A 288,358-nucleotide genomic window follows, 5' to 3' on the forward strand; every position below is an offset into this window, starting at 1 on the left:
CAACTATGAGCTATGAGCATGAGTCCCAAATCAACTGCTTTGGTGCGATTATCTTCTTGGCAATATTAACTGCTTAATAAACAATTATTGAATGGTTGAATGAATGAGTGAATTGAATTCATGAGTTCAATTCACTCACTGACTTACGAATGTCATTTCCACCAAGCTCTAGATTTACATTTCCTTCCTTCCTTCCTTCCTTCCTTCCTTTCTTTTTTTCTTTTTTAGACAGAGTCTTGCTCTGTCACCCAGGCTGGAGTGCAGTGGTGTGATCTTGGCTCACTGCAACCTCCACCTCCCGGGTGCAAGCAATTCTCCTGCCTCAGCCTCCTGAGTAGCTGGGATTACAGGCGTCCACCACCATGCCCGGCTAATTTTTTAAATTTTTTTTTATTTTTAGTAGAGATGGGGTTTCACCATGTTGGCCAGGCTGGTCTCGAACTCCTGACCTCAAGCAATCCACCCACTTCGGCCTCCCAAAGTGCTGGGATTACAGGCGTGAGCCACTGCACCTGGCCTAGATTTACATTTTCAACTGCTTATAGAACATCTCTTCCTGGATGTCTATGGTAGGCTGAATAATGACTCCCCCAAATATGTCCATGTTTTAATTCCTGGAAGCTGTGAATGTTACCTTATATGGCAAAAAGTACTTTGCATAGATGATTGTGTTAAAGATCTTGTAATGGGGAAAATTATCCAGGCTTAACTGGGCAGGACTGATGTAATCACAAATATCCTTGTAAGAAAGACGCAAGAGGTGTTAGGGACAGAAAATAACTATGTGATGATGGAAGCAGAGGCTGGAATGATGCAGTCCAAGCTCAGAAATGCCTGCAGCTTCTAGAATCTGGAAGAGGCAAGGAATGGATTCTGCCATGGAACCTTCAGAAGGAACTAGCCCTGTCAATACTTTGATTTTATCCTCTTAAGACTCATTTTGGACTTCTCATCTCCAGAACTGTAAGAAAGCAAATTTGAGTTGTGTAAAGCTATGTTTGTAGTAATTTGTTACAGCAGCAATAGGAAGCTCATACAATGTCTTATGACAACTCTAACAACAAATTTGCTATCCTCTTTCCCAAATCCCTGCCTTCAACCTCAGCTAATGGCTGGCTCATTCTCAGTTTCCTGGACTAGGCACTTCTGAGTCTCCTTCAGTTTTTCCCTGTCCCTTTCGCTTTCAGTCAGGACTGCCAGATTCTGTTTATTCTGTACCTGGAATGTTTGTCAATCCTATTCCTTTTGTTTGTGTCTGTAGCAATGTTGCCAGTAGCTAGAACACTGCCTGGTATATTGTAGGCTCCCACTAAATGTTGAATGAATGTGAGTTGCTACTCTCCTTTTCTGATTCCTTTTACATGTTCTTTCCATGGTGTATAATTTCCATTATGAAATCTCTGAGGGCGGGGCAGTGTCTTTTCCCAGCATTCCATCCAGGTCTGGAACATACAGTCACCCGTGCATGGTGAATGAATACATGGACTTACTCCTTGTCACCACCCAATTATTGAAAAATGTCAGCAGTGGTGACAAGCACCAGGTAGGGAGTCAGAGGGCAGTGGGTTTAGATCTATGCTCTGTAATTATCTCTCTCTCTCTATCTCTCTCTCTCTGTCCATATATATATATATATATATATATATATATATATATATATATATATTTTTTTTTTTTTTTTTCTGGCAAGATGCAAATCTTTTCAAATCATGGTTTGCTCCACTATAAAATGGGGACTCACCTTTTGGGGTGTTGTGAGGAATACACCGGGGTCTGGCTCAGGGTATCAGATAGCTGATAAGTATGAGTTCACATCATTATTTTCCTGTTGACAGAGAGCACCCAGGTTAAGTTCTCTTTATTAGCCAGTGGCTGGAGTGTGGCTGCAAATGCGCATTGAGGGGATGCAAGGGCACTGGCAGAAAAGGAGGGCAAAGAATGGGGATGGGGAAGGCAGAGAGGCAGGCGTTTTGCATTCAATAATTGAGTACAATTTGGAAACACTTGCCTTGTGTAGCCCTCAGCTGCCTGTGAAATTCATCTGAATCTTGTTCCGTTGGCCTATGGGGTATTTTCAAATACAAATTAGGTTGGCCAGAATTCCTTTTCTGCACCAACTCTCCTGGGTGCAACTTAGAGGTTATTAAGATGCCTAATAAAAGGAGAGAGCACATTTAATAACATTACCATCAGCTCCACGGAGCTGAGCTATGCGGGCCCACAGTGCCCCAGAGCCCACAGCCTCCCCCCACTGGTGCACTTGCTTAGAAGAGGCCCTATAATTATCCACATTTAAAAAGCACCATTAAATCCATCGAGGCAGTCATGTCCCATTTGCAGGGCCTTTCTGCCCACATTACTCGGGAGACCCAGGCCCTAGCTTCTTTTGGCGGGAGGAAAGGGGGAATAGATGGAGGTTCTTGGGCTAAAGTGATGGCTGGTTAAATTCACAAAATGGCAGTCTGCTAAGTGCCATTGTCATTCTTGCAGGAGCTTTTCCTCCCTTTATTTTGTGGATTTATTTAGCAAACCTTTCGTGAACACTTGCTAGGTTTCAGCACCATACCACCACTTCTCATACGGGAATCCGTTGAATCCTCCCAAGGACTCCTGCAGTAGATCAGTGGTTTTCAACTGGAAGTGTGCTGGGAGACATTTGGCAGTGTCTGGACATGGTTTTGGTTGTTACATCCTGATTGGGGAGGTGCTACCAGCATCCAGTGGGTAGAGGCTGGGGATGCTGCTTAACACCCTGCAGCACACAGGCAGGCCCTTACAGCGGTGAATTGTCTGGCCTGAATGTCAGTAGTGGTGAGGCTGAGCAACCCTGCAGTTGATGCTGCTCTTTTCCTCCTTTGCAAATGAGGAAACCAAGGCCCCAGAGAGGTTAGGAGATTTCTGTGGTGTCACACAGCCAGTCAGTGGTAGATCCATCGGAACCGGAGCTCTTTATTTATTTATTTATTTATTTATTTATTTATTTTTCCATGTCTTTTTTTGTTGTTGTGGTTGTATTTTAGAACTTTTTTTTAAAATTATACTTTAAGTTTTAGGGTACATGTGCACAATGTGCAGGTTTGTTACATATGTATACATGTGCCATGTTGGTATGCTGCACCCATTAACTCGTCATTTACATGAGGTATATCTCCTAATGCTATCCGTCCTCCCCACCCCCCACCCCACAGCAGGCCCCAGTGTGTGATGTTTCCCTTCCTGTGTCCAAGTGTTCTCATTGTTCAATTCCTACCTATGAGTGAGAACATGTGGTGTTTGGTTTTTTGTCCTTGCGATAGTTTGCTGAGAATGATGGTTTCCAGCTTCATCCATGTCCCTACAAAGGACATGAACTCATCATTTTTTATGGCTGCATAGTATTCCATGGTGTATATGTGCCACATTTTCTTAATCCAGTCTATCGTTGTTGGACATTTAGGAACCTGAGCTCTTAACATTGTGCTAGACTGCCTCCTGGTGTCTCACTCTGCACTCATTCTTTTCAGCTGAGCTCCCTCCCTGCCCCTGCTCTAGACTAGCTGTGAGCCCTCAGGAGCCACTTACAGTTATACTTACTGGGAGTAATATGATGCTTGCTCTGGTGGGAGATATTTCCTATAAAGAAGATTCCTTTGAGGAATAGAAAATTGTCACATATTTTGAATAAATCAATAACCTATGCAAGAGTGGAGTCTACGTGTAGCTTAAATCTGTGTGAAATGTGAACAAAGTGCTCGTTTCCAAGCACATGTCTACATGCAGTTTTCACTTTAAATAAAGAGCCTCTAGTGGTTCTAGAAGCAGTGATCTGTGGGAGGAGCATTTGGTGGCCTGGAGCACAGGAGATGTGGTGTGCTGGAAATGATGGGGATCTGGAATCAGGAGCCCTGCCCTGTTTTCAACCTCAGGGCCTTTGCACAACAGCTCCCTCCCTCAGGAACACTCTTCTTTCCTCTCTTCTCCTGGTTCTTTCCTTTTCCTCCTACAGGTCTCATCATTAAAAATAATCTCCTACTGGGAGGCTTTGCCCAGATCTTGGTTAGGCCACTCCTATGTGCTTCCTGACATGCTAACTCTTTCAGATCGGTTCTGTCCAAAAGGAATATAATGAACTGCATATGTAATTTTAAATCTTCTAGTGGCCATGTTATAAAAAATAAGGGACAGGCAAAATTAATCTTAATAATCTGTGTTACTTAACCCATATGTCCACAATACAAACATTTCAATATATAATCAAATTATACAAAAACTGTGAGTGAGATATTTTACATTGTTTTTTAACAAGGTCTCTGAAATCTGGTTTGTGTTTTATACTTACAGTTCATCTCAACAGTGAAATGTATAGTCCTCATAAAACAGCAAAGCTACGTTTAGTAGAAAAATACACTGTATAATTTTTAAATTTAAATATGAATGAATTAAAATTAAATTTAAAAATTCAGTTCATCAGTGTCACAAGTCACATTTGAAGTACTCAATAATCACACTAGGCACTAAGTCCTAGATTAAAAATTATGTTAAATTGAAGCTGCCTGTTAATTTGTCTTTTACTCCCACTAGATCATAATCTCATTGAAGTCAAGGATTATGTCATGTTCACCAAATTTGTCAGTGTCTGGCACAGATTTTGGCATATATCAAGCACTCAATAAATACCTGTTTGATGGCATGAGAGAATACTTCTAATCCTGGTGCCTTTGTAACCTTGATAGTTCAGGTTCTTCTCTAATAAAGTGAGATATTTGGAATTTTTGAAAATCCGTTCCACTGGCTTCATCCCTGGGATGCAAGGCTGGTTCAATATATGCAAATCAATAAATGTAATCCAGCATATAAACAGAACCAAAGACAAAAACCACATGATTATCTCAATAGGTGCAGAAAAGGCCTTTGACAAAATTCAACAATGCTTCATGCTAAAAACTCTCAATAAATTAGGTATTGATGGGACATATCTCAAAATAATAAGAGCTATCTATGACAAACCCACAGCCAATATCATACTGAATGGGCAAAAACTGGAAGCATTCCCTTTGAAAACTGGCATAAGACAGGGATGCCCTCTCTCACCACTCCTATTCAACATAGTGTTGGAAGTTCTGGCCAGGGCAATCAGGGAGGAGAAGGAAATAAAGTGTATTCAATTAGGAAAAGAGGAAGTCAAATTGTCCCTGTTTGCAGATGACATGATTGTATATCTAGAAAACCCCATTGTCTCGGCCCAAAATCTCCTTAAGCTGATAAGCAACTTCAGCAACGTCTCAGGATACAAAATCAATGTACAAAAATCACAAGCATTCTTATACACCAATAACAGACAAACAGAGAGCCAAATCATGAGGGAACTCCCATTCACAATTGCTTCAAAGAGAATAAAGTACTTAGGAATCCAACTTACAAGGGATGTGAAGGACCTCTTCAAGGAGAACTACAAACCACTGCTCAAGGAAATAAAAGAGGATACCAACAAATGGAAGAACATTCCATGCTCATGGGTAGGAAGAATCAATATCGTGAAAATGGCCATACTGCCCAAGGTAATTTATAGATTCAATGCCATCCCATCAAGCTACCAATGACTTTCTTCACAGAATTGGAAAAAACTACTTTAAAGTTCATATGGAACCAAAAAAGAGCCTGCATCACCAAGTCAATCCTAAGCCAAAAGAACAAAGCTGGAGGCATCATGCTACCTGACTTCAAACTACACTACAAGGCTACGGTAACCAAAACAGCATGGTACTGGTACCAAAACAGAGATATAGATCAATGGAACAGAACAGAGGCCTCAGAAATAACGCCGCATATCTACAACTATCTGATCTTTGACAAACCTGAGAAAAACAAGCAATGGGGAAAGGATTCCCTATTTAATAAACAGTGCTGGGAAAACTGGCTAGCCATATGTAGAAAGCTGAAACTGGATCCCTTCCTTACACCTTATACAAAAATTAATTCAAGATGGATTAAAGACTTAAACATTAGACCTAAAACCATAAAAACCCTAGAAGAAAACCTAGGCATTACCATTCAGGACATAGGCATGGGCAAGGAGTTCATGTCTGAAACACCAAAAGCAATGGCAACAAAAGCCAAAATTAACAAATGGGATCTAATTAAACTAAAGAGCTTCTGCACAGCAAAAGAAACTACCATCAGAGTGAACAGGCAACCTACAAAATGGGAGAAAATTTTTGCAACCTACTCATCTGACAAAGGGCTAATATCCAGAATCTACAATGAACTCCAACAAATTTACAAGAAAAAAACAAACAACCCCATCAAAAAGTGGGCAAAGGATATGAACAGACCCTTCTAGAAAGAAGACATCTATGCAGCCAAAAAACACACGAAAAAATGCTCACCATCACTGGCCATCAGAGAAATGCAAATCAAAACCACAATGAGATATCATCTCACACCAGTTAGAATGGCAATCATTAAAAAGTCAGGAAACAACAGGTGCTGGAGAGGATGTGGAGAAATAGGAACACTTTTACACTGTTGGTGGGACTGTCAACTAGTTCAACCATTGTGGAAGTCAGTGTGGCGATTCCTCAGGGATCTAGAACTAGAAATACCATTTGACCCAGCCATCCCATTACTGGGTATATACCCAAAGGACTATAAATCATGCTGCTATAAAGACACATGCACATGTATGTTTATTGTGGCACTATTCACAATAGCAAAGAGTTGGTACCAACCCAAATGTCCAACAATGATAGACTGGATTAAGAAAATGTGGCACATATACACCATGGAATACTATGCAGCCATAAAAAATGATGAGTTCTTGTCCTTTGTAGGGACATGGATGAAACTGGAAATCATCATTCTCAGTAAACTATTGCAAGAACAAAAAACCAAACACCGCATATTCTCACTCATAGGTGGGAATTGAACAATGAGAACACACGGGCACAGGAAGGGGAACATCACACTCTGGGGACTGTTGTTGGGTGGGGGGAGGTGGAAGGGATAGCTTTAGGAGATATACCTAATGCTAAATGACGAGTTAATGGGTGCAGCACACCAGCATGGCACATGTATACATATGTAACTAACCTGCACATTGTGCACATGTACCCTAAAACTTAAAGTATAATAAAAAAAAGTGCTATAAAAAGTGATAACATGAATATAAAAAAAGAAATGCTAAAAAAAAATTCTGTTCCACTGTATGGTAATAAATGATATGTGGTCAAAAGCATTTGTGGTCCAACAAGTGTGAGAAAACAGAGCTCAAGACAAGTAGCAGGTTCCTTTACTGCAGAACTTCTCAGAGTATTGATTGTTTCAGTGCCTTGTGACTCACCAAAAGGAGGCTCCTGGATGTCCTATTCCCTCAGTGTATGTGATCTCAGAGCATTTGTAGGACTGGTGCTCCCTGGAACACAATCCAGGAAATGGTGAGGTGGCCATAGGTGCTTTTGGCTCTGACATTCCTCTAGGTTTAGTTCATGTTTTGGGAGATGGTCTCAAGGACTAGTGACAATGAACACCAATTTCCTTTCAGTTTTATTAGATTTATCCCTTGACAAAGAAGGATGGTTGTATTAGTTCATTTCCACACTGCTGATAAAGACATACCTGAGACTGGGTGATTATAAAGGAAAGAGGTTTAATTGACTGACAGTTCCACATGGCTGGGGAGGCCTCACAATCATGGCGGAAGGCAAGAAGGAGCAAGTCACATCTTACATGGTGGCAGGGAAGAGAGAGAATAAGAACAAAGTGAAAAGAGTTCCCCTTATAAAACCATCAGATCTCCTGAGACTTATTCACTACCACGAGGACAGTATGGGGCAAACGCCCCCATGATTAAATTATCTCCCACTGGGTCTCTCCCACAACATGTGGGAAATACGGGAGCTACAATTCAAGATGAGATTTGGGTGGGGACACAGCCAAACCATATCAATGGTAGAGAAACAACTCATTCTTGGCCATCAAGTGACTCAAAATCAATGTATTATCTTATTCAAGAACAAGTTGTTTCCAGATTGGATAGTAGAATTTCTTCAAATACTTGCTCATTTTAAAGGGGAAGCCACCTCCCATTCTACCTATTTCCACCTCCCATTCTACCTAAAAAGGCACACAATACAAATAGGTGAATTGCCCTTTTCTGAACAGCCAGCACAGTATTTGAAGTGGAAAAGCAATATTTGGCTCTCATTAGGGATGAATTATTTGACTGAACTATATGAATTTACTGACATTCAACTGTTTTGACCTACAAATATGACAACTTCATGTGGTTCAAACTACTAGTCATAATACATCTGTCTACCCTCATACCTATTAGTGGGAATCCAAAGTGAAATTACTTTCTGGAGAATAACAGTTTGGAAGTATATAGTAAAGTTTTAAACGTGTGTATCTTTGACATTATAGTCCATATCCAGGAATTTATCCTAAGACCTTAATGGAAAAGTATACAGAGATGGATGTACAGAGATGTCTGTTGCAGTGCTGCTTATAATAGGAAAAACTGGAAGCCATCTAAACTTCCAATTGGTTAATAATAATATTTTTATACGGTGGAATATTATGAAGGCATTAAAATGATAATGTGTATTTATATTTATTGGCATAGAATGATGCCTAAGACATATTTTAAATAAAAAAGTAAATTTTAATTTTAACATGAGTAATATGATCTCATTAAATCAATATTTTTGAGTATATGTATGTATAGAAATATATTTAAAAGGATATATATAATGCATTAATAAAAATTCTACCTGGATAAGTATAAAAAGATTAGTTTCCACAAGGAGTAATACTTAGGTTATTCTTCATATGTAATGCCCTGTAATATAATAGATATTTCCTATTGTAGGAATTTTAAGGCTTTTGACTCAGAAAAGTTGGGTGAAAGGGAGATGGAAATACATTTGTTTGTTTTAACACTATGAACTTTTGACTTCTGCTCTCTGTGAGTTTAACTTATGGAAGAAAACTCTGGGTTGACTTTATAATCTTGGAAGCAATTCTATGTTACTCCAATATATAATGATACTTTACATGAATTCTAATGTCTTACTTTTCAGCTAACTTTTCAGCACACTGCCGTGCACGTTATATCATTTCCATTTACTCAGTGATTTTTAGGTAGTCATGCATAGATATCTATTTTTTACACTATCTCTACAAGGTAGGAATAATTTCCCCCATTTTGCTGGTAAGAAGACTGGGCCTCAGGGAGGGCAAGAGGCACAAGGTCCCACTGCTAATGAGGACAAACCTAGGCTGATGTTCTTTGCCATGTTTTGTTTATGCATTCGTTTATCTTAAATTACCATCTACATCTGACTCTCCTACCTCTGAGCCCTCTGTCTGAGAGGCCTCCAGACTTTTCAGCCAAGTATACAGAAGTAAAATGAACACAGTGTTGCAATGAAAAGCCTAGCTGTGGGGTCAGACTTCCTGAGACTGAAGCCTAATCCACCACTTATTTGCTATGTAACATTTAACCGTTCCAACAACATTTTGCCTCAGGTTTTCCTTCTGCAAAATTTGGATAATGATAGTCATACCTACCTTGCAGGCTTGTGTGAAGACTGATTGAGACCATTCAGGTAAAGTCACATAGCTTGGTGTCTGGTTCATTGTGAGCAAGGGATAAATGTTAGCCACTGTTGACTTCCTCTTCTTTATCATTATCCTTACAACAATTTCACATGGGCAAGGGAACAGAGACAGAGGTTACATGCCTTGGCTAAGGTTGTACAGCAAGATGGAGTAGCTGTTTTTAAATCTTTCCATTCTGCAGAGGACACATATAGATTGGCCTGGAGGGTAGAAGATATGAGAGGGGGAATCAGGGTAGAAGTGTGTTTCACTTCTTGCTACATGCAGTGGGTGAATAAGATGAAACAGCAACTAATCCAACCCAGCCCCAAACCACAAATGTCAACAGATATTTTATAGTGGGGTAGGTGCCAACGAACATGTGACATGCTCTTTTGAAAATAAATGAAGCCGCATAGGGACTCTAAAGTAAAAAATAAGAACTGGGCTGTTTATGGATCTCCTCTGGCTCAATTTATGGTATTCTAAATGCCATGGCAGGAAGAGGCACCGCAGGAGAAGCCTTGGGACGCAGTCGAGAGGTCAGGGAATTGTGTTGTCTAATTGCGTCACTATGAGCAAGTCATTCAGAGCCTCTGCTGCATCATTATCAGCAAGGGTAATACAATGCCTGCTCTTGGGTTTGTTAGGATGATTTCAGGATTAGAGAGTTGGTTTTACTTCCTTTGAAGCTGAATCTCAAGAATGTACTTGAATTTTATTTTATCTTTTTTTCCCTTTGTTTTACTTTCAGACAAGAACGGGATCTACTTTTCTTGATTTGTTTCACACCTGTCACCCTCTCAAATAAAATAAATGCGATGGTCAGTTCCCCAGAGGCTTTGACACCTGCTTCTCTTTGGAAGCAATGCAGGAGGTGCAGTGTGTAATCAGAACAGTAAGCTTCCTTAGAGATTATCTAGTGGCCCCAGTCCGCTGGTTTTCAACTTTTTTTTCTCGGTGGTAGAGCCCTTTCTGCAGAGGAAATTTAATATAGAGCCTCAATATATAAAGCATAAAAGGAGACTGCCTCGTCGAAACAAGAGTGCCACCCACCTCAACTCTGCCTTCCCCCAGAGGTCATCCCTGTGGTCCTCAACATAACGAAGTGCCCCAGAAGGCATCATTTGAAAATGTGCTCTTAAGGTTTGGTGGGCACAGCCTCACTGCTGGTTACAAAGCAGATGCCTGGGCCCCACCCTAAAACATCTAAATCAGAATCTAGGTTTTCAACAAGATCCCTAGCTCCTCCCTGAAATCTGAGAACCATTGGCCTCTCCCAATACTTTCATTTAACAGGTGAAACTGATACGCACAGTAGAGAGGTTCCTTGGCCATGGTCACATAGCCAGCGTGAGGGGGCCAAGCCTAATGGGCAAGACTCCTGGCCCTGCTATCCTGCTTGCATAGGCTCCTTAGTTGCAATCAGCAGAACCCTTGGCTAAGCTAAGCAGGAGAACTTATTGGAAGGCTATTTCATGGTTCATAAAATGGGAGAAAAAGCTTAAGAATCAAGAGCCACAGCAGCTCCCCTGGAGTGGATGGCAGGAACTAACAGAGGGTTTCTTCAGAGTACCACTGCTGGGATAAGTTAGTTTCCACTATTTTTCATCCTCACAGCACTTTGTCAAAATCTTGTGAGAGAGCATCTGATTGGCTCAGCTTGTACAAGGAGCCTTCCTTGGCCTGGGATCACAAAGAACCTTGACCAGTTGCCTCATGAAGACCTCACGCAATGGGTGTGCAAGAGTTCACTGAGGTGATGCTCTCAGTAGAAAGTGGAAATAGACATTAGGAGACAAAAGCCGACATATGCCCATGAACTCTGCCACCTTTTCCACCAGTGTGGACACTGTTCTGTCTTCCTGTTAGAGTCCATGCTTCATAGAAAAAAATCCAATTGAGACGAAGGGGTTAAGGTAAAATCTGTGGCTTAACTATCAGCCAAATGACATTTTAACAGCCTTTTTAGCATAGCCTGGCTGGGCTGAGACCTTCCTTGCAAAATGCCTTAATCCTTGGCCTCTAAATAGAGAGTTATTTTCAATTTCTCCAGTTCCTAGCGTTTTAAATGGAAGTACTGTTCCCCTTAGAGCACCCAGTGGCTGGCTGGAGACCTTTATTGATATATATATAAATTACTCCAATCCCCTCTGCTGCCTACAGATCCAATCATATTGAACTAATGCGCATATAAATAAAAACCTGGAAGTGTGGTTTATGGCAATAAGTAGTGCAGCCGAAGTTTATACCATTCTGCAAAGACACCTTGATACATTGCTGATAATCTTCATAATGTGTTTAAAGAGGCAGTGTGTCAGCTCAGGCCAGAGCACCCTTGGAACTGAATGGAAAATCTGATTCCCAAGTTTTTGATTGACCAAGAGAAGAATCTGTCCTGCCACGAGGAGGCCCACCCCAGGCTGTAGAGGGCTGAATGGCTAGAAATCTTTTCCCAAAGTCACCAGGCTGTAAAGAGATGGGCTGGCCTGTAGAAAGTGCAGTGGTTGGTCCAGGAGTTCCCCTGTCCTTATTTTTTTTTGCAAGCCACGATGTGTGGTTAATTCTGACGGCAGCCTGGCTGCAGGGGAGTCACAGAAGGCCTCAGAATACTGAGGAATAGGCTAGGAATGTTCTTTAGAACAGAGACATTTTGCCCTGCAAAGATGTTCCAGACAACAATCTGGCAATGCTTCCACTCCTAGAGGAAAGTGCCCAGGTGATGTAACCTCCCTTATCTGCCTTCCTACAATGCACTCTGCACAGTACAGCCAACCCATCTTTCTAGAAGGTGAATCTGATCATGGCTGTTCTGCACACTCTCTCCCTCAATGACTCAATTCACCCTGTGAGCTTTGCAGGGTTTGGGCCATGCCCATTGCTACAGCCCTATTAAGTTCTACACTCCTTAGACTGCCTGCTGCAGCCACTGTGGCTATTCTATCTTTCACTTTTATTGTAAATGTTCTCTCTGCCAGGAATGCACAGTCCATGTACCAGCTCTCACCTGTTGACTATTATCTTGCCCACATCTTTTGTTCTCTTTAGGAAGTTCCCCCATCTCTTTGCCTTTGCTTCTCAGTACTCCCTGGGCCTGAGGTGTATCTCCTGCTCTTTCTGAGTTCTGCCCCTGCCCTCAATTCAGCCTCCTTATTCATACACCTTCCCCTGAGCCTTCTAGCTGGAAATTATCTCTCCCATGCCTCTCTTAGTGACCTAATCACTTTCAACTTAACAACATATTGGTTAATATATATGGGTTAATTTGCCTCCTTGTATGGGTATGCCTGGGACTGATTTATCTTTGGATTCTTGGTCCTGCCTGTAACAAGTGCTTAGTGTTCTGTTCATTGGCTGCACGAAAGAATGAATGCACGGGCATTAGCCACAGCAGGAGATGCCAGTCCTGGACAAGGACTCAAAGGGGGGACTTTAGGTAGTGGGTGTGAAAAAGCCTAAAGGTATGGGTATGCCTGGGAGCCTGGAGAAGTGGGGTGTGGAGGGCAGGGGTTGGCAGATAAGGCTGGGAATGGGATGAAGGTAGGGTTGGGGTTGAAGGTAGGTAGGGAAGGGTGTCCCACTCTTGGACATTATGCCTAGGAAAAGCCCTGAAGCTGAGCCCAGAGAGGAAACAGAAGGAAAGAAAATAAGCAAAACACATTGTTCTCACTTGGGGTTATTGAAAGTGGCTGTATCTCAGAGATTGAACACAACAATCCCGCTGGAGTTTGGGGAGATATATTAGAATTTGTATTTATATATAGTTCTCATTAAAAGTTTTCGTTTTTCGATATGTTTTAATATGTATCTATAGTGTTGTGATATATGTATGAAATTTAAAAATAAATACATTAAGATATTTATATACTGGCTTGGATGACACAATTTTTAAAAAACTAATGGAGTATGTAATCCAAAAAGTTTGCAGGCTGTAGCTTTAGAGGCTCAATCCCTGTACTAAGGCAGAGACTGCCGACAATCTTCCAACCTCAAGCTGATGTTTAACAATTTCATCTATTATTTAGGAAAAACATAAGAAGGGTCCTTTGGTTTACTTTTATTTGTATGCTGTCTTAGGATCCCAGCTAAAGTTCAGTGTATTGTCATAATAAAGTACACTGCCTTGGGATTGCTTAGCCCTTGTTTTAAATTCTGGCTCTGCAACATAGTAGATCTTGGGCAAGGCAGCTTCTCTGGGTCTTGGTTTCCTTATCCATAAAATGGGTTTAATATTAGTACCTGCCTCATAAATGAGATAATGCTTGTGAAACCCTTAGTAAAATACCTGGTATATAATGGATGCTCATACATTGTAGCTACAAAAGGAGTCCAGAAATATCAATCAGCTAGTGATCACTTCTCCATCCTGTGACCATAGCAGACGTCACTAATTGATCCAGCTTGTTTTCCTTCTGGACCTAGACTAGACCTCAGAATTAGGTCAAATAATAAAAAATTTTTCCCGGGGGCAGTTGCAGTCTCTGAAAAGCATTTTTTCCAAAGCTGCTAATGTACAGAAGCAACCCTGTGGACCTCTCCAGCAGCAGGAGAGATCCCAGTGAGACTTGAAGAAGAGCTTTTCCTATTTAGGATCCCAGTGGGATGTTATCAAGAAGGTCTTTGAAAACTTTTCCCTAGGGACTTTTTTTGGGCTATGGCAACAACAATGAGGATAATGCCACACATTTTGAACAGTGCTTTATAGTTTTCAAAGCACTTTCATGCACATTTTTAAACTTCATCTTCATAGCAACCCTGCCTGACAAAGCAGAGAAACCATTAGAGTCAGACAAATAGCATTTTTTTAAAAAGTGAAAAGAACCCTAGAGACTGTCCAACCTCCTCATTTTATAGACAAAGAAATTGAGGCCTAACAGAATGACTTGTTCCAGGCAAGATTCTTGAAGTCCAGATACTGATATTCTGCTTCTTGGTATCACTCAATGTGCTTAGCACATGCTTAGTAAAGATTCGTTCCAAAAGGAATGAATGAATGAACAAATGGATAAATGACTCTGTGAATGAATGTAGTCTCTTAGTGGCCATATCAAGACCACTAGAACCTTTTTTCTGTGATGGGGAAAGAACTTTTTTTCCAGAAGCCTTCTATAGCTATGAATTCCTATTGCCTGTATTTTCACCTGGGAGTCCCTGCAGGTTCCAACTATGAGAAATGGTCTAACACAGATTTTGGCTTTGACCAGAAGCTGTGAACTTTTGGGGAAGGGAAACACCACCTTTGGGAAAAAGTGCAGATGGGGAGACTTAAAACTCCATGATGCCTGAGACTTGGATGGAGAAGGAACATTTGGTGGTGACCATTTTGAAATGTTAGGCTCTTGAAATTTTAACAATCTTGTAAGATTGAAGCTTGCTTTACCTAAGGCTATAGCAGTGCCTGGGTCCCCCTCTTTAAGGCTCACCCCAGTCCTTCCCCACCCCCAGGTCTCAAGACATCCCCACCTGATCCACTTGGTGTTTCCATAAGTTCCTCTTTTGGGGGGAAGTGAGCCCACATAAGGCTGACTTTGTGGGAAAGCCTCACTTGGGTTGGCTCTATGATATGAATGGGTCACATGGAAATAATGAGTGTAGTTTCTTTGGTGTTTGAGGAGACGGCCTGACCCCTATTTTTTCTGGGAGCTAATTTGAATGAATTTCTTCCTTTCTTTGATATCGACTCTCTCCTGGGCCTTATGAATACAGAATTTATAGACAGTCAGGAAACGATTGCGAAGTGAGGTAAGACATCCATAAGTGAGATAATTAAGTGAAAATTTGTAGATTTGACTGAAGTTGTTATAAAATGAGTCACAGTTATAGCAATAGGAGCTTAGTGAAGGAGTCACTGGGTTATAGCATGGAACTTGAACTGGATGCAAAAGAGTTTTTTATATATATATATATATATGTTTATATTATTTATTATTATAATAGCACTTACTACATGCCAAGCCCTATTCTTGGTAATTTGTCAATATTGATTTATTTAATTGTTGTAACAAGCTTATAAAGTAGGCACTATGATCATCATTTTATAGGTGAGGAAATCAAGGTAAAGGGAGGTTAAGTAACTCACAAAAAGTAGAGGTGGAATTTGCATCTAGACAACCCAGTGTCTATAATCTTATCCACTGTGCTGTGCTCTCTCTCTGGGTATGTGAGATTTGGAACGCAGAGGAGGGGGGCAATGTGTGAACAATATGAGGAAAGAGTTGGTATTGATAGTGCACCTTGGTCTGTTTGTGCTACTATAAGAAAACACAGACTGAGTATTTGTAAAGAACAGAGATTTGTTTTCTGGAGGCTGGGAAGGCCAAGGCACCAGCAGGTTTGGTTGTCTGGTGAGGGCTGCTCTATGCCTCCAAGATGGCACCTTGCTGCTGTATCTTTCAGGAGGGGAGGAATGCTTTGTCCTCACATGGCGGAAGGTAGAAGGGCAGGTGAATGGAACGCTGTGTGAAGTCTCTTTTATTAAAGACTTTAATCCCATTCATAAGGGAAAAAAACCCCATAGCCTAATCACCTTTTAAAGGCCCTACTTCTTAATACCATCACATTGGCTATTAAGTTCCAACACCTGGATTTTTGAAGGGGACATATTCAAACCATAGCACAATGGGTCCAGTCTATTCAGGAGAACCAGCTAGGTTGGAGTGCAAGAGGTTAAGCTGGAAATACCAGCCTAGAGATGTAAAAATAGGTCAGTGGGTTAGAGTCTGATAATAGTTTTCTTTTTCTTTTTTTCTTTTTCTGGAGATGGAGTCTCACTTTGTCACACAGGCTGGAGTGCAGTGGTAGGTCATGGCTCACTGCAGTCTCAGCCTACTGGGCTCAAGCGATCCTCCCACCTCAGCTCCACAAGTAGCTGGAACCTCAGGTGCATGCCACCATGCCTAGCTGATTTTTAAATTTTTTTGTATATTTTTGTCACTATATTGTCCAAGGTGGTCTCAAACTCTCAAACTCAGGAGGACTTGTAGAGACTAGTCCTCCTGCTTTGACCCCTAAAATGCTGGGATCACAGGCATGAGCCACCGCTCCTGTCATGATTATAGATAGTTTTGTGGTCGCACAAATTCTTTGATATTTTTCCCTTCAAGAGATGAAGGAATATGATATGAGATGGACTTAGTGACTGACTTCTAATAGAATATAGCAGAAGGAGTTGGGTGTGATTTCCAAGACTAGGAAGTTACTACTGTAACGGCATTGTGGCTTCCTCCTCTTTTTCTCTCTAAAGTTTCTCACCTTGGGAGATGCAGGCTGTATGCCATGAGGAGACTCAAGAAGCCCTTTAGAGAGATGTCCATGTGGGAAACCAAGCCATCCATCAACAGCCATGTGAGTGTGGCATTTTGGAAGCAGATAATCCATCTTCAGTCAAGCCTTCAGATGACTGCAGCTCTGGCTGACAACTTGACTGCAACCTTGTTTTAATTCCTAAGCTTCTGGATTCCTGACTTACAGACACTGGAAAATAATACTCATTTGTTGTTTTAAGCTGCCAAATTTTGGAGTAACTTGATCTATAGTAATAAATAACTAATATGGTCTTCAGTGCTATGCTGAGAATTGCGGAATTTGTTTTCTAATTCTAGTACTTTGCCTAATACGAAGTTGAGAAATGTGTCCTAAATTGAGTTGTTGATACTAGAGAGCTGCTGGAGGGTTTTGAGCAGGTGAACAACATGATAACAGTAATCTTTTAGATAGATTAATAAAGAGTGGGTGGGCGAGATGAATTGGGGAAATAGGGAGTGCTTGTGGTAGGGAGGCAATTCAGGATTTTGAAATGGCTCAAGCATGTAAATGGATTGGTCTAGGGTGAGGCTTAGGGTGGGGAAAAGAAATGAAGCAAATATAAGTTCTGTGAGAGCTGGGTCCTTGGCTTTTTTTTTTTTTTCCACCAGAGTCTTGGAACCTTCCATACTGCATGGCACATAGTAGGCACCCAGTAAAATTTATTGCACGGATGATTGAATATGTGAGTGAGTGAATAAAAAAGATGGAAATGTAGTGCCCCAGAAAACTTTGTTTCTGCTTTTGTTTAGAAATGAAAACCCTCCAAATATTGCATAGGTAATGTCTGAAGTAGATTTCAGTTACCTCAAACTCTATTTTCAATTTCCATGATTCTGATTGGGACCAGCTTGTTTTCAAAGCCCATTTCCATTCTGAAGTTGATTTTAAAACACTCTTTTTCTTTTCATATCATTCCTGACACAAACATTTATTGAGCATCTATAATATGCTTGGCATCGTGATGGGCCCTGGGGGAGAAGATGAGTGAGAAATGGTCCTGTGGAGTGTCAGTATTTCTTTCTCTGCTTTTATCTCTAGGCATCTCAGAAGTTTATTTTTGAAATAAAGATTCATTTTCTAAGTGGAATTCTTAAGTGGGGAGCGATGAGATGAATTCGGGCTTTTAGGAGCTGATTTTAGAACTTGTGGATGACTTCGACTGTTTCCTGCTCATCCTTGCTGATATGCCCTATTAATATTCAAAAGCTGTCACTTTATTTTATCTTTGTTCTTTAGTAGACTAGACTGCTGGCTGAGAGAACCTAGTTTGTCTGGTTTAGTCTTGTCACATTTGTGGGGTAGGACAAAAAGAGACATGGCCCAAGGTTGTTAGGTTTTTTTTTTCCTCCAGTTTTGGGGAGTTTCTGCATATTTCTCTTGGCATCACACTTTATTTAATTGACTTTTGTCCCTTTTTCTTGTAAATAAAATTTGCTGTTGCTAGGAAAAAATCCCAGACATGAGCAAGACCTGCTGTTGAGTGGATGGTTGCTGCAGGATGTACCATCTGGATTTGAGGGAGTCCGAGAAAAATCTCTAGGACTGATGATAATATATTACAGGCAGAGTCCCCCTTACTAGCAGGCACTGCCAGGAATGCTGTGTTTGAAAGGACTCTGATGTGCACTTGGGCTTGGCAGGAAAGAGGAGAATGCGGCATTAGGGATGACTGTCGCTGGTCATGAGCTGGGGACTAGCAGAGCGTGTGTTTGGAGTAACTGTTGAAAGTCTGGGTCTCAGCTTAGGCATTCACAGTAAGAAACCAGATGCATGGAGGCTGAGATAATTTCATTTTCCTTGACTAATTTTTCTCCATCTCTTTTCCATTTTCTCTGTCATCATTTCCATCTTTCTTCGCCCACTTCCGTGCTCTTTTTTCTCCTGCCCTATTGTTTCTCTTTTTCTTCTCCCTTTGCCTCTGCTTACCTCTCTTTCTACTGACATGAAGAGCACCTTTCCATACCCACCCTGGTCACACACTTTAGAAAGCTATGGCTTTTCTCTGCTAGTCTTGGTACAGTTCAGAACTACTTAGTGCTTAGGTTGATGGGTGGATGGCTTTACAACTGCCAAGGCTTCATTTTGCCTCTGATCCTTCTGGTCTTCTTGACATGCTGGCACAGGCACTAGAGGAACCCTAAGACGTGCAAGTCCACAGCCACATACCTGGTCAAGAAGTTGCTGTCAAGACATGGAGGATATACAAATAGTGACCCTCTGTTTCCTCTCTCCATTTGTACCCACACTATGCATAATCTCTGCGGGGTGTTCCTCTTGGCTCTTCTCATCAGAAGTAAATTCGTTTAACATTAAAAAAAAATCTAAAAATATTCAGACACTGGACTCTAAAGGACAAACTGTATTTCATTTAAATTTGCCTTCCATTTAATTCAAGGCGGGCATGCTCGAAGCTGCTTCCTCTAGCAGTGGCAGACTCAACTATTATCATAATGCTGTCTCCCTTTTTTTCCCTTCTCCCCATTTGATAACCACATTTTACTCTTAAATATTTAGTTTTCTTTTATTCAACCTTTTAGGTTACTATATTGGTGTAGAAGGGAGGGGGGAGAGAGTCTTTTTCTCATTCCAGTTGATATTCATCTGTCTGCCTAAAATTATTTTTTTTCTTCTTTTTTCCTTTTTCTTCTTTGTCATTTACCACCATTTTGGCTGGTGGGTGTAGGGTATGTTTTTTTTTTTTTTTTTTTTTTTTAACCTCTAAGCACATTGAACGTCTTTAGCTTGTACATTAGACAGGAGACTGATAGGATAATGATGATGGAATGTTAAATGCTATCTATGTAAATCAGCTCCTTCAATGGGTACAAGATTCAGCTACTTTAGGTCTTTTTTTATTTGACATACATTTTCATTTTTTTTAAGGAGAATAATCTTGGATTGTTATTAACCTACTTTAGAAGAATCTTTGCATTACCAGACACATTACTATTTTGCATAAAGTCATATTAAATTTTGGTATGATGTACAACATCATTTTCTCTTAAATGTCGCTTTTAACCTCCAAGTAGTTTCTTTTGTATCTTTGGTCTAGGATTGGTTTCTTGTAGCCAGATTGCAATCAGGAAGTAGGAAGGAAGAAATGAAGATCTTTACATGCTCTCTGTTGGCAGGGGAAAGGAACTGATCTTTTCTCCATTTATTTGAGGCATGGAAATCAGCTGGCTAGATTCTTTAAGGGTATGTATATTTTGAGGTAATAAGAGAAACCCCTGGTATATCTTTGAGTTCCAGAACAAAGCCGATGAGAGCCCAGCTTGCAATAGGATTGGATTCAATTAAGGCCATTAGAATAGTTATCATGCTTTTGGTTGCCAGTGAAAGACCCAACACGATCTGATTATACACAAGGATGCAGGTGGTCTCAGGGATGGCCTGGAACCAGGATCTCAAGAGACCTCATCAGGTTTCCCTCTTCTCTTCTTTTCCCTACTCTTCGCCCTCACCCCTTCCCATTGTTCTTTTTGTATCTGTCTCTATATACCTTTCTTTCCTTTTTCCATTCTCTCCCATCGGTTTCCCTCCCTCTCTCCCTCAATTCCCTATCTCCTCCACCTCTCCCTTTATCTCTCCTCATCTCTTCTTCCACCTTTCTCCACTCATCACTCTGTACCTCGTTTCTCCCATTTTTCTCTCTCCATTTTCTCTTCTTTCTTTCTCTCACCCCATTTCTACTCCCATCTTTCTCCCTCATCTTCCCCCTCTCTTTCATGGATTCTTTGTCTCCTCCCCATCTCTTCTCCCATGTCTCTATTTTTCCATCTTTCTCTTACACTTTCTCCCCAAACCCTTTCCCATATTTCTTTCTTTCTCTCCTCCAACTCATCATCCCTCTGCCCCACCTCTAACCCTCTCCTCCACACCTTGCCCCATCTCTTGCCTGCTCCACACAGACCTGTTTAGTAACTCCCTGCACATATTGGGAGACATGGCACAGGCAGCTCCAGTTTTACATATTCCCAGCTTGGCAGCTCCAGAGAAAGGACTGTGCTCTTTCCCTAGGCTTCAGTTTTATATAAATTTCAATGGAGATTTTAATTGACCTCGCTTGGGTTTCCCATCCACTTCTTGGGATTAATTCATTTATGCCAGCAAAATAAGAAGCTGTCTTGCTTACTTGGGTCAAATGCCCATCCATATGGCCATTGGTGATGGAGATGAATGTAAGGTGTTTGATATGTGGCCCCACTATAATCATTTGTAGTAGAAAAGGAGCTGTTTCATTAAGCACATGAGAATGTTACTAACAGAAGAAACAGGAAATAGACTCTGGGCAGAGAGAAGCAGCAGATGTCTACTACAGCCACCAAGGCAGGGGTATGGGAAGAAGAAAACTGCCCTCCATACCATTACACTGTCCTGTCCAGATGGTGTATATTGATAGTGGGGTGGGAGGGTATGTCTTTCTAGTGGATATAGCTGACCTTTTCTCATTTGGTTTTAGGAATCCTTCCAGTTTGTTGGAAAAGACTCATTTAAAAAATCCCTTTAGTAATCTTTCCACCTTGTTACTAATGTCTTCCACTTCCCAGCCTGTTATGAGAGGGTTGCTCCAGCTAAGTCAAAATAGCCACACATTTCTCACTCTTGGTTTCTTTCCCCAGGCTTCTTCTCATTCTAACTGTACCAACTCTATACTGTTTCCTGAGATGCCTCAATTCCCACAGGAGACATGAGCTAAGCCCTCCTTATCCGTGGCTCAACCTGAAATGGGTGGGCATATTTCAAACAAAGAAGCAAAAAAAAAAAAAAAAAAAAAAAAAAGAGAGAGAGAAATGAAATAATCACAGGAAGGAAATAATTATCTAATATAGGGGCACTCAGAATTGCAGTGGGAAATTTGGGGAGCTGGGATGTAAAGGTGCATACTCAGTCTCATGGTGCATCAGTGGTTTTGGATTGATTTACACAGAAGGAGATGGAATCTATAACAAGATAGGAGAAAGAGAACAGAACAGTGAGGCTGGAGGGTGCTGATGATACATTTTGCTTTCTTTATACTAGTTTGGAGGTGAATGTCCTTTGCTCAACAGAAACATGCTAGGATTTTGGAGCTTGGGTGGGGAGAGTGACAAGCACACCTTTAATTAGGATGGAAAGCATTTCGTTAGATTTACTTCCTTCAAAATACTTTAACTGAAGAAAGCCAACCCCAAAGTTGAGTTGAGGCCAATTCAATTTCTTCCTAACAAATAGAGCCAGGAGTGCTGATGATGTATGTCAACGGAGAATGCAACCTCATGGGTCCTTCTCAACATGCTTATGGAGGAGGTCATGGGGCAAGAGGGAAAACTGGGCTCAGCAGGGTGGTGCTGAGAGCTCTATTTCCTCCACCAGGCTGTTAATAGCAGTTTCTGGCCGAGCCTGTGGCTCAAGCTGCCCATTTTGAATTTGGCTGGTGACTCCTCTGGGCAGGCTCTGTGCGTTTGCCTGTTTGTGTTAGAATGCGACACATGGACCCAGCAGTCAGCCAGGTGCCAACCATGTAATCCGACGCCATATGTTCCCAAGTCAGGAGAGAATAGAGCAGATTTTTTTTTCTCAATTTTGGAAGTAGGTTAATTACATTCATCTACATTTTCAGCTCTAGGGGTCACAGATGCTAAATTATTTCTGACATATTTAGGTGGTCATTTATGACCAAAATTATTAAGTGTGAACTTTACCATCTATGGGAGGGTGCAAAGTCCATATTCCTAAAATGAGACCACATTTCAAAAAGATGTTCCCTTGGTGAAAATGTTTCTCATTGGCACTGCTTTTAAAATGGATTTAAAGTGTTGTTTTGAGGGTAAATTGGTGCTTCTCATTTTATCAGCCTGTTCCTCTGCCCGGATGTTGGTTTGTTTGTGGTATTTACCCAGTTTTCCAGCGGATGTTAATGGATACAGCCAGTTGTGTCCTTTCTCTGCTGCTTTATGTTCTTCAAGCTTTAAGTACAAAACCCTAACTTTTGAGTGAAAAATGCCTGTGTGACTCAGGGTATTTAACCAAGGCAAGTGAATGGCGGTCTTTCACATGGCTAATATTTATGGAGCATTTGATCCGTGTCAAGACACTGCTGAGATGTTTAAATGCAGTATCTTATTCAATTCTGGAACAACTCATGTGGCAGAAACTCTTGTTATCCCTGTTTTGCAGTTAAGACATTGGATGTGCCTATTACCTTCCATTAGCCTTTCCAGATGTGGACCTCACACTGCACCCTGCTCTGTGTCTCAGTAGGCTGATCAATATGGATTACATCTGCAGTCCCCTGCCCTCTGGCTTATTTTGAGGTTTGGTCACTGAGGATCTTGGAGAAGGACATTGGAGGGATAAGGGGAGGAGAGTGGAGTAGAACTAGGACTAGAACTTGACAGTTTGCATATGAATCCAATCCCTGTGCTTACAAGCTATATTCTCTGAGTAAGTTTCTAAGCATCTTTGATCCTCAGATTTTTGTCTGTGAAATGGAGATGATTCTTCTTATTTCTTGGATAGTGGTGGGGGACTATTCAGTTAGATGACGTACATAACAATATCTAGCCAGATTTCTCATTGTAAATATGTATATATACATATATATATACACACACACACATATATGTTTGTATTTATGTTTATATACATAAACATATATATGTGTTTGTATTTATATGTTTATATACATAAACATATGTTTATGTATATAAACATATATATATATGTTTGTATTTCCTTTGCATTTTGAAGTAGTCTGTGGGGGTGATACTTTGTTACTATAGTCTATTCTCTAATGCATCAGATGCCTGTATCCTGCCCAGATCCCCCTCACCCGTCTGGGAGGTCACCTGCATACAACGAACCACTGCCACAATCTCCCTGCCAGAGGGAGTGTGCTTTGCCTTCAAGAGGAGCATGCCAGGGATGCCCATGTTTCTGTTGACTCCTGGATTTTAAAGGTTTTCTTAAAATTTGAGATTTTTCAGATTTTACAAAAATTTGAATTTTGTCAACTGCCTTCTCAGTATTTATAGTTCACATGATTTCCCTCTTTGATTTATTAGCATGTCGAATTACATTAATGGATTTCCTTGTGTTGAACTCTCCTTGCATGTCTGGAACATTATTTTAATTAGCTATTTGGTTCTCTTTGCTAATATTTTATTTATTGTTACATCCCTATTTACAAGTGAGATTGGTCTGTAGTTTTTGATACAATCTTTACCAGATTCAGGTATCAGTGTCATACTTGCCTCAAAAGGAATTGGGAAAATTTTATTCCTTTTTAATTCTCTGGACCAGCTTAAGTAGCACTGGGATTACTTCTTTTTGGAAGGTTTCGTACAGTTTGTGTATGAAATAATTTAGGTTGAGTGCTTTTTTATTGTTAGTTTTTGTTTGTTTTGAAGTAGGTCTTTGATAATTTTGTCTATTTCTTATAAGAAATTGGTATGTTTAAACTTTCTCTAACTGGAATCAATTTGGGAAGTTGCCTTTTTAAATAATTATTTGGCCGGGCGTGATGGCTCACACCTGTAATTCCAGCACTTTGGGAGGCCGAGGTGGGCGGATCACGAGGTCAGGAGATCGAGACCATCCTGGCTAACATGGTGAAACCCCGTCTCTACTAAAAATACAAAAAAAAATTAGCCGGGCGTGGTGGCGGGCACCTGTAGTCCCAGCTACTTGGGAGGCTGAGGCAGGAGAATGGCGTGAACTCGGGAGGCAGAGCTTGCAGTGAGCCGAGATCACGCCGCTGCACTCCAGCCTGGGCGACAGAGCAAGACTCCGTCTCAAAAAAAAAAAAAAAAAAAATAGAATTATTCATTTATTTAGGTTTTTAGATTTCTTACAGAGTTACACAAAGTGTTTTCTAATGTCTTCAGTTTTCAGTTTCAGTGGTTGTTTGCCCCTTGCCATTTCTTTTTTATGCATTTGTGCTTTCTCCCATTTTTTTCCTTGATTAAGCTCGTGCTTTGTCTGTTTTGTTGATTTCTTGAAAGACCAGTTCTGTTATTCAGTTTTATAAAGCATTAAATTCTGCTATTTATTTTCTTCCTTCTGCTTTGTTTTGATTTACTTTATTATTCTTGTTCCAGCTTTTAATTTGGTTGTTTAATTTATTTTCATTCTTTTATCTCTACTGGTTTCTGCTTTAGTTGTGTCCTATAGATTCTGATATGTAGTTTCTAAAAATTATCATTCTAACATTTTCTTTAGCACATATTAAATTTTTATATATCCTCAAGTTTATTCATGTTCTGTCTCATCTGTATCATTTACGTGTCCATCTATTTTTTCCAGGATGAAAATTTTTAAGTCACTATAGCTGTATAACACATTTGCTATATAACATATATGAAGCAAGTCAGTCCTCATTCCCTTCTTTTTCTTCACATTTGTTTGTGTGGTTTTACTTGCTGGTGAGTAGTTTTACTAAAATTGACATTTACAATTACTTGTCAAATTTTACTGGGATTGCATTGATTATGTAGATTTGCTGGGGAGAACAGATACGTTTATAATATTGAATCTTCTTACCCCAAAACAAGTTATATCTCTTCATTGTTTGTTTTTTAATGTCCTTCAATAGTTTTATTTTTACTTTTGCACATGTTCCACCAAACTGTTGTTTTATTTACTCCAAGTTTTAGGCTTTTCATTCTTTATTATTGTTATTATTATTTTTGCTAGTGTGAATGGAAAATTTTCCCCCTCTATATTCTGTAAGTATTTACTGTTCATTTATAAGAATGGCATTGATTTTCATATATTTCTTATGTAACTGGCTTTATTAAATGCTTTTATTTTTTCTATGATTTTTTGTTATCTTATGCTTTTTAGGTATATAATTATTAAAATAATGATAACTGAGCATTCATTTTTTTTGAATAGTCATATCTATTATTTTGTTGCTTTTACATATGCTGACTGGCACCTTTTAGAACAATATTAAATAAAAAATGTAAAAGCATGTCTCACATTTATTGCTGACTTTAATGGAGATGCTTCTAGTATTTCAGTAGTTAGCATGTTTCTTAATTTGAGAGGTTACATATGTCTTTTTTCAAAAAGGAAGTTTTTTAAAAGAGGGAGCATAGCCCAGTAGCAGAGCATTTGACTGAAAAAAGTAAAAGTCAGGTTTTTTTTTTTAAGTTATAGGTGAATTTAAATTTTATCAAATGCTTTTTGACAATTTTCTAGGCAGTCATATTTTTCTCCTTTGACTTATTAATATGATGAATTTCATTAATGAATATTCTAAGATTGAAATATGTTTGAATTCCTGGAATGAATCAATTTGCATAATATGTTGTATTCTCATTGTTAACATTTTATTTAGGATTTTTTACATGGATATTTAAAAAATTAGGTTGGTTTGCCTTTTTATCTTTGTAATATTTTAGTATCAAAAATTTAACTCAATGAATTTCTAATAGTCTTATCATGTGAACATGCCATAAATTAATGCTTCAAATTGTTTCTTCAATATTTAAGGACATTTATTTTGCTTTCAGTTTTCACCACTGTAAATACAGTAACAATGAATACTCTTGTTAATTCCTCCTGCCCTTTAGGTCTCGGCTTATTCACTACTTCCTAAGAGAACCCTTCCTGTCTCCTTAAGTACACTGAATTCTCCAGTTACATGGAGGTATGTTTTCTTCACTGCACATTTTTGCCAGGAATCTACATTGAGTGCGTTTATTTGACTGATGTTTGCCTTTTCCAGCAGATGGTAAGTACCGTAAAGTCACGGATCATGTCTAATAGTGCTCATCACTACATACTCCAAGGATTTCTGTTCCTGGCCCATTGTATATGCTTAATAAATGTTTGTATAGAACACCAATTACTATCTGTCTAAAGAGGATAGGCCTGTTACATAAAAGAGAATATGTTTTTTTTCCTGGCTGCTTGTGTATATTGAGATGGCAAATTTGTTAGTTGGAGCTGGGGCTGGACTGAATTGTTTTCATAATTTAGGAGAGAGGAATTTGGTTGGAGTTGGAATGATGGAGAAGGGTCAGTGGACAGGATTAGAAAGGCTGAGATGCATGATGGGGAAATGGAGCCAGAGGCGCTCTGGAGCTGGTATGAAAGGAATAAGGAGCTTCAGAGAAGGGGATTTTCTTTTCTTTTTTCTTTTACTTTAAGTTCTGGGATACATGTGCAGAGCGTACAGGTTTGTTACATAGGTATACATATGCCATGGAGGTTTGCTGCACCTATCAACCTGTGATCTAGGTTTTAAGCCCTGCATGCATTAGGTATTTGTCCTAATGCTCTCCCTCTCCTTCCCTGCCACCCCACAATAGGCCCCGGTGTGTGATGTTCAGAGAAGGGAATCTTCATATGAAATTCTATATAATGGAATCCTTCTCTATAACTCCAACATCTTCAGCAAAGCCTACTTAAATCTTCAACTGCTTAGTCTATGTAGATTTCTTATGAAAATCATTGTTTTGGGGCTCAGGCAGGGTTATTCGCCAAGCACAAAGACATCCACTATCATCTGAGCTTCACTAAGACTAAATTTAATAGACGCAAATGTAAAGCCCTGCATGTGGCTAAAAAAAAAAAGTCAGATACCCAAGTAGACGTTTTGAGGAGACCTGACTTTGACAACTCTCATTTTGAAAAATTCAGGCAATTATCTGAGTATGACATGAGCCAATTCTGTGTCATCATTATTAAAACCAAAACAATGAATGTAGTCATTAATACTACAGGATTCTGTTCAATGTAGATCATAGTTCCACTTCGCTCTATTGATCAGACCACACTTAAAATATTTTTCGTAGTGCTTTACTTTAGTCATTGGCAAATTCTATAGCACCCAGTGCCTGCTACTCAATTAAAAAAAAAAAAAAAAGACTGGAAGCCATGGCCTAGGAGTAATGGTTGATGGAAAAGGAGAAATTTAACCCCAAAAAGAGAAGACTTGAAGGCCATTGGATACCTGTCCTCAAGTATGTTGAAAGAACATGTTGAAGAGAGATAGATTCTGGTTTATGGGCTGCAGAAGGCAGATTTGAAACAATGGCAGATATTATAGAGCAGAAGAAGTAGACTCAGTATATGGAAATGCTCTATGATTAAACTGTAATGTACTGTTGTTGGAAGAAGGAGCTTTCTGGACTTGAAGATTCCAGCAGAGATTGCATGACCATGTGAAGGAAAGATTGTAGAGGAGATTTCTGCATTGGGTGGGCTGGATTACATGACTTCTTCAATCTTTTTCAGTCGAGAGTCTGTGAAAAAGCCTGGCCTTATTGCTTTCACTCTTGTTATTACTACTTTAATATATGCTTTACCCTTCAGGCTACAAGCTCTGTGAGGACAGGACTGTGTCTGTCTTGTTACCAGGGCACAGCTTAGAGCTTTGCACTGCCTAGGTGCTTGGAATTACTTGGTAAGTTGAAATGAATGACTGCCTTACTCAATAGCCAAGGCTAGCGGAGCAGTTTAGCTAGTGAGGCAGAGAGAATTAATCAAAGGGATTGGGTCAGTTGATTACGTATCTCCCTGGAACCTATCCTTAACGTGCCAAATATTGAGCTGACAGGACACCTGGTCTTATTGTCAACGTCACTGTTTAGGTGTGGACTTCAATTTCTCCATTTATGGTGTGATAAAGCAGCATGATGGAGTGGTTAAGAGCACAGTTTCTGGAGTGAGACTGGCTTGCATTACTTGGAAGTTATTTAGTCTTCCCATATCTCAGTTTTATCTTCTGTAAAACAGAGAAAAGAATAGTACCTTCCTCACGGGGTTGCTGTGAGGATTATGTGTGTGTGTGTGTGTGTGTGCACGCGTGCACACATGCACTTGTAAGTTGTTATAAATCGGTGTGAACTTTTTTCCTTTAAGTTAAGCTATTGGAGCAAATAGAAAATATAATAAGACTCTATGTAATATTCGTGGAGGATGATTCTTTCTATATGTAGGCACTTATGAAGAAGGCTTCTTAAATTCTTTTTTTTGAGAGGTCTTACTCTGCCACCTAGGGTGGAGTGTAGTCATGTGATCTCAGCTCACTGCAGTCTCAACCTCCTGGGCTCAAGTGATCTTCCTACCTCAGCCTCCCAAGTAGCTGGAAGTACAGGCATGTGACACCAGGCCTGGCTAATTTTTTGTACTTTTTTGTAGAGATGGGGTTTTGCCATATTGCCCAGGCTGGTCTCAGCCTCCTAAGCTCAAGCAATCCTCCCACCTTGGCCTTCCAAATTGTTGGGATTACAGGCGTGAGCCACTGCTCCCGGCCTCAAATTCTTATTTGTTCATACACATACTAAAGAAGTAAGGAGGAGACAGGGGCTGAGTTTCAGTCTAGCTTTGCCACATGCCACAGCCATGATCTTGGGCAGGCCATTCTCCTTTCTTAAATACAAGTAACATGGGGCTGAGTACACCAGTCTTGATCTTCTTCCAGTGGGCTTGGAGCATGAAATAAAATGAGCTAAAACATGTGGCAGGGTCTAGCTAACAATATAGAATAAAATGCATACCTTCAGCTCTATTATTGCTCCTATCTTTGGCCCATATACACACTTTGTTGTGGGGGCCTGGCCCAGCTGCTAGTCTGCAGGGAAAAGATTTCTCATCCTTCCAGGTTAGTTATCCTACTCATAATTCTTTCCTGGGAGAAGGAAAGGAGGGATGTTTCCTCTGTGCTTTAAAGTTGATCAGGATGCTCAGGTGCAAGGTCTTAGATCAGAAAGAAAAATTGCTATTTAGATTTTTATCCCATTTCTTCCATGCTATTTCTTTCACAGTCACTTTAGAAATTTCCCTAGTTCTCCTGTGGCATAAAGTGAGTCAGAATGGCAAATGAAACATGCAGAAGACATAAATTCCAGGCATAAAATATAAATCAAATATACATCTATCAATTGGCTTTATGCTATCCGAGCTGCCCCCAGGGTGTCAGTGGATCAGGTGAATGGATTTCTGCCACTGTGGGTAATTCCATAAGGTAATAGGGTGGGCTCTAATGCAGTGGAGAGGCAATATTCTCCAAGTTATATATCATGGTTTTAGAGGGGAATTTGTATATTTTGATTTTGCGAGTCAATGAAGTTGAGTCCCTAAGGCACTCTCGGAGCTCAGCCTCTCTGAGACTGTGGAGAGAAGCTGGCTCAAGGCCAGGAACACGGCCTGAAGAAAATGAAGCCACCTAGGCTCCAGAGGCCTGGTCCAGAAGGGCTCAGTCCTATGGCCTCAGGGAATGCTCAGGGTAGAGAAAATTATCATATAAATATTATATGTTTTTTCATTTAATGGGCTAATTTAACTATTATACCAAATAGTGAATTTGTCAAACCAAGTGGGAAAAAATTCAAGCTATTTGATTGACAACACTCAACCAGAATGGTCAATCAATTAGTTCTAGTAATTGTGATGATGGAGCTCTGTGATGATGTAGTGAGAGAGAGAAGAAAGATGGAGAAGGAAGAAACACCAGGAAAGGCTAATACTCACTGAGCTGACATTTTATTTTCCCAGGTACTGGGTTTAGCAGTTTTCATGCACAAATTCATTTAATCCTTTCTACATCCCTATCAGGTAGGAACTATGACTTTCATTCACATTTTATATTGAGGAAATTAGGCATCAAGAGGTTAAGCAACTTGCCCAAGGACCATCAAGTTAGTGGTATAGCAGGGATTTGTATGCCCTCTTAACCACTATACCATGTCACCTTCAAAGAAGAAAAGTTATTTCCAATTTGGAGAATAGTATTTTAGTCTCCAGGAAGTCTGACAACTTAGGTTTAGAAAAGCTTGATCGGAAATGAAAGTATTAGAAATGTGCCTGAAAGCAAGTTAGTGCTCTTGAATACATCAGTATGCTTAAGAATTGTTTCTACAGTTCTGCAAAATTAGTGGGCGGTAGGAAAAAACCTGTTTTGACCTCACTTTAGATAAAATCTGTTAGCAAAACCCATGTTTGGATCTGAGTTCAAGTAGAGCTATAGAGATCTGGTGAGCTGGCTTAGATTTAAGTGTTTTTGAGGTTCCAAAAATAGGGTCCTAAAGAAGGATGCAGACTTTGATTTGATTACCAATGTAGAGCTGTGCTGAACATTTCCAATTGCTGAGGAACCCCAAGTCCAGCCCATATTATGCATATGGCAATAAGCAAGATACAGCAAATGAATAGCTATTATCCAACCCCATCTTCCTAACAGAACTCAGTTATATTCAGTCAGTTACCCTTCCCCCATGCAACCATTTACCTCAGAGACAGTTGACCCCCATCTCAGTCCCCAGGTTGCCTGATTGAGTTTACGATAATCTAATCCCACTAGCTTAAGATTGGTTCAAGAGTTGACATGTGACCTAGTAGTGACCAATTAAAGTTGAGAGGAAGTGGTGGAGAGAAGGGGAAAGGTTGGGACTTTTGGGATAAATTTTCTTCTATTTAAAGAGAAATCCCAGAATGAAATCAGCTTTCTCTTTTCTCCAGAAGTAATTGTGTCTGTGTAGTGATAACTATATATCACAGTGCTTTGAGCTGTTTCTCAAATACCCAAGTAGAATCATCTTTAAAAATAAGAGCTTATTTTCTAATTTATCACAACAAGAAGTTCAGAAGTAGGACAGTTCTAGAGTTGGTTAATTCAAGGAACACAAGGTTCCTTACATCTATTTACTCTGTGTGTTAATACCTTTCTCCATGGTGACAAGGTGGCCATAGCAACTCCAAGAATCACCTTCTCACACAGCTGTGTGCAGAGGCAGTAAAAGGGCAAGTTCCTGACTTGTGTCCCTTTATATAAATATAAATGTTCCTGGAAGGGCCAAAGCCCACTTCCCCTTACAATGCCCAGATTTTGTCAGATATGCATTCTTTAACTGACTGTGGGCAGACCAATGAAATATCCGTAATTGGCTTAGATCATGAACACCCACATTGGGAAGGAGTTAATGACGTACACTAATCTCTGATACATGAACAAAACTGGGCTTCTGTTAGAAAGGAGGAAGGTGGAGAATATGACTGTTGGGTAGACAACCAATAGGGTCAACCAATGCCTGCAACAATGACAGTGAATGGCTGCCAGTTTGAATGAAGCTAACACTAAGGATGGCAGAGTGGCGAGAGAGAAAGAATCTAGGTCTTTAATGACATAATGAGCTGCTAAATCAAACCAAACAAAAAACCTGAGCAACTATCTGTGGACCTCCTGTTATGTGTCGTAAGAAGTTTCTTTATTATTAAACCTGTGTGAGGTTTCTGTTATTTCCAACTGAGATTATTAAACATGGAGTTTGGTGAATGAATACGTGAATATAATGTTTAAGTTCCTGGGGTGAAGGTCTCATTGTATCTGACTTTGGGATAGGCAAATTTATAAAAAGGTGAGGATAAGTAAACTTTTGACATATTGAGTCATCGTTTAAATGTATCAGGGAACACAAAGTGAATTCTTTTCAAAAGATATCATCTTATATTTTATTCATCTTATGAAGTTATTCTTTTAAAAAGAGTTAGTGCATACGTGTGGCCATTAGGGTTGAGGGAAAGTATCTCTGTGAGTAACCAGGCCTCTCCTGGATGGATATAAAGTGGGGAGATTATTTGTGTATGTGGGGGGAGTATTCAGTTTACACATTCACCAAATATTTGTTGAGTGCCTACATTGTGTTGGGCACTGTGCTTGGCTTCAAGGATACAACAATGAACAAGACAAACATGATGCTTGCTTTCAAGATTTTGGAATCTGTTATAACAATAATATCCTCTATGTTTTAAGGATTTAGACCCAAAGATCCCTAATCAATCCTAAACATATAGATAATATTAGTGACAATTTTGTTTTACTAAATATTATACAAATTTAATATGCAATATCTGCTGGTTATATAGCACTTACAAAGAGCAAATTTATAAATCACTTAATAGTAATAAATATCTATTGTTGAGGACTCACTATGTGTCATGTGCTGTTCTAAGTGTCTTATATACATTGCCATGTCCTCCTATAATACTCCTGTGTGATAGATATTACTAGTCATCTCATTTGGCAGATTAGAAGCCTGAGAGATGTTAAATATTTTATTAAAGTTATCCAGTTAATAAATTGCTGAGTTGAGACTTGAATCCTTGTTGTCTTATTCCTGAGCCTATTCTCCTTATCCCCGCTATATGGGCATGCATTTTACTTCCCCATTGTACAGATTTGAATCTGAGGCTCAGACATGGGACATGACTCACCTTTTTTACTGTTGAGGAAGTCTATGCCTATCTCACAGGGTCTTATGAGGATTAAATGAGACAATATGTAAAAAAAAAATTAACATGGTGCCTGGTATGCAGGAAGCCTTCAAGAAATGGAGGGCTTTGGTTTGTTATTATAAAACCAGGTCTTAAGTTTTCTGGTCTAATGCTTGAGGATATTAGAAGCCTCTGAATTTTAAAAAGTCACAACATCTTTAAAAATACCATACCCAGTTCTTTTAAACCCTTTGTACTTATAGGAGTTTATTTGCATTGTAGGAGAAATTGGAGATGGAGATACAGACACATAAACAGTATCAGAAAGTCTCTACTGTCTCCTTTCACTCTTTTCAGAACAACCATGGTTAGATCCAGAAATCCAGGACTGTGGGCCATTGGGTTCTGTATCAATTTTCAAAAGGTGACATCATAGAATCACAGAATGTTAGAATTGGAAGGACATGGAATCTAATCTCTCATTTGAAACCTGACCTCCTTTTTGTTTTTTACCTGGATGACACTTTCTGAAATTTGGATTTGGGCTTTTGGGTACACATGAAGATATTTACCACTCCTTTATCACATAGAGAAAAATCAGGCTAACTCTTTAAAAAAATGTTTGCACTATCACATACATACAGAAAAGAGCTCTAATCTGGGACATATCTCAAAATAATAAGAGCTATCTATGACAAACCCACAGCCAATATCATACTGAATGGGCAAAAACTGGAAGCATTCCCTTTGAAAACTGGCACAAGACAGGGATGCCCTCTCTCACCGCTCCTATTCAACATAGTGTTGGAAGTTCTGGCCAGGGCAATTAGGCAGGAGAAGGAAATAAAGGGTACTTAATTAGGAAAAGAGGAAGTCAAATTGTCCCTGTTTGCAGACGACATGATTGTATATCTAGAAAACCCCATTGTCTCGGCCCAAAATCTCCTTAAGCTGATAAGCAACTTCAGCAACGTCTCAGGATACAAAATCAGTGTACAAAAATCACAAGCATTCTTATGCATCAACAACAGACAAACAGAGAGCCAAATCATGAGTGAACTCCCATACACAATTGCTTCAAAGAGAATAAAATACCTAGGAATCCAACTTACAAGGGATGTGAAGGACCTCTTCAAGGAGAACTACAAACCACTGCTCAAGGAAATAAAAGAGAATACAAACAAATGGAAGAACATTCCATGCTCATGGGTAGGAAGAATCAATATCGTGTGAAAATGGCCATACTGCCCAAGGTAATTTACAGATTCAATGCCATCCCCATCAAGCTACCAATGACTTTCTTCACAGAATTGGAAAAAACTACTTTAAAGTTCATATGGAACCAAAAAAGAGCCTGCATCACCAAGTCAATCCTAAGCCAAAAGAACAAAGCTGGAGGCATCACGCTACCTGACTTCAAACTACACTACAAGGCTACGGTAACCAAAACAGCATGGTACTGGTACCAAAACAGAGATATAGATCAATGGAACAGAACAGAGGCCTCAGAAATAATGCCACATATCTACAACTATCTGATCTTTGACAAACCTGAGAAAAACAAGCAATGGGGAAAGGATTCCCTATTTAATAAATGGTCCTGGGAAAACTGGCTAGCCATATGTAGAAAGCTGAAACTGGATCCCTTCCTTACACCTTATACAAAAATCAATTCAAGATGGATTAAAGACTTAAATGTTAGACCTACAACCATAAAAACCCTAGAAGAAAACCTAGGCATTACCATTCAGGACATAGGCATGGGCAAGGACTTCATGTCTAAAACACCAAAAGCAATGGCAACCAAAGCCAAAATTGACAAATGGGATCTAATTAAACTAAAGAGCTTCTGCACAGTAAAAGAAACTACCATCAGAGTGAACAGGCAACCTACAAAATGGGAGAAAATTTTTGCAACCTACTCATCTGACAAAGGGCTAATATCCAGAATCTACAATGAACTCCAACAAATTTACAAGAAAAAAACAAACAACCCCATCAAAAAGTGGGCGAAGGACATGAACAGACACTTCTCAAAAGAAGACATCTATGCAGCCAAAAAACACATGAAAAAATGCTCAACATCACTGGCCAACAGAGAAATGCAAATCAAAACCACAATGAGATATCATCTCACACCAGTTAGAATGGCAATCATTAAAAAGTCAGGAAACAACAGGTGCTGGAGAGGATGTGGAGAAATAGAAACACTTTTACACTGTTGGTGGGACTGTCAACTAGTTCAACCATTGTGGAAGTCAGTGTGGCGATTCCTCAGGGATCTAGAACTAGAAATACCATTTGACCCAGCCATCCCATTACTGGGTATATACCCAAAGGACTATAAATCATGCTGCTATAAAGACACATGCACACATATGTTTATTGCGGCACTATTCACAATAGCAAAGACTTGGAACCAACCCAAATGTCCAACAATGATAGACTGGGTTAAGAAAATGTGGCACATATACACCATGGAATAGTATGCAGTCATAAAAAATGATGAGTTCATGTCCTTTGTAGGGACATGGATGAAACTGGAAATCATCATTCTCAGTAAACTATTGCAAGAACAAAAAACCAAACACCGCATATTCTCACTCATAGGTGGGAATTGAACAATGAGAACACATGGACGCAGGAAGGGGAACATCACACTCTGGTGACTGTTGTGGGGTGGGGGGAGGGATAGCATTGGGAGATATACCTAATGCTAGATGACGAGTTAGTGGTTGCAGCGCACCAGCATGGCACATGTATACATATGTAACTAACCTGCACATTGTGCACATGTAACCTAAAACTTAAAGTATAAAAAAAAAAGAGCTCTAATCATATAGCTGTATTGATTTCCACAAAATGAGACAATAGAAAATAACTGGATGAATTTTCACAAAAAGAACACCTGAGTAACCAGCACCCAGAGGAGAAACAGGACCTTATCTATGTCCCAGAAGCCCCCCTCTGCCCTCTCCCGGTCACTAACTGTTTGAAGGAAATTACTATCCCACTTCTGATGCCATAAATTGATTTTGCCTGTTTTTGAATGTAACATAAATAGAGTCACACAGCATGTACTTCTTTGTGTCTGGTTTCATTCTGTCAACATAACATTTAGGAGATTTACCCATGTTGAATGAAGTTACAGCTTATTCATTAACTCATTGCTGTGTAGAACTTGATTATGTGAACATACCACATTTTATTCATCCGTTTTTCTTTTGATGAACAATTGGGTTGTTCTCAGTTTAGGTTATTAATTACAAGGCTTCTATGAACTTTCTCAAACATGTCTTGGTGGGCATTTGTTTACACTTTTGTGTGAGTATATACCCAGCATTGGAATTGCTGGGTCATAGAAATTGCATGTTTTCAATTGCAGTAGATTCTGCCAAATAACTTTTCAGAGTGGTTTTCTAGTCTAGAAAGATTATATTTAACTTTTTCAAGGACAAGACCCAGGGGGAAGCATTGGAAGCCCTGTTGTACGTGGGCCTGTAGCATTAGAAGTATCCAGTTAATAAATTGATTGCTCAATGTGTCTTGATTGAGCTTTTACTATGTGCTAGACACTGTGCTAGAGGCGCTAAGGACCTTATGGACTAATGGAGGGAGATAATTTAAATATATAATCACATTATTGACTTTATATTTACAAACTGTGTTAAGTGCTATAAAGGAGATGTACAAAATGCCATAAGACCAGCAGACTAGTGTCCTTTCCCTTTTGATTCTTTCTGAAAGGAAGGGGAGAAGGGGGAAAGCAACCTACCTCTAAGTGTAATAGTCTTAATTGTGAACCAGCTTCTAAGCTATCAGGTTGGAACCTAACTAATCACTGAGGGTGGTATAGAATTGATGAATTACTTTGGTGCTCTTTTACTAGTATAAATCTTTGATTTAATGATTGCTGCTCTCTGATTCATACCATACTACCCTGGTGATCAATATACATGATGAATGGCTGATTTTCAAGAACCACCCACTTTATAAAGCTCCTTTACATGTACAGTGTGTGTATGTATGAATTAGTACTCTAGACAGATTTCTGACAAAGAGGCAGAGGGTGAGGTAATATTGTGGGTGAGGAGGAGGGGAAGAGATGGGGGAGATGAATGGAATTTGCTCGCAGAAGTTAAGAAGAAATGTTCAGAACAGGCGAAATAAAGTACTACATGAGAGGGCTCCTCTTCTGTGTTGACTTTTTGACAAGTCTCTCTTGGCCCAATCCTTGGGTTCAAGGATCTGCTGTTGCTTGAAGGAGATTTACTGTCCACAGCTCCTTCAGAAAGAGAAACTTCTTGTAGGCTAAGAGCTTCATGTAATTTACTAGCTCTGGATTTCTGGGCTTTATTTCAGAGTTTCTAATGCTGAGTGGGGATGAAGTTGGGAAGTTGACTGCAGTTTGCAGAGGTCCAGGAAGACTTGTTTTGTGATTTGCTCATTCGTTCCTTCATTAAACCCAGAGCCATTTATTGAGTACCTATCATATTTCAAGCCCCAAGCTAGTCACCAGAAACATACTGGTGAGTCAGACAGGTATTAGCTTTGCACTCAGGGAACTTTTTTTATCTGCAAGGATGTGCTGGACTGCCAGGCTTCTTTTGGTCTGGTGGACATGCACCTGCTATACTTCATTGTAGATTTTTCAGGATACCTGGTTTTAGTTTCTGGGAGCTATCTTTAGGCCTCCCTCTTTCTCATGCTCTTTTATATACACATATGTTTTGTGATTGGATTTCCTCATCTGTCAAAGTTTGCTTTCTCAAATTTACTAGGGAAAGCTAGGTGTCTTTCATGTAACTATGAAACAATGAGACCAATTTTGATGTGAGTTTTACAGAAATCAGCCTCTTTCTTGCTATCCTATGAATATGACACCAACTTGAATAGTAAGGTATTAATATTATATAAATGTGAGGTGTTTTGAATGCCCAGTGACTTTTATCTGGAACACATAATCAAAGCAATGTTAAAAGGCTTCTTATTGTACCATTGTTTTTGATTGCAAGGAGTTGGAAAAAACTTAAAGGTCTATCATTGGAATTATGGTGAGACACGATGAAATGACTCCAAATCATCATGTAGATTTCTGTTAATGTAAAAATAAGTTCACATCATTTTATTGAATAAAAAATGGTCGAGAATAACATGCATAGCTATGATCTCTGAAACATAGTAGGTATTTGTTCAATAAACTAATAACCAGATTTTTATAGCTGTCCCTATCAGCAAAAAGAGGTGTGTGGAATGATGCCCCCAAAACATTAACAATGAGGGGTAGTGGAACATCAAGTGTAAAAAAGGCATTTGAAAATATGTTTTAAAAATAACTTGACATTCTTATAGCAAATGTAATTTATGTACATACCCAGAAAATACAAGCTATTTTCATTATTAAACAACAGTATTCTGAGTAAGAACACCTTCTATTTGTCAAAAGGGAGGCTAGAAACTTCTCTTCTCTGGGATCTGATCTTCTTCAGTATGTGAAAGAATTAAGAAAAACGACTCCCAGGCAAGCAGTAGAGTCTCTTTGTACAAGGCCTGGAGGGCTGATTCTGTTAACCAACCCCCTCCATCCCCCTGGAGAAATCTGAGCGATTCTGCATCTCTCCTCCTGGGAGGTGGTTTGCTCCCCTCTCCTGAAAGTAGGGGATTCTCACATTTATTACCACTGTGGCTTCTCTTCCCCTTCACTTATCCATCTCACCCGGGTGGGTTTCTTGTTTTATTCGGCACCCAGTAGAGCCCTGCTGAGCTGTGGGCCTCTCTTTCCCACCAATCCTCATCCAATTAATTGATAAAAAATTAATAATTTAACTTTAGAGATGGGAATTATACACCATTCTCCAAGATCCCTCTTCACCAGACCTCCTCGAGTCACCTCAAACAGACAAGCACCTGAAGCGACAGGAAGGAACATTTTCCATATTTTAAGTGGATTTTACCACTTGAGCATCCTTGATTGGAGGGCAGGAGAAAGAACGGGAGGCACAGAGCAAAATCGGTCCCTCTAGAAATCAGGAGGTTAAAAGGAAATTGGTAGGAAAAAAATCACATTTGTTCCCTCTGTGCTTTTGGATATATTTGGGACTTTTGCCAACCTACTTACTTATTTTAACCCTGAACTGCATATACGTGACACAACTCCATTGATTTTGCATTCATTTAAAAGCATGTGCTCTGAAATTCAGACAGTCTTCACTAGTGGTGGGACCTTTGGCTTCAGTGTTTTTGTCTGTAAAATAGAACAACCTACCTTCTAGTCTTGTGACCGTCGGTGATATAAAACACTTATAGCACTTAGCATGGCAACTGACATAACACAAGGGCTTGAAAGTTTTAGATGTAATGATGACTATTGTTTCTGCAAGTCAGTGTTAGTGATTATTTCAACAGAGGCTTAGCTGAAATTTATCATGGTGCTGGGAGGGTAAGTGTCTTCATAAACTACTGTTCATTTAGGAAGGAAGTTTTCTTTGAAAAAGTTGCTCTTTAAGAATGATATAATTTGGGAGGCCAAGGTGGGCAGATCACCTGAGGTCAGGAGTTCGAGACCAGCCACGGCTAACATGGTGAAATCCTGTTTCTACTAAGAATACAAAAAATTAGCTGGACATGGTGACACATGCCTGTAATCCCAGCTACTCAGGAGGCTGAGGCAGGAGAATCACTTGAACCCAGGAGGCAGAGGTTGCAGTGAGCTGAGATTGTGCCATTGCACTCCAGCTTGGCCAACAAAAGCAAAACTCCTTCTAAAAAAAAAAAAAAAGAATGATATAACATGATTATAATGGTTAAATGACTCATTTCAAGTCCCATCTGGTGTCTTAGACACACCGCTGATAAGCAACTGACATAGACACGACACTATTCTTAGTAGGTTATACAAGTACACCCTCTGTTAAATGTCCTGTCAACTATAATCTGAGTTACAAGGTTTTAATACTACTTCATTAAATATGCTGTCTAAATTGGATGTTTACTTAAACAAAGGTACCTTTACTTATTTTGAACAAATTGGGGATGTGTTAGTGTACAATAGAATTGGCAGTTTAGATTGTATTAAGATGATACAGTGACTTGAAGCAAACTCTTTCGGGTTTTTTTCATATAAATTTCATGGTATGAAGAGCCATGAAGTTCTTTGTAAGTGTCTTACATCTCCTTTGTGCTACAGTAAACCCATAGAGGTTAATAATTGCTAGCTCATCTTTTTATCACACATGCAGCATTCATAGCCTGGTGTTTAGTGCAGAGGCTCAATATATGTTGAATAAATGATGTCCAAGAGTTTGTGTGAACAGTAATTTGTAGGGCTGGTTAAAGGGAAGATGATCTTAAACATGAGCATTTCATGTCAGCCTGTTTTTAATCTCCCACAAAGCATATAAAACCCACGTGCTCACTCTGTGTTTTGTATTTCTTTTGTGTCTCTTCTGATGACACCTAGGATGGTAGATATTTGGTGAATACTTACTGAATTGGACCAAATTAAATACAGGGAGCAAAAGTAAAATAGGCTGCTACAGATCTTAAACTGCGAAAGCAATTACTCTGATTTCAGCTCCTCAGTAGATCTTTTGTGGGCTTTCCAGTGCATGGGAACAAAAGTTATCATCCATGGGAAACTGGTCATATCCAGAACAGAGTCTCATCTCCTCAACTGTTTGCACAAATAATTGTGATTTATTAAAGAAAGTCAACTGTTAATGCACAGTTTGAATTTTGTAGCCAACTGCCATATTTTCTCAGACCTTGCTTTCAGCTGGGGAAGGACCCTGGAGCACAGTTACCTGGGTGAGTGTATTTACCCAGCTCCTCCTCAAATGGAGACAGAAGAGCTTTGGGGAAGCATTTGCTTCCCTTCCAAACTGAGCTTCCTCTGTCTATGAAGCAGAGTGAAGCTATAATTTCAGTTTCATAGTCAGAGTCTCATGACAATTACTCTAGCATTGGAAAGATATCAACTTTTCCTCCCACCTCCAGGTGATAATGCTGGCTTGTCTAGATATCTCAAGTTTTCATAGCTAGGAAGATTGATGCTGGGGAACTGATAGGAGAAGGAGTTGAGGGTGGAGACATGGGAGTTGGTTTGTTGAGGAGCTGAAAATAATGGTTCATCCTCAGTGATTACAGAGAGGATGACCCTCCAAATCCCACAATAAAAATCATGTCCTGTGTAAAAGGGAGAGGCCATTTCATTCGTGAAAAATATCCATGAATAGACAGGCAATGGGAGAACAGCACTTTGGAGGTCAGGGCTTCTGGATGTTTTTCTCTCTTCATTCTTAGACAGGAGATACTGTGGAATAGTTTGATGTAGAGTGAAGAAGCTACTGAATTGGATAGCAACAGCTGAGTGCATGCAGCCTCACAAGCAGTACAAAGCTCACCAGCCAGTGTAGCTTTCATGACAGCTGCAAAAGCAATGGCTACATAAACTTTCTCGAGAGGAGGGGGAAAACGGAATGTGAGAGACGCTCTTGCAGTAAGAAAAACATAATAAATCCAAGAGCTACATATAGCCTGGGGTTTTTATGACCATAGCCAGGCATGAAGGAATGACTGAACTTAAGTAAAGCTGTTAATTACCTGGGTGAGATCAAAAGCCCAAGTAAGGGAAGATATTTATGATGCACCTTACAGGATATGCTTCAACTTCTTACTTTTTTTATTAATTAGTTTGATTAAATAGATTTAAAGAGGCTGGGCAGAGCCCTTTAAATCATATTCCATATTGATCTAATGAAATAGTCAATAAATTTACCAACATAGCCCCTTTCCTTCGCACAGTCTGGAGGGAAATGCTTTACTGAATGGTTATAACTCAACTCCAAACCTCACTGCTATTCCCACAGTGACTCATAGAGAGCAAGAGGATGCTGGGAAAATCTTTTAGGCCATTTGTGAGAGTGCTTGAATAAGTGGTTTAGCACCTGTTTACAGACTACTCACCACCCTGCACCCTACCTCCACCTCAAGCCCTTTAGTGGACTTTACTTGAGCCAGCCAGGGTTGGGTGCCTTGCAAATTCTATGCATCATTTACCAACTTTACTAACTCATGCAACCATCTGTTATATCCCTGGTTTAGGCTTCAAGACTCCAGTCATATTTCAGAGCCTTTGATTTTTATTCATTTGTCTATTTAGCTTTTTAGGTATTGACAAAATGCAGCTCATAAATACAATAAAATATGTGCAGGTAAATAACAAATCTATAACAAAGAATCTTTAATTTCTCAATAAATCTGGACTAAGTCATGGGAATCTTTCCTAAAGTCACTTTTTTTGTGTCCCTTTTCTCATCTCCTACAACAGTGAAGGGAACCTAGGCAGTGGAAAGCACATGAACAGGGGAATTTTAGATGAAATTTTAGACCCTAGTGTTTCATGAATTTCTTCCTCTGAGTGTGGAATGGAGCATGTTAAATTAAAAAAAAAAAGGCATTGGCCTGAGGCTGTCTCCCTACTTTGAGTTTGTGATGAACTGCAATCTTAGTACATACACGAACCTAACTTAGAAGTATATTATTTGCAACAGATAGCTGGGTCTCAACCAATCACAAGCAGTCAAGCTTCAGCCAATTACAAGCTGTCAGCTAATCAGACCATGTCAAAATAAGGCAAACTCCAAGCTACAACCAATCAAGCTATTTCTGTACCTTCTGTTTTCTGTCTGTAAATACTGACTGCCTGGGTTGCAGAGAAGAGCTCTCTGAACCTCTTCTGGTTCAGAGTGCTGCCCAATTCATGAATAGTTCTTTGCTAAGTTAACTCTGTTAAATTTAATTTGTCTAAAGTTTTTCAATTAACAAGCAAGATGTACATTTGTCTGATAGTCACTAATGCTAAAGGCAGATGTAAAAACGGTATTCTGGGGACATGATTTCCTCGGGCTTAGAGTGTCAAGTCAGCACAGAGGTGACAAAATTAACTTTAAAAATACCTTAATGTGCTCATACAGGCAGTGTTACTAGTTTTGTGCCTACAGCCCTGCAAATAATTCTTGTTTACATTCAAGTATGAGAACCTACAAACAGGAACAAGAACAAATAAGTGTGCAGCTATGGGGAATCCAAACCATCCTATCATGAAGATGACTGTCCAATTCTTAGCCATGACTCGGGATGGGTTGTGGGTCCTAAAGTGGTCCTGGTTGCCTTCAGGCTTTTATCTACACTATTTTAATATTAAACCTCTCTTAACCTTAATGCAGTTTCATATATTTATTTGTGATTGTGAGACTTAAACCAGGAATCATATCCTGGAGGATGGGGCTGGTGAAGTGTGGGTATCTAGGTTTGAAAACCTGGAAGCCTAGGTGAAATTGGGCCTCGATACCCCTTTACTGTACTTGAGAAAGCAACTGAATTTACTATCTCAACCAAAGCAGTTTATGGATGTAAAATGATGTTAAAGAGGAAACGCCATCATGAATTGGAATGTTGAACTCATTTGGAGTGATGGAGAAATCTGTGTAATTGAGGCCTTTCCTTCTCCGCCCACACCTACCTCATTCTATCTTCAATTATCTGGGTAATTTGGTCCTGAGGGCATAAATTCCTTTATAACTCAAATCCATTATGCGAGAAGAATCATCAGGAAATTACTCAGATTGCATCCCAGAAGCTGTGCCTAGGGTTTTGGAGCAGATCCGGCCTTCCATTAGCCCAGCACTGCTCTCGATTTTAGATACGAGCCTGGAGGCTGGACATCCACAGCTCTTCCCTTCATCTCTCTTTGTTTCAGCAAGAGCTGCCTGTAGGGAAGCCCCGTGCTGGTGCTGGCTGGCGGTGGCTTCTCTCCGCCCAGGGCCACTGTCGCTGCCAGCTTTCCTTGGCTGATGTAGATGCATTCATTCCAGGCCAGGGAGAGCTGCTGCCAGGCGGGCAGGCATATGCTTTTGCCTTGTCTAGCCATCTCCAGGAGCCAGGGACACAGGCCTTTTAATTCAGCTAAACCTCAGGCCTTCTGGTGGAGAGCTGATTTTCATGTTTGTGCCCTGACAGGAGATGTCTCTGTGTTGTTGATGGTCAGGAGCTGCCTGCCTTTGGGCTTACAGGTACCCACGCCAAATGCAAACATTTTTCGATTTAGATTTTGGATGAGGACGTTTCAGTGTTTTGAGCAGACTCATTTATCTGGCTTTACTTTTTCTAGATTTCTGGTTTACTAGGGATACTCAGCTTGGGTTTGGGGTATGCATGCATTTTCCCTTGTATTCTTTTCTTGCTTTCACAAAGTGATGACTCAGAAGAAGGTAGCATATGGAAGGGTTTTGGATTTTGGTGTCAGGGAGACATATGTCTGTTGCTTTGTAATGTCTTTCCTCACAATTATGTATGTGCCATTTGAACAGATATTTTGTTCATCTTATTTTCTGCTGTCTCCCAGTGCCCAGCATAGTGCCAGGCATAATAGGTGCCCAATAAATAATGTGAGTGAGTGAAAGGGCAGGCTCAGATTCTGCTACCAACTTAGAAGCCTTGTGATTTTTGGTGAGGTTTTTAACCACCCTCTGTCAGTTCGTCACTTGCAAAATGTGTAAGACTATATAGAAAGCGACTGCCACAGTCCTGTGAGCAATAAATGTTCTTCAAGGGCAAAAAAAAAGGTGTAGGTTTTTTTTTGTTGTTTATTCAACAACTGTTTATTATAGTTCTATTTTGTGCCAGGCACTATTCTATGTACTATAGATACTGCTGTGAGCCAAATATATAGAATTCTTATCTTTAAGGAGCTTACATTCTAGTACTCAAAAGCAGACCATAAATACATAATTAATATATAGTATGTAAATGTATACATTTAATGATGTAATGCTTCTTTTTTTATTATTATTATATTTTAAGTTTTAGGGTACATGTGCGCAACGTGCAGGTTTGTTACATATGTATACATGTGCCATGTTGCTGTGCTGCACCCATTAACTCGTCATTTACATTAGGTATATCTCCTAATGCTATCCCTCCCCCCTCCCCCCACCCCACAACAGTCCCCAGTGTGTGATGTTCCCCTTTCTGTGTCCACGTGTTCTCATTGTTCAATTCCCACCTATGAATGAGAACATGTGGTGTTTGGTTTTTTGTCCTTGCGATAGTTTGCTGAGAATGATGGTTTCCAGCTTCATCCATGTCCCTACAAAGGACAAGAACCCATCATTTTTTATGGCTGCATAGTATTCCATGGTGTATATGTGCCACACTTTCTTAATCCAGTCTATCATTGTTGGACATTTGGGTTGGTTCCAAGTCTTTGCTATTGTGAATAGTGCCGCAATAAACATACGTGTGCATGTGTCTTTATAGCAGCATGATTTATAATCCTTTGGGTATATACCCAGTAATGGGACGGCTGGGTCAAATGGTATTTCTAGTTCTAGATCCCTGAGGAATTGCCACACTGACTTCCACAAGGGTTGAACTAGTTGACAGTCCCACCAACAGTGTAAAAGTCTTCCTATTTCTCCACATCCTCTCTAGCACCTGTTGTTTCCTGACTTTTTAATGATCGTCATTCTAACTGGTGTGAGATGGTATCTCATTGTGGTTTTGATTTGCATTTCTCTGATGGCCAGTGATGATGAGCATTTTTTCATGTGTTTTTTGGCTGCATAAATGCCTTCTTTTGAGAAGTGTCTGTGCATATCTTTTGCCCACTTTTTGATGGGGTTGTTTGTTTTTTTCTTGTAAATTTGTTGAGTTCATTGTAGATTCTGTAATGCTTCATTTTTTTCCCCACAGCTTTGATTTAATCAATGGAAGAAACTGGTCTTATTACTCTCCATATTCCAAGGCCTAGCACAGGCCCTGTACATAGTAGGTGGATCATTTGGAACTGTGGATTATATGGTTTATTTGAAATGGAGATTAATGTTGGAATTTCTTCTTTTCAGCCAAAAAAGATCCTTCACAAGATAAAGTCCCAGGCTTTGCGGCAATTAACAGAGCATAATTCTTTACATATTTATGAGGTTTTCCATTTTATATATAACTTCTTGCACCTTTGTAATGTTATGGTATTTGACCCACTCTGTGAGTTAAGTACACCTGCCACCATTTCACCCACTCAGCAGGTAAGAAAACAGAGGCAGAGCATGGGGATTTGCTAATGTCAGAGAGTTATTTTAGTGGCATACACATTAGAAACCACATGTCCTGGCCCCAAGCTCTTCTCACTGGATCATGTACCTATGATTATTGAGCCTAAAGGAGGATCCAGGTATTTTCCACCTTTATTCACTCTGTCAGTGCTGCTTATTTGCAAAATTTCCTTGCCTTGTTTTTTCTGGTTATATGGCCTGATGTTTGTGTCTATCACATCATTTACAAATTGCTCTAAACTCTGTTTTTACTATTATTTCTGACATGCAGTCAATTTCTTAGCTTACAGCTCGATTAATCATGCTTGAATAATTTTGAAGGGAACTTTTGTGTAGCTGGAATTTGGAAAGTGTTGAAGCATCAGTCTTCTAGCTTTCATCACTACTTTTCCCAGACATAAACCAGCTGAGAAATTCTACTTCATTTATCATGATAGGATGTCTATCTCAATGTTCATGAGGATTAACATCATTAATGGTATCTCCAGTTCAGGAAAAAAAGAAAGAGAAGAATCTCTTTGTTTCTGTCTCAGAATAAACTTTCCTAAAGATGATTTTATACTGCAATTTGAAACCTGCTTTTTTTTTAACTTCTGATAAAATAGCATGTAAATTGCTCACAAATCAAATGTGACATATGATTTATTTACTGTTGACAATCCCGGACCTGTCCAAAGCCACAAGGAATGATAAATTAAGTGCTTCTTCACTTAGTGCTGCTGATGTTCATTGCAAACCTTTTTTAAAATGATGTTGAACATTTTTACAGAGGGGACATAGCCCAACACAATAGCCCAGTGAGGAGACAATTACTGAAATGGAGGTACATATATATTTTTTCTTTATACACATGTGCACGTGCAAGCACACAATCTGGGGCCCCACTAGCTTCATCCTGCTTTTACTCTACACGTTGCTCATATACTTCATTCACATTGGTCTTCTTCCTGCAACATACCAAGTTCATTCCTACTGCCGGGCTTGTTGAAGTTTCTCCCTCTGAAATGCTTTTCCCCAAATCTTCACATAGCCTAGTGATTCTCAGTCAGGGGCAGTTTTGTCTCCTAGGAGACATTTGGTAATGTCTGGAGATATTTTTGAGTGCCCTGACTTGGAGGTGGAGCTGCTGCAAGATCTAGTGGGTAGAAGCCAGGGATGCTGCTTAACATCCTACAAGGGACAGGGTAATTCCACATCACAAAAACCGATCCAGTCCAAAATGTCACCAATGCTGAGGTTGAGACACCCTACATTATAGCTGACCTTTCTCCACATTTGAGAATTAGTGCAAATGTCAACTCTCCTTCCAAGAGAGGCCTTCCCTGCCACCCTCTCTAAAGCAACCTTATTTTCTTCCAGTACTTTTTCTTTCTTCTATGACTTCAAGCACTATCTGAATTTTTAAAAAATATGTTTGTTTACTTGGTTTTTGCTTGTCTATCCTCTGTAGAATGTACACTATACTTGAGGGATCTTATCTGTTTTTTGTACCACTGTCTTCCCAAAGCCCAGAACAGTGCCTAGCATATAACAGATGCTCGCTATACATTTCTTCAAAGGAAGAAAGGAAGGAAGGAAAAAAGAAAGAAAAAAAAGATGATAGATGGATCAATAATGAATAAAGACTGAAAAAACTTAACAACATAAAAAAATACTCCCCTTTGAAATGATATGTGCCAGAAATATGTAATAGACAAATGCCATTTGACCATCACATGTAATTGGTATGTTATCATAAGAAAACGTTTGGCAACAGTTCCTGATAAATGATGGATGTATATACTGTGAATAGCCATCAACATAGCACTTAGTTTTTAGATGAAGCTCACTGAGTTCATTAACACTGGTTTTCGGTCTGAAAGAGCCATGGGCTCCATTCATTTGTTAATAGCACAGCTGGAATCAAGAAGACTGATTTTGGGATCTAGTCAATCAGTATGTTTGTCTCATCCGGACAATATGAGATTCTTTTCTGTGTATTTGTTCTGAAAACTGTAGGGTTTTTCTCCATTTATTTGCTTAGTTATGGCTGTTCTTAATTTCCACTGCTTTGTTTTCACTGCTGCTGGTCATTATTTCCTGACCTCTTTACATGTTGAGACTACACTTTTGGGCTTGGCTGCAGCATTTATAGGAACCTGTCTGTTCTTTGGCATCATTTATGAACAGTTCAATCATATATTAAAAAAGAATTATCATTAAAAAGCCACCTGGGTTATCATTTTCAAAATAAAGTTAATGCAACGGAATGCACTTAGTGCTGATAATTACTGAACATAACAGAATGGGTATTTGATGACTGAGAAAGCAACTCAAGATAACAATGGTCTCACAATCATCACAATGCATTTGAATTGTCCTTGCCCCACAGGTGGGTGAGAGTGCTATGGTCACAGAGAGATTCCCTGTGTGTGACGGCAAATGCGTTTACTCTACCATGGAAAACACGTGTTTCGTGAAGACATGACTTTATCGACTTTTTCTCTGGCTTCCTACTGAGCCTTTAAACTCTGGAACTTTCATCATGCTTCCATCCCCCACTCCCAGCCTCTGTCTTTATCCCCTAATTACTTGAGCTTAACTTCCCTGACCTACAGAGAGTCAAGAAAAACTGGCATATAAAGCTCCGTTGTGTTTTGGTCTGACCTGTGGGTCCTTTAAATGAAGCCAGGATATACAGTGTGGGGGTTTGAGCTGCTAATGTCTGGACGCTTTTAAGAAGCATAAATCTCTCCAAACCCAATGGGGACTTGAATGTGGTGATTTCCAACCCTCTTGGATTTGTGACACCTTATGGTTTGATTTGCTGACACCTTCTTCCCCCTTTTTAAAAGTAACAGGTGTGTCATATGTTTATGTAAAAAATTAAATAAATCATCATTTATATCTTTTTATTATTTAGCTTTATTTTTGAGGGTGAGGGAAGAGGGAGGCACTTTGGAGAATTTTTTATAGCCATAATAGCTGTGTTCTTTGGGGCTAGCTGAAATTTAATCCTGTTTGTATCCTCAAGCCTATTGCAGTGATGCTAGCTAATTTACCCTTGCTTTCTTTGAACTGTTGTTTGTATTCTTTTGTGTGATCCTTCACCATACGCTATCCCATGTTGTTCTCAAATTACTTCTAATATATTCTATAGTCCCGGAAATATCATTACTCTTAGATCTGACCCAGTTTGAAGCATAGAGTAGATGCACAATAAGAAATCAATTGAGTAATTGGAGACATCTTTGGATGGGGCTGAGGCACAACCCGGGTTTGGAACACAAACTCTCACTGCTTTGAATAAGTTATAGAGAAGAGAGAAGCAAATCTACTCCATGATGGACTAAGTACAGGCTTTCTCATTTCCATGGAGAAAGCAGTGACAGCCACAGCATCAACCACACTTGAAGGAAATCAAATCTTGCAAAATGGAATTCAGAGGGCATCAAATGAAGGAATGCCATGATGTAGCCTAGAACTTTTGGTTTATTATTCCAGCTGCTTGCTTGTCTTCTTTGGTTATGTGGGAAGGACAACCATAGCCATCCTGGCTATCTTGGTATCTCACCAGGCATCATAAATGGTCATGGCCTCTATCGCTCCTCGCCTATTGCTTCTTTGCTCACAATGAGGGAGTGAGGAGGACTCTCTCCCTGCCAGTGTTTCAATCCTTGCATAAGGATTCTAAACGGTGTGGTCTTAGTCTTTCTCACCTCTCAGTTTTACAGTTTTGTATTCAATTTATTTCTTTAGCTTTCATCTCAAGGATTCTGGGACAAGTTTTTGTCAATGAGGTTTAATTGGAGATCTATGAGAGGCATCCCATTGGGTACCATGCTGAAGTCTTCCTTGACATCTATAGTTGGTCAGTGACCTGGGGTTTAGTCAGCATCTCCAATCCTTCTTTCAGGATGAACTTTCCATGGGGGGATCTCTCCAAACAGAGAGTGAACATTCCACTTACTCTTCTTTGAATGCTAAACCCAATGTTCTGGGGGCCTCCCTTTACTAGAAAGCTCAGCTGGTACCTCCCTACTGACAGTACTTCCTAAGAGAAACTTCCTTACTCCTGTACCTCCCCTCAGTAGTCACGACTGGCTAGATTAGGAATGGCTACCTGACTCAAGGGTGAGCCATTAATCAGCTTTCCAGTGACACAACTCATTGTGAGAAATAAGCTGGAAAAATCCAAATCTTCCCCTTAGGAGTTTGAACTGGGGAACTTGAAGAGCTCAAGACAGGTAGAAGCAGGGACAGAAAAATGTCCCATGTTAGAATCATGGCCAGGCAGAGGTACATGTGAGTAGAATTTCAGATGGAGCAGAACGTACAAGTAAACAGAAGCATCAGTTGACAGATAAGGAGAATGGTCCAGAAATGCAGACAGAAGCTAAAATAATATGAGAAAGAGACCATGAGATCTGCGTGAAAGGAAAGCTGTGGAAAGTATTCAGCCCCTGGATATGACTCTATTCTTGATAGCTTCCCACTTCTACTCAATACATATCTTTACAATAAACTCCCCCCCTTTCATGAGCTTATTTGAGCCAGCCTTTCCTTTGATATCAAAAAAGCCTGACCCTATCACTCTCCTGATCCTCACAGGCTGTATGATTATTTTTACCTGGGAAACCCCTTGGCTTCTTATAAAGGTGTGACTTCTAGTGACTGACCCTGGCATGCTAGATTCCTCCAAAGGGATGGGCCAACCAGGTTCCAACTCTAGGTATGTTTGAAAACATACAAAACAATAGTTTAGTTCGAGTGAACAATGTCACTTTTTACTTGTGGACAATACAAAGCGTCCTATGAAATTGCTGCAGCCACAGTCACAGTTCTGATCCCTTTTTACCGCTTTTCTACCCATTGACCTGCACAGCCTAGCCTTGTGACTTATTTTAGCCAATGAAATAAAGCAGAAGTAGTAGAGTGCTAGCCTGAGACTACGACTTAAAAGGCATTGCAAGCTTCCATATGTTCCTCTTGGGCTTCTGCCATCAGTAGGAGAAGAACATGCCTCATGGCACTCACTGGTCCCAAGAGAATGAGAGATACGTGGAGCTGAGCAGCTACGGCCAATGCCTGCAGCCTGAGCAAAGCCATTGTAGCTGACCTGGGAGCAGGTTAATACATGCTTGTTACCGCATGCACCTGAGATTCTGTGATTGGTATGTAATCATAGCTGATTAATAATATCTATCTTCTGCAGCTTTCTCTTTCCTTTGACTTTATACTTCCTCTTGATTTTGCCTTCCTTTCTGGCCACTCCTTCTCAGTCTTCTTCATGAGCCCCTCTTCTGTTACCCTTCAAATGTTGGTATTGCTCAAGCTTCTGGTCAAGGCCTCTATTTTTTCAATATACATTTGATACATTGATGAACTGCATAGGTGAGTTCAGTATCTTTTACAACCCGATGACTCTCAAATTTGTATCTTTGGTCCAGACTTCTCTTCTTTACATTAGATTCATATGTATTTATACAGATGCCTCTTGGTCACCTCCTTCTAAATGCTTTGCAGGCTTCTTGAAGTCAGTGTATCAAGGGAAGTAATCATCACTTTCTCCATACCTCTACTTGTTCCTCCTTCTGTAACCTTTCTCAAGTGACTAGCACTATAATTTGCTTAGTTGTCCAAACCAGAAGCCAAATTTCACCTTGATTTTTTTTCTCTCTCAAAGTTTTTCAGTTTACTGTGTACTCAGTCACGAACTGCACAGATTTCTGCTTCCTAAATGTCTCTCCTAACTGACCATGATTCTCCATCCCTAGTATTCATGGTTGTAGATCAGGCCTCCATCCTCTCTGACCTGGCTCACAGGAATCATTCCCTAAGTGGTCTCAGTGCTGCTAGTGTGGACCCCTCACCGTCTATCCTCATCCTCTGGAGGTCCATTTCTGATGTTGCTGATATGAACTTTCTGGTGAGGTATATATGAGCATGACAAATGTCTCCAATAGCTTCTTTCTATACCTTTCAGGATAAAGCCCAAACTTTTTAGCAAGGCATATAAATCACTTTCTAACTTGGCCTCCTCTGCTTTTTGCTGTAATAATGAAGACCCAGTTTCTGTCCTCAACGCTGAAGGGAATAATGCTTACACGGAAAAGTACTTTCACTATAAGCAGTAAGAAAAGGGTGCTATCACCTAAAAGGGGCCATCTAATTCATGGACGGTAGAGGGAGAGGGAGAAGGTTTCCTTGATCCCCCAGTGTGAACCAAGGCCTGAAGGTAGAGAACACATCAGCCACAGCAAGGGGCGAATGAGCTGTGGGGAGGGAGAAAGAGTGGCCCATGCAGAAGGAACTGTGTGGGCCAAGGTCTGTGCTTGAAGAACTAAAATAATCAGTCTGGTAGAGGATTAAGTATGGTGGTGCTAATTGGGACTTGTGGGTCTTTCTTCTGAGCTGTATTAAGGAGCTTGGAGGCTCTTAAAGCAGCAATTGACAAGCAAGATTAAATTGTTGATCAAGCAAAATCACCTGTATAATTACTAGAAGAATTTCTATTTGGGGGATTCTTGGGACAAACTTGATTACGTCTCAGCTTTGTAGTTTTTTTCCGGATTGTGCAGTTGAGGTTACTTTAAAACGAATTTTTATTGACTCTCTGAACACAAAGGTGAAAGAAATCCCCAGAGGTCATTGAGATTTTTACCCCTGGCTTCAGGCAGAACCACACATAAATCTTTCCAGACAGATGGGTGTTTGTTGGCAAAGGTATTCAGCCGCAAAGAAGTAATAGCTGCTTTTGTTGACAGATTTAGAGATGTTTTGCCAAACACTATCTTAAAATACTATGATTAGATGTAATTTTGCAAAAATGAGTCTATAATGGAGGTGATTCGCTTGCCGTATCAGCTTAGGAGTATCTTCTATTTACAGTTTATTAAATTTACATTTGATTAATTTACACTGAGTGCAAGCAGTTACTCCGTAATTATCTCTTTGCCTGCATCAGAATACATGCAACATTATGTTTGGAAAATTGTGAAGTCAGAAGATGTTAACATTGGAAATACCCATTAGTGATCTCTTTTACCTCCTTACCATCCAAACAAATGCTTTATGCATTTAGATTCATGAGGGGTTCTTCAACTCTGTATTTCCCACACATTCTAACACAAAATTTTATTTATCTTCCATTTCATAATTTAATAGCTAATCTGTCACAAGCAACAATTTTTGTTTGTTTGCTTAGTTCTGCTGAACCCACCGTCATTAGACAAAACCATTATTTGAAAAATCTCTTTCAGGAAATCATATACATGGATATCCTATGAAGTTCTCATAAACAAGAGCTGTGTTTTCTTTAGTTGTTTATTCTTAAACTTTTCAAATATTTATTGCACACTTGAGACATTGTGGTGGATGGCATTTCAATATACATTTAACCCCAAATAATGTAAGTGACGGGTCAGCAAACGATAGCCTTTTGGCCAAATCCAGCATGCTGCCTGTTTTTGTATGGCCTTTGAGCTAAGAATGATTTATGAAATGGCTGAAAACATTTAAAAGAAGAATACTGACATGTGACTGTTATATGAAATTCAAATTTCAGTGTCCATAAATAGTTTTATTGGAACATAACTATACTCATTCATTTACATATTGTCTGTGGCTGCTTTTGTAACACAAGGGCATGTTGAGTAGTTGCGGCAGGCACCGTATGGTCTGCCAAGCCTAAAATGTTTACTATCTTGCTCTTTCCAGAAAATGTTTGCTGATCCCTAGCCTAAGGTAATCATGGTAATCTCATTTCCTTTGTGAATGATTGGTTTGGGAATGAACATAAAAACCTAATCCTGGGAAAATGAATATCAGAGGTCTGAGGGGGCTTCTTGGAAAGGTTTCTTAGCTGCTCTTAAGGAGGCACAGGAAAAGATGGTTCCTTTCTTTCTTTGCTGTTGTTGCCCCTGGATAAGGAGCCTGAAGATGTGTGTGGCTGCCTTGTGGCTATGACGGCTGTGGCTGTAAAGGCTCTGTACTGAAGGCATGGCCACCTCACTGAGTATGACAGCAGGGAGATGGGAAGAGCCAGATTTCTCATGCGGATATGAAGACATTAACTGAGCCCTGGATCCTACTCTGCCTTTGAACTTCATGTTGTATGAGGTAACATGCTTGCTTCATGTTTAAGTCATTTTGAGGTAGGGGTGGAGGTAAATTTCTGTTCCTTGGTGCCAAAGCTTCCTACATGGACATCAACAATACACTAGCCACTGTGTCAGGTGTTGGGAATACAGTAATGCCAAAAATAATATAAAGTAAAATGTTCCTGTTCTTCACTAGCTTAGTGTAGTAGGGAGACTTTCTAGAAAAATAGGATAGGGAACGTTTAAGGCTGTCTTGAGGAATCAGGGTAAAGCTCACAGAAGTACTAATGCTTGATCTGAGATTTGAACGGTGATTTGGACCTCAGCAGGCCATTTTATAGGACACCAACAATCCAGGAAAAAGAAGAATATAGAAAAAGAAGCAGGACAGATGAAACAGTATGGTGTTTGTTTGGGGATAAGTAGAAGCAGTTCAGTATGGCTGAGATGCTGAGGATGGAAGAAGGGGCTCGAGTTTCCTTAGCATAGAACTTGGATGCGCTGTTGTAACAACGACTACTATCATTGCTGCTAGTACAGAAGCAATTCTTACAACTATTTTAAAACTGTGACAGGTACACCTCATTTTATTGCACTTCACTTAATTTTGCTTCACAGATAATGCATTTTTTACAAACTGAAGCTTTCTGGCAACCCTGTGCTGAGCGAGTCTGTTGGCACCATTTTTCCAACAGCGTGTGCTCACTTTGCATCTCTGTGTCACATTTTGGTAATTCTCACAATATTTCAAACCTTTTCATGACTATTCTATCTGTTATAGTGGTCTGTGGTCAGTGATCTTTGATGTCACTATTGTAATTGTTTTGGGGTGCCACAAACCATGCCCATAGAAGATGAAGAATTGAACTGATAACTGTTGTGTGTGTTCTGACTGCTCTACTCACTGGTTGTTCCCCATCTCTCTCCATCTCCTCAGGTTTCCCTATTCCCAGAGACACAACAATATTCAAATTAGGCCAGTTGATAACCCTACAATGGCCTCTAAGTGTTTGAGTGAAAGGAAGTGTGGCACATCTCTCACTGTAAATCAAAAGCTAAAAATTATAAAGCTTAGTCAGGAAGGCATGTTAAAAGCGGAGAGAGGCTGACAGTAAGGCCTCTCCAAACAGTTAGCCAAACTGTGAATGCAAAAGAAAAGTTCTTGAAGGGAATTAAAAGGGCTACTCCTGGAAACACATAAATGATAAGAAAGTGAAACGGTCTTATTGCTTATATGGCAAAAGTTCTACTGGTCTGGATAGAAGATCAATCCAACCACAACCTTCCCTTAAGCCAAAGCCTAATCCAGAGCAAAGCCCTAACTCTCTTCAGTTCTATGAAGGCTGAGAGATGTGAGGAAGCTGCAGAAGAAAATTTGGAAGCCAGCAGAGGTTGATTCATGGGATTTAAGGAAAGAAGCCTTCTCAGTAACATAAAAGTGCAAGATGAAGCAGCAAGTGCTGATGGAGAAGCTGCAACAATTTATCCAGAAGATCTACCTAAGATCATTGATGAAGGCGGCTATACTAAACAACAGATTTTCAATGTAGATTAAACAGCCTTCTGTTGGAAGAAGATGCCATCTAGGACTTTCATATCTAGAGAGAAGTCAATACCTGGTTGCTTTTCTTTTTTCTCCTTTTGAGACAGAGTTTCACTCTTGTTGCCCAAGTTGGAGTACAGTGGCACAATCTCGGGTCACTGCAACCTCTACCTCCGAGGTTCAAGCTATTCCTCCACCTCAGCCTCCCGAGTAGCTGGGATTACAGGCACCCACCACCACACCCAGCTAATTTTTTGTATTTTTAGTAGAGACGGGATTTCATTATGTTGGCCAGGCTGGTCTCAAACTCCTGACCTCAGGTGATCTGCCTGCCTCGGCCTCCCAAAGTGCAGGGATTACAGGCGTGAGCCACTGCTCCAGGCCCGAGAAGTCAATACCTGGTTTCAGTGCTTCAGAGGAATGGCTGACTCTCTTGGTTAGGGGCTAATGCAACTCATAATTTTAAGTTGAAGCCAACATTCATTAAGCATTTCAAAACTCCTAGGGCCCTTAAGAATTATGCTAAATCTACTCTGCCTATGCTCCAGAAATGAAACAACAGAGCATGGATGACAGCACATCTGTTTACAGACTGATTTACTGAATATTTGAAGCCTATTGTTGAGACCTATTGCTTCGAGAAAAAGATTCCTTTCAAAATATTACTGCTCATTTATAACGAGTCACCCAAGAGCTCTGATGGAGATGTACAAGAAGATGCATATTGTTTTCATGCCTGCTAACACAACATTCATTCTGCAGCCCGTGGATCAAGGAGTAATTCTGACTTTCAAGTTTTATTATCTAAGAAATATATTCCATAGGCTATAGCTGCCATACATGGTGATTCCTCTGATGGATCTGGGCAAAGTAAATTTAAAACCTTCTGGAAGGGATTTATTCTAGATGTTGTTAAGAACATTCACGTTTCATGGGAGGAGGTCAAAATATCTACCTTACCAGGAGTTTGGAAAGTTGATTCCAACCATCATCAATGACTTTGAGGGGTTAGAGACTTCAGTGGCGGAAGTGGAGCCTAAAGACGTGAGTAAACTGCTGCAATCTCATGTCAAAACTTTAATGGATGAATTATTTCTTCTGGATAAGCTAAGAAAGTGGTTTTGGGGATGGAATCTACTGGTGAAGATGCTGTGAACATTGTTGAAATGATAACAAGGGATTTAGAATATTACACAAACTCAGTTGATAAAGCTGCAGCAGGATTTGAGAGGACTGACTAATTTGAAAGGAATTCTACTGTAAGTAAAATGCTATCAAATAGCATCATATGCTATAGAGAAATCTTTCATAAATCAATATGGCAGACTTCATATTTGTCTTATTTTAAGAAATTGCCACAGCCACCTCAACCTTCAACAACCATCACCCTGATTAGGCAGCAGCCATCAACATTGAGGCCAGAGCCTCCACAATAAAAAAGATGATGACTTGATGAAGGCTCAGAAAATCATTAGCATTTTTAAGCAATAAAATATTTTTTAACTAAGTTATGCACATTGTTTTCTTACACATAATGCTATTGTACACTTAATAGACTATAGTGTAGTGGGAACATAACTTTTATGTGCACTGGGAAACCAAAACATTTTTGTGACTCTTTATTGTGATATTTGCTTTTTTGTTCTGGTCTAGAACCAAACATGCAGTATCACTGAGGTATGTCTATATACTACTAATGTATTGGTATTAATAACCAATACTTAACCAATACATGATATCAACCAATACATTAATATCATTTATTGAGTACTTACTAGATTAGGCACTTTAAGTATATAATCTCATTTGATTCTTATCAGAGTTCTAAGGGGAGAGTCCTGTAGTTATCCTAGTTCTAAAGATAATTAACCAAGGCAAAATGAAGTTAAAGGATTTGTCCAAAGTCACACAGCTAGTAAGTGTAGAAGTGGGAACAAATCTTTGGTCTTTCTGATTCAAAGCCAGTGTATTTGAATAAAGACCGTATGCATAAAGCCTTTGGGATCCTGTAGGATAGAGTTTGGTTATATCTTGCTGCATATTTCATATCCAGTGGATTCTATGACTCTTTCCCATAATACACAACCATTATTATGGCTTTCAGGAGCTACAATATATTTGCGTTTCAAAGATGTTTTTATCTTTTAAAAAATACGCATTTGGAAGTGAAGTGAATTATGGAAATTTCAGACACACACACACGCACACACATATACATATATATGTGACTTAAAATGAAAATTTTCAATACCCTAATTTATGAAATAAAATTCTGAAGTGCAAGGAGAAAGAAGACAATTGTAGAATTCAGAGGTAGTGGTAAATAGCTGGATCCGATGAAAAGCAGAGCAGAGACTGAGCTGTCAAATATCAGGGTGTCAAAGGCAATTAAGAAGAGTGGTTTCAAATAAGTGAGGCTGATGAGAAAGTGAAAAGGAAGAGGGAGAGTCTCTGGGGTCATATGGGAGAAAAGTGACAAAAAAAGGGGCCAGAAGAAAGGCAGTGGGAAATACAGGAGGTCACTTGTGGTTGGATCTGAAAAGCATGGGGGGCACTCGCAGATAGGGCAGAATCCAAGAGGGAGTGAAGGTGAAGTCTGTAGTTGTGTACAGCCACCTGGACTGTGGGTCAGATGGCCAGCATCCAAATCCCAGCTCAGCCACTGTACCGCCTAAGGAGGGTAACTAAATCTTTGAAGTCTTGTTTCCTCATCTGTAAAATGGAGATAAAAGTAGCACCTAACTTGTAGGGTGTTAGGAGGATAAATGCACTCATGTATGTTAAAAGTGCTTAACACAGTGCCAGACACACAGTAAAGTGTTCAATAACTTTACTGTTGATATTATTATTATCCTATCAGGATGGAGCTGATCAGTCTTCCAAGCTCCATGCACAGTCCTCTCCACAAGGCAGACTGGTGGTGCCTGTCCAGGATAGCCATTTAAAGTCATCTGTTGCATTAATGAATGGCGCTTACCCCTTAAATTGTTATCATTATTATTTTTTTGGTTGGACCACTTCTGCAGTTGATTTACCCATCCTCGTGCAAGAGTATACAGTGGTGAGAATTTTAATGCACGAGTGGTTTGGGCAACAGCCTCAAAATGTCTTATTTTTACTACGTATTATTATAGCATTACATTCATAGTCAGGGGTCAGCTGCTATTTCCTGAGGTTTATAACATGCCTGTTTTAATTAACATCAAGCTAAATTTTGGCATACAGGTGGTCAGCCCAGATGTGAATGTTATTTTTAAAAGTGCCTTATGGCTGTTAAATCTCTTTCTTTAAAATAGCAAAACATATATGGGTGTGTGTATGTGGTGGGGGAAGGGGGGGTGGAAAGCAGTAAAAATATGAAATACTGATTAGTTCAGGCCTTCTATAGACAAGCTTCAATGACGAAAAGATTTCTTCAAAATTGTTAAAATATGCTTACATAGGCCACAAACTAATACATTGAATAGAAGCCAGAATAACAATAAAAATGAGGTGGCCACACACTGGATAGATAAAAGAGAGTGTATGGAGGGCTGCATATGCACTCTGCAGTTTAGAAAAATAAGCACGGGGCCTGAGTAATATGTCACAGGGATGCAGTTAGTAGAGGCGAGAGGCAGATACAAGGTTCCTAACTTCTAGAGGCAAAACAGGGCTCAAATCTTTAGTTTATCTAAATAGTATATCCTGGATATGTGCGTGTGAACACACAGCATACACATAAATACTTTGTCTTTCTCTCTTATACACACATATCACACATATACACACCACATACATATCATAAGCTCGGTCACTAATCGATGTTTGTTAATTTAGGAAAATTAATTTGCTCTCTCTAAACTTTATTATTTTGTTTTGCATCTAGCATGCTGATGGCCCATGCAAGTCATCATTGATACCCCCTTCTTTTTTATGCTTATGTCCAACCCATTGCCAAGGCCAGTTAATTTTACCTCCTCCGTATTAATCAAACCTTTCCATTTCTCTGTCTCTACCACTGCTTTCTCTAAACTACTGCAATCTCAGTCTGGGCCACTGGGGTAGCCTCCAGCCTCGTCTGGCTACATCCACTCTTGCCTGCCTCCATCCACTCTTGCCTGCCTCCACATCTATTTTCCACACCCCTTCCAGGGTTATCTATTTGAAATGAAATTGAAATATATCACTGCTTGGTTTAGGACACTTCAGTGGCCTTCCACTCATTGCTTTTGGATAAAGACAAAACTCTTCACCATGGCCTTCAAAGTCTTGGCCCTCCTATTTCTCCTACCATGACCTTCTGAATGTCTATGCCCTAAATAGAAATCGGATTTCTTCTATTCTCTTGTATTTCTCACATTCCCTACTAACACAGAGCCTTTGCACAGCCTGTCCTTTTTGCCTAAAATGATTTCCTCCTTTCTTTCTTCATTATACAATTAATTGGACCTAAAATTACTTAAACTGGGGACAGAGTCTTCCTCTCTGCAGTGAAAAGGCCTATGCAAGTGCAAATAACTATGGGAGAAGGAGCATGCTGATTATTTGAAAGTATAAATGACATATCTTGGTTTTCTGACAGGGAGCCTATTTAGGTAGAGGAAGAAAAAAGTAGAATCACTGACTAACCATTATTTAAGGACATCAATGCCATAAAAATTACAAGTTATATGTATCTCTCTCTTCTCAGGATCCTATGTGATCTATACTATGAGGTAAATGCTATTATCATCCCCATTCTATAGGAGAGGAAACTGAGGCTAGGAGAAGTTGAATAACTCAAGCACACTCAGTTCCTAACTAGTTGACCTGGATTCAAACACAAGTTCCATTTTATTCTAGAATTATAGCCCATTCCTGTTATCGCTCAGCTACCTCCATGTGCAAGAACAAAAATGTACAAGCATAGAGTTTTAGGCACCAGTGCTAATAACGATCAATATTCAATACAACTTCTAGTGTCTAGCCTTGCAAATCAATTGTTTTTCCAGTGTTAAAGGAACAAAGTCTAATAAAATTTGACCCACTGGCAGGGCATCGTCATTAGTCTCCAAAGTTTACTGTGTAACTGGAAATTGTTTCCAATGGAACTTCCCAATGGAAGCTTCTCTATCCTTGGATGATACTCTGGAAATACCAAAGTAAGCAAGTCCCACCCACAGAGAAGGTAACCCTGGCTCTCTTGCCATGTTTATGGCAAACATTCAGTGAGTCTGCTAGAATTAAATGGCAAAATTCATCACAACTAATTTCTATTTGTCATCTATTAAGCTACATTGTTTTGTCCTCAACGTCAGGTTAAATAATGAACCTCTTGCAATGGAGTAAATTAACTTCCACTTTATGTTCATGTCATTGTCAAATGGAAACATCACTTGCACAAATGAAAAAGATTCATTAGTAACACAAATGCACAAGCTCCACTCTAGTAAAAGATAAGAGCGATTGAGACCTTGTCATAGTGGGCTGTCGCTGAGCCTCTCGTTATTTATGACGCCTGCTGTAGTCTTTGGAGATTATTTTCAGCAATGGCAATTAGCCCACCGTGTATCAGGGGCAATTATAGGGCAGAGTCTGCCTCTGACAGGTATGCTGCCTTGGCTTCCAGGGGCTGTGATCTTTGAGAAATGCATTCTCATCTGCTTGCTGCCAAGAGAGACTGGCATCCCTGCTTTCTCATCGGTGGAGGCTAGGGAAGGGAGCTATGCATGGCCAGCTACTCCTAAATGCTCAGCTGCCTGACATGAAAGGCCCTTCTTGATCACACTGCTACCTGATTCGGGAAAGTCACAGCCCTTGATCATAGATAGGACTAGGATAATCTGTCATTTCACCTGAATTTAATTCCTAGCTCGTCAGTCCAAACATTTCTCAGATGTTCAGATCCTGATTGTCTAAATGGTCATTTATTTGGGTCCTTTACTTCTCTTTACTGTTTCATTTGCCTTCATAGGCTGTTTTATTACATGTTCACCCTTCAATTAGGAAGCAAATAAAAATAATGATAAAGCATTCACATATAGGTGTGAACATATATTTGTACTTCCTTTCTGAAAAGCAGGTTAGCAAAGGAGATCAAAAGCTTCAAACAAACAAACAAACAAAAAATTTAATCTAGGTATTTCACTTCTAAGAATTTATCCTATGGAGTCAAGTGTGAATGTGCACAAAGATTTAGCTACGAGTTATCTTTATATTAGAGTGCTTAAGACAGGGAGAGAATAACGTAGGTTAACATATACCTCTTTTTGCAGTTTAATTTTTTAAACTTTTAATTTGTTATGGTTACATAATAATTGTATATCTTTATGGGGCACATGTAATGTTTTGATACAGGCATAGGATGTGTAATGATCAAATCAAAGTAACTGGGGTATTTATCATCTCAAGCATTTATCATTTCTTTGTGTTCAGAACATTCCAATTCCACTCTCTTAGTTATTTAAAACTATACGAGAAATTATTGTGAACTATAGTTACCCTATTGTGCTACTGACTACTAGAATGCTAGATCTTATTCATTCTTTCTAACTGTATTTCTGTACCCATTATGGCTACTTCTTAGTTGCTGAGGTAGAAGCTTTCTTGACCACACAATTTTGGGTGGCTGCTCAGCCCACAGCGATTTCCCAGCTGGTTATGTTTATGCTAGCTCTCTTTCTTCTTCCTGGTAATGTTCTCTGCTTCCATTGGCCATGGGGGTGACCATGTGACCCAGACCTGGCCAATCACAGTATCTCTCTCTCTGGCCACAGAAATTGGTCCACTTTGGCCACCCACCCAAATCCCTCACTCAGATTTCCTCTCTGAAGTTTTCAGAAAATGAAGGTGGGATGGATGCATTCTCTTAATAGTTTTATTTATAGAATTGTAAAGATGTGAGCTATCAGCTGTCCATTTGTTTTCAACCTAGTGGGGAAGGCATATAGTGACCAACGAAGCAACACCTTGAGTGGAGTATTTGCAAATGAAATATGTCTGACATATTATCTCAGCCAGTGGCATTTATAAGGTCTGTGATTTAAATGAGCCACGCTGTTCCTTAATTCCTCTTGAAGTGGGAAATTGGAAATGATGGCATTCTCATCTTTCTTGAGAAGGTCCTCAGTTTATCCATATTGTAAAATGAACTCAACAATACCAATCTGTTTCCACCAAGGGGTGAAGCAAGGTTGTGTGAAATGAGAGTTCATCACATACTTTGAGATCCTGGACTGAAAAAAACATCTGAAGCTCTAAAGTGCAATTAGCACTTCCCTCTTTCTTTTCTTTTTTTCTTTTTGGCATAAAGTTTGAAAAAGTTACTTTAAAACGTTCTGTTAAATTGATTTTCAGGATCGTGAATGCTGAAAGATTGACAGCTCTGGGAAGAGCGCCATCTCTCAAGTGTGCATTTTACAAGGAGCAGTGAGTTGAGATTTCCCCGCTATGAGGCCTCTGCTGAGGTGACGTGCCCAGCACTCAGCGCAGGAGGGAAGCGTTTCTGTGACTTCTGTAGCTTTTGCTCTATTCACCATTGATTCCAAGTTACTGTGACTTCACAGACATCTTCATGAATGTGAACTGAGTCACCTCCAACTTGTGCCGTCTGGGTCACTGAATGTGGTAACAAGGGAGAACTGGGAAGCAGGTCCAACTTACCTTCAACCTCAGCTGTCTGACTCAGGCAGAGATTGACTGCAAACACCAGAAACATAAACATAGCCCAGCTGGCAAAAGTAAAGGAGAAAGTGGAGTTTTATTGCAATTGGCCATCGTATGTTTACACAGGAAGCAAAGTACAGCTGAAGCCCTAAGAGAAATCTAGGAAATGAAGGGCCTCTCTTTGTTTTTCAAACGTCCCCAGGTCTCTCTCATTATTGCTTTTCTCGGCTCCAACTCTCCTTTGCTTGTACACAGTCTGAATGGTCGCCTCAGCCTCACTCAGCTTCTACTTTCTCAGCCTCTACAAATCCCCTCAGACATCTAACTGATGAGGCTCTGTGTGTTTCTTGGTTTACATGAAAAAAATTCAGAGAGAGAGAGAGAGAGAAAGAGAGAGTGTGTAAGTACAGCTGATGGCTTGGTGAACCTATAGAATGGACTTCCTGGTCATTCCTAGTGTAATCCAGAGATGATCACAGCTATGTGGGTAGGAGCAGGGTAGAAGGAGATGGCGGCAGATAGGCAGGACTTGGCATTACTAGTCCATTCTTCAGTTGATGGATGGCTTTGTAATATAGCAACTGATTAGACTGAACTGCATGTCCCAGGATTCCAGAATCCCTTTCCTGATGTGTTCCCATTAGGGTAGGCTGCAGAAAGTTTCTTTTCATAAGATCTGGAGACTGGAGCTGAAGCAGTAGCCATTTTGTAGCTTCCACACACTGTCAGTTGTCTGTAGGCTCACCTCTTTGGCATGAGGCAGCAGCTAGGCAGGTCTGCATAGCTTCTCCAACTTTTGGGCTATGTGTGTGCCTATCTCCAAGATGAAGGGCTCTGGCCTCTGTAGGAAAAGCAGACCATCAAGGTCAGAGGCAGTGAGCACTGACATAGGTTCCAGTGCATCCTTGTGAGCATCAGCTTATGCAGTGGCTTTCAGCTTCTTGCTCTCCTTTACTTTACATCCATCTTCCCTTTCCCCGGCCTGCCTTGCAGGCCCTAAGCTCCAGTATAAGATGGGAAGACAACAGCCTTGAGAAACTGCTTAACCAGTGCCACAATTAAGTAAAGTCAAATCCCTGTAAGAAATCCTTTCATATGCTTGTATACATATCCCTTCTAGTAGTTCTGCCTCTCTGATTGAGTCCTGACAGATACAGTAGATCCTCAGCTCCTCACCTTGCTGACAGAGTGATTCCTTACTTGCTAGCAAGATGGTAAGTGATTCTGTCTTCTTTTTGGTATCCAGATCCTCTGCTCAAACCTGTATTCTTTGGGTGGAAATTTCTTGTATTTTTGGTCTTCTTTGGATTACCCTCTACCTATAGGTACAGTAAATTAATTCACGCGAAGGTGTTAGCAGCTAGAAGACCATTGAGTGATTAGGGACAACCCCCCAAATGTCCTCCTAGCCTGCCTTTATCTCCTACTGCTCCTCTCTTTGCTCATGACAGTGCAGCTATGATTATCTTCTTCCAGAGTCTTGAATATGCCAATATGATTTCATATTTGCCACTTCTTCATGTACTGTTCCCTCTACCTGGAATGTTCCTCCTCTGCCTCATCACATGTCTTCTGTCTTCACTTTATCTTTAAGTCTTATTCAAAATGTACCTTTCTTGAAGGGGCCTTCCCAAATAACCACATATTACATTGAACCTGTGGAAGCATGAAAGTTATTTGGAACATTGTCTTAAAAAGGAGCTAGAGGCTGTATTTGGGTTTGAAAGGAGAGTGTGCGGTGATTGATTAGCAATGTCTGCCATGGGTGTAGGATATAGAGCTGTGGGATTGTTTCTGTGTATTTTTTCTCTTCGGCTTAAAGGATCTTGCATTAACTAAAACCCCAAATTCTAGTGTTGCTGCTGACTTGCTATATGATCTTCACTTATTCATGTGACCAGTGCCTAACCTACCTCACCAACAAGTCCCCACAGTTAGGTCATAGATCATCAGCACATGCAGGTAGTGGTGGGTGGGTGGGTGGGAGTGGAGGAGGGTGTCCAAAAGATAAATGTGAATATTCAATGACATTTGAAGTTCTTAAGGAAGCAAGACAGTTTTAGTGCCTTATGTTTAGAAATTAAAAAGAAAACAAAAGAAAAATCCACATGGAAATGACTCCTGGTTGCCCATTTTCTGAGGGAACTAAAAGGAAGGAGGAAAGAAAGGGGATATCTCACAGTGCTGGTTGTGCAGTTACTAACCAGCACTGTGAACTTTCAGCAAGTCCATCAACCTCTCAGGACATTGGTTTTCTGATCCGTAGCAGACATATTGCACTTACTCTAAGAGTCAGTCAAACTTTCTATAATAAAAATGTTGGCAAGATGGAGAGATTCTGAAAGTGGTGAAATTAAAGGATAGGAAAGAGATTCTCTGGGGAAAATAGTGGACTTACTGGCTGCTGATGCAGGACTGCAGCATTGCTTTAGGGAAGGGGGGAGTCTTCAAATATCTTTCCCCTGATGTCTCTCACCAGTTTTGATCTGTGACTTCAAATTAGTGTGTGAATGACAAGACACTACAAAGAAACATTAGGTGTTTCTGCAGGCATCCTTTGTGTGTCCAGGGGAGGAGAGAGGGCAGAGCTGGGGATCGGCGTTAGTCCAGAGAGATACCACTGCCTGCCAACTGCCCCTTGGGGAGCTCAGCAGTAAGCTGGGGAGTTACATGACTCCAGGCCAGTCTGATCAATAAAGGGCATCCTTACTATAGCAACACAGCACAGTGGCGGGGCTGCCGTTGATCACGTGCCCCCTTCCCCCGACGCTGTGGAGTTTGGAGCAGGCAATTAGAACTTGGAGGCAGCTTCCCTCAAAGGTTGAAGAGCTGACAGATGAGCAAAGAGCTTTCCTGCTCCTCCATCCCAGTGTAGCCATGGAAAGCTTTTAGCTTACTCACCTTTGGTATTAGCCATTGTTGGGTTATATTAGAAAAATCACCGAAGTGGCTTGGGAATGAGGCTTAGCATGGAGAAGTCACCAAAAGAAGAGAATTCTTTTAAATAATAGCAATAACAATAATCATAGTTAACTTTTATTGTCTGCGTGACTATTTGATTAATGTCTCCCCCTCTAGCCTGGAGTTTCCAGTAGTGAAGAGAAGACAAGTATTTTCACACTCTTTTATATCCACTGTCTTGTGGCCATTCCATATTTACTGAATGAAAGAGTCAACTGTTAATTGTGAGTTAGGCACCATTGGCATAGATCCTCTTGTTCAGTCCTGACAATAATCCTCTAAGGCAAAGACTGTTATTACCCCCATTTGATTGACAGAGAAAAAAGAGGCAGCAAGGGTTTTATAGTTATTAAAGCAGGGTTTCTTAACTCTGGCAACACTGTCATTTTCGGTCAGACAATTGTTGTGGGGGGCTGTCCTGTGCATTGTAGAATGTTTAGCAGCACCCGTTGCCTCTATTCACTTGAAGCCAGCAGCACAGCTTCCCCTCCCCATTTGTGACAGCAAGAAATGTCTCTAGATGTTGCCAAATGTCCCCTTGAGGGAGAAATAACCCCCACTTTTTAGTAGGAAAGATGGCACGTCTTGCCTGCCCTTCACCGTGTGCATGAATGGTGATATGTGCTACATTTATTTTAGGTGATGTGTTGCTCTGGTGCAGCTTAAGTGGGGGTCTTTTGTTAGGCTGCTTGAGTGTGTTTTTGTGTGTGTGAGCAGGGGATACTCAGCCAGGAGGCATATCATGTTTGGGCTCTGGGCTCATGGCACATCAGTGATAAACTGGGCAGGTCCCTCAGCCTGAAACCTGGAAGAAGGGAGAAGACTCCAGGGAGTTTGGGAGGTTCCTTCTGAGAATCAAATTAGGTCTGAGAGAAAATTGTATTGTCTGTCCTGGAATGATTTTTGAAGGCAGTCTAATATATGTAAACAGCAAAGACTTAGGAGACTTTTAGACTCTGATGTGAATGCTTGTGCACAGGTCATTTAATTCCTCTGAACCTGTTTCACATCTGTAAAGTCAGGGAACCTGGGAAGACTGACTTCAGTGATGGTCAGTTCTGTGGCACCCAGGCTGACAACGGCTCCTACATTGAGTGTGTGTGTGTGTGTGTGTGTGTGTGTGTGTGTAAAAAAAAGGGATAGGCCAAGCCAAAGTTTCCCCAGGGACGACATCCTTATCTCTGCTCCTGTCCTCATAATTGTAACCTGCATTGGGCATTTTCTGTGTGCCAGACACTGTTCTAAGAGTTTCATATGTATTAATTCACTTAATCCTCATAATCCCTGACAAACACAGCCCTCTCCAAATGCCCAGCCAGCTAATCACAGAACTGGATTTCAATATATTTCCTTCATTGACATTGTTTAGAGAGCTAGTGGAAATTCTTATTATCAATGAATTCCAAAAAATAAAACCAAAAAACACATGATTTTAATTTCGATCTGCTGTATATAGAATTTTGGGATCCATGATTTTTTTTATTTCATATAATATAGGAAGAGTGTTTCATAATTATTCTTAAAGCAATTTGGGACCTCCTTGCTGATGGTAGAAGCAAAATAACTTCATGTGGTTTCCCCCACAATACAATACATACTGCATAATTTTCCTATTTGGAAGAATGATGTTTTCCAGATGCAATCATATATAAACCTAATTATCAAATGTCCAGCAGGGCATAATTTAAATTAATTTATTCTACTTTTTTAAAAAATGCATGTCTTCCATACTGAGATATTTTATTTATACTTTAGAAAACTATAGAATTTGAATTTTTAACTATTATGCTTAATTCCTCAAAGGAAGATAATTGCTTTCTGAAAATTCTTTTTTTTTTCTGTAGCAAATATCCTGTTCATTTTGTGATTTTGTTGAAGTAGTTCTACTCTTTGGGTTTGGAAGTCCAATAGTCCAGGTAAGACAGTTGGGTTAAGTCTTCCACTTGTCAGCATAAGCTTATAGTGTACATAGACTTATATTTTAATATATTCTCTTCTACCAGCTTGTTTAAAGCAATTGTTTACAAACTTTTTGATGTCACATCACTATCAACAAAACATTTTCTAGCATGTATCCCTAATGTGTGTACAGTTATTTATAAATTATATACATTCTTGTTGTGTATTAATATCAGTAAAGTTGTGCTTGTTTCCTTTTAAAAAACTAAAACGAAGATAACTACACAGTGTAATGTTTCCACATCCATATGAGTCATTGTCACACATCCCATTTGAGAGTCCACTGTGACAGGAAAGAGTTGCATAGTCTATTTTCTTATTTAATAATGGGAGATATTATCCATCCTGCTTATCTCACAGAGTTGAAAGAGCATCAAATGGAATAATAGTGATTATTAGAACTGTAATTAATAGAACTGTATCAGTTAGCTATGGCTGTGTAACAAACCACTCCAAAATCAAGTGGCTTAAGGAAATAATTTATTAGCTTGTGATTCTGTGGTTCAGCAATTTGGATTGGGCTCTGCTGAGTGGTTCTGTTGTTGGTTTTAGCTCAGCTCATCTTTTGGTGACACATCAGCTGGTGGCTAAGGAAGGGCTAGATAAGGTAAGATGGCCTCATTCACCTATCTGGGGCTTGGTATTGGCTATTAGATGGGACCCCCTCTTCATGTGGTTCTTGTCCTCAAGTTGGCAGGGTTGGGCTTTTTCACATGGTCATTAGAGTACTCTGAGAAGATGAGAGCAGAAATGGCAAAGCCTCTTAAGGCCTAAACTTAGAACTGGTATGTCTATGTGTCTGTCACTTTTGTCACATTTTGCTGGTTAAAGGAAGTCACAAGTCCAGTTCAAATTCAAGGGTTGAAGAGAAAGACTTAGTTTTTTGATGGAAGTTGCAGAGTGCTTGAAATTGGGTTATTTTAATGATTCTTAAAAATAAACCTAAGAGTTTAGTACTATTGACGTGTTCATTTTATAGACAGGAAAACTGAAGTGCAGAGAGGTTGGATCATGGCCTTATCAGTACATGGTGCTATTATTCTCTCTATTTAACAGTTGTGAAAACTGAGGCTTAGACCCAACTGGCACATTCAGCATCACAAAAGAAATAAATAATGGAATGGTAAAGCAACCCCAATCTTCTTCCTGCAAGAGCCTGGCAGTTGCAAAAAGTAATTAGTTAGCTGGCAGCAAAAGTAATTAGTTAGCTGAGTATTTTTGTCTAACAGCTTCAATCTGTAAAGCACTTATTTGGAGGTCATAACCTCATGTTTCTTTTTATTTTATTTTATTTTTTTTAAGAGTTGAGTTCTTACTCTGTTGCCCAGGCTGGAGTGCAGTGGTGCTATCATGGCTCACTGCAGCCTCAAACTCCTGGGCTAAAGCAATCCTCCTGCCTCAGTCTCTTGAGTATCTGGGACTACAGATGCACACCATCATGCCTGACTCCCATTTTTCTAACTTAAATATAGACCCTTGTTTTCTAAACATTTTGAATCATGCTTCCTATACATAAAAATAAAAATTCTGAACACAAACCCCCAATCTATATGTATTTATATATAAATTATAATCTTATTATTGTTCCTTATTTTATTCATTGGTATAGCTTGATTTTCTTCTTATTTTTATAGACAAAATAAATAGAAGTAGAAAAGAACATAACTGTCTTCCTTCATTAAAGCAAATTGTCTTGCACTTCTCCTGGAGTACGTACTCCCTATTTTGGAGATTGCTAGAATAGAATAAGGCCCATTCATTAGCATGGCAACAACTATGTCTGAGATAGCAGAGAGCAGACCACCCCTCAGGGACTCTGCAGTAGCTATTTCAGATCAAATTGAAAGCCCAACAATACCTGCATTAACTTCAGTTAGCACCGAGCTACCAAGGAAAGGAATGCATGTAGATTTTATTTGACGAAACTTCATGACCCAGCACTTAGGAACGATGTTGTTTTGGATAAGTTTACTTAATTTCTGCATGCCTTGATCTGTAATCTGTAAAATAAGGGATATTAACATAAACCACAGCACCGAATTGGGAGAATTACATAAATAAATGCTAAAATAATGCCTGGCACATTGAAAGTGCTAATGGATGTTGGCTGTTGTTATATGTCATTTCCGAACGATTGACTATGATTCTCTAGAATGTCATGCTAGATTCTGAGACCAGGTCTGTGCTCAGAAGCCAACAGTCCCCTGATTGATTTGCAGTGCCTATTATGGACATGGACTAGGGTTGAGATGGTATGTACCGAGCATCTTCTATGAAAAGAGAAATTCTTCTTCCTATTTCCCTGGTATAAACAATTCATTTGGGTCATTGCCTGTTTTTCTGCCAACGGACTGTGTGTGAAGATGGCTGGGTCATCATGGGGGAGATGTCCTTAATAGTTTGGTTGTATCTCTGGGTTGAAAGCCTTCATGTAGTGGAATTATCATGAGTTTTCAACTGTGCCCCACTATAAGTTTAATTCTTCTTTGATTCACACTGTTAGAAAATTTAAAGCCATAAATTATCATCTAGTTAAACCTTTTCCTTGACAGACGGTGAAACTGAGGCCCATGGACATTTTTTAATATAATTATTTATGCCTCACATACTCCCCAAAGACCTGAAGAAGACTGTAATAGAAAATATAGAGTGAATATATGGATACAATTATTTTTTTTTTTCGTGAGACAGACTCTCGCTCTGTCACCCAGGCTGGAGTGCAATGGCGAGATCTTGGCTCACTGCAACCATGCCTCCCAGGTTCAAACAATTCTGCTGCCTCAGCCTCCCGAGTAGCTGGGACTACAGGTGTATGCCACCATGCCCGGCTAATTTTTGTATTTTTAGTAGGGACAGGGTTTCGCCATGTTGGCCAGGCTGGTCCTGAACTCCTGATCTCGTGATCCATCTGCCTTGGCCTCACAAAGTTTTGGGATTACAGGCGTGAGCCACTGCGACCAGCCTATGGATACAATTTTTTAGAGGAAGATGAAAAGAGGAATGAGTCAGAAAACAGACTGAGGAAAGCTACTGCAATTGGGCATAATATAGGCTCCAAGCTTGTGAGCAGCCAGGACAAAAGGATAATGTGTCTGCACAGCTTTTTTTAATCCAATAAAATATAACAGGAGACACAAACTTTTTATTCCCTAAATTTGAACTTAGGGAAGAATTTGCCTTGCAGTTTTTTTCTTAATATCAGAAGCATCATGTCTTAATTGCTGTGGTTATTATGAGAAATTCTACATATAGCTTTTTTAATGTCAATCCTCCATGAAAGAGAATTATGCAGAGAGCACTATTATAAGTCATGTTCTTAAAAGGCAATCTTAGATCCTTGTGGTGTTTAATAGCAGGCCACATATATGTCAGGGGTAAAACTTTCTGATGATCAGATATGATATGGGAATAAAGGCAGAAAATGTTTCAGGGGTGAAGAGTGAACATACCTCTTAAACTATTCCTCTACTGTATTGCTTATAACTGGAGTGGTGTGTTAGATAGCTAAGAATTGACGTTAATAGCTACTACCTAAAATGTGGGTATCCTATATTATTGATTGAAATAAAGCCATATGTCTGAGAAAGGGAACATGAATACAGCAGAATATATTTTATTATGAAAATTAAAGACCTGATTTTTGTCTTACTAAATGACTTTCCCTCATAAACACTACCCCCACCACACACATATAAGAAGGTAAAATACCTACAAGGCCAGTACTTTCCTAACATATTGCATTGCATTACTGATACAAGTTTGGGGGACCAAAGCTTGGCTATTTGTATGGTCTGAAAAACCCCAAGTTAAGAATATACTATAAAATGATCTGTGTATGCTACTGTCCCATGCATTTGACAAAAGCAAATGCTAATCATTTCTGAATAAATGTACCATGACTTAGACCTGAAAGAGTAACCACAGATAAAAATTTTAAAGAATGCAATGTCCCACTCAAAATCACTAAACACATAAGGAAACAAGGTATTATGAATGAGTTGGGAGGAACAATAAGCGGCAGAAAAAGACCCCCAAAGACTTCAGATATTGGAACTACCATATACAGAAAATGAAATCAGAATATAAAATGTTTAAAAAAAGAGTAAATAAAAACATTAATGATAAATAAGAGACTGTAAAACTCTTGAGTAGATTTGAAAAATAAAGCAAATAAAACTTCTTGAAAAATATAATTATTGAAATAAAAAACTTAATAGATGGGTGAAATTGCAGATTAGATACAATTAAAAAGAGAATTAGTAGACTGGAGGATGAACCTGAAGATACATAGAATGCAGCACAGAGAAACAAAGAAATGGAAATGTTAAGAAAAATTGAAGATAGAGTAAGAAAGTTTAACCTGTATCTAAAAAAAGTTCCAGAAGAAGAGAATGAGAGAGAATGTAATATTGGAGGAGATAATGACTGAAAATTCTCTAGAATTAATGAAAGACATGAATTCTCAGATTAAAAATGCATGATGAACAGAATAAATAAAAATAAATTTATGACCAAGCATGCAGTGGCAAAACTTCAAAATATCATCACAAAGGGATTCTAAAGCAAACAGGAAAGAAGCCTCTGATTATCTATAAATGAGAGATAATTAAATGAAGATTGACTTTTAATAGAAACAATGGAGGCCAGAATGATTTCTTCAAAGAGTGAAAGGAAATACTCGTCAACCTAGAATTATGTATCCAATGAAACTGTCTTTCAAGAATGGATGGCTGGGTGTGGAGGCTCACACCTGTAATCCCAGCACTTTGGGAGGCTGAGGCGGGTGGATCACCTGAGGCCAGGAGCTCATGACCAGCCTGGCCAACATGGCAAAACCCCATCTCTACTAAAAACACAAAAATCAGCCAGGCGTGGTGTCATGTGCCTGTAATGCCAGCTACTCAGGAGGCTGAGGTAGGAGAATAGCTTTAACCTGGTAGGTAGGTAGAGGTGTGGAGGTTGCGGTGAACCAAGATTGTGCCGTTGCACTTCAGCCTGGGCAAAAGAGCAAGACTCTGTCTAAAAAAAAAAAAAAAAAAAAAAAAAAAAAGATGAAATAAAGAATCTTGCTGACAAGCAAAAACAAAGCATTCACAAGCTATCTACAATTCTTAACAAATATTTTCTAAAAGATGAACTTCAGAAGGAAAAAGAAAATCTCAGAAAAAAAAGAATGAAAGAACACAAGCAGTTTGAAAAATACAAGAAAGGAGAAAAAGGAAATCCACATATATAAAAACAGGACAAATTAAAAACACAAACTAAGGTAGCAATAAATCCAAATATAATTGTAGTAATTTGATCATAAAGTGGACTAAATGTTCTAGTTAAAATACAAATGTTTTCAGACGATTAAAGAAAAACAGCACTAAAAGCAAAGCAAAACCCAGATTACTTTGTTTAAACGAGACTAATCTAAAATAGAAGGACATAGAAAGGTTGGAAATATTAGGATAGGAAAAGATATACCAGACAACCAAAAGAAAGCTTGTGTAGCTGTGTTAATATCAGACAAAAACAGGGCTTAAAGATTACTGATAATAAAGAGCATTGCAATTGAGATGAAAATGTCCCGATTCATCAGGGAAAGATAATATTCTTAAGTTTGTATGCATCCAGTAAAATAATTTCAATATATATATGGTAAAAATGGTCAGAATTACACATAGAAAGTAACAAGTAAACATCACAAAGGGAAATTTAATAAAACTTCTCTCAAAAACTTATAGATCAAACAGACAAAATAGTAAGAATACAGAATATTTGAATAACATGACTAATAACATTAATGTAAGTATCGCATACAGTACTGTCACCTATCAATTAAGAATACTCATTTTTTTGAGGATACATGTAACATGAAAATTGACTCTTTACTGAGTCATAAAGCATGTTTCAATGAATTTAAAAGAACCAACATCCAGAAAAAAAAATCTGGATCATATAGATACTAATTCATACAGACCTTATTCTCTTACCATAGAAAGATATAAAATGAACCTTATCTTCAAAGCACTTTACATATAGAAAGTAAAAAAAATAATTAGAAATAACTCATAGGTCAGAAAGGTAAATTATAGTGGAAATTAGCAAATTCTTGGACTTGAACAATAACAAAAGCACTACATAAAAATAAATTTGTGTGCTATAAGAAAGGTGTTACCAGAGGAAAATTCAAATTTTCTACTATATTTATTTATAATAGAAAAGGAAAAAGGCCAAAAATTCATAAGCATAGCATCTAATTTAAGTTAGAAAAACAATAACAGAAAAACATAAAGAAAATAGAAGCAAGAAACTATTAAAGCTAATAAAGGCATTTTAGAAGATTGCTTTGAAATTTTTTCTCATGCTGGCTGTGGAGAGAGTCTCCAGTGCTGTTCATTGGGTATTTCTGCTTCTGGGCAAATGGTGAAGTGGCATTTCCCCTGGTCTTGGAGTCACATGTGGCCATGTGTTTTGGTGTGGTGGTGTCCTTTGCACTGAGGTTTAGAGCTAGGGTCTCTGCTAGCAGTGTTACTTTGATTTCTATCTGTAATTACTACTTGAACATATATATCCCCAGAGCTCTCAGTGGGAGGATGCCTGTGGTTTGATGGTAGGACTAGGGTAGTTTAAGACTCCTTAGCCATAATATTATATAGTTGCAGGCCAAATAAACCTAATTTCTAACACTTTTCATCAGTGTAATTCTCCAATTTAGCTAGCCTAAGCTCATGATTGATCTCAGTAGAAAACGTTTATCCTTGTTCCCAGTATTGTCAAGCATGAATTAGTTCATTATCAGCTAACATATTTTGAGTGCTTACTATTTACTGAGCAATATCATAAGCATCTTACATGAATTACATAATTTAAGTCACAAGAACCCAACTTTAAGCAGATTCTATTATTGTACTTCTTTACAGTGGAAAGCAGGAAGTTTAAGGAACTTGCTGGTAGGTAGAACAGTTAGCAGTACAACATTTCTCTCTGACTCTGGAGATGGTGCTCTAAACCTCTATGCCACATTGCTTATCATATATCTTAGATTGTTTTTTCTTTCAGGACAATTTTTCTTTCAGGACAGTGGGTGGTGAGGGTTTTCTTATGGTGGAAGATGTATGCATAGTAAAGATGCATCCTAGGAAGAACTTGCCGTTCTCCTTCAGTCAAGCTTATCCTGCCTGAAAACAGCAATTTGAGACACTGGGTCTCAGTATGTATCTTCCCTCCTCAGAAGTCAAAGTGGGAAACTGACCTTGTATGGCTGCAGTGCTTGTTTCTCTTACACTAAATACAAAGCCTTTGGTAGTACCTCAGGGGACATCAGATAGAAAAGCAAGTACGGGCTGATTTGGGAAATTGGTGCTATAAGCACCTCAGAATCACAAACGTAGGGTTTCCTTAATTAGAGAGGTGGCCCTCCAATCAATATTCTTGCTATTCTTTGCTGTGCCATTCTCCTTGCTTTCCAGCCGGTCACTGTGGGGATTTTCAGCTGACGGCGGTGCAATTCTCCTGGGGCTGTGCAAGGAACAGAGGGGGAGAGAGAGCATAATTTGTTGGCCTGTTATATGGGGTTGCTAAACCACGGGATTGCATTCATCAAAGCCAACATAGCTCCCTGCAACGTTATATTCAGAATGCATGTTACATGGTTCACTTAGGAGTGATGGCAGGATGCTGCAGCTATGCTGAAGCATTGGAAATGTTTAGGCATTTTGAGTCTTTTTCCTTTCGCGGTAAGAAGAGAATATCCAAAACTCCAGGTAGGAAACCACACTGTCCCAAGACCTGAACTCTGCTCAGATGTCTGTTAGCTGCTGCGTAGGAACATGCAAGTATTTGAGGAAGAACAATGGAACTTTCCTATTGCTATGGGAATCTGAAATTAGAACTTTGTTTATCTGTCTTCCTACCCAATAAAGGAAACAGAGGTAAGAAGAAGGAAAACAACACCACATTTCTTCCTAATATTTATTTAATACCATGTTAGGCACTAAATGATTAATGCATTATCTCATTTAATTTTCACGACAATCCTACAAAGCAGGGCTATGGCTGTGGCATCCATAGCCTAAATGTGAGGAACTGAGGATTTGAATGACGAGTAAGTTGTCCACACTCCCACAGGAATTGAACTCTGGTCTTACTCGGGAGCCCCTTCTCTGAAGCACTGATTCCAATTATGTTTCCATGGAATTAGGAATTTCCATTCCAGATTTGATTAATCAGGATTCTCTCATAATCCCTGCTGCTGGTATGTATAGAATAAAACTAATTCATCTTAAGGCATGGTCGAAATAGGTCACCTAGGCTATATTTACAGGGATAATGTAATTATAACAATTTTCAGGAGTGTTCAGCCTTCTCTAAAGTAAACATTAGTGAGGAAAGATAAGTTAGGGGCCCCAGTTAGCCAGATTGGATCGGTTTCACTGACTTGATGCATAATTCTCTAGTTCTCTTTTCTTAAGTAAACACAGCTGTGATGTACCAGTGCATGCCTTGGTATGCCAGAATCCAGACGTAAGATGGAAGTTCTCAAAAATAAGTCTAGAAACTGTGTTTATCATCTCGTTCCTTGCTACCTTGCCTTAGGACTATGTATTTATTTGGCATAAAACCAAAAAAGAAAACACAAGCTCAGCTAAATGGTTCCTTTATAACCTGGAGGAAAAGACCTTGAGTAGTGACCTCCAAAGAGTTATATCAATAAAAAAAATCCCTTAAAATACTTCTATAACTTGAGTTCTTTGCTGTTGTTGTTAAAGAATGAATTGGCACATGATTTCACTTGCTCCCCATATTGGGATAATGAATATTCTAATAAAATGTCAGTTTGCTTTCCCAAAGAGTGTTGTCCAACACAGAACACATATATGATTCCTGAAACTTATTCTTCATTTAGGAAGTCAGTTAATGCTGATCAAAGAGCATGTCAACAGAAGCAGTGAAGAGAAAGGAAAACAGAGGGAATTGAGTTGGAATAGGGGTGAATTTACACACTTCAGCGTCAGGGTTTGAAACTGTGAAATTCAACAACTATTCATTGAGGACTTCCTCAATGTAAGGGATTGATGCTCTACACTGGGGATAAAAACATGGATTTGTTGGCTCTCAGTGACTATATCCTGAGATGAATGAAGTTTACAACTGAGAAGTTTAGCCTAATGCCTATTTTTTAAAAGCATTTACAGAACTGTCTGATTAAAGAGTGTTCTTCCCTGTACTAATGTTAACATAGGCAAAAGAAGAAACCAATTAAATATTGAATGGCAAATAGAATTCCTTTCATGTGACAATACGGATTGAGGCCAGTCTGGGCTTGATTAGTGATGTCTGTCATAGGCATAGAAGGGGAAGATAGTGGCATGAAAATAATATGTTTGATATCCCTAATGTAAATTGTATGGTTTGAGCTATGTCTGTTTCTCAAATAGCTTTTTCACTGTTTCACGGCAGTACCTGAAACTCTTGCCCTTTATTTACTAATTGTTCTATATTACTATTATTTTTAGTAATAAAAGCTAACATGGGTTAGGTTCTTAGTACATACCAGGAAGTAAGTTAAATACTTTGTATACAGCATTGTATTTATTCCTATTTTACAGATAAGGAGAGTGAGACCTATTCTCTAGAAACTGAACCAAGGTGCTTTGGTTTCCAAAGTCTATGCCTCAAATTGCCACATTTTTGTGATGCATTCTTCTTGGGGTTCTATGAGATGTTTCATGCTTCTTCTCTTCATGATTTTAGGAGAACATCTCTCCTGAGAAACCAGAGAAATATTGAAGGACCCATATATAATAAGAACATGGAGAACCAAGAATGCAAAACACAGACCTAGAGCAAACTTGACTGTAATGTGCTGCTAGCCACAATTTCCTAGGTTCAGTAAGCCACGGGCTCATCAAAAGGCACTGGCCTACTTACTGAAAGGCCTTCTTGAAGATCCATTGCATTTCCTAAGATGTGGAGATTTTACATTTTGCTTTTATTAGGAAATACCTTAAAACTGTAGAGGACACAGAATGGGGATTGTCTTAGTTCAGGCTGCTATAACAAGGTACCATAACCTGGGTGGCTTGCAAATGATAGAAATTTGTTTCTTATAGTTCTGGAGGCTGGAATTCTGAGATTGGAATGCTGGTGTGGTTGAGCCCTGCTGAAGGTCTTCTTCTAGCTTGTAGACTGCTGATTTCTTGTCATATCCTCACATGGCAGAAAGAAAGTGAGAGAGCTCTCTGGGGTCCCTTTATAAGGGTGCTGATCTCTTATGAGAGCTTCACCCTAATCATCTACTTACTGCCCCCCATTCCCCCAAAGGTTCCACTTTCTAATACCATCACATTGGGGGTTAGGATTTCATTGTGTGAATTTTGGGGGGGATACACACATATCAGCCTGTTGCAGAAATATAGTGAGGGTGGAGGGGTGCTTAGAAAGCTACATGGCATGAGATGCTGCAGTGAATGCAGGTCAGAGAAGAACGTGGTTGTCACAGAGGGAATACTGTTCATTCACTTCTTTATTCAATTGCTCATTTATCCAACAAGAACACATGGAGTATCTGCTTTGCTCTAGGAACCGTGCCAAATGCTGCGGATATAGGTTCCTGTTCATAGGGAGGTTTCTGAAGGGAGGAGGCAAACTCTAAAAATAAATGATATATTTACAGATTTTGCCTAAGGTTGCTCTGACTCTCACCCTTTCCACTTGAAGAGTCAGCTTTCTTCTTATTTGATATCTTTATTATTACAACACTCAAATCACCATTCTAATTCTAAACCACATTGATGAGACATGAAAATACATATGCATCATATTAAGTAAAGAAAGGTCAAATATAATATTTTATCTACAACATGATCATAGGCCTGTAATAATTATATGCATGAAAAAGGATGACCTAGCTTGAAAATGTTTCTGAAGATGTTGAAACATTTACGAGTGGAAGCTTGAAAAAAATAACCTGTCATTTAAAAGCTGCAAAGGTTTTCTGTCACATAAGAAAGTCAGCTTTCCTAACTTCACTGGGTCAGACTGCTTCTTTATTCTAGAAAAATCACTGAGTTGTCTTAATGCTAGCCATAGGTAAAGCAAGAGCCCAGCTGTTATTTGGAAGGCTTGCAAAATCACAGGTGAGAAACCAAAAGTTCTGTGTGGTCATGTACATTTTTGCCTATATATGAAGCAAATCTTCTTCGGTTTCTCATATCCTTGTGAGCTAAGACAGCACTGTGCCCTAACTCTGGTTACCTGTATCTGGGGTGGCCTGGGGATTATTATTTGAACTGTTGCCTCCCAGGGAAGGTGACTGCAAGGAGAATATGAAGATAGGGTCTTCTTTTCATGCTGGGAGAATCAGACTGGGCTGGGAGTAGTTGATACCCATGCCATCCCAACACAAACCCCACCCTCACCCACAACCCAGAATCAGTGCACTTCTCAAAGTCTGGATCAGCAGATCTCAAATCAGACACCAGGACTGGACTGGACTGTTGATGTCTGATTTGAGATCTGGTGATCCAGACTTGGAGAAGTGCACAGATTCTGGGTTGTGGGTGAGGGCAGAGTTTGCATTGGGATGGAAAGGGTATCAGTGCTGTTGATCATCCTGGTAAGGGATGGATCCCCTAGGAATAAAGATTATGGCCTGGGCTGAGGGAAAACATCTTTTCTCCCTTGGAGACATGGCTGTGAGATCTGGACTATAAGAAAAGGAGATGTGTTTGACTACACTCTCAGTTGAGATCAGGTTGGGAGGTATCTTAGAGTTTCCCAGAAGCAGTATCTGGGCCTCATACTAGGTCTAGAGGAAGGTTTTTTTCTGTGTTATAGTTTCCGTCTGTTCTTCCTGGACTTTACATACAATCTTGTTAATAGTTGGAGCCAGGTCCTAATACTGCTGTGGGGAATTAAAGGAATTAGTCCTGAATCTATTAGTCCTGAATCCACTTTGAGGATTCAGGACTAAAGAGAAGGCTCACCTCTCCTTTCCCTCTGAGGCCAGTGTGTTGGAGCCAACTGCAGCCAAAGAGACACCTGGGACCCTACAACCGCAGGAGAGGCAGGCTGCTGTGAAAGCTCATGTAATTGCCACCTCCTCTTCCCAACCCTCCACTCCCCACCCCTCCACTCCCCACCAATTGTCCTAAGTACAGAAAGGTGACGGAACCTTCAGAAGGAGGGGAATGGATGCTAAGGTCTAGCAGTCAAGCTAGGAAGGGTTTGGAGACCTGGGAACAGAAAGGAAAAGAAAGGGATGGTTAATGAAAAAAAGTAAGAGGGATTATAGAGAACTATTTTTTGTCATTTCATTTCTATGGTTATAATATTGGTTTTGCAGTAAATCAAGAAGGCTTGTGACACTATTATTGTTACTGTACCATCTACAAATGTTGTAGTCCCTGTGCAAAGAGGGGTTAACATTTGACATTAACTCGGTCAGCTAAAGTCCAACATAAAAACTGGAGGTGTGTCATCTGTTATGATCTCTTTCACATAAACCTACTAATTGAATTTTTTTCATGCCCCAGGTGGGAGCTTCTTGTGTTTTAATATATACTGAGGCCCTTTGTGTAGTTCTTGTGAGTCTCAGCAGGGGAGCATGCTGGTCAGTTAGCACTGCCAGCCTTATGAAGAAAAATCACTGTATTCTTGCTATGATTTACACAATAATTTTAATTTTATTTCTTTTTAGAATACAAAGTACATATTTGTGGTTCTAAATTAAGAGGTATTGAAGGCAAACAGTGAAAATACTGCCTCTGATGTGCTTCCAGCCTTCCAGCTCTCCTCTTCAGAGACAATTCTGTTACCAATTTGTCATGTATTTTTCCAAAGGTAGTTTACGGGTACATAAGCAGATTCCTCTCTCTATGATATTCTGCACATTGAAATGCTCTTCTTGAGCCTGGGACTCTGCTAAGCATTTTACATGCTTGGTGTTATGCAAATCTCATAATCAACCTATGAGTAGTTACTCAGGTAATGTTAACTGAGACTCAGAGATGGTGGTCTGCTGGGCTGGTTTGTACCAGCTTGAGTGAGCCAATAGTTAAACTGTTAGGAATTTTGTGATCTGGGTTGACCACAGGTTAGCAGCTTGAAACTGGCCACAGTGGGAGCATTTGCATCTGTGGAAATTGGCAAGTGCTACAAATCGCATTTCCTCCCTCCACAGCTGGTTGTTCCATGTTTACCAGCACACTACTTCTTAGAGAGGTTAAGTGACTTGTTCAAAATCACAAACAAAAGGTAGAAGATTCAGGATTTGAACTTCACCATCTCTGACTCCAGGTCCTGTGCTCTGAGCCAGGATCACACTGAAAAGTAACAGCAAGATGAACTTGAACTTCCCAGTGCCAGTCCTGGCGTTTTCTCTGCATTCTCCAGACCCAGGCTGCATTAGACAATCTCTCTCTCTCTTTTTTTTTTTTTTTTTTTTTTTTCTGAGACAGAGTCTCACTCTGTCGCCCAGGCTGGAGTGCAGTGGCACGATCTTGGGTCACTGCAAGCTCCGCCTCCCAGGTTCAAGCCATTCTCCTGCCCCTGCCTCCCAAGTAGCTGGGACTATAGGTGCCTGCCACCAAACCTGGCTAATTTTTTGTATTTTTAGTAGAGAAGGGGTTTCACTGTGTTAGCCAGGATGGTTTCGATCTCCTGACCTCGTGATCTGCCCTTCTTTGCCTCCCAAAGTGCTGGGATTACAGGTGAGAGCCACCGCGCCTGGCCCTCTCTCTCTTTTTAAACACTTTCATTTTTATGGTTAGTGTCTTTTTTTTTTTTTTTTTTTTTTCCTGAGATGGAATTTCGCTTTTGTCACCCAGGCTAGAGTGCAATGGTGCAATCTTGGCTCACTGCAACCTCCACCTCCCAGGTTCAAGTGATTTTTCTGCCTCAGCCTCCTGAGTAGCTGGGGTTACAGGTGCCTGCCACCATACCCAGCTAATTTTTGCATTTTTAATAGTGACGAGGCTTCACCATGTTGGCCAGGCTGGTCTCAAACTCCCGACCTCAGGTGATCCATCTGCCTTGGCCTCCCAGAGTGCTGGGTTTACAGGCGTGAGCCACCATGCCTGGCCGGTTAGTGTCCTAATAATTTGTTTTCTTCTTATAAAACTAATCCATGCTTATTGCAGACAAGCTGTAAAATGGAGAGAGATATAAAGAAGATAATAGCCACTACCCAGGAAATAACCAGTGCTAACATTTTATCACCTTCTATTGACTTCGACCTTTGTGTTTCTGATCACTTGAACTTGATCCCTATTTGGTGCCTCTGTTTTGCCTTTGGACTTTTTCCTCTCTGATTTTCACCTTGATGTTCCTTGGTACCTTTCACCTTGTCTGTACACCTGGAAGTCCTAGCTGTGACATGGACTGCAATTAACCCCATTTTAGAGCGGTCATGTCAAGGATCAACATGTAAGGTGAACAGACGATGTAGTCAGCTTTATTCTTGACCCATACCCAGCATGGCGAGAGGCTCACAAAGTAGGAGGCGCCAGGATGCCAAAACCAGGGGAGGAAACCACTGACTCCTACAGCCTGATTCACCATCATTAGGATGTGTGTGTCTCTTGAGTGGAATGGAGGGCAAAATCACACACACTATTTAAATTGTTATTTCTCTCCCTCTCATTATCCACTCCCTGTACCAGCTCATGCACAGTCGTTGAATTTATGTAATTTGAATGTGCAAATGACGTGTTTTCTCTCTCATAAAGCAGAGAAGCCAGAAGAACGGAAACACTTAGCCTTCTGAAACATCGACAATGGGTTGGTCAACATTAGTGTATTGTTAACTGTAACAGCTAGCAGAATATTATATTTTACCTCTGGAAGCGTCTGTAATACAATATCTGGTTATGTGTGTGTGTGCACGTGCGTGTGTGTTTCACTATATATATATAAAATCAGAGTAACTAATTCTGCATCAGGTAAGTGGATTAGGGGGAGTTAAAGAGGAGCCATTTTCTTCACGACATTTCAACAATGAGTAAATGGCATAGAGAAACACAGGCTGTCCTGAGAGGCAGAGGCTGTCCTTGGCTCTGGGCTATGCGAGCCCTGTGGGTTCTGAGCACCAGTGATACAAATTGTGCCAATCTGCTAAAGCGGACCTAGCTTCCCAGTGGTTTTGTGACTGTCGCCTGCCTCTGCATCTCTTATAATGAAATGGTTCTTGGACAGCTGGGTTATCAGCAAAGAGCTATGTAGGAAGTGCCCTGCCCAATTAATCAGATGTCATTCTGACCAGATTTCTTTAGCACATTGCTTCATGGTAAACAACAGAGTATGAATAAACTAAAATCAAAAATAGACAAAGGAGAAAGGCATCATTTTTATGTATACTTGTCTTAAGGCATATTTTTCCATTTCTGAAACTTGAAAAATAACCATCTGGAAAGAATCATATTATAGACAAGGCATGTCATGACATTTATAGCAAATATTTTTGCTGTGAGGATCAGTATTCTCTCATTGCCCCATCAACTGCCATATAATCAGATACCCATAAAGTATTCAATAAAAAGAGGGTTCCAGCAATACATCAATAGTGCAGGAATATGTTTTAAGTGTTCACATTTTCCTTTGTTTATCCTTCTTTTTAAACACACAGTTTTGCATCACAAACCCCCTTTAGCATTCATATTTGTTTCTTTGCCTTTCAGCCACCCAGTCTCGGGCAAATGACATTAAACTGCACCACTGCAAAGAGATCTCTGGCATAAATAAATGTATCAGGAGGTCAAGAGGTCAAGAGCATAAATGAGGCAAAGATTTCAAAGAAATCACCGACCAAATGATTTATAAATCATGGAAAACACTGCTCCGGCCATAAAAGAGAAATTAAATTTATACATCATGAGCTTCAGGATGCTTTGGGTTCTGGTGGGTAACTGGGTTAGAAATGGAAGAGCTTATGTCATCCTGTTGTTGGTTCGGAGCCTTGTTATAGCGGCATTTACCCCGGGACTCTAAATCAGGAGGACTGAGATTAAACTCTCCCTCCCTTCTTCTATGTCTTCAGAAACATTTGCTTTTACCTCTGACCTGAAATTCCCACTGCACCAGGCTCAGCTCTGGAGTGGGGTGGGAACCAATTCACTGTTGGGCAGAAATGATCATACCTGTGAGTGAAGATGGGCACTATCATGCCTCCCATCTGTTGGAGAAAGGCTGACAGCCTCCTACCTTTGTTTTTAGGAAAGCAACACAGAATTATAGCATCTACCCTGGCTGGCCAAGGAAGCTGTGAAACCACAGACTGCTGGAACCTAACAGCCCAAGCATCTATAGGAGAGAATAAAAACGAGCCAGGCTCTGTAAAAAGAACAATAATACTTTATGCTATAATGATCTGTAATGGGAAGCTGTCCAGAACTTTTACAACTTAAAAATAATCCTCCTTTTTGCCATATTTTCTTGAAAGATGTGCTATCTAGCCATTCCTCTTTTCTACTCCCCCTCCACTTCTTGTCCTATTATGTTTGGGGAAAATATCAGATTGGAAACTGTAAAGCTTGAAAGCATCCATTTATTTTAGCTTTACATGAATTCATGAAACGTACACAATGATCTCTATATAAAACTGCAGTAATTTAATGGGGAAGTTGCCGAAAACACACTCAATTGGGAACGTCATTTCCGAGTAAAACAGATGTGAAGCAGCAAATGACACCATGAGCAGCCATCAGACTTTGGAATTGATTGCTGTTCTTTATGACCTAACCGATGGAGACTTAAACATGGGGCTCATTTTAAAGTTTTCCTGGAAACAAATTTTGTTCATCCCACTCAATGGAAACAATATGCTAGTTCTGAGCTTGAAATACAGATCTGTGGTGATGACAGAGAAAAAACAATATATTGTGTCAAGATTCTTGTGCTTTCACAATCCAAAGTAGGATTTCAGAGGAGCTCTAAGTTTCTTTCCTTCCTCTCTCTATTTCCTTTCCTTTCCTTTCTTTCCTTTCCTTCCTTCCTTCCTTCCTTCCTCCCTCCCTCCCTCCTTCCCTTCCCTACCTCCCTCCCTCCCTTCCTCCCTCCCTTCCTCCCTCCCTCCCTCCTTCCCTTCCCTACCTCCCTTCCTCACTTCCTCCCTCCCTTCCTCCCTCCCTCCCTCCTTTCCTTCCCTACCTCCCTTCCTCCCTTCCTCCCTCCCTTCCTCCCTCCCCCTTCCCTCCCTCCCTCCCTCCCTTCCTCCCTCCCTTCCTCCCTCCCTCCCTTCTTCCCTTCCCTACCTCCCTCCCTCCCTTCCTCCCTCCCTCCCTCCTTCCCTTCCCTACCTCCCTTCCTCACTTCCCTGCCTCCCTATTTTCCTTCCTCCCTTTCCTCCTTCCTTCCTCCCTCCTTTTCTTGCTTCCTTCTTCCTTTCTTTTTCTCTTTCTTTTTTTCCTTCTCAAGCTTTTCTCTTTAGCTTTTAGGTATTTGCAAGAACAAGATCTTTGGGGGTCAGTAAATTGTTGGTTATGTGCTTTACTAGTTAAATGTCTTAAGACACTTTTTACTAAAGCATTTGGGTGAAGGAAATGTGAAGTGCATTTTTTTCTTGAGCTACTTTTTGTAGGATTCTAAATTTAGGCATATGTTATAGGAAATTTAATCCTCAGCTTGTGGATGCATTTATGCTTAAATCATCACAATTGGATTTGGAGTCAACTTGCTTAATGATAAGTCTCTGTAATCCCCCTTTTCTTTATAACTGGGAAGTTGAGTTTCATGGGTGAGGCCATAAACTCATGTTGTGTTTGGAATTCAGGTTCTTAAGAATTGGTTGGCAAAACCTCCACTGCTGGAAAATATTTGCAAACTATTGGGCAAAGGCCTAATACCCAAAGGTCTAATATCCAGAATCTGTATGGAACTTAAACAAATCAACAAGCAAAAACCAAACAACACTATTATGGTCATTACCTGAGTGATGAAATAATCTGTACACCAAACCCCTATAACACACAATTTATCCATGTAACAAACCTGCACATACACCTCTGACCCCACCCCCCAGCCCCCGCCAAAAAAAAAAAAAAAAAAAAGAATTATGGAGTAATGTTATGCAGACGTGGGTGAGGCAGGCTCTATTGAAGTAGCTGTGGTTCAAGTAGACATTGATAAGCATGTCTATTATTCTTCTAAGTTCCTAAGTCTCCACAGTGTGTCTAAATCAATGGTCTTAAGACTTTTCCACTATAACTTCTAGGAATAAATACATTTTATAATTTCATCCCAACATTCATATATGTGTTAATTATTGAAGCAATGCTTCCCCTTATTACATATAATACACTCTAATATTTCCTTTATTATTTCTTTCTATCACAATTCCTTCCATTAAATAAAAGCATCCTGGTCTTGGCTCACTAAAAAAAAACCAAAAAACAAAAAACAACAACCGACCAAACAAACTTTCCATGTTAGAAGGATACTTTGTTTTTCCTACCTTGGAATCACCCTGCATATGCCAAGGGTCCATCTGTTCTTCAAACCATTCCTTTTCCCAAATAAATTGCATATATAAGGATTATAAAAATAATAAATAATCTCACATCAGCTACATCTGCTTTTCTCTGTCATTTTTCACTTTAAAGAGAAGCAAGTCTGAGAGAAATGTTTGAGATTTTGCAAAGATTTGAATATGACATTGCGAATTTTCCAATGGTTTTTCAATTTTCATAGCAATTGGCAGAATTATGTCTCAATAAAGTAAAAAAGGAGTATGTTAATTCACATCTTAGCAAAAATATATAAAGTATATATTTGGGGAGAACCTGTTAAACATAGGACTAGGCTAGTGATTAGTACATTTGCATTTTCGAAGGAATTCTTAGGAATTTTGAATGGTTTCTGTAGAGCCTAGGTTGGTTGTCCCTTTAATGTCGTCCCACACAAGGTACCAGTGTTTTCAGACTCAGTTGCATATGTCAGAGTTGAGCTTAAATGTAATGTCTGTTGTGCCAAGGAAGAGGAGAGACAATCTCTGCCGCCGCTAAAAGAAACTGCTGACATTGTTACATTTAAAATTTTATTTGTTTTCACAGAAATGAGCAACTTGTACAGCCATATTTGCCTTTTCTGGCTCATTGGCTTTTGATCACATCTCATGACTTTTTCAGTCCATGATATTTTGCTTACACTGAAGAAGCTGTAATCTTAAACATGCAAATGGAAGGAGGGTTGAGATCTCTTATAAACAGACTGTGTGATGGGGTCCATCTATTTTTAAATGACTGCTGTGGAACATGTAACACACACATGATGGGAAGGGTGACTGTAGGGTGAGAGCCTGAGTAGAGAATAGGTAATGTAGTAATTCAGTAATACTCTCTGACTTCAGAGATATGAGACATAATTCCTCAAGGCCTGTTTAAAGAATAGAGAAAAACCTTTTATATTTAACGTATCATGCACTGAGAACTGAACTTTAAGAGTTCTTGGCATTATGTTTTTCCTGTTGTTGTCTAACTCTGTGCGCCCTCAATTTCCCTTTATCCTTCTGAGAATCTTAATCTGATTTGTAGTGAAATTGACTAGAAGTATAGCCTTTGCAGTTCAGAGTTCAAATCCTGTTTTAGCCACAGACTAACTGTGGGACCTTGTGCGAGTGACCTGAGCTCTCTTGCCTTGATTCTCTTCCTTGTAAAATGGTAAAAACAATATTATCCACCACATGGACTCATTGAGATCGAAGTATGTGAAAAGCAGAAGAGATGTTGGTATAGGGTTAACACTAAATGTTAGCTGCTCAAGTCATTATTATGGTGATGGTGGTTTAGCAAATTGTGTAGCCCACAGTTTTTTTTTTTTTTTCATAGATAGTTTAAGTCAAAGTGGGCCAGTCCATTCTAACATGATTCTAAACTGGTTAAGTGCGAATTACTAAAATTACTAAAATACTCCCGAATTAAGGCTTTGACATCCCCAAAGCAAATCACAAAGTAAAGTGTCTAGTTATGTATTGGGTGGTACTGGTGGAAGCACCATTATTTTATTATTGGAAAGTGGAGTGAAAATCTGATATGGAGGGAAGAACGCTGGATTATGATGAGTTGGATCATGTGCCACTAAGAAAAGTGTGACCTTGGGCAAATTATATGTCCTCCCTGAATTTTGTCAGCCAAATGAGAGTGGGAGTGATGAGACCCACTCTGTGCATTTCCCAGGGTTTTATGGGATCCAGTTAGAAGAAGCATGGGCACAGGAAAGCACTCTGAAAAGATGAATGTGCTGTTCAGGCAGGAGGTGATGCAAGTTGAATGACAGAGCAGATTCCTGCCCATCAATCCTGTACTTCCGCTGGTTACTGTTCCAGCCTGGGATGCTGGAGGATGGCCCGATTGCAAATTCCAGGGCACGCACATGGCCTGTTGATTGCAGCGGTGCCTGCTGTGCAAAAGGAGCCGGGGTGCATTTGTATGTGTCAGTTCCAGGTAGGCAGATAGCTTTGCTTTCGAAATACAAAGGCTTTCCTGGGTGAAATGGGACAAATGGGTAGACCCCAAATACTCCAAAACAGCATCTGAGTGTTTGAAGCATTGTGCCCTTTGTTTTCTGAATGATACTCTAGTAATTTTGTGACAGTGTATTCCTTAGTCAGAGCTGCAGAGTTCAGCAGCCACCCCCTAGAGCCCTGGCAAAGGCAGTTTCTGAAAATGCCAGAAGAGAGAGGAGTTAATGTACAAGGTGGAAGAGCGAAAGCCCAGGGAGCCCAGATCCAAGCCAGGAGACTGTTTTCAACAACGTGAGTGAGAGTGTGCAAGACGCAGACAAACAAGGAGGACCAGAAATCGCGCCTATGCCACCAATCCAGACGCAGTAAAAAGAGGAGGTAGCCCTGTTGGGGTCCTAATCCATCACTCTTTGGAGGCTGCTCAGCCTGGCTCGGGCGGGGAATTCACGAGCCTGGCACCAGCCTCTCTGGGCCACCTCCCGGCCTTGGGCAGCAGAAGGGCCTCGGGCTGAACTGTGCTGCCTGGGCCCGCACTCCTCAACAGATGGCATTGTAAATCTGAAATATTCCACAGGAGAAAGACAAATGGGAATCCGCCGAGAAGTCTTGGAGCCTGGCATACGGAGTGGAATAAATAGAGGCCCAGCATCCTTACCAAGCCGTTCCTTCCTCCTGCTCTTAAATATCACACTTCTGAAGTCATCTCCCCCTGGAACTCCCAGCAGCTGAATAGGCTCATAAACACAGTGCTCTCTGGGAAGAGGGAAACCGAGAACTGAGCTGGTTGCCCCTATGAATACAGCCTACAGTTAGGTGTGGGGGTGTTTGCCTTGAGCTTTCAGATGATTTCACACTTACCCCACTCTAGCTGGTGATTCTGTGCTCTGACCCCCACCGCCTCGTCATTCAGATGTAAACAAGCCCTTATCTTCCCTTTCTGAAACATTTGTTGTCTGCAGGCCATACGTGAGGCACTGTCATGCATCCAGTCACTAGCCGTGTTTTCCTCCTTTATTTACCTCCTCTGTACCACAGGCTGTGCTAGAACTAAGGCTATGAAGATGAATATGATGGTGTCTTGCTCTCAAGAAGTTCAAAGCTGGGGTTATGGATAGCCACTAAACAGTCTTACAAGGTCAAATAAAATGGTTCAAGGGCTCTCCCTGCAGAGTGAGAGAGAAGCTCTCCATATACCACTGAGATTCGGAGGCCAGGATTATCCTTTCAGTGATTCGATGAGCCCATTTATGACAACTTTCAATGGGGATGTTTTAGAATCTCTGGTTTGAGACTGATAGACGTGGTTTTTAAAACACATATTTAAAATGTTTCTATTGTACACGTGCAGAAGATAAGTTCATCTCTTACCCCCCATGTGGCAGCTTGGCCTGCCTCCTAGAATGCCAGCAGAGTTCTTGCCTCTGGAACTTCATGCACACCATTCCAGCTTCGCTGAATGCTTTGCCCCTGCTTCTTGTCTGGGTGCCTCGTTGCAAGCTTTCAGCTATCAGAGTAAATAGCATCTCTCCAAAAAGGCAGTGTGGTGCAGTGGTTGAGTGTGGACTCTGGAGCTGGTCTGCTGGGGTCAAAATTTGAACCTGCTAATTGCCAGCTATCTGTCCTTGGGCAAACTCCTTAATCAGTTTGAGAATTCTCTGTTAATCAGTTTCCTTATCTTAAAAATGTAGGCTATTATGTGTCTACCTCATAGGATTGTTAAGAAGTTTAAATAAGAAAATATATGTACTCAGAGCAATACTCAATACGTATTAACTTGTATTATTCCCTAACATACATCAGTTGGTTCACTCATATTATTCTCTATTATCTTCTCTTTTAGTTTTCAACATAGGATTTACCACACTAGGTAATTATGCATGTATTTATTTACTTGTTAATTATCTGTCTTCCCCGGTAAAGGCTAAGCTTCCTAAGGGCAGATCTTTGGTTCTTTTATTTACCAAACTATCCTCAGCTCTGTATCTGGATACCTCAGTATTGTACCTGGATATAGTAAATGCTCAATAAATATTTGTTGAAGAAGTGAATTAATGGAGAAATCGAAGCTCCACCCAAATATTCTTGAGTAGAGGGTATATACGGAAGATACAATTAGAGAACATTGTAATGGGTATGAGTTTTAAAAAATGGGGGGTTGATCTCTGAAGTATGGGGCTTAGAAATCGTTGTGTCTTGGTTTCCTAATAATGGGAAGTTCTGTTTGCCACAGATTCCCCCAGTTTTTGACATGTTGAAATAGTCTTCCGGACATATTCCACTGGGGCAATTGTGAAACATAGCATATCACCAATGGGAAAAGGATGTCTATAGGAAGGTGGGAAGGTTGTATTAAATCTTCCTAATGAAAATCAATAGCCTAAAAATTAAATTAAGTTGATGCAACTAACTATTCAATCCAACTTGCTCATTAGCGAAATCACCCAATCTATTGCAGGGATCCCTGTTGCTAAGTTGCCTCAAGAAACAAATTGATTAATAGATTTTCTTTTTTTTAAAGGCCTTTCAAGTAAGCGGGTCAGGTAGCTATGATTTCACTATGGCCACTCTAGTCAGCAATAGCTGTGCAATTTGGTTCCAAACACCCAATTTATAGATTGGTCCAAGCCCCATGGAATCAAGTGTTTGGGGGACTTTGAAAGCCCCCAAGATAGTATTGTCATTAACTATCCTTAAGGCATTTGTGGTCAAGAAGGGAAACAGAAAGCATTGCTAAGAAGCAAACACTTGCCCATTTTCTTCAGTGAAATAAGAACTGGGGCCAACACACCATACTCCCCTTGTTTCCATATACTCTCAAAACCCCAATGTGTATTAAAATCATTTGTGAACATCAGTAGTTTTCTGACAAGAACTTCTTACATGGAGATGTTGGTTGGGAACCAGCAAAATATAGTCATATGCTGATCGGTGGTCTGGAAATAACCAAGGAGATGACAGTGAAACCCAAAGGCTGAAATTTGATATGGAAAAGTCTATTTTTGATAACTGAGACTTCTCTTTTTAAACTTAACTAAGTCTTGAACTGTCTACTTCATCTACTTAAAGTACCAGCATGACTTTACAGGTTTATAACATTAGGACAGTAAAACTAAAATATTGACCTATCTATCTAGTTTAGTGTTTGTGTGTGTGTGAGTGCATATGTGTGTGTGTACACTGCATACACATAGTTGTGGTACGTACTGTAGACCAATATAGTAAGTATATATAAGACCAAGGAGTAAGGATGGCCGAAAAAAAATCCCAAGACTCTACAACAGAGGATGCCCAGAGCTAGGTGCCTCCAGGATCCAGACGAACTTAATTTTATAAGATAAAACATTATCAAAAACCATTCCAGAAATTAGAGTTTTCCTCTGCATCTCCAGGTATAGTGGAAAGTCAATAAATGGCAAACTGAAATTTTAACCAAAGAAACTTGAAAAATGTACTGAGGTAGCTTTCTTTAAATAATGGATAGCATCAGGTGCCTTTTAAAGCTGGAATATCGGCCGGGCGCAGTGGCTCACTTCTGTAATCCCAGCATTTTGGGAGACTGAGGCGGGAGGATTGCTCGAGGCCAGGGGTTCAAGACCAGCCTAGGCAATATAGTGCAACCCTGTCTCTACGTAAAAAATTAGCTGGGCATGGTGGTGCGTGCTTGTAGTCCCAGCTACTCAGGAGGCTAAAACATGAGGATCACTTGAGGTCAAGGCTGCAGTGACCTATGATTGTGACACTGCATTCCAGCCTGGGTGACAATGTGACAGGATGAGACCCTGTCTCAAAAAAAAAAAAAAGTTGAAATAGATTTTATGAGGCTCAACTTTTTTTAACTTTAATAAACTTTAAAATATTTAATAGTTTCTGACAGAAAAGCTGTAAGAATATTCCAGAGGGTTCCCGTTTACACCATACTCAGTTTGCCGTATTGTGAACATCACTTTGGTACACTTGTCACAACTAATTAACTAATACTGATACAAAATCTCCTCATTTTGCAGATGAGAAAACTGAGTCCCAAGGGGTTAAGTGATTTGCTCAAGGCAATGGCAGAGGAGGAACCAGGACCCAATTTTCTCAACTGTGAGCCAAGGTCTCTTTTTAATAAACTGTGTTTCTCTATCTTGTGATTTCATATTCTTCTCTTTTGTTACAGATGAGCCTTTAGAAACAAACTTAGTTCAGAAATTCAAGGTGTGAAGCAGATAAAAGCAGAGCCACATTCTGGTTGAAGTACACCCTCTCCCCATCACACTCCCTCCCATGGGGCACCCGAGGCATCTTCCAGTGACTCTTAGGGATCAGAGGAAGGGAGTTTGGCAACCTCTCCGCAGTTTGATTGCAGAAGTTGTTATAAGTTTACCATCTGGCACCATCTGCCCGGTGAGGCTTGAGGTGGGGCTGTGACAGAATAAATCAAGAGGCAGCCCGAGAAGGGAGGCAGATCAGGTATACAGTTCAGTGGTGGGTTGTGCTATTTCATAAGAAGCATTTTCTTAACCCTTTGATATTAAATTGATTAAAGAAAGGAGTCCAATGAACATCTTTGAGTTCATACAACTCTCCTAGTTGCATCTTTAGCATTATGTGTTCCGAGGGTAAGGGGGAGATTGGTTGAAAGCAATTTTGAGTCCTCTGCAATGTGTCTACCTAGCTGACTGTGCCTTTCTCCTTCCTAAGACTACAAATGACTTCTTCACCTTTTTAGGTTTTTCCTTTTACCAGTGTGGACTAGAGGAAAAGTGATCGACAAAGAGGCAAGGAGAGAATGACAAACAGGAGGTATGACATAGGCCTGACGTGGGAGCTTGGAATCAGAAAATTTGGAGTTCAAGTGCCCAGCTTTGCCTTGTACTATGATAACTGTGTGATTGTGAGAGAATTATTCAACCTCTATGTGACTCAGTTTCCTCATCTGTAAAACAGAAGTGGTAATCATGGCAACTGCCTAATATGTTGCTTTAAGAATTAGGTGAGAGAATGCATCTAAACTGTTTTGCCCTGGGGCCTGGGACATTATCAGGACTTCATAAACATTGATGGTTATTACTTTCATTAGTACCATAACTGTCTGTATTATTACCAAGAAGGGAGTTAAAGCCCGAAAATGCATAAGTAATTGTTCATAGGGCAAACCTATCAATCTTCTGCTTTTAGTGCCTTCCCTAGAATGCTCACCTTTTCCAAAGTACTTGCTGTTTCCTTTGCATCTTTTTGATGATTTTAAAATTTAATAATAATGTAACAACATCTCTCATTCATATAGTGTGGTTAAGTTGCCAAAGAAGTTTAACTAATTTTATAAATTTTTTTCAAAAGAGAAACATTTGATGGCTGGGTGTGTTAGCTCACATTTGTAATCCCAGTGTTTTGGTAGGCCGAGGCAGGAAAATTGCTTGAAGTTAGGAGTTTGAGACCATCCTGGGCAATAGTAAGAACCCCGTCTCTACAAAAATAAATAAAAAAAAAATTAGCTGAGTGTGGTCTGTAGTCCCAGCTACTTGGGAGGCTGAAGTGGGAGGATCGCTTGTGCCCAAAAGTTTGAGGCTGCAGTGAGCCATGATTGTGTCACTGCACTACAGCCTGGGTAACAGAGTGAGACCCTGTCCTTAAAAAATAAAAAAGGAAATATTTGACTTTTAGCAATTTTTTTTTTTTTTTGAGATGGAGTCTCGCTCTATCGCCCGGGCTGCAGTGCAGTGGTGTGATCTCTGCTCACTGCAAGCTCCGCCTCCTGGGTTCACACCATTTTCCTGCCTCAGCCTCCCGAGTAGCTGGGACTACAGGTGCCCGCCACCACGCCTGGCTAATTTTTTGTTATTTTTAGTAGAGACGGGGTTTCACCATGTTAGCCAGGATAGTCTCAATCTCCTGACCTCATGATCCACCCGCCTCGGCCTCCCAAAGTGCTGGGATTATAGGCGTGAGCCACCGTGCCCGGCTGACTTTCAGCAATTTTTAAAATCAGTAATTTTTTCAGGAAGTATTTATGGAGTGCCTACTATATGTCGGCACTGTTGTAGGCCTTGGAACACAAAGCAAACAGCCATGCCCTGAGGCTTATCTACATCTAAGATAACATGATAGTAAATTATATTATATGTTGGAAGGTGGTTAAATGCTATGGAAAAAGTAGGGCAGGGTGAGGTGAGTTGGGAGCACAGAGGCTGGGTTTTGTTTAGTTCTGTTTTTATTTACCAAATGTGACCTCCTAAGAACTCCTGGAGCTCTATGGGGCAGGCTCAGTGTCTGGAGAAAGATTACTGGATGCTGAAATTGCTGGTCTTTCAACTTCTGCTTCCGGAGTCTCTGTTCTATTCTCGTCCAATTATGGGGGCCAGCTTTCCCTGCTCTAGCCTCCTGGCCAGCCTGGCTAGTCTACTCTCCCACACAGCCTCATTCCTGCCTGCTCAAGGGGTCTGCCACCAATCTCAGCAGATCCATTCTTTTTGACAGGTCACAACCAGGCCCACCTAATTACTCCCACCCATAACCCAGCCAGAGGCAGATGAAAAATAGCATTCTAGAGCATGGGTAATTCCCCTCCTCCCTGTGATTTTCTATGATTCTATGGGCAAATGAGGGGACTTCATCTGGGTGTTAAGTGGAGGCCCCTGGGTTTTCTAACCCCCTCTTCTAGGAATTCCAGCTTACATTCCCAGGTGAGCTGCCAGAACACTCAAGCCCAAGGTAGCATTATCATTCATCTCCCAACCAGGGCTTCTATTAATGTGTCACTGAAACAACCCATTTTCTTATACCAGTCCCCACCCCTTTGATATACTGGACATGTGTCAGAAAAATCAGAGGCCATCCATATCTTATCTTACATTAGGAAGAGTCATGTAGAAATGTCCCTTCATTACCAGGACAGTCATGTCAAAAAGAATCGACTTATTGTCAACGTTTCTAACCTAACAATGTTAATGGAGACTTTAGACATCCTTTCTCCTCATTTGTTTCTTAGATGCCTATCAAGGAGACAGTTGCAAGAGTTTCCAAGCTCTGGGGAGCCCTGTGTATGGGTATTAAATGACAGCACTCAAGGCTGCTTATTATAAAAGGATGCAGGGGTACATTGGAGGATTGAGATGGTGGGGAAAAGCGTGCTTTTGGCATGGTGCCAGGGTGGTGAGTGACTCCAAGCAAGACTTCAGGCTCCAAAGATAGCTATTGTTTCTCCCTCTTCTGCTCTCTCCTTCACAATTTCCTGGCACCGTGTAACAAATATATTTACCGAGTGAAGGCAGCTGTTAAGACAGTGCCCAGCAGTGTTTAAAATACCTTTCTCTCTCAATTCATACATGGAGTCACTCTTTTTTTTTTTTTTTTTTTTTTTTTTTTCACCCTCTGAGGCAGAGGAGGCTATAGGGGAAGACAGCATTGGCTGGAGAATTTTCTGGAGCTCTCAGAAACTACCTGGCACTGGGCAGGAGGATTTTCAGGTCAGGGCCGACCTTTGAGGAACCAGCTCCCTCCCAACATGCCGGTGGCCAGCCAGTGCTGATCAATAGTAACGAGATGACAGGTTGATATTAGTGAATAAAGCACCAAGCCATTTCCCCTGTAGAAGTTACACAAATGCCTTGTCCTAACAGCATGAAACTATTGGAATTTTTCTAGGAAATGCCCGTGGGCTCTTACAGTAAATCTCTTTTGAGTATGGATAATTCATTCTTCTTTCTTTTAAAGCACAATGAACGTGCTCCTTAGGTCTGTGGTTCTCATTAGCCCTACTCATAGGTGGTTGAACTCTGCCTAGTCAGCATGATTCAGAAAGACACAGCTATCCGTGGCGTGCAAAGTACTTTCATATCCTTCAGTGGGTATTTGGCATTGGGGGACTGCTCAGCACCCACATAATCCTTCAACCTGGGGGATGGAGGAAGGCAGTGCTTACCTCCCACTTTGGAAACTGACAGTGTCTCGATTTCCCTCTCCCCAACCCCTGGCAGCTGGAGAGTGGACTCATGATCTAGGCTCAGACAACTGGATGTTCCTCTCTGGGCCTTTGGGTTGTGAGCCAGGATGTAAATTTGGAGGGAATCAATTATTCCTGGTGGTGGCTGCAACTTTCTGTGGTGAGGGCCTTGGTATCTAGCAGTGACTACGTTCTCTGCAGGCGTTCCTTTTGCAAGTAGCTGTGAGGCCCTTGGATACTGTGTGTTTTCCAGCCTTTGGGTTGGTAGTTTGAGTAACCCGATAAACTTCTAAAAATATCTTCCTGCTTCAGTTATCCAGAGTTGGATTCTGACCACTAGAAATGCTTTATCTTATTGAAGTCCCATTCAGCACAGAGGGTGTAGGAGGCCAGATATCCGTTTCTAAAGGACAAAGCCGAGGCTCAGCAAGCCCAGTGACTGGCTCACATTTTTGCCAGGCAGAGACAGAATTGAGATTTGAAGTGAGTCTGTGGGATCCGTGGGGGTGGGCCCATGTCTTTTTTAATGTAATATGTCCAGGACCTGGCAAAAGATCTTGCAGGAAACAGACTCGTGAGAATAATTCGACTCCATATTCAGCCTGCAGGGTATATTATTATCTCTATTTGGTGGGTGAGAGACTATGTTCTACAGTATATCAGGGAATTTCTGATATGAAAATGATAGCTCCAGGCTGGACCCCAATTGTAACTGGGCCTATTTTTCTCTCCAAATCGATCCCATCATTCAGCATTCTTGAAGGAGAGCATAGCATGGAAGAGCATGGTAGGGAAATGAAATCTAAAAAGGAGGGAGAGGGGAATGACACTTATTTAGTTAATTTATTTAGTTTTCAGCTAACATGCATAGAATGGTTACTCCATGCTAGTAATAAGCTAGGCACCTGACATCTATTTTATTTCATCTTAACAATGGTTAATGATACGACACAGGTGCTATTATTGCCCTGAATTTACAGATGAGGAACCTGAGACTTAGGAAGGCTAAGTTCCTTGCCCCAGATCCACAGCCAATAAGCCACAGCACCTAGTATACCTGACGTCATGGCCCAAGCCCCTGCCAATATATTATGCCAATGGGGCTTGTTGACATTTGAGTCTGGGGTTTGTTGATGATGGTTGACTGCTTTTGAGCACGTTTCACTACAAAAAAGGGTATGGAATTGCTTATGTATTTCCAAGATCATGGTCTTAAAAGAGATATACCTTCCTCCAATATTTTTATTTTTGTGTGCAGAAAAGTTGAAATTTGGAAGACTTGGCAAAGAGAGTGTTAATGTGCTAACATCAAATGAATTCCATGGATTTTCTATTCATTAAGGCCCATTTCCCTGCACATAACTCACCTCAGCTTGGTTATACTACTCCAGGGTATGCTAGTAAAAGGAGGAAAAACAGGGAAGCCAGCCAGAAAGAGGTGTTTTTGGCTGCAAAAATCAACTTACACCTACCAACAAAGTAAAACAGAAAGACTTTGCCAAACAGTAAATATCAAGTTCATTGCCTAAGCCCCAGAAGAACACATATGAAGCAATTTATGATACCTTTTGGAGTCTGTGGTCACCTGATAGTGCTTGGCTGTGAATTTTAGGAATTACAATTCAGCAACTGGAAGGTGAATCAAAGTAGAAATTCTGGTCATTTTATAGCTTGGCTAAACCATCGGAGGATGGCAAGATATGAGTCTCCTTTGCCCTAGATAACAAAATGTGCATTTATTTATTCATGCTCTGATTAATTTACTAAGCACCTACTATGTGCCAGGCAATCTTAGCACTACAGATAAATCAATCACCTATATTTGAAATATCCCTCTCTTGCAGAACTTACATTCTAGCCAGGAAAAATGGATAGAAATAAGAAAATGAATACATGAATGATCTCAGAGAAGGGTAAGTGACTTAAAGAAAATAAATCAGGTGCTGTGATGGATGGAGGGTGACAGGTGAGGAGGGAGTAATTGAGGTTGGATGGTCTGGTAGGTCTTCCTCTGGCTCAATGTTAAGAAAAATCCAGACATTCAGAGGTCTGGAGCAGAACATTCTGGACAGGAGGGTCACCAAGTGCAAGGGACCCCAGGGAAAGGGAACCTGGTGTGTTGGAGAACCAGAAAGAACTGTGGGTCAGAACACAAGGAGAAGAGGGAGCGAGAGGGGTTGAGGTCAGAGGTTGGCACAACCAAATCCTGCAGGGCCTCAAGTCATCATCTGTTCCTCATCCTAAGAACACTGTGAGGCACTTGAAGGTATTCAAGTGGAGCATTGATGTGTCTGATTTAGAATCACTGAAGGCTTCCTGGGAAGTCTAAGCAGAGGATGGTTTGGAGATGCCTAGGAATAACAGCAGGGAGAAGGGATAGAACATAGTAGCCAGACCACAGTGGGGTCAGTGTTGCTGGACAGCAGCGTGCAACCAAAAGGTTATATCCAGAATGTTTTTTTTAACTCTGCCTGCACATTTGAATCACTTTAGAAACTTTTTAGAAATATAGCTGTCTGAGGTTTACCCTTGGATATTTTGACTCAGTAGGTCTGGGAAAGCTATCTGTCTTTTAGGAAACAAAACAAGAGATTCTGAAGCACAGCCAGTATTGAGAACCACTGATTTAAAGTGTTTTCACATTCACAATTTCTTTTGATTGTCCTGTAATCTGTGAAGTAACTGTTGTTGTCATGCCCATTTTATTGATAAGGACACTGAGGCTCAGAGTAAGTGACTTATTTAGGGTCACATAATTAGTGAGCAGAAGCCAGAATTCATTTTCTATGTGCAAACCTAATGCTCTTTCTCTGACCCTACCACATATCCCTGAACGTAGCCAGCGATCAGGTTACTGTCAATGTCTTTAAAAAAATTCAAAATACAGATGGGTGTTTACCATCAGGAAGCAGAAAGCAAAATAGAAATTTGGAAACAAAGTGGAGCCCATGGCTGAAGGGTGGAATGTGGAGGCACCCCTGCATGTTATCATTTACAAAGACGGATCCGATGGCAGGGAATCTGGAAGAGTGGCGAAAACTGTCATGTCTGAGGGGATGTGTTGGGAACAGTTGGGAGAGGTTGTGGAGATGATTAGGTGTGAGGAGAGGAAGATGCTTCCATGAATGAATATTCTAGTGGACACCTGTTGGGTTTTAGTTGCTTAGCAACCATTCCAAAACAAATGGGCAGGGAAGAAGAGGAGCAGACAGGTGGAGATTTCTTCTTCACTGGCTCCTCTACCAATGATTTGGAGTTGCTTGGACTCTGTTCATTTTAAGCCTGGTTTTGCAGCCTTCCCTTTGATCCTAGGATGCCTCCACATCTTCTAACAAATTCCCTTTTTGCTGTAGGTGTCCAGAATGAGTTTCCTTTGCTTTAAAAAAAAAAATTACTCCTGTTGCTATTCAATATGGTGACCATTTAAAGAAGAAAGACTGGCTGTGCAATTCTCTAAGTTGGCAAGCAGGCAAAATTTACCTCCCATCTGGCCTTCTCCCACCACCCAACCTCTCTGCACCTCTCTCTGTGAAGACAATCACTGACTTCTTCCCCTAGATGCATGCCCTCCCTTTATTTACTATGATTGTCAACAAAGAGAGACACTGGATATTTGAGAAAGGACATTCTTCCAATCGATTCTTTATTTAGCAGCCAGAGAGATCTTTCTAAAATGAAATCTAATCATGGTGTTTCCCTGCTTAAAGCCCCCCCAATTCCTTCTTATTATTTCTAGGATAATGATGACCCATTAAAGTGGTCTGCAAGGCCCTAGGATATGTGACACTTAACAGGACTCAACCTCATCTTGCCCTACCTTTGATATCTATGCTCCAGCCACACACATAGTATTGCAGTTTTATAAAAAACTATGCTCCAGCTGTTTCAGGACCTTTGCACATTCTTTTTCCTTCACTCAAGAAGCTTTCCTTTCCCATTTAGCCTAGTTAACCCTTTAGATTTCAGAACTGCATCATTTTCTCAGGTCAGCCTTGTCTGACCATCCTGATTAGATTAAGTCCCAGCTCTTCCCCACTAGTCAATGCACATTATGAAAGTAAGCCCCTGTCTGTTTTGTTCATCATTATATTCCGAATCCACTGCATAATGTTGGGTACATAATGATAAAAATATGACAACAGTAGCAATCATTATACCACATACTAAGTGCCTTCCATAATTTAACTCCTCTAGTCTTCCCAACAATGTTATGAGGTAGGTTCCACCATTATTTCCATTTAAATATGGGGAAGCTGATACAGAGAAGTTATGTGACTCGATAAAGGTTACACAGGTAATAAGCATTGGAGCTAGGATGAAAACCTAGGCAATTTGTTTCCAAAATTAGCACTTTAAACTCTAATGCTTTCCTTCTCTGTACATAGTAGGTGCTCAATAAGAATTTGTTGAATGAAGAAATGAGTGAGGATAAGAATGAATAAACACATGGCTTCAGAAATCTGGAATGGAATTTCCGGAGGCCAAAATTCAGGTCCCTACTCTGTGACTGACACCTCCATGTAATTTCATATCTGAAGACCTTTACTCCCCCTGTGTGAAGGAGGGGAACTGAGACAGACAAGCATTAGGCACCAACAGTCTGTGACTCGAAGCTGGCTTGACTTAAAAGGCCACATCTGGATTCAGCTCTTGGGTTTTGAAACCTTAAAACAAAAAAATGGCTGGATGGAGAGCTTATTCTTTAGATCACAAGAGAATTCAAGGCCCCTGGGAGATGAAACAATAAAAGGAAAGACCATATGAATGGAACTTACATTGTGCTTACAGACCAAGCAAAGAGGAAGTCATCTGTCCCTCTCTGCCTATCATTTTTGGTATTGCATGAGGTGGGCTTTAGGGGATAATTATCGACAATCACTTCTTTCTTGAGATATATTCATGATTAGCAGTTGTGAATGCCTGCTGGAGAAACCAGAGTTAATTTTTTTCCTTTTCCTAATGTAGTTATACAAAAGTCCCATTGCATTAATACTTTTGAAATTGTGCTGTAACTGAAGCCACAGAAAACTGCTCACCAGGGATCCTAAGCCTTGCAAACAAGTCTCTCTAAGCCTGCATGAAAAATGCAGACATGCCCCTCTGTTGCTAGTTAAGCTTGCTAGGACTTTAATGCATGCCTCCTACAGCATTTTAGACCCAGGCCCCAGGCCCAGGCTCCCACTCCTACCTCCAAGGCTGCCACCAGGGTCTTATGTGCCTCCTAAACACTTGGCTGCTGCACTTGGGACATTTTATTGAGGCAGCTTTACTGGAAGGATCCAATTACAGGGTATGGCAAGTTAGATTCAGTGCCCCTCTTAACAATGCTACAGAGAACACTGAGGTTCCTTTAGCCATTCCTGGTCCGAAAGAAATGAATAGAGGTAATGACAAACAGTCCCTGAGATGGCTGCTGCTTCTGGACACGAACACTCCATTGGGTTTTAAAAAATCTTTATGTGTGGATTCATGTATAAAAAGCAATACATCATAGTTGCAAAGAAAAAAAGTCAAACAATAGGAAGTAGGGTAAAAAGCAGGACTCTCCCCTCCTACCCTTATAACTTCCCCTGAGGTGGGCACTGTTTTCAGTTTGTTATATATCCTTCAGGATCTTTATTACATTTACAAACAAAATCATATTATAGTTAAAAAGTTTTCTGTCCATGTTTTTCTGCAACTTAATTTTTTTTCTTTACAATAAATCATGGATGTTTTCAACAACTCATACAAAGTTACTTTATTCTTTTTAACTGATGCATCACAGTGCCTAGTGTGTCTATAGCACTATTCTCTTAACCACTTCTACTGTTGATACATATTGAGATGTTTCCAAAATTTTGTCTATTACAAATAATGCTGCAGTGAATATCTTTGTAGTTTCTTTGAACACACTGTGCACACATGAAAGAATTTCTATAGGGTAAATTCTGGAGAGTTATTCAGAGTGTTAAATAAAAATATTAGTTCTAGAACATTCAAGCGCAGCTTTCCCCAGAGCTCAGACAAACCTTCTGAGGGGCTTGTTTTTTAAAATAATATAATTTAGAAAATAAATAATGCTACAATCACATGACATAGATTCACATATTCTCTCTTTCATAACTCTCCCTCCTCCAGTCAGTTCAACAGTCAGCCCCACAGGTAACCACTGTTATTAGTTCCATAGGTTTTCTTCCAATGCTTTTTAAGGACAAACAAGCGAATATGAATGTACATTTATTTTCCCCATGCTTATGTAAAAAGCAACACATTTTTACACTGTTCTACCCTTGCTGTTTTCTCTTATCCATGTATCAGATAGATCTTTCCATATAAATATATAGATTCCTCATTATTTAAAAAAAATTAATAGACAATTTTTAGGGAAGTTTTTTGGTTTATGGAAAATTTGAGTATAAATATGTATTGCAATGGACAAATCAGTATTGATACATTATCAGTAGTAGAAGTCATAATTTACATTAGGGATCACTGGTGTGCTGTACACTTTTATGAGTTTAGACAAATGGATAATGTCATGTATCCATTCTTGTGCAGTACCAAACAGAATAGTTTCATTACCCTAAGAATCTCCTGTGTGTTCCACCTATTCGTCCCTTCCTCCCTCACTCCAAATCTCTGACAACTACTGAACTTTTTACTGTCTCTTTGGTTTTGCCTTTTCCAAAATATCATCTAGTTGGAATCATACAATAGATAGCCTTTTCACACTGGCATCTTTCAATTAATAACATGTATATAAGGCTGCTTCATGACTTTTTGTGGCTTAGTATTTTTTTTTTTGGTATTACTGAGTAATATTCCATTGTATGGATATACCAATTTCTATTTACCTATTGAAGGATATCTTAGTTGCTTCTAAGTTTTGGCAATTATGAATAAAGCTACTATAAACATCCATTTGCAGGTTTTTATGTGGACATATGCTTTTCACTCATTTCCATAAATACTAACTAGTGTAATTGTTAGATCATATAAGACTAAGTTTTGCTTTGGAAGAAATTGCCAAATTGTCTTCCAAAATGACTGTACCAATTTTCATTCCTGCCAGCGATGACTGTGAGTTCCTGTTGTTCCACATCTTTGTCAGCATTTTGTGTGGTCTGTCTTTGGGAGGTTAGCCATTCTAATAGGTGTGTAGTGGTATCTCATTGTTGTAATTTGCAGTTCCCTGATGACATATGATGTGGAGTATGTTTTCACATACTTATTTGCCTCTGTATAGATCCTTTGGTGAGACATTTATTCAGATCTTTGGCTCACTAAATTTGTTTGTTTGTTATTTTATATTGTTGAGTTTTAAGTGCAGTGGTGCGATCTCGGCTCGCTGCAACCTCCGCCTCCCAGGTTCAAGCGATTCCCCTGCCTTGGCCTTCTGAGTAGCTGGGATTGCAGGCGCCTGCCATCATGCCTGGCTAATTTTTGTATTTTTAGTAGAGATGGGATTTCACCATGTTGGCCAGGCTGGTCTTGAACTCCTGACCTCAGGTGATCCTCCTGCCTCAGCCTCCCAAAGTGCTGGGATTACAGGTATGAGCCACTGTGCCTGGCAAGAGTTCTTTGTATATTTTGGATATAACTCCTTTATCAGATATGTTTTGCAAATATTTTCTCTCAGTGTATGACTTACCTTTTCCTTTTTAAGTGTCTTTTGAAGAAGTTTTAAATTTTAATAAAATCCAACATCCTTTTTTTTTTTTCTTTCATGGATTTTGCTTTTGTGTTCTATCTGAAAACTCAAGGCCAAACCTAAGGTCACTTAGATTTTCTCCTATGTTATCTTCTAGGAGTTTTATAGTTTTTAATTTTACATTTAGGTCTATGATCCATTTGGAGTTAATTTTATAAAGTGTAAGGTCTGTGTGTAGATTTATTTATTTTTGTATGTACATGCCCAGTTGTTTTCACCATTTGTTGAAAAGAATATATTTTTTTTGTCATTTAATTTCCTTGGCTCCTTCTTCAAAGATCAGTTGGCTATATTTGTGTGGTTCTGTTTCTGGGCTCTCTGTTGATCTATAGGTCTATTCTTTCATCAATACCACATTATTTTGATTATTGTCATTTTATAGTATATCTTAAATTTGTGAAGTGTCAGCCCTCCCAAACTTGTTCTTCTTCAGTGTTATGTTGGCTATTCTGAGTCTTTTGTATTTCCTGTATAAACTTTAGAATCACTTTCTTGGCATCTACAAGATAACTTGCTAGGATTCTATTGAGATTGTGTTGAATCTCTAGATCAACTTGAGAAGAACTGACAATTTAAAAATACTGGGTCTTCCTACACACAAATATAGACTATCTCTCCATTTATTTAGACTTTCTTTGATTTTCTTCATCAGAGTTTTAAAGTTTTCTTTATATAGACCTTGCACATATTTTTATTATATTTATACGTAACTTTCACTTTTGGGGAAGTGTTAATGTAAATAGTGTTGTGTATTTTATTTTAAATCCCAATTGTTCATTGCTGCTATATAGAAAAGTGATTAACTTTGAGTATTAACCTTGCATCCTGCAACCTTTCTATGATCACTTATTAGTTCCAGGATGTTTTCTGCTGATTTCTTCTTAAATTTTCTACATAAACAATCATGTCATGTGTGAAAACAAGACAGTTGTATTTCTTCCTTCCTAATCTGTATATCTCTTACTTTTCTTGTCTTATTGCATTAGCTAAGACTTCTAGTGGGATATTGAATAGAAGTGGTGTTATGGTCTGAATGTGTATGTCTCTCAAAAACTCATGTGTTGAAACTGAGTTCCCAGAGCAATAGTATCAAGAGGTGGAGACTTTGGGAGGTAATGCGGTCATGAGGGCTCTGCTCTCATAATTGGGATTAATGCCTTTAAAAAAGAGGTACAAGGAAGCTTGCTTCCCCTTCTACCAGGTAAGGACCCAGCGTTTACCCCTTAAGCAATGAAATTTCTGTAGTTTGTAATTTATCCAGTCTAAGGTCAATTGTTAGAGCAGCCCTGATGGACTAGGACAAATGATGAGAGGGGATAGCCTTGCTTTGTTCCCATTCTTAGGGAGAAAGTATCTAGAAAGTTATAATATGTATGATGACAGCTATAGAGTTTTTATAGATACTCTTTATTTAGTTGGAGTAATTTGCCTCTTTTCTTAGCTTGCTGAGAGTTTTTATTATGAACGTGTGCTGGGTTTTGACAAATGCTTTTTCAGAATTCATTTATATAGTCATATGACTTCTTTACTCTATTGAGTAAAGGGTATGGATTAAACTAATTTCTTTCTAATGCCAAGCCAGCTATGCATACCTAGAAGAATTCCCTTTTGTTCATAGTGAATAATTATTTCATACATTATTGGATTCAATTTGCTAATATTTTGTTGAGAATTTTTGTATCTATGTTCATAACATCAGTTTGTAATCTCCATTCTTGTAATGTCTTTATTTTGGTATTAGCCTAGTTCTGGCTTCATAAAACAAGTTAGGAAGTGTTACATCTGCTTCTACTTTCTGAAGGAGATTGTAAATAATTGGTATCACTTCTGCCATAAATATTTGGTGGAATTCACCGGGAAAACATCTGGGCTTTGTGTTCTGTTTTGGAAGGTTATTAATTATTGATTCAATTTCTCATAGATAAGTCTGTTCACATTGTCTATTTCTTTTGGGGTGCGTTGGAAGTTTAATAGATGGTGTCTTTCAAGAAATTGGTCCATCTCATCTAAGTTATTTAAGGCATATAGTTATTAATAATATTCCTTTATTATCCTTTTAATGTCCACGGAAACAATACCAATGGTCTTTCTTTCATTTCTGATATTAGTAATTTGTGTTTTCTCTCTTGTTTTCTTGGTTTGCCAGACCAGAGGTTTATAACTGTCACTGACCTTTTCAAAGAACCAGGTTTTGATTTTTTTTTAGATTTTGTAGTTCTTCTGTTTGCAATTACATTGATTTATGCTCTAAATAGTATTTTTTTCTTCTGCTTACTCTATATTTCATTTGATCTTTTTTTCTAGTGTCTAAGGTAGAAATTTAGATTATTGATTTTAGATCTCTCTTCTTTTCTAATATATGGAATTGCTGTAATTTGCCTCTAGGCATTGCTTTCATTGCATCCCACATTTTTTTCCTTCCAACTTTTATTTAAGGTTAAGGGGATGCATGTGCATATTTGCAACATAGGTAAATTGTGTGTTACGGGGGTTGGTGTACAAATTATTTTGTCACTCAGGTAGTGAGAATAAATGCAGTTTTTCAATTCTCACCTTCCTCCCATACTCCCCCTTCAAGTAGGCTCTGGTGTCTATCCTTCTTTGTGTCCATGTATACTCAGCGTTTAGCTGCCACTTATAAGGGAGAACATGCAGTATTTGGTTTTCTGTTCCTGCATTAATTTCTTAGGATAATGGCCTCCAGCTGCATCCATATTGCTGCAAAGGACGTAATTTCATTCTTTTTTATGACTGCATAGTATTCCATGATGTATATGTATCATGTTTTCTTTATCCAGTCCACCATTGATGGGCATCTAGGTTGAGTACATGTCTTTGCTGTTGTGAATAGTACTACAGTAAACATAAGTGTACATTGCTGGTTTGAATGGTACTGCAGTAAACATAAGCGTACATTGCTGGGTTGAATGGTAGTTCTGTTTTAAGTTCTTTGAGAAATCTCTAACCTGCTTTCCACGGTGGCTGAACTAATTTACATTCCCACTAACAGTGTGTAAGCTTTCTCTTTCCTCTGCAACCTCACCATGTTAGTTTTTGACTTTTTAATAATAGCCATTCTGACTGGTGTGAGATGGTATCTCATTGTGGTTTAGATTTGGATTTCTCTAATGATTGGTGATGTTGAACATTTTTTCATATACTTGTTGGTCACATGTATGTCTTCTTTTCAGAAGTGTCTGTTCATGTCCTTTGCCTACTTTTTAGTGGGGTTGTTTTCCACTTGTTGACTTGTGTAAGTTCCACATAGATTTTGAATATTAGATCTTTGTTGGATACATGCTTTGCAAATATTTTCTCTCATTGTGTAGATTGTCTGTTTACTCTGCTGATAGTTTCTTTTGCTGTGCAAAAGGTCTTTAATTAGGTCCCACTTGTCAATTTTTGTTTTTGTTGTGATTGCTTTTTGGAGTCTTCATTATGAAATCTATGTCTAGGATGGTATTTCTTATGTTTTCTTCTAGGTTTCTTATAGTTTTAGGTTTTACACTTAAGTCTTTCATCTATCTTGAGTTGATTTTTGTATATGGTGAAAGAAGAGGGTCTAGTTTCAATCTTCTGCATATGGCTAGCCACTTGTCCCAGCACCCTTTATTGAATAGGAAATCCTTTCCCTATTGCTTGTTATGGTTGACTTTGTCAAAGGTCAGATTGTTATAGGTGTTCGTTTTTATTTCTGGGTTCTCTAACCTGTTCCATTGGTCTATGTGTCTGTTTTTGTCCTAGTGCTGTACTGTTTTGGTTACTGTAGTCTTGTAGTATAGTTTGAAGTCAGGGAATGTGACTCTGGCTTTGTTCTTTTTTGCTTAGAATTGCTTTGGCTATTCAGGCTCTTTTTTGGTTCCATATAAATTTTAGAATAGTTTTTTCTAATTCTTTGGAAAATGTTGTTTGTAGTTTGACAGGAATCCACTGAATCTGTAAATTGCTTTGGGTAGTATGTTCATTTTAACAATATGATTCTATCTATGAGCATGAAATGTTTTTTCATGTGTGTTGTCTCTGATTTCTTACAGCAGTGTTTTATAATTCTCATTAAAGAGAACTTTCACTTCCCTGGCTAGCTGTATTACTAGGTATTTTGGTTTTTTGTGTGGCTATGGTGAATGTAATTGCATTCTTGATTTGGTTCTCAGTCTGGATGTTATTGGTATATAGAAATGCCACTAATTTTTGTTCATTAATTTTGTATCCTGAAACTTTGCTGAAGTTGTTTATCAGATCTAGGAACCTTTGGGCAGACTATGGGGTTTTCTAGCTATAGAATCATATCATCTACAAAGAGAGACAGTTAAACATCCTCTTTCCCTATTTGGATGCCTTTTATTTCTTTCTCTTGCCTGGTTACTCTGGCTAGGGATTTCAGGACTATATTGAATAGGAGTGGTTTGAGTGGGCATCATTTTCTTGTTCTGGTTCTCAAGAAGAACGTGTCCAGCTTTTGCTCATTCAGTATGATGTTGGCTGTAGGTTTGTCACAGATGGCTCTTATTATTTTGAGGTATCTTTCTTTGGTTGGCTTAACTTATTGAGTTTTTATTATGAAGGGATGTTGAATTTTGTTAAAAGCTTTTTGTGCATCTATTGAGATGATCATATGTTTTTTGATTTTAGTGTTTATGTGTTTACATGATAAATCACATTGATTTGCATATGTTGTTTATGTTGCATACATTGAATCAACCTTGCATTCCAGGAATAAATCCTACCTGATCATGGTGTATAAGTTTTTTGATGTGTAGCTGGATTCAGTTTGCTAGCATTTTGTTGAGGATTTTTGCATCTATGTTCATCATGGATATTGGTGTGAAGTTTTTTCTTTTTGTTGTGTTTCTGTCAGGTTTCGGTATCAGAATGATGCTGGCCTTATCATAGAATGAGGTAGGGAGGAGGTACTCCTTTTTAATTGTTTGGAATAGTTTCAGTAGAAATGATACCAATTCTTTATACATTTGATAGAATTCAGCTGTGAATCTGTCTGGTCTAGGGCTTTTTCTGGTTGGTAAGTTTTTTATTACTATTTTGGAACCTGTTATTGGTCTGTTCAGGGTTTCAGTTTCTTCCTGGTTCAATCTTGAAAGGTTGTATATTTCCAGAAATTAACTTATCCATTTTTTTCTAGGTTTTCAAGTTTGTGTGGGTAGTACACATAATAGTCTCTGAGGGTTTTTTTGTTTGTTTGTTTGTTTGTTTGTTTTTGCATTTCTGTGGGATTGGTCATAATTTCACCTTTGCCATTTTCGATTGTGTTTATTTGAATCTTCTTTCTTTTTTTTTTCTTTGTTAGTCTAGCCAGCAGTCTATCAATCTTATTTATTCTTTCAAAGAACCACATTTTTATTTTATTGATCTTTTGTATGGTTTTTTATACTCCACGTTGTTCAGTTCATCTCTGACTTTGGTTATTTCTTTTCTTCTGCTAGCTTTGGGGTTGGTTTGCTCTTGGTCTTCTGGTTCCTGTAGGTGTGATGTTAGGGTGTTAATTCAAAACCTTTCTAACTTTTTGACGTGGGTGTTCAGTGGTATAAAGTTTCCTCTTACCACTGCTTTATCTGTGTCCCACAGATTCTGGAAGTTCTATCTTTGTTTTCATTAATTTCAAAGAATTTTTTTATTTCTGGCTTAATTTCATCATTTGCTCAAAAGTCATTCAGGAGTCAGTTATTTAATTTCCATGTAACTGTATGGTTGTGAGAAATTTTCTTGGTATTGATTTCTGTTTTTATTATGTTGTGATCCAAGAGTGTGGTTGGTATGATTTAAGTTTTCTTGAATTTGTTGAGAATTGTTTATGGCAAGTATGTGGCTGATTTTAGAGTATGTGCCATGGGGAGATAAGAATGTATATTCTGTTGTTGGGTGGAGTGTTCTATAGATGTCTGTTAGGTCTATTTGGTCAAGTGTTGAGTTTAGGTCCCAAATTCTAGTTTTCTGCCTAGATGATCTGTCTAATAGTGTCAGTGAAGTGTTGAAACCTCCCACTATTATTGTGTGGTTATTTAAGTCTCTTCTTAGTTCTCTAAGAACCTGTTTTATGAATCTGGGTGTCCAGTACTGAGTGCATATATATGTAGGATAGTTAAGTCTTCTTGTTGAATTGAACTTTTTATCATGTAATTCCCTTCTTTGTTCTTTTTGATAGTTGTTGGCTTAAAGTCTGTTTTTTTTCCCTGAAATAAGAGTAGCAACCCCTGCTCTTCTTTGTTTTCCATTTATTTGATAAATCTTTCTTCATCCCTTTACTTTGAGCTCATGGGTATCATTGCATGTGAGATGGGCCTCTTGAAGACAGCATACAATTGGGTCTTGCTTCTTTATCCGACTTACCTTCTAAGTGGGGTGATTAGCCCAAGTATGTTCAAGGTTAATATTGATATGTGCAGATTTGATTTTGCCATTGTATTATTAGCTGGTTGTTATGTAGACCTGATTGTGTAGTTGCTTTATAGTGTCCATGGTCTTTGTACTTAAGTTTGTTTTTGTGGTGGCCAGTAACAATCTTTCATTTCCATGTTGAGCACTCCCTTAAGGACCTCTTGTAAGGCAGGTTTCATGGTAATTAATTCCATTTAGCAATTGCTTGTCTGAAAATGATTTTATTTCCCCTTTGCTTATGAAGCTTAGTGTGGCTGGATATAAAATTCTTCGTTGGAATTTCTTTTCTTTAAGGGATGCTGAATATAGGCCCCCAATCTCTTCTGACTTTTAGGTTTCTACTGAAAGGTCCACTGTTAGCCTGACGGGGTTCTCTTCGTGGGTATTTTTTCTTTCATGTTGACTTTGGAGAATCTGATGACTATGTGTCTGGGGGATGGTTATCTTGTGTAGTATCTTGCAGGGGTTCTCTGAATTTCCTGAATTTGAATGTTGACCTCTCTTAGTGAGGTTTGGGAAATTTTTGTGGACAATATTCTCAAATTTGCTTGCCCCCCCTCTCTCTTTTAGAGACACCAATGAATCATAGATTTGCTCTCTTTACATAATTCCGTACTTCTTGGAGGTTTTGTTCATTTTTTAAAATTCTTTTTTCTTTATTTTTGTCTGAATGAATTGATTTGAAAGACCTATCTCAGAGTCTTTGAGTTCTGAAATTCTTTCCTCAGCTTGGTCTAGTCTGCTGTTAATACTTCTGATTGTATTATGAAATTCTTGCAGTTCATTTTTCAGCTCTATCATACCCCTTTGGTCCTTTTCTTAAGATGAATATTTCATCTTTCAGCTCTTGAATTATTTTACTGGATTTCTTATATTCTTTCAATTGGGTTTCAACATTATCCTGGATCTCAGTGATCTTTATTGACATCCAGATTCTGAATTCTATTTCTGTCATTTTACAGTCTGATTAAAAACCATTACTTGGGAGCTGGTGTAATCATTTGGAGGTAAGAAGACACTCTGACTTTTAGAGTTGCCAAAGTTCCTGCACTGGTTCTTTCTCATCTATGTGGGCTGATGTTCCTTTAATCTTTGAAATTGCTATTCTTTGGGTAGTGCTTTTTGCCTTTATGCTCTTTGATGTTCTGGAGGATTTGTCTGTAGTATAAGTTGGGTTTAGATGACTGGCTTTGTTTCTGGATGGTTTTAGAGGGCCAAATCTCAGCTCAGTACTCCTGAGCTGTGTGTTGTAACCCTAAAGGGCTTGGATCATGCCCATGGGTTTGTTTGGCTGCTCGAGGGTAAGTACCTGCTGCACTGAAGGGGCCAAGGTGTTCCCAGTCTGGTGGCAACAGCACTTCAATGTGGGGGGCTGGGGTGGGGGGGCTTGTGCTGCCAGGGAAAGCACTTCATTAGGATGATGGCAGCAGGGTCCATGCTTGTGTGTGTGCACCTGTGATGTTGGTGTGGTAGGATCTGTGTGCATATGCACTAGTGGAGGTGAGGTGATGACAATGAGGTCTGCAAACATGCACATGCTGGCAAAAGCAATGTGGAGAGACTACACACGAATGCGCATTGTGGGGGACCCATCTGCAAAAACTCTCTGATGGTTAAGTGGACTATGCCAGTGAAAGAGCTATGGTGGTTGCCACTAGGAAGTGCCCTGGTTGGGCATCTGAGGCTGCAAGTGGGTGCAGCCAGGCAGGAACCCTGGGGGTGGTGGTGGGGGTTGTTTGCTCAGATCATATTGGTCCCATCCCATGGCAAGATATCCCTGTCCTGTCCACTTCTGACAGTCAACAAAGGCCAAAGCCACCTACAGGAGTGTGGCAAGCCTTGGGGGATGAGCATTCCTTGCTGGGTTCCACTCTGCCATTCCCATGTCATACCCTCTGGGCTCCTTCAAGGTTGGAGTCCTGATCCTGCCAACTCTCTAAGCAACACTTCCTGCCAGCTCAAATGTCCATGGGGATCATGAGGTCTCCTGCAGTTAGGATTCTGGAGGTTTGTGGTGAAAGTGGGCCACTCATGCCTGTTTAACTCATCCTTTCCCCAGGAGCTGCACAGGGCCAGGAATGAGTCCTGGTGCTTGGCAATCTTATGCAGGGTTCCCAGCTTCCTCCTCCTTCAGCCCAGAGTATTTGTCCTCCTTTTGTCCATTCTCAATGCCTTCCTTCTGAAGATCTGCTCATTGTGTGCCATTCTTCTTGATGGTGTGGTCTTTCAGTGGGAGAAGCTCTTCCTGGCTGCACCTAGTCAGCCATCTTGGGTCCTCTCTTCATCCCAAAGTTTTGATAAGTTGTATTTTCATTTAATTTTGTATATTTAAAAATTTCTCTTGATATTTTGACTCATGGGTTGTTTCGAAGAGTGTTTAATATCTAAATATTTTGGGATTTTCCAACTATCTTTCTGTTATTAATTTCTAGTTTAATTCCACTGTGGTCTGAGAACATATTTTGCATGATTTTTATTCTTTTAAATGTGTTGATATGTATTTTATGGCCCATAATGTAGCCTATTTTGGTGAATGTTCCATGTGAGCTTGAGAAGAGTGTGTATTCTGCTGTTCTTGGATGAAGTATTCTATAAATGTCAATTAGATCCAGTTGATTGATGGTGCTGTTCAGTTTGACTGTACCCTTACAGATTTTCTCCCTGCTGGATCTGTCAATTACTGAGAGGAGTTTTGAAGTTTCCAACTATAATAGTGGACTCATCTGTTTTTCCTTGCAGTTCTATTACTTTTTGCTGCACATTTTTTTTTGATGTTTTGTTGTTAGGCACATACATGTTAAGAAATTACTTTCTTTTTAGAGAATTGACCCTTTTACCATTATGTAATGTCCCTCTTTATCTCTGATAATTTCCTTTTCTCTGAAGTCTGTTTTATCTGAAATTAATATAGCACCTCCTGCTTTATTTTGATCAGTGTTTGCATGGTATGTCTTTCTCCATTCCTTTACTTTTCATCTTTCTATGTCTTTATGTTTAAAGTAAGTTTCTTGTAGACAACATATAATTGAGTCTTGTTTTTTTTAAAATCCATTTTGACAGTCTCTGTCTTTTAATTGGTATATTTAGACCATTAACATTAAAAATACTTACTGATATAGTTGTATTGATATTGGTCCCATTTATAACTATTTTGTAGTCATTACCCTTGGTATTTATTTCTTTTTGGTCTTCCACTTTTTCTTCTGTCTTCACTGGCTTTAATTGAACATTTTAAATTTCATTTTCTCTCCTATCTTAGTATATCCTTTATACTTGTTTTAAAAATTCTTTCATTGTTTTCCCTAGAGTTTGCAATATGCATAGATCATTAATTTAATTTCACTTTTATATGGACACTAAACCATGGGCACATATTCTGTGTGTGTGTGTGTGTGTGTGTGTGTGTGTATCTTTCAAGATTTTCTCTTTATGTTGACTTTCTACAATTTGAGTATAATATCTTTATGATGTGTGTCATTATTTTTGGAAAATTCTCCTCCATTATTACTTCACTATTACTTATTATTGCTTTTTTATTACCTATTATTTCTTCTGATCTTTTCTTGTTATTTTCCTTCTGGTATTCTCATTGCAGATATGTAATCTTTTGTAACTGTTACACAGCTCTTGGATATTTTGCTTCTTTTTAAATTTTTTTCTCTTAGTTTTTCAGTTTGAGAAGTTTCTATTGGCGTATCTTCAAGTTTACTGATTGTTTCCTCAACTATATCCAGTCTACACATAAGCCCATCAAAGGCATTATTCATTTCTGTTACAGTGGTTTCGATCATTGTCTTAAAAAAATTCCCTTTTAAAGTTTCCATCTTTTTTTTTTTTGAGATGAAATCTCACTCTCCCAGGCTGGAGAGCAGTGGTGCAATCTCAGCTCACTGCAACCTCCATCTCCCGGGTTCAAGTGGTTCTTTTGCCTCAGCCTCCGAGCAGCTGGGATTACAGGCGTGGGCCACCATGCCCAGCTAATTTTTGTATTTTTAGTAGAGGTAGGGTTTCACCATGTTGGCCAGGCTGGTCTCAAACTCCTGACCGCAAGTGATCCACCCATCTCAGCCTCCCAAGTTGCTGGGATTACAAGCATGAGCCACTGCACCTGGCTAAGTTTCCATCTTTTTGCTTTCATTACCCATCTCTTCTTGCATGTCATCTACTTTTTCTGTGAGAGTCCTTAGCTTACCAATCAGTTATTGTAAGTTCCCAGTCTGATATTTCCCAAGTCTCTGCTGTATCTGAGTCTGGTTCTGATACTGGGTTTGTTTCTTCAAGCTGTATTTTTTGCATTTTAGCATGCCTTTTAAATTTTTTTTGAAAATTAGACATAGTATATTAGGTAAAAGGAACTGAGATAAACAACACTTTAGTGTGAGATTTTATGTTGATCTGGCTAAAAGTTAGACTGGGCTTACCGCTTGCAATGGCTAAAATTTCCTGTAGTGTCCTTGTTTTTGTCTCCCTGCATATCTGTGAGTTTGCTGAGATACTCCTTCTGAAACAGAGTCTGAGCTTTGCAGTTCTTTCAGCTATACTCTCTCATTATTATACATGAACCCTGCTGATGTGATGATAAGGTTTGGGATGTGGGGAAGCATTCTATATACCTATGATTAGGTTTTAGTCTTTTAGTGGACCTATGCCCTTCTTCTGTAACATTCAAAAATGCATCTTGGCTTTTTTTTCTGGTTAGGTGAGTCAGGAAGGCTAGCAGAGGCTACAAGGTGTTTCTCACCTCTGAAGTTAGTTGGGCTTCCGTAAAATAGTTTCCATTGAGGATAGATCTTCACTACTCAGAATACAATGCTCTGGGTGTATTTCGAAATGGTTACTTTTCCCCTCCCTAAACTGACAGATCAGGGGTATATCCCCTACCCCATCTTCACCCTGGTAACCTGTTGGGGCTTTTGGAGGTAAAACTCATGAAAGTGTGGGGTCCCCCTAAGGCTGAGCACCAGAGATTTTTAATATCTCAAGCTAGTCCAAGCTCAGGCTCCAGCAATTAGTCAATTACTTTTTGAATGCTCCTACTGGGTTCCAGCTATAGCTGCTATCCTAAGTCTGATTCTCTGTATTCTCCTATCTCTCCTGTTTTGGGTGACAGTCTGACAATTTTCCCTGTGACCTCAGATCTCTGATGTATCTCAGAAAAATTGTTTATTTGCAGTTTGTTCAGCTTTTTTCCTGTTCTGGAGACCAGATGTCTCCTCCTTGTTTATTTATTTATTTAATCTTATTTTTTATAGCTGAATAGTGTTCTATTATATGAGTGTACCATAATCTATTTAATCAGTCTCTTATTATACACAATTAGAATGATTCCATTTTTTGCTATAATAATCCCCAGTACATTCCATTTTTTGCTATTATAAGTAATCCCCAAATGTAGGGCTGTATTTGTGAGCCAGTGTACTGGTAGGATAAATTCCAAGAACTGCAATCACTTGGACAAAAAGTAGTTATAATTTTTATGGACATTGCAAAACTACCCTTCACATGGAATTGTACTAGTTGGCCCTCTTACTAACAATATATGAGAGGGTATGTTTTCTCAAAGGCTCAGCAAAAGTGTATATTAACAAACGTTTGGATTTTTGTGGTTGTGTTATGGTAATGGATACTATCTCATTTTACTTTTAATTTGTGGTTATCTCATGATGTTAGGCTTGTATTCCATTTTATGTTGCTGCATCAAAATTACCACAAACTTAGAGATTTAAAACAACAGACACTTATTATCTCTCAGTTTCTATGGCTCCAGATTCCAGGCATAGCTTAACTGGGTTCTCTGTAAGGCTTCAATCAATGTGTCAGTGAGGACTGAATTGTTATCTAGAGACTCACCTGGGGAAGAGTCCATTTCCAACATCACTCAGGTTGTTGGCAGAAATATATTTTTTGCAGTTGTAGGACTGAGGCTCTGGCTTCCTTTTGGCTCTTTGCTATCAGCTGGTGGCCACTTTTGAGGCTGCCCTCAGTTCCATACCATATGGGTGTTCCAACAGGCTGTCTTATTTATTCTGCAATGTAAAAAGTATCTGCAGAAACCTATATAATGAGAGAAAATATTTGGAAACTACACATCTGACAGAGGTCTAATATCCAGAATCTATAGGAAACTTAAATCAAGCAAAAAACAAACAACTCCATTAAAAAGTGGGCAAAGGACATGATCAGACACCTTTCAAAAGAAGACATACATGCAGCCAACAAACATATTTAAAAAATGCTCAACATCACTAATCATTAGAGAAATACAAACCAAAACTACAGTGAGACACCATCTCACACTAGTGCTATTATTAAAATATCAAAAAGATAACAGATGCTGGTGCAGTTGTGGAGAAAAGGGAATGCTTATACACTGCTGGTGGGAATGTAAATTAGTTCAGCCCTTGTGGAAAGCAGTTTGACAATTTCTCAAAGAATTCAGAGCAGAATTACCATTCAAAGCAGCAATCCCTTTATTGGGTATATACCCAAAAGAATGTAAAGTGTTTTACCACAAAGACACAGGTATTCTCATGTTCATTGCAGCACTATTCACAATACCAAAGACATGTAATCAACCTAAATGCTCATCAGTGGTAGACTGAACAAAGAAAATGTGGCACATACACACCATGGAATACTACACAGCCATTAAAAAAACAAGATCATGTCCTTTGTAGCAACATGGATGCAGCTGAAGGCCATTATCTTAAGTGAACTAACACAGGAATTATCTTAAGTGAACTAACACAGGAATAGAAAGCCAAATACGACATGTTCTCACTTGTGAGAGCCTAAACATTAAGTACATGTGGACACAAAGAAGGGAATAGAGGACGCTGGGGCCTACTTGAGGATGAAGGGGTGAGGTCTACTTGAGGATGGAGGTTGAGGGTCCTATACTTATTACTTGGGTGGCAAAATAATGTGTACATCAAACTCCTGTGACATGCAATTTACTAAATAACAAACCTGCACATGTACCCCTGAACCTAAAATAAAAGTTAAAAAAAAAAAGAGAGAGAAAGTATCTGCAGAGTCTACAAATTAGATGGAGTCTCATATAATATAATGGTGGATGGAAGTGACATGCCATCATCTGTGCCATATTCTGTTAGTTAAAGCAAGTCATAGGTTCCACCCACACTCAAGGGGTGGGAACTTCACAGGAGTATAAACATCAGGAGGGGATCTGCCATTGTCTGTTGGCTGCAGGTTGAACATCTTTTTTGAAAAATCTTTTTATGTTCTTGAGAGCCATGTTTATTTCCTTTTATGTAAACTCTGTTCATATCACTTTTCCATTTCTATATTGAGCTATCAGCCTTTATCATATCCATTTCTGGGAGCTCTTTATATATTAAGGCAATAAGCCTGTGACTGTGGTTTGAATTTCAATATTTATTCCCAATTTGATATTTGTAAAAGTTTGGTTTTTTCCCACACAGAAGGAATTTTTTAAAAGTGTATCTAGGAAATTTTACGTTTATGACTTCTGGATTTGAGTAGTAGTTAGAAAGCCCTTCTTTCATCTAGGTTTATAAATGAATTTTCCATGTTTTTTCTAGTACTTAAATGAATTACTGTTTTTTTAAAAAATGAATTTTAAGTCCATTTGGAACTTCCCTTGCTGTATGGTGTAAACTTTGGTTCCAGCTTTATTTTTTTCAAGATTTTATGCTCAGAGTTATTTAAACTCCATTTATAGAATAATCTAGATTTCTCCAACTTATTTGAATTGCTTTCTTTATTATGCACTAATTCTCATATGTATTTGGGCACCCTCTATGGAGTTTTTATACTAATTTATTGGTCTTTCTGTTTATTCTACTGGCTGTACTACTCTTTTTTTAAATATAAAGTGTTTATATTTTAATGTAATAAGGGTACACTGCTCTCATTTTTCTTTAAAGAGATCCTCCCACCCACACAAAGTTCTCCTAGCTATTATTTCTCTTTATTTTTTTTCATAGGATGATTAGAGTGAGAATATCTGTTTGTAACTATCCCCACAAAAAGCTTGTATTTTTATTGGGATCATATTACATTTATACATGAATTTAAGAAGAATAGTAATCTTTTTGTTGTTGAGTATTTCTATTCACTAGTATTATAAATACAGTTTTAATTTATTCTAGCATTATTTTGTACCTTTAGTTCTGTTTTAAAGTTTTCTTGTTTGGTGTCCAATATTTGTAATTAATTTCATCCGAGTATTTTATCTGTGTTGTGCTTATGTGAATAAATTCTTTTTTTCCATCATGTCTTTTAATTGGTCATTGTATTTGTTCATATGTTTATACATATAGGCTATTGCTTTCTGTTACTGAGTCCTGTTACTTTACTCAACTATTTTATTTTTATTTTTTTGTAGCCATTTTAGTTAATTCTCTTAGGTTTTCCAGGTATGTAAATGTAATCTGCAAAAAGTGATAGGTTTACCTTAGTTCTAATTTTCATACATTTATTTTCTTTCTCTTTTCTAATTATGTTGCCCAGCATTTCTAATAATATGTTAAAGATAGTGTGATGATAGTGCATGTTTGTCTTGATTTTTACTTTAAATCCATGGTGTTGGGGGGCATTTGGGAATGCATGAGGTATATTTTGTTTCCATAATAACTGGGGAAATTTCCTCCTGGAATTTAGTGGATGAGTGACACATGAGTCTAATGCCAATAGAACACTTGTTGAGCAAAATGAGTCTAGTATTTTTCCAATGACCATTGGCTCAAGATAAAATATAGTTTATTCCTATTTTATTAAATGTTTTTGTGAAGAATGATTGAATTCTGTCAAATGCCTTTTTAGCACTTATGGGGATAATTATAATATTTTAATGCTAATATCTCTACTAGTGTGATAGGTCATATTATGATATGATTAATAGATATCGTAATATTGAAAATCTCTTGTATTCTTAGAATAAACCCCACTTGGTCAGCTGCATTTTTTTAAATATGATGTTAGATTATGTATGTTAATGTTTATTTAAAATGCTGGCATCAATACTCATGAGTGAGACTGGCCTATCATTTTCTTGTTTGTGTGGGTGTATGTGCTTGTGTGTCTGTGTCTGTAGGTGCACATGCTCAATTTTTGTTAGGCTTTAGTTTCATTTTAGGTAGAATTGAAATTATTTGCTTTTTAAGATTTGAAAGAATTCCCCCATGAAATCATCTGGACATGTGGTTTGGGAAATCATCTGGACATGTGGTTTGGGGTGGGATGGAGGTAGTGGTTATAGCCAAACAACTTCCTCTATGTCTTATTTGGAAATCATACTGCTTACGTTTTTCTATACTTTCCGAGGTCTGTTTTGATAAAATATGTTGTTAAGGAATATTATCCACTTCATCAGTGCTTTCAAATTTATTGACATTGATTTATGCAAAATTATTTCTTACTTTGAAGTTATTTCCCTTTTATAATTTTTATTTTTAATATTTGTGTCCTCTTTTTCTTCATTAGGTTAGGGAGTTTATCTTTTATTTTTAAAATAACAATCTTTTCAAAGGTCAAAAGAATATTTGTACTCTTCAAGGAAGAAAGAAATATTAAAAATATACATGTATCTGTTCATTTGGGCAAAATAAATACAGAAAGTATAAACCAGAAACTAATTAGACTGCTTACCAATGTGGATGGATGGTAACAAGGTGAAAAGAATGAGGGCATGAAAATGGGGCATAAGGATAAGTGGGGAGCAATACTTCTTCAAGTATACATTTTTATATAGCTTTAACTCTTAGAACCATGATAATTTTTCACATATTAAAAAAATAGTTAAAATCCATCAGGATGGAGGTGGGATCCAAACTAGAATATAAAAATACAAATGAACTCTCACTGTATTACAATTGAATAGCTTAATCACACTAAAAGGGATTGAGAAAAAAATTAACTTTGGAAATAGCTTGAATTTCATATGAAAATTCATAATATTCATAACTTTTGATTGCATACTAGAAGGCTAAAGACATAACTAATTTTACACAAATTTTGTACTCTAGCTTCTAAATTTGGTTCTTATGGGGATATGGCAAGCAATTCTGAATCTACTTTGTGTATATACTAGAATTGGACTAATAAATATAGATAATGAAAGCACATTTTTCACTTTCAGGGAACAAGTTATAATAAAGAAAGGAGGAAGGAAAAGGGAAAGGGAAAAAGCCTTGTGTTTGTTAGATTAGAATTAGAAATATCAAAATGAACTTATAGTTGTTAATATATACAGACAGATACAGAAATAAATATAGGTGTGTGTATGCATAAGTTAGCATACATACATATCTTTTCTGGCTATGTCCAGTGAGAGGGGCTAGATACTCCAGTAGCACTGAGCACATCTGGCACTCAGTTTATGGCTTCTATATATCATCCTCCAGCAGCAGGAACCAGAGCTCCTTTAAGAAATACGATAGTGGATTCTAGGGATGTGATAGGAAAAATATAAGATGAGCCTGGAAAATATTGTGGTTTCAAAAGTAGGGAAGTATTTAAGAAAGGATGAGGACATGTTTGAAAGGACATTGGAAACACCTTGAAGATCCTTCCAATATCCAATGCTGAAACAATTTGAACAAAAAACTTAGGAATGACAGGTTGCATTACAACCTGTAGAATAAAATAAATTATTTGTGAGTCCATACTTCCATAAATATATGATTGAATAAATAAAAAAAATGGAATAAATAAGTAAATGGGGAAAAGAGACAGATCTTTCTTATGATGGCAGTCTATTGATAAATGTAGAAGAAATGATAGAAATAGAAAGCACCACTAACCAGAGACTACATGTTTTCTAATTGTATTTTTCAGTATGTGTTCTGAATCATTGTTTTATTTTCTTTTCCATGGACTCCAATTATGCAATTGCTATATCTTATCTTTTCTTCTATACCTATCCTTAATTATCAACCTTTTTTAAACTCATTTTCCTTTTTGATTGTCTTTCTTACTGCTACCTACTATTTATCTTAACTGAAAGACTTACAGTGTCCTTTCTCCCATTTGCTCATTCAATATTGAATGGTTTTAATTTTTCTTATTTACTTTATATTTCTTACTGAGCTCTGCCAGTTCACTTTTAATTTCCAATCTCACCATTCAATTCCTGAGACTCTGCATCTCTGCTTTCAAGTATTCCTTCAGAGGCATAATTATATTCCTCATGGTTTAAAATTCATAATATGATGTCTGGTCATATTTTCTGTCTACTCCATGGTAACACTTTCCTAGTGAGTGTTTTTTATCTACTGGTGAGTTTTGTTGCTCTTCTCCATATTCCTTCCCATAGTATTTTTGTTTTTTTAAAAAAATTACTCATCATTACATTATTTGGATTTTCTTTGGACAGATATTTGCACGAGGCACACTGTTGGGGTGTGGCAGATGTTCAGTGTAGCCTTCTTCTGCCATAAAGACAAGCTGTTTCCTGCAGAGATGGCCTATTTCTATGACTATCTGCCCAGCTCTTTCTTCTCCCAAACTGATCCAGCTCTGCTTGCCTAAATTCTCACATGCACTGTTGCAAACACTTGTTTGCTCTTTGAGTGAGACCCTTACAATCGGATACCATATTTTTGTTGGCACTTTCTTTGAATTTCCACTGATGGGCCTTGTCAACGTTCCCCATGTGTTGCCTCTTCACTTCCTTCCATGGGGTTTCTGATCTCAACTATTTTTTGCAGCTACTTTTTAGTGTCTGTAGATATAGCTTTCTTTTAGTTTCATTAAAAATAGAGTTTGTGGTGAGTTTTTCAATTTCCTTGTTGCTTTTTTTTTAAAAAAATGATTTTTTAGGAGAAAAACAAAAACAATGGCTTACTTTGTTTTGTTTACATTAGAATCATTTTTTTGTATCATAGAACTGTTTCTTAAAGTTAACACAGAGGTTTTTAAATAAGTTATTAGCTCTACATTACCTTGGGCAAATGGCTAAACCCTTGCAAGCTTCAGTTTCTTCATCTTTAAAATGGGGATAATATTAGTGGTGGTGAGGACTGAATGAGATAACATACGTGAAGTGTTTAACAGGATGTTTGACAAATAATAAGTAATCAATAATTATAGTTTATGAGGCAAACTGGCCAAAAATACATTTCTATCTGGGATTTGGCATTACTATTTGAGAAGTCTGGGTCTTGGTAAATTTGACTTAATTTCTCAAGATTTATAGTGTTGAATCCTTAACATTTATTTATGCCTATAATAAAAGAAAAGAAACCAACAAATCATGTATTTGCACATTTTCTGAGTGTGGTAGACTTGTCAAATGTAAGATAGCTGATAATAGACAGCCTGGATGTGGCCGGTCATGGTGGCTCATGCCTGTAATCCCAGCACTTTGAGAGGTTGAGAGGCCGAGGCAGGTGGATCACTTGAGCTCAGGAGTTCTAGAGCAGCCTGGGCAACATGGCAAAACCCCGTCTCTACCAAAAATACAAAAAATTAGCCAGGCGTGGTGGTGCATACCCATGGTCTGAGCTACTCGGCAGGCTGAGGTGGGAGGATCGGTTGAGTTCAGGAGGTAGAGGTTACAGTGAGCTGAGATCACGCCACTACACTCCAGCCAGGGTGACAGAATGAGATCCCATCAAGAAGAGAGAGCCTGGATATGAAGAAAAGCTTTGTTTGGTAGAGCAGACACCCTAATTTCGGGCAGTGGTGTTTAACCAGGGAGGGACTCTCCCAAAGAGTTTTTACAAAAGACACATGACCTTGCTACGCTCACGATCTACAGAGTTAGAATCAGTGGGTGATGCGGGCATGTGCAGGCTGCAGAAGCTCCCCTGGTGACTCAGATGTGCATCAAAGGTTTATGGCCTCATCAGCTTCTACTGGAATAACTGCAACAATGTCTTGACTGCATTTGACTGGCATAGGTTCCTCTCCAGTTTATTCCATACCCAGTTATTCAATAAGCTTACTCAGATTCTATTTTCTTAATCAAATGGCATATGCTATCTTGTACTGCACCTTGGGTTAAAGCATAGAAAGAAGGCCTTTAACAATAACTTTTTGCATACTTGACATTGAACATATAACTTAAACTTGAAGCCTTGGTTTTCTCATGGTTTTGTGCATCTGTCCTTTTTCATTAGTGAGACTGTACAGTAATAGGACTATTTCTTATACTTCTCTGAATCCCTTAGGATCCTCAATCAGGATCAAACCCTAAAATGGTAGTGTTAAAGATGATCAGGCATAAAGGAAAAAAAGAGAAAGAGAGGCTTCCACTGAACATATTCACATATAGTTTTGATAGTTTGCTTCTTTTGCTGTTGATAACAAATATATCTCCAGTTAGGGTAGGAAGAAGGGGAGAGTTTTATTACTTTAATTTGTTTGCAATAATTCTGTGCACATCTAACACTGTCAGTTGTTCCTACTAGGTGCTCAGTAATTGCTTGCAGAATTGAAATGTTCAGTATAAATGGATCATAACAGGGGAAATGGAAAACAAAGCAAAACCAAATCTCTTTCTTTTAACCATGAGTTTTTTCTTATCACTATGTGAGTGGGGAGCTTTTCCACATTAAGATCCCATGCCTGCCAGTTTGTATAAGACAAAGATCCTGTCCTCCAGCTAGTTATAAAGAACATGAAATAAAACTGGATCCTTTGTGAGCATCAGACCTTAGGTTTATTTTTGTTCTAGATTTTAGATCCACTTTATGACCCAGAATATGCTTATTAGAATGGGCAAAGGGCTTACTTTCAGTTCCATAAACTCTTATTGCCATTTATTATACATTTTATTATTAATTACATATTTATGCTAAAAGACCCATTCTGTAAACAAATTCGGCTTTTGATTTTAAAAATTCAATTGAGGTGAGTAAATTCACAGGGAACTTTCTGCTCTGTCCCTCACTCAATTATTAATAACCAGTGTAATCATTGCGATGTGTTTCAATGTCTGGTTTGGGCTCTTACTATATGAATCTTTCAATTCAAAACTAGATTCTTATTTTTACTTTCTCTTCTTTAAAATGAAGAAGCCATATCTTTGCAATACATTTTTATTTCCTTTATTCAGGGATAGAGAACACCAGCTGTGTTTAGCTTTCCCAAGGTTCAAAATCTTACCTGGGGTGTAAAGAAATAGAGCAGTATCTTGGTCTCCGGATGAGATGATTACTGAAGCTATCACATGCTGGCACTGTAAGCATCCCCAGCTACAACATTTATTGATGCAAAGAATAAAAAGCAATACTGGGAAAAACTAGGGTGATCAAAAATCTCTTTGGTTCATGGATTAGGTAGTGTCAGACATCTCATTTTGAAAAGAACTGCTGTCTGGATTGAGAGAGTGTGCCGTTTTATTCATATGATGGATTTGGGGTTCTGGGATGTGTGTGTATTTAATTTTACAAGAAGTGGTCTGATCAGAAAAGGGCTTCTCATTATGTTAAAGGCAACACATGTTTTGTGAGAGCAGGGAAGGAAGGTACAGATGGATCACATGGTTAATTCAGCTAAGTGGCCAAATCAGTGCTCAGTGGCATCTTTTGAAGGCAACCAGTTTGAAAGTAGAAAGTGACTTGTCCGTTTAAAAAGCAGGGATGGGCAGTGAGAAAGTTCTTTGGAAATGAAATCTGTTTAATATGGCGTAAAAGCATTAAAGATAATAAAATAACAATGCTGTTTCCATAGACCGACTCTTTTGCTAAGCAAACACCAAAACATCATTCAATTTCCCAGATGCAAGGACTAGTTTTCAAAAGATGGATTCATGTTACCCTGGAAAGCTCCCAAGCAAATAATGTCTCTTTATTGGAAGCAAATGAAGAAAAAAGAGGATCTGTGGGGGAGTGGAAGCTACGTAATTGTATTAAAACATAAACTCAGCAGTTCAGATAGGGATTCGGGGGAGAGATAGTTGCCCTGGCTTTGGGAGGAGAGAAGCAAGCTGTGATTAGAACAACTTGATAGGGGAATCTTATTCGTGAATGAGAAGATGCTGGGGAAAGACACAGACCCTCAAGTCGAGAATTCATCCAGGATTGTATTTAATCTAGTTTTTCTGCACTCTGGGGACCCAAAAGACTTTGGTGTTTGCCTATCTGGCAGGGGAAGCAGAAGAGCAATAATTTTTAACAATTCAGACACTAGGCCCTGGAAGCCTTGGATTTAAATTACGACTCTACTCTCTAATAGTTGGGTGACATTGGACAATTCACTCAACCTCTCTGGTTTTGTTTTCTTGTTTTTAAATGAGGATAGAAACTAGTATATATTTCATAAAGTTTGAGGAAAGATGGAAAACACGAATATGTACAAAGCATTTAGCAAATTGCTTAGCATATAGTTAGAATAGATAAATCTGAGTTCTATGATATACTGCTATTATAAAATAGTGGTTATAATAATAACATTGAAGTGAAGATTTAAGCTTCAGAGTCTTCCTTGATTAAAATGACTAACTCCACTAAACAGTTTTCTCTTGTATATTCACTAAATGTTTCTATACTTGAGTTCCCCAAGAAGGACTTATATCAGGCTGGGCGCGGTGGCTCACGCCTGTAATCCCAGCACTTTGGGAGCCCGAGGCGGGTGGATCACGAGGTCAAGAGTTCGAGAGCATCCTGGCCAACATAATGAAACCCCATCTCTACTTAAAAAATACAGAAATTAGCTGGGTGTGGTGGCGTGCACTTGTAGTCCCAGCCACTAGGGAGGCTGAGGCTGAAGAATCACTTGAAGCCAGGAGGTGGAGGTTGCAGTGAGCCGGGATTGCACCACTGCACTCCAGCTTGGCGACAGAGCAAGCCTCCGTCTCACAGAAAAAAAAAAAAAAGGACCTATATCAAGGAACTTGTATTGAAAGCATGCATTTATTCATTTGTCAGTTATTCATTCAATAAGCATTTATTTTATTTATTTTTTTAAATTTAATTTTTGTTTTTAATTTGTGTGAGTATATAGTAGGTGTAAACAAGCATTTATTGAGTATTAGACTCTGTTAGCAGCCAGAGATATCTGTGAGGGTGAAAAGGCAGATTCTTCTATTTGAGTAATTTATAATTGGCAGGGGATATATGTAGTTAAACGACCAATTAAACTTAGTTCTAGGTATTTGAGAGAAGTGAGGCTCAGGAAAGGCTTTGTAGAAGAAGCATCATCAAAGTTGAGACCAGGAGGATAAGTAGGAATCACTCAGCTGAAGGGGAGTCCAGCCTGGATGAGAGCAGGGAGCACAGCTCCAGGAACGCAGAGAGTATTTACAAAGGCAATGAAGTGGGAAAGTGCTTGGGGGACCATCCAGTGTGGCTGATAAGGGATGAAGAGAAGAGTGACCAGGATGAGAGGCTGGTTGGGCTTTGTTGACCACTTTCAAAGAGTATTCATTTTGTCCTGAGGGCAATGAAGAGAAAGGGCAAGAGAAAATCCTGACGTTTCAATGGAAACCCTGGTCTACATTTTTTCATGCCATTTTACTTTTAGTTATTCCATTTTACCCTCACAACATGTCTAAGACATAGAAATGGACAGGTGTCTCTCCCCTTCGGTAGCCAAGGAAACAGCCTCAGAGAGAGCCTCCTCCCTGGTCACATGCCAAGTTTCATTTTACCAGCCAGCCTGGTGACAAAAAGCATCTCTTCCTTTCTCCTCCCAACACAACCTCTTTCCTCAAGTTTAATTGATGGGATGTTGACTCGGATATCGTTCAAGGAGAACAATTTATAGTATAGCGCAAGTCCTTTAGGAAGAAAGGTGATAGGATATGGACCCCTACAGCTTCCAAATTGCCTGATTCCGTGAAGCTCAACATGCCTTGACCTGCCTTCTCCAATCGGAAGCTGCAGTTGCGGCTGTTCTCCTTGAAACCCATTGAGGAAGCCATGAGAGGTTATCTCGACGATTCCCTCAAATCTTCGTCTGTGCCGCAAGGAAACTGTTACAAACAGAATTTGAAAAAGGTCCAAGTGTAGCAGTACATTGAACACAGATATCAAAACGTCCCAAAATGCCTCTTTGAGGAAATAGTATTTAATCGGAGAACAATTCATGGGTCTCAATAGGCCCAGATAGCCATAAGAATATACATACATACATATGTATCCACACACATATGCAAATGAGGAATGACAAACAAAAATAGGACCATGCCCAGCTTGAGATTTTTCCAGCCAGCAGAATACTCTGCATTTTCTTTACCATTTGAATGATTTCTCTCTCTCTCTTTTTTTTTTAATGCAGGGTGTTACTCTGTCACCCAGGCTGGAGTGCAGTGGTGTGATCTAAGCTCACTGCAACTTCCGCCTCCGGGACTCAAGCCATCCTCCCACCTCAGCCTCATGAGTAGCTGTGACCCCTGGTGCGCACGACCATGCCCAGCTAATTTTTGCATTTTTTGTAGAAACTGGGTTTTGCCATGTTGCTCAGGCTAGTCTCCTGGGCTCAAGCGATCCACCCACTTTGGCCTCACAAAGTGCTGGGATTATAGGTGTGAGCCACCGTGCCCCATCTCTCTTGTTTTTTTATCCTTAGGAAAGGCCAATGGATTCATGAACAATGATAAAATCCTGAGAACCAGTGAGTGCAAATAAGCAGAAAATAATTGGTTAAAGAGTCATTTTTTAAAATGACAACCTTCTGGTTTAGGAGGATGTTACATTAGTTACAGGGAATAAGGATGTTCTTTCCAGATATAACTGCTAACTAGGGTGACTATATAAGTCATTGTTAACTTTTGAAAAAGTAATTTATATTTTGAAATAATTTTAGAGTTACAGAAGAGTTACCAAAATAGTAAATATAGCCTTCATGTAGTATACACTTATGCTGACAGCTTATTTTTCGTTCAATACTGTTAACCTAAGTATATAGAACGTATCTGGATTTTACTAATTTTTCCAATAATGTTCTTTTTCTGTTCCAGGATCCCATGTTACCTTTAGTTTTACGTTTCCTTATTCACTTCCATTCTGTGACAGCTCCTTCATCTTTCCTTGTCTGTCATGACCTTAACACTTTTGAAAAGCACTTGTTGGTTATTCTGTAGAATGCTCTGCAATTTGGGTTTGTCTGAGGTTTTTCCCTTGATTATATAGAGGTTATGCATTGTTGAGAAGGCTACAACAGAGAAGATGTGCCCTAGGGGACATGCAACATCAATATATGTTACTAGCAATATTAGCCCTGATCACTTAGCTAACATTGATCACCTGGCTGTCTGCCTGGACTCTCTACTGTAAATTTACTATTTATTCCCTCTAAAATTACTAAATATTTTTGGGAATATACTCTGAGTTCATGCAGATATTTTATTTCTGTGTAAACTTTCACTCACCAACTTAATTATCCATTGGTGGGTCTTGCCTGCAACAATTATTATGGTGAAGTTCTAACGGTGATCTTCTATTTCTCTCATTCTTTTTACATTATTAATTAGAATTCTGTAAGAAAACGTAGTCATTTCTCACTTATTTATTTATTCAGTTATTTATTCAGTATTAGCTCCTGTTTTGTTTTTGTTCTTTGGATTATAATCCACTATTATAATTATTTATTTTGTTGCTGGATTGTTTCAATTTTAGCCATTGGTAGTGTTTTCAGGTTGCCTCCTGTGTCCTTTCAATATGCCTCCATTAAAAGAAAAATTTTTAAGAACTTCCTTACTTTCTTGCACCACAAGATACTTCAGGTTCAATGTGTATTTTCCCCTACCCCAACCCAGAAAGTATTGCAGTTCTTCAAGGAGCCTGGTTCCTTTTACTAGAGAATTTAAAAAGCCAAGGTCTGGGTACAAGGTATAATTATGGCTACTGAACTGTCACTGTTTCTAGGTTCCCTCAGTGGATATTGTTAGGAAATATATATATTAGTATGTGTACAAACTCATGCATACATACATACACATCTATATTTATTTCCCTAGCCTTTACCTGTATCTATCTATTCATTCCATAGAATTTCTAACCCATACCCTTGTGTTAAACAAATTTACCAGCCAGAGTACAATATTTGTTTAGGTTTTTCTGACTTTAGCTTAACAGTATCCACTCAAAGCATTCTGCCTAAAGAATATCTTTTAACATTTCTAGTAAACAGATATGCTCCAATAAAGTTCAGTTTTTGTTTGCTCAGAAAGTCTTTATTTCTCATTCATTGTTAAAAGGTATTTTCTGTAGATATAGAATTCTGGGATGACAGTTGTTTTTCTATCAGTGCTGTACTGTGCCTTAAAAATATCACTCCATTGTCTTCTGGCTAGCATGATATAATGTGAGACATTTGCTGTAATTCTTACCTTTGTTCCTCTGTATGTAATGTCTTATTTTCTCTAGTTATCTTTAACATTTTCTCTTTTTTTGTTTACAGCAATTTAAATATTAAGTTCCTAGATAAGTGAGATTTAAAAAAAAATAATTTTCAGCCATTATTTCTTCAAATATTTCTTCTCTTCCATTGTCTTTTTCTTCCCCTTCCTGGGATTCCAATTATGTGTATTTTAGAGTGATTTGCATTGTCTCACAGATCTTGAATGTTTGGTTCTGGTTTGTTTTTTTTTTTTTACAATCAATAAATAGACTTCTTCTCTGGACGTTTTCACTGTGTGTGTGTGTTTTTTTCCTCATTTATTTTTGTCTTTTTGTTTCAATTTGGGTAATCCTATTGACCTGTCTTCCAGTTCACCAATTCTTTCAGCAGCTGTGTTGTCTGCTTTTGAATCTGCTGAAGGCATTCTTAGCTGCTCCTCCTGTGTTTTCCATTTATGCTATTTTTACTTGATTCTTTCATGTAGTTTCATTTCTCTACTGAAGTTACTCATCTCATTTTGCATGCTCTCCACCTTTTACTTTAGAGCTTTTAGCATATTAATCACTGCTCTTTTTAATTCTCTGTCAGCTATTGCCAACACTTGTGTCATTTCTGAGTCTGGTTTTGATGATTGCTCTTTTACTTCTGAATGTGGTTTTCTTGCCTTCTTGCATGCTTTGTGTTTTGGTTTTTTATTGTCATTTGAAAACTGGACATCTTGTGTAGTACAGTAGAGACTGAAATAAGTAGATTTTTAAACTTACACTGGGCATGTCTTTTCCTCTGCCAGGCTTTAAGTATGGGAGTTTGAGTTATATTAGGGATTTGGCTGCATTTAGATTTTTTGTTGTTTTTGTTACTGTGGTTACCCTCAGAGTGTCATGGGCTTTAAATTATTGTAGATATACCTGTGGTTGCAGTACAAAAACAGAGAAATTTGTGTTTGATTCTGAATTTTAGGTCTTCCCTTTGTGCCTCATAAAGCATTTTTTTCACATGCTTATTTCTCCCCTGTTCTTTTCAAAACAGCAGTAGCCTTCTCTTATATGTTATCTGAAGCATACCAGCTTAGTGACGATTGAATGTGGGGATGTGATCTCAATTGTTCTCTTGAATACTCAGTCATAAACATAAACCCTATTCCAGGATCTTATGTGTGTGGATGGATGGTTCTCTTCCCTATGTAAGCATGTGCTCACATCTCTCCTCTCACTGTCTCTCTAGATTTTGGGCAAGACTTTGACACTTTAGCTCTCCAGTGGATTTTTTAAACTTCATGAATTTGAAGTTAGTCTGGCTCTTTTATTTTAATTTTTGTAACTGTGAGCAGCACTCCTAGCTCTCTACATCCTGGGATAGAAGCTGGAAATTCATTCAACCACTTTTGAGGGTGAAAGAGGCTCTTTTAAATAAGTATGCTAGGACCACATTTGTGAAGCAGGATTGCCCCCAGGCAAGCTGGAATGTATGGTCACTGCATAGGTAACTCTCATGAGGCAAAGGTGGCCTTCACTAGGTCTAGACAGCACGGCTTTTTGAGGAACTGAGTAAGCAAGAAGGAGATTTATATGTTAATTCTAGTTAAATCCAGAGGCTGGAACATACTTTGTGCTCAGTATGTATTTGCTGAATGAAAGAAAATTAATATGAAAATAATCTAAGTCACATAAAACTCCATGAAGAGCAAAGACCAACATTTTCTTCAAAATGCTTGATTTTTTAAACTAGATTTTCCCCTCTTTCCTCACACACACACAAATATATACACACATACACACTCACACACACTTCATGCTGTCTAAGATAATTTCCTCAGATCAATCCTTATTTCACACACTTTTGTGGGTGAGTAAATCCTTCTATCAGTGCTAGGGTAAAGATCTTTCTCTTTCTCTTCCTTCTCTTTCTCTCCCTGGATTTCACTGCTTGAGTCTCACACTGATAGCCTGGTTTCTTCTAGAAACAAAGTAACTCCATTATTTTATCCCTTGCAACTCTCTCAGAGGGAACCCAAAGGGCTGGCCTGTCCTTCTAGTGCCATAAATTGCAGAGACTTAGCCTTAGCAACATGGCCGGTTAATTGTGCTCGCACAAAACCCAGTATGGATCTGAGGCCGGAACAGTTCTGCTCTGTGTTATTGTTCCCCCACCCTGCAGAACCACAGAGTCACAGCATCTGAGGCTTGGAAGAAATCTTAAAAACCAAACATACAATGATCCTCAGCTTTCACTCTGTCACAACACACAGGAGGGATAATGTAGACAATGATAAGAACCTCCCATGGATGTAGGTCAGGCAAGTTTACTAACTATAAAAATAATATGGTTTCTGGGTATATGCGATTTTAAAATTTTAATTATCTGAGCTATTCCATACCAATCCAATAGTTTCTATTGCTTGTAATCAAGGAACTAATACAGATCCACTTTAATTTATATGATTTTAAAATTAATCAAAAAATGTTCTCTATTAGTAGTAATAAATTACCTGTGATAGCCCATATGAGTGATTATGGACCTAGCAATGTATCAAGAAGCAAAGTTGAAAACTTCTTAACTAATCTAACTCTTCACCTGAGATTTGAGACTTCTTTATATTTCTGCCAAGTAGTTATTCATTGTCCACTTGCGTCACTCCAGTAACAGAGGATCTCACTTTTTCCTGAGAAAACTCTAATTTTTTTTTATTTTTTATTTTTGAGATGGAGTCTCTCCCCTGTTGCCCAGGCTGGAGTGCAGTGGCGCGATCTCAGCTCACTGCAAGCTCTGCCTCCCGGGTTCAAGCAATTCTCCTGCCTCAGCCTCCGGAGTAGCTGGGACTACAGGTGCCCACCACCACACCCGGCTAATTTTTTTTTTTTTGGATTTTTAGTAGAGACGGGGTTTCACCATGTTAGCCAGGATGGTCTTGATCTCCTGACCTCGTGATCTGCCTGCCTTGGCCTCCCAAAGTGCTGGGATTCAGGTGTGAGCCACTGCGCCTGGCCGAAAACTCTAATTATTAATAAGCTCATTCAAGTGGAGTTGAAATTTATTTCTCCATGATTGCTTTTATTGTGTATCCTTAGGTCCTATAGCAAGTATCTGTGAAGAAGTCTTTGCATATGGCAGACATTAGCTCTTTCCCTGTGGTCTTAGCCAAACCTCTGATGATACCACGGGACTTGGTCTATTACTAATTTTTAAAGCGGATTTTGCTTAATGATTTGGGTTGATTAGCTTTCTAGAAGCAGAAGCAAAAAAGAACATTTTGGATCATGTCCAACCAAGAGAAGTGTCTGGAGCTAGTCCACTGGGAGAACTTAGAAGTAAGGAAAGCACAGAGAAGGTGCCCTTTGCCCTCTCTAAATATCACCAAATTCCAGTCTCACTCAAAGGGGCAGTAGATTCTGAGAAAGGAAAGTTATCTCTATGAAAATTTATGCTGATCCTCAGTATGAGGGAAAACAAAATTATTTTCTGGGCACAGCAAGAGTTTATAGGTAGAACAGTAGAGTACTTAAGAAACTGGATTTCAAAAAGAGACTACCTGGGATCAAATCACAGCTCTGCCACTTACTAGTCATGTGATTTGCAGCAAATTCTTTAATCTCTGTAAACATTAGCTTTTTCATCTGTAAATTGGGAATAATTAATAATAGTACCTACGTCATAGGGTTATTTTAATAATTAAATGTGATAAGGCATGCATATGATTATTAACAAGTATTATTTACATTTAAACCTTTACATTCAAATTGAAGAAGGTAGTATTGGTTGATTTTATAGATAAGATAACCCCTATTTTTCAAAAATTAAAAATGTATCCAAATTAAGAATAACACTTATTTAAATGGTTTCCTCCTTCTCTTTTTTTCCCTGGTTGACTGACGTTTGGCAGCAAATGATAGCTTTGCCCATTTCATCTGGGCAGCTCTTTTTAAAAAACTGTTGATAACTTTGGGAATACAGCATTTACACCTAAGGGCTTCTTAATGTTAATGAGCCCTTAGGTGTAAATTGTGATTCGGACGCATGGGACTTTTTTTCTCTGATGCTGCATAGAGAACCTCCAAAATATTTTGAGTCACCTCTTTGGATTAGAAATTCTGTGCAGACATAGCCAACATTGTTGCTGGAGGGAACATATGAAAAGGCCAAAGTGAGAAAAATCACAGCCTGGGGATAAAAGAATAATAAAAAGGAAAAACAATAGAAATCTTTATGAAGAGCATTGAGACCAACATTTGAGCTACCTGCAATGTTTATTATAAACTAGGGGACAATGAAATACATATTCCCTGACAATGTCTTTCAAACTTTAACTGGTGGTGTCTCATTGCTTGATTTAAATGAGGTTAACATTTTGCCATACATTCTACAAGCCAAAGTATTTTATCATAAATTGTTTTCATGTCTTCTTCCTATTTTCTCTTGGGTTGTATGTTAGTCTAATTTATATTAGGTTGTTTTATTGCTATTCTTGTTGTGCTGTTTATTAACCTTATTCTTATTAGTTTGTAAAAACTCTTGACATGTCAAGGAAATTACTCCTTTTAGATTAATACATTTTCATATTTTAAGTAGTAAAAATAATGGCATGACAGTGTCTAAAACAAGACTCAGAGCAATATCAGTATGTCTTTAAGGCCTGGAAAATGATTGTGTATGTGTTTATTTTAGATACTTTATTTGTCATATCAACATGCAGTATCCCCAAATTAGTACTTACAATAATTAAAGTAAAAACAAAAGTTAAGCTTTTATTACTACTGCTGCTTTTTTAAAAAGCACCTCTTTCTTATGAAGTTCTATTAACATAAGTGCTTGATGCATGCATATCACTTTTATTCTGAAGCTTTCTAAAAATTTTATTTGTACATTTTAAACACATGTCAAAATTGAGGAAGAATTTAGTTAAGAATCCCATGTTTTCATTTCCTCTGTTTTTCATTCTAGGTATATAGTATTGAGCAATGATAGCATTTTGCTTAAGGAAACTGACTGCATACAGTTGTTCCCAAGGTATGGTCTTATGCCCTAATACTGTTTGGATATAGCTGACTATAATTTCTTGTTTTTCTTATTTTTATCGGTAATGTCTAGCACTATTTTGAACTTTGAGTGTTCAATAATGCTCCAATAAACTAATGATTAAATTAACTCATTAATGATGATTATTATTATTATTATTTGAGATAGAGTCTTGCTCTGTCACGCAAGCTGGAGTGCAATGGCACCATCTCAGCTCACTGCAACCTCTGCCACCTGGGTTCAAGGGATTCTCCTGCCTCAGCCTCCCGAGTCGCTGGGATTACAGGCACGTGCCACCATGCCCAGCTAATTTTTGTATTTTTAGTAGAGACAGGGTTTCACTATGTTGGCCAGGGTGGTCTCGAACTCCTGACCTCAGGTGATCTACCCGCCTTGGCCTCCCAAAGTGCTGGGATTACAGGCATGAGCCACTGCATCCGGTCATGATTGATTATTAATTAATAATTCAATTATGTTTAACTGCATTGTTAATATTAATCATAGTAGCAATAGTCACAGAAGTAGTAGTTAGAATTGTTATTTTTAACATTTTTTCTGTATAATATTTTTTAAAAAGAAGATGTAATCAGTTTCCTAATCTGTAAAATAGAAACACTAATGTGAGTGATAAAATAGAAACACTAATATGACTAATAAAGACACACTAATGTCTATTTATGGGATTTTTAAAATCATCCCCAGACTTCCCACTTTAAATGCTCCATCCTTTGCCATTAAATGCAATTCTTGAGCTTCCTTTAGAAACAACAGTAGTGGTGCTCTATGGAATGTAAAAAGAATCCTCCAGCATCCCTTAGCTAATGACCAACACAATTCATATATAAGGGAAGGAACAAAACTAGAGAAATCTAATTTATCGGAACACATCTTAGGAAACAAGAAGAAGATAAACCTCTCCCTGGGAACTCACATGCTCTGTACAGGGCCTAGTGTGGGTTCACAGGGAGTTTTTGTTTTATGGGCAGATTTCTGGGGAACAAGGTTTTGTTGGAATGGGGAGCCCTACTCTGAAACTGTAGCCACATAGAGCCATTGGCCTGTTGCAGTAATATTTTGGGGTCCTGTCTATTTAACTGCCAGTAAAACACTTCCAAAGGTAGGAAATGCTAAAAATAATATAAGCAAATATAACCAACCTCACTGGGTTGGGTGGAAGCTTTGAAAGTACTAATGTGATGTGGAATTGAGCCCTTAGATGGAGAAAAGAAATTAATTTTCTCTATGAAGCCTGGTTTACTACATCCACCTCTTGGTTTCTGACACTGGTTGTGCACAAAGGGAAGAGCACTTGGTCAGTAGCATAACCATCCTCTGGCCTCAGTGACCTTCATCTGTTCCATGAAACCACAGCCTTGAGGGTCCTCTTACCATGGCCCATAGTCTGTAATTATTCTACCCTGCAAGTGCAGGGTCCAAGATTTTAGGGTTAAAAGTAAACAGATCCTTTATAAACAAGTTAGGCTGTTATGATGCATATATTTTTGTGTGGAGTCCTGGATTTTCCACCACAAAATCGTTAACCGTCTCACTCTTCCAGTTGCCTCCACCTCCTACCACATACCCATTTCCCACGCATTTTTAGGTTGCTTTAAAATGGAGACAAACCAGTGTGGAAGTATAAAATACAGATTGCTAGACCAAATCTTGCCCCTTAGGATTTTAGAGTTGGTTAGGTCCTCAGGGATTTGCTAGTCCAATTTCCCCCTCCCCTCCCTTCCCCTCCCCTCCTTTCTCCTTCCTTCCCCTCTCCTCAGAACCTTGGAAGCCTCCTGTGTCCACACATATGGCAGGCCAGAAATGCCTGGGGAATTACGTCCTTATCCTCCAGCAGCTCTTAGCCAATGATCAACGTAATTCATATGTAAGTACCCTGGTTTCCTCACCATCAGCCCCCACAATTGCTTGTTTAATAATTTGGAGGCATATGTTCCACACTGGCTCCCAGAATTCCCAACAGATGAAGTGCTCTTGCACCTTGCACATACTTCCACTGCTTTTTCCAGCACAGGGGTTCCTAAAGATTTGTTAGCTGTGTCCTCTACCAGGTGTTAGGTTTGTCAAGATCATTGTCAATGGCTTTGCAACTTTGCCTTCTCAGACCTTAGCACAATCTTAACATATAGTAAGAGGCAGTACGTGTTTGTGGCAATGAATTAAATGGACTTTGCAAGGTTTCCTAGCTGGCTGTTGTCTTTGTAGAATAGCTTCATCCACCCTTTCTGTGGTGGGGGTCTGCTGCTTATGCCCACACAGAACGCATTCTACCTTTTCCAGTCTCAGCCCCTGTGGGGAGGGTAGGCTAACCATTGACTTACCTTCGAATGAATGCATTTCTTACCTTGGACTATAGTCATTTGTTCAAGGATCCAAACTGGGCTATTGAGATGATTGATATGAGGACCTTTGATGAAAATACTGGAAAAAAGACTTATTCTTTCCCTCTCCTTCTTACTTTCTTTTTTCCTCCCTCCCTTCTTTCCTTCCTTCCACTATCATTGGAGTTATTGAATTTGTAGGAATATAAACGTAGAGCTTCTTGATGAACATCTGACTACTCAAAGAAGAAAGCCTGCTTAAAGTAAAATCATCAGAGAGAAAGGAAGAGTGAATATTCGGAGAGATACAGAGACAGAGAAGCTAAAGACACTGCCTTTGTCTGTTTTTGCTTTTATAACAAAATACCTGAGCCTGGCTAATTTCTAAACAATAGGAATTTATTTCTTACCCTTCCAAAGTCCAGGATATCCAAGACAAAGGTGCCAGAAGATTTGGTGTTTGGTGAGGGCCTGCTGTCCATCCATGGGGTCTCCTCATGGTGGCATCCTCACATGGCAAAAGGGCAAAAAGGAGACAAAATCTATGTACCTTCATGGCCAAAGAACAGAAGAGTAAAAAAGGTCTAAGCTAGTTGCCTCTGGCCCTTTGATAAGGCACTAAACCATTCATGAGAGCGGGGCCATCATGATGCCCTACCTCTTAATAGCACAATGCAGATTACATTTCAATACATGGATTTTGGGGGACACATTCAGATCATAGCAGACACTATTTTAGTTTTTGCATACAGCTATGCCTGAAGAACTTGAACTTTCCAACTATGTGAGCCAATATATTACTAATTTTTCTTATGTCATTTGAGTTTCTAAGATCCATAGTATAAACTGTTTAATTACCCACCGTGGACCAGACAGTGGCCAGGTATGGAGGATTCAGGGATACGTGGCATACTGTCACCCTCCATGGAGAATCTGCTTATTAATGGGTGATCTGAGAAGCAAGCCTACAGCACTGTGCTCCTAATACTCCCAGCTTCCTGCTCTGGAGCCACCATGCTTCTTGTTTTCTAGGCTTTCAGAAGACACAAAAAAGCTGGGTTATTTTCTTTTCAATTTCCTCAGTCATACACAACTCCTTTCTAGTCCTTTTTTAAGAGGCCAGCATATCCTGGTTGTTTGTTCCATATGACGAATGTCCCCATTGCTTATTAACCTCCAAAATAGGCAGCCCCCACCATTAGGGCTTATGGTCTGTATGAGACAACATAAAAACAAGACACATTCTCCCCCATGCACATTTCAAATGAAATGTAACAGAAGAGAAATAAATAAAAATGGAAAAAAATGCCTTAAATGGTTTGTGTTGGAAAATGTTATATGGGCAATAATGGTGCTTATATGGGCTTTGGGCAGAGACTTTGATAATGAAGGTTAAATGAGGGAATGTTACAAAAAATGTTCACTGTTCATAAAAATAAATCTCTGGTATGAACCAGAATGAAATAAACAGAGTTGCAGGCGCCAGGAGCAGCTGGGGTGACCTCAGCCTCAGGTTGGTAATAGCCAGCCTCGCTGGAACCACACACTCTCACCTCAGCAGGATCCACTTAGCTCTCCATCACAGGGACATTGAGTCCCACGGCCCTGGCCCTCGTGTGGCTCTTCTGCTTTCTTACTGGAAAACAAAACCTTGTTGTTTCCAGGCATTTTCTGTCCCTGGGTCCTGGCTGAGTTTCCAGGGACCCTGCTTTTCTAGGTTAAAGATCAGACTAGGGGCTTCAAATGCAAATGTCGATGGGGGCAGACAGGTTGTGAATGGGTGAAGTGGACACAGAGGGATGGTGGATAATTGGAGAAGATGTGCCCCAGCTGAAAGTGTCACCACTACTCAACTGTAGCTGGCTGTGGGAATACTAGCCCGGCGGGGCCAAATCTTTCTATTTGTCAAGGTTAAGCTAGAAATCTTATTTTATTGAAATTTTATGAAATTTAAGTGTTGGCAAAAAATCAATTTCTGTTAAAAATATATGTTATACATATATTATATGTCGTATACACATATATAGCATGGGGAGGGTGCAAAAGAACACGTTTATGAGACAGAATTGGCTTAGTAGCAGCCAGTTTGCCATCTCGTTAGGCGAATGCTGAGACTGTAATTACTATTGTTCACTTTCATTGATTTTTGCTATAAGCTCTCAGATAAAGTCCTCCAGGATGCACAGTTCTTAGAATATTAGAAATCGCCATTTATTAACATGTACTATGTGCTATGCATTTTATTAGGCTTTACATGAATTATTTCATTACCTCCTCCCTTCATCTCTAAAAGGGAAACACTAATGTTTTACCCTTTTACAGATGGAGAAACTGAGGTTTTGAGACATGAAGTAATTCAACCAAGGTCATTGTATAGGACATCTTTTGCACAGCACCTCACATCTTCTTGGCCTTGCCACTTTCTCTGGCTTCCTTTGGTTGCATGAGGATATTGATATACCCCGGGGCTGTGGGCAGGAGCTGGTAAAGGCCATTGTTGCTGGCCGATGAATGCAACACACATTCCAGAAGGCTCCTCGGAAGCTCCTGTATGAGGTAACCAATTGCCTGCAGCAGTTCAGGCTTCCTTGCATTGCTTTTTCCTCCTTCCCTCTTCACTTTCCCGCCCCTTATTCCAGGGATCACATTCCTTAATAAGCCTCCACACACATCTTTATCTCAGGCCCTGCTCTTGGGAAACCCAGGTTAAGACAATGAGTGGCAAAGTTGGAATTTAAATCTAAGTTTGGCTGGTCTCTAAGTGAATACTTTATCAAACCAGTCACTAAAGTATCTATGTGATCCCATTATCAGGCTCTTTCCAGTCTGATTGGTCCTGAAGTAAAGCTGTATAGACTGCAAAAAAGGCTCTAAAAGGATTCTTAAATCAGCAACAAAGGAGGATGGTACCATGGGGTAGGTGGTGCCCAGAAATCTGTTCAAATGAAGAGGGGAAAAGGGTGCAATGTAATTTTAGTTCATTATGCATTTTATTTTTCGGCACATCTCCTACATGCCTGGCAATGGGCCAAGTACTAAGGAAGCCACCTGGAACTATGGGAATGAAAACAGAGCCTAAAGACCAATTTCCAGACATCGTCAGTAACTTTAGACCAGGGTGTCAATCTCAAATGCCCACAGGGACCAGGTGAGAACCTTACTTTAAACCAAACACAAATGCATAGTCTTTATTCCCACACAGAATTAGGCTTATGGTTTCCTCTCCTTTTTCTTTAAATACATGCCTATCCTAATCTGCCATTCACTTTCCCACATTAGATAGAGATGTTGATATAAAAAAATACCTTGATCTCCTTTTAACTCTAAGGAAAACAGCCACATAAGGGTAGTGACAAATGCCAATGGATCCTGTGTTTCTGTTTGGGGAAACACCGTGGAGGCTGGGAAGTGGGAATCCCAGTTCTTTTCCCAGCTACAACTTGGCTCCAGGTGACTGTGGCTGTACAGAAATTAGACTCTGTGATGTCAGTCAGCTCTCTTCATCTTTCAAGAGAACTCAGAAACCTAGAAAAGTTTGTGAAAGCTCTACATTTTTAAATGTTAAAAATGAATTAAAATTTCTTAAAAACTGTAGGCAAACCCAGGCATAATGGCTCACGCCTGTAATCCCAGCACTTTGGGAGGCCGAGACGGGTGGATTACCTGAGGTCAGGAGTTTGAGACCAGTCTGGCCAACATGGAGAAACCCTGTCTCTACTAAAAATACAAAAAATTAGCCAGGCGTAGGGGCAGGCATCTGTAATCCCAGCTACTTGGAAGGCTGAGGCAGGAGAATCACTGGAACCTGGGAGGCAGAGGTTGCAGTGAGCCAAGATTGTGCCATTGCACTCCAGCCTGGGCAACAAGAGTCAAACCGTGTCTCAAATAAAACAACAACAACAACAAAATCAGTAGGCAAATCAAGGCTGGCAGAGCAAACAGAATCCATCCACAGGGTGCATTGACACCCAGGCCACCGATTTGCTCTCCGGATTGTAGGATCAGCCTTTTTCTCCTCCAAAGTCCTTGAATCACACCAGGTTCTCCTGTGTCAGGGGCAAGACTTGGGGAAACAGCACCTGGGGTATCACTGAATTTGTTCCTGAGGATTCTCTCCTTCCTCCAGTTTGTTTCTAGGGGAAGTAGGTTAAGGCATGTGTGTGTGTTTGAGTGTGAGTATGTGCATGTTTACTAAGAGCTCAAAGATAGAACCTAATCTAACAGAAACAAGCAAATTGTACATTGACTTTCTTCAGAAGCTGTGAAGGGGCCAAGGAAAACAAATGAATTACTCAAACAGCTGACTTTTCCTAATGGCTGGCAGTATTTGAACATGGTAGGTAGAGTTTTTTTTTTTTTTTTTTAATCTTAAACCAGCAAGAAGAGGGTATATGGCTTTCATTTTTTTTCTTTCTGTGAAACTATTGTGCCCTCGACCAGATTTCTATTGGCCTTGCTGATTAGTTGGCTATTTGAGTAGTTCATTGTCTCAGCCTTTAGTACGAGCCCCTCCTAAATGGGACTCACTATGTCGTAACTGTATAAAATATTCATTAAGATGGTGCTTTTAATGGATTTGTTTGGAATGAACTCAAGCAGAAGGAGCCATGTGCTGATCCATAGAGCCTTCAGGATGTTTCAGGGCTATGTCTGCTCCAAACCTCTCTACTTGCTTTCTTTCCCTGTAGGCTCTCATCTGAGACGTGGGATTGAAAATGTACTGATTGGGGAAAATAGGAGGTTGTTTAGGGCCAGAAATTGTTCTCTTTTTGCAAGTGTATGCTCCCATTTGATGTTTTTCACCTAGTGTTCAATGGAGGCGAGTGATGACTTTTTCTGAATTACACTACAGTGCTTTTGCCGTGTGGAATGGCCCAGAGTGTGAGTGCTCAAGCTCCAGAATTAGACAAATTTTGTTTTCAATCTCAGCTCAGCCACCTACTTGTTGTGCAACTCTCAGGCAAGTATCTTGACATCTCTGAGCCTCAGTTTCCTCATCTTGCAACCTAGAGCAATGCTAGTACTTACTTCACAGGATATTTGTGAAGATTGAATGGACTAGTTTGCCAAATATCTAGCCTAGTGCCTGGGACATATTAAAAGCTCATTAGCCCTAGCCATTATTCTCTAAGTGGTAGATAACCAACTTCCACCCCATGTATAGGTCTTTTTAAATGAATGGAGTTTTCTGCTCAACAAATGCCATTTGATTCTTATCCCATCTCAACCCCAATAACAGAGCAGGTTTAACCAAGTATCCTCAAACAAATGGGAGATTGTGGATCAGAGAGATTAAGCGAGGTGATCAAGATTGTTCTGCAAGTTAGTGATGGGGCCTGGGAATAGAAAGAAATATTTTGACTCCTTTCTCAGCATTAGGTCCAATCCTTTGTGTCAGATTGGCCTTTTCTTTTCTCTTCATTATTTTTTTATAACCAGAGGATATCTGAATCCAAAATCATTACATCCTAACCTCTACCATTTAATTTCTATCTGTGCAGCTCCAACTTTTTAGTCTAGGCCAGTCACCTTCTCTCCAACCTTTTGAAACATGGTGACAGAAATAAATCATAATAAAGAGTCCTCCCTATCTTAACTCCATCAGCCTCTGCACCTGGAGCCTCCAGGCCCAGCTGGAGCATGCAGTAAGCATGTTCTTGTTTCAGCCCACCCCCTTCCGTTGCTCCCTTGTTCTGAACACTCAGTATCTATTAGGGACCTGTAACCCATATGGAGAGTGACTTTGGGCAAACTGCTTCACTTTTTGGGTCTTTGTCTCTCCATCCTTAAAGTGGAAAAGATCATTAAATTATTAATAAGGGAATAATACTTCCCTATAAAGGTATGGAAGAAATGTAACAATGATCAACTTTGCCTATTGTCCTCTGAGGCTGGGTGGGGCTAGGGTTTTATTTTTATAATCTCTAAATTGAAGTCACAAACAATTATCATAAAATTTCTGGAATAGGGGCTGGGGTTTTATTTTTATAATCTCTAAATTGAAGTCACAAACAATTATCATAAAATTTCTGGAATAATGAAACAACTGCTTCCAGGGGCAGAGCTTATGAAGGGGTAGGGATGGAGCCACCATGTGGGAATGGGCCGGAGACGGCCTCAAATAGATTCTTCCTTGGTGCCTTCATCCTGGGAGGGAAAATATGCTCATCAAGATGCTAATTTACCAGGGATTACCAACAGCACTCTTTGTAACCAGGTAAACAAGGCCAGTTTTTTTTTTTTTTCTTTTCACTCTTAAAACAAAAATCTATCAAGATTTAATCACATTGCTTTATCTCCATGACCAAACCCTTCATGTGTGCATGAGAACATTTCACTTTGTCTCCAGGCCCTAAAGCATGTGCCTGATGGGAGCTGTGGTCCCTTTAGGGTTTTTTCTTGAGTGGAAGAAGCAAAGATTGCTTTTTGTTCCCCTTTGACTCTCTTCGGAATTAACATGAAATTGGAGATGACTGTAGCTCCTCGTATGGGGTGGTTTTTGCATTAAATCCTGGGGTCCATTTTACAATCCATTATTTTTGACCACTGCTGTGTGTTCAAGTAGTATGAGAATGTGATTGTTTTTATCTGGTTACATATACATTTCTTTGTCTAATTTAATATGTCAAATAAATGAGTTCATCTAATAAAAAAAAAAAAAAAAAGAAAGAGAGAAAGAAAGAACAATGGGAGGGGAGCCAGTTTGAAGAATATGTCTTAGAACCCGAGGGAAGCTTTGTTTTCATCAAGCTGATAGTTCCCTTCCAGGCCATCAGCAAAATGAAAATGCCTCACCCAACCAAATTTAAATCCTTTCATCTAGGTCTCTTAAACCCTTCTCTGGGGAGTGGGCTTTGGAGTGTGAATTCTTCCAAGCTGATTATCTCTGCATAAGAACAGATGCCACCCCCCTACCCCTCCCTCCCCTTGGTCCTCTTTCCATTTTAACAGCCCTTACTGGGCTTCACGACCAAATTGATGCCAGCATAAGCGTGGCTGCCTCTGAATGTGTAATTGAGAAGCAGCGTGGACACTGATGTCTCAGTATTAATTAATGGAATTTGATGTTTATTGCTGTCATGTCAACCAATCATTTTTTGCAGAAAATTAATTAAACCTTGAGTAGGCATTTGGAAGCTCCCTACACAAGGCCTAGGGCTGACTGGGAGCCTTTGGGACTAGAGAAGGGAACTGCATCTACAGTTTAAGCCGTCCCTGAGCCTTGTCTAAAACTTCAGACTTAGATTCCAATACTGAGAGAGTGGAGAGGAATATGCGGAAGGGGACGTTGGTACCTTTCACTCTTCATCACCCCTCACTTTTGCTATTGGATTATCCTTCTCACTTCTTTCCACAGACTGTCCCCTGCTACGTGCCAAGTAAATCCATCCATTCTCCTGCAAAGATGAAGTGTGAAATACACAGTGGAAAAATAACTCCATGAAAATATTCTTGGTAGGGCTCTTTTGAATGCAGTCACCAGATGGGTTATATCAGACAGGAAGGCTGAAATGCAACGTTCTGCTCTTCTAAAATGTCCCACATTTGCATTTTGGATCCTTGCTTCTTTTCCTCTTCCTTCCTCCATCACTTTTTCTTACTCTTCTCTATTTTCCCTCCTGGAGAAACACAAATCATATTTCAAATTTTTTGAATAACATTGTTTTCTGATTATGAACTGAAATGTTATGCATTGATTGTAAGAAAATCAATTAAAAAACAGAAATATATGGTGAGAGCGCCAATTTGGGAATAATAGCTCATGTTTGAGTGTTTACCCTGTGACAAGCTCTGTGCTAAGTGCTCACCTTTTTGCACTGACTGTTCCTGCTACGTACAGGGTAAATCCACCCATTTTCTCACATGATCTTACTTAATCCTTTTAACAGCCATATGAGGTAGGTACTGTTAGTAACTGTGTTTCATAGGTGAGAAAGTTGAAGCTGAGAGAGATTCAGTAGCTTGCCCAATGTTGCACACCTTGGTAAGCAGTAGCACAGACTTTGATTCCAGGCGCTCTGATTCCAGAGTTTACATTCTTATCCAGAATGCTCTACTGACCTGTGCTGGGCTATGCTAACCACAGTCTAGGAACACACATCAGGAAAGAAGGTACCAACTGGAGAGGTCTCTGATCATTCGGAGCTGTTCTCTGGGGACATCTACTATGGGGAACATACCACTCTCCACACTCCAGCTCAGCTCTCTTCCCCATAAGCTCAGAAGCCTGGTTTTTACAGGGATAGGTTAACATTAACAGGGTCCACAGAAACTGCTGTGGTACCAAGAATGTTAAGCTTGTTAATTTACTAAGAACAAGGCCACAGTCTGGAAGGACTTGCACTGGCCTGTCAGTGCATCATCACCCTGCAGCAAAGCTACATGGGAGCTAACAAACAACTGCTTTCCAGAACTTGGTGCCTGGACTCAGTGCATGGGGAGTCATGCAGCTAACTCTCAGCTATCTTTTTAGCATCCCTCTTCCTCTCCACCACTGCCCTCATTCCAGGAGTAATGGAAACCCTAATATCCCCACATAAACCAAGGCCATTTCTCCCCTTTATCTACAGTCCCAAGAGTGACCACCCGCCTGCCCCCATTCCAATGGCATACTATTTGTATAGATTTCTTACTACATTTAATCTGACTATAGTCAAGTCTTGTTGGTCTGGGAGCCATTCTGCCTTCTGAGGATGGCTTTGTATATCTCGGCCCAGGTCTGTTAACTTGAATTAAAGTTTACTTCTGTAAGGGCAATTTTTAAAAACATCATTGAAGTATACTTTATATATAAAAATAAATCATTTGAAATGTGCAATTAAGTGATTTCTAAGACTTTTGGTGGGTTGTGCAATCATGGTCATAATACTTGCAGTGCTCCAGTGAGATCCATCATGCCCATTCACACTCTGTTCCCAACCCCGTTTCATATAAATAAAATCCTACAATATACCTGGCTTCTTTCACTTAGCATAATGTTTTGGAAATTTATCCATGTTGTAGCATGTATCATTATGCATTACTTTTTATTGCTGAATAGTATTCCATTGTATGGGTATGTCATATTTCATTTATCTATTCATCTGTTGATGGACATTCAAATCGTTTCTGTTTTTGGCTGTTATGAATAATGCTGCTGTGAACATTCACGTGAAGGCCTTGTGTTATCATAGGTTTCCATTTCTCTTGGGCAGATACCTAGAAGTGGAATTGCTGGATCATGTGGTGTATTTCTGTTTCATTCTTTAAGAACTGTCCAAAATGTTTTTCAGTGTGGATACAAGTCCCTTAACAAATGTATGATTTGCAAAATTTTCTCACTTTCTGTGGGTTATCTTTTCCTTTCCTTGGGAATGTACCTTGAAGCATAAAATCTTATAATGTTGATGAAGTCCTTCTCATCTAATGTTTTTCTCGTTTTGCTTGTGTTTTTAGTGCGATATCTAAGGAAATATTGCCGAGCTCAAGGTCATGGAGATTGTATACCTGTGTTTTCTTCTAAGAGTTTTATAGTTCCATATTCAGGCCTTATAGTTCATTTTGAATTAATTTTTATATGTTGTTTGCAGCAGAAGTCCAACTCAATTTTTTTGCGTGTTTTATTTGTTCAGATTCTTTGTGGCCTCTTTGTGTAACTTTCCTTCCCTCTGGGTAGAGAGTAGGACACCTGCTTTAGAAAGGTCTTATCAGCTACTTTCAGGGGTGACCCAGACAGTAATTTTTGTAGGTTTTATCACTTGATTTGGGGGAGAAAGAGGAATGGGAGGCAGGAAAGTGGAAGAAGGTGAGATCTTCTTGCTTTTGAGGCTCTCCTATCTCCTTCAGTTAAAAAGTACTCGCAAGCCAAGGCACCATACTTTGGGGTATTGCGTTCTGAGCCCTAACAAATCTGCAGATCAATTTTGGAAATACTGCCATTTTAACAATATCAGACCTTCCAAACCATAAACATGGATATCTTTCCATTTAGTTTGTTCTCAAATTTATTTCAATAATAGTTTATAGTTCACAGTGTACAAATCTTGCACTTCTTTGGTTCAATTTATCTATAAGCATTTTATTCTTTTTGATACTATGTAAGCAGAGTTATTTTATTAATTTTATTTTTGGATTGCTCATTGCTAGTGTATGGAAATTTAACTGACTTTTGTGTATTGATCTTGTGTCATGCAACCTTACTGAACTCATTTATTAACTCTAATAGCTTTTTAGTCGACTTTTTAGGATTTTTCTATGCTCAAGACCATGTCACATGCAAATAGAGGTAGTTTTACATCTTTCTTTCCATTATGCATGACTTTTATTTCTTTTTTTTTTGTCTAATTTCTACGGTTCACACCCCCAGTGTAATGGTGAATAAAAACTGTGAGAGCAGACATTCTTGTCTTGCTTCCAATTTTAAGAGAGAAGCAATCAGCTTACACCACTAAGTATAATTTTAGCTGTAGGTCCTTCACCTTTTCTTAGGTTGTATCTTTACCTGAAATATTTTTTCTACCTTTATATTTCTGTTTTTCAAAATAGTACCCATTAATCAAGGCCAAATACTCAAGTAGATATCATCCCTCCCACCCTAGAATCTCTCTTAACAATTTGCTTATATAATCGCACAGAGCACTAAGTATATTCCGCCTTTTGCTATAGTCATGTGTGGTTATTCTGGTAAGCCATCTCCTATGTATCTAGCAAAGTCTCTTTGAAAGTGGACTGTGTTTGCTTATTTTTACATTCCTAGTACCAAGACAAAGAGTTACAAATAGGAGCTTATGTCTTTTGAGTGAATGGATAAAACTAATTTATAATGAGATGTTGGTGCTTCACAGAAGCCTAATGTGTTGTTTTTCTGGGATATTTAAATTTGAAAGGAAGATCAACTTAAAATGAATTGGTCTTTAAATTATAAAAGTATCATTAGAAAACACAACCCAATTTTTAAAATAAGCAAAAGATTTGAAAGACACTTCACCAGAAAAGATATATGAATGGAAAATAAACACATAAAAAGATACTCAACGTTAGTCATTTAGGGAATTGCATTAAAACTATGATGAGATTCACACCTATTAGGATAGCTAAACAAAACAAAAACAAAAAAGAAACCTGCCAGTATCAAGTGCTGACAAGTATGTAAAACAACTGGAACTCTCATTTATTGCTACTGAAAATGCAAAATGTTACAGTCACTTTGGAAAGTAGATTGGCAGGGTCTCAAAAAATTAAACACAAATTTACCATATGATCCAGAAATCCTATTCCCGGGTATTTACATAAATAAAATAAAAACTTATATACAAAAACCCTGTGCAAAAAGGTTTATAGCAGCTTTAATCGTCATCATCAAAAACTGGAAACAACTCAAATGTCCCTCAATGGTACATAAATTAACAATCGGTGAAACATCCATACAGTGGAATATTACTCATCGGTAAAAAGGAGTAGACTACTGATACACACAAAAGTATGGACAAATTTCAAATGCAATCTCAAATAGCAGGCAGCAAGCTTATAATTAGCTTAAACTAATGGAATATGTTCTCCAAGAATTCTATGCTAGACTGTTTGAACCAACATGAAAGTTTCCTTAATGGCTCTCCTGCTCTCAACTCCTTCAACACATATCATTTGAGCTGTACAATTCAGCATACTCAAATGCATATGCTGAATGAAAGAAGCTATACCCAATGCATGATTACATTTTACATGGCATTATGGAAAAGAGTACATTTATAGGGAACACAGAAGTATCCGTGGCTGCAGGAGTTAGGAGCTGGAGGCTGGTGACATCAAAGGGATAAAATTAGGAACTAGTTTGGGGAGGAAGGAAGTATTCTGTATCTTGATTGCGGTAGTTTTCTTGCCAAATTCTTACACAATGGCATGCATTTGTTAAAATTCATAGAACTATATGCCACAGAGTGAATTTTACTGTAAGCAAACTAAAAAAATTATTAAAACAATAATATAACTAAATGCTTTTTTGGACAGAAGTAGATGTAGAGCCTGAATTTCAGCTTCATAGATTACAGGACAGGTGACCTGAGGTACATGTGGCTCTCTGACCTCTTGCCAAGGAGTTGCAGTGAATGGTGTGCTGTCAGCAGCGAGTGCTAGTGAGTAGTGACTTAACTTTTTAGGACATCAAGGAGAGCTTAGAAGTGCCAGGAAGAAAAGTGGCCAATAAAACAAAAAAACCTTTCAAACTAGAAGTGAGGTCATGGGGTAGCTACTTCAATTGTGTGTTGTTTGAGGAGAAGGCGGCCAACAATAGCTTGCTTCTTGTGAAGAATATGTGGAAGGAAAAAAAATTACATAAAGGATAGGATCAAACGGTTCCTTCCTGAATGATTATCGTCAGCAGCATTATAGATTCCAAAGAGAAGACACCCAGTGGTCCTCATTGAGAATCCAGTGCAAACCTCTTTGTAGAATGCTTGCTCTACAAAAGAAGCTTTCCAGTGATTTAGATGAGGGTGTAAGGGAGGCAGAAAGACATAGATGAATCCCAGCTCTGTCATTTACAAACTCAGAGCCCTTGCAGAAATCACTGTGCCTTTCTGATCTTCAGTTTCTACATCTATAAAGCAGGGTTAACAAGCACCTATCTTTCAGTGTTGAGAGAATTAAATGAGATACTGCACACATAGCACTAGGCTCAATACCTGGAAGATAGAAAACCCTTACTAACTTGTAGTGAACATTACATTGCTGCCAGTTTTCACGAGCATGCATATGTTTATTTTTCTCAAGTTCATTCTTGAATTTAATTTTTTTTTCTTGTCAGTACCTCGTCAGTAGGAGACCATCATGTCTAAGAAGCATCATCTTGCTGCCTAGAGTATATAGAGTGAAATTGAAGAGAAATTTCTTATTCTCAGAAGCACAGAATCTTTTATACTCAATACAGAGAACCTTCAAAAGCAAGAGCTGTGACTTCCTCACTCCAGAACTGGTTAACCTGTTGGGATATTTGGTAGATGAATTCTGCACCACGCGCTCTTCTTTACTATGCACTAGACCAGGAGACAGCAGATGCTCTCCATGCTCTCCTTCCAACACAGAAAACCAATCTCCCAGCACCAGGGGAGACCATAAAAAAGGAAAAAAAAATGCAAATGCCCAACATTGATTAGTTTTGCCAGCTGCTCTTCCTCCAGAATCAACGGACTGGCTACTTTAGCTGTAAAGTCTGTTGGACAGACTCAGGATTTTTTTTTTAAAGAAATGGTATTAAAAAACAAATAATGCTTTCCAGTCCAAACATCAAAAAAGTTGACAAATGGAGGGGGTATTTAATAAAGAAAGAAGGAAAATAACATGCAGCTTTTGGACTGTTTGACTTTGGGGAAGGCCTGTTTCTTTTAAATATGCAGTTGGAAACTCAAATGCACTCAGAGGCCAGACTAGTCCTGTAAATGAAAGAAGCATCATCTGAGTATAAGGCAATAGGGAGTGGTGGTGAGTGTGGACCTAGTTTTCTTCCTCCCACTATTTCGAGTTTATTTGAATACAAAAAATATTTCACTTTTTTTCTAGACTCTGCTGTGGAGGAGAAAATACAGAATGTGTTATGAAAACTGATAACTGTTACAACTTCAAAGACATGGAGCAACCTTGGTCGCCATTTTGGTTGTGTGGTGGACTCAGGAAGCCCATTCACATCTGAGTTGAGCAGCTCTTATGCACCTCCAGCAACTACTATTGTGCAAGAATGTGAGCCCACACTCACCACTACTCCCCATTGTCTTATCCTCAAATACTTCCTCTCTCATTATTTACATGACTAGTCTGACCTCTAAACGCTAAGTATTTAGTTATTCAAGAGACACCCTACATATTGATTTTGATGTGATTTCTAAACTACATCAACACGTGGATGATTTTAATGCTGATGATTCATTCCACTTTGAAAAACAATGGTGTGGGCCAAATACAACATGTTTATATGTTAGTTTCTGCCAGTGACTATCAGTGTGGACCTCTTCTTTGTACCTCAGTTCGATAATTGTTGTATAGTAATGCTTTTTGACAGATGGCAATCCATGATAGAAACAACATAAATTTTGTTAGAAATAATTTCTTATTAATTTCTAAAAGGATTATGAATTAACACTGTGTTGTGAAGTATGGAGTCATTTATTAAAGAATTATTCTAAAAGCAAAGGATGGGAAATAGACCAAATGGCCTTTAATAGCAGATGGTTACATAAAGTATATTACCTCTGATCAATATTATGTAACTATTAAAATATGAAGCAAAAATATGAGGCAGTTGTACAGTGCTAACATGAAACCATGCTATGATACATATGTGTGTGTGTATGTGTGTGTGTTTTACATATACATATTTTTCCATACTGTGAAAAAATCAAAGTGCAGAAAATTGTGCATAGCATGCTACTATTGCATTATATATGTTTGTGTGTGTGTATATATATATGTATATATATATATGTAATTTAACAACAAGTAATATTACAAAAATTCCACTAATTCACAGGACACAAGCAGCCTCTTTCATAAAGGTTGTAGCATAGTGGGAATAGGTTGTCATAACAATAGAGATGATGGACATTTTTTCAGGGAATCTCATGGCTAGAACATGCTTCATCCTCTTTCCATCACCTGCTTCTGAGAGACAATGACATTGGTTTTAATGGGTGGTCACAGACTCCAGTATGAAATGTAAAGTGGTCACAGAAAGTATTAATTTTAACAAACATAACAGGATCCTAATCACAAAGGCACAAGTGAATATTGTGGTAGTTCACATACATAGGATTTACTAGCAGTGGCTTTCCTACCAGACTCTCCATCCCTTTTTATCTATGCCCTCTTCTTTAAAATGTGCTCATCTCCCCAGAGGTGTTTCTGGCCTACCTGTTGTTTAGCCACTTCCCCATTTTGGTCCTGAGTTTGGCTCATTTTTGAGCATGACTTGTGTAAGCTCTTGACTAAGCTGACTGATTTAGTGTTTTCTAACAGATGCTTGAATTTGCCAGAGGTTGTCTGGGCCCTGCTGGGAATATGCACCTCTTGCAAGGAAGAGAATGAGATAATGAATGACCTCTCTTCATTTTCTTTCCCTCAACCTTAATTTATAGCTAGATATGTATGTAGATATAAATATGACTAAAGACTATATATTATATCTATATGAATGTGACAGAAACTATAACAATGATTGTCTCTGGGAATATATGTTCTTTTTATGCCCAATAAGCTGAATATCAGATTGACAAACTGCATTTCTGGTATCACAGATGTGTACATGAAATGAGAGAAGAAGGAGAAATTACCTAGTTTGTGACATTTAAGTCTCTGTCTTAAACAGAAGTAAAATTTCTAATCAGTATGGGAAAGTTAGATAATCTAATAAGTGATACTGAGACATCTGGCTAACCATCTAAAAATTTATATCCCTACCTTACTCCTTCTACCAAAATAAATTTGTGAGTGACAGTCTATAAAACAGTCCCTATGAGTGACAGTCTATAAAGCAGTCTCTATGATTCCCACCTCCTGGTATTCATACCTTTGTGTAATCCTTTTGAGTGTGGGCAGGACCAGATACTTATTTCTAACCACTAGAATGTGGCAAAGATTATAGGTTGTAAGTGATCACATGTATGTGATTACATAAAAGTGTAATGCCTATTTTTCTAGAGTCTCACCTTTCTCTCTCTTTTTTCCTTCCTCCTTTCTTCCTTCTCTCCTTTATTGGTTTTGATAAGGCAAGATGCCATAAATCTTACAGCATCAGAAAATGAATTCAGACAACAAAGTGAGGGAGCTTGGAAGTGGATCCTTCCCCAGTTGAGCCTCTGATGAGAACACAGTCCTGGCCATCACCTTGGTCACAGCCTATGAAACCCTAAGAAGAGGCCCTAGTTAAGCTATGGCCAGAGTCTTGATCAACAGAAACTGTGAGATAATATATGTATGTCAGTTTAAGCTGCTAAGTTTTTGATAACTTGTTATGCAGTAATAGAAAAGTAATGCAAAGCTCCACATGGATTAATGAATTAAATGTAAAAAAAATTAGCAGAAACCATACAAATCACTAAAAGGAAAAGTGATGAAATGCTTTTGTGATCTTGACATACAAAAGAGCTTTCTAAAGAAGAAACAAAACCCAAATGCCATAAAAAAGACTGACAGATTTGACTATCTAAAATTTTTGAAGTTCTGCATGGAAAAAAATACTATAATCAATACTAAATTAGAAAAACATTCGTACCAGATATGGCAGATAAAGGACTAATTGTCTTAATTTTTCAGAGTGCTGGCAAATCAGAAAACAAAATTAGCAACCCAAAAGAAAAACGAGCCAATAATATGAACTAGTCCAAATAAAAGAAGTATTAACAGTATTAACATACAAAAGGATGCTCAGCTTTCCTCACAAAAAAGGTAGAAATTCTCAAAAATGAGATTTTGTTTTTCACTTAGCAGATTTGCAAAGTTATAAAAAACTTGATAATACTGGAAAGACAGCCACTCATATACTATTGTTTGGAATTTAAATTGGTGCAATTTTTTTGGCAATAGAAACCCAAATTTCCAGCATACCTACAATTGCCAGTCTTCTTGTGGGAATCCATCCTACAGTTATGCCCATCTATGTATACAGTGAATTTTGAATAACAAAAACTAAGAAATAATCAAAATGCTAATTGGTAGAAAATCTGTTTAGTAAACTCAGGGATGGCTTACCATGAAAGATATGCAACTGTGAAAAAGAATGCCTTCTGCCCATTTGACTTCTGCCCAAGTCACAAAAAGGAATGATTTACCAGCTCTATTACATCTTAAAAAAATCAACATTCACATAGCATATACAGCTTTGCTTTAATTTTTTCAAAAGGATATATTGGAATAAGAAAAGTGTGTGTGTGTGTGTGTGTGTGTATAACATTGGAAGAGAGAAGTGTGTCTGATTTTGACCTCAGCCTAGGACCATGTCAGTATGGAGAGACAGAGAGAGACATGCATATCCTTATAAGCACATGTTCTAAGAAGTAATGACTGAGATGAAGGATTCAGTAGCTTTTGTGGTCAGGAGCAGAGAGGTCTGGGAACAGGAGATTAGGGAGTTGAGGAGGATTAATCGGATCCTGGAGATGGGGCAGTCAGAGAATCAGTGTGTCCTGCTGGGTCTTGGCTCTAACAAAGCCAAAAATTCCCGAGCGCTCCTGATTCTGGAGCAGAAGCTCTTTGTTTTCTGTGAAATAAACAGTAAACACTGTGCTCGGCACTGGGGTAGGGAAATGAAGAAGCATAAAAAGAGTAAGAATTAGTCTTTATAGTCTAGTGGAAAAAAGCATTAAATTCAAATAAATATTAAATATCAGAATATAGTATAATAATATTTATGTATCCATCAAATTAAAATATCCTGTGATGATCTCCTGGAGTCTAAATCTGTCATCAGGCCTGTGGAGTAAATCTCACTGATATTCTTTCATTGGCTCCTCATAGCTACCTTTTAAGGAAGTCTCATTACTCCTGTTTTACAGATGGGATTCAGAGAGGTGAAATACTATTTTTTAAAGACCTTAGAAAGTGGTCTCAGGATCTGGGTTTGTGTGAGGGAGAGGCGTGGGTGCAGAAGAGTAGAGAAAAATTTGAATTTAGCTATGGAGCCTGGATCTTAGATACCACAACCATTCCAAAAGGGGATTCATCATCTTACCTTAAACATGCTCATTTCCTCATTTCCTGTATGCTCCACCTCAACAAACTTTTTTTTTGTTTTTTTTTTTGGTACCTTCTATGAGCCGAGACCATGGTTCTAAAGGATGAGGATGTGGCGGTGAACGAGATAGACATATTTGTCTTCGCTCATGGAACATTTTAGAAGGGAAGACAGAGAATAAGAGAGTAACAAATACACAAGCAATGCAATTTAAGGTTGGATAAGTGTTTTTTTGTTAGTTTGTTTTTTGTTTTTTGAGATGGAGTCTCACTCTGTCACCCAGGCTGGAGTGCAGTGTCGCAATCTCGGCTTACTGCAACTTCCGCCTCCTGGGTTTAAGCGATTCTCCTGCCTCAGACTCCTGAGTAGCTTGGATTCAGGCGCCCACCACCACGTCGGCTAATTTTTGCATTTTTGGTAGAGAGGGGGTTTCACCATGTTGGCCAGGCTGGTCTTGAACTTCTGACCTCAAGTGATCCACTCACCTCAGCCTCCCAAAGTAAAGCTGAATAAGAGACAGAAATGGATGGTGGGGCTTGGGGTAGTGGTTGGGTATTTTAGTAAGCCTGGACAAAGCCACTCTGAAAGGGAGACGTTTGAACACAGATCTGAATAAACTGAGAGTGAATCATGGGATGATGTGAGACAGAGGAGTACTAAGCAGAGGATGATCAGGGCAAAGGCAGTGAGATGTGAGTTGGGCCTGAGTGCCCGTTATTGAAGGAGCGGCAGGTGCTTCCACATGGCCAGGGCGGGGTGGGTGAGCCCGGGTTCAGGGAATGGAGGCCAAAGGGGTGGGCAGAGGCCTGATTACATAAAGCACTGTGGAGCACAAGGAGATAGATGCTGAGATTTTAGCCCTCAGGAAGCCCTTGGGAAGTTTTCAGCAGAAAAGAGATGCTTTCTGATTTATGTTTAGAAAAGAAGACTTTGTCTGCAGGGGAGAACAGGGATACGCCAGAGTGGCAGTAGGGAGCTCTTAGGAGATGGCTTTGGGAGGTATGGGGGCAGTGAGGTGAAGACCAGTGGCTGTGTACTAGGGGAAGAATGTATAGGATTTTCTAATGGATTGGCTATGCAGAGAAAGGAGGGAGGTGGATGAGTACGAGGTTGACTCAGGTTTTTGGCACAAGCAGGTGGGTGGTGCCAGTCGTAGAGGTGGAGAAAACTAAACCATAATACCTCTCTGCTTAAGCCCTTGCTGGTCTCACACCACCTGCAGACTCCTCTAATTGGCTTACAAGCTCCCACCTGTCCACCGTGACTGAGTCCTGCCTTCCTTTCAGACTCTTCTCCAGCCCCTCGGTTCTCTTCCCTGTGTCTCCAGCTACACCCGTTTCCCCACACACCATGCTGCTTCTTACCTCTGTGCCTGTGCATGCTTCTCAGCCCCCTCATCCTGCATGCCTCAGCTCAGATGCTACTTCCTCCAGGAAACAGTTTCTGATTTTCCAAGTTCAAATAAGCCTTCTCCTCCAATTATGCTTCTCTGATGGGCTGGGTTCTCCTTGAGGGCAGGTACCGTATGTCACTCAATTTTGCATCCCCTGGGCCTAGCACAGTGCCTGGCACATAATAGGCAGTGCAAATAGTGTTTGATAAGTGAATGAACAAATGCATGCTGGTATGTGCACAGTACTGGGTAGTTTCTGGGGTTAAATATTAAATCTGAGTATGTTTTTCAAAAGTATTTAGATGTGCAAAAGGTGAAAGGAAGAGTTAACTAGACACTGTAAGGTGTGCATGTGGTGCTTCTGAATCCTGATCTTTTGCATGCTGAGACCACATCTGGAACCACCAGGGACACTAAATTGCCTCTGTAAAGGCTTTGCTGGAACTAGTGTGAGGGATGCAGGGACGAGGATCTTAGGTATACAAATGAGAGGAGTAAGTGCAGGCAAAGGGTGGATCTGCCCTCCTTTTTGTGTTTCCTTGATAATGTTCAGCCCCAAGGGTCATTCCTCAGTCATCTCCTGGTCTCCCTGTCCCTTTAATTCCGCTTATAGTCCAGACCATGCTCCAAGGTACGTGATTAATGCCCCTTCCACCAACCCCTCTCTGTCGCCTTTAAATGCGGCCACACTACCACTCACCTAACCCTGACAGAAAAAAATACAGTCCTGTCACAGTCTTGTGGCAAGCTAGATCTTCCAGCATTAAATCACCATTAAGGGCCTCTGTGAGTTTGATAGCAGCTTTAGCTGTTGGTTGTTTTTTTTCTCTCCCTTTTTATCCCATTTCAAACTCAGCTAAAGCTTTTCTGCTATCAGCAGTGGGGCTGCTGCAAAGACAAACCATCCACACCCTCTCCTCCACAGGCACACCCACACTCCATAATTAATCTGAGTGGAGAAGTGTGGAGGACTTCCAGGCAAAGCCTTTTCCAGGCAGAGATGCCCTGGGTAGTTGAATATTGGCAGGGGTAGAGAGGGTGATGTGCCTGATCATTAACCCAGTCAGCATCTGCATAGCCATTTGTGAAATGCTTTCACATCAGGTAACTCATTGGATGCTAACAGGAATCTTGTTAAAATAAATATTTATTATGCCCATTTTAAAGATAAAGAAACCAAGGTCCAGAGGCCTGGACTACTTAAGAGAGACCCCAGGTTGGAACACAGGGCCTCTGACTAGGAGACTGGAGATCCTGAGGAACTTTTCATATTGAGAGGGGTTTTTTTCTTTCTCGAGTCTTCTGCACATGTGGCAGGTTCTGAAGTTAGACACACTTGGTTCAAACCTTAGCTCTGCCATTTACTAGGTAGGTGACCCTGAGGAAGTTACTTATTTATCCCTTTACCGGTTTTCTAGTGCCACAATAATATTGCTTAACAAACAACTTCAGCACCTCAGTGGCATACAGCAATAAACATTTATTTTTGCTCAAGAGTCTAGGGGTTGGCTGGGTGGTTCTGCTGAACCTGGCTGGGCTCCCTTATACTTCTGTGGTCAGCTGGTGAGTCAGCTGGGGGCTGGCTGGTTGAAGATGATCCCAGCTAGTATGACTCATCTCTGCTCCGTGAGCCTCCACAATATAGCAGGCTTGCCCAGGCTTTTTACATGCAGCAGCAAAGTTTTAAGAGAGGCAAGAGAAGCATGCAAGCCCTCTCAAGATATAGACTCAGAACTAGCACTGTTCTCAGAGCTCAGAACTGTTGCTTCTATGAAACTGTTTTGTCCAAAGCAATTATGAAACCAGCCTTGATCCAAGAAATGGGAAAATAGGCTCAATCCCTTGATAAGAGGAGCCACAAAGTCACCAAAGAATGTGCCTATGGGGGCTTTTAAATGGGACCATCACTATAACTGATCTCCTAAAAGCCCTGAGCTCTTTTGTTAGCTTGATTTTTAGAAATAGGCGTTAAAATACTACCAGTCATATGGGGACATTGTAGGAATAAAATGAGCAATATATATAAAGTGCTTAGCTTAGTGCCTGGTGCATAGCACATATAACAGTACTCAGGGTGGTAGCTCTTCGATTTGTTATTTTGGACTGCCATTCTAGAATAAGGATCCTCTTTCCTGCCCCAATTATGTGGGACTTTTTTCAGTCTCCTCTTACTTATTTGAAACACTTTTGCCTAGAGGGTAATGCCAGTACATCAAGTTCTTCCCACAATACTCTGCTGTAGATTGAAATTTTCTATGAAATTTACTTGGATGCAATTTCAGGGACTTTAGTTACTAAATGCTATCATGCACTTTATTCTAAAAAGGTGTCACATGTAAGGTGGCCAGCAGGCATGGGCAGTGTGGAGGGAAGCTCTGGCATCTTCTGGATGACATTCCTGTGCTAGTCTTCATGACAGTCAGCTGCCAGAACAATCTGTCCATATGTCTCTTAAGTTCAAACATACCTAGATTTGACCTGTCCATGTTTCCATGGAAGTCACATTGTTGCCCCTCTTAAATGTCTGTGAAGCTGGTTTACTGTCTGAACTCTGACCAGGATAGGAACGTGGTGCTTTGCACTTAGGCACTTCCTTAATATACTTACTCTGGTGAAAGTATTAGCTAATTCTGCTTCCAATTTGGGATTTGAAAATAAAAATAAATAGCAGTTGAGAAATAGCCTTTTGTCCTTCCTCCTTCCAATATAGAACATCTACCATACATGAAATGAATCTTAGAAGACTGAAGGAAATAAGAGCTGAGCCCTGCCCTCAGGGGATCTGTTGTAGGGTAGGTATGAAACTATGACATGATGGCAAATGTGATCAGAAAATGAAGGGTGGGGCATATGAGATTTAGGGAGAACTTAGAGGGGAAAGACTGGGCTTCTATGGGGGTGATTAAGAGAGACTTTGAGCTGTCCCGATGAATAAATAAGAAGGTCCCAATAACTTTTTTCTTATATGAAATTATAAAAGTTTTTATTTAAGAAATTAAGAAAATATAAATAAAAGAAGAAAGTGAGGGTCATATTTTACGGCAGATGGTGTTGGTTGATTATCTAATATCTTTTTTCTCCTTCTTAGAAACTCAGCCTTAATTACATTCAGTGCAACAATGTGCTGCTAAAAGACTACATTACCCAGAACCCTTTGCAGCCAGTTATCAATACATTGGCTGTGTAACTAAATTCTGAGCAATTTAAGTTAAAACATTGTGTGGGACTTCCAGGAAGACTCCGTAAGGGAGATGACTTCACTAGGAAGTTTGGCCCTTTTGCCCTTCTCTAGTTTTCCTTCTTGATGGGACATGAAGGTGATGGCTAAATCTCTAGCAGCCATAGTGGACCAGGAAGTGATTTTGATGATGCCTATATGTATTTAGTCAGAATGGACCAGGTTATGCTATAATAACAAACAGTCCCCTAACCTCAATGATATTCTATTTCTACCTCACCTAAATATCCAATAGACTTCAACAAAGAACCTGTGCTAACTAGAGTCACTCCATCACCCAGGCTGATGGCAGCTTTCTCTCAACATGTGCTTTCAAAATCACAATAGTAGGTGGAAGGATGTATAATGGATTGTGCACTGACTCTTAAAGCTTCTGCTTAGAAGTGATTCATGTTACTTCCCTTTATAGTTCACTTTTCCAAAGCAAGTCACATGACACACCAACATTCAAAGGGGAAGGAAGTGAAGTCCTATCATGTTCCCAAAACGAGGGAAGAAAAAGAGTATTAGTGAACATAAATAATGACTTCCATACTATGTGCTATGATGAAGAGCAGGAAGTTAGAATGCACTTGAATTTCTAATGACTTTGTGACTTGCCATCCCAGACTTCTTCTACTTGAGAGAATAAACCCTCCTGTGTTGAAACCATTGTAATTTGGGGTTTTCCATCTCATGGAGCCAAATCCAACTGTAATGAATTTATTTTTCCCCCATCCTTCTGTCATAACCACAAATATTATTTTGATGAATGTACTGGAAAAGAATGTGTATGAGTCTTGGAGTGCCTGCCCTGCTTTCAGCCCCATTTCAGAGAAGCAGCCTCAGCACTTCCTGACCTCTACAATTCCATGTTCTGTCATGCAATCATGCCACCCTGCACACAACTGATTGGATCAAGGCCAAAAGCACCAGTGTATGGGCTGAGTAGCCCACTGGCCATGAAGTAGCCTGGCCTGAGAGGTTTGTCCAGTGCAGGGGCTCTGTATGAGGTGATGACTAAGTGAGTGAATCAGACCCTCTTACTCATATGTGGAATTTGAGACACATACTGGGAAATTAAAAAAAAAAGCTGAGAGGAAAGCAGAAGCTGAGAGAAGTTGCATTATGTGACTGTAACAATATTGCAATTTTGAATTGTGTGTAGGATGTTGTGTTCTCTGTGAGATCTCCATGTTGGTTCCAAGAACTTCCCTGTTTTTCCTTTCTTCTGCGTGGCCTTATAATAAACTCCTTATATATTAGTCTGTTCTCACACGGCTATAAAGAACTGCCTGAGACTGGGTAATTTATAAAGGAAAGTGATTTAATTGACTCACAGTTACCCATGGCTGGGGAAGCCTCAGGAAACTTACAATCATGGGAGAAGGGGAAGCAAACATGTCCTTCTTCACATGGCAGCAGGAGAGAGAAGTGCAGAGTGAAGTGAGGGAAGTCCCTTATAAAACTATCAGATCTCGTGAGAACTCACTTACTATCATGTGAACAGCATAGGGGAAACTGCCCCCATGATTCAGTTATCTCTACCTGGTCCTGTGCTTGACAACGTTGGGATTACTACAATTCAAGGTGAGATTTGGGTGGGGACACAGAACCAAACCATATCACCCTATGACATGATAAAAAATTAGATCCTAACCAACAGTGTGTATCCTTCTCTCATCTGTTTTTATTTATGTTTTATCGATAGATGATTTTTTATAATGGTACTTACTTTTCTCTTTTACTTAGTAGTATATCATGACAATCATTCCATGCCTTTAAACATTCTTTAAAACAACACAAGAACGGGCATGTAGTATTCTATTGTACAACTGCACCTATGTAATCAATCCCCTAATGTTGGACATTTATGTCGTGTCCCATTTTTGTTTGCATATTTGCTTTTGCTTTTATATACAGCAGCAAAGTCAACATTCTTGAAGCTAAATATTTGCATGTATCCATGATTGTTTTTTTCTTAAAGAGAGAAGGTCTTTTTATGTTCTTTGGGCAGGACTTGAACTTATGGCCTCCAGTGATCCTCCTGCCTCAGCCTCTTGAATAGTTGAAATATTTTTATAGGTAGGAATCTGTTAGGCAGATATTGGTGATAAAGGGGACATTTCAGAGCAAGGATATGGCACAAAAAAGCACAAAGTAGTGAAGTTAGGAGAATATAAAGTTTGTCATCAAATAATCAAATTTTGCTAGTGTTGGGTAGGTATAAGAAGACAGTGGCCAAATTATTGATAGACTTGAAAGCCAAGTTAAGGTATAGCCATTAATAAGGGCTGTTTCTGAATATTTGGAAAGAAAACCTGGAGTATTACAAAGTGAGTCTCTTATCCTCTCCAAGGCTGGTGGTAGTGTTAAACAGAGGATCAGTAGAGGTTAACGTGGCCCATTTCACACTATGTGAGCTATAGAAAACAAATACAAAATCCCTTTGTACTTGGTATTGTGCTTTGTAAAAAAAACAAAAACAAAAACATGCACCCTAGGACTTAAAGTATAATAAAAAAGAAGAAGAAGAAGAAGAAAAAAAAACAGAATACAATGAAAAGTCCTGATACTTAGCAGGTAGAGTGACTGGAAAAATTAATGTATGAAAGCTATGAGAACAACATAATTCCATATGAACCTGTGTATCGCTAACACATACCCCCAAATCTGTAAAAAACACATTGTATTTAACAGAATCTAAGATGCCATCAATTGTAAGATGCACCATTATTTTGTGTGGCAATAAGGAAGAAATATTGTTGCCTATTGCAATTGGAAGATGCCAGAAACAGTAAAATGCACCTTGATTTCAGTGTTGCTGGAAAAAAAAAATACTATGCTTTTAAGGAGACTTTATCAGTGTGGGAAGTCTTATGACAAATAATACTCTAAGTCAGGGGTGTTCAATCTTTTGGCTTCCCTGGGCCACACATAAAATACACTAACATTAACAATAGCTGATAAGGTAAAAAAGGAAAATAGCAAAAAAAAAAAAAAAAATCTCATAATGTTTTAAGAAACTTTATGAATTTCATTGGGCCGCATTCAAAGCCCCCATCCTGGGCCACATGTAGTCCCTGGGGCATTGGTTTGACAAGCTTGCTCTAAGTAGAGATAACTATCATAAATTAATACTACTTCTCCATATTGTGTCCACCTTTAAAAATATTTTTTAAATGTATGTACATTGTTTTATTGAATCCCCCAAAAAGCATAGCCAATACAGAACATAAGCTTCCCATTTTTCAGATGAAGAAACTGATGTTAGGTGATTTAAAGAAATAGACTGTCAGAGCTACCACACCTTTCAAGGTCACCTGAGCCCAGCTCTGCATTTTCTGCTGGTGAGGGTGAGACTTAGCTTAGCTATTAACTGTCATTACACAGCTCTTCTGTGAGAGGTAGGCCTGTGCCTGCTTCTGATCTCACATCCCATTTCCTTTCCCCTTCACTACGAGGTCATCCAGCCAGTTAACAGCAGAGTTTGTATGAAGGATCAAGTGGGCTGACTCCAAATTCAGTGTTTTTTCCAATACCCAAGTGGAAAAACTTTCCTTCTTCAAGGACATCTTAGACTTTAATGTGCACAAGAATCACCTCGGGGCTTGTTAAATGCGGAGTTTTCCCATGCCCTACCCCCAGACACTCTAATTCAACTGGCCTGGGGTTAGACCCAGATACATATTTTTAAAATAAACTCCAGGTGATTATGATAAAGATGGCATATAGAGCACGCTTTAAGAAACGCTGTCCGATTTCAATCTTGAAATCGGCTTTGTCCCCTTTTCAAGAGGGCCTGCTCTTTGAAAAGCAGCTTCAGCCCCGCCTTGTTGTAATCCCTTATCAGTTCTATGTGTTTTGCAAATTGCATTTGCTCTTCATTTATGGACAAACCAGGTCAGCACTGCCAGGCCAATAAGAGCTGGATTTTCCCTAGCCTCATGCATCAGTGACATATTTGCCAATCTTGGCCCAGTTCCGACATCCCTGCAATCGGCAATGGTTGATGAGGATGCAGGATACACATGACTCGATTTGCAGAGAGCCGGCTAAGCTTTCAGGGAAGTCAATAAGAAAAATCTCATTTTGATCTGCAGATTGGACTCATTTGATTTGGAAGTCACTGGTGGCAAAAGAAATATGGGTCCAAGGATGTCTCTTCAAGTCCCTCTGTGGCTGTAATCACTCCTAAGAAGCAGTTTTCTCCACCTATCTCCTCCTCCCCTTCTCTGTTCACAAATTCAATGTGTCAGCTGATGGAAAGAGGAGAAAAAAAGTGATAATCACTCTCAGGCTCTCTGATGATTCCTCTATCTCACTCTCCACAGACTATGAAGGGTCAAAACAGCACCACAAACCATTCACCAAAATTATTTGCTACATGGCTCCTAGGAAACCAGTCTTGCCTCTGTGACTTCTCACCCAGGCCTGTGACTTTCAGCTTGAAGAGGTCAAAGGGGAAAAAATAAATACATCATTATGCCTTGTGAAGTAACTCTTGGGTCTGAGTGCTTCATGGGCTCATGTGCATGTCAAGATGTTTAAATCTCTTCCGAAATATCTCTTGACTCCATCGAGATCTATTTATTCTCCCTGCCATTAACCAAATGTTTTCTATAGAATTATTCAGTATCCTCCTTCCCAGTTTCCCTGCTTCTCACATTTTCCGTTCAGATCCATTATCTTCATAGCAGCCTGGTGATCATTGCATCTCATCCCTTGTTATCACCCATTTGTGGCTTTGCGTCATCCTAACGATAAAGTCTAAACCTATTTGGTCCAATGCAATAGCCACATGTGAGGCTGCCAAGCACTCAAGATGTGATGATTCGGAACACAGATAAGCTTAAATGTAAACATCAGATTTCAAAGATTTAGTAAAAAAAAAGTTGTAAAATATCTTATTGATAATTTTGTATTGATTACATATTAAAATAATATTTTAGATAATTGGGTTAACTGGAATATATTATTAATATTAGCTTCAGTTGTTTCATTGTACTTTTAAAATATGGCTACTAGAAGATTTAAAATGACACACGTGGCTCACATTGTATACCTATTGGACAGCACCCATCTAAACTTTGACATGGCTTGCCTTCATCCCACTCCACGCCCTCTTGCAGCCTCCATTTTGACCATATGAATTTCTTTTAACCTGTTGAACTAATCAGTTACCCTCCTGTTTCTGGGCCTTTGGTAGGCAATTGTTTCCTCCCATCACCCTCTTTCACTAACTCTTACTCATATTTCAGTATGTCTTCTCGAGGTCACTTTTCAGATGTTGTATTAGTCAGGGTTCTCTAGAGGGACAGAACTAATAGGATAGATGTATATATAAAGGGGAATTTATTAAGGAGCACTGACTCACACAATCACAAGGTGAGGTCCCACAATAGGCCATCTGCAAGCTGAGGAGCAAGGAAGCCAGTCTGAGTCCCCAAACCTCAAAAGTAGGGAGGCTGATAGTGCAGCCTTCAGTCTGTGGTCAAAGGTCCAAGAGTCCCAAAGCTGAAGAACTTGGAGTTCGATGTTCGAGGGCATAAAGCATCCATCATGACAGAAAGATGTAGGCAGGGAGACTAAGCCTGTCTAGTTTTTTCACCTTCGTCTGCCTGCTTTTATCCTGGCTGTGCTGGCAGCTGATTAGATTATGCCTAGCCAGATTGATGGTGGATCTATCTTTCACAGTCCACTGACTCAAACGTTAATCTCCTTTGGCAACACCCTCACAGACACACCCAGGAACAACAATTTGCATCCCTCAATCCAATGAAGTTGATGCTCAGTATTAACCATCACAGATATTATTGGTGCCAAGATGTTCCTTGACTCCCTGAGTCTGGCCTAGCTGCCCCTCCTTTGGTTTCAGTGGAATCTCTATAATTTCTCCTCTGTGGAATACTTCCACACTACTTTAGATTTGCTTTTTAAAATCTTATCTGTCTATTCCACTAAATTGTAAGCTCCCCTATGGCAAGGAGTACGTCTGTCTTGTGCACCTTGGTGCCCCAGAGTAGAAACTCAATAAACATTTGAAAGTGAATCGAGGCATCTCATTAAATAGGCAAGGAAACTGAGGTCTAGAACAGGGAGACTTTTTAACTAAGGTCACATAGTGAGTTCATAGCAAACCACCTCAGGCCAGTGCCATCCAGCAGGGTCACAAATTTCTTTCTTTGAATAATGTTTGACATTGGGAGAATCTTTAAAGATGCAGTGGACAGAGATTTGTGCTGGCCGGTTTAGTCTTACCGAACAAGGTGAAGATAGGGCTAGCTATTTGATGCAGAAGCAACTGGGATACCATGCCTGGCCTACACTGGGTCATTCTCCAGCTTGACTCTGACTCAAATACTTTACTTCTGGCACTGTCATGTTGGGGTGAAATGTGGACAGAGGAAGGAAGTGACAAGTCCCTGGAGACCTAAGCTATATATAGGGGGAGCAGATCTATAGGACAAGCTGACTCAGAGCTTTGGTGTGCTACAGGGAAATTGTCCATGTGGATTACAAACCAGAGGTCATTTCCTGAGATACTAGCCCAGTCATTCCTCACATTGACGTGTTTCTGAACAGAACCAAACACAAAGAGCAATTTTTAGCATGAAACCTCTAGGGCTCTGGTATCATCCTTGGCCATACTTGCACCTGGAAGAAAATCCTTTCTGGTCCTAGCAGTATGTAACCTAGTACATCTGCAAAATATTCCATGTCATAGGTCCTTTTGGAAAAAGTGATATAAGGAGAAATCTGTTTTTGTAAGATTCTCTACTGTAATTGTGTCTAACTTTTTTTCTAATTAAATGACATCAGCTCAATGCAGGATAACTGGCAAACAGAAAAGCACAACTAAGGAATATTTTCCCCATAATTCCACCACCCAAAATAATCTCACTATTTATACTGCCTGTGTCTTTTTAATATTCTTCATGTTTATTCACTTGTATAGTTGTATAAAAGTAGAATACTAATACCATTTAATAGTACTGTCCCTTACATATGTTATAACTATTATAAACAACTTCCTGTGTCAATGAGTACTCTATAGTCCTATGATTTTTATTGCCTACTTAATATTCCAATATATTTAAGCCCTCTCAACAATCATTCGTTATTGAACGTTTAAATTGTTTCTAATTTTTTAGTATTATAAATCACTCTACAGGGAATCCCCTTACACATATATCTCTGGTTATTTCCAAAGGATAATTTGAAAAGTGAAATTGCTGACTGAAGATAATGCAAGATAAGGCACAATTTTAAGGATTTTGGTATCTATGTCTAATTAGTCTCCTAAGAGTTTTAACACAGACTGATTTCAAAGTTCCCAAGTGTTCTCTGTGCACAAATCCTCTCATGTTTGGAAGCTGTACCATCTGCTGCCATGAAACTCACTTCTCATTAGATTGATGATACAAACAAAAGACAAGGAATTCCAAAAAAAAAGTCAAAATGAAATAAATTCTAGACCCCAAGTCATATTGATGCCTATCTATGTCCGTTTTTCTCTAGATCCTTAAAAGAGGCCTTTCCCAAAATGCCCCATGAGAAAAGAGTTCTGTAGTCAGAAAGATTTGGGCAAAATTGCAACCTGTATCTCTATGCTGATCCTGGAAAGTTCTGCAGTTAATTTGAGCAGATTCGACTCTGTTTAAATCAGTGTTCCTTTCATGAGGTTATTTGGCTACTGAACTCTTAAAAAAAAATGAACCTACAAATATTCCATGGCATATACTGAGAGAAACACTGGCCTAGAGTGAGCTGAAGGTGGTACATTTTGGGGGCTGTACATGGTTTTCTTTATAGCCTACATACTTGCCCACTGGTGGTAGAACCAGATTAGTTTGAGTTCTTTTGTTCATGATCACATGACAAAGCATACGGCTTTAAGGTCTGATTTCACACCTTAAGGAATTTTCCAGTTAGTCAAGACCATTTTCTGGTGAGCAAAGACTAGAATTAAGGCTTTACTTCAAAAATTCTTTTCTTGTTTCTTCTCCCCCACCACAGCAGATTTGCTTATGTCTGTGTTACTACAAATGAGGTGTTCATCTATGTCTCTTCTTCATGTGTAGGAGTGGGAAACCATTAATGCTACTTGATTAATTTCTGCCCAAACTATTTTAGACTTAGAAATAAGTTAAAAAGACACTTTTTAAAAACCTCTCAGGCCAATTTTCTTGGAACCAAAGAGGTCAATTCACTATAAAAATCAAACAAATTAAATTGTTTGTTGCCCAATGTGTCTGTGTTTCTCAAATATTAGAGTTTTACATTTTACTGTGACCTTTTTTTTAGTATTATTTTTGTAGTATTCTTCCTTAAACTGACTCAGAGTTCTCCTTGTTTATCTTATTTAACTTGTCCTCACAACGATAACAAAAATCTACAAAACAAAACTGCATATTGGCAGTTTTATCTTTTTCTAATACACATTAAAATGAACACTTAACAATTCAAATAAAATAATGTTTGCCTAAAATTATCTCAGATCTTGTGTTGACAAACTTTTTCAGGAAAGGGTCAGATAGTAAATATTTTAGGGTTTGTGGGTCATGCCATCTCTGTCACCACAACAGTGTGAAAGCAGCCATGGGGGCATGCATACAAATGGGCATGGCTCTGTTCCAATAAAATGTTTATTTATGAAGATAGGTGGAGGGCTGAGTTCAGCTTACGGGTTATAGTTAGCCAACTCCTGCTCTAGATGAAACAATGAGCGTATTGATATTTTCACTTTCTAGGTGACTATATTGATTCATTTTAGGTACAGTCTAAATGCAGTAACCTGGACAATAATTGAATAGCAAAACTTCTTATTTACAATTTACCTCTATTTTCTGAGATAGCCCCAATTTTAAGACATGTGTCTCAGATTTTAGGATCAGGTTCATCATCCTGAGCTCATAGAATAAAAATCAGGAACCAGCCTCTGCAACAAAAGAAATGGCTATGTTAAGATAATCTACTAACCTCCTCTCACCTTCCTAATAAACTTGCAGAAATGCTCTGCTCAGTGATTTTGCCCTTGCAATATTATTCTTCATAGGAGGGGGGAAAAACCAAACCACAAGCTAAGCAAACTAGGCTCCTAAATTATTGACACATTAAAATTTAAAATGTTAATTAACAGAGGCTCTTATCTGAGAGAAGCAAGTTTCCCATTAATTCCCAACCCACTGAATCTAGACTCCTGTACATCCATTGGTTGACTGAGTTGTTCCAAGGTTTACCCTAGTGGCCTCAAGATTTACAAGAGTTCCTAAACTCAAACTTCCTAAGCATTACCGAGAGCAAAGCTCATCTTTGCCAGGCTCATGCTTGGGCCATGTCATTGACCTTTGTAGACAGGAAGAATCTATGTGCTTGTGTAAATATGATAAGCCCATTTCCACTTACTATTCACTGTTTTCCATGCTAGACATTCACAAGTAATAGTAAATCTAAATCGCATTTTTCACGTTTATAATGCTTTTCCAAGTATATGGTCCCATTAGAGCCTCTCAGTAATTCCAGAAGCTGGGAATTATTTATTCTCACTTTGTAGATGAGGAACTTGAGGCTGAACTGCCAGCCATACTTTAGGGAGAGCCCTGGAGCCGTGTTAGACAATTCTCACCTGTTAGACAAGGCTTGCTAAATGCTCCATAAGGTGCCTCTTTTTTCCCACTGTGCCCTGCCACATTCTACTCATCGTCCTAGGTCACACCCTTGGTTCAGCCCTTCATCTACCATGGAGGTAGATGCCACTTTCTCTCAAATAATTTACAGTCTAATTGGGATGGACTCATTCAAGGGAGCCTGGCTGAATCAAGGTCAACCCATCCCTAGAACTGAAACACACTCCAAACTAACTTAACAACTGATAATGTCAACTCCCATCTCCTGATTGAACTCACATCTTCTCATTCTATGTCTACTGTTTTTTCATACTTTGTAGCTGCTTCTGATTTATAGAGAAACCCAATTAAACTAGTATTGGCAGAATTGCTAAGTCAGCTTTCAGTTACAAAGGTAATTAGAAAATTAGACTGGGAAATTGTGAAACAGCATACAGTGATGAATCCATTTTTTAAAAAATATGCAAAATACCTGAATACATTTACCCATAATCCAAGAATATTATAACTTAAAGGTGCCTTAAATATTACCTTGTTCATCTCTCATATTCAATGTAGAAAACATGGGGAAATTTTTATCAAGATAATGATTAACAATGATAAATAGTGAGAATAGTTATCATCTCTTTAACACTTAACCATGTGCCAGGTACTGTGGTGAATGTAATAAATATATACGACAGATGTATTTGTTACTCCAGCTTGCCAATAAAGCAAGTGAGACCTGGAGAGAACAATGGACTTGCCTGACATTACACATGAGTAGGTAGTGGAGACAGCGTGTGGGATCAGGCCATCTGACTCTAGGCCTACCATTACAGCATAGTTCTCTCAAAAGTAAAGCCCAAAGATCTGAAAGGAATGGCACCATCCTGTGATGAGAAAGGTACCTCACCTCTGCCATCTTTCTCTCCCAACCCATCCATGACCCCATGAAGGAAAATGTCAGACAAACCCAAATTGAAGGATGTTCTACAAAGAACTTGTCTAGCTTTTCCCAAAACTGTCAGGGTCATCAAATACAAGAATCTGGTTGTTGGAAAAACTATCACAGACCAGAGGAGGCTAAGAAGTCATGACAACTAAGTGTAACATAAAGTCTTAGATAAGATCCTGGCACAGAAAAATGTCATTAGAGGAAAACTAGTGAAATCTGAATGAAGTATGGAGTTTAGTTAATTGTAATGTATCAGTGTTGATTCCTTATTTTGATAAATGTACCATAGTAATGTAAGTTGTTAACCACAGGGAAATCTGGGAAAGGAGTATCCAGGAACTCTTTGTAATCTCTTTGTGACATTTCTGGAAATTTAAAACTGTTCTAAAATGTAAAAGTTTATTTTATTTTATTTTTTTAAAGCAAACCTGGACTAGGCTTCAGGTGTCTGATCTCTGTAGGGATCATTGGCATGCATTCATATAATGGAAACTGGTGTTAAGGATACAGTCTGTAAGAAACTAAGTCAAGTTCAGCAAGACGCTGTGGGAAAGTGGCTTTGCCAAGAGTATTTGCATCTCCGCATAGTGTGTAGGGAATAGGAGCCTCACCTTGGCTGGGCCAATGGTTGCAGAAGCTTCTACATATGTTGCAAAGAGTAAATTACAGATTCATTTCCATTAATAGGCGTTTAATGAATATCTACTCAGTGCCAGACCCTATGCCAGATATTGCCTGAAGAATGCAGAGATAAGCGAGATGCCATCTTCTCTCAAAAAAATATACAGTCTGGTTGGGATGGAGACAAGGGGAGTGGAGAAAACAAAGCTACCATGGTGAGATCTTAATACACATTGCTGCTTGATTCTCCTTTGTTTTCAAAATTAGAATGGGTATTGTTTTCTGCCTTTTAGAAAATCAGATTAACTCCTGATTAAGTGTAAGGTTTTTTTTTTTTTTAATAATATATCTTACTCTTGAAAAAGCATGACAGTGAGACCTCAAGACAAACTTTTACTCAAACATTTCTTCTTCAGAATTACCCTGGCCCAGAGCTCTGACCCCCTAAAATGGTAGATCTGAACATGTTACACATTAGAGTAACCTGCGGACCTCAGGACCTGCCTCCATGAACACAATTTTAACTAGTATTAGTGAGGCCGAGGTACTTACATTTTTTAAAGCTTCCTAGGTGATTCAAATGTGCAGTCAGGATTAAAATACCACCGAGCAGGCACTTTGTCCACAAAGAGAGGGTTACTGAGTGCACTAGGAGGGAAAAGGAGCTGTGAGATTGGGGCTGGATGAAGAGTTGCATCTGGAAGAGGGGTTTTTGCTGCCACAGGTGGGCAGATTCCTCTCATCCATGAAAGAATTAGTAAAGAAGACACAGGGGGCTAGAGTGGAAATGCTTGAAGGCTGCCAATCTAACCTTTTCTAATCATCAGGCTTTTCAGAACAACATTTAGGAACCACTTTGGCTGTAACTATCAGCACATCCGTTGCTCAGCAAATTCCTGGTTTCCCCTGCATTTTCTCCTTGGAACATTTCAGGGGATTGTTTAGAATCAGCCCCACACCAAAGTGGACACTTGTCAGTTATACACCCGAAAGGTGTGTGAACAACCAGCCTCATCAGCTAAAAAGGAGGTTGACTTCTTGCATTTAAAATAAATATTGACTGGAAAAGAAGGGGGTAGGGGGAGAAAAAAATTAAAAAAAAAATGGCTGACTCAGGCCAACCACAATGCCTATGGTGTAAAATAACATCATTAAGAGAGTTTTGCCAGGGTTGGAATTATGCAAGATACTCTTTCAGCAAAACCTAAGATGCTTGGAAAAATTGTTCTAGAAACTTCTGCGTTATAAGATTAAGAAGTATTGGAAGGTCACTTGAGGAGCTACACATACTTTAGAGTACTTAAAATAGAGACTGTCAGTACTACAAATAAATTAATGTTACATTTTTAAAGACTTTAGTGATCTGATAACCCCCAGTCTTTTGAGCATGGCAGATGTGAGTTCATACCCCAGCCCTTCCTTAATTTTTTTGAGCTTCAGTTTATTGCACCTGCAAAATGGGATTCATTATGCCTCCTGGAGTGGTTAAGAGGATTTAACGAGATAATTTGGTGCACAGAGATCAGTGACTTGGTCCAAAATAATGTAAATTGAAAGTGACTAGGATGTGTTTGAAACTGGCCCCTAGCCCTGTACCTTTCTGTTTTACCTCTAACCCTCTTCTTGACAGGGATGTGAAGGGATGAAGAACTCAGTTATCATTATGTGTGTTGTGCTTGTGGCTTAGGAAATTGCATGGACGTATGATTTTAGAAAGGACATTGGAAGGTGTCCCTGCTGCCACCCTGTTCCATGAGGGAGATTTTCTGGGGGAATCTGAATATTCTTTAGTGACAGAAAAGCATGGCGAACCCCTATTCTTACACAACTTGAGCATGAGTGAAAAGAGAAATCTTACATCTGATTGGCACTCGCTAATTATCAACATGCTTTCCTCCACATTGTCTCCTGATGGAAACTTGGCAATCATGCCTCACCTTCATCTCCCTGAATCCAACCAGTCCAAAGTCCGTTCAGTTCAGCCTTAGCAACCTTCCTTTCCCCTGAACCCAACCAGTCCATAGTCCGTTCAGTTCAGCCTTAGTGACCTTCCTTTCCAAATCCGTCTTCCTGAAGCAAATCTCTGACTGTGTGGCTTACTCTGATTGCAGGGCTCCTAAAGGCCATCTCTCCCTATGGGGACCTCAGCTTATGTTCTCATCCTTACCTCCTACTCCTGCCGCTCTCTCATGCATTCCTGCAGCCAAACATAAGTACCCAGTTGTCCTTGAACACTGTTGCAGCCCTCTTTTGCGTGTGTATAAACTCTTCCTACTGGTTCTATTGTCACCCCCTTTCCAACTAGCTGGAAGCAGTACATCCCCAGTGGTTAGGAACACAAGCTCTGTATTGAAATCTAGGCACAACCTTACAAGATGCATGTTCTTCAGCAAGTTATTGAACCTCTCTCCGCCTTGTAAATAAAATATGCTAATGATACCTAAGTCATGGGGCTGTGGGAAGGGTTGAGTGACATTGTACAAGTCACCTGCTCAGCATAGGCTCTGGCTTGCAGGAGACATTCTAAAAGTGTTAGCTGCTATTGCTATTGCTATTGCTGATTTCTTCTTATTTTTACTGCTGCCTGTTGAATCAAACTCTTCATTAAATATCACCTTCTTCAAGGAGGCCTCCTGATAACCCTCTTCCCCAGAGAAGTAATCTCTCCTTCTTTAATTCCCCCATGGCCCTTCGTAGATGTCTCATGAACTCACTGCTCAATGTACCTATTTGTGTCTTTGTCTTCTTCTTCCATTTAGAATATAAATTAATTGATCATGGGATCTTATTTTGATAATCTTTGTACCCTCAAGAGCACTTATCACAGAGAAAGTAATAACCCATTTCACATTTGATGGTTGAAGCACAAAGAAAGGGAAGTAATTTGCCCAAGGTCATGTAGCTAGTGCAGGGCAAAACCAGGCTAAAGACCCCCTCTAGGTCTTACCATATTCAAAGATCTTGATCTTAAGCAATGAATGGGGACCATTAGATTTTATGCCCAAGTAGCAGATGGCAAAACTGACAAGCTGAATGTTCATACTGGGTTGACTGGCTCTGTGGGTTATTCATAGAAAGGGGAGGTCTATAGATGAAAGCAATTTTAAACCTCAACTTGTGTCAAACTCAAGTAAAAATCAGTTAGATTTCAACAAAACACTGATCAAGGTGCCAAAAATGGTTTAATTTTTTAAAAGCACATGCAACTTCTTTTAATTCGCTTGACTGGTCAAGCCAGTAAAAACAGCAAAAGCAGTTTCTTCAATGAAAAACACCCACACCCTTACTGTGGTTTGTTGAGCCAAGTTGGCCAGCCACACAGACGGTTAAAATTGTCAGCCAGGTGTGGATAGCGTCTCAGAAGGAAATGCTAAAAGAAGCCACTAGCAAAATGCTTTAATGTTTAAGAATATTTAGAGTGTACAGTGAGGTATCTGACCAGAAAAAACGATTGCTAAGCAAGCCCAACGGAGGGGGAAGAACATTTGCCTTGGAGCCTGAAGATCTTCTAAGAGAGTCATGATGGAGCCCCTCCTTTTCTCTATAATTCTAGGCTGTCTCCATCTAGTAAAGTGGCCAGGGTGCCTTTTACTGACTCATTGGTGAAGGGAGGTTTCAAGGCTCCTAAAACGAATGACTGAGGGTTATTTATATAATTTGGAAAGACACAGATCTAGGACTTCAACCCTCCATTAAAATGGTAAAGGGAATGGTTTTTCTGGGCCCAGGGAACAGAAGAACCCAGAACATGCACAGATTCAGATCTTCTAGGTGCAACACTAAACCTTGGGAAGCAACTTTTTCAGTGAATTAAAACTCACATACACAAACACACACACCCCAACTATAATTTGGGCATTCAGGGCACTTTTGCCATGAAACAAATTGAATGTAGCCATTGAAGAAAGACCTGTTGAATCTTCAGTAGGAACTTGCATTGGCAAGGAATGCAGCACGCAGAGCCCAGTGAGATGTAGTTCATTCTGGGGCAATGAACTTTTTATAGTAGTAGGGCATTTTCTAGCCTCGGGAAGGCACATCAAACTTTTGGATCCACTAGGTAAAAAAGACCAAGGATGACTTGATCTTAGAAGCCCAGATCAGGGGAAAATGATGGTCAGGAAATAAAGAGGCCAGGTTCCTCCTAGTCCAGCCATGTAGTTCCATGCATATTGAACTAAGGCAAGGGGGAAATCTTACTAGGGGGAATGTTATTCATACCTAAGTTTATAAAGCTAGACATCCGGTTACTGGCGACTTTTCAAAATCTCAATTAAATCCAAAAATACAGATGATAGATAGATGGCTAGATGGTAGCTAGGTAGGTAGGTAGGTAGGTAGGTAGGTAGATAGATAGATAGATAGATAGATAGATAGATAGATAGATGATATAAGCTAAGGGTAGAATACAGACCTGTTTCGAAATGAGGACAAGCCTGAAAGAAGAAAGCCATTAGAAAAGCTACAAAATTGATGTCACTTCTAAGCCTGTCTTTAATGAAAGAAATGAAGAAAATGAATTTAGTCAATTAGGAAGTAATGAAGACCTTGCAAAAATAACTATTGACAAAAGGCTGGTAAGGGAATTCTTCAGTAATTTGAGCATAACACATACTATATGAATCAGCAGGTCAGGACAATATGCCTCCTAGGAGATTAAAGGTGTTGATACATGCCTGTGTGATTTTGGGTAGTTACTTCTTAATTTAGCAAGCAAAATTGTGATCTAAGATGAACCCAGAAGCCAAAAGAATGGAATTCTAAACTGCAAAACTAGGGAGAAGTCATATAATGGCGATTATTCAGTCCAGGCATGGCTGGTTCCTATCAAGGGGACTGGGCATGAAGGAGGGATGTCCTAAACCAAAAATACACAAAAAAGATTGCAAAGGGCGGGCCACAGTCTATTAAGGTAAGTTTGTGGTATATTCACCTGTTTTTATAATCAGAATATTAGAAAATAGCATAAATCATTCCAGATAAATAGTTCCTTATTTAGATTATCAGAGGGGAAGGCAGTGTGCCACCTTCTTATCAGAGTGAAGGACAAGGACACCATTTCTTTTTTCTTGCATATCCAGCAGGAAAAAAGATACAGAGCTGAACTTCTGTGGGACTGGATTTCATAAATGCTCACTTTCAAAGCTAAGTGTGTGTGCATGCATGTGTGTGCATGAACACACATGTACATTTGGTATGGACTTTGAAAGAGCCTGGATGGTCACCTCCTGACAGATGCAGAATATGGGTAATGAATGCAGGCTTGGCGAGATATTACAGGTGTTGGTCCAGGACTTCGTTTGATTTTGAGCCTATGAGAACTCAGAAAAGATATTAACCAGACCATTAAGAAATGATACTGTGGAATGTTAGAACTGAAGAAGTCTTAGGAATCACCCAGTTCTGTCTTCCTAACCGCTTGCTAGGCCCAGAGACATTAAATCCTTCTTTAAAGCCAAATAGTGTGTCAGTATCACAACCTGAACTAAAACTCTACTGGGATATGGGGTAGGGCGTGGTGGCTAATGCCTGTAATCCCAGCACTTTGGGAGGCCGAGGTGGGTGGATCACTTGAGGCCAGGAATTTGAGACCAGCCTGGCCAACACGATGAAACCCCATCTCTTAAAAAAAAAAAAATTAGCCAGGCTTGATGGTGTGCACCTATAATCCCAGCTACTCTGGAGGCTGAGTCAGGAGAATTGCTTGTGCCTAGGAGGTAGAGGTTACACTGAGATGAGATTGCACTACTGCACTCCAGCCTGGATGACAGACCAAGACCCTGTCTCAAAACAAAAAAACAAAAACCTCTATTGGGGTAGGATAGTCTTCCTGTTATACCATTCCACTCCTTGATGATGCCAGTCCACAGCACCTGGTGTTAACTACCAGACTAAATAAATAACTCCGGAGTTAAAAATAATAATAAGAGATTCCATAGGAGGATAAAAAGTGAAAAATTAGCTATCTATAGAAAAATAAATCAAATTGGATAGTCTTTATGATGAACAAATGCCCCTACAAATAAGCATGCGGGATGAATCTAGAGATAGTTTCATTCTTTTTTGAATCATTTGACAAAGAGAAAGGAGTCACTGGAACTGGGTGTAAAGGGTATCACTAAAGAGGAAGAGCAGGTTTGTCAGACCATATTGGTTTCCCACACTTATATTTTGGAAACATTCTGGGTTAAGGAAAAAAAATCCTAGACATTGGAGTGATTCCAGAGAAAACTGGCACATAATTAAGGGAATGGAGTAGAAAAACTGATTTACAGAGGGAATTAAAGCAACACATTTTTATGGCTTTGTCACAGATAAGGGCATGTCTTTGACATATATCAAGGACTTTAATTGGAATAATGAGTTAATCCAGGGAGACATGATTTAGGCATGATACCAGAGGACAGAGTAACACAATGAGATTGGGGAATTACCTGAGGAAATGATGAAATTGTCATCTTCCCCACGAAAGTGAGACAAAAACAGAACAATTAGGAAGATAGTGCTTAACAGTAATTTTATATAAAAAGATTTAATTTCTCACTTTTGACAAAACTGTGAGCCAGTGGAATTACACTTTCCATGTTTCCTTAATTTTTAGAGAAACTTTAACTTAAGATGCATCATCAATTTAATAGCAGCTATTATGTGGAGGGGGAAAACACTGTGTTAAATGTACAGGTTGATTGCAGTCTTATGTCTCAATTTGAAAAATGTTAAAATGTGAAAAATATATTCGTTTTAGAATTGAAGAACTATAGTAATTATTTAAGTAATATATGTCTTCAAACCTGGGATAGGATATATTTTCTGCAAGTTCAATTTCTGATAATTTTAGGGCTGTTCATAGAGCCTGACATGATTGTGGATATTCCAGTCAATTTGCTTGCCATGTCCTCATCCCTTTCTCAGAGAATCTGTTTTCATCCTGATCCCTGGTGATTGGGAAGTTGACCAATTCTTCTGGCCATTACTGATTGGGCCAGGAATAAATCCTTGATCCAAACCAGGACAACTTGTTCCAAAAAACAAACAAACAAAAAACAAAGGGGAAAGGCAAAGTCAATTAGATGGGAGATAAAGTTGTAAAGTTAGGGCCAGTGTTGGGCCATGACAAACCAATGCTACACATAACCTAAATTAGAAAGGAGCAGCAAAGCCATCAGTCAATCAGAAAGAACTGGCATGGATTAAGAAACCATACGTCCAGTGAGCCTAGAAAAATAGATGACTAATAGAAATGTACTCTATTCACATATAGCCCCTTCTTCTAAAAGGCCTACATGTGACTCTGTGTGAAGCAGAAAAGGAGGGGAGACTCCCTGCCCCATCTTCCAATAGAGTTTTCTAAGTGGCCTAACTGAACTTGGTCTCCAGTTGATATGGTTTTGCTGTGTCCCCACCCAAATCTCACTTGAATTGTAGCTCTCATAATCCCCAAGTGTCATGGGAGGGACCTAGTGGTAGGTAATTGAATCATGTGGTGGGGGGTTTCCCATGCTGTTCTCATGATAGTGAATAAGTCTCATGAGATCTGATGGTTTTAGAAAGGGCAATTCCCCTGCACATGCTCTCCTGCCTGCTACCATGTAAGACGTGCCTTTCCTCCTCCTTTGCCTTCTACCATGATTATAAGGCCTCTCCAGTCATGTGGAACTATGAGTCCATTAAACCTCTTTTTCTTTATAAATTATCCAGTCTCAAGTATTTCTTCATAGCAGTATGAAGATAGACTAACACAGTAAATTGGTACCTGTAGAGTGGGGTACTACTATTAAGATACCTGAAAATGTGGAAGCAACTTTGGAACTGGGTAACAGGCAGAGGTTGGAACAATTTGCAGTGCCCAGAAGAAGATAGAAAAATGTGGGAAAGTTTTGAACTTACTAGAGACTTGTTGAATGGCTTTGACAAAAATGCTAATAGTGATATGGACAATAAAGTCCAGGCTGAGGTGGTCTCAGATGGAGAGGAGGAACTTACTGGGAACTGGAGCAAAGGTAGTTCTTGCTATGCTTTAGCAAGGAGACTGGCAGCATTTTTCCCCTGCCCTAGAGATCTGTGGAACTTTGAACTTGAGAGAGATGATTTAGGGTATCTGGCAGAAGAAATTTCTAAGCAGCAAAGTGTTCCAGATGTAACTTGGGTGCTCTTGAAAGCATTCAGTTTTATTCATTAACAAATATATGGTTTGGAATTGGAACTTATGTTTAAAAAGGAAGAATGTAAAAGTTTGGAAAATTTGCAGCCTGACAGTGTGATAGAAAAAAAAAAACCACAACATTTTCCAAGTAGAAATTCAAGCCAGCTGAGGAAATTCACAAAAGTTACAAGGAAATAAATGTTAATCACCAAGACAATGACAATGGGGAAAATGTCTCCAGGGCATGTCAGAGGTCTTCATGGCGCCCCTCCCATTACAGGCCCAGAGGACTAGGGGGAAAAATGGTTTTGTGAGCCTAGCCCTGGGCTCCGTTCCTCTATGTAGCCTCAGGATATGGTAACCTGTGTCCCAGCTGCTTCAGCTCCAGCCATGGCTAAAAGGGGGCAATGTGAAGCTCAGGCCATTGCTTCAGAGGGTGCAAGCCCCAAGCCTTGACAGCTTACGTGTAGTGTTGGGCCTGTGGGTGCACAGAAGTCAATAACTGAGGTTTGGGAACCTCTGCCTAGATTTCAGAGGATGTATGGAAATGCTTAGGTGTCCAGAGAGAGGTGTGAGGCAGGGGCAGAGCTCTCATGGGGAACCTCTACTAGGGCAGTATGGAAGGGAAATGTGAGGTTGGAGCTCCCACAAAGGGTCCCCACTGGGGCACTCCCTAGTGGAGCTGTGAGAAGAGGGCCACCATCCTACAGACCTCAGAATGGTAGATCCGCCAACAGCTTGCACCTGGAAAAGCCAAAGAGACTCAATGCCAACCCATGAAAGAAGCCAGGAGGAAGGCCATACACTGCAAACCCACAGGGCCAGAGATGCCCTAGACCATGGGAACTCACTTCTTGCATCAGAGTGACCTGGATGTGAGACATGGAGTCAAAGGAGATCATTACAGAGCTTTAAGATTTGACTGCCCTGCTGGATTTTGGAATTGCATGGAGCCTGTAGCACCTTTGTTTTGACCAGTTTCTCTCATTTGGAATGGATGTATTTACCCAATGCCTGTATCCTCGTTGTATCCAGGAAATAACTTGCTTTTGATTTTACAGGCTCATAGGCACAAGGGACTTGCCTTGTCTCAGAGAAGACTTTGGACTCTGGACCTTTGAGTTAATGCTGAAATGAGTTAAGACTTTACGGGATTGTTACGAAGATGTGATTGGTTTTAACATGTGAGGACATGAAATTTGGGAGGGGCCAAGGGTGCAATGATATGGTTTGGCTGTGTCCCCACTCAAATCTCATCTTGAATTTTAGCTCCCATTATCCCCACATGTTGTGGGAGGGACCTGGTGGGAGGTAATTGAATCATGGGGGTGGGTTTCCCCATGCTGTTCTTGTGAAAGTGAATAAGTCTCATGAGATCTGATTGTTTTATAAAGGGCAGTTCCCTTGCACACGCTTTCTTGCCTGCTGCCATGTAAGACATGCCTTTGTTCCTCCTTTGCTCCCCACCATGATTGTGAGGCACCCCCAGCCATGTGGAACTGTGATTCCATTAAACCTCTTTTTCTTTATAAATTACCCAGTCTCAAGTATTTCTTCATAGCAGTATGAAAAGGGACTAATACACCAGTCTTGGACTGTCTTAGACTTTCCTTTCAGTAAAGATACGCTTCTACCTGAGCCAGTTTGAATTAACATCTTCCTAGCAATGGAAAGAATGCTGATTGACATATGTACCACCTGGTCCCTTTCTCTCTACTTCTGCCCATTTCATTAATGTCTCATGGTTATAGCATATTAAACAAAAGCTTTTCAGAGCAGATATGCAGTGCTGACGTAGACTGAATTGTGACATGAATTTGGTGATCCTCCAGAATGAATAGACTGATACCTAAATAACTGGCTGTAAAGCCATTGTTTCTGCTATTGGTGTGAAGGTGGTGCATCTTGACCCTTGTCCAGAAGACAGGTCCTAACTCAGCGTGTGTTTTTCTGGATCTTCTTGCCATTCACAGATCCCATGGCAGCCCATCCTTTGAATTGTTCAATCATGAGGCTCCTTTAGACCACAGCCACCCTCCAAGCATGTTGTTTATTACAGGATGCCAGGACCAACATTTATGTTCTTGGAATTTATAAGTCTTTTCTACCCAACAGCCCACGTGGTAGTCATTTGGATAACAGGGCATTTTGATTTCAACAAAACCTTATTTTCTGTTCTGAATTGCAGTGCCTTCTTCAGCAGTAGTTCCCTAAGCAAACGTATGGGCTGTTTGCTTTGCTTTCAACTCTCATGCATTTTTAATGATTTACAAGGAAAATATTTTTTTCTCTCCTTCTTTTTTTAATAATAAATTTAATGACTTAATACACATCAAGTGGAATCATTGGTTTGTGGTGATGGTTTTATAATTCCAAGTTCAATGGTTTTTTTCTATGTAATTATGCACAATAACTTTCATGGAATATAATGCAATAACAAAAACATGCACCAGTGTTGGCATAAGAGCCTGTTGTTTATTAGTATTGGTTCTGTGCTTTATGTTTGAAATAAAATATTTGGAACTAATGTTGGCCATGTTTCCTCCAAACTAGATAAAAAGAAGAAAAAAAACTTTATCCCTGAAAATACCATGCTCCAATCTATGGCGATAAAAGCCAGCAGCTCTTGAGATAGCAAATTAAATTTTACTTGTAGAAAGCACTGTGCTGTGTTTTGTTGCTTGCTCAGAGTTATTTTTTAATACTAATAATTTAATAAAGTGGAAGAGCGATACATTGACCTGTGTTCTCTAAGGCACCAGAGTATTTCCCAGGGTTAAAAGGCATAGCTTGCTGAAAGGTTGTTTGTTTTACATTCTAACCTATTACTTATTTCTCTTGCTTTCTTGCCAGATCTAGCCTTAGCCTTTAGAAATTTTGAATTTTGGAGAACACAAAGTAGTTGAATTATCAGAATCTGCAAGTCAGACTTTTAAAACTCTGATTAATAAGGACTGGTTTTCCTAAGATCCAACACATTCAAGTTTTGTTTTAGTGAGTAGTACAGTACGTAGGCATAAAACCAAAGACAAAAGATAGTACATAGGCATAAAACCAAAGACAAAAGCCAAGCAGTGACTCTAAATGAAGCATTGGTCTAAAGGAGTTAGGTAGGAAGCTTAGAACCAGGTACAAGGGGGTAAGATAGAATCTGGAAGCCCCAGAAGGCAGCATGATTGGAGACAGAGAGAATACATGGTGAGATTGTCTGAGATCTTGCAGAGACTCAGGAGACCCCTTAGAAAGTGCCTGTGTCCCCTCTAGAAAAGAAGTACAATGTGGTGCTTAAAGGCACCAACTCTGGAGTAATGAAACATGCAGTCAAGTTCTAACTCTACTGCTCAACAATAATATCACCGTGGTCAAGTCATTTTACTCTCTAGTATTCAGTTGTTTCATGTGTGAAATGGAGTAAGTAAAACAAACCACTACATAAAGAGTGTTGTGAAATGTAAGTGAGAAAATGCTATTGTTGGTTATGATTAGTGCTGAGTCAGACAGGAACAGCTACTGAGTCAGATTCTTTTAATGTAAAAATGCTGCTCTTAATTCTACACATATGCATAGTATCAATAGAAATATAGATATTTTTTGGCTTTTTTGTGCATAAGTGGCAAGTATCATAGATCTCTATCTTTTTACTTTTAAAATATTTTATTTCTAAACTTTTTCCTTTTATATAAACAATTTTGTTGAGTTATAATAATCATACAGTGAGATGAACTGTAGCGAAGTAACCATGCCCTTATAGAGCTAAAGAACACTTCCATCATCCCAGAAAGCAGCCTTATGCTTCATCCCTGCCACCAACCTACCACTCCAGAAGTACATACTCTTCTGAGTTATCATTGTAGATTAGCTTTGCTTGTCCCAGGACTTCATAATTATGGTTTAAAAGTTTAAATTAAAAGTAATTGCAAAAACCGCATTTTTTTGTGGTATCTGAATTCTTTTGCTAAAAAAAAATAGCTTGGAGAGTCATTCATGTTGCTATGCGTAACAGTGATTCATTCCTTTGAATTGCTGAGTAGTACTCTATTTTATAATTATATCATATTTTTTTCCATTCTCCTGTCTGGAAATTTGGGTTGTCTCAAGTTGGTGCTATTTTGAGCAAAGCTGCTATAAACATTCTTATCCACATCTTTTAAAAGCATATGTTTTCATTTCTCTTGGCTCTATACATATGAATAAATTGCTGGGTCATAAGTAGATGTAAATTTAACTATGAAAAACTAGTAGACTGATTTCTAAACTGGCTATACCATTTTACACTCCTATTGGCAATGTATGAGAATACTAGTTGTTTTACATTCTTAAAAGTATTTGATGCTGTCAGTCTTTTAAATTTTAACCATTCCAGTGGGAACATATGGTTTTGCATTGTGGTTATAACATTATCTTAACAAGTTAACCTTATCATTATGAAATATCCTTTTTTTTTTCCTCTGGCAATGCTCTTTGTTCTGAAGTCTACTTTATCTGATGTGAATATACTCACTCCAGTTTTCTTATATAATAGTATTTTTATGGTATACCTTTTTCATCCTTTTACTTGTAACCTATGTCATTATATTTAAAATGTTTTTTTCTTGTAGACACCATATGTATGAATTTTGCTACTTTTAATTAGTCTAGCAAGCTCTGCCTTTTTTTTTTTTTTTTTTTTTTTTTTTTTTTTTTTTTGAGACTGAGTCTTGCTGTATCGCCCAGGCTGGAGTGCAGTGGCACAATCTCGGCTCACTGCAAACTCTGCCTCCCAGGTTCACGCCATTCTCCTGCCTCAGCCTCCTGAGTAGCTGGGACTACAGGCGCCTGCCACCGCGCCTGGCTAATTTTTTGTATTTTTAGTGGATACGGGGTTTCACCATGTAAGCCAGGATGGTCTCGATCTCCTGACCTCGTGATCTGCCTGCCTCGGCCTCCCAAAGTGCTGGTATTACAGGTGTGAGCCACCGCGCCCGACTGTCTCTGCCTTTTAATTGCAGTACTTAGCAGTTTATATTTAATATAATTATTAATATGCTTGGGTTTTAAATATGTCCTATATTTTATTTAAGAAAGTCCTATATCTTCTTTGGCCTTTTTCTCTTTTTTCCCACTTTATTTTGTAGTAAACCAGTTTTTTGGGGTTTTTTTTTGTTTGTTTTTAGACATTCTATTTAATCTTCTCTATTCACTTTTTAGCTACATACTTCTACCTCTTTTTTTTTACTTTAATTAGCTTTTAATTTATTTCTCAGTCCTTATTTGCACAAGCAATAGCTTTTGATGTGGTTGATAAATTTCTCTTCCTTGAGAGAATTTCTTCTCTTGAATCCCAGGGCATCGTATGTGCCAGGTTTTCTTTTTCTCTTTCAGACCACTCCTTCTCAATCTCTTTTGCAGAGTCTTTCTGATTCTCTGACTTCTAAATTTTGGGGCCATTCTTTAGTTCAGTCCTTTTTTTCTTTATATACACCTTTTTTTTCTCTTTATATACACTCCCTAGGTTGTATAAAGGTTTTAAATACACTCAAATTTGTATCCCCAGTTTGATACCTCTCCCTGGAACTCAAGACCTGTTTATTCAATTGCATACTTAACATTTCCACTTGGAAGTCTAATAGGCATGTCAAACTCAGTGTGCCAAAACTGAGCTCCTGACATTCACCACCCCTCCCTTCATCTCTACCTCCATGCAGTCTAGATCCTCATTCAGTCTTCCTTATTTTAACTACCAATTTTCCCAATTGCTCAGGCAGAAACCTTGGTATTTTCCTTGACTCCTCTCTTCCTCTCACACCTCACTTCTAACCAATAAGCAATTTCTGTTAATTCTATCCTCAAAATATTCATTCACCCATCTCTCATCACTTCCACTGCCAGCCCAGGCAAAGCCATCATCAGCTCTCACCTGGATATTGCAGGAAACTTCTAACTCACCTCCTGCTTCAGCTTCTGTCCCTTGCAGTCTGCTTTTAGCACAGAAGTCACAGTGATCCTATTAAAACACACTTTAGGCCATGCCAGTCCTCACCTTTAACCCCCAAATTCTCTTCCATCTTACTGAAAATAACAGAATGAAGAGCCCTTTCTGTTATCTTCAGGGTCCTGCATGATCTGGACATATGACTACTTCCCACACACATTTTCACATGGCCTAATATCACATATCACCTTTTCAGAGGGGACTTTCCTGACCACACTCTATGTAAATATCACACTTCTCTCATAATTCATTTTTATCCTACTTTATTTTTTCTCTATAGAACTTTCTATTACCTGAAATTAAATATTTACTTGTTTATTATTTGTCTATCTCCCTAAAATAAAAGCTCTCTGTTGGCACTAGAACATGCCTAGTAAACAAATACTTCGAAAATATTTGCTCAATGCATATCTTTTTTCATCTTTGGTATTTTTTTTCCAACCTGGTAATTTGTTTTTTTATGTATGTCTGTGTGGGGTTTTTTGCTAAATTCTGTTAAATTTTTTTAAAATTTTAATTGTTATGAATACATAATAGTTGTACATATTTATGGGGTGCATGTGATATTTCGATACAAGTATACAATGTATAATGATCAAATCAGGGTAATTGGGGTATCCATCACCTCAAACATTTATCATATTTTTGTGATAGGAATATTTCAATTCCACTCTTCTAGTTATTTTGAAATATAGCATAAATATTGTTAAAAACATTCCAATTCCACTCTTCTAGTTATTTTGAAATGTACCATAAATTATTAACTATAGTTGCCCTTTTGTGCCACTGAACACTAGATCTTATTCTTTCTCCCTGACTGTATTTTTATACCCATTAACTGGGTCTTTACTCCTCCTCAATCCCTGCCACACCCACTGCTCTTCCCAGTCTCTGGTAACCATCATTTTACTCTCCAACTCCATGAGATCAATTTTTTCAGCTCTCACATATGAGTGAGAACATGCAATATTTATTTTTACGTATGTATGTATGTATGTGTGTATTTCAATGAAAATTCTCTTCATCTATACGTTTTTGGAAGACAGTGACCTGACTTAAACATCTTTATTTTCAACATATAGTGTAGACTTCCCCCAAAGGATAGCTTCTCAGACAGTATTTCCTGATCCATTGATTAATGATAGATAAAAGGGGCAGATATTTTTCCAACTTGTTTATTTGTTTGTTTTTATATATATATATGTATGTGTACATATGTTTGCACTTAAACTAGCAAATATTACCTTCTTATCTATAGGCTTTTGGAAGACAACAACCTCACTTAAGTATCCTTTGTTTTCAACACATAGCACAGACTTCCTGGAGACTGTTTTTGTATATGTAATTAAAAAAAACAAAAACAAAACAAAAAAAACCCAGAAGACTAACAGTCTAATTTTGAAAAAAAATCCACAGTCATGTGAATGACAGATGATTTTGGGTATGACTGGGGACTGGAATGGACACAGAGCTCTTTCAATTCTGTCTAACAAAGCCACAGACTAATGTTAAGGAATGTTTGTGTGATCTCTCCAGTGTGGAATCAGTACCCAAACACAGGAGTCTTTACAAAGATCCAAAATAATCATAAAACCATTATAACCACAAGCCCTCTTCAGAGTTATCCCCTCAATAGTGAATGCTGCCTTTTCAAGCCAACTCTTATATTGAGAGAAGGGTTGTAATATCTCCAGCCTGGAAGAAATCCCTATTCCTGTGGCTCATTTACTACATCTCTGTGGTTCTTGGAAGGAAGGATGGAGTGAAAGCCACCCCAGGCAGTTGACTGTGAATTCTAGTCTTAAGCAATGTATGGAGCACTTCAATAAACTTTGGCTATTTAGCCAGCCTTCGTTCCCTAGAGAAATACTGCCCAGCTATCCCCAAGCTCTGGTAGATTGTTTGCCACGGACAACTTATTGATTTATGGTCCTGGGCATTCTTAGAACTCTGCTAAGAGAAGGAAAAGGCATGATCACCTTGTAGGAGCTATGAAGGTAAAGCCTGCCTTCGAATCCTCAGGTAGCATAAGCAAGAGTACCGGGGGGCATAGTGTGCATTTCCTATTCTTACAGGGTGCCGGGCACATAGGGGTCACTCCATCAATAAGGGAGGAGAAAGAATGAAATGAACTGGGAGGATAAAAAGCAAGAGGCTCATTGCTCACTGGATGTCTACTGTCTAATGGGGAGGGAGGGACACAAACTCAGCTGGCTTTAAGTTATAAAGCAGGGTGAGAACTTTCACGTCACTGTGAATTCACACAGTTGTAATTTTTTACTTAACATTCACATGCTCTATATTCTTTCCATAAAGGTACAAACTGTATTTCTCTTAAAATGTCAATACTGCCACATTGAACTGCATAAAGAGCCTGACCTTGGAAGCTCTCCTGAGCAAGAAACTACCTAGGACCCTACCCTAAGCTGGTCTAAGGATATTTCACGTTTGTATTCCCCACAGGGTCTAGATTGAGGTTTGGCACATGTGAATGCTTAGTATTTCCTGCATAAACACCTGACTGAAAAAAAAATATGAAAGAGCTTGATACCAATGGCATCTTTGTTGTGTTCTTAGAATTCATTAGAAAAACAACTTTGCTGAATATGAAATGGAAACTCCAAGTCTTTCCCCGTATTGGTTAGCTTTCTCTCACCAATATGGTGCATGGTGCCAGCATAAAGTGCATCAGACGTGATAGTGGGCTTTCAACATGCCACACAGCAAGGTGAATTTTTCAGAACTCCCAAACCTCCCTTGAAAACACTTCTACGCAGGTCACATCATGATATATTTGCCATTTGTAAAGTGAAATACCATCATGAAAGAGAATATTTAATGCCATAAAGAAAAACCCTACCTTTCCCAGCTTATAAATGTCAGATCACCAATTCCAACTGCATAGGGAAAGAATCATAAAGTAAGATCATAGTCTCCTGCGATTTTTGAATCAAAATGGAAATTAAGAAATGAAGGTTTAATAATCCTTAACGTTTGCTCTTTGGGAAGGCTGCTGTTTGTTGAGAGTGGGGCTGGCCTACATTAGGGGTGGACAGTTGAGAGAAGCTTCCTTTTCATCATCCTGTCCTCACAGTGTGCACTTTTGCAAACTTTGTGGCTCCGGGATTGTACAAATACAATGTTTCCCTGATGGCCTCACAGCATGAGACAAGGCAAAGCATTCGGGGATGGTCCCTATGGTCCTGAGCCCAGTTTTAAGATGTAAGCAAGAATATCAAGGATAAATAAGTGCTTTGGATTGCCCAATTACTTCTACTTTCTCTGGCCTTGTGGCTTTTGATAGTCATGTAAAATTCACTACAAATGGATAGAAATGCCTCTTCTTCAAATGTTCCAGAGGAAAAAAATTCAAAGTTCCTTTAGCTGTATATACCAGGGCATTGGCAGCACTCAGGCACTTTGGAAAGCATGTTGGTGGTAACTACAGGGCGGCCACCCTGTCTGAAAGCATTTTGGTACATTTCATACAATGAATAAATGTTGGACTTCTATTATGTATATTAATTCATACCAAATAGTTAATTCATATGATGATATTATTTATGATGAAATTATTTGTTTCCGGACCTTCTGCCACATGTTTTATAATCTTAATGTGCTTACTCCATAAGCCACATCTCCACTTCTCAATTTTTAGTTGCATTCTTGCTCAAGAGGCACAAATAAGGATGTTCATTTCAGAAATGATTGGACTGGAAAAAAATGTTAGTCAGATTCTAAATGGTCGGTAATAGAGATCTGGTTAAATAAATGTTACGCATAATGTAATAAGAAGGACACTCTCACACATAACAACTATAAACTGTAGACAAAATACAAAAACTACCCAAGGGCTCTAGAGCGTGAACAATAGTTAGCAAATTTGGGGAAGAAGTCAAAACTTAAAGAAAGAGACCAACATGTGTAAGTTTCTGATTTTTGTGGCTCTGCCACATGGTGAGCAACAGTCAGGGACCAGAGACAGAGCCTGTAGTTTAAACACTGGTGTTTACCTGTTTACCTGGATGGCCATTTTTAACAGCAGGTCATAGATTTCTGCCATGCTTTAATAATTTGTGCAAAGGTGCAAATTATTGATGACTGATTTTAATCTTTGAAAACTTAATGAACTTAAATTTCCCTTGGAGGGAACAAAAACAGCATAGTAGAAGCACACAAAAATCTTCAGTAGTTTCATGTCCTCTTAGAAGCCATTCATAATCTACAGGTTAAAAAAAATCTCTGCTATAGGCTAGATTCCCTTCATGATAGAGACCAACATAGGATTGGTAGAGCAAGTAATATTATGAATTTTTAAAATTCAGGATAAGAAATATCTTTAAGGATGGGGATCCTCTGAAAACTTAACCTGAAATAAATGTAAAATTTTGTAGTTAAGTCTAAATAATTAATTGCAAGTATACAGAATGACAAAGGTATGATACAGTAGCCTCATAAACAGAAAAAAGATATGAAAGCTTATTGATAATATGCTCCATTATATGCCATAAATATTATGTGCTTCCCAGAGAAACGAATGTGATCTTCTGTTACTTTAATGGAGTATCGGTTTCTAGAACTGCACTGCACAATATGGCAGCCCCTAGCCATATGTGGCTATTTAAATTAAATTTACTTTTTAAAACAGCTCAAAAATAAAGTGCTTCAGTTGCATTAGCCACATGTCAGGTACTGAATAGTCAGTCACACATAGTTAGGTAGCTGTTGCACTGGACAGCATAGATAGAGAACATTTCTGTGATTGCAAAAAGTTCCGTTGGACAGCATTGTTGGGAACAAGGGAGGTTAAGAGTCATGCTGTGCTCTGCATTGGACAGAACACACCTGGCATCGTAGACACATGCTGTTTGCTGCCCAGAATCGATTGCTCTCTTTTCTTGGTAAGAGAATGCTGAGTTTCCTATGGGAGAACATGCTGTTCCCATTCTCAGTCACCTGATTTGGGAGGGATTGGTGCCTCCCAATCAAGGAGGGGACCCTCATGACTCCCTGTGGGCAGTGTGGTGTAAAGAGGGAAAATACAGAACTATAGCAGGTCTTTTGGTCACATAAGGGGAGAGTGTGGACCTGCTGGGCAGCCACTTTAGGATGAAGACATCACTATAGGATATCCAACAGAGGGAAAGTGCATACTATGGGAATATTTAACCTCTGGATCTCACTTCATCTGAAGCCTACCCTTCTTCCTCCTGATTACATGAATTCATAACCTCCCTTCAGTGTTCAAGTCACTGAAGTTGGGTTTCCTATCCCTAGATGATACCTAAATGAGCTCCCTGATAAATTGAGTTCAGCTGCTTGTGTTTCTGTTTGGACAATGATACAGCACAATGGAATGTTTTCATAGGAGAAAGACCAGGAGGGCGAAAGAAGTTCAAGGAAATATCCCTCTTCTATTCCCATGGCCAAATTAAGTCTTTATTCCCAGGCCAGCCCCAAGTGGCTGATGTGACCATTTTGACATTTCATAAATTCCCTTGGGAAGAAGGATTCTAAAAGCTTCCAGTCTTAATTTAAAGTAGTATGGTAGAGGTAATAAGACCATCTGATGAAGTCACTGAATCCACAAATCTCTCTGTATTGCTAGGACAAAAGATAAGAGAGCAAATCATGTAAAATTACTTTCCTTTTAAATATAAGTGACATTCATACCGGCACAGGGCTGCATTTTAATAACTGTACTACTGCAAAATGTGTCACTTTAGTTGCATGATATTATAAAAGAAAACCAGTGGATATTATTTTTGTGTCATTTTCTAATCCAGTGCATTTTTATAAAATTCTACAGATTGAGTTAAAATTTTAAAGGAGTATATATAATGAAATTTGAAATATTCTTTGAGGGTAGTTCTTCTGAAAGGTTGATGGAAGCATCCAATAAAGGACTGCAGAGGATTGTTTTCAGAGGCTTGAGGAAGATGGCAGAAAGACATTCTATGTATTCTCAAAACTGTTTTTAAACTCCTATTTTATGGCTGAATTAACTAAGATGTTCATTTGTTCCCTGCCACACACGCATGGAAACGAGAAAGTGTAGATTCTTCAGAGTTTACAAGTTCTAATACAGAAGTCCACAGCCTTGTCTGCACAATAGAATCACCCGGGGGCGGGGCGCTTTAAAAATATGAATGTTATTGAACATAATTACAACATGATCCAGCAATTCCATTGCTAAGTATACACCCCAAAGAATTGAAAGCAGGGACTCTAATAGAATCATGTTCTTCTATGTTTATAGCAGTACTATTTACAACAGCCAAAAAGAATAAATAACTCAAATGTCCATAGAAGGATGAATGGATAAACAAAATGTAGTATATACCTACAATGGAATTTTATTCATTAAAGAGGAAGAAAATACTGACACATGCTATACCATGGATGAACATTAAAAATATTATGCTAAGTGAAATAAACTAGACAACAAGAAGACAAATATTGTGTGATTCCACTTATGTGAGCTACCTAGAATGGACAAATTTATGGACAGAAAATAGAACAGTGGTTACCAGAGGCGGGGGTAGGGAAGAATGGGGAGCTATTGTTTAATGGGTGCAGAGTTTATATTCGGAATCATGAAAAAAACTTCTGAAGATGCATGGTGGTGATGGTTGCACAATATGAATGTATTTAATTTACAGAATTATATATTCAAAATGGTTAAAATGCCGAATTTTATGTTGTATGTATTTTACCATATTAAGAAAAATGTGGATGCCAGAGTTCCACCCCTAGGATCCTTATACAGTTGTTTTGGGGTACAGTCTAAATATTGGAACTGTAAAGGCCACCTGGGTGTTTTTAATGTGCAGCCTTATGCCTCAGGTCCGAAAGGTGACATAAAAAAGTGAAAACAGCTCAGGTGAGGTCTGTGAAGACATGCGAAGAACATGAACTGTCTAAAGGGGGCAGCTGCCACCACTTGTCCCTGGTTGATGACTGCCCTGAGGGAATACAGGTCTCAGAGTGGGTACATCTTCTGAATTGTTTAAAGAGGCATGTATCTGGAGGGTAAAGAAACCTAATTCTTAAATGATCGTAACTTACTGAAACTTAAAAATAACACCCAATGACAAAATAAAATATGTCTGAGAGCTGCGTGTTCTCTAGGCCATAGGATATCAACCATCTCAGTTTGCCTGGGATTGTTCCCAGGCAACTAAAAAGTTGCCAAAGCACTGGTAAATCATTTGGGAAATCACTCTGTCCCAGGGAAACCACTATGGTTGGCCACCCTAGTGGGCTACCTTTTTTCTTTTTCTTTTTTTTGGTCTGAAGAGGCAGAACAACACACGTTTCTTTGATTCCCTTCCATGGTCCCAGACTGGTGACAGTGCAAGGTGGGGGCTTGACAGTGCAAGGTGGGGGCTTGAAAGTGTTTTACCTCCTATAACATTGGTCAGCAGTCCCCTCACCATAAGCCATTCCAAATAAACATTCATTCTAAGTAAAAACAGCAATCTTGCTAAGCAAACCCAGCCTTAAGACAAATCTCATTCCATTCCTCTTGGTTAGGTTTGTGCTTTTAGACCCTGCCTATAGAAAACTTGGAGCCACTATGGCATAGACAGCTACGTAAGGAGCAATTCTGGGAAGGGAAGAAAACCCCACAGTCATGGCTGTGGCTTCTCATTCTTCTTTCTTATAAATGATGTCCTAGAAATGTGAAGCAAATAAGTGGTACTTATTCTAGAACAGTCCCTGGATGTTGTTTAAGGCCTCTCATTGGTCAGGTTTCTGTCAATCTTTGCAGCTCTGACATTTTTTTTACACCTGTGGTCAATTGTTCTGGTTGGACATCTTGGTGGGTAATTGATTATTAACATAAGTGGCAGTCTTTAGGGTTATACACAAGTATTCTGGTTGCAGTCTCTCTTTCTGGTGACATGAAGAGATACTTTCTTACTCTCTTGACGGTGGCTGTGTGATCTGCTTTGGCCAACAAAATGTGAACGGAAGTGATGTGTGTCACTTTCGTCTGAGGCATTTAGCTGCTGGTGCTCAGCACCAACCTTCTTTTTTTATCTGTCTTGGCAGTTAAGGAAATGTTTGTCAAGATGATGTCTTCACTAGCCTGGGTCCCTGAGTGACCACCCATGTTGGAAATGTAGTGAGCACAAGAAATAATTCTTTGTTGTATTAAACCATGGAGATAAGGGACTATTTGTTACTGCAGCATAATCTAATCACCTTAACTGACAAGGTAGAGAAATCACATATGTGAATCATGTGATTTGGTTCACATCCAGAGCAATAGTCGATGCATAGCATACTATATGAAAATACTTTCCTAAAATTTAAAATTTATGTTGACTTTTCCTACCAAATGTCTAGATAAGGAATAAACCTCAACTCTAACTACTTCTTGTTCCTGTTCCTCTCTAGTCTACTGTTGTCCGATAGAACATTCTGTGATGGTAGAAATATTCTATATTGGTGCTGTCCAATACAGTGGCCATTAGCCACATGTGGCTAATCTATGTAAGTTTGAAATATGGCTAGTGCAACTGAGAAGATGAATTTTAAATTTTATTTAATTTTGGTTGATTTAAATTTAAATCACCTTGTGGGCCTATTAGCTGTTATATTGGGCAGCATAGCTCCAGACAATCTAGTTCTTGCCATGTCAGAAAGCCCCTCGCTCCTAGAACTTTTTCCCTCCATGACTCTGTGCCCGTTGCTTCCTAAGCTGAAACACTTCTTCATTGAATCTGTCTTTATCTTAGGGTCATGTCAATTGTAATTTTTGACCTGGAACAGAATGATCCTCCCCTGCGGTTCCATGCAATGCTTTATTTGTGTGTCTGGTGTGGTAATGACTTCCCTCTGTCTTTTGAGTTAGGTGGGAATATCTATCTTTTCCACCCCTACCTTTGTATATATCCTATGGGCAATAGCCTTGTTATTTATTTGTGTATATCTCATAGGCCTTGTTCCTGGTAGGTGCTCAATCAAGAATCAGGAAACCTCATATTCATTTAAAAATGGGTCCTCAGACAACCCCATAAGTGAGCCTTAAGTTTAGCACCAAGTTCCAAGGATTATTTCAAGTGGAAATGCATTTATGAGATAATGCCTGGGAAATGTTTGCTGGCCCAAGACTCTTGTTTGTCCTGGGTTGCGAAAAATGAAAAATCAACCTTTATGAGTAGTAACTTTATCACATGGAAGGGAAAACACAGGTGTCCCTTTTGTACACTCAGTGGGGTCACTAAAATTTGGGTGGTAAGCTTTAAAACTGAGTCATCACATTTCCCCAGTCCCTTAGTGGCATGGGAAAGGCTAGTGAGGCCTAGCAATAATAGGTCAGCTGTGGGGAGAGTGAGAACACCACCCCATGCTTTGGGGCAGGGTATCCAGGATGTGTTTCCTGGCCTTCACTGAGTAGCAGAAGGAAGAGGGTGAGATTTGGAGTGAGCTGGACTTTGGATGGACATGCTCATGTCCTGCTCATGTCATAGTCAAGAGTCTTTCATCTGAAGGAACCAGAAACCATCTCAAGCCAATGCAAAAAAAGGATTCCAGAATATCTTGTGAATACAATCACAGCTGGACTGCCTACGTTTTATTTCAAGAGTAGCACAAAACAATTGAGGGATTTTTAGGTAAAAGTCTAGCATGTAAAAGTAAGCTTGAGAGCCTTGTATTTTTTCAAGCCATTCCCCCTCTTTGACTGGCATTCAGGGCCCTGCTCAACCAGGCCTCAGACCCTAGCCTTTCTTTCTAATACAACCCATGACACAGCCTCACAGGACTCAAACACGGGACCATCCACACCTCCATGCTTTCACTTCTCTGTTCCATGCCTGGAGTATCGTTTCCTTCCTCAGGAATTATCTTACTCTTTTTTTTTTCTTTTTGGAGCCACTATCTATTTTCAGAATTCTTTTATCATTCCAAACTCTGTACCAATCCAATAATAACTCCTATGTTCTCTTCCTACACAGCCTCTGGTAACCTTTATTATAATTTATGTGTGTATGCATTTGCCTGTTCTAGGGACCTCGTATAAATGGAATCATACAATATTTGTTTTTTGTGTCTGGCTTAGTTTACTCAGCATAATGTTTTTCAAGGTTCATCCATTTCTTAGCACACATCAAAATTTCATTTCTTTTTATGGCTGAATAACATTCCATTAATGTATATACCACATTTTGTTTGCCCATTTTTGAATTGGTTGTTCATTTTTTTGTTGAGTTATAGGAGTTTTTAAAATACTCTGAAATTCAATCTCCTATCAAATGTATGCTTTTCAAATGTTTCCTCCCATTCTATGTGTTGCCTTTTCATTGTCTTGATAGTGTACTTTCATGCACAAATGTTTTTAATTTTGATAAAGCCTAATTTATTTATTCTCTTTTGTTGTCTGTGCTTTTGTTTTCATATCCAAGAAATCCCGGTCAAATCCAATGTCATTATTTTCCTCTATGCTTTCTTCTAACGGTTTTAGAGTTTTAACTCTTTTGTTTAGGTCTTTGATGCATTTTGAGTTAATTTTTGTATATGGTGTGAGGTAAGGGTTTACCTTTATTCTTTTGCATATGGATATCTAGTTTTCCCAGAACCGTTTGTTGAAAAGACTATCCTTGCTCTCATTTAATGGTCTTGGCACCTTTGTCAATTGACCATATATGTAATTAATTGGCCATATATATAAGAGTCTATTTAAAAATAACATGTTTGTTATTTTTATCTGACACCTTAAATGCTATAATAGCCTATTAAGAGGTAAACAACATTTACTCATAATCAACTACTCAGATTAACATTTTGGTGGTTTTTCTTTTTTTTCTTAAATACATAACAAAATGCAGATAATAATTGCATCTATTCATCAGGTAGGTATAAATAGAAGATAAAATAGAAAAAAGTGTCTGCCTTATATTTTGTTTATGGTTTGTGTAATCAAATTCAATTGTGCTATAAAATATTTAGTATATACGTATTTCACTCAGCATTACACCCTGGGCATTTTTCATGTGATTACAGATTCTTGGAAACTGACACCATTGTTTAAGGCATTCATCAATATCACACTTCTGAGAAACTTTCTCAGTTCTCCCTGACCCCAGGTAGAATCTGGCTATATTCTACACTCCTAGTGCTCTTGGATACATTCTGTCCTCCCTTGTAATGGCACTGCCATATATAGAGTGCATAGCAAGTGCATAGTAAATGTTTGCTGATTTAAAGATCATGCCTCACATAGATCTTGTGTTTAGTAAATGGTTAGCTTGGACATGTGACATTCCTCCAGCCCCTTTTTCTTTTTTAATATTATATCTCTGCACAGCAGTAAGATCTTGGGATACATCTGACAAGTTCTGGCTGCCCAGCAAGCATTATGGAAACCAATGTGGTGCATGTGGCCCAGGCATGATTCCCAAAGCCCTCAGTGACCCCAGAACATGGAAGAAGCCTGCTTCAAGATACCCACTCAATTCTATTCCATTTTGCTGCCAGGAAGATCCACAGGCACACTATTCACAGCAAGGCCAAAATGCAATAGTAATTCTTTTAAACAGATGTTAGCTGACCACATTCTTGGTACCTCTTGCTTTGAGGGCACCTGCAGCCTAGGGAGTAATGCTGTCCCCATGCATTAGGGCAGCCTGATATTATGCAACCCTCCTTGGCTTCTTAGGGAGAGGAAAGAGCAAATGCATCCCTCAGGTAGCTCCAATTGTTTCCATTTCTTTTCTCTCTCTACACCTTTACACCAATCCCAAGAGGTGAGAACGGATGCAGAGCTCCTTGACTCTGGCTACACCACTTACTCACAAAGATTATGAAAAATCATAAAAATGTCAACTTCTGTATTTCAATTCTGTAAACTATACATGCAGTAGTCTCTGCACTTAGTTCCCATCATTACAGCTTGAGCGAGAAGGCTTCAGCTTTATGCTTGAATAACAAATAGAATGGTACCCGCCCCTTTGACAGGTGGTCTGTGAAGCGCGAATGTTTCTCCAGCCTGCTTACCAGAAACAAGTCCCAGGCTGTGTCTGAAAAATATTTTGGCGCTGTCATTGCCTTAGACATTGGCATGGACAAGGTCCTTTGAGGAAAGTTATCTGGTCAAACTGAGAAATATCAGTGGCAGAATGACAGAAGGCCTAGAAAATATGTGATTTGGTTGTATTTCTACAAGTAAGTAATGCTAAAGGAAAATGATGGCAGCTAACACATACTGAGCTTCAACTCGGTGTCAGGCACTTAGCTGAATGTTCTTTGCACTTTACAGTATTTTATCTTCATGACACTGTGATCATTTTACAATTGAAGAAATAGAGGATCAAGTGTTTGTTGAAGGTTGCAGAGCTAGTGAATAGTGATTTGAAAATTGGCAATCTATCACCAGAACCTATGCTCTTTTTCTCATACCATCTTTCCTCTTGCTAATCTCTTTTTAAGCTCCTGAATTTATAGATAATATATTATATATGAATATATGTAATTTATAATATACATATTATATATATATATCACTTCAAAGTTAGAGATACAAGCTGCTTTAATAGTTAGAACTATCTTTGGATGGGCATTTCTGCAAGAATTTTTTTTGTAACCTAAGAAAGAAATGTTAATAATACTGAGACCTCATAGTTCATAGTTCGTAGAGACCCTTGGTTCACATGATAAATCACCTCTGAAATGGCTTTGGGGATGAAACTCATGAAGCCTGTCTACTACTTTGCAGGGAAAAACTCAGGGTCACTTTTTGAGCAAACTCTTTCACTGGGCATACTCAACCAGGAGAAACATTACCCCAGAGAGACAAATAATCATCCCATTCTTGAGGAAGTCTGGACTGTTTTTCTAGCACACATGGACAACTCATAATTATTCTTAAGTAACCCTGAGAATTTTAACATGAATTGAGTTGTGTGTTTCTTGTTAAATGGATCATAAGGTGTAAACTCTCCATCCTCATGAGGGGGAATCAAGCAGGGCTGAAGGATTATCAATTATTAGTCAAGTATGTGGCAGAACTTATCCCTACCATGAATGGGTGGTTGGGATAAATGAACCTAAAGTGCTATTTTGTTTCTAGGATCATAGACATTAGGATTTTACAGGTTTCCTTTTCAATTTCTGCCCAGTTTGCTTTCTCAGGGATGTTCCTTCCCACCATCCAGGAAGGAATGGAGACAAGCTCCCAGAACTCATGCTGGTCCAGCTTGACTCTATCCTTAGCCACAGATGACTATACCAGAAGAGGTTACAGATCTACAGTGAGTCAATCAACCTCCCTTCCTTGGGAATTTGGAATCGCGACGAAGAAAAGCAAATCTGGGCTGACCTTTGAAACAGAAAATTTAAACAAGAGAATACTGTGTTCCCCATGTAGAACTGGGTTAAGAAGCTAGTGCATGAAGTGAGAGAAGCAAAGATGAAGAGTGGTGAGAAAACACTGCCTGTGTACTGATGACCTCTGATTTCCAGTTCTCATTCTTTCTGTGGACTTTGGGTTCTATGACACACTCCTGTATCTTTGCAATGAATACCCCTAACTAATGGGTGTGTGTTACCTGTAACCAACAAGAAGAGGCTCAGCTAAGAAAGAGATGAATAGGGATCGGCCTTTTTTTTTTTTTTTTTCAATATTGGTGGAACAAGAAGCATTTCCTGACTTGCAAGGCCACAGCGGAGCTTCAACTCGCAGGCTGGAGTGGGTCCAACCCCACTTCTCCATGTATTTCATCTTTGCTGCTTGTGAGTCCGTGAACGCTCAGGGGATTCCATTTCTGTGTTAGAGAAGTGGTATGAGTGCAAGGGAGATTTACGGGGTTTCATCTGATTTAGCTGTAGCTTAGAGGGTTTAGTAAAAAAGAAGGGTACAAGTGAAGGAAAGGCTAGCCAAGAAAGTAAGCTCAGAAAACTATGATTTAGATGAAATCCAACCATTACATCTCAGAATTCAGCCCAAGTCTCACTCTCTTTAGGTGTGTGAGACGTTATGTTGTCATTTCCATAGAAGTTCATAGAGACCCTTGGTTCACATGATAAATCACCTCTGAAAATGGCTTTGGGAGTGAAACTCATGAAGCCTGTCTACTACTTCGCAGGGAAAAACTTGGGGTTACTTTTTGAGCAAACTCTTTCACTGGGCATACTTAACCAGGAGAAACATTACCCCAGAGAGACAAATAATCTTCCCATTCTTGAGGAAGTCTGGACTGTTTTTCTAGCACACATGGACAACTCATAATTATTCTTAAGTAACCCTGAGAATTTTAACATGAATTGAGTTATGTGTTTCTTGTTAAATGGATCAAATTTCAACAAAGCCCGGGAAACATCTTGAAAATCACATGAATGCAATTTCCAAAGAAAACAATCCAAGAATTACTGCCAAAAAGTTTTATTTCCACTAGGAAGGAAAAGAAGAGTTTCATTTTGCCCCCCACACAGACTGTATGTTCAATCTGTGGTCTGCAGTGGAAAATTCTCCTGATTTTGCTCAATTCAGGGGAGGAGAGAAATGAAGGAGGCTATTGTTATTTGAGTGAGTGATAAAACTGTCTTTCTTTCTCTAGTATTAATATGTTATTAGCATTTTCAATTTGATTCTACAAATATTGAGTTTTACTGGTGTGTGTGGTACAATGGGAAGCAGGACAAAAAGCTTAACACGCGATGACTGTCTCATGGGCTTTACAAATTAGACCTACAAGTAGGGCACTGCCAGCCCACACGGAGTCCTTGTGTAAATTAGAAAAAGATGACCCTTCCAGGCAGATGCAGCCTTGTGGGTAACCAGTGAGCAACCAAGGGACATTTGTGCAAATTAGAAAAAGCACCTTCTTCCTCTGGTGGGCACAATCTTGCACCAGAGTGAACATCTTGATTTTATCCTCCCTCCCTGTTGACAAGGTGCTTTTATGCAGGATACAACTTGCCCATGTGACTGCAACAGGACATATAAAGGGATCATCTGAGAATTACTCATGGTCAAAATGGAAACAATGCAACCACCATTCTCAAACTTCAGTGAGTAGAAGAATCATGGCAGCTTGCTAAAATGCCCGAGTCTCATCTCAGATATTCTGATTCAGGATGACTGAGGTAAGGTCCAGAGATATGCATTTGTAATGTGTTCACCTAGGTGTTTTTGATGCAGGTAATCCAAAAACAACACTTTGAGAAGTCAAGGTATGAGAAGCAAAGGCTGTGAGTCATTTGGAAAATGACATCAAGGCTGGCTGAACTTATTGGAGGAGGCCTACAGAAGATGGGGAATTTTAGTTAAATAATAAATGAATAGTAATTTCTACAACTTTTGCCTTAGTCAAAAAATGTTTTTGTTCTCCAAAATGGATGAGAAAAGCTCAGATAGGCTTATTTGCAATTGTCTAGAAAAAAAAAATGACAACTGAAAGAAAATTTTTCTAAGATGAATCCCTAAAATGAGTGTTGTGTGGAGGACTGAAGCCTTTATAGAATTACTGCTAACTTCTGCTTTTGGATAAAAAAAAAAAAAAATAAAGAATCCCTACGTTAGCTGGGACAATGCAAACACTGGCAATGGCACCAAGACACCCCAGAGATATACCTCTGTAACTATCTTCCTGTCTGCTTCCCAGAATGTTCTTTCAGCAGCACCCCTGACTCTCCAAGGTGCCTCTGATAATCCCAGTGCATGCTTAATAGCAGAAAACAACCCTGGCTTCTGGCATGACAAGGTTTTTTTCTGGAAATGGGACTGTGGTACACATGGAATGGGGGTTTCCATTACAAATGTTCATAGTGTGTTTGAGGCCTTCAGCCTAGAGCTTTCTACTTTTCTAAAAAAAAATAATATTCCACAATAATAAGTAAACTATAATCCAAAGCCGTCTCTGGCACTGAAAACTTTGTTTCATTCTTCCCATAGAAATAGCTACCTTTTGGTTGCTTATATGATTTGGGAAGTGGAGTCTTCTCAAATGCAAAGATAAAATGTTAATCCAGTAGTGCCTCTCCATTACTATTGCATCTCATCTTTGCATTTTGTCTGTAGAGGCAATAGTTTTATCTATAAAAACCACAATTTGAGGCCAGGTGCGGTGGCTCATACTTATAATTCCAACACTTTGGGAGGCTGAGGCAGGTGGGTCACCTGAGGTCAGGACTTCAAGACCAACCTGGCCAACATGGTGAAACCCTGTCTCTACTAAGGATACTAAATTAGCCATGATGGCAGGCACCTGTAATCCCAGCCACTTGGGAGGCTGAGGCAGGAGAATTGCTTGATCCCAGAAGGTGGAGGTTGCAGTGGGCCGGGATCGTGCCATTGGACTATAGCCTGGGCGACAAGAGTGAAACTGCATCTCAAAAAATACGTAAATGAAAATAAAAACCACATTTGAGAAAGCCCAGAATGAGAAAAGTGGGAAGGGAGAGGTGCAGTAGCAAGCCATGGTATAGCAATCCGCATGACCTAGCCATCCTGAGGCCGGGGAATAACCGCTGAAAAGCATTGCATCTGTTCATCAGTCATTGTAAGCAAGTGAGGTCCTTCACCTGTGTAAAGCCTTGAGCCGCAGAACATTTTTTGTTGGTTTGAGTCACCCTAGCACAAAAGGTAACACAAAAGTAGTAAGTTACCCCATTTGAAGTGATGGTGGACTTTTCTACTCTCTTTTTCATAAATCAAGGATATCATCCTATTAACAATCGTTCTGTTTTTCTTTCTTTTGGTCAACTTCATTGATTTGTCAATGCTTCCTATTGGAGACCAAAACTGAGCAGATAGTTTGTATGAAAAAGGCCAATGAGACTCTTCCTTCATATTGGAAAGAACTGCTTCCCTCTTCTTGCCAATTTTCCCCAGGCCGTTTATGTGAATTCAATTAGCAAGGTATTCCCTGGTAGGCAAATGATTTATTAAGGTAAACAAATATTTTAAAGTAGTAATTCTGATTCCATTTCAATTCGACATCCAGTATTGAGTCATTTTATGAACCTAGAACTGTTTAAAGGGATGGAGAAACAGTGTAGGATGTGCAGTGGTTAAGAGCACAGGGTCAGACAGGCAGATCTGGGTTTGATTTCCAGGTTGGGAAATTATTGCTTGTGTATCCTCAATAAAATTTTTTTGCCTCATTGGTTTCTGTAGAACCAAGAGAAGAAGATCTAACCCCATAGAGTTGTTTAGGACTTAAAATGTTAAGTGCAGTAGCACAATGATTAATATCTAACGAGCATCCAATATACAGTAAAGAATATATACAAAGATGAAAATCATATAGTTCTGCCTTCATTCACAGACTAATAGTAGGGATCCACAAGCTTTTTCTATGAAGAGTTAGGTAGTAAATATTTTAGTCTTTGCAGGCCATTCAGTCTCTTTCCTAACTACTCAATTCAGCTGTTGTAGGATGGAAATAGCCATAAACATATGTAAATGAATGGGCATGGTTATGTTCTAATAAAATTGTATTTACAAAGACAGGCCATAGGCCAGATTTTGTGACCCCTTGTCTAATAGAACAGCTCATTGCATTAAATTCATTGAAAGTTAGAGCTGGTGCTTGTGCTGCCCTCTCTTTCCTGAAAGAAATGTTTCATAGCCCACTGTTTTCTCAACCTAATTAGAGTTCTCCCTGAATACCTCTTTTACTTTACAAAGGAAATACGTTATGTGTAATGACGCCAGCTTTGATGTTAAATTTTGCTGCTTTAGTGAATGGTGAATTTCTGTTCATATAAGACAATAACTTCATATAAATGTGGGTGACTTGATATCAGTGTCATGTGGAATATGACTCCAGGAAGGAAGCGTAGCTCATGCCAGCAATCAATTATAGCTGCTGAGTCCCCACCTAATCATGACATTTAAGAACTTACCACTCTTTCTTATTAGACTGTTTTGAAAGCATCATCCAGCTGACCAATATATTAGATATCCAATTATGGTTGTACAAATAGTTTTTGAAGAATTCTACTTGGACCATACATTTTTGCAAATGACTGGCATATAATCTAAGTAAACCAAGACAAGGGATCTAATCAATCTCTCCCAGGATCCTGCATGTCCAGAGCCTCCAGCCCAGAATGTCTTTCTGACAGCCTGTGTAATCAGCTCAGTACACAGCTGACTCCACCAAAAACTGGAATCTCTCTGTATCATACCTCAATTAATTTTTGATTGAAATTAGTAAAATTTTAACTCAATCTAACCTAAATGATAAGTGTACTTTATTGGTTCATGAACATGAAAAGTCCAGAGTAAGGACTTGCTTCAGGTGAGGACTGATCCAGCAGCTCAAATCATGCCACCAGAGTTCCTGTTTCTCTCTGTCTTTCTGGTCTACCTTCTACTGTGACATCTTAATCCTAAAACTGGATCTTTTCATATTGAAAACATTTCTGCCAGCAGCTTCTGGTGTATCTGTTTCCTTAGTCACATGCTACAGAAATGGGAATATATTTTTGTCCCAGTGTTCTCAGAAAAATCCAGAGAATTGTTCTTAGACCAGCTCAGGTTATTTGCTTAACCTGAACTAATCATGGTGGCCAGGCAGATGGGGTGCTCAGGTAGGCTTAGTCATAATCACATCTTCTAATGCTGGAGGTCAGAATGGAGTTGATTCTTTAGGGAAATTGAAGCTGTTGGAATGGGGAGGAGAGGAAATGTTACATAAGGCGACAACCAACACAGGACCAGTGAAGGTCCTCTGCATTCGCTAGTGAGCAATTTGTGCAGGTTGTATGGCACAGCAAAATTAAGAATTCTTCCTGTACCCATACAAGTCACCTCTGTTCCCCACCTGCCACCAGAGGATGTGCTGCCTCCTTGCCTTAGAAAGCTTGCAGAGAGCTAGACCCAGCATGCCTACATCCCTTATGCTCTTGGCTACTTCCAGACATGTTAGCTCTTCTGTCATTTGTCCTTTCATGTGCTCTCGTTCCATGCTTTACACCTGGCCAAACACCTTTCTTTTCTAATCCTTCCCACTATGCCCTCCAAAACTTCCACTGGATGAGTAACATACTGCCCTCCCTCCTCAACCTCTTCACATACTCAACCCCAGCCTCTTCATGAGTCCTTCTCACACCTTTGAGCTGAAACTGGCATCTCTGAAATTCTAGATGTGTATGTCTATATCCAAATATTTGTTCAAACTTTCCACTTGATGGTCCTAGAGACACCTACCACCCACCATCTTACAGATGAAATATTTACCTTCCTCAGACTCACTCCACTGCTGTGCTGACTTCAGTCAAAGTTCTCCATATATACACATATATATATATACACATATACATGAGTGTGTGTGTGTGTGTGTGTGTGTGTGTTTATGCACATCACATTTATATTCTGGACATAGATTATTTAATTGAACTCCAAGAAAAACACTAATTGGTAAGATTTTAAAACTATAATACTCTTGATATGCTTAAATTAATACTCATATTAATTACAAGAGCATTAACTTAAGAACATTAAATTCTTATGTCACAGCCAGGCGTGGTGGCTCACGCCTGTAATCCCAGCACTTTGGGAGGCCGAGGTGGGAGGATCACAAGGTCAGGAGATTGAGACCGTCCTGGCTAACACAGTGAAACCCCATCTCTACTAAAAATACAAAAAATAGCCAGGCATGGTGACGGGCACCTGTAGTCCCAGCTACTAGGGAGGCTGAGGCAGGAGAATGGCATAAACCTGGGGAACGGAGCTTGCAGTGAGCCAAGATAGCACCACTGCACCCCAGCCTGGGTGACAGATCGAGACTCCGTCTCAAAAAAAAAATTCTTATGTCATAAGTCAAGAGAGGATATTATCAGTATGTCTCAAGAAGTGATAGCATACATGCTCTGCAGGGTTTTAATAGATATGCTCAGAAGTGCTCCAAGCTAAAAGAGGCTGGGGACACTGGCTTAAACAACAGATTGTTTTGCTGCAGGACTTCTCCAGGCTTTAAATATGCTCATTCACACTGTGACTCTAGAAAACAGGAAAAAGTATGCAGCATTTTTAGACTTTTTTTTTAAACAATGGAACCTTCTCTCCCACTTCATCTACCTCCTCCCCTACACACACACACATACACCCACACACACGCACACACAATTAATTGTCTACAGAATAAACTTTGAGAAATACTTGCACTGGCTTGTCTGGTTCTCTTAAACAAATAGTATTCACCTTCTCCAAAACGTTTCATCCCAGTGATTAATAGTTTACTTCGTGTCTGAGATGAGTTTTACCGTCTTAGAAAGCCACATTCCTCAGATCTTAGAGGGAAATAAAATAAGGAAATTACCATCACATGAAGCAAACAGAAAACAGTTGGAATCATTTCAGCAGACCAGAGAAGAGGGTAGCAGACACTGTTGATACTACCCACCATCCATTCCTCCTTCCTTTTTCTTAGAGGAACCCTGACTTTGTTCAGGTATCAACCTCTCCCCCATGAAGACTTGTGCCTTGAAAAACTTGACCCCATCTCCAGCCCCAGAAGTGGGCCTGATTGGGTTACTAATAATCTCATTCCCCTTGTCTGTGATTAGTTCAGCAAGGGCACATGACCCAGTCCTGGTCAACATGTAAGAAGTCTGATTACCTTGAAGCCACCATGCTGTGAGGAAGCCCAAGATACACAGAGAGGTCATGTGTAGGGTCTCTGGGCATCAGTCCTAGCTGAAGGTCAGCCTTCACGTCATGCCAGCCTAGGCCTTGACATGTGAATGAGGAAGCTTCCAGATGATTTCAGCCCTAAGTTATTTTAGTGACCCTCAGCTGAATTATCCCAGCCTGCTGAGGTCCTGGACATTACAAAACAGAGATAAATCATCTCCACCATGTCTGGCCTGAATTCCTGACCCACGATATTTGCAAGCACAGTAAAATAGTGGTTGCTTTATGCCAGTCAGTTTTGGGGTAGTTTGTTATACAGCTATAAATAACTAGGACACCTGTCATTCTTAGTTTGGTTTCATAACTTAGTGGCTCATGGCCTAGGCCTCCTTTTTAAAACAAAAACAAAATTAAATAATTTTGAGAAGAGTTTAGATATTTTGTGATTCACCCTTTCCAACTCTGATGCAATTGGATACTCCCTGGTTGGAGATGGTGTTTGATATTTTTTCAGTTCAGTTTCCTCCATCTAGAATTCTGATATAGACATATAGATGCAGCTGTTGATACTCTGTATCTGAAAACTGATAGAATGTTCTGAAATTTAATTCCATTCTATTTTCTGTATATCTTTCTTGAGAGGTTTTAATTGTTAGGCAAATTTTAAACCAATTCTGTATAGAATGTATAACTAATTAAAGTCAAAGTAACTCTCGCACTTGAGTTTTGTATTTCATTGCCTTTGCCCTCCTACACTGTAGGAAACATTGAATAGCGCCAGGCTTTTGAGCATCTGGAAATCCTATACAATTCAGGCTGTGAATAAAAATATTCTACCATTTCCTGGCCATTTTGTTCTGTTAAATACCAAAATTGGGTTTATTCCTTTGTAAATGATGAAGAGGGGGCAGAAATGAATGTATATTTCTAAAAACATTTTTATGTTTTAGAAATGACCATACTGTTTCATAAAATAGCTCCACAAATTAAGTAATTTTGAAAATCTGTTTCTGACTAAAACCCAGTTCTAAAAATGAAAGCATTCATTGATTAATTCATGCATTCATTCAATAACTATTTATTGAGTATCCATTATGTGCTAACCATTATGTTGGGTAATGGGAATTCAGAGGTGAACAAACCCAAAGATTTCTCTTGGAGGAATTCTAAAGAGACATAGAAAATGTTTTCCTGGTGATTACCCTCCCTGAGCTTGGTTTCAGTCCCACTTCTGCAACAGCTGCAGAAGGTCTCAGAAGCACATTTGCAATATCTCCAGCTACTTTGTCACTGTTGGCAATAGGCAGGAAGAATCTTAGGTGGAGCTGTTCTTTTGCTAAATTAAACAATGATCAAAACTCTGCTCATTTTTTCCATCACTAAATGTCATCTAATTTCCCCTGGCTGTTAAGACAGTATGTGTGTGTGTGTGTGTGTGTGTGTGTGTGTGTCTGTGTGACAAATGCATAAAGGATCATACACACAGAAAAAAAAGCAAGTAAGAAAATATACTGGGTGAGGCATAATTTACCACACAGTTAAAAAACAATGTGTACTCAGCCCATAAAAGATATTTGCTACTTTAAGATGTTGCAATGGACATCTGTTGATTTGCCTGACCACCATATGTTACTTTTCCTAGTAACATCACCCTGTTTTTGTGTACAGAAACCAATTCTCACTCTGTGTTTTGAGTGTGGTGAACCCTACACCCCAGTTCTAGGAGTAGCCATGTGACATAAGCTGCCAATCACCATAGGACAATCCTCAGGCCACTATGATTGGCTTAGTGGCAACGACATGACTCAAGCTAGTCCAATGAGAGCTTACTCCAAGATCCTAAAACAGCCTGAATAGAGACACCTGGTCTTCCCAAGTTGCTCTGGGATTGTGACAGGATATGATGTATCCTTGGGGTTCCTGGCTGCCATCTTGCTATTACATGGGAAGATTTATCCAGAAAATGGAGCCAACTCAGGAGAAGGTAGATCTGAGATAAAGAGAGAAAATCACATCCCACAATATTTAAGCCATTTTGCCCAGACTGAAAATTTCTTAACATTTCTTTTTTTGCTGTTTTTTTTAATTAGCAAACCTGCCAGTTTTAGTAACTTCTGTTTCTCTAGATGTTTGCAAACTAACCAGTGTATATCTAGTACTTAAACATGCACTTTGCTTTAATAAGCTGCCTTTCAAGTCATTAGAGAAGGATTTAGAGGTTAAAGAATGATGTGGTAGGTAATTTATGTTTGAATCAACCTCCTCTTTTATAGACTATGTTAAAAAGTGCCTATAAATATTTCTTCTTGGCATCTTCAGCAATCTTAATGGGTTAAGTGCCCAGCATGTTCTACATGAGGTTCAATTCACAGTGATGTACCTGAGCAGGAATGGACTTCCCTCTTACTTACCATTTCCGTTCTCTTGTTTCCATCACTACCTCAAAGTCTGTCTCCTCTGCAGTTCAGGCAGTGTATCTCTGAGAAGGTCACTAAAATATATGTTCCTGGGCCAGGCGTGGTGGCTGTATCCCAGCACTCTGGGAGGCCAAGGCAGGTGGATCACCTGAGGTCGGGAGTTCAAGACCAGCCTGACCAACATGGAGAAACCCCATCTCTACTAAAAAATACAAAAATTAGCTGGGCATGATGGTGCATGCCTGTAATCCCAGCTACTCGGGAGGCTGAAGCAGGAGAATCACTTGAACTGGGGAGGCAGAGGTTGCGGTGAGCCGAGATGGCGCCATTGCACTCCAGCCTGGGCAACAAGAGCGAAATTCCATCTGTGTGTGTGTGTGTGTGTGTGTGTGTGTGTGTGTGTCTGTCTGTCTGTCTGTCTGTCTGTTCCTGGCCTTAAGCCCTTGCTCCCACTAGGGGCTTAAAGATTCTGATTCCTGTAAACCTAGGTGGGAATCCAGGAATACCCATTTTTTCACAAGCGACCCAATAATCTCACATGAGGTACTCCTTGTTAAGTACTGGTTTAAGGAATTAGAATCCTAAGGGAGAATGGCTGGAGGGATCTTTACGTATAATCTAGTATAGTCTTAACCTCCAATATTAATTTCAGAGGTTGAGACCCAGAAGTGAAAGTAAATGGTGTCAGCACTGGAATGCAAGTCTGTTAAATTTCTCCAAAACCCTTTCTACTGCACTTGTATGGTCTTCACATTCAAACCTGAAACAGAATGCAGTTGTGCTCTCCCCAATAGTCTGAACTCAATATTAAATTTTTAGAAAAAGAAAGAGGATGCAAGAATAATGTGAGACCTCTTAGCTGGTGGATAATGCTATCCTGATGTGGTCTCTGATCAGTTATTTTGCTTATAGGACAGAGAACATCTGTAATGATAACCTGGCTGCAATTTACTGAGAATATAATATGTGCTACGCACTGTACTCATAGATGTATTCTTTCTTTTAAAGTTCAATCGTGCCTAGAAAAGAGGCACTAGCACTGCCTCTGAATGTGAAAAGTGAAGTGAAGTAATTTGCCCCAAATCACTCAGCCAGGATGCAACTGTGATTTCAATCCCAATAGGCACTGGTAGCATGCCTTTCTCCCTCTCCTTTCTCTTTCTTCTCCTTTCTCTCCATCTCCTCCTCCTTCTCACCAAGGACTAGATCCATGACCTCAGCTGGCAAACCTACAAATATGGACGATTTGTCATAAGACAAGAGTGGCTGGCAGTGTACACCATCCCCATCTAGTACTTTAGAATGGAGTGAAAAGCTTTGTCTTTTCCAACAGAGCACATGTTCTAAAATAAAGCCTTGGAAAGTTCAGCTGCCTGGGGCATGTCAGAGATCATTGAGCTTGAATCTCTGGAAGTAAAAGGCAAAGTCTAGGATATACTTAATGATGAGGATGGTAGTGATGATGATGATGATGATGATGATGATAAAAAATAACACCCATTGAGAGCCAGTGATGTACTGGATATTTCTCAGGGTTCTGTATCCATGATCTCTTTTACTCTTCACAACAGTCCTAAGATGTAGGGACCATAATTAATCCCACTGCTTTTATAAATAAACTGAGTCAGCGATAGGTTAAGGAAATGGCCACAGTTCCGAGTAAGTAGTGGAGGTGGGAATCAAATTTAGGGAACTGAGTCTCCTAAACCTGGGTACAATAGGATGACAGCTACATAACAGAACTGAATTACTTGCCTAATCAGGATGAGTAAATCCCTAATTTAGAGTCTTTGGAAGTATCCAGAAGGAACACGTCTCGTGCTTCTTTTGCATTTCTCCTAGTCCTTAAGGACAATATGGATATGGAGAATAATAACAATAATATTGATTACTAACATGTTCTGAGAATGTACTCTCTGTGTTGGATACCTTTAGCCCTTTGAAAGCGTTATGCCATTTAACCCTACAATCATCCCATGAGTTGGTTATTGTTATTAACTCCACTTGCAGATAAAGAGGTTACATAACTTGCCTAATGTTATTGCCCAAGTTGATATCAAAGCCCTTGCTCAGACACACTTACTAAATCATTCAAGAGTGGTACTTTATCTCTTCCAGTCCAAAAGTGCTGGAAGACTCCATGAATCTTTGTAAGACACTGTAAGAGCTTGGTTATCTCCTTACAGAAATAAGCTATCTTAATATGGCCCTCAATGGCTGAGACTCCTTCTGTGATATTGTGTCTGGAGTTGTCATGAACGTTTTTCTGACACCAGAATGCAATGACATGAACCTGAAAGTGATCCATAGATGAGAGGCTAGATAGGGTCCGGCTAGGGCTCAGCTTTGCCCAAAGAGAAGGGAACTTTGTACTGTTTGTATGTTCCCAGAGAGTTCCTGATATTGAGTCCCTTGGACATAACCACATGACTCCCTTTCAGAGACTGGGTTATAATTCCTCAACAAAAAAATTACCAAAAAGTAAAATTTAAAAGCCATCTAGCCACATATACTGCAAATATAATTTTAATAGATTTCTTTCCATTAAGGTTTTATTCTTTTTCTTTCTGTCTGTTCCTGACAATGCAGCTCTCTTCTCTGATTTCCTGTCTGTGGTTTTGAGTTGGGTTAGAGTGTGTGGGCTGAGCACGTAGCCCACAGCGAGCTCCCTCCCAGTGCCATCTGCACACCTTATTTGACACTGAATCATGCATTCTTCTGCCTTAATGTGTCTCTTATATTGCAGCTTGTAGTGTTATTGAAACTTTTGTGCATTTAATTCTTGTCTCCTCAATTAGCTCAAAAGTTCCTTGAAGTCAGGGACTATGATGTATACTTCTTTGCAGCCTCCATAATGGTGTTAAGGAAATAGCCGTTGATACATGTTGAAGGAAGTCTCTGGTATGCTGGCTGAGTTCTGCCCCATGACTTTCACATTGTGGTGGCTTCAGATCTTTATAAACTTGAAGTGATCTCTTTGTTCAAAGCAAGGTGATAGGACCGAGGAAGGCACAGTAAGGAGTGATGGGTAAGGATCCAAATGCTTTGGTTTGTAGCCCAGCTTCATCACTCATTAACTGTCTAACTTCAGCAAAGTTTTAAACCTCTTCCTAGCTTAGTTTTTCTTACCTACATTCTAAAGTTGACTGAAGAATTGAGTAAATTAACACATGTAAATTGCTTAGAAGAGGCCCTGGTAAATGCTCAATAAATGATAGATATTGTTACTCTCATGACTATGATCAATGCCCTTCAGCCAAAGACCACCAGGAAAATACTGTTGTTGAACAAGTTGGGTTTATTACTAATTTCAGTGAGAGAGAATGCACACCATGAGGAACTATAAGTCATCTCAGTAAGAGAGTGTTAGAAAGGACTTGTGGGACACAAGCTTGCATTAGGTGATTTGGGAGAGAGTTTAAGGAAGCAGTTTTCTTCTGAATTGGTGCTGTCAGGAAGTAGGAATAATCCTATGATTCAGTATCTAAAGAAATCTTATTTAGAGGGAGAGACTAGATGAAGGTTGAGTATCTAAATCAGTCTTATATAGAAGAAGGGAATGCCAGAACAGTTCTAAGGCTGTAATTGATTAAGAAGTAGCAATCATTCACATTAGCCAGGAAGGAGGGGAGATTGAGCATTTTTGCAGTTTGAACAATGCTGAAGTTTCTCTGTGTTCAGACAATATTATGGAATGGTCTAGTCTTTGTCTCGCTCCATCATGGTCACAGAGTGACCATGTCTGAGGTTGATGCTCTTTGAAATTGCTTACATTCCAAAAGGGAACATCAAAGCCTAGCCAACAGTACTAGATCAGCTCCTGGATGTCTTGCACAGCTTTTCTGTTTCTTGGTATGACTAATGTAATAGTAATAGCCACCATATTGAACACTTTTTACTTTCCAGACATTGTGCTGAGCAGTTGACCTGCATTAGCTAATACCATTCTCACAACCACCCAGTAACGTGAGTGCCATCATTAACAATCTACAAATGAGGAGACAGGCTGATATGGTTTGGATCTGTGTCCACACTTAAATTTCATGTTGAATTGTAATCCCAGTGTTGGAGGGGGTCTGGTGGGAGGTGACTGGATCATGGGGGTGAATCTTTCATGAATGGTTTAGAACTATCCCTTTGGTGCTGTTCTCATAATAGAGTTCTCATAAGATCTGGTTGTTTAAACATGTCTAGCACCTTCCCCTTCTCTTTGTCCCCCCTGCTCTTGCCATATAAGAGGGCCTACTTCCCCTTTGCCTTCTGCCATGGTAGTAAGTCCCCTGAGACATCCTCAGAGGCTGAGGAGATGTCAGCATTATGCTTTCTGCACAGCTTGCAGAACCCATGAGAATTATACCTCTTTTCTTTATAAATTATCCAGCCTCAGGTATTTCTTTATAGCAATGTGAGAATGGACCAATACATAGGCCCAGAGAAACTGAACAAATTTGGCCAAAATTATGGAGCTGGGAATAGGTGAAGTTTTATGAAAACCCAAGACTCTCCACCTCCACTTAGTCTCTGATGTTCAACCTTATGAGAGCAAAAGCTGATTGAGGACCTAATTTGGGCCTGGTGCTTTGCAAGCATTATCTCATTTATTCATGATCCTTTGCTATAAAGAAACTTGTAATCCAGCGTGAGATAAAAAACTAATGTCAACATCTGCAATATATGGCAGCTTATCATCCAACTGTTATAAATGTGTAGAGGAAGAAGTGATATATTCATTCATTCAAAAAATATTTGTTGAACTTCTACAATGTAAGGCATCATGTTAAATGTGAGATCTAGAGTTGTATCAGTGAGATATATTGAGTTCATGACCTCTTGAGAATTATGTTTTTTTGTGGGAAAGAGAAACGTTAGACAATTAAACAAATAAATATGTAATTATACATTCAGAAAAAGTGTATGAAGATAGATAACACATCTTAATAGTATACAGTAACAGTACTAGAGCAGGGCAGATGTATAGCTCTACTAGGTGTCCGGGAAGGACCTCTGGAGAAGTAACATTTCAGCCGAGACCTACCAGGTGCCAAGGAGGCAGTTTCCAGAAAAGCCGAGGGAAGAGCCTTCCAAGCAGTGGAAATACAGAGTGTAAGGGATGTATGACTGGAATACTCTAGGGAAATCCTGGAAAATTAAGAAGATCCAGGGTGACTGGGGCATCATGGCTTGGGATGAGATAGGGAAGATAGCCAGGCAGATCATAAGGCAAAAGGATGCAAAATTTTCTTCTCCATTCAATGGGAAACCATTGAAGGCTTTTAAGAAGGGAGATGAATTAATTCCAAATGAGAGTCTAAAGAGGACTCAATGGCAGAGCAACACTGGAGTTGGGCTGTGGAGGAGGAATATTATCAACAAAAGTAGAGAGTGATATACCAAAAAGAAGTAGACAATGTGAAAAAAGGCACAGAGTCCAGGAACCACCAAATTGGTGTCCAGATTGGTGAGTTAGTCTGTGCCCCTGAGAGAAGTGTGCATGCTGACAGTGCAGGGTGGAAGTAAATTCTGAAAGTTGCCCTTGGAGTTAGACTGTTGGACATGAAGTTCGAGTTTCTATAGACAGTGGGGAGTCATAGCATTGAGGGTCATAAGACTGACAAATGGAATAAGAGACCTAATTTATACTTCTCTTTTGTGCTTTCTTATTTTTATGGATTGGTTTGTGAGTACTCCTTGGCTCTTCTCAGACCAAACCCAGTGATAACACAGCCAGAAGGACAGGTTAGGGTTTTTTATAAAAGCAAAGCAAACAAACACAACCTTTGAAGCTTGCAATATTGAAGAGATTCATTTTCCTATGTTGCTAATGCTTTGTATTATGATTACTGTTATAAATTAAGTAGTTATTCTCAAAAAGCCTCAGACTTCTACGTTTTGGCTGGCACTAGATAAGGCTGATCAATACTCTGGACAAATATGTAGCTTTTCTATTTACTCAACAAGAATTTTTGAAAAAAACCCGTCTTTTCATAACATTGTCATTTTTGCCATGTTTAAAAGTTCAAGTAAATATCCAAACTTACTGCAACTGAATGGGGCTTTATCCTCTGTTTGGACAAAATACCAATATGGCTGTGAGACTGGTGTCTTCTGCTCTCATGATAGGAGCATGTGAAACTGCAGAGAAGATTTCTGAAATGTTATTTTGTGACTGTGAGCCATATTATTGTAATTGTTAGAATTATTATTTATTATACTTTAAGTTCTAGGGTACATGTGCACAATGTGCAGGTTTGATACATAGGTATATGTGTGCCATGTTGGTTTGCTGCACCCATTAACTCGTCATTTACATTAGGTATTTCTTCTAATGCTATCCCTCCCCCAGCCCCCCATCCCTCAACAGGCCCTGGTGTGTGATGTTCCCTGCCCTGTGTCCAAGTGATCTTATTGTTCAGTTCCCACCTATGAGTGAGAACATGCGGTGTTCGGTTCTCTGTCCTTGTGATAGTTTGCTGAGAATGATGGTTTCCAGCTTCATCCATGTCCCTGCAAAGGACATGAACTCATCCTTTTTTATGGCTACATAGTATTCCATGGTGTATATGTGCCACATTTTCTTAATCCAGTCTATCATTGATGGACATTTGGGTTGGTTCCAAGTCTTTGTTATTGTGAATAGTGCCGCAGTAAACATACGTGTGCATGTGTCTTTATAGTAGCATGATTTATAATCCTTGGGGTATATACCCAGTAATGAGATTGCTGGGTCAAACGGTATTTCTAGTTCTAGATCCTTGAGGAATCCCCACACTGTCTTCCATGGTGGTTGAACTAATTTACACTCCCAACAACAGTGTAAGTGCATTCCTATTTCCTCACATCCTCTTCAGCATCTGCTGTTTCCTGACTTTTTAATGATTGCCATTCTAACTGGCATGAGATGGTATCTCATTGTGGTTTTGATTTGCATTACTCTGATGGCCAGTGATGATGAGCATTTTTTCATGTGTTTGTTGGCTGCATAAATGTCTTCTTTTGAGAAATTTCTGTTCATATCCTCTGCCCACTTTTTGATGGGGTTGTTTGTTTTTTTCTTGTAAATTTGTTTGAGTTCTCTGTAGATTCTGGATATTAGCCCTTTGTCAGATGGGTAGATTGCAAAAATTTTTTCCCATTTTGTAGGTTGTCTGTTGACTCTGATGGTAGTTTCTTTTGCTGTGCAGAGGCTCTTTAGTTTAATTAGATCCCATTTGTCTATTTTGGGTTTTTTTGCCACTGCTTTTGTGTTTTAGACATGAAGTCCTTCCCCATGCCTATGTCCTGAATGGTATTGCCTAGGTTTTCTTCTAGGGTGTTTATGGTTTTAGGTTTAACATTTCAGTCTTTAATCCATCTTGAATTAATTTTTATATAAGGTGTAAGGAAGGGATCCAGTTTCAGCTTTCTACATATGGCTAGCCAGTTTTCCCAGTACCATTTATTAAATAGGAAATCCTTTTCCCATTTCTTGTTTTTGTCAGGTTTGTCAAAGATCAGATGGTTGTAGATGTGTGGTGTTATTTCTGAGGTGTCTGTTCTGTTCCATTGGTCTATATCTCTGTTTTGGTACCAGTACCATGCTGTTTTTTACTGTAGCCTTATAGTATAGTTTGAAGTCAGGTAGCGTGATGCCTCCAGCTTTGTTCTTTTGGCTTAGGATTGTCTTGGCAATGTGGGCCCTTTTTTGGTTCCACATGAACTTTAAAGTAGTTTTTTCCAATTCTGTGAAGAAAGTCATTGGTAGCTTGATGGGGATGGCATTGGATCTATAAATTACTTTGGACAGTGTGGCCATTTTCACAATATTGATTCTTCCTGTCCATGAGCATGGAATATTCTTCCGTTTGTTTGTGTCCTCTTTTATTTCCTTGAGCAGTGGCTTTTAGTTCTCCTTGAAGAGATCCTTCAAGTCCCTTGTAAGTTGGATTCCTAGGTATTTTATTCTCTTTGAAGCAATTGTGAATGGGAGTTCCCACATGATTTGGCTCTCTGTTTGTCTGTCAACGGTGTATAAGAATGCTTGTGATTTTCGCACATTGATTTTATATCCTGAGACTTTGCTGAAGTTGCTTATCAGCTTAAGGAGATTTTGGCCTGAGACGATGGGGTTTTCTAAATATACAATCATGTCATCTGCAAACAGGGACAATTTGACTTCCTCTTTACCTAACTGAATACACTTTATTTCTTTCTCTTGCCTGATTGCCCTGGCCAGAACTTTCAACACTATGTTGAATAGGAGTGGTGAGAGAGGGCATCCCGTCTTGTGCCAGTTTTCGAAGGGAATGCTTCCAGTTTTTGCCCATTCAGTATGATATTGGCTGTGGGTTTGACATAAATAGCTCTTATTATTTTGAGATGTGTTCCATCCATACCTAGTTTATTGAGAGTTTTTAGCATGAAGGGCTGTTGGATTTTGTCAAAGGCCTTTTCTGCATCTATTGAGATAATCATGTGGTTTTTGTTGTTGGTTCTGTTTATGTGACGGATTATGTTTATTGATTTGTGTATGTTAAACCAGCCTTGCATCCCAGGGATGAAGCCCACTTGATCATGGTGGATAAGCTTTTTGATGTGCTGCTAGATTCAGTTTGCCAGTATTTTATTGAGGATTTTCGCATTGATGTTCATCAGGGATATTGGTCTAAAGTTCTCTTTTTTTGTTGTGTCTCTGCCAGGCTTTGGTATCAGGATGATGTTGGCCTCATAAAATGAGTTAGGGAGGATTCCCTCTTTTTGTGTTGATTGGAATAGTTTCAGAAGGAATGGTACAAGCTCCTCCTTGTACCTCTGGTAGAATTTGGCTGTGAATCCGTCTGGTCCTGGACTTTTTTTGGTTGGTAGGCTATTAATTATTGCCTCAATTTCAGAGTCTGTTATTGGTCTATTCAGCAATTCAGCTTCTTCCTGGTTTATTCTTGGGGCGGGGGGTGGGTGCATGTGTCCAGAAATTTATCCATTTCTTGTAGATTTTCTAGTTCATTTGAGTAGAGGTGTTTATAGTATTCTCTGATGGTAGTTTGTATTTCTGTGGGATCAGTGGCGATATCCCCTTTATCATTTTTTATTGTTTCTGTTTGATTCTTCTCTCTTTTCTTCTTTATCAGTCTTGCTAGAGGTCTATCAATTTTGTTGATCTCTTCAAAAAACCAGCTTCTAGATTCATTGATTTTTTGAAGGGATTTTTGTGTCTCTATCTCCTTCAGTTCTGCTCTGATCTTAGTTATTTCTTGTCTTCTGCTAGCTTTTAAATGTGTTTGCTCTTGCCTCTCTAGTTCTTTTAATTGTGATGTTAGGGTGTCAATTTTATATCTTTCCTGCTTTCTCTTGTGGGCATTTAGTGCTATAAATTTCCCTCTACACACTGCTTTAAATGTGTCCCAGAGATTCTGGTATGTTGTGTCTTTGTTCTCATTGGTTTCAAAGAACATCTTTATTTCTGCCTTCATTTTGTTATGTACGCAGTAGTCATTCAGGAGCAGGTTGTTCAGTTTCCATGTAGTTGAGCAGTTTTGAGTGAGTTTCTTAATCCTGAGTTCTAGTTTGATTGCACTGTGTTCTGAGAGACATTATTTTATAATTTCTGTTCTTTTACTTCTGCGGAGGAGTGCTTTACTTCCAACTGTGTGGTCAAATTTGGAATAAGTGTGATGTGGTGCTGAGAAGAATGTATATTCTGTTGATTTGGGGTGGAGAGTTCTGTAGATGTCTATTAGGTTCACTTGGTGCATAGCTGATTTCAGTTCCTGGATATCCTTGTTAACTTTCTGTCTCATTGATCTGTCTAATGTTGACAGTGGGGTGTTAAAGTCTTCCATTATTATTGTGTGGGAGTCTAAGTCTCTTTTTAGGTCACTCAGGACTTGCTTTATGAATCTGGGTGCTCCTGTATTGGGTGCATATATGTTTAGGATAGTTAGCTCTTCTTGTTGAATTGATCCCTTTACCACTATGTAATGGCATTCTTTGTCTCTTTTGATCTTTGTTGGTTTAAAGTCTGTTTTATCAGAGACTAGGATTGCAACCCCTGCCTTTTTTTGTTTTCCATTTGCTAGATCTTCCTCCATCCCTTTATTTTGAGCCTATGTGTGTCTCTGCACATGAGATGGGTTTCCTGAATACAGCACACTGATGGGTCTTGACTCTTTATCCAATTTGCCAGTCTGTGTCTTTTAATTGGAGCATTTAGCCATTTACATTTAAGGTTAATATTGTTATGTGTGAATTTGATCCTGTCATTATGATGTTAGCTGGTTATTTTGCTCCTTAGTTGATGCAGTTTCTTCCTAGCATCGATGGTCTTTACAGTTTGGCGTGTTTTTGCAGTGGCTGGTACTGGTTGTTCCTTTCCATGTTTAGTGCTTCCTTCAGGAGTTCTTGGAAGGCAGGCCTGGTGGTGACAAAATCTCTCAGCATTTCTTGTGTGTAATTGATTTTATTTTTCCTTCAGTTATGAAGCTTAGTTTGGCTGGATATGATATTCTGGGTTGAAAATTCTTTTCTTTAAGAATGTTGAATATTGGCCCCCACTCTCTTCTGGCTTGCAGAGTTTCTGCCTAGAGATCCGCTGTTAGTCTGATGGGCTTTCCTTTGTGGGTGACCCGACTTTTCTCTCTGGCTGCCCTTAACATTTTTTCCTTCATTTCAACTTTGGTGAATCTGACAATTATGTGTCTTGGAGTTGCTCTTCTCGAGGAGCATCTTTGTGATGTTCTCTGTATTTCCTGAATTTGAATGTTGGCCTGCCTTGCTAGGTTGGGGAAGTTCTCTTGGATAATATCCTACAGAGTGTTTTCCAACTTGGTTCCATTCTCCCCGTCACTTTCAGGTATACCAATCAGATGTAGATTTTGTCCTTTCACATAGTCCCATATTTCTTGGAGGCTTTGTTCGTTTCTTTTTACTCTTTTTTCTCTAAACTTCTCTTCTTGCTTCATTTCATTCATTTGATCTTCAATCACTGATACCCTTTCTTCCAGTTCATCGAATCAGCTACTGAAGCTTGTGCATTCATCAGGTAGTTCTCATGCCATGTTTTTCAGCTCCATCAGGTTATTTAAGGACTTCTCTACATTGGTTATTCTAGTTAGCCATTCGTCTAATCTTTTTTCAAGGTTTTTAGCTTCTTTGAGATGGGTTCAAACTTCCTCCTTTAGCTTGGAGAAGTTTGATCATCTGAAGCCTTCTTCTCTCAACTTGTCAAAGTCATTCTCCATCCAGCTTTGTTCTGTTGCTGGCGAGGAGCTGCGTTCCTTTGGATGGGGAGAGGCGCTCTGATTTTTAGAATTTTCAGCTTTTCTGCTCTGTTTTTTCCCCATCTTTGTGGTTTTATATACCTTTGGTCTTTGATGATGGTGATGTACAGATGGGGATTTGGTGTGGATGTCCTTTCTGTTTGTTAGTTTTCCCTCTAACAGTCAGGACCCTCAGCTGCAGGTCTTTTGGAGTTTGCTGGAGGTCCACTCCAGACCCTGTTTGCCTGGGTATCAGCAGCAGAGGCTGCAGAACAGCGAATATTGCTGAACAGTAAACGTTGCTGCCTGATTGTTCCTCTGGAAGCTTTGTCTCAGAGGGGTACCCGGCTGTGTGAGGTGTCAGTCTGCCCCTACTGGAGGATGCCTCCCAGTTAGGCTACTCAGAGTTCAGGGACCCACTTGAGGGGGCAGTCTGTCTGTTCTCAGATCTCAAACTCCATGCTGGGAAAACCACTACTCACTTCAAAGCTGTCAGTCAGGGACATTTAAGTCTGCAGAGGTTTCTGCTGCCTTTTGTTCAGCTATGCCCTGCCCCCAGAGGTGGAGTCTACAGAGGAAGGCAGGCTTCCTTGAGCTGTGGGGGGCTCCACCCAGTTCGAGCTTCCCAGCTGCTTTGTTTACCTACTCAAGCCTCGGCAATGGTGGGTGCTCCTCCCCCAGCCTCACTGCCACCTTGCAGATCTATCTCAGACTGCTGTGCTAGCAATGAGCGAGGCTCTGTGGGCATGGGACCCTCTGAGCCAGGTGTGGGATATAATCTCCTGGTGTGCCATTTGCTAAGACCATTGGAAAAGCACAGTGTTAGGGGTGGGAGTGACCCGATTTTCCAGGTGCCGTCCGTCACCACTTCCCTTGGCTAGGAAAGGGAATTCCTGACCCCTTGCATTTCCCGGGTGAGGCGATGCCTCGCCATGCTTCGGCTCACGCTTGGTGGGCTACACCCACTGTCCTGCCCCCACTGTCTGACAAGCCCCAGTGAGATGAACCCAGTACCTCAGTTGGAAATGGCAGAAATCACCCATCTTTTGCATCGCTCATGCTGGGAGCTGTACACTGGAGCTGTTCCTATTGGGCCATCTTGGAACCGCCCCCTCTTTGTCTCTTTTGATCTTTGTTGGTTTAAAGTCTGTTTTATCAGAGACCAGGATTGCAACCCCTGCTTTTTTTTTTTTTTTTTTTTTTTTGCTTTCCATGTGCTTGGTAGATCTTCCTCCATCCCTTTGTTTTGAACCTGTGTGTGTCTCTGCACGTGAGATGGGTTTCCTGAATACAGCATACTGATGGGTCATGAGCCTTTCTCCAATTTGCCAGTCTGTGTCTTTTAATTGGGGCATTTAGCCCATTTACATTTGAGGTTAATACTGTTATGTGTGAATTTGATCCTGTCATTATGATGTTAGCTGTTTATTTTGCCCATGAATTGATGCAGTTTCTTCATAGCATTGATGGTCTTTACAATTTGGCATGTTTTTGCAGTGGCTGGTACTGGTTGTTCCTTTCCATGTTTAGTGCTTCCTTCAGGAGCTCTTGGAAGGCAGGCCTGGTGGTGACAAAATCTCTCAGCATTTGCTTGTCTGTAAAGGATTTTATTTCTCCTTCACTTATGAAGCTTAGTTTGGCTGGGTACGAAATTCTGGGTTGAAAATTCTTTTCTTTAAGAATGTTGAATATTGGCCCCCACTCTCTTCTGACTTGTAGGGTTTCTCCTGAGATATCCACTGTTAGTCTGATAGGCTTCCCTTTGTGGGTGACCCAACCTTTCTCTCTGGCTGCCCTCAACACTTTTTTCTTCATTTCAACCTTGGCGAATCTGACGATTATTTTTCTTGGCGTTGCTCTTCTCGAGGAGTATCTTTGTGATGCTCTCTGTATTTCCTGAATTTGAATGTTGGCCTGCCTTGCTAGGTTGGGGAAGTTCTCCTGGATAATATCCTGAAGAGTGCTTTCCAACTTGGTTCCATTCTCCCTGTCACTTTCAGGTACACCAAATAAACGTAGATTTTTGTCTTTTCACATAGTCCCATATTTCTTGGAGGCTTTGTTCATTTATTTTTACTCTTTTTTCTCTGACCTTGTTTTTTTACTTCATTTCATTCATTTGATCTTCAATCACTGACACTCTTTTTTCCACTTGATCGAATCAGCTATTGAAGCTTGCGTATGCATCACAAAATTCTCGTGCCACGGTTTTCAGCTCCGTCACGTCATTTAATGTCTTCTCCATACTGTTTATTCTAGTTAGCCATTCATCTAATCTTTTTTCAAGGTTTTTAGCTTCCTTGTGATGGGTTCAAACATCCTCCTTTAGCTCAGAGAAGTTTGTCATTACCGACCTTCTGAAGCCTACTTCTGTTAACTTGTCAAAGTCATTCTCCATCTAGCTTTGTTCCATTGCTGGCGAGGAGCTGCGATCCTTTGGAGGAAAAGAGGCACTCTGATTTTTAGAATTTTCAGTTTTTCTGCTCTGGTTTTTCCCCATCTTCGTGGTTTTATCTACTCTTGGTCTTCGATGTTGGTGACCTACAGTTGGGATTTTGGCGTAAATGTCCTTTTTGTTGATGTTGATGCTATTCCTTTCTGTTTGTTAGTTTTACTTCTGTCAGGTCCCTCAGCTGCAGGTCTGTTGGAGTTTGCTGGAGTTCCACTCCAGACCCTGTTTGCCCGGGTATCTCCAGCAGAGGCTACAGAACAGCAAATATTGCTGCCTGATCCTCCCTCTGGAAGCTTCGTCCCAGAGGGGCACCTGCCTATATGAGGTGTCTGTCAGCCCCTACTGGGAGGTGTCTCCCAGTCAGGCTACACCGGGGTCAGGCACCCACTTGAGGAGGCAGTCTGTCTGTTCTCAGAGCTCTAACACCATGCTGGGAGAACCACTGCTCTCTTCAGAGCTGTCAGACAGGGATGTTTAAGCTGCAGAAGTTGTCTGCTGCCTTTTGTTCAGCTATGCCTTGCCCACAGAGGTGCAGTCTAGACACAGTAGGCCTTTTTGAGCTGCGGTGGGCTCTGCCCCGTTTGAGCTTCCAGGCCACTTTGTTTACCTACTCAAGCCTCAGCAATGGCAGATGCCCCTCCCCCAACCAGGCGGCTGTCTCACAGATCGATCTCAGACTGCTGTGCTAGCAGTGAGCAAGGCTCCATGGGTATTGGAGCTGTCAAGTCAGGCACGGGAGAGAATCACCTTGTCTGCCAGTTGCTAAGACCTTGGGAATAGCACAGTATTTGAGCTGGAGTGTCCCGTTTTTCCAGGTAGTCTGTCATGGCTTCCCTTAGCTAGGAAATGGAAATCCCCCAACCCCTTGTGCTTCCTGGGTGAGGCGACGCCCTGCCCTGCTTTGGCTTACCCTCCGTGGGCTGCACCCACTGTCCAACCAGTCCCAATGAGATGAGCCAGGTCCCTCAGTTGGAAATGCAGAAATTACCCACCTTCTGCGTTGATCCTTCTGGGAGCTGCAGACTAGAGCTATTCCTATTTGGCCATCTTGGAACACCCTCCCATTAGAATTATTTTTAATTGTAAGTACCAAACCCATTTAATCTAGCTGAGGGGAAAAATCAGGGGCATTTAAATAATTAAGAGTAGAAGACACCTCTCATTTTTTTATCTGTAGCATCTTTCTACCTTGCATATGACAACCATATATCAATGTCCTTTGGGAAATCAGCCCTTTCTATATTAATCCATGGGCTTCAGCAGAGCTAGCTTTCCCCGAACATGAGTCTGGCCATATGATTCAGGTCTGCCAGCCAGTATCATCTTCTCCTAAGCCCCAGGTATTGGCTCAGGATGGTCAGTTTGAGCCATTGAGAAGTACTAAGATTTTTACTGGCAGTCCTGAAAAAACGGTCTCACTTTACTACTGAGAATAAACCCGACAGGGTATAGTGCAGGGAGTTTCTGGCAGCTATCTCCTGAATGCAAGGAGTGAGCCTGCCAGAGAACTAAGAGAAAGGTCTGCTAGAGAACTAGAGCTCAACAGTGGAGAAAGAGAAACAGTTCTGTTGCTTGAGCCCCGGATCAAGCAGTACCTGATCAAGCAGTACCTGAGGCTGGATACACCTCAAATTGTTCACTAATATGAAACAGTAAACTTTCTTTTGCTTAAACAAATTTGGATTGTCTTTTTTGTCCTTGCAACTAGAGGATACAAGGGAGTGGAGGAGATCTTATGAAATCTAAGAACGGAAGTCCTGGTGGGCATCAGAAAGGGTCTGAAAGCAGAAAATAGAGACCCATACAGAACTCCATGCAGCCTTCTTTCTCTTTCCATCTCTGTTTCTGCCTGGGTGCCTCTTCTTCCTTCTCTCTCTGCAGACTGACTTCCTCTCTTCCACAGTCACCTTCCCAAGACTCAAGTGCCAACAGACCCTAAACTGTCATTATTCCCCAGTCATTAGAAGAAATTAAGCAGAGTCTCTCTAGATCCCAATTCCAAATCACCTGGAGAGAAGACCTGAATGGCTTGAGTTGGGTTGGGTAGTTTTAAGAATAAACTCTTTTATCTGAGCTCTTTGGCTGTGAATGGTTCCACTCCAAAACAAATTTATTATCCTCACCCTAACACCACCTTTCGTTTGTCAGGTGTTTAGGGACAGAGGCATGATAGGCATGGTCAGAATGTTCTGTTGACATATGGGCAGTCATTTCCATCATTGAAGTGTTTCTTAACTTTGAGAAGAGCTATCTGTGGCCATCCCTGCACAAGCCTGGACTGGAGAGCTGAGAAGATCAACTCTCAGTTTCCCCAGGACTGAGGTGTTTCCTGCAACAAGGAACTTTAGTGCTAAAACCGGGACAGTCCTTGGCAGACCTAGATAGTTGCCCTAGATTTGCTGGTTACAAGTCACATCATTATACCTAGACTGGGGCAGAGTTTTAGCTTCATAAGACTCCAACTAAAATTGTGATGTCAGGAGCCATGCAGAGAAATCCAACCACCCTCTCCTTGTTCATGCCTCTGATCAGTGGCTCCTGTGTCCTATATTTTTGGACATACCATAGTAATTGCTTATTAGCATTTCTCTGTGAGGAATGAATATTGATAGGCTTATGGATTCATAGAGAAAGACCACTTCCTGATTTAGGCCAGGGATGTAAAACTCAGTGAGGTCGCTGCACAGAGTAGGGGCAGAGGTAACGTATCATGGTATGCCTTTTCCCTGAGCCCTGGGTCCACTGCAGGAAACCTGGCTGTCACTGACACTCTCAGAAAATGCAGGGGTCTGCTAGAAGAGAGGATATCCAGTTCTGCTTCCCTTTCCATCCCCTTCTCACTACCCTTTAACCACGAGGCTTATATCAGCATCATGGAAGATTTCAAGCTAACAGTCTCGTGTTTCAATTCAGGGATTGGTTCTCAATTCTAGCTGCATATTAAAATCACTTGAGGAGCCTTAAAAATACACCAATGCCTCCTTCCTCCCCCAGACTAATTGGATCAGAACCTCTGGAGTAGGAGCTCAGGCTTTCGCAGTTTAGAAAGTTTCCCAGGTGATTCTAACACACATCCAGGCTGAGGATCTCTGGAGCAACGAACTGTTTAGAGAAGATGAGCTTTCCTGGTTGGTGAACCAAACTCCTCAGCAAGGCTGCATTCTCATCTCAGGGTTGGTTGGAGAAAGCACAGCTAGTGTCCAGGTGTCCTGGGATGGTATTTCATCCTCCTGTCCCAAGGTCCCTGAAAGCCTGTCTCCCTGACCTGACACTCATGCTTCACGTGTCACTTCCCTCCATGACACATGATGCTAAGTTGTCTGTATTCGCTTCTCTTTATCTTGCCCACTTAAGGAGAAGTAGGAAAAAAAGTTAGGGCTGTGATGTGTGAAAACCATTGCATTGCAGGTGGGCAGGGGTCCAGTCTCTTAACCATGAAAATATTCCAACTTCCCAGCATGGCACATGTGTCCATTGTGTACTGATCAGCCATGGCCAGAGGGGTAGGAGTCACTTAGGGTTGCCGGCCTGGGCCCCAGCCTCACCCTGTGTATCAGAGTGAACAGTTTCTAGTGAAAGGGACCATTATAAACCCGATAAACATTCCAAAAGCTGTCAAATATAGTCATTTTTTCCAAAAAGAAATGCCATAGGCAGAGACAAAAGGGGCATTAGTAGGATCTGATCCCCTGTACTTGCCATCAGTCAAACTTAGCAGTCCTTCCAAACTCTCCCTCAACAATTTGATATTTGGTATGAAGGAAACAGTGTGTGTGGGAGAGGAGGTATATGGCAAATATGGGAAAATGCAGCGAAAGAAGTATGTGTGAGGAGCTGAGAGGGCCTTGGGGAAGTGTTGGAACTTGCTTACAAGCAAAATGTTTGGAGTTCACATTGTCAAAAGAACAAGGAGGAAGAAACTCCATCCCTTATCCCAACCAATGCCATAAACTTTAGAGTGGGGTAGGGATCTGACTTTGTTTGAATAGCTGGAATAAGGAGTTGTCTACTTGATCTGTCTTGGTGTGCCCCTCCCAAGAGCAATTAAACTCTTAGCATCAGAGAATGACTGGCCTGCAGAGGGCCTTTGTGCTATGTCCTCCAGTAGCTCACCTTACCAGTGGGGAAACAGAGGCCCAGGGAAGGAGAGGGACTTAGTATAAATGTCTCAGCTAGTTAGGTGTGGGACAAGGACTAGCTCCAATGTCTCCTGACTCTGTAGCCTAGCAAATTTTCTACTTATAAATAGGACTTACCAAAAAGACTTCCAGGAAATTCTTGCATCCTTACCCGCTGCCAAGTGAACCCTGAGCCCCTTCTCCCAAGAAAGATGTTTCCTTCCCAGCTGCTACCCACTCCCAACAGGATCAACTCTAATTCAACTCTATCAATGAGTGTAAGAGAATCATTGAATCTATGGACAGATTTCAGTTTTGAAGACAATATCACACTCAATAAAAAATGCCAAGGACTTTCCCCAGCTCTGCTATTCTGCAGTGTGGTTATTTATTATATACTCATATGTCATTGCGGTTTTTTCTTCGTATGTTTAAATTCTTTTTTTCCCCACCAGTAAACCACATTATTTCAGACCAGTGAGACATATCCACATGGACTAGTGAATATGACAAATTCAGTCATGTTTTCGAAGAAAAGCGTTTTCGTTATGTGAAAGTAACTCCATAAACCCAGTTAGGAGACTACATTTCTTATGAGAAGTCCTTAAAACATCTGCTTTAAGGAACATACATTCCACAAATGTTTTTGAGTGCCTGCTGTACACTGCTGTGATGATTGTTGGAATAACAAAGATGAAAACAGTTACTCCCCTCCCTGAAGAAGTTTATGGTGGAGTGGGGGTATAATAATTAGCTAATCAAGATGATAGTGTTTGTCAGACACCAGAGTCTCTAAGACAATTGATAAAATGAATCTTTTTCATGCAGCTTAAATATCTTACAATCTTCTGCCTCAGAATTTTCTTTATGCTTCTAATATTCTCAGCAAACCTTTTCATGGTGGAAAGTAAAAGGGCAAGCTCAGCCCAGCTCCAGTTCAAGGGATTGCAAATTCTGACTCAGTAAAGCAAGACTTGATGAGGTATTCCTTGCACACAGCAACCCCCCACTGAGCACATAACCTTTCTTGTACCAAATAATGAATCCACATGTATGCGCTGGTCTGATGAAGGCAGAATATCTTATTGTCCTAACCTCCGCAAAAGACACAAGGGTGTGTCTTCCATTGGCCCCATCTCTAAATCACCTCTAACCCAGAAGTCCCAGTCTGTCCCCGGGCAGAGGTCAGGGGAAAAGGGCTCCTGTTATCTGGCTTTGCTGATACGCCAAGCTAATGGCATGAAGCTCTCTTGGCCTTCCAGAATGGAAGAAACAGAACACCAATTTAAATCATGAAAAAAGTCAGTGAATCTATCATCATTAATCTTGCTGTCAGTTTTAATTTTGGGGACATTACCTCACTCAACACCAGTTGAAAAGAGCTGCCAAAGCCGATGATGTCATCATCACTAGCCGCGTCTGACCCTGCCTGCTGATTCTCAGAGCTTGGAGCAAGTTAATAAATCCCCTGGCGCTTGGACACACAGTGGAGTTTTATTACAATGAAGGTATAACCCATGATGTTGTTTCAATTAAATGGCCTGAGAAAATACTTTCTTGTGTTTAACAAAACTGTAAAACATAATTATCCTCATGCAGTTGAGTCTGTTCATTGTGCTGACATGATGATTATATATCCTCTTCCCCACCTCTCTCTCACACAAAGACAGATGCACATCTCAGAGAGGAGAGGAAGGAATTTCAAACATGGATCTAAAGACAGCTGAAGATTTTGCGTATGTATCTTTTCTAGGTTACCACCTCATTGGTTGCTGCATATCTGCATAACCACACTGAAGCATCCAGGCGCTTTCTGTGTGAAAGGCAGTTGAGAGAAGTTGGGGCTTGGCATCTGAGCAGAACCTTGACTCTCTTCAAAAGGGGGCTGACACACTGGAGAAACCCTGGAGACCAACAGCTGGCTTGCACAAAACTCGGACCTCATTGCTCTTCAAATATTTATGAATAATTTTCTTCAACGTGTTTGCTAACTGTTAAGAATATTAGTTTTTGCTGGTCTTCTTACTCATGGCCCATCTGAAGTCCCCTGGCCTGACCCTCCTGTGAAGTCATCCCGCTGAACGGGCGCCACCGGGTCGGGGCATTGCCATAGTGTCAGCCCACGGGGCCATAAACACAGGCTTTGCTGGATCCCTGCCCCTTCAACTGGGGGAGGCTGGGTGGTAAGATGAGAAGGCGCCTTCCTTCCAGCCCATTTTCTCCAAAGCAGCAAGTTTCGAGAACGTCACATTTGATACATGGCATAGAAGAGGAATATCCTCAAACACAACTTTCGGGTGATTATCTCCTATCCTAAGTGCCATCTGTATGGTATTATGCTTATGTGACTGCATGAATGTATATATGGACACACACACATATACACATTTTTAAGTTTTCAAGCAAAATGAGTATTAGTAAGTATGAGAAACCTGGCCCAAGTCCCCATGAGTCTCCTCCCTCTGACTTATTCCAAGTGACTCCTGCTAAACTCTTTTCCCCCCATCCCAGTGAGCTTCCCTAAATGGCTTTCATCAGTCATGCCAAATGGTACACTTGGCTTTGCACAGAGCACAAATGAGGATGCACGAAGCCCCTAAAGCTCATTTTCCATGCCCATCTCAAACAGGAAGTGATCCTAGATCTCCAAGGGTAAGTGAGCAGTACACAAATTCACTGTCCCTTTAGCCCTCCTAGGTGGAGGCCCTTTGAGATTCTTATGATTTCTTAATGGTCTAATATAAAGTGTATCCATGCACAAGATACATCGCCTGATGTAAGAATCCATAACTGCGTCCTGTTAACAGTTCCTGCTGTTTGTGGAGTATTGTCTTGACATACTCGTTAAACCTCAATAAATATGTTTTTAATAACCATATGGTATTTAACATATAATAACTGTCTTATTAGCTCTAAATTAAATCCTTGCTCATGACACTTAATTTAAAGTGTGACCAGCATTTCTCTGGCTAAGAAAGGATTTGAAACACCCATGGTGAGGACACTTCTTTTGGAGAGAAAAGAATGTATAAAAATCATGTGCTTTCAAAGAAAGGAACAATAGATACTGAGGCTTAGGAGGGTGGAGGGTTGGAGGAGGGTAAGGACAGAAAAACTACCTATTGGGTATTGTGCTTATTAGCTAGTGACAAAATAACCGGGAACCAAGCTTGTCCAACCCACAGGCTGCAGGCTGCATGTGGCCCAGGACAGATTTGAATGTGGCCCAACACAAATTCATAAACTTTCTTAAAACACTGTGAGGTTTTTTTGCAAGATTTTTTTTTTTTTTTTTTTGCTCATCAGTTTTCCTTAGTGTTAGTGTGGCTGAAGATAATTCTTCCTCTTCCAGTGTGGCCCAGGGAAGCCAAAAGATTGGACACTCCTGCCACCAAACCCCTGTAACATGCAACTTACCTATATAACAAACCTGCACATGCACCCCTGAAACTAAAATATATATATATATATATATATATATATATATATATATATATATAAATCAAAATCCTGTGTTTTCATGATGTGATTAAATTGCATTGTTTCAAATTCATTATATGGGTGGTCTGAGTGAAAATAACTCACAGTGGAGTTATAGCAATGTAGGAAATTGACTAAAGGGTCGCATTCAGAGCCCAAGTATTGCAAGCCTGAAGCACATGGATCTTTAAGGTATGCCAAGACAAGGGTTGGGCTTATTTTATTATCTTTTATTTTGTTCTTCATGCCCCTTTTCACTACCCAGCATGAATGTGACAGACAGTGCTGATTCTGGATAAAATAGTAAAGAACAAAAATCAGATTGCAAAGCACTCACTTTCTTTGTAGGTAACCCCTGCCCTTTTTATTGTTGTTATTTTCACTTCACTCATTTTGCCCATTGGTTACTCAGTTTCCCACCTAGGTGCTTGAAGAAGGCTTATAGTACATGCCATTATGCTTCAATACTTTTTTTCTTAATACTTTGATAATCCCCAGTGTGTAGGGGAAATGGACTGAAAGAGGCTTGCAGAGACCTGGCTGGGAAGACAGGTGCTGCGGCTGGGTTCTGGATGATGAAAATTGCTCAGGCAGGGAAATTGCCCCAAAGAGCTTTGGAGCAGAAAGGGGCGGAGGGTGGGCTGGGCGCGGTGGCTCACTCCTGTAATCCCAGCACTTTGGGAGGCCGATGCAGGTAGATCACGAGGTCAGGAGATCGAGACCATCCTGGCTAACACGGTGAAACTCCGTCTCTACTGAAAATACAAAAAAATTAGCCGGGCGTGGTGGCAGCGCCTGTAGTCCCAGCTACTCGGGAGGCTGAGGCAGGAGAATGGCGTGAACCTGGGAGGCGGAGCTTGCAGTGAGCCGAGATTGCGCCACTGCACTCCAGCTTGGGAGACAAAGGGAGACTCCGTCTCAAAAAAAAAAAAAAAAAAAAAAAAAATAGGCGAAGGGTGGGTGTAGTCTCCGCCCGGGAAGCACTTTCTCTATGGGGCTGGATGAAGTGTGAAGAAGGGAAAGTCCAAGTGAGAGGGAGAACAAGCAAGCAAGAGAGATGGAGAGGGTGAGGCCAACTGCTGGAGGAGTTAAGGGAGGCTGAGCTGATATCAGAAAAGACTCCAAGAAGCAGGTGGCACTTGACCTGACCTCATGAGCCTTAGGATGGGTAGCATTAAGCTCTGATAAATATTAAGTAGAGCTCCGTTTATTCCAGGCAATGGCTCTGTAGTCCCCCAACAGCAGTTCTAGCCTCACTCACGAACTTGTTAGAAAAGCAAGTTCGTGGGCCCCACTCCAGATCTATGCAACCAGAGATCCTGGGATACGATTCAACATTCTTTGTTTTAGAAGTCCTTCAGGTGGTTTAGATGCATGCCAAAATTTGAGAACCACTGCTCTAGGCAGGGTTTGTTAACCTCAGAACTATTGGTTCTGACCGTTTAGGGTGGATAATTCTCTGTGGTGGGCAGGAGTCCTCTGCACTGTAGGATGTTTGGCAGCATCTGGCTTCTACCCAGTAGACACTGGTAGCACCCCACCCCATCCCCTAGCTATGAAACCAAAATGTCTCCAGACATTGCCAAAGATCCCTAGGTAGCAAAATCACACTCCCTGGTTGACAATCACTACTTCAAGAAAAAGCACAGCATATACAAAGTTATGGTGGTAGGAATCTCAGGGTATGTTTGAGAAATAAAAAGTACTCCAGTATGATGAACATTCTTGGCATGAGCACAGGAGTGTTAGAAAAAGCTAGAAAGGTAGGCCACAGCCTGGGTTTGGAAACCGTTGAATGGTGTGTTAATTTGTTTGGAATTAATTCAGAGGGCAATAGGGAGTCACTGAAAGTTTTAGGTAGAGGGTGACATAACTAAATCTCCACTTTAGATTGTGTTAGATCTGAGCAGTGACTTTCAAACTATTGTAACGAATATACAGTTGGGCCTTGAACAATAGGGTGGGGGGGTTAGGGGAACCAACTCCCCAGCGGTCGAAAATCCACGTATAACTTTTGACTCTCTAAAAACCTAACTGCTAATATCTTCCTGTTGACCAGAAGCCTTACCAAAAGCATAAACTGTCAATTAACTCATATTTTGTATACAATATGTATTATGTACTGTGTTCTTACAAGAAAGTCAGCTATAGAAAGGAAAATGTTATTAAGAAAATCACAAGAAAAAATATATTTATGATTCATTAAGTGCAAGTGGATCATCAGCAAGGCCTTCATCGTCATCATCTTGACATTGAGCAGGCTGAGGAGGAGGAGGAGGAAGAGAAGGGGTTGGTCTTGCTGTCTCGAGGTGGCTGAGGTGGGAAAAATCTACGTATATGTGGACCTGTGCAATTCAAACTCGTGTTGTTTAAGGGTCACTTGTATTTATGTAATGTCTCAGGACACACACATATACATTTAACAAAACTTTTACACATATTTTTTATGTTACTTGCAATGCAGTCTGATTTTTATCTACTCTATTCCATTTTTTAAGCTGTTCATAACACATTAAATAATTTCATAACCCACTAATGGGCGTGGTCCACAATTTGAAAACACTGGACTAAAAATTAGAGGCATTGAAAAGGAGGGAGCAGAGAGATTGGGAGAGAAGTATTTCAGTGGGTCCAGGCAAAAGATAATGGAAGCCTGATAATCGGGTGGAAATAGGACAGAAGAAATAGCTGGCAGGGACATTTCAGATATAGCACCTATAAGGAAGAAGGAGAAATCAGGAAAAAAACAAAAGGCATGGATTTTATCAATTTTTGTAATTTTTTTGTGCCACCAACATAAATAGATGCCTAAATAATAAATAGATTTGAAGAAGGTTATTTGGTTTTTCTTTCTTCACTAGTTTTTGGCAGGGGGAAGATAGTGTTTCTAACTGTGGACCTGCTGAGTTTGAGCTGCTTAGCAAGGTAGAAGTGTCCAGCAAACAGCAGCAAAAGTGGGCTGTGGCATGGATGAGGGTCAGGGTTGGTGTTGTGGATTTATGAGTCATGCCCATGCAAGGCCTGGTGGATGAGGTCACCCGAGGAGGGAGAATGTGGTTTCTGAGACTAATAGCTTCCCTCTGTATATTGATATCTATCTGAGTAATAATATTCATTTCTAGTGTAATAAAGACCCACTCAGCAGATGGTATCACATCATAAATAAGTCAAAGCAAGCCCAAGACATGATCCTTGCCCTCTGAGAGGCTGTGATTCAACTAGGCCCTCCTGGTTTGATCTGAGCCATATTTTCTTATTTATTGAGCACCATCTATTAGCTATGCACTATTCTAAGTGCTGAGAATAAAGCAGTGAACAAAATAAACACCCCTGCCAGCATGGAGCTTATTCTCTAGCAGAGGGATGTGGACAATAAACAAAACAAACACAAACACAAAACAAATGAAATATTTATGATGTCAGATGGTGGTAAGTGCTATAGAAAAAAAATAAGCAGGGAAGAAAAGAGGGATGCCAGATGGGAGAATTGCAACTTTAAATCAGGGGAGCTTTCTTGAGAAACTGGCAATTGAGGCCCCTGGTAATCCCTGGTTTCTTGGGATGATTGATATGACTGGGGATGAAAACATAGTGAGGCTAGTTCTGATCATCTCAAGGCAGAGCATGATGCAAGGCTGTGCAGGGTGGGGTGGGAGGGAGGGAGTGGAGGTCTTACCAGCAGCACTTGGGGAAGACCCCACTCCTCGGGGTCTTCTTTTTACCTCTGCTTTTGGAGACATTTGATCTCTGTCTTCTTCATCTTACTACAATTCCATTTGTGAAATTTCTTCCTTTCCAAAGCTCTTTCTCATCTTATTTTTCATTTGAAAGTCATAGAACTTCTGGACCTGGGGAATCTTAGGACTCAGAACAGGTGAGAGGCACTGGTTCCATCTTGTAGGTGTCTGCTCTTAACTGACTATGGGACACTGGTTCTGTGGCATGTTAGTTTTTACATGAAAATAAAATTCTGTTTTCAAACATGTTTGAGAAGTACTGAGCTAAACACGTTGAATGGATTACGACTGTAGGACTTCACAAAATCTTTAATGTGCTACTTGGCATTGGCAAATCCCCAAAGAAGGAAACAGTATGCATGGTTTCCCAAACTTATTTGGCCATGGATATGCTTTGTTATGGAAAATCTCTAAAGGGATTATTGTTCCTAGGTACACACTTTGGGAAACAGCCTGCTGTATTATATGATGATGGGCAAATCATTTAGCCCTTCTGAATCTTTGTCTTCTCATCCATAAAATGAGAGTGTTGGCATGCTGCCCAAAGAATGTTAATACTGCCACAGGGCTCTGTCCTTGGCCTTGAACTTGCTTAGAATTTTATCAGTGACCTCGGTGAAGAGAAAAGAGGTAATTATCACATCTGGAGATGGCACAAGGTTGGCAGGGGTGGCTGATAGGTCAGATGACAGAATCAAGACTTAAACTTATCTTGACATGTTAGGATGATAGGCCAAACTATCTGCAGAAAATCTAATAAGGATGATATATGGTTCTGCTTTTAGTTTCAGAAAATTGATTTTCGAAGTATAAGATGTAGAAGAGCAGCCTTGACAGCAGTTTATGTAAAAAAATAAGAAAAGACCTGAAGATTTTGATTTACCACAAGCCCAAGATGAGCCATCAGGGGATGTGGCTGCTCTAAAACTGAACCCAGTGAGGTTTTATTAGTAGAAATGATTCTGTTCTGAGGGAGCTGTGGGTTTCCCAGGGGCTGGCTCTTCTGATTACTTGCCACCTGGGGTATTAATATCCAACGTTTTTGAGAGCATATTACGTGCTTATCACTGTATCCTGCAGGTTATGTGTATCCTCTGATTTAGTCCCCACACTAGACATGTGAGGAATTATTATTATAATAATACATATTGTACAGATGAGGACACCGAGGCTCAGAGATTGGTGTGGAGCCTGGATTTGAAAGCTGTAGATTGTGTCTAGAGCCTGGATTATTTTGACTTCCACCAGGATGGCAAGAGATCTGGGAACCATAAGATTTGAAGAGGGAATGGGTGATGTGCTGTTTAAAAGGAAAAAAGGGCTGAAAATGAACATTATCTTCTAACAACAAAAGCTTTTCTGTTGAAGAGGAATCGACTCTTGCCGTGCCCCTTTATAGGATGGAAGTAGAAATGGTTGTTAGAAGTCACAGGGAGACTTTTAATTTAATATAAAGAAAAACTTTCTAAAGACTAGACTGATCCAAAATGGATTGGAAAACCTCATTAAGTAGCCTTCTGTTTCTTTCTCTTTCTCTCTCTAAATATTTAGGTAGAGGTTAAACAATTATGGATGTTAGTACTTGGTAAAATGTCAAACTACATTAATGGAGCTACTAATCAATTACTTTAGTAACTTTGTCAATCTGTTTGTCTATAATGCTCAAAAAACATTGGGATACACAAAATAATGTGACACACTCCTTGCTTTCAAACAACTTCTTATCAAGTCAGGAAGACAGATATGAAACAAATGACAAGTGATCCTGGACTTGACAATGACTTAATTTGTGAGCTCTGCCTTCATGGTTCTTTTTACCTTAAGTATCATATACCCGTCAGGGTCAACCAAAGCTTGTGTTTTGAGTGGTCCAATGGCTATGGAAGACATATCCTTTTGACAGTCAGGGATCACCTGCAATTCAACAGTGGTCAGGGATTACCTGCAATTCAGCAGACTCTGGTACAAATGGGAGAGCAAGAGAACATTGAAGATGTGGAGAAAGAGGAGGAAATGGAAGCAGAAGCATTAGCCAAAGAAGTCTAAGTGTAGGGCCATGCCACCAAGAAGCTGTTTGTCCCTGACACTTTCAAAGGCATTAATGCATGCTGAAACTTAGGGAGTTTCCAAGACTGATGACCCTAGTGTGAATACCATGTCAGTTATGACAGCAAAGAAAAGCACCTATACTTCCTCCAGGGAAATTCACTTGGAAAAGAAAGAAGGCTGGGCGCAGTGGCTCATGCCTGTAATCCCAGCACTTTGGGAGGCCAAGGCAGGCAAATCATGAGGTCAGGAGATCGAGACCATCCTGGCTAACAGGGTGAAACCCCATCTCCACTAAAAAATACAAAAAAATTAGCCGGGCGTGGTGGCGGGCACCTGTAGTCCCAGCTACTCAGGAGGCTGAGGTGGAGCTTGCAGTGAGCCAAGATTGCGCCACTGCACTCCAGGCTGGGTGACAGAGCAAGACTCCCATCTCAAAAAAAAAAAAAAAAAAAAAAAATCCTACCCAAGCTCATTGGATTCTTGTTTTAAGAAGCCTCATTCAGTCTAATCCATGATGAAACAATTCCCAGAAACAACTTTTAGAGTATAGCATTTGTGTTCAGTGTTTTATGTTGTAAATACTTGCACAATTATTTTTTTCTGGTCACTTATTTCATATTAGGTTTGGAATTTGTATAGATTAGTGGACTTACTTAGAATAGGCTTTGCTTTCTATGTCAAAGTTGGACTCAAAGTTAGAGGTCCTTATATATAATGTAACGTTTACAATTGCAATGTGTATAGGATACAGTGGGGTGCACCAGCAAGGGGGAGACATGTGGCCCCGGAGATGGACAGGAGGTCGGAAATGGTTCATGATGAGGTGAAGCTTGAAATACTAGTAGGAATTATTCACACAGACAAAAGAAAAAAGGGACAACACTAGCAAAGGAAGTAATGGGCTCAACACCACAAAGCCTATGGTAGTACACCTTCCACCTCTCAAATTACTCCATGACCGGATCATCCTCTACCATCATTCTAGATAGCCATTACCTATCCAGGGTGATTTTAGGTGACTGCGCAAACTTGTGGCGTCAAATAAGACTGAATCTTAAAATGAAAAAGTCATTCTTTTAAAAATTCTCTTTTAATCCTTCTAATTGCAACAAAGAAAAAAGTCTTAGGTTCATGCCACTATGCACATGAATAGCCTTTTTAACAAAGAGGGGGAATATCTCAAGTTTATTTTCCTGTTCCTCAGTTCTCTCATCTGCAAAATGGGGACAACAATAGAGACTAGTTGATAGACTGGTGTCAATTAAATGAAATATTATCTATAAAGCTTTCAGAACAGTATCTGGCACATATTAAAGTCTCAGTAAGTATTTCCTATTATTATTTTTGTTTTTGTTGCTATTGTCTTCCTAGGCAAGCAACATTTATCTGTTTAGAATGTAACAATATGGTTTTGTTTTGAATAAATTCATTTTTATAGTTAATAGTTGCCCTCTAAATTTTGTAACTGATACTGGTTTCTTTTAAAATTAAGAACGTGGACAAGCCAGGCAGAATGGGAATGAACACATTTTGGGAAATATAGCCCCAGATGATTTGTCAGGGTTTCTGCAGCTCTAAATGTCAAAGACTGTACTGATGGAGGAGGGAGGCCCAGAGAGGACAGAAACTTTACCCAAGGTCACGGGGCTCATTAGTGGCAGAGCTAGGAGCAGATCCAAGACCTCCAGATGCTCAGGCTCACGTTCTTCTCTCTGGAACTTGTTCATGGTCCAAAGCCCTGGGACTCTTCTCAGCTGACAGAGCCCTGTATTGGCCTTGACCTGGCAAAAGGTACACAGCCAGGGTTGCAGCTCTACAGAAAGCTCTGTTTACTCCCTCTGACTGCACTGAACCCTGAACCATGTCCTAAAACCAACAGTTGCTTGCTGTAATATTCCTACATTCTTACTGAGCCCTAACACCACGTTCAACACTGGGAATTTGGGTGGGCCCAGAGTGCCTTTAGTATTACTGTTATAATTCAAAACATCCAAATTATTATTTTCTCCATGAGATGAAGCCAGGAGAGTGCTGTTAAGTGGAGAGAAAAGTGTTTGTTACACTAGGCGTTCCAACAAAATGTCCTCCTTTGCTATTAAATCATAGCTTTTCTAAATGAAATGATATTTTGCAAACTTTGGCAGTGACCAAAGTTTGGACATTGTGCAGGGTCCAAACTTTCTCTCTCTCTCTTTCCCATTTTGTGCTTTTTCTCCATGTGGTCCAGAGAACTACTATTTGCTGGCTTTACTTTTCTTGTATGTCTTTCCTTATGACCCAAGTTGTCTACTTTCCCCAAAGACCTCAGATAACTTGATTTTCTACCCACAACTTGTCATTTTAATAAAGAATGAAACGGATAAATAGAGGCTAGAGACTGCAACCCATTACCCAAATGGGTTGTTTCTCAGAATCCCCCTTTCTTTCGAGTTAAGTGTGAATGGCTACATGGAAAGACATGTGCTTGTTACCCTAATGCCCCCAAACAGAAAATTAATGAAGGTCTATGGACATGGGAATTAAATCTGCAAAGGCTGAAGGTGATCAATAAACTCTATGAAAAAATGGCTTCAACCATATAAAACCCTCTACTGGACTCTTTTGTTCAGTCCTGTTTCCTGTGTGAACTGTACTAATGGGTACCTACCCATTTCCTAATCACCTCCACTGCCACCGAGAAGCTGTTAGTGGAATTGGCATTCTCAGGTCCCATCTTCTCTTTCATTTCTTGGTCTTCACTGACATGGCCTGAACAATTCAAGAGCGTGGCTTCCACATCCTTAGCTCCACTTTTGGAGCTCAAAGCAGGATTCAGAGCCGAGGAAACCCATTGACAGGCCTGGGGCATGCATGAGCCTGCAGCTGGGCTGCTGTTCTTCTACAAGACCCGGGGGACATGGAGTAGTATTGAGATTGCAAATCAGAAAAACTCTTCCTGCAGCCTGGCTTACATTGAGGAAAATTCCTGCTGGTGCATCGAAAGACAGGAGTCTGCTCCCCTGCTCACTGACCACAGAGCACACCCCATGCCTCTGCTCTCAGTATCCTTGGGCAGTGTCTCTCAGTAGGCTTGCCTGTATCTCTCTTGGGCGTCTTGGGCCCCCTTTCTCCCTTTCTTGCCAAATCTCCTTCCTTAAGCAGTTATCTAGGCCTGTAACGTAACTTTGAAATGTTTCAACTAAGAGTTCAGGGCACAGAAATGGTAAATGAGAGCAACTCCCTGTTTCCTGAGAATGGGAGCTTCTCATTATTCGAGTATCTTGGTATTTATGCATTCATTCATTCATTCATTCATTCATTCGTTGATTTAACAAATATTTATTAAGACTAGTACAAAGCACCATTCTAGGAACTAATTGTGAACGAGACAGGCAAGAATCTTGCCCTTATGGAACTTATATTCCTGGGATCAGGTCTGGCTTCATAATTTGTGAGGCCAGTGTAAATGAAAATGCAGAGCCTTTGTTAAAAAATAATTAAGATTTTTCATGACAGTAACAGCAGAGCATTAAGTGAGGCATGGGGGCCTTTTAAGTGTGGGGCTCAGTGCAACTTGTTCAGGTTACACACCCATGAAGCTGGCCCTGGTAGGGGTGACTGGAAAGTAAACATGCATGTCTCTGATGGATGAGCAGTCCAAAGGATGAGACCCAATTCATTGACTTCCTACAGGACTGACAACAGTTGGATTGTTCTTTAATGATTCAGAAATCAAGACAGAATTTTTCTGGGTCTCAGGTCATCATTAAATATAGTTTGTTGTTGCATAATTAAAGAATTGGCTTTGTGAGCTCTGAGTAACAGGATGATGGCTTATGGAGAGTCAGTGTGTTTGGAATAATAAGCCCAAGAAAATGATACTTTTGAAGATTAAAACGAGTAGAGTTACTTCTCATGATTGCTTCCCACAAACTCCTGAAAATCCTCTAAATACTCAAACAAATAAAACTAAGCATGCTACCTGAATACAGAAACTGTTACAGCTGCAGATATAAATTATTCTGGTAGTGCAGGATAACCTGTTTTAAGGGAACCCAGTGGACTACCAGTGCAATGAATAGGTTTAGAGGTTAATTTCTCAGACAATTCATGTAAATTCTGAATGTGATTTTGAATGCAGTGTTGGCAGGTATTTGCGAACGGCTGGCTATTCCACAGGTTCCCAAATTTCAGTCCCTAAGCTTGGCCAGTCCCTTCCTTTACCCCTGTTCAAATGTCTCTTTTCCATCCAAAAGTAACGAAAAGAGAGCCAAGGATCTGACAGTGGATTCTGTTAACTTCATTGTTGAAAAAAAAAAAAATACCAAGAACATGATTCTGACTTTCAAGCCCAACTGACAAGGAGGGAAACTCTAGTGAATGTGCTGGCATACACGTACTGGACTTTTATGAAAATTAAAAACAATCCTGTGGCCTTTGGAAATGAAAGCCAATTGAGTAATAGCACTGTGTAGGAAAGATTTTGTTCTCAAGGTGAGTATTTCACAACTGGGGCCGTTCGGGGGCCCATGTGTTTCACAAGTGATGTGTGTCATCATCATTAACTAGTCTGGTGTATAGAAAGATCACTGAATGGAAACATGGGTTTTTATTCCTATCTCTGCCGTGAAGTCAGGTTCCTAGCTCTCTCAGTTTTTCATCTGTAGAATGGGGGAGATAATAGCCCATCACTAAGAGTTATTGTGAGATTCAAATTAGCAACATATATAAAAGTCTTTGTAAACTGCATGTTGTTTTACAAATATTGGGTTTATTATTACTCTAATTGCCATTTTATTTATTTCTGTTTTCCAAGGTGAGCTCTTTGGGTGTAAAATGCAAAGATGGGATGAAGAGACATTGCAGCCCTCTGATTACTCACTTGGGGGAAGTAGATCAAGGCTATGATGTTGCCTGACAGTGATGGTTGAAGGCAGCTGAGTCCTGTCATGGAAAATGTAAAGGCCCTCCCCTTTTTCATTTCCCTCCAGGAACTTCTGCCTGTAGTAATAAAGAATCCTGTGTTCATGCCTGTGTTGCTTCATTTTAGGAGCTTGACTTTTATATGAATCTTTGTCCATGTGCAGGGCTGTCGACTATTGTTTCTGCCTCAGCTTACCCATGAAGAAAGGGAAGTGTGTGACATTAAATGATTTGCCCAGGTCACCCAGAAAGTCAGTGATGGAGTCTACAAAAGAAAGGATAAGTTGTTTTTCTTCGTTCTCTACCTCAGCCACCAGAGGAAATCGCAGCAAAGTGTCCAGGATGGTTCAATAATCAGCCCTCCTTCCTTCCCATGACCAGAAGCCACAGTTATTTCCATGAGGATGCTGGTGTTTGGCTTCCTTCCTGCCTCATTTGACTGAGTTGTCTTTGCTGTAGAGCTTGCTTTTCTGTAAGGCCAACGCTGTATCAGAACCCATGGATTATAAGCAATATTCACTGTGTGCCGAACCCTTAACACTAGGCACTGGGAGACACCATGAGGGGACCTAACCCATCTACAATATAAAAATAAGCCTATGGAACAGAACTGGGGGAACCTAGAAAGACCTGCTCTGGGGAGCCATTTATACCTGGCTTTGAATCTCAGGGCAGTCACTTATCAGCTGTGTAGCTTTGGGGAAGTTACACAATCTCTCTGAGCCTTGCTTCCTTCACTTTCAAAATGGAACTTGTAGCATCTACCACAAGAAGAGTATTCTGAGAATTTAAGAAGCCTATTTATACATGTATATCTAAATGTGGGCATACAATGGCAAATGAGATGAGAAACAGAAGGAAAGAGAGAAAGGGAGGCTAGCACATGTTTATCACAGGTTAAGAGTGCAATAAACATCACCTTAATCTTTCTTTTCTCTAATTGGCCTACTATTAATCTTGAAATCTTGACCTCGGGACACTTCTCAAGGGCTGTCATAAAACATTATTGTTTTTTCTGAATTCAGCACTAAGTCATGTTCAGAGAGAACTGTTTGTTAGTTCTTAGAGGGAAGAGTTAGTTTATGACTTCTTAAAACAGGATTAATGCCTGAGGCCTAGTTTGCTCCAGAAGCACTGTGCTCCCGTAGCACCCTGTACTCTCCCATCGTAACCCGGAAAGGGCTAGATGCTATCACTTGTTTCAATTTCTGTCTTCCCTGCCTGGCTATCAGTCCCCTGAAATCAGGGAGAGTGTCTGTCCTGTTCGATACCCACACCTAGCTTATGCCTGCCCATGCTAGCAAACCAATAAATGATTGTAGGAAAAGCTAAAAGGAGCTAAGTTCATGGGTGCTAGGTTTGAAATGGGTTATTAAAAAGCTGTATGCATTTCAGGTATATTTCCATCTTTTTGATATTGATGTGTATAGGACAACCTGGCTCTCAATGTTCTTCCCATAGAAGGAAGAACCTTGGTCTTGCAGAACCATTTGTTCTTTCATTTACTTAACAAAATACATTTAGCATCAACTACATGCCAAGGATTTTTCTAGGTGCTGGGATATATACAGAAGTCACCTAAAGAGACCTAAGGTGACTCTAAGAGATCACATTCTAGTTGGAGAAAGCAGGCAACAAACACATATACAATATGCCCAGATCTGTGAAGGAAGATGAAGGTGGATAACAGGGTGGGAAAATGAGAGGGGTGCTGTTTTAGATGGGATCCTCAGAGAGGCCTCAGATAAAGGGAAGTTTCAGCAAAGGCCTGCAGAAGTGAGGAACTGAGCCTGTGGGTATCAGAGGAAGTAGATTTGAAATAGCAGGATCAGCCAAAGTTGACTGTCATCATTGGCTTCCACTCTGATGGTGGTTGGAAGTCACAGGGGTGAGGGTAACTGTTGGAGCCAGCATGGTGATTGTGAAGGGAGCCTCATGCTTCTCAGTGCTCACTCAGGGCAACCCTGGCTCCTCTTTCAGGCAAATGCAGGTGGATATGCTAGTCTTTGGGCAAGAGAAACAGGTGTGGCTTTATTTTATATCTTGGCCAATATTCATACAAGGTTTTTAACGATGGAAAATGCAAACCTGCAGGAACGATTCCCACACTACCTGAAGGCCAAACACCTCTTTACATTACCCAGGTTGCTGAAGGGCCTGGCCATGACTCCTTGGCTCTGAGTGGGTACTGGCCAGGAAAACAGCTCTTGGGAGCCAGCGAAGGCAGATGCCAGTCCCTGGCACCTCTAGTCCATCACTGATGAGGAACAGAAAAGTTATGATGGGGCAGGGGAACATGACACTCGTCCACAGAGCACACACAGCAGCAGAGAGACAGTTAATATTCCATCTAAAGGATTTTTGAGGCTGCTTAGAGAGAGGACATATTTCCAATTTCTCCTGAGAGGAGAAACTGTTGGGAAAGTTGCACCTTCAGTCAGTCCCCAGCTCACAGAGAAGAGCCTGAAAAATCACACACGAGGAGATGTGAAACAGAACAACGGAGCTGAGAGCTCCTCTGAGAAACTTGGAGGCGCAGTGGCAGCTGGAAAGCCTTGTTTTCCTCAGGTTTCCAAACTTCCCTCAACGAACTTCACTGTTGGTCTCCGTGTGGTGTGAAATGATTAATTCTTTCAAATGACACATGGAGCCGCCGAGACCAGGGACAACTTTTCTCCATTTTAGAACGAGCAAGAAATGGATTTCTGCCACTGCTTTCTGGTTGTTTTGTTTTGTTGTTGTTTTTAAATCTGACCCTCCTCCCCATCAATATTGACGCTGGAAATTGAAAATGGGCGAATGATGCTGTATTTATCTGGGGAAAGCTTGCCCTCATTTACTGTTTTTATTTTACACCCAATTGCTTTGGCCATGGGACACAGTCGTCTGCTGATTTGAAGAGCCAATAGCTGTATATTCACTTATTCCCTAGTTCCAGAGGTGGTGCAGTGCTTGGGAAAAGTCTAGGATGGAAAGAAAGCATCCTAGACTAGGGTGCTATGAGAAGGTCAACCAGGTTGAATGGCTACTCTCTTTTGGAATTCTCTCACAGAGTCTTGGGAATTGTTCATTGATCCAAAATTATTTTTACTAACTGCTGATATGTACTGGGTGTCAGGGTTATATAAATGGATAAAAATGTGATCCTCAAATTTTTTTTATATACATATATATATATATTTTATAGAGATAGGTTCTTGCTATGTTGCCCAGGCTAGTCTTGAACTCCTGAGCTCAAGTGATCTGCCCACCTTGGCCTCTCAAAGTGTTGGGACTATAGGCATGAGCCATGGCATCTGGTCAATCCTCAATCTGAAGGACATCAGAGATTGGTAGGATACCACAGTGAAAATAGAAAACTGAGGAAACAGTGGTGTTGGTGGTGGTTATCTGACTGCACTTTATTTTTAATTTTTTTTTATTTTGAGACAGGGTCTTGCTCTGTCCCCCAAGCTGGAGTGCAGTGGTGTGATCACAGATCACTGCAACTGCTGCCTCCTGCGTTCAAGTAATCCTCCTGCCTCAGCCTCCTGAGTAGCTGGGGCTATAGGTATAAGCCACCACGACCAACTAATTTTTGTATTTTTTGTAAAGACGGGTTTCACCATGTTGCCCAGGCTGCTCTCAAACTCCTGAGCTCAAACGATCTGGCCCCCCTCAGCCTCCCAAAGTGCTGGGATTACAGGTGTGAGCCATCGCACTGGCCTGCCTGCACTTTTTTTCCTTCCTCCTTCCCTCCCTCCTTCCCTCACTTTCTTCCTGCCTCTCTCCCTCCCTCATTTCCTTCCTCCCTTCCTGCCTTACTTCCCCCTTCATCACACATTATTGAGCACTTAGCCTGTGGCAATTACCAATTTACAAACACATGAGACCAAGTCATTATCCCCAATCCACCGGCTTTTTAGTATCAGTCAATATTGAGTGAGAAATGGTCAGCTTTAGAGGACCATTGGCTCTCAAACTGTTAGTCCTTCATTTTTCACTCCTTCAGCCACAGTCTCTAGAAATATCTCAGTGGACGGTGAATGCTTCCTTAGGGCAGGAACCCAGGTTTTCTGACTCATCTGTACCTCCTGTCTACCTGGCACAGCACAACAGCTCACTAAGTACTGAATGAGTGAGTGAATGAATAATATATTCAAATCACCATCAAGTGGCTGGGAGATTTGACAATCCACTGGAAAATTGGATCTTCATAGGTGTCCACACCAGATAACTCTAGCCACAGTTGGAAATTTACTTTGGGGTTTGAATTATATGCCATACACATAATTCACTAAAAATATGTGGCTTTCCTGTCCAGGAGGTTCTGAGACCCATCTAGGAATGACATTTACTCAAAGTATTTTGGCAGTTGTTTTGGCAACTTCTTCCATTTCTTGAAAGCTAGGTTTCAGAAGAGAGAATATTTTACTGACTCTCACAGGGAGGGTCCTGATTAGGCCCAGAGGGAGCTCAGGGATGTCCCAGGTGGAATCTCCTATGCCTACTGCCCATGTTGACCCCATGCCCTGCTGTGACAAGTCTGGACCTTTGGATTCTGGTGGCTTCTCTGTGTCATGTGGCCTGGTGTGGTGAAAATGATGGAAGAAAATTGAATGTGAAGTTAGGGGCTATTAGAGCAAATTGTGAAACCAGCTGTGTGATCACGAGCCCTGTATAGTTCCCTATTGCTGCTGTAACAAATTATGACAAACATAGTGGCTTCAAACAGCACAAATGTATTATCTTACAATTCTGGATAGAAGGCCAAGATGACTCTTAAGAGGCTAAAGCGAAGACGTCAACAGGGTCAGTTCCTTATGGAAGCTCCAGTAGAGAATTCATTCTTTGCCTCTTTCACTTCTAGAGGCTGCCGGCATTTCTTGGGTCCTGGCCACATCCTTCCGGTCTCTGCTTCTGTGCTCACAGCACTTTCTTCTCTATCATAGGCAAATCTTCCTCTGCCTCCATCCTATAAGGACCCTTGTCCTTATAGAAGAGGATAATCTCTCCATCACAAGATCCTTAATTCAATCACATCTGAATGTCTTTTTTTGGTATATAAAGTAACAATCGCAGGTTCCAAGAAATAGGATGTAGAAATTTTGAAGGTGGGGGGTCATTATCTAGCTAATAACAAGCCCTTTAATCTTGATGAAACTGTCCTCATATCCACATAAAATGAAATAAAAATTAATAATTATTTATGCTGTGTTCTATATCACTCTTCTACTGTAAAGACTATTAAAACACACAGTTTTGGCCAGGTGCGGTGGCTCACACCTGTAACTCCAGCACTTTGAGAGGCCAAGGCGGGTGGATCACCTGAGGTCAGGAGTTCAGGACTAGCCTGACCAACATGGTGAAATCCCATCTCTACTAAAAATACAAAAATTAGCCAGGTGTGGTGGCGGGTGCCTGTAATCCCAGCTCCTCAGGAGGCTGAAGCATGAGAATCTCTTGAATCTGAGAGATGGAGGTTGCAGTGAGCCAAGATCACACCACCACACTCCAGCCCAGATGATAATGAGACTCTGTCTTAAAAAACAAAACAAAACAAAAAACAAACAAAAAAACCCCCACAGTTTGTTATTGTCTCTAGTACTACTCTACTAAAGGTAGTTGGACCCTGCTATATTTGACAGTCAAAGCAAGTTTATGGTCCTCAAACAGAACTGTTTTAGTAAATTCCCCCATCCCCATCTGGGCCTCAGTAAACTGGCCTAGCAAGATTTGTTTGATTGTTATGTTTTTTTTTTAAGATGCAACTGACATCCTGTAAAGTACACAAATCTTAGATGCAGCTCAGTGAATTTTTACATGTGTTTTCTCTTGAGGAACCAGATCCAGTTATGGAAAATTCCCAGCACCTTGATAAGGTTTCCTCATGTCTCTTCTGGACCAGTTCCCCCCAGGTAATCACCCTCCTGTCTGGATGCAAGTACCAGAAGTTCGTAATTTCTCCACTGCTGTGTAGTATTCATTGTGTGAATATGCTACAGTTTATTTGCCCACTCCAATGTTGATGGACATTTCTGTTGTTTACAGTTTGGGGCTATCACAAATAAAGCTGTCATGAATATTCTTGTGCATATCTTTCAGTGGATATAAGCAGTCATTTCCAACAATCAAAAAAGTCCATCATAAAGAAAGAAAATATGGAAATGCAAAGTTAATTTTACCTTTAAATATGATGTAAAAAATGATAACACATTCCATCTGTGATAGAGTTTTATAAACACAAAAACATGAGAAGATGTTCCCAAAGGTCAACCCAAATCTGGTGGAAGACCTGAGAAATTCACAGTGAATTTCATGGCCACGATTTTATATCTGGGGCTATAGCCCTGATCAAGTGTTCTAGCTGACCCGCATCAGGTAGGACAGTGAGCACTGGCAGGAAGTGAAACAAACTCACCATGTCTCTGTCTACAAGGTGGGAGGGTATTTGGTAGAGGGCACAATTCAAAGGCATCCAAGGAAGACCCTGGTTGAAGAGAAAGGAGGAGGAGTTACTGGCAGCCGAAGGCTATGGAAATTTTGAAACAATCCATGTCAGTTTATTTTATGATCATTCCTCAGAGTTTCCATCTCACATTGGGTTTTTCTGGGGCAGATTAAGAAGGGGAATCAATTAATGTGAATCTCATGTTACCACAAACAGTTGGAGGTCTTAATTGGGCCAGGAGTGAGCAGGTGGTCCTTCCCCAGCCAGCTATCCTTTCACCTGTTAGTCAAATGAGGAGAGGGCCTCTATCGCTCATTAGCAACCATTTGTCACTTCGCACAGAGCTTTGAAAGGATTTCTTTGAACTTTGTTTGGGATTGATTTTCTGCATATGCTGAGCTGTTACTGACAAACTCTGGGCAACTGTTCCTCTGTAACAAATGCATTAAAAAAAAGGGTGAGTGGATTTTAATAGCCTCCAAATTGCATAGCCTAGAAGGGTGAGATTCTTTCCCCACCCCCAATTCACCTCGCAAACCCTTCACTTTCTGTCACTGCATTATAATGAATAACAAGAACTTTATTTTTCTTAAGGGAACTGTCTTAAACTTTTGATTTTTTTAACTGCCTCTGGCTCCAGACTAAAATTGATTCATAATGACGTTTAACTACAAATGGACTTTGTACCTTGACCTTGTCTCTTACTTTACAAGGAACATTCAGGTCTTTGCATTTTCAAGGGCTGGATTGGAGCACTGCCCAGATGGTCCTAGAAACCTTGTAGCCTCTTCTGACCTCTCTTCAGGGCAAGGGGCTATGACTAGCTTGCTCAATGCATTATGTATCTCCAGTATGCTCCACAGTGCCTAGCACAGAGATGATACTCAATAAATATCTCTTGAATTAATTAGTCAATTCAAAAAATAAGTATTATGTTTGCCTTATGGTTTAAGGATAAAGGCGTATGGTAACTTGCCATAGCCAGGGAGAATAGCTATTGTTCATTAGTTCCTCCAAAAAGTTATTGAGAGGAGCCAGTTTTATTTATGTGCTTATCTATGTGTTTGTTTTACTGAGTATAAGTATAAAACTTATTTGTTGTGAAAATTTTAGAAAACATATAGTTTTACAAAGTTATAATATCCCCTCCCACAGAGCAGGGCCATATTTTAAAAAGGGGTGGTCCAACCAGAAGTAACTATCTTCACCCACATTTCTGTCAAAGATAGACATAGAAGAACTTTTTACATGAGAATTCTTATTTTATTTTATTGAGACAGTCTCACTCTGTCACCCAGGCTGGAGTGCAGTGGTGTGATCTTAGCTCACTGCAGGCTCTGCCTCCCAGGTTCAAGCGATTCTCCTGCCTCAGCCTCCCAAGTAGCTGGGACTACAGGTGCCTGCCACCATGTCCAGCTAGTTTTTGTATTTTTAGTAGAGACAGGGTTTCACCATGTTGGCCAGGCTGGTCTCAAATGCCTAACGTCAAGTGTTCCACCCGCCTCGGCCTCCCAAAGTGTTGGGATTACAGGCATGAGCCACCACGCCAGGTTGAGAACTCTTATTTAAATCCCTTGTTCTCTTTGTTCTTCTCTAGAATGAGAAAATTTCCAGGGACATTTTCTTTCCCTCCTCTTCTCTGTCTTCCTTCTGTCTCTCTCCCCTCCCCTCCTCTCCCCTGCTCTCCCCTCCCCTCCCCTGTCCTTCTTTTCCCTTCCCTTCTCTTCCCTCTCCCTTCCCTCTCCCTTCCCTCTCCCTTCCCTCTCTCTTCCCTCTCTCCCCAACAGAACTCCCGTCCTCGCCCCCCCACCCCCCTGCCCAATCCAATCTTCCTGCTTCTGCTGCTTTTCCCACCATGGGAGGATAATTCCACTTCTGTGACTCCCAGTACATTTTCTAGAGAGAACCTGCCTGAGCAGCTTAAGTCTTTTGTCAGGGAGCAAGGACAGATGAAGGGACAGAGTTCCCCTACCACAGCCCCCCCACCACAAATTAATAATTATCATCCCATCTCATGTAAAAAGTAAAAAAACAAAAATTAAAATCACCTGTAATCTCACCATACAGACATAACCATTTTACACTTTTTTGTGACTATATTATAAAATACAATTTTGCATCCTATTTTCTAACTTAGCATTTTGAGTATTTCGTCACTGAATTAAATGTTATCCAAACACATGACTTAAAAGGGTTGCCAATAGGCAATCTTATGGAGGCCACGTTGTTTTAAACAATTCCTTCTGTTGTTGGGTTGATGTGAGATTTTGATATTTTTCTTCAATTCCATGCTAGAGGGAGGGCATTAACTCTAAGCAGTAGACTTTGCCAGAAGACAGAAATCAGTGTGATGAAAGGGGGGCACTTTCATTATGGACGTAGGTCTCAACATTTGCTATATGCATTTTCCTCTTGCTGGTTTGGCCTCCTGGGGGTCAGAAACTGAAGCTGTAATCAGTAGAAGCCAAGAGTGTGGGCTGCCAACTCCATTCACATTAGGAAGTTTCCAAATCTCCTGGGCTGTATCTTTCTTTAGGACCTGACAGATCCAGGCATAGTGCAAATTAAATAGGATGCACCAAGCCAGATCTTCCTATCGTTCACATTTCTGCACACAGGTCTGCAGCACCAAAGGGACTTTTACCACTGACCTCTAGTAAAAAAATAAAAACTCATGTGTGTTAATGGACCTGGAAACCCCTCAGCTGCTAGAATCAGGGTACAAGGAACTAGGGGCAGCAGTGGCGTTTTGCAGTCCCAGTTTTATGAGTTTGGTTCAGTCTACCAGATTTTTATACTCTGTTCCTTCAGAACTGTGGAATGCCTATAAACTCTAAAAATGGCACTGAACTTTGGGAATTGATCCAACCTCTGGTCACTAAAGAGATAAAAAATAAAATAAAAAGAGGAGCTAGTCAGAAGACAAGCTTCATCTCAGCATTTGATGTTCTTTCTATGCGTAACTCTAGGACCATTTCTGCCTGAGCATATTTGTAGGGGAGATGAACAATTTTCTTGGGGGCATCTGCCATGTGCTGTGCATGTCCCACTGCCGGGTAAGCACTTGCTGGTTGACACAGCCTTTCAGTAGGTGGAATTTTGGGGAGCCAACATAGATCCATATAGAAGTCAAGCTCGTCTGTGAGAGGCCTTCGGTGTTGGTCATTGGCCAAGATCATGTTTCTAGATCACCAGTGAGCACTGGTAATGGTTTTTGGTGCATTTTCTTTTATTCTGGCTAATGTTATGCTATTTGGTTAGGGAAAGAAGGTAGTCATTTCCTTGGTTTGCTTCCAAAGGTGGCCATTCTGGCATGATGTGAAAATAAAAGATAAAGGTAAAAACTGTGACCAAAACTGGGATGGCAACAGTAATAAGTAGTCACATTGGTTTGTGTATGAGACAGGTGTGAATGCGACACTAGTGTCTAACGACTGTCTCTTTGAGGATGTGTTATAATTTCTCGACACTAAACAAGGACAAACTCGAAGGTTGTGTTAATTGGGAGTGACAGCCTGTATCCAGCCTGTACTCATGTTTTGTTGAGGTTGACAAAAGTCGATTAAGCCAGGTACCTTGTACTGGGAATCAGGCATTGCTTTTGACACTGACCTATCCTTTTCTACTAATATCAGCTCTTTAATGAGGTCATGCTGGTATCCATTTTTAATGTATAAAAATTCATAAATACCTGACCTTTTAGCTGCTGAGGAGGACTTCATAATCTTGTCATCGTCTGCATAGATCCCTGTTTTGCATGTTTTCTTCATATCTCCTTTTACTTCTGTGCCTTTTTCTTTTGATTGAAATATTCAAAAATACCAAGATCCATCTTCCTGTTAGAATTGCATGCCATTCTATTGTTTCGAAAGTTGCTCTATTGAAAAGCTGCTGGGGAAGGCGGGGACTTATAGCTTTTCCATCTTTGTATGAGTAAACTTGTATTCTCTCTTTAGTGTGATGGCAACTTGGGAGCTCTATATAAACCATCGGGTCTTCTCTTTCCAGACTGCTCACCCAAGGAAGATCAACACAAAAGGCTTTGCAAAGGCTATTTTCAACACACTTCCAATGATTTTGTCTAATATGGTGTTTTGGCAGATCTTTCAACCTTTTGCATTGAAGCAAATGCTAGAAACAACCACCTCTGTTATATTAGATGCGAAGTATCTGTATCTAGTTTGCTAGGTATGATTCTAGCACATCCATGGTATTAGAAACAGTAGTTCCATTTCAAAATTCTTGTCATTATCTGGACATTTCTTCATTTCCTTCTTTGTATTCTTCTCTTTGGTCTTGTAATGTGATGTCACTATTGGAATTAAACCCTGAAAACCTGGATTCAGTTAAATATCACCGAAGAGTTAAAAAACTTAGATTTTCCCATCTGTACTTTGGTAAGGATATTTGAACACATAGCACCAGGCATTGGCAAAACTATAAGTTAAAAATGATCAGAAAAAATATGCTATCAGGAGATCAGATGAGAGAAGGAATTAAAGAGATGCAGTAGGTAGCTTCATAAGAAAACTTGGACAGAGAGGGAGGAAACTGGGGTAAAATTAATAATGGCTTAAAGTGCTGATTATTCTGAGACTATTTCTAAGTAATAAACAGGAAAGCCTTAAGGAACCAATGGATTGGCTCTGTAACAATAGAAGAGCAGACCAAATGATGGGTGGTGAGGATAATGTGGGGGCAGGGGTTCTAGCACAGAACCCTAAATCATTGAGTAAGCTGTCCATGCTAAGGAGCTTCTTTAAACTGAGAAGTTTTGATAGTCAATGCCCTTGGGCTCAAAGTCTTTGAAATAACTCAGAAAGAGTAATTAGAGCCTTGCTATAGCACAACCCCGGGGGGCCTATGCTTTGGGACCATTTTATAACTGAGGCTGCCCTGTCACAAAGTGCTTCAAGGAATTGTCAGAAACAAATCCTCCTTAGGCATGCTTTTTCCTTAGCTCATGGTTTTCATCTGGTGAAATCTGGGAACCTAAAAGGGTGAGGAACAAGGGGAGCTTTGAGCTATGGAATGTGCTGCTGGGTCTGATTGGAAGTGGGCTAGATCAGAACATGCACAGTGAAGGCTCCAAAACAGGCTCACAAGAAAGTGGAGGGAGACTTTGAGAGGTCTCACTACTAAGCTGTTGTTACTGGACATGTCTGATTCCAGGTCCCATTGGTAGAAACTTTGGAAGATAGATTATCATGGCACCTGGAAAGTCTGGCAGTGAGAAATGAGTGAACATTCCAGACAGAAAGGCAAACACCATCCTTAGCACATTCTGGAAACCTCCCTGGTCTGTCTCCTGCCTGCCTTTTCATCCCACCTCTCACTACCCCCACTTCATTCATTCTAGTTTAATCATAATGATTTTGGAACAGGCCAAGCTGGTTTCTGCCTTGGAATGTTCGGACTTACTGTATTAGATGTCCCACTTCCTGCATATGACTCTTTTTCCTCCTTCAGATTTCATCTTGAATTGCATCTCCTAAAACGGTGCTCCCCTAATAAACCTACCTAAATTACCTTATGTTAGTCAAGCAAAGTATCTGAAATTATCTTATAAATTTGCCTGTATATTTTTTTCTTGCTTCTGGAACATAAATTCCTTGACAACAGGGAGTGTGCCTGTTCTGTTCAGCACAGCCTTCTTGCATAGAACAGTGCCTGGCATATAGTAGCTGCTGAGTAAATATTTCTTGCATGGATAAATGAATAAGTAGACAAATGGGAGAACCAAGATGGGAGCTGAGAGGTAGGTAAACAGATAGAAAGCTTTGGGGTATAAGGACTTGACCTAGTCAGAAAAGAATTGAGCAAGGAAACAGCTAATGGGACCAAGTAAAACATCTAGCCGAGCTTAGCAGCAAATGCTGACTTGAAGAAATGCTACTGACCTAGGTGTTCTTAAATTCTTTCTAATTAGAGGTCAGTTTGGACCTATAGGCTGGAGTATGGCTGAGCCTGCAGTGGGATTAAGTCATTTTTAGAAACCAATGGGTTGACTTAGAAATCTAGGTGGATATTATAAACAAAATCTATAACCAGAATGGCAAACCTCTTGCAAGTATTACTGTTAGATAATAGAATCTTTACTGCTCATCCCAGTTTCAGCAATCACCAACCACTAGAATGCAGACTTCGTTAGGGCAGGACTTTTGTCTTCTTCACTGTTTTATCCCCTGCATCTAGAACAGTGCTTTTATTTGTAAGTATGTGATAAATATTTGTTGAATTAAATATTTGATGATGGGCTCAAACAGATTTGACATATGAGATGTATCTCATTTGCCATCCCTGACCTAAAGCAAAAAGATAAGGAATTAAAATTGGGAATTGTTATCACAAAAAAGAACAACGAATCTGATAGTCTTAAGAAGCATTTCCATGCTAAGGACTGGCAGCTGCCTTGCCATCACCCTAAAGTGCAAAGCCCGAGGCTGTTCTTTCAATTTGCTGTGCATTTGGAGCCACTCAGCTCAAGTCCAAGATGCATTACCCTTCTCCAGATTATACTACTTAGTAAAAAACACTATAGCATTATATGGGGTAATTGTCATATGCCGTAAGTACATCAACTCAATATATATTTACTCCCTGCTACATACCCATACTATCCTTCATCATGAGGTTGTAAGCCTGAATTTCTGCTTCCAAATAGGAAGCTTTCTCCAGCAGTCATTTCTCAAAAAGTGACTGTTCAAAGAGTAGTTTCTCCAGCGTCATTTTATTTATTAATATACTGTTTATCCATCTAAGGGACAAAGCTGGGATTGCACATGAGTTTCATATAAAAGGGCACGAGCTCTCTTTACTCATTCACTGATACTACCAGTGTTTATTGAGAACCTACTGTGTGTTACCACTGTGAACAAAGCTGAGTTCTTTCCGTGGAGATTACATTTTAATAAGGAAGATAGATAATTAATAAATCAAAATGCAAATGTATAGTCTCAGGAATGACAAATTTTTCCTTTCAGTAGAGCAGTGGAGGTTGAAACTTGTTTAGAATGGGTTTGAGAAAGAATATTAGGATCTACAGATGGAATTACAAGGCAATTTTAAAAAATAGCTTTTGTTTTAAAAGAAGCCAAGAAAATTGGTTGTAGGTGTAAGAGTATTGGGGTCAAGGGTTTGATTAAGATGAGAGCTCTTTTCAGAGATGATGAAAATGATCTACTGGATGGGAAAACGTTGCAAGAGAGAGGGGACAATTGCAGAAGCAGTGTGGTGGAGGAGGCACAAGGGGATGGGATGGAGTACACACGTGTACCTCCCTCTGCAGGCACGTGGCTCTTCCTCTAAGGGAAGGGAAGACCCACCTGTTCAGGAAGTGGGGAGACGCGCTTACTCTAGTTCCCATCCATTTCCTCATGTCAGTCTGTTTTCAGCCACTGTGGGGGAGACCAAGACAGTTCAGTAGCTGGCTCATGACTGAGCCCTGGGATGTCGAAAGAAATTAGGCAAAATTTTTGCCCTCAAAGACATCCCAGTCTGGTAGACCCCTGAACAAATGTATCCCTTATTCTCACATTCACAAGAGGGTTCCCTTGGAGAATGACTTCATCATTTAATCAATTGGGTGGAATCATTTTGAATCCACATTTTAAACCTTTCTTTCTTTCGCACCATTCTGGAATATGTTGCCTTGAATTCACAAACTCCAATTAAGTATACTTGGCTAATAACTTCACCATGAAAATATCTCAAACTATTAAAGTATTGAATAAAATATTCTGCTTTTGACACTGTCTGCAAACCTCAGAGGATTTGAAAAACTTGAAGTATGCAGAGGGAAATCACACTAAATGCTCACATATATTTTATTAGAAACACTTTTTTAAAAACATGAAGACAAGGAAAAAAAAAAGACCCAATTCAATTTTTGAGCCTGGCACTTCAACTTCTCTACACTTTATTCTAAACAGGAAAAATAAAATCAGCTTTGTTCCTCAGCATATGCTTTTGACATTTTTTTCCTTGAAGTCTGTGAATTATTAATAAACTAATTTCTCTTTATAGTTCAATCTTTGGAGATTTAAAGTGCTCACTCAAATGCATGGGGAAGAGATAGAGCTTCAGTTCCAATCAGTTCCAATCCTCTCTGGAGATGCTGGCCTTGAGGTATCTCTGAGTCTTTGATAACAATCTTTGATTTGACTTGGAATTTCTGATCATTTATAGAACTAGTTTGTTAATACCACTTAATGCCCTGTTTAAGTTGAGCCCTGTTTAAGTTTCTGCTAGCTGATTTTATGCTCTCACTTCGCTTCTGAGATATTTTATGTGTGTGTTTATATAGCATATATATGTACCTATATCTCTCTATATAGTTATGCTTGATGGATTATTTCATGGTGAGTTGTACCAGAAGGCAGGGCTTTTAATAACAGAGGATGTCCAGTAAATTAACAGCTCTTATAATAAACCATGTTGGATCTAAGTACCACCAAGAGTGCTTCCCCCCTGCTCAGTAGAGCTTAGAGGAAAGACTTGTCCCTATAGAGAAAAGAAGTTTGCAAAAAACCAGAGCTATCCAACAGAAAAACAGATGAGCTCTGGATTAAATTTCTTCCCTCCACTCTGCTCCAATGGCTGTGTTAAAAGGTGGATCCCGGTGACCAATGGTCAGAGGTGAGGGAGAGGGAATTTCTCCATCAGCTGGGAGTTTGGATAATTGAGCTGAAGTCACTTCCAACATTATAATTCTATTGCCTCCTGTAGCCTCAATACATGAGAATTTTACCATTTCTTTTTTCTTTTTTTTTTCGGTAGAGAGAGAAACTGAGACAGACTTTAATTGACTTGCCTGATATTCTGTAAGAGATTGAGCATGCTTTCCCACTTATTGTGTAGATCTTAGGGGGATTCAGATTCTGGGTGAGGTCTTCTGCCTGTGATCTCTGGTCTATATATTGATCCAAAACTGAAAAAAACTTCCAGCAAACATAGGCTAAGCAGTATGCACTAGTTCCCTGCTCCTCTCTTCCTTGACATTCTCTGGAGGAAATGGCTTCAACACTGAACTGGCCCCTGCCTTTACTTTCCCTCTACCTCCTCCCTTAATGACCTGCTGCATTTCCAGAATATAATGATTGAGCGAGAGTCACCAGGCAGCCACGTTGAAAGGGCCGCTTAGCGGGAGCACTGCAGAAATGAGATTCTCCACCTGAACAGACTCTTTCCCGGCATTGCCAGCCCATATAGACAGTGAACTTGCCTCTCTCCTGAGGAGGTCTGGATCAGAACCACAGAGGAAAGGGGTAGGGGAGAAGAAAAGCAGAGATAAAAGGAAAGCTTTTCCTTTTTTAAAAACATTTTAAAGCCAGTTCTATTCTTAGACTTTATTTACTTTTTTGTTTGGCTTCAGGGGTTAAAGGGCTCACAGTAATGGAAACTGGAGGCCACCAATTTATTGCACTTCCTCTGGACTTTCTGGGTGGATTTGTTTGGTGGTAAGCATGAGCTTCCTCAGCCTTTCTCACCCAGGACCTTAACCTTGATCCAGCTGTAGGAACTCCGCACTTGAGAACCTGGGAAAACCAGACAATCTCAGGCTCCAGGGGTTGTGCATATGAAAATGCACTGGCTTTTACCAACATCTCCCCCTTTCTTTAAGGACTGAGAAAGCATTAGAATGAAAGGACCTATTTGTCAAAGAAAAGTGTTTCATATTTTGTGAAATATTTGGTCATTTCCATTTTTATTTAAAGGAGTTGTATTTTTTCCTGCTTCCCTCAATCATACTCCCGTGCTTCGTCTAAAGACATATCTCCCTGTCCCACCATTATTCATACTGAAAAAATGGATGGGCTGTCTGCAACATTTCTTTGTAGGGATGGATTTGATATCCTTTGGATTTTTTTTTTCTTTCTTTTTTTTTTGGAAACGGAGTCTCGCTCTTTCGCCCAGGCTGGAGTACAGTGGCGCGATCTCCACTCACTGCAAGCTCCACCTCCCGGGTTCACGCCATTCTCCTGCCTCAGCCTCCCGAGTAGCTGGGACTACAGGTGCCTGCCACCACGCCCGGCTAATTTTTTTCTTTGTATTTTTTAGTAGAGAAGGGGTTTCACCATGTTAGCCAGGATGGTCTTGATCTCCTGACCTTGTGATCTGCCCACCTCAGCCTCCCAAAGTGCCGGGATTACAGGTGTGAGCCACCGCGCCTGGCTATCCTTTGGATTTTATGGTTTTTTTTTTTTTTGAAGGAACAAGAGTATCTTAAAGATGTCATGGTACGTCTCTAATACGTAGTGTATCAGTCAGGGTTCTCCAGAGAAGTGGAACCAGAAATGGCTCTCACAATCGTGGGGACTGGCACATACGGAGGCTGCATGGCAGCCTGGCAAGCTGGAAACTCAGGCAGGAGTTAGTGCTGCCGCTTGAGGCAGAATATTCTCTTCTCTGGGAGACCTTAGTTTTTGCTTCTTAAGGCCTCCAACTGATTGGATGTGGCCCACTTACCCCATCACTGGTACCTTCCCTTATTTAAAGCCAAATGGCTATAGATGTTAACTGCATGTACAAAATATCTTCACAGAAACACCTAGCTTAGTGCTTGATAGATAAGTGGGTACTGTAACCCAGCCAAGTTGACGCAGAAAATTAACTGTCACATGCACCTCCCTCTCCTCCCATTTGTATGTCCTGGCACTCTCCAATTTATTCACCTGTCTATGTAACTCCAGTCACCACCCTAGTCTGAGTTGGCATCATCTCCCCTGGTCCAATGCAATTGTTTTCTAATGTTTCCCCCTGCCTATGCTTTTGCTTCTGATTACGCTGTTCCCCACTCTGCAGCCAGAATGATTTTTTTTTTCAAGATGTGGGCCTAGTCCTATACTTCCCTGGTTAAAATCACTCAGTTGAATTTGCCTGGATCCAAGGTCAGTCATGACTACTTAACACTGCTTACAAGGTCCTGCTGGGTCCGTCCCTGCCCAGTTCTGCAGCTCCTTCTTGCTTTCTGCATTCCAGCCACACTAACCCTGAAAGTGTGTTCTTGCATTTTATCATGTTCCCTGCTGCCACAGGGTCTTTGCAAGGGCTATTTCTTCGGCCTGAAAGGTGGCTCCCTCCCCCTGTGCCTGGGTAACTCCTACCCTCCTTGCCATAATAGGTCAGATATACTCCCTTAGGGGAACCTTTCTCAACCACCCTGACCAGAGCAAGTGCTCCAATGATGTATTTTCACAGCCCACACCTCTCCTTTGGATGACACATTGCACTGGACACTTTGCATTTATTTGTATAATTATTTGCATATGTCTATGTTCCACACATGAAGATAGCAGTGATAACTTTCTGGTTCATCACCACATATCTAGTGTCTAGCATGGTGCTGATACATAGAGAGTACTCAATAGATAGTATCAACTGAATACACAAATGAATCACCCGAGTTAGGGTGCAAGTCATGGCTAACATCCTCCTCCTGCCCCTTCCCTGGAGCACGTACCTCATGCTGCTCCTCCCACTCTTGAGCACAATCCCAGTTGCCTCTGACTTACAACTTTGCATCACAGTCGGGCACTGAGATCAGGAGTTTTGAAAATGGCCAGGAGATCTTCTGTGTTGACTGCCTCTCCACTCATTTGGGCTGCTCTAAGGAGCTTGTTTAGTACCTGGAGGAGCTATAACCCACTGCACATACCCAGTGTCTTTAGTTCATCATACAGGGTCATAGTTTTGAGGACATCCCAAGTTTTTAAAATCGGAGTATTTCATCTAAAACTGTAAATGTACGACTTATCACAAAAAAAGACCTGTCATTCCATAGGGCAAAAAATCATCTTGAGTTGAGTAGCAGCTGTACACATAAGAAGGGATGGGTGACTCGTAGTTCAGCACATCCCCGTGGGTCCTCTGCACTCACTTGGATGGGCCACCTGAGCCCTGAGTACAGCAGAGTTGAGGCTCCTGCTGTAACTGCCAGTAAGCTACCAACAGGTACATTTGTTCCTCTCTTTCTTCTCCTCTTCGGTCTAATAAACCCTAAGGAACATCTTCTAGGGGGAAAAAACATGCGATGGTTTACAAACAGTGAAAGAGCAATCTGACAGCTCAAATCTCTGGTTATGTCTATCAATGCCACCTTCTATAGGCTGTAGCTGACCAAAGCAATGTCAGCAGCCTGGGACCCACTTAACCCTCTTGATTTGGGTGGGCCATGGATGAAGCAAAGCTATGAATGTACAGTCAATTTCTCTACGAAAGCCAAAACTATTGCTGTATTCATTCACCAGTTGCTTTTGTTTGTAGAATGGAAGTGAATGTAGTTAGCAGACCCAACAGTCAAAATGGCACAGTCTGAAGTCCATGCACACGAATCTTTTATGGCCTGACTTCTCCCGGGAACTTAAGTAAATTCCCTGAGCTTGTGACCTTCCACTGGACACAATACAAAGGGTCGTTATTTGCTTGATTCTCATGCTTGAAGAAAAAAAAAAAAGAAGGAAGTCCAGATGAAAGTTAAAAATAGGGCATGTGAATTTAGTGCAAGTTTCCCTGGGATCATAAGTCTGGTAAAGAGAAAAAAAGAAGGAAGAAAAAATAGACGCCAATAGATGTGAGCTTCCAGGAAGAATGTTATTTGCTCACAAATATTTATCCAGAGAACTCCTCAGACTAATTCCTCATTAACAAGTGTCCTGGAATGCAGGTGGAATTCATCAGAGCAGCCTCAAAGGAAACTTGAGAGCTGAACTCAGAAAAATCCCCAGCGTAGAGACATTTTTCCTGCTCTGTGCGACTTTCCCAATTGCTCTTCTCCTTGTTACTGAGTGTCTTTTTAATAATACCTAGAATACACAGGCACACACACACATATATACATCCCCCACACATCCCCCATACGTATGCCTGGCTTTCTGGAAGTTAGAATTTCGTTTTGGGTCATATGGCTGAGACAGAAAAGAATAAGCACGCAGTTCCCAAATTCCGTGTGTCCATAGTAAGAGGGGACCCTTCTTCTTTGCAGATATGATTCACTTATAATAAACAAAGAGTGTTTTCTATAATTTTGTCTGTGGGGAGGGTTAAATCTAAACTTCCAACCCTGTCTCAGAAGCATTATTCCAATCAGGGAATTATATCACAGGTGGAGACGTGTCCCTGGGAAAGAAAGCATCTGCTTCCATGCAAATGTCATCAGTAATAAAGAAAGATGGGGAAGCCATGTGATCCAGGAATTGGATCGTGTCCATATTAGGTCTGCTTTTCAGTTGTAAAAACAGTAAGTTACCCTCAATTATTCTTATGCACTGGGTGAAAACCTTTTTTTAGCTTTACCAGGTTCCAGAAAGAGGCAAGAGCACTTGGCAAAGGCTTTAGAAAATGATTGTTTCTTAATTCTGCTACAAACTCCAAATGCCACTTCCTGGTTCAGAAGCAAGAGGCTTGGGGGAAAATAAGTTTGAGCTCATAAAAACACTCAAAGGGTATACTGGTCATCAAACAGCTCTGAGCAAACTGTATTTGCAAATGAATCTGAAAACATGTGGATTCAATTTTCCTTGAAATGCCCAGAGGTTAAAAAATTAAAGGGAAAATGTTTGGCAGAAAGAGCCTGGGGTTTGGCTATGTGCATTAGTTTCTGAAAAATAAATTGATTGTTTTGCCAGGGAACAAGTATTACCTGGTTCCCCTTCTCAATCACATCTCTAACTTAATTATCAATGGCCCCATTTCTCATTGTGCCTGCAACGTGGACAAAAGAGTTGAGTTCATTTGGCAAGAAAGCAAATTTTATTCATTGCCAGTGTGTTCTTGTGTGTGGCCGACCCAGAATTTCAGAACTGTCATGGGTTTCAACTCTAGTAACATTGTGGCAAGAAAACCATCTGCTAGCAAAATTGTTTCTTCTCTGCCCATTGCATCCCATCTGCCTTCACCCATCAAAATTTACCCCTCTTTTTCCTTTCTCCAATCCACCAAAATAATACCTTTATTATGACCAAATAAACAGAGGCAAATATGGAAGTGCTTTAGAGCAAATCCAAATTGTTTTAAAAGATCATGAAAATGGAGTGGGTGGGGGAAAATTCCATCTGTGGAAAAGCAGTGATTAGCCTTAAGACCATGTGAGGCCAACGGCACAGAGTCCCATTTACGAGATGATGTGTGTTGCCCGTAAGTGGCTGTTCCTGGTCTCTGAGGTAGCAAAGTTGTCACATGGTTCTGTTGTTGCCATGGCAATAATCTGCAATTGTGCAGAAAATCCACAGAACTCGTGAGCAACTCCTTAGTGGATTGGGCTGAAAGAAAATCAAACCCGTGAAAGCCCTGAATTGATGTGGTTATGAAAGCGCATTGGCCAAGCTGGCTTTCCTTCCTCTGACCCCCATCTAACTATGGTGAACGCCCTCGTGTATGTATATTTTTCTCACTTCTGTGTTCATAACCGGTGAAAGGTATAAATCCTACTCAGCTCGGGATAAGCCTCAGCTCACTCCTTAAAATTCTGAACACACAGTCTGTAATCTACAAGGTGGGAATTGTGGCTTTTTTTGGCTGCTGGAACTTCTTGACCCCAGACTAGCATTGAGGACCAATGCCTGATTTGTACATCTAGGTGAAACAACATTTTAAACACATTAGGGTCTCCCCAAGCCCAGGTGGGTGTTTTCCCCCCGGCAGAGGCCCCGAGAATATGCTGGGCAGGCAAGTGAAGCTCTGAGGATGTGTTGCTCCTGGGTAGCTTGGCAACAGAGTATACACACATGTACAACACACCCATCTGAAGGCATGCCAATACTCCCTGCCTTTAAGCTAGCTAATACAAACCATGCCCAAAATACAGCCGGGAAACGGAGGGTAGGTGGCATTTCCCCCTCCTGCAGGGAAATGCTGCATGACATGCATAGATGCTGTATGACATTTATGCATGTATCAGCAGTCAACCCCAAATAGTTGAGGGCATGAATGAGTGCGGGGGCCCCTGACAGAAAACTGAGCAGGAAGAGAAGCCAGACAAATCACTGTCATGGTCCAAAGAACAGTGAGAATCCCATGGGAATGCAGCTTCCAAGCAGATCCCATGAGAACATCTGGGATGAAGACACTCACGCCAGGCCCTAAACCCAGATTCATTAGTAAGAGTGCGGCATTTCTTCTCATTTTTAAATTTATCTTCTCATACACCACAAGTATGATTTTCTTGCCTTCTGCACATTTTCTTACCGGGAGTAGGAAAAGGATGGTGGAGAATGAACATTAAGCTGTACATTGAGGTGCTTTCTCCCGGATACCTTCTCATTTGGGGTTACTCAACTACAAGCAACAGAAACTCATTCTGCCTAATTTAAGCAGAGAGGAAGGTGACATAGGAGAGTGAAGGGCTTGTGGGTATGGTCAAGTATTGAGAATTAGGATAAGAAATGGAGAGGAAACCAATAGCTTAGGGGTTTAGATAGCAAGAGAGAGAGAAAAAAAATCTGATCATAGTTTCCCACTAGAAACTTTAGCTTCAACTATTTTTCTTTTCTGACATCTTTCTCGAGAGTCAAAGTTTTTGGGAAAAAAAGTCCAGATGGCCTAATTTGGATCACGACTCCAATTCTTTCTTGGTGGGGATGGGGATGTGTGGGAGGAGAAAACGGAGAATATAACCCTTAACTAAGAGTCTCATCGAGATTCCACAGAGTGGGAGGGAGAGAATTTTTCAAAACAAAAATTAAGGTGCATTTATGGAAGGGGATTGTATACTGTGATGGATGGTCGTGGTGTTGGCATGAGAAGAGAGAATCCAACAATAAATCTTGGAGGGAAAGTTGCAAGATGGAAATGCCAATCATTCTATTCATGTTAGTGTGCCTGTGCAGAGATAGGCTAAGCAAAACTGGAACAGAGATGTAGTAGATGGAGAGAGAGTGAGAGAACTAGTCTAGAAAACATTTTGTTTGCCATCCTCTTCCTGAAAGAATCAAGAAGAAAGACAACAACCTGATTTGACACCAGCTATGCTAATGGGGCAGACTTCCTGCTAGTCAAAGCTCCCCGTTAATGTCCACTTCTCAGCGTGTCTGATTATGGGTTGAAGTTGACCGATCAGCAAACTACTCAATTATAAGCCCATCTTCTCCCTGTGGTGCCACTAATTAAAACAGGAACCATGTTGCAGCTCACACACTCCATGGAGTTCTACCTTCCAAAAGCTGAATTAGTCACAACAATTAGCCATTGTCAGTGGAATTCAGCCTCTTTCTTCCTTTCCTCAACCCCACTCCAGTTTGGTGTAAATTCATCTCTGAAAAACCTTCTCTTGGGATTAGTGATCTCCCTGATACCCTTCATGTGAGATAGAAGCACACGTGGTAGGAGATTTGAAACACAACCCCAAAATGCAGCTATGTGGAAATCTCAATGTTCTGGAATGCCCTGACCTTTTGTCCTGCTAATCATCATTTTTTTCCCCTGAAATCACATCTTGAAGGGTATTCCTGCATGCACTTAATTTTTAAGAGGGGAGAGAGGAAAAAAAAACCAACATGGATCAGTACCCTTCCAATAGAAGGAGAGCTGTTCTGCAGACAGCTGGGACAAACTGTAATCTTTTTTCTTTTTCTGTCTTGATAAACATAATGGGCCACTTTGGTAATTTCAGCTGTAAATGCACTTCTCTCTAACAGGACGATGTTTCCCAGTGCAGAAGAGGAGAGAGAAAAGATGTTGAGAATCACTGTGATGACAGGATAGAGGTATAGGGGCTTGCTACATAGCCACAGAGCACATCCCAAACTCACTTGAACATGAAGCCCATGGCTTCTTGACCAGAGAGAGGAACTTCTGTAAACTGTTGAAGGTCCAGTTCAAATCTCCATTAGTATTGAAATCAATATCCCTGGCTGGAAACAAGATGACATTTCTGGCTTTCTTCCAAAGGGACTGCCAATTAACCTCCAGTGGAAAGCTCCCTGCCCACACTTCTCTTAATGTCCCTTCTTCCCTGAAAAGAGGCAACTCTAGATGCTCTTGCCTTTTTATACAAATTTTTCCATTCAGCATTTGATAGCTCCATTGTTTTCTTCCCCAAATGAAACGAAGCAGAAGTTTCTCTATCAAAATATTTTCTTCTCAAAACAGCTGTGCACACTTAAAAGTTTCTAAGAAAATCAGTTTGCACACAATTGTAGAGGAGCAGACCAACCTCAGAGTCATTGCATAAATTCAGTATTGTTAAGTGAGAATAGAACATATCTAAATGTTCCATGGATCACAGTGGTTAAGTGCCTCAACAATGGAGTCAAAAAGACTTCAGTTTCAATTCTGAAATCACAATTAATATTTTGCATTTTGGACAAAACTTCTGAGTATGTGGCCAGTCAACATGGGTAAGAGGGAAGGGATTTCTGGAGCTCTGGGTCTCCTGTGTCATGCTTTCAGAGCACCTGCACTGGGCTCCTGACAATCTGTGTGCCTCCATCTTGGCCAGACCTCTCTGCCCCTTTGTTCCCACCACTTGTCTTTGATAGGGTCATGTCTTCAGTTCCACTTCCTTTACCTTGGGCAGGCTGTCCAAGATGGGGTATGGAGAAGAGCTGCAGATGACTTAGAAAATCCAACTTATTTATCAAGTTTCTTTATCCCACATGGTTTCAGCCAAAATTAGAAGGTACCTGTTGCATGACAAAATGGAGCAGGACACACACACACACACACACACACACACACACACACATATACACACAAGCTATACTGTTACACACCGACACACAGACACATGCTGACAGGAAACACTCAACGACTACCTACTTATTAACTCTTGATGAGACATCTTAGAAATGAAGATTATTTTGTTTACCTCACATTATAGATTGATTTAGGATAGGGTGAAAATTGATATCAGTCAAAGCTCAGGTCAGTTTACGGAGGGAGAGATGGAGTCTGCTGGTGGGCAGTTACTAGAGTGCTTTTCTGACAGCCCACACTCCAAGCAGGGAACAAGACTTGGCTGAGCTAATGAGGATGCTAGAAGGCAGGGAAGAGGGATACTAGGGAGACGGTGGGTGGGTGGAGAGCAGGAAATGGCATGGCCGGCTCTTACACAGGCTCATGTTGCTTGCTGTCATATACAATAAATCTGCTCCAAATGTTAAGAGCAATTAAATAAGAGAGAGAATACAAATGTGGAAAAAAGCTATTGTAATTGGATATTCCAGAGCTTGAGACTCAGGCATAATGTTTTTATAATAGTGTATATAAGAGTCTTCTCTTCAATAGCCTAACAAGGATTAAGTAATTGAAAAACATTATTTCAAAATATTTTCTGGGTTGGATCTTATGTTCCAGCATCTCAAATACACACATTTCCAGTTATGAGAATCTGTCATGTTAGGACAATGAGATCCAGCCTGCAGAACATCTGGCTTCAACCAATGTTCTCAATCTTTTGTTTTTATAAGCAATAAATGTAGAGGGCCAGGTTTGTGTGCTTGGGTGATTTGATTCACTGAATGCACACATAATTTTGGCCACTTGTTATGACTAGTGGTCAGAGGTACCTGACTTCAATCCTTAATTGTTAAAATCATTTTGTTCTTTTCATTTAGTTACCTAAGTTTTATTTTAGGGCCCTGGTGTCTACGTAATATGCTGTCATAGGTCATGATTCAGTCATTTACAAAAATACTTATTGAGAACCAACCATAAGGCAAGCTCACTACTCTCACAAGCTTACAGTCCAGCAGGGGACAGACATGACACAAATCAATACCTAAATGGTTACTTGATTACAATTGTGAAGAGTGCCTCAGAGTAGAAGAATGAGATGCCATCGGGGAGATGCTCAACTGGCCTGAAAGTCAAGCAAGTTGTCTCTGAAAAAAAGCAACATTTAGACCAATAGCTGACTTGGTCAAGTGAAAAAAGAAGAGGTGGAAGGAAGGAAGGGTATTCCAGAGAGAGGGGCCAGTATGTGCAAAGGCCTAGAGGCAGAAGGGAAGAGATGTATTAAGATTTGAGGAACTGGAGAAAGACCACTATGGTGGGATTGTGGGGCACTTTGGAGAGATTGGCAGATGAGAGTGAGGAGGCAGGCAGAGTCTGTGCTGAGGATGAAGGTATTGGGGGACCTAAACTTTGTTCTCAAAGGTGCAATAGAGAGTAACTTGTTGATTAAGCTCTCAGAAAATATTTATAGAATGTATAATCACTCCTTGCAGTTTATTCTCACTGCTGGCAAAAGAGAAAAATAAACACTATTCAGAGTTTGTTCTACTCATGGTGAGTTGGCACAAAGGACAATGCATTTCTTTCATCAACGTTTTCCAAATTTCAGTCTTTTTGACCATAATGATTTTTGCTGCGCCTTCCTAACACCCATATCCTAGTTGATATGATACTCTTCTTTAAACAAAATCATCTTCTTTCTTATACATATTTACTTACAAAAGGAACTTTAAATCACTGCTACAAATGGAAAGTCAGTACTACCTGCCATAAATGGAAGGTAACCATACAAATAAATAGAATGGTAAAGAAGACAATGTTATCACATACTTGAGAGTCACTGTTAGTCTACTGGAGTTCTCAGCCCATGGCCTCCTCTTTATTATATAAAAAGAGAGATTAACAAAAGATAAAATGGGGAAGATATACTAATCCCAAACCGAGACGTTTTTCTTTTCTGACTCCACCAACTGGTTTCAAATAGAATTAAAAAGAAAGCAATGTTCTCACTGTGCAATATAATGTAAGTGATGTCAAGTCAGTGTGCCACATTAAAAAATTCACAAACCACTGATGGCACGTGGCCCATATTTTGGGAAACAGAATTATTTCCTAGATAGTAAATGTAAGCCCAAAGCATATAGTCTTAATTCATTGAACGAAGGAAGGCCAGCCTTTGCCATGGCAGTGAACGTGAACCTCACTTTTTGGAAATGAAGTAGACATTTGATAAACTAGGTAACTTTTCTTGCAGACAAACATTATGATGGACAAAAATATCAGTGATGCTTTATCTGGATCAGGATTTGGCCCAGGTTAACCTTGAGAATAAGCTGACCATCCAGAGAGAGTAGCCTCAGAATGAATCCCATCATAGAGCCAGGCAGACGGAGGGCTGATGTCACAGCATCTAGGGTGGATAGGATTGTGGGGACCATTCTTAGAGGTCAAGTGGAGTCTGACAGCAGCCACAGGAGGCCTGTAACCAGTATGAGATAGACAAGCTCTTATGATTGTTGATGCCATGTTATCATTGTAAACAGAGTTGCCGACTTGTCACTGGCATCAGCAGAGTCAAGTTGTTGGCAGCAGGAACTGGGATTCAAAGCCTCAATTCACATCCTGGGGAGGGCTTGTGAAAGCCAAGCAAAACCTGGGTCCCAGAGGCAATGGCTTATGAGACTTCTACTCAGACAGATACTGAGGCACTAGGGGAATGAAAAGAAAGACTCAGTCATTGAATCTGTAGGCATTTGGCCACCCCGAATGAAGCAGGAGTTCTATAGCCCTTGAAACAAAGACTCTCAATATAGAGGAGAGTCTGGCTGGGCATTAGTTTCTAGAAGCACAACGTAACCGGTTCAGACCCTGAATCTGCAATGAACCCACCGCATTGGTATCACTTGGGAACTTATTAGAGAATCTACTTCTCTGGCCCCATCACAGACCACTGCACCAGAAACTCTGGGAGTGAGGTCCAGCAATCTGTGTTTTAATAAGCCCTCCAGATGATTCTGTGCATGCTAAAATTTGAGAGCTACTGATCCAGAGGAAGCGATGAGAGCAAGTGCGTAGACTTAGGGAAGAACAGGGCTGCTTCCTTGGTGGGAAAGGAACATGCAGGTGTGCCCTCTGTTCAGCATACCAGTTAAGACATTGTCCACCTCCTGTACTGATTTCTCTTTTCTGGGTAATGGCATCTCACATTTTAGCAGTTACTTTCTCTGCCCTGCTACTGTCTGTATATACACAGATAAACATAGTTGCAACATGTAGTCATAGGACTCTCTCAGTAATCACTTTTAGTTTTTATCTATTTTTTCTTTTAGGTAGGCACTTTTGAAAGAATTTAAATACATCTCATAATTTATCTACTGTGGTGGGTAATTTGTGAACATCTTTTAAGGTGTTTGGTTTGTTTTGTCTTAAAGCAAGGGCTTCTCTGTATTGTGCCAAGCCTAATAAGAAACTCAATGCTTGTCCAGTGTTCAAGAGGATAGCCTGCCTGCTTCTTCTCCCTCACCATCCATAATGCAGATGTGGAATAGGTTTGGTGAGGAGGATGATTTTGCAGCAAAGACCTTGGTAGAGGGAGGCAGCAGGAGGAGGTAGCATTATGACCACAAGATGACTGCTAGCAATAGCTGAAGTTATTGCTTCCTTGCTCACATCCAGCAAGGGAGGGAAAGGAATGTCTCTTTGAACCAGTCTTACTGGACCAACATGGGTCATATACTCTCCCCTAGAATGATAACATGCATTGATTGGCTATTTTACAGAAGTCTGAATTTTTGAACCAATCACTAGCATCTGATTATAATGATCAGTTAGCCAAATCAGGGACTTCCTCCTGAACTTGGTGTCAACTCCTCCTGAGTTTTTTGGGCTGAGTTTGAGAGAAAGATGAAACAAAGAAAAGGAGGGCCAAATCTGTTCACTCCAGTTTTCTACTGTGCTAAGCATTTTTCATTCATTTTTGTATTTGATCTTTACAACCAGCCTAAGAGGTTGCTCTTTTTACAGATAAGGAAGATGAAATTCAGAGAAGCTGAATAACTGACTTGCTCTATATCACCACCAAGGTTGACAGAACCAGTGTGCAGATTCAGGTCCAAGAGACACTAGAGGCCTGCTCTTCACCTCCTTGTTGCCTGGTTAGCCACTGTATATGGAGGGGAGCCTACATTTTAGCTTCACATGCAGGGTGTTCAGGGATCCTGGCACTAGCCCAGCGAGGTGGACTCATTTTTACCCCATGCTGAGGAATAATGGGAAAACTCTGGAAAGAACTTGAGCACAGCTCTCAGGTTTCCACGGTTATTTGTCTGTTGTTACCAAACACTAAAGACTTTAAAAATTCTCTATGGTCATATAGGAAAGAAAAATGACCTCATGCTTGCAACCACAAATTCAAAATGCTCTGGAATCTGTAAGACGAACTGCATTTTAATTAGAAAAGAGAAAGAGCAATGAAGACTTTTATTGGATATTTTTGCAAACCCTCCCTTGCCTTGCCTTCAGGCCAAAATGTGACAAGTGCCCTAAATCTGATAACAAACACACACTTCTGAAGTCATTGTTAGCTTTCCTAAAAAGAAAAAAAGAGTCACATTAGTTTTCTGTTACCAATAAGAGTTCAAGAATGCAGTCTTAAAATAAAGCACATGACAACACAAGGAGTATCCTCCATCACACTTCAAAAAGTAAAAATGGAGCTCTCAACCCATTTTCCTCTCTGCTTAGAAACTTTTTTTGTTATGTCAGGTCCTCAGAACCTTGAGCCAGGCAATATTAAAAAGCCTTGTGGTTTATTCCTAAAATCTGGTCATTGATTATTGTCAATGCATTATTCTCAACCACTGGGTCCAACTTCCTAGCTGAAGATGAAGTTTTCCCAACTGACAGTGGAGAGAAATAATAGAATATCAAAGAGCTACCATGTCCCATGATTTGAAAATAGAAACTCTTGGCCTTTGACACAGTAGCTGTTTAATTAAAGGGTGGTGGCAGGCAAAGGAAAGGAGAGATCTCTTATATGTTATATGCTTACTATAAGGCACATGCTTTATTGACAACCTTATATGAATTATCTCATTCAATACTCTCAACAAACCAGTGTAATTGTTATTCTAGTTTATAGATAAGCATACTAATATCTGGAAAAGTTAATTACCTATATATAAGTTATAATGACTTCAACTGCAAGTAGGAGAATATATAGCTGAGAATTTTTTTTTTTAATTATACTTTAAGTTTTGGGTACATGTGCAGAACATGCTGGTTTGTTACATAGGTATACAAGTGCCATGGTGGTTTGCTGCACTCATCAACCCGTCACCTACATTAGGTATTTCTCCTAATGCTATCCCTCCCTTAGCCACTCACCCCCCAACAGGCCCCGGTGTGTGATGTTCCCCTCCCTGTGTCCATGTGTTCTCATTATTCAACTCCCACTTATGAGTGAGAACATGTGGTGTTTGGTTTTCTGTACCTGTGTTAGTTTGCTGAGAATGATGGTTTCCAGCTTCATCCATGTCCCTGCAAATGACATGAACTCATCCCTTTTTCATGGCTGCATAGTATTCCATGGTGTATATGTGCCACATTTTCTTTACCCAGTCTATTGCTGATGGACATTTGGGTTGCTTCCAAGTCTTTGCTATTGTGAATAGTGCCACACTAAACATACGTGTGCATGTGTCTTTATAGTAGAATGATTTATAATCCTTGGGGTATACACCCAGTAATGAGATTGCTGGCTCAAATGGTATTTCTAGTTCTAGATCCTTGAGGAATCACCACACTGTCTTCCACAACGGTTGAACTAATTTACACTCTCACCAACAGTGTAAAAGCATTCCTATTTCTTCACATCCTCTCCAGCATCTGTTTTTTCCTGACTTTTTGTTAAAGCAAGACTCTGTAAATTTTTTTTGGAAAGGGCCAGATAGTACACATTTTAGACTCGGGACTGGGGGCTGTGGGTGTAAGGTCTCTGTAAAGCTAACCTAACTCTGGCATTGTAGCATAAACATATCCATAGATAATATGTAAACAAAAGATGTGGCCATGTTCTAATAAAACTTTATTTATAAGAGCAGACATTGTGCTGGGTTTGGCCCTTCGGTTGCAGTTTGCCAAACATTGGCTTTAAGCAATGCTTCTTAAACTATCTGCAACAAATACCAGTTAATTTTTCCTCTAATTTCCAATATATCATAGATTGATACTTTCATAAACTATAATAAAATGAATTCATAGAAAATGAAACAAAGAAAATATTTACATTCATTTTAAAAAAATTTTTAGAATCAATAGCCATAATATTACCCATCATATTGCTAGAAAAGTTCATAAACAATTATGATTTCTGTGCTTCACTCAATGTGGACCAGTAACAAATGCTTCATGGAATCACACCATGCTATGATTGATACTCTGAGTAGCTATGCTTTAAGGATCAGAATATTTCTCACTGAACAATAAACCCTCGAGGTGGGCAGTTCTGAATGTTTAGCCATGTTCTCAAGGACCCAGTCTTCTTTCATCTCTCCATTTTGTGATGCTCCACATTCGTCTCTCTTCCAGGTTCAAGATGGGGGGCCCCTGTTATTGCATCTTCACACATGATGTCCAAAGCAGGAAGACAGGAAGAGAAGCAAAAAGGGATTTCTTCTTTGGCTACTATCTCTTTTATTGAGCAGGATAAACCTGCCTCAGCAGACTGCTCCTATGTTTCACTGACTGTGAGTCACATGATTCATACCTACACAAGTCACTAGGAAAGAGCAGTAGAGATGCCACAGTTGCCTTAGCCTGGCTGGATTTGTTCCCTCAGGCTGGACCCAGAACCACCTGATAAAACTCAGGATTTAACAAACTAAGAAGGATGCCAGCTCCAGGAATGGGCTTAAGGAAACCTATCTATTTGCTTAAGGATTGAGCTTGCCGTCCTGATCCAGCCAACTCACCAACTGTGCTCCTTCCATTCCAGTATTCTCTCCCAGGAAAAAATTTTTCTTCTACTATGGTTCTGGCTTTGTGATCTGTGTACATTTAATCATTCGTGCAGAGCTTTAAAATTTATAGTGTGCTTCCATGTGTATTATAAAATTTGAATGTTAATTTTACAACGTGTTTGTACCAATTTTATCGCAGAGGACAGAATTTAGGCCTAGGGATGATGTCTAAAATCATGCCACAAGATGTGGTAACATCAGAACCCTGGCTCAGGGCTTCTGACACTTTTCAGTGAGTTCTTCTTGAGGTATTTGGCGCCATTTGCTCTGTACTGATCAGAGCATCAAAATCAGCAGGATCAAAACAACAGCCAGCCAATCTAGGCAAAATCATTGTACAGACAATCATTGGTGTGAACTGACTGATCGTGCCAATAGAATTGACCCTCTTGATTGTATGGATATGGACATTCTCATGTAGGTAGCCAAGTGTCCTGGTGTACTTGGGACTGAGGGGCTTCCCAGAATGTGGGACTTCCAGGTTTCAAACCAGAACGGTCCCAGTTTTCAATTTTAGAACAGGAGAAGTCCCAAGAAAACCAGGGCAAGTTGGTCCCCTTAGTCTCAGCCTCTATCTGCTACCAAACTGTGCTTTCCTGCATTCTTTGCCCTACGAAGTTCACAAGCTCCCAGTTTTCTTAGCAAACCAACAATGTGTCTACTTTTGTTTTGTAAATGACTTTTTCACATTTAAAATATCTAAATTAAGAGAGCCACAGGTATATGTTAGATATTCTTTGCTTCTTCCACAGTTGAGAATTTCCATGGGAAATTAGTAGAAATAGTTTTCCTTGGTTGTGAGGAAATGCATGCAGGAAGACCTTGTAAATTTTATTTCTTTTCTTTTTCTGCTACCAAGCCCAATGCAGGCACTTGGCAGCCAATGTCAGCAGTTAACCAGTTGAGTTGAATATATTTAAAGATGTTCCATCCCCTCCACTGGTTCTCTATAGCTGGTCTTGGACAGTCTGTTAGAAATCATCTAGGACTCTTTAAAAATAAAAACTGCCTGGGCTCTCCCCTGGGCCTATATTGGGCAGGAGGTGGGTAGGTAAGGGAATATGGAATGGGTTTGGGGCCCAGGGACTTGCGCTTTTCACAAAGTTCCCCATGTAATTCCTGACATGCTGCCAGCTTCACAAGCAACTGGCTAGAATCTGTCATTCAACCTTTTTGAGTGACAACTGAAATTGTAATTATGCTGTTAAAAGAGAACCGTATAAAATTGCACAATCGCTTGTCTTTGTCTTTCTTCCCTTCTCTCCCTTTTTCTCCCTTTCTTTTCCTTTTCTTTAGTGGGATCATTCATAAGAACATTGGGGGCAATTTTGGGACATGTTCATGAAAGGAAACTTATAGATATTTAAAGTGAATTTAAACATGCCTTCTAAAAACTCAGAAAGCTACTTGCTACTTAATGTCTGTAGAGACATAAGGCTTGAACAAAATCTCAGAATAAAGAGATCTCTGGGTTCATCCCCAGCAAGGGGACATCTCTGGCTGTGTTATTTACCTGCTGTTATCTGTTACTGTCCTCCAGTCTACCCCGTCTCCATGGTCTACACCCACGTGAGAATCAGTGGACAGAAAGAGATTTGATTTACACTGCTCATTAGGCTACCAGAGCCTCTTGGCTGAGCCAGGCGACCGAGATGAAAATTAGTGACAAATCACAGCCCTGCTTCCTATAATGTGACAAAAGCAAGCCCCATAGCAGTAAAGGTTCTCATTAGGGCCCCTTTAAATGCTCAGACTGATTCTATTTTTTAAGTCACCAGAATAGTTAATACAACGTGTGGGACAACACGATTTCCATTGGGGCGCAATCAAAAAGAAAGCTACTTTCCATACTTTCTTTAATCTCTCTCCTCACATCAACCTGAAGCAGAGCGGAGGTACCCCTGGGATTCTTGCTCATCAGCCCTGCCTCCTACAAAAGGGAGATTTTTGCCTAGACAGCTCCAAAGAGTCTCGATTCAAAGGTAAAACAATTAGTACACATTAATCATCACAAGGATGGTACTAAAAGCATAATCCTCTTAGAACTGGAACAAATTAAATCCAAAGTAGCAACATAAAATCAAGCAGAAAAAACCACCAAGTGAAGGAAGCTGAGAGGACCCTGCTCTGATGCTCCAATTCCCATTGCCTAAGAGGGTGCCCAAGCATCCCTCATCTTTGGTCTTTTCACAAAAACTACACTGCCTTCTTCAGCTGCCTGTAAAACTCAAAAGCTCTTTGTGCTGGGGCCATGTAACCACCTCCTCAGAAATCGTGAAGTTCTGTGAACACCTACGAGTTGGAATTCCACAGGATGGGATCTGATTGATTTTCTAAAAGTGGACAGTTGCTCACAGAACCTGGAATAAACCCACCAAGGACTTGTATGGGAGGAGAAAAAAAAAAACAAAAAACCTTCTTTTTCTGCAAAGGAGAATCTGCTTAAACTTCTAAATGAGGCCTGGACTACGTTTGATTTTGACAAGGAATGGGTGCTCCCTTCGTACCCCACCTGATGACCCCTGCCTCCTTTTGTTAGTGTTTTTCTGAGCTTCAGTCTGTGAGGCTGGGAAGAAAAGCCACGTAATGAAATAAGTAGTGCTGCCAACACCCTCTGTAACAACTGCCAGGCATGTGGGATGGGCCCATCAATAAGAAAGATACAATATTATCTTGAGGCCAATGATGAATGTTTGAAATCCAGGAAGGACAAAGGTATCCTTCTCACTTTGTCTTGGGGTGTCTTTCAAGAGACTCTGGATGTTCTCTTGATTTCTTTCCCTCCTTCCTTTTCACATTTTCCCAGGTTCCCAGCTATATACTATAGTTTTCCTTGTTCTAGAAACAGTCTCATTTCAAGTATACACCTTTCTTCGTGGAAATAACCAGGCTCTTTTTCTCTGAATCTTCAGGGTGTCAGAGTAACAATGGGGCACCAACAAACTCATGAACTTCTCTCTTGTTCTCACATAGCCTAACTGATGCACTGTTATGTGAGAAGACCTCCTTCCCACCAGAAGTGAGAGAGGGAGGGTCAGAGGAAATTAAGAGAACACAGAGCCCATCTTGCCACCAAAGGAACATGGAACTTGCTATGTTATTTGCACACTAAAAGAGAATTATAAAAGATAGGACCATGCTTAAAACAAGGAATTACTGGTGGACTTTCATGTCAGTGTGGGAAATATTGGAGATAAATGTATCTTCCCAGAACCCATACATCCTGCTTATAAAATTGGAACCTCTTCAGATATAATCAGATTCCTTACTATGAGAGTAACCCAATTTACAAATCCAGTTCCTGTAATTTATGTTGAAGCTATTAATATTTACTTGCCCAGAATTTTTAACTATCCATTTTTTTTCTCATCTTTCTCCACTTTCCTCCTCTCAGTATACAACCACTGGAAACGAATTACATAATGCTAGGAAAAAGGCCAAGGAGTCATTGGCCTGAGTTGAGACTCATCCTTGCAAACACCCCAGAGTTCTCCTATCTCAGTGCTGTTTGTCTGTAGGATGGATTAGGGAGGTGTTCGTTTATCCACCCACGGCAGAGTGCAGGTTATGTGATTGTGAACCTTGTGACATTTCCAAGATGGAACATATTCAGCTTTTGATGAGATTATTAGCTTTCCCCTTGTCCGAGTCTAACAAATGAAAACCAGATTTGCATGTATAAATAACAATCAAGCGCTGAAATGATTTACTTAGTAAAGTTACTGTTTTGGAAACTAAATCGATGTGTCATGTCAAGATCTGATCTGCCCTCCACTCACATGGCAAAGGAGACTTCTCCAGGGTCTACTAGAAAAAAAAAGTTGGAATCCTATTAATAGTTTACTCTTGTCACGTGAGAATTACAGTGGAGTTTAGCTATGAGAATAAAAGCTCAAAATAATGTTTCTGAAAACATCCTGATAGTAGCATGTGCTATTTCTTATTGTATTCAAGACACACATGAATAACTCTCCCCCAGAAGGAAAGGAAACAAAGCAAAGGGCAACATATTTTCCCACTGTGTAAATTTCCTTCCTTAAGTAGAAATAGTTAGAATTGGAAGGCAAATCCTATGGTCATTACATTTCAGAATGCGGACATGATGACAGCTTCAAAGGTGTGTCGGGCTACACTTGTGCGTGCTCTTTTTAAAAAAGACAATAGGCATTGAAAATTAAGCACTGCATCAAAGCCTTCCAATTCTATTGAGACGAGTCTATAAAAAACTAAGGGATGCAGGGATATTTCTGTGTAAATTACGTGGAGGGTTCAGTGTATGGGAATCATGGTCTAGAATGCTCCAGAGACCACATACAATTCTGCGTCTGAGTGGTATTGTCAGAGATGATGACTACGGCTAGTATGGAATCATCTGCAGTTAATTCTAGTCACTGTCCTGGCATCAAATCAAGGCTTTTAGTTTGAATTAACTCTCTAAATGTTCAGAGACCTCACTGTAAAGCCACTAAATATAAAATGAACTGGAATAGTTGATAGTACTGAACTGGAGCCCGTTTAGAGTCCAAAGACCAGAGGGCAGAGTAAAATGGGAAAAGATCAATCATTTAGACCAAATCCCAGTTCTTTTCTTTACCAGCTGAACGGCTTTGAGATAAATAGTCTAATTTTTTTAAGCCCCAGTTTCTTCATTTGCAAAATGGAAACAGTAATATCTAACTTGCAAGGGTATTGAGAACTTCAGAGAAACTGCAAGTGAAGTTCTGGGCACATTGTAGACACTCAATAACTAGTATTATTTTATTTACTTACTCAACTTATTTATTTATTATAGCATTCAATGCACCTCTCTATACTTAAAAGTCCTAACCTGGGGGCCTAAAGATATATGGGATCTAAATCCAAACCCCTCTACTGAAATTGTGTGCAAAGGCCTGGGCATAGGGACATTTTCTTGAAGATGAGTGTTCATAATTTTGTAATATTCTACAAGGGTCCATGATCAAAAGAAAGGTTAAAAGCCACTACTTTCCGATTTGGCTTCACCTATGTGTTGACCTCACAGCATGGAATGAAAACAAAAATATTTGTACTTCCTGATTCTTTCCCTCAGTTGTATGTATGCTGCGCCCAGTTGTTCTGTCTCCAATGTAAAGAAAAGTTCTGCGTATATATGGATACGTGGGTGTTCACATGGACATGCATGCTTGTGGGTTTAGGGGATGTTCATTTTATAATGAGCCACAAGTTTGCTGAGAAAGGGCAGAACAATTGTGGGACCAAAGTTGATGACAGATGTGACTGTGGGGAGGAGCCTGGGATACCGTGGGAAGAACACCAAGGGATGAGGCGGAAGGGACTTGGAGGGGAACAGAGTGGGGTAAAGCTAAGAGCCCTTAAGGGTTCATTTTGCCTGAGTACTCGGTGAACACAGAACCTGAGCGGACTTGTGGGAGGGTTGGTACTGGGAGCAGGTGACTGAGTGGCAGGAATGGAGAGGGAGTATGTGGGGAATCAGCAGGAAAGAATGTGTTCTTTCACTAAAGGAGTCACCATGACATGTTCTGGAAGAGAAAATAAATGCTGAAGTTAGAGGCAAATCTTACACATTAGATAAAAGAAGTCTTCATCCAGTAGGCAAAAGACTCACAGAGATTTAGGAAGAAACAAGAAAAAAATCTTGAATGTGTTGCTTCCTATTTCAGCTGGCTTTCCTTGGTCCAAATGCCAGTAGTTTCACTCTCTTTAGGGCCTTGCTTGGCTTAGGGCACAGTGGTGAGGCAGGCTTATGTGACACTAGAGGATAAACACGTCATACTGGGTGGCAGATGAAGTCAACAACTGGAGTTTAAAATATATGTATGTGGCCGGGCGTAGTGGTTCACGCCTGTAATCCCAGCACTTTGAGAGGCCAAGGCGGGTGGATCACGAGGTCAGGAGATCAAGACCATCCTGGCTAACACGGCGAAACCCCGTCTCTACTAAAAATACAAAAAAATTAGCTGGGCATGGTGGCGGGCACCTGTAGTCCCAGCTACTCGGGAGGCTGAGATAGGAGAATGGCGTGAACCCGGGAGGTGGAGCTTGCAGTGAGCCGATATTGCGCCCCTGCACTCCAGCCTGGGTGACAGAGTGAGACTCCATCTCAAAAAAATATATATGTATGTGTATATATATATATATATATATGTGTGTGTGTGTGTATATATATATTTGTGTATATATATATGTGTGTGTGTATATATATGTGTATATATATGTGTATATATGTGTGTATATATATGTGTATATATGTGTATATATATGTGTATATATGTGTATATATGTGTGTATATATATGTGTATATATGTGTATATATATGTGTATATATATGTGTGTATATATATATATGTATGCATGCATACGTGTGTGTATGTGATTTACTCAAGTTCTTGATCAAACTTGTTGAATCCCTCCCTCCCCAAGATATAGATATATATGTACTTATATGCATATATAAAACTAGCAGCAGACATGCTTTCATGTTTACTGTTTTCTAGACACTGTGCTAAGAGATTTTTTTTTAATTCCACTTAACCTTTAAAACTACCTTATGAATAGGCATTATTATTGGTTCCCATTTACAGATGAGAAAACTGAGGCTTACTCAGGGGAAGTAATTTTGCCATGATCACATGCATAGTAAATTATTATGCTGGGACTTTAACTAAAAAAGTTTGATGTTAGAACCTGCAATATAAACCGACACTTTCTATATATTCCTGGGGAAGTTGGAGCCAACTTACAAAATGCTAGGGCAAAAATTTAAGCAGCAGCAGAAGGGAAAGGAACTCAGATTTGAGGCTAAAGACTGATCCTGAGTCTCATGGCACCATTTCATAATATGCCCAAAGTGGATGTATGACATTTTAACCCTGGACAGTACTCTGCCATGTTTTATTATTTCTCTGTACACCAGGCAGAGGAACTCCAAACAGAGAGGAGAGGTCAGCTTCAGAAATAAAACTATTGAGAGTGCTTTTATTTTTTTCTACACTAGTCCCACAGGTCTAAGAAAGTCAAGGACTTGATATTTACCATTCATTGGCTCTACACAAATGGGGATCTGCACTCAGAAGCCACAGAAAAAGAAGAAAATGCAGTTCACCACCTCCCAGCAGTCCTGGTGGTGTAGGAGGATGCGCCGAGGCCAATCTTTGATGGCTGCTGGTTACTTCCTCATGAGCAGTGTTAGGCTGGGGACAGCAGGCCGGAAAGGAGTGCTTGGAGAGTGTCTTGACCTTCACAGATGTCTTGCAAAAGGAAGTCAGTATATTGCGTATCTCTGAAGATGAGAATTTTGGTGAAGTTTCTGAAAGGTCACAGAGCTTCCGAATGCCCAACAGTTTGTCCAGTATTACACACTCTTCTGCCTCTCTTGCTTGTATCCCCTTTCTTCTCTCTAACCCCTGCAGTTTGCTCCTCCCCCCATATTGCTTCTCTTTCTTTCTCTCCTTTTTAGTGATCGAATGGCACACATCTGTGAATAGACAGCCACATCTCTGCTGCCAGAATACAGCTGCTGAGGTGTTTGGGGCTTACTTGGAGAAATGAGGACATTGATCTGGGTGAATGGTAGTAGCTGTACACATACAAAGTACTGTTCACTTCTTTGCTAAGGTTTTATGTACACTCTGAGGATATCAGAGAATTCGGAGAAAATCCATGGCACAGATTGGATGCATAATACATGTACGTACTTGATTTGTGTGTTTATGTACACTTATTTTCTGGCCAGCATATATTCTCCATCATTCCTAAGCGCAGGAATTTCTGGAAATACTCGTGCCTGTCATTTCTATCACTGTGTTCCCAGCTCCTAAAACAATACCTATCATACTGTTTCTAGGGAGGTGGACTTTGGCATGCCATAGGTCCTAAAGAAGTGTGGCCCAAAGCTAAGTTTTCCCTTGAGGATCTCACTAGGGCAATGGATGCTGGGAAAGGATGAGGCCAAATGTCATTCCTGCTCTTTAGTGTCTCAGATTTACACTGGGTGACACTACTTTTCCTTAGTTCATCAGGATCTCCTCACTAGGACCTCCCAACTTAACTTCTGCTATACAATGAAATCTTATTCGTGTGCCCACCACACCTTCTATGCTAGGAAATATCTCTGCATTAACAAAAACTTTACCAATGCAGTGCTTTAGTCCATAAGAGATGCCTTAAGAGCAGACACTGTGGAACACAGAGCAAACCAACAGGGGAGAGAGCTGGAGGTAGGGGATTATATTCTGTTCTTACACAAATTCCCTCATTTTGATATTGCCTTGCTTTATTGTCGCCCAAAGGAAGTCATTTCCTCAGTCTCTGTGGTGATACTTCCTTTACTGGAGGAAGAAAATGACCCACAGGGCAAGAATCAGGTCAGCCTAATTGAAAGAAATAAGATTCTTAAAGAAAACCCTTAAGATCCTTCCCTTCTTCTCCCTACCACCATTTGAAATCAGCATTCTTAGTAGCTTCAGTTTTGAAGAGTTCTAACTCCCTTGTGATGTTTTATGAGGAAAAGCAATTCCACTTGGGGAAGAAAAAGGCATTGCAGCTAGCATATTTGAGGACTATATTTTATTTATTATTTTCTTAAAAACATATATTTTCACACATTTTTTGCTGAAGTTATGTTTATGTGTATCAGCCCTTAGATAAAATGTGTGTACAACATAAATTAGTGAAATTCCCCACATGCAGGGTGGCAATTAATGATGTGTGAAATTTATTGCAAGTATTTTTCCCTTGCATAATGCCTGCATCTAGAGTATTACCAGTTTCTTTATGTATATATCATGCTGGATGTCCTCTTATGTGGCTCTGAAAGAAACATTGGCCTAAGAGCTCTGAAGTTTCATCCTGGCTTTGTCTCAAACTTTCCTTAGGGTCTTGGGCAAGTCAATTAAGTTTTCAGAACCTTGGTTTCTGAAAATTATACTATTTATAATTAGTTTTTAAAGTTATACTAATATAATTTAGGGAGTAAAAGCTCTGGAGCTTGACAGTCTTGGGTTCCAGATAGACTCTTAGAAGCAACATGATTTCGTGAAACTCATTTAACCTCCCAATACCTGTGTAAAGTGGAGATAATTATAGCACCTATCTTATAAGTTTACATGTTAAGAGACATAATCTGTAGATTCCAACTTCAAAGTTGGCTAATCAGACATGGCAGGCCAAAATTCCCATTGCACTAACCAAGCAAAAAGGATAAACTACAAAAATCAACTTTTAAAGCAAAGAAGGGCTATAGAAACAAACAAAGAACTAGACTAACTAAAACTTCAGATTTTCTTTGTAGAAAATCTAATGGTCACTGGAAGCTTTCTTAACTGGAGGCATTTGCAATTTCTGGGTGTATTCATTTGGTTTGCACTGTTATAAAGGAATACCTGAGGCTGGGTAACTTATAATTGAAAGAGGCTTATTTGGCTCATAGTTTTACAGACTATAAAAGAAGAATGGCACCAGCATCTGCTTCTGGTTAGGGCTGCAGGAAGCTTCCAGCCATGGTGAAAGGGGCAGGGGAGCTGATATTATATGGTGAGAGAGAGAACAAGAGAGAGAGAAAGGAGGTGCCATGCTCTTTTGAACAACTAGCTCTCATATTAACTAATAAAATGAGAACTCACTCTTTACCATAGGGACAGTATCTAAGCCATTCATGAGGGATCCTCTCCCATGACCCAAACACTTCCCATTAGTTTCCACCTCCAAAACTGGGGAAGAAATTTTAACATGAAATTTGGAGGGGACAAATATCAAAGCTGTATCACTGGGAGTGACCTAAGAACTGAACTTAAACAAAATTGAGGGATTTTATAAAGGAAAAACAAGTCAGCAGTTTTTTGGCAGTCAAAATCTGGAATGATAAACTGGAAAATAGAGGAGCTCAAATACAAGGGAAATTTGCTGAATTCCAGGAAGGCGTGAGAGACTGGGGCCTGGGAAAGAAAGGAAAAGTGAAAACTCCTGCTGTCTCGTGGGGATTATAGTGTGACCGATTGTATTAGTTTACCTGGGGCTTAGGGAGTTCCCAGAATGTGGGTCTTTTGGTTTTAACGCCAACAGAGTTCCAGGAAAACCGTCATGAATTGGTCACCCTAGGGACTTAGGAGAAAAAGATCTCATTAGAGGGAGGGGACTCTACAAAACGTACACAACCAATAACTTGCATAATATGTGAAGGTAAAGAACTCAATTCGAAATCTAGAAAGGTTAGCACTTTTAGAGTTGAAGAAATTGAGACCTCAAGGCTCCCAGTCAAAAGCCTAGGAGGGTCACATTTGAGGAACCAAAGATGGAATAAATCTTACTAAAACTTCAACCCAATCCAAACCCAACTAATCCCTTATAGGATTATAGGGATTTGTTTATCCCTGTGTCTGTCTAAAAAATGGAAAGGGGAACCCCTATTGGTAGGAAATACCATATGAAGACCTTATAGTTCTTATTCTAAATGTCCAGAATAGAATAAAAATTGCTAGACACAAAATAGGCAAAGAAACAGCAATAAAATCTAGGCAATAAAAATCTAGCAATAAAAAATAGGCAAAGAAACAGCAAGAAAAAAAATCTAGTAGAAACAGACCTGCAGATAATCCAGATATTGAAGTTTGCAAATGAGGAGTTTGAAATAACTATGGTTAATATGCTAAGGAAAATAGAGGTGAAAATTGACAAGATAGATTTAAGAGATGAAAATTTTTAGAATTTCAACCAAGAGTTGTAGTATATAAAGACAATCAAATGAACATTCTAGAACTTCAAATACAATTTTCAAACAGGACTATGGATGTAACAGAAGGCATAATTATTAAACTCAAAGACTGGCCAATGAATAATATCCACAAAGCACAAAGAGAAGAAAGAATGAAAGGAATAAAAGGGAGTATAAGGGTATAAGAGCCATATGAAAAACAATAAAAAGGTTTAATACCTATAGTTGGTGTTACACTAGGAAAAAGGATGGTGAGGCAGACACAAACATATAAATACATAATGGTCAAGAATTTTCCAAAATTTATGAAAGCCATTACACACAGATTCAAGAAGCTCAATGAATCTCTAGTAAGATTAAAAAATAAATTAAATAGGCACATCTTATTCAAGCAGTTAGAAAACAAAGAACAAGGAAAACAATCTTAAAAACAGCCAGAAGAAAAAGATACATTACCTTCAAAGAAGAAATAATTAGACTAACAACTAACTATTCGTTAGCAATTATTAAGGCCAGAAAACAATGGAATTATATCATTAAAGTGCTTATGGGAAAAAAATTACTAATCTATAATTCTGTACTCAGTAAAAATATTTTTCAAGAATTAATGTGAAATAAAGAACTTTTGGACAAACAAAATATGGGATAATTTATTACAAGCAAATAGACATTCTAAGAAATAATCTACAGGAAATTCTTCAGGCTGAAGGAAAATGAACCCAGGTGGAAGCAGGAAAAGATGAAGAATACCAGAAAGGATAAATAGATAGGAAAATATAAACAAATATTGCTGTTTAAGGAACAGTAATAGTGCTGTCTTGTACAGCCTATCACATAAGAGTGAAGAAAATATGTCAACAATAGCACAAAGGGTGGAGAGTAAAATAAAAGTGGTTAAACTCATAAGTGTCTTAAATAGACTGTTAAATTCAGGATTGCATACTGACGTATCTAGGGAAATTATTAAAAATAAAATACAAGAATGTACAGTTGAAACACTATTAAAGAACAAAATATTGAATAAAAGACATATGAGGCATCCAAAAGAATGCAGGAAAGCAGGAATAAGGAACAAAGAAATAAACAAAAAATAGATAACTAGAAAAGAGAAAGCCCCAGTGAGTATCAGTAAGTACAGTCAAGGTACATACCCTAGTAAGATTGTCAAGCTAACTTTTTGAAAAAGACCTAACTATATGTCATTTATAAGAGATAAAATTTGAATATAAGATGGTAGTTAAGTTGAAAGTAAAAGGATGAAATGAAGATGCATCACAAAATACAAACAAAGGAAAGTTGGAATGGCTATATGACTTAGTCCGTTTGTGATGCTATAATAAAATACCCGAGACTGGGTGATTCATAAAGAACAGAAATTTGTTATTTACAGTTCTGGAAGCTGGGAAGTTCAAGATCAAGCACCAGCATTTGGTACCTGGTAAGAGCCTCTTGCTACATCCTCCAAAGAGGCCAAATGCCATGTTCTCACATGGCAGAAGGGACAGAAGGGCATAAAAGAGAGAGTTTTCTCTGAAGCCTCTTTTTAAGGGCATTAATTTATTCATGAGAGTAGAGTCCTCACGAATTAATCATTTCCCAAAAAGTCTCAGCTCTTAATACCACCACAATGGGGATTTAGTTTAAACATGAATTTTGGGTTTCTGTTTGTTTGTTTTTTATTTTACTTTTTTTCGACTTTTAAAAAAATTGAAATAGAGTCTCACTTTGTTGTCCAGGCTGGAGTGCGGTGGCACAATCACAGCTCACTGGAGCCTTGACCTCCCGAGCTCAATCAATCCTCCCAAGTAGCTGGGATTACAGGCTCATGCTACCATGCTCAGCTAATTTTTTTTTCTTTTTTTTGTTGGTACAGACAGGGGTTTGCCATGCTGCCCAAACTCTTGGGCTCAAGTGATCCGCTGCCTCAGCCTCCCAAATTTTTCAACTTTTATTTTAGATTCAGGGGGTACATGTGCAGGTATGTTACCTGAGTATATTGTATGATGCTGAAATTTGGGGTATGAATGATCCCATCACTCAGGTACCGAGCATAGTAACCAATAGTTTTCAACCCTTTCTGCCCTTCTTCCCTCAGTGTAGTAGTCCCTGGTTTCTATTGTTGCCATCTTTATCAACATGAATTTTGGAGGGGACCCCCACATGCAAACCACAGAACTATATAGATAATGAACAAAATATCTTATTAGAATATAGTGATTATTCAATAAATTGTTAACTCAAATTGTTCTTAAGAGAATCTTATAAAAAATCTTAAAATCTAATGCTTTGGGATTCTATAATATTAACTTAGAGATGATTCTTAAATTTTTTTACTGTTTCTTTCAAGCTACCTTTCAGAATCTACCATAAAAACACCATGTTTTTTATTTCCTCAGGCAAATTTTTCAACAAATTATAAATATATTATATATATGTGTTTATATATAATATCTATTATATATGTATCTGAACATTTCAGATTGCATATATAACATAATATACATGTTATATATCTCAATTGAAATAAGAATATATTTGGACATTAAATATTTTCAATTTAAACTCCTTAAAATGTGCCCAGTGCACTTTAAGGAGAGTGTTGTGATGTACCAGCACATTTGAAATTCAGGCATTTGTGAAAACTTGGAATTTGGAGGTTTAATCCTTTAAATTGTTAAATCCTATGTCTGTGGGAATTGAAACTGTAAGGGAGTTTAGATCTCTGTAGGTATCCACTTATTTTGCAAGTGGCATATGTGCAGCCCACAAAGGGTAAGAAGGATAAAGCGTAGATCCTTGGCCTCCTGAATCATTGTCCAATATTCTTTTTACTTTGCTATCGTGAAGACCTTTCTTAAACACATTTAACAAGTGTTTTAAGAGCATTTACTATATGAAAGGCATTGAGCTGCTCATTGCATATACAATAAAGAAAGGCTCTGCCATCGATAGGTTTGCAGTCTAACAAAAAACATAAACCTCAAATTAAAAATGTATTATTTTATTAAACTTTTGATGAGTGCCACAGCATGTGATGTGTTCTTAGGAGAGTGGGATTCAGCCTGGTAGAGGCTTCATAGAAGGCATTCCTTCTGAAGGGGAATCAGAGTTAACCAGGAAATAAAGAGAAAGAAGAATATTTCAGGTGGAGAAGAGAAAGTTGGTGACCTGAGATGGGAAGGAGCTTGATGCTACAGGAGCTGATAGAAAGCCACTGTAGCTGGTGCCTGTGTGTTGGGGGACGGAGAGAGGGAGGGTGTCACAATGTGATCTGCAGCAAGACTAGATATTGAGGGGCCAGATTGTGAAAGATCTTATAGGGCTCACCTGCTAAGATTTTGGAAGTTGTTTGAGTATCACTAAAGAAAGGGAATAAAATGTTCAGATTTATATATATATGTGTGTGTGTGTGTGTATACATACACACACACATATATATTTACATATGAATATATATTTAAATATTTGTCAAGTTTATTTATCTATATTTATGTATATATTATTTATAAATATACTATTTAAATATTTAATATAAAAATATTGAAATATTTGTCATTTATACATAAATATATAAAAATTGGAACATTTCAGATTAATTTATATATAAAAATCAGAACATTTATATATGTAAAATATACTTATAAATATATAAATATATATTTCATGGAAGAAATAGTTATTAAAGGCTGGCAGAGTGATCTTCACACAGAGTGGAAGATGAAAGCTAAGAATATAATGTAAAACTCCAAAATGCAGCTTTTAATAAAGGAAAATATTAGAAATGTTTAGCATGTAGACAACAATCTAACCCACAGTGATAGTTTGCGAAGGTGTCAGTGTACTATGGGAACATGGAGGAGGTATTTAGGATTATATGAGTACTTTCCTTATCTTTTATTTGGTATAATTTTTAAGGCACCAATGTGTATAATTTGTAATAATTACCATCAAAAATAAATCGAGTAGATTTGATAAAGTGTCAAGTTGATTTGTATAAATATATAATCTGAAATATTCACATATATGAACATTTTTATAGATATGTAACCTGATTTTATACTTGTCTGTAAAATTTCATGAGGGCAGAGACAATATTTTTCTTGTTCAACATTGACTCCTCAAACTCTGGCACAGTGCCTGCATATAAACATTCAATAATTATTTGACAAAATAATGGATGATAAATGGATGGATGGATGTACAGATGGATGGATGGACAGATGGACGGATGGATGGATGGGCGGATGGATGGATGGGTGGATGGATAGATGGACGTATGGACGGATGGACGGATGAACGGACGGATAGATGGATGGATGGATGGATGGATGGATGGATGGATGGATGGATGGATGGATGGAAAGAATAATATGGAAAATGGGTTAGAGTAGGGTAAAGTAGAAGTAGGAGACCAGTTCAGAGGCAATGAATGCCCAGGGAAAGGTAATGGTGGCATGAAATAGGTGGTGCAGTGAAGATAAGGTGAATTATACAGATTTGAGAAATTCTAAAGAGGCAGACTTTACATAACCTGATAATGATTTCTAGTTTCTGTTATGAACACCTGGGTGGATGGAGGTGCCATTTATTTAACCTAGGAGGAGCAGGTATGGAGGGAGATCATAAAAGTCTCTCATTGACTTTTGTACTTCTCTGCAGAGAGTGAAGTGAACTCTCTAATCCCTCTTTGAAGCCTGAGGAGCTTACAGGGACAAAGTGTCATCATTGTGCTCAGTGGGAACATTGCCCTGGGCTGTAGATGAGAAGCAAAGGAGAACAATTTACAAATAAAATTGCAGTGTTATTTATTTATTTATTTATTTAAGTATAGGGTGACGGTCTTTGATATCAACTTGTTTACTTAACAAATTTGTCTTTTATTCTCATAAAGGACCATATTTCATGATTCTTAGATGAAAATATTTAACATCTCTGAAATTGGGATATGTCTTACAATTCACAATGCCTGCCTAAGACAAAGGTTTGCATGCAGGTAGCTTATTTGAGAATGGATTTCTAGGGCCAGGAGAGGGCAAGTGAACAAGAAGTGGGGAAAGGTAATGCAAGGTGATGTTATTGAATGGCCTAGCCTGTATGTGACTAGTAATTCACCCAGGACCTTCTGTGGAGAGTTTTATGAAATTTGGCTTAGAATCATCTGCTGTGAGGACATTGTCTACAGTTGGTTGTGGGTTGCTCCATGGAGCATGACCTCCCCACATCCTTAAGTTGCAGGTGTGTAAATGTCAAGGCTGCAGGCATTCTGCAGTGCAGTGTCAGAGAAATTCTGGGGCAGGAAGCAGTCAGAAGCAGGCCAAACACTACACAGAACTGTTGTAGGTGAAGTGGTGCACAAAGGATATGTGCAGTGTATGGTTTAACTGGCCATGCTTTTTCTTTCTTAATTCTACATACAATAATGGTATATCTTACATAACACCTTATATCTTATAGCTTCATAACACCTTAGATTTAATGGAGCAAAATGGACTGTTGACATTGCAAAGATGCATTTTGTTGAGATGAGATTTGAATAAGCAACATTAGTAAAACTAAATTAAGCCATTTTCCACAAGGCAGAGACTGCAATTCTTATTTCTTATTTCTCTTCACTGGAATTGTGTAGGTAAGTTTCCAAAACCAAGACTTTACCTCTACTATGGAAAATATTCTACCTGAAAATAACTAGTACAGTATTCCATCGTATACGCTGGTATAGGGGAGCATTTCTTTTCTTTAAAGAATTGAATCTTTATTTCAAATGAAATCTTTTTCAGAACTCTGTTACATAAAACAGATAAAAATGGAAATGCGCTGATTGAAGCAGAAATGGGGAGGGGGTGTTCCCAGGACCCCACAGCTCTGTTTTCTTATCTCCTGTGTAGGCTTCTCAGGCCTCTACATGGAGCCTTAGAGTTCCAACAATAGGGTTAAGAACATGTAATAGACAGGAGACTTGCTGCCTGCCCCCTGCCCCCAAGGCATTTACGTAGTGTCCATTCATTCTTGTTTTAAAAACAATTCTAACAAACTCAGTAATATGGTTTCCCAGCTTGTAACAGATTTAGAAGCAGTAATTTATATGGAATAAATAGCTATTAAAGGTTGGCGTCATGATCTTCACACAGAGTGGAAGCTGGAAGCTAAGAATATAACTGCAAAACTCCAAAGTGCAGCTTTTAAAAAAGGGTGGTATTCAGAAATATTTAGCATGTAGACAACAATTCGATCCACATCAGTAGTTTGCAAAGATGTCAGTGTACTATGGAACATGGAGGAAGTATTTAGGATTATATGAGTACTTCTCACATCTTTTATTTGGTATAATTTTTAAGGCATCAATGTGTATAATTTAGAATAATTATAAAAAATAAATCAAGTATATTTGATAAAGTATCATTTCAGTTACATGGAACATTTTTGTGAGTAGAATATTGTATTTCTCAAATTGTTGAATAAGCCATACATCCCTGTGTGTATCAGTATTCTTTTACCTCTA

The 288,358-nt window shown here is 39.8% G+C and overlaps 3 long non-coding RNA genes across 3 annotated transcripts, besides 4 other annotated features; 2 read left to right on the forward strand and 1 right to left on the reverse strand.

Annotated features, from left to right (window-relative positions):
* Window positions 1-16,837: 16,837 nt before the first annotated feature.
* On the forward strand, window positions 16,838-26,980 carry LOC105377678 (uncharacterized). Its single transcript, XR_001742535.2, has 3 exons — window positions 16,838-16,923; window positions 25,171-25,289; window positions 26,445-26,980. It is a non-coding gene; the product is annotated as an uncharacterized LOC105377678 (long non-coding RNA).
* Window positions 47,785-48,499: an enhancer, noted in NCBI's record as "OCT4-NANOG-H3K27ac-H3K4me1 hESC enhancer chr5:157699338-157700052 (GRCh37/hg19 assembly coordinates)". NCBI's record gives its function as "activates a minimal SCP1, AML or CMV promoter by ChIP-STARR-seq in naive H9 embryonic stem cells {active_cell/tissue: H9 hESC(naive)}" and the evidence as "EXISTENCE:reporter gene assay evidence [ECO:0000049][PMID:30033119]".
* Window positions 48,500-49,213: an enhancer, noted in NCBI's record as "OCT4-NANOG-H3K27ac-H3K4me1 hESC enhancer chr5:157700053-157700766 (GRCh37/hg19 assembly coordinates)". NCBI's record gives its function as "activates a minimal SCP1, AML or CMV promoter by ChIP-STARR-seq in naive H9 embryonic stem cells {active_cell/tissue: H9 hESC(naive)}" and the evidence as "EXISTENCE:reporter gene assay evidence [ECO:0000049][PMID:30033119]".
* Window positions 88,405-89,191: an enhancer, noted in NCBI's record as "OCT4-NANOG-H3K27ac-H3K4me1 hESC enhancer chr5:157739958-157740744 (GRCh37/hg19 assembly coordinates)". NCBI's record gives its function as "activates a minimal SCP1, AML or CMV promoter by ChIP-STARR-seq in naive H9 embryonic stem cells {active_cell/tissue: H9 hESC(naive)}" and the evidence as "EXISTENCE:reporter gene assay evidence [ECO:0000049][PMID:30033119]".
* Window positions 89,192-89,976: an enhancer, noted in NCBI's record as "NANOG-H3K27ac-H3K4me1 hESC enhancer chr5:157740745-157741529 (GRCh37/hg19 assembly coordinates)". NCBI's record gives its function as "activates a minimal SCP1, AML or CMV promoter by ChIP-STARR-seq in primed H9 embryonic stem cells {active_cell/tissue: H9 hESC(primed)}" and the evidence as "EXISTENCE:reporter gene assay evidence [ECO:0000049][PMID:30033119]".
* On the reverse strand, window positions 96,138-185,228 carry LINC02227 (long intergenic non-protein coding RNA 2227). Its single transcript, NR_109888.1, has 7 exons — window positions 185,101-185,228; window positions 144,990-145,065; window positions 144,742-144,843; window positions 137,857-137,996; window positions 116,676-116,879; window positions 101,515-101,659; window positions 96,138-99,090 (listed from the first exon to the last, which is right to left on the reverse strand). It is a non-coding gene; the product is annotated as a long intergenic non-protein coding RNA 2227 (long non-coding RNA).
* Window positions 185,229-260,665: 75,437 nt separating this feature from the next.
* Window positions 260,666-271,258, forward strand: LOC124901122 (uncharacterized). The gene is made up of 2 exons (XR_007059020.1): window positions 260,666-260,829; window positions 270,717-271,258. It is a non-coding gene; the product is annotated as an uncharacterized LOC124901122 (long non-coding RNA).
* The last annotated feature ends 17,100 nt before the right edge of the window (window positions 271,259-288,358 follow it).

This window comes from Homo sapiens, chromosome 5 (genome assembly GCF_000001405.40).
Source record: "Homo sapiens chromosome 5, GRCh38.p14 Primary Assembly".
Lineage (NCBI taxonomy): Eukaryota > Metazoa > Chordata > Mammalia > Primates > Hominidae > Homo > Homo sapiens.